This window comes from Macaca fascicularis, chromosome 15 (assembly GCF_037993035.2).
Source record: "Macaca fascicularis isolate 582-1 chromosome 15, T2T-MFA8v1.1".
NCBI lineage: Eukaryota > Metazoa > Chordata > Mammalia > Primates > Cercopithecidae > Macaca > Macaca fascicularis.
In genome coordinates, this window is record NC_088389.1 from 46248125 (window position 1) to 46504583 (window position 256459).

Consider the following 256459-nt stretch of genomic DNA (forward strand, 5'->3'; position numbering starts at 1 on the left):
GGATTACAGGCATGTGCCACCATGCCCAATTTTTTTGTATTTTTAGCAGAGATGGAGTTTCACCATGTTGGCCAGGCTGGTCTTGAACTCCTGGCCTCAAGTGATCTGCCCACCTCGGCCTCCCAAAGTGCTGGGATTACAGACATGAGCCACCACGCTCAGCCAAATTGCTCAGTTTCAAATGGAGTTTGTTCCACTTGTTTCTAGGATAGAGTCTGAAAAAAACCCACCTCATCTCTTGATGTTAGCATCTTTCAGACTTTCCTAAATTTAAAGTTGGCATAGGATTCTTGACACCTTCTTATTGGAGAAGTGTCTAGCACCCATAGATCAAAGGATGTCTGGTGAGTGAAGAGAAGATAAGGAGAAGAAGGGAGGAAGAGAAGGAGGGAGGAGAGGAGGGAGGGAGGAGCAGGGATGGGGAATCCTCTGTGACAAAGATCAAGTCTATGCCATGAGGTATATGGAATTTCAGCGTCTGCCTTGGGCCAGGCAGCATTCAGACAACTGATGCGTGATTAATTGGGCTAAGTGGTATGTCTATGTGGCAATGATTTTCATGTCTCTCCCCACAGTCCCTGTCTACAGGTCTGCAATTGTCAGACAATGCTTTAGTGGACGTGTTTGGCACCTGAGAGATACGAACACATCATTTAATAATACGCTTTCCGTGCATGATGCTTGACTAGCGAGCATTTATAGTTCACTGAAAGGTAGATTCTTCCCAAATACATGTGTTATTCTCGACCACAGCATCTGACAATGAGTGGAGAAAATTCCTAGAGTCAGGGCTCCCAAATCCAGTGATGAAGGACAGAATGATATGCTGAGAGAGCAGAGAGAAGAAACTCTTGAGAACAAGTGGAGCCATGTCAAGGACAGGGCCAGCCTTCAGGGAAGTTGGCAGTGGCATTACTGACATGCCATTCTGAGGCAATCAGGGTGTTCACTCTTCACAAAGCTCCAGTGCTTTGGGTTGTGAGGTGATGCAATGGGTTGCTGTTTATCATTGGCACACTTATAATTATTATCTGCAATAACACTGCCAACGTTATTAAATATTTGTTGGATTTCTTCCCTGTAAAATTGTCAACAGGTTCTTTGGGCTTAGGCTCCAAAAGACCGGCTCTTCTTAAAAATCCTTGCAGAGAGAGCCTTAAAAACTTAATAATATATCAATTTAGGATTTCGAGATTAAAGCAGATAGGATTTTATAGACTTTTTGAATTAAAAAAATAAAATCCATGCCTCAAATTTGAAAGATACCAAAGTATATACTGAGATAAGTAAGTCCTCCTCTTACCCTGTCACCCAACCTTCCAACTCCCTTCCAAAAGGTATGTACTCCTTGTGGAAAATGGTGTCTGAAAGGAAGAGAAGGATTCTAGCTGAATAATCAGAACCGCAGTCAAGATCTTTGCAAGACTACCCATCCTTTTCCGGCCAGCCTTCTTTATGTTCAGGAAGAAATACTAGCAATTGTTGATTGCTGACCCCGGCAGGAAAGTAGAAATTCAGATACGCCATTCAAGGCACGAAGGATGAGGATACCAATGACTTTAATGTTACTGGATGTAAGAATTTATGGTTGTTAATTGACAATGGTAGAACCAAAATTCCGGTGTCAAAGCTAATGCCAAAAAAAACTCACAGAAATCCCACAGAGATATAGCTCCTCTCAAGCCGCACACACACACTCAGTGGCTCTGGGTTACATCGTCAGTAATTTGTTCAGGCTGCATGAGGTTGTTTTTTTTTTTAATCTTTTGACACAGGATCTGGCTCTGTCACCTAGGCTGGAGTGCAGTGGTGAGATCTTGGCTCACTGCAACCTCCGCTTCCTGGGCTCAAACCATCCTCTTACCTCAGACTTCCAAGTAGCTGGAACTACAGGCGTGCACCGACATGCCTGGCTAATTTTTTGTATTTTTATTAGAGCTGGGGTTTCACCATTTTGCCCAGGTGGTGTTGAACTCTTGAACTCAAGCAATCCACGTGCCTCAGCTTCCCAAAGTGTTGGGATTACAGGCATGAGCCACCGTGCTTGGCCTTAAACTTCCAATTTCTTATTCCATCAACTTTTGACAGGGCCTCTTCACTCCCACTCTATATAATTATATTAATTCTTGTACACTATATTAATTCTTGTACTTCCTTCCTCCTTCCATGTGCCATTAATCTCTATTTAATGTCTGCATACTTTTATTTTTACTTTGTCAAATTGATAACATATGTATTCTGCCTGCCAAGACATCTTTGGTTTTTCCCTGAGATGACTCTAAAAGTTGCAAACCAAACAACATTTCCATTAGTATGATCGTGTAAATATTGTCCAATGCTGGGCCAGGTAGCATATTAGGACTACATTTTCTTCTTCAATGTCATTATGCCTAGGCTATATAAAATAAATTGTTCCTAACATCAAGGTCAGATGGCATCTATTTTCTTACATTATCAACCAATTAAAATTATGCTACACTTTAGTTTGTTTGCCTTAAATAATATTTGTCTTATATTAATATTGCTACCCTAGCTTTTGCAGGGGTAATATTAATATTTAAATTACCTGTCTCTTTCCATCCATTTATTTCTAACCTTTCTGGGTAGTTTTTTTGTTGTTGTTTTTGTTTTTTTTGACGGACTTTTGCTCTGTTGCCCAGGCTACAGTGCCTTGACACAATCTCAGCTCACTGCAACCTCTGCCTCCTGGGTTCAAGCGATTCTCCTGCCTCAGCCTCCCAGGTAGCTGGGATTACAGGCACCTGCCACCTTGCCTGGCTAATTTTTGTATTTTTAGTAGAGACAGGTTTCACCATGTTGGCCAGGCTGGTCTTGAACTCCTGACCTCATGATCCACCCGCCTCGGCCTCCAAAAGTGCTAGGATTACAGGCATGAAACACCACACCCGGCCTGGGTAGTTTTGTTTTAGGTGTGTGTCCCAGACATATAGAGCTAGAATTTTTACAAACTCAATTTGATAATTTTGTTTTTATATAGAGGAGTTTAATTCATTTATATATTTTGCAATTGAAATAGTTTAACCTAATTCTACTGCTTAATTTGTGTTTTCTGTTTACTATAATTTTTCTTTTCTTTTCTTTTTTCCTACTTGATATTTGATAAAATTTCTGGGTTTGTTTTCCCCCTTAATTAAATAATTATTACAGATATTTCTTGGTGTTTTTTGTTGTTATTGTTGTTTGTTTGTTTGTTTTTGAGATGGAGTCTCCCTCTGTTGCCTGGCTGGAGTGCAGTGGCACCATCTCGGCTCACTGCAACCTCCACCTCCCAGGTTCAAGTGATCCTCCTGCCTCAGTCTCTCGAGTAGCTGGGACTACAGGCACGTGCCACCACAACCAGCTAATTTTTTGTATTTTCAGTAGAGACAGGGTTTTACCATGTTGGCCAGGATTGTCTCGACCTCTTGAATTTGTGATCTGCCTGCCTCGGACACCCAGAGTGCTGGGATTACAGGCCTGAGCCACTGTGCCCAGCCGATATTTCTATTTTTAAATTAAACTTTTATATACATCATGAATTATACATGTTTCTTATTCATTTATAATAATTCAGTATTTGTATTATGCTCTTAACCCAAACACAGGTCTTAGGATGCTTAACAACCCATTAAATACTAGCTCTGTCTTCCTACTGTAATTTAGAGGTATAGCTTTAATTCTACTTTTTCTTTTCTTTCTTTTTTCCCCCTAAAATTACTGGGCTTCAATCTATTTGAAAAGACACAGAAATTAGTATTTTTTAAACAGGAAATAAACTTACTGACATTATTCATTGTTTCTTGTATTCCATGTCTTCTTTCTGTTTATTTTTTTTTTTTCTTGCTAAAGGACATCTTTCTTTTTTTTTTTTTTTTTTTTTTTTGGGACAGGGTATTGCTCTGTCACCCAGGTTAGAGTGCAGGAGCACAATTACTGTTTATTGCAACTTCTGCCTCCCAGGCACAAGCAATCCTCAGCCTCCCAAGTAGCTGGGACTATAGATCTGTGCCACCACACCCAGCTAATGTTCTAATTTTTGTTGAGATGGTGTTTTACCATGTTGCCCAAGCTGGTCTTGAACTCCTGGACTCAAGCAATCCTCCCACCTCGGCCTCCCAAAGTGCTGTGATTACAGGCATGAGCCACCATGCCTGAACTCTTAATGAAGCTCTATGGATGGCAATTTCTTTTGCTTTTTTTGCGTATCTGGACATATTTTCCCCCCACCCTCATTAATGAATCATAGTATATCTAGGTGAAAAACTTCTGTGCAGGTGGCTATTTCTCATCACTGTCATTACTGTGTTTTCTGACGTCCACTATTGCTGATATTCAATTTGCTGTTGATTTGTCATTACTCTGCAGATAATCATTCGTCTCTTTAAGATTATGTCTTAAAATCTCCTTAAAGCTTTGCAGTTCTATTATTATGTAGCTTGGTATTTTTATTTATCCTGCTTGGCAGTGAAAATGCACATCTAATTTGTTCACTAAGTTCAGTTCCCAGTGCGTGGCACAAAACAGACACCTGATGAATATTTCACAAATAAATTAGTCTTTCTTCCGTTTTTTTAGAAATCCTTAGCAATCTCCACTTCAAATGTTGCTTCTCTAAACAACTTCCATTCTCTTTCTCTGGAACTTTTATTAGATAATTGTTGGAGCCTCAAAATCTATTCTCTGTGTCTTTTAATGCTCTATCATGTTTAATCTCATGGTCTCTTTGCATGGCATACTGAGAGTTCCCCAGTGATGTCTTCAATTCCTAATTTTCAGCTATGTCCAGTTTAGAGTGTATCTTTAACTATAACACTTTTTTATTCCAATGATGATATAATTTTTAATAACTTCATTGAAATGTAATTTTTTTTTGTTGTTTTTTTGAGACAGAGTTTCACTCTTGTTGCCCAGGCTAGAGTGCAATGGCATGCTCTCGGGTTACCACAACCTCTGCCTCCAGAGTTCAAGCTATTCTCCTGATTCAGCCTCCCAAGTAGCTGCGCCACCACGCCCAGCTAATTTTGTATTTTTAGTAGAGACGGGGTTTCTCCATGTTGGTCAGGCTGGTCTTGGACTCCTGATCTCAGGTGATCCTCCCACTTCGGCCTCCCAAAGTGTTGGTATTACAGGCGCGAGCCACCGCACCCAGCCAAGATTTAATTTATATACCATAATATTCACCCATTTAAAGTGTTTAATTTGAATATTTTTAGTAAATTTATAGAGTTGTGGCTCCCTTACCACAATTCAGCTTTAGAACATTTCCATCACCCCAAAAAGCTTATTATTTTTTGAGATGGAGTCTCACTCTGTTGCCCAGGCTGGAGTGCAGTGGCGTGATCTCGGCTCACTGCATCCTCCACCTCCCGGGTTCAAGTGATTCTCCTGCCTCATCCTCTCAAGTAGCTGGAACTAGAGGCACCCACCATCATGCCCAGCTAATTTTTGTATTTTTAGTAGAGATGAGATTTCACAGTGTTGACCAGGCTGGTCTCAAACTCCTGACCTCAGGTGATCTGCCCGCCTCCACCTCCCAAAGTATTGAGATTACAGGTGTGAGCCCCTGTGCCCGGCCAGTCTTTTGCATCTAGCTTCTTTCATTTAGCATGTTTTTGAGGTTTATCCACGTCGTATGTATGAGTGGTTCATTCCTTTTTCAAATGATTGTTAGTTTTGATTTCCATATTTTGAATTGGTTCTTTTAGATACCTATCTAAAATAGTTTCGGTTTTTTTTCCCATTTTGTTTTAGGGAAGTTATATCTTAATTTATATATTTTTTTACATCCTCAACATACTTATGTTTAAGGCTTTGTCATACCATTGTATAAAGCATTCAGCTGGATTGGATTACTATTCCAATTGTTGATTTTATTGGCTATCTTTATTAGCAGTACATTTGTTTTGGGTTTTGGTGTATGGGTTTATTTTTAGTGAAAATTTATTGTTTCCTTCCTTCCTTCCTTCCTTCCTCCCTCCCTCTCTTCCTTCCTTCCTTCCCTCCCTCTTCTTTCTTTCTTTCTTTCTTTCTTTCTTTCTTTCTTTCTTTCTTTCTTTCTTTCTTTCTTTTTCTTTCTTTCTTTTCTTTCCTTCTTTCTTTCTCTGTCTCTTTCTCTCTCTTTCTCTCTCTCTTCCTTCCTTCCTTTATCTCTTTTTCTCTTTCCTTCCTCTATCTCTTTTTCTCTTTCCTTCTTTCTCTCTTTCTCTCTCTCTTTCTTTCTCTTTCTTTCTTTCTTTCTCTTTCTTTCTTTCTTTTTCTTTCTTTTCTTTCTTTCCTTCTTTCTTTCTCTGTCTCTTTCTCTCTCTTTCTCTCTCTCTTCCTTCCTTCCTTTATCTCTTTTTCTCTTTCCTTCCTCTATCTCTTTTTCTCTTTCCTTCTTTCTCTCTTTCTCTCTCTCTCTCTCTTTCTTTCTTTCTTTCTCTTTCTTTCTTTCTTTCTCTTTCTTTCTTTCAGAATCTTACTCTGCCCATCCTCTTTTTCTGTCTTTCTCAACCCCTCTTCTTATCTTCCCTTGCCCATCAGTTTTTTAATTGCTTCTATTCCCCACTCTGGGTCTCTAATTCAGAACAAAGCCTCATAGCAGTGAATCAAAGAAGGTATTAAAAGCAGGGCAGATCTAGTCACAACCATTGGGTGTTTGACTCGTCTCTTGGTTGCAAGGCTATAGCCTACAACCAAGGCTACATGTAGCTCACTAGAACTTATGGTCCCAAGCAGCAGTTAGGAGCAGCTCATTTGCATTCTCTCTTCATAATATTGAGGGTGCCCCACCACTGTTCAGGTCTTTGAGCTTGTGCCTGGCTCCAGTCTCCTGTCTCCTGTGGAGCATTTTCAATCCTTTTGCCCTATAAAAGCCAAACTACCAGCTACCTAGCTTCAGTCCTTTTCACTGTTTACAGTTTCTATTGCTCTCTGGATTTTGGATATCTTTATCTGATAGTTGAGCCTAACTATATCTTTTGGTTTTCTTTTTCTTTTCTTTTTTTGTTATTATTATTATTATTATTGACAGAGTCTTATTCTGTCTCCCAGGCTGGAGTGTAGTGGTATAATCATAGCCCACTGCAGACTCAAACTCCTGGGCTCAAGTGATCCTTCCACCTCAGCCTCCTGAGTAGCTGAGACTACAGGCACATGCCACCACGCCCAGCTAACTTTAAATTTTGTACAGATAGTGTCTTGCTATTCTGTCCAGGCTGGTCTTGAACTCCTGGACTCAAGCAATCCTCCTGCCTCAGCCTCCCAAAATGCTAGGATTATGGGCCTGAGCCACTGTGCCCAAGCCTTTGTGTTTCTTTTTGTTTTTCTTTTTTCATTAATTTATTTTTTTGAGATGGAATTTCACTCTTGTCGCCCAGGCTGGAGTGCAATGCTGCGATCTTGGCTCACTGCAACCTCCACCTCCTGGGTTCAAGCAATTCTCCTGCCTCAGCATCTCAAGTACCTGGGATTACAGGCACTCACCACCACACCCAGCTATTTTTTTTTTTTGTATTTTTAGTAGAGACGGGATTTTGACATTTTGGCCAGGCTGGCCTCGATCTCCTGACCTCAGGTGATCAGCCTGACTCGGCCTCCCAAAGTGCTGGGATTATAGGCGTGAGCCACTATGCCTGGCTGTTTTGTTTGATTTTTACAATTGCTATGTGTGGGGAGAAAAGTGAGTTGTTAGTGTTATAAACACACTGTACCATCATGATCTGAAAGTCTGTTTGCTTTATATTTGGGTTGTGACTCTTTTTTTGGCGGGGGGCGGTTTTTTGAGACAGAGTTTTGCTCTTGTTACCCAGGCTGGAGGGCAGTGGTGTGATCGCAGCTTACCGCAACCTCCGCCTCCCCAGTTCAAGCGATTCTCCTGCTCAGCCTCCCAAGTAGCTGGGATTACAGGCATGTGCCACCACGCCTGGTTAATTTTTGTATTTTTAGTAGAGGCGGGGTTTCTCCATGTTGGCCAGGCTGGCCTCGAACTTCTGACCTCAGGTGATCCGCCCCACTCAGCCTCCCAAAGTGCTGGGATTACAGGCATGAGCTACCACACCCAACCCCTTGGCTTTCTTCTATATTTCTTAATTCTTTCCCCAGAATTTCTAATGGCTTTTATTCCTTCTCGATTCCTCAATTTTCTAGACTTTATTTGGAGGCGCACATTCTGAAAGATGTCTCCATCTTTCAGGATCATTCAGGGGCATTCAGGATCAGAAACAGGTGAGCAGATCCTTAGGCTCAGCGGAACCTTTGTGGGTCTGTCTTTATATCTGGTTCAGGTGTCATTGGTACGTGTACAGTGGAACGTGACATGTAAGGCTAGCAAATGCCTCTCCGTGTGGAGTGGTCAGGGTTGTGGATAGCCTGAAGAGGTTAGCTAGGTTCATTTTAGGACAAAGATAAAGTGCCTGGATATGGGTTTCTCTGGCCTGGATTTAATTGGCTGCTCCTGGTTAGAACAGTTCCCCTCTGAATCCTGCCAGGTAGCGCCAGTCTGCTCTACTTGGGGCTAGATAGCTGAGATATTTTAGGGCAGACAGAATGAGGAACAGAGAAATGTCCATACTTTTAGTTCCCTTGTTTGTGAAATAAAATATCACCTACATGCCTGCCCAGGGCCTACAGGGTAGAGAAAAAGAAGCTGGGTCTTCTTGTATCACATGAGGCAAGTTTCTAGGTCTGTCTCAGTTGCTTCAAGATCATCCCCTGAGGTTTAGCCTTCACCTTTCTTGGGCAGTGTTTCAAGTTTTTGTTTTGTTTTGTTTTGTTTTTTTGAGACGGAGTCTTGCTCTGTCGCCAGGCTGGAGTGCAGTGGCGCTATCTCAGCTCACTGCAACCTCTGCCTCCCGGATTCAAGCAATTCTCCTTGCCTCAGCCCCCCGAGTAGCTGGGACTACAGACATGCGTCACCACGCCCAGCTAATTTTTGTATTTTTAGTAGAGACGGGGTTTCACCATGTGGGCCAGGATGGTCTTGACCTCGTGATCCGCCCACCTCAGCCTCCCAAAGTGCTGGGATTACAGCTGTGAGCCACCGCACATGGCTGTCTCTCAGGTTATTAACTCTCACTTCCACATGAGGCTATTGTGGAAGTCACTATTGTCTGGCTTCTCTAGGAGTAAGATACTCCCTAACACCACAGGGATAGAAGTGGAGCTTCCAATGATATGGGGAAGTAGGGAAGGCTTGAGAGGCAAGCTATTTTTCATAGCTTGATGATGCAGCCTGGCAATGCATAATATGTTCTCCTTTATGCGGTGGTCTGGATAGAATTGGAGAGATGAATTATCCATAAGACTAGTAAATCCCAAGATACACTGAATGCTTTCCACAATTTTAAGAAAGTCCTATTGGGTATCATGCAGAAGCTCTGCTTGTATATGTGGACCAGTAATGAATCTGTGAGTCCTCAAACACAGATCTAGTGGTTAAGCCAGTTCTTAACTATACTGCATCCAGGAATATTCATGTCAGTGATCTAGATTTTTAGAGTAGATCAGGAGGATGTCCCAGTAACAATACTCAATGTAATGCCATCATTAGCACTTGAGCTGGGAAGTCAGGTTTCTAGGTTCCTCCTAGCTCTGCTACTTATTAGCAGTGTCATCTTGAGCAAGTTATTTGCCTTCACTAACCTTCAGTTTGCTTTTCTGCCAAATGCAATTAACAGTAATACTTACCTCAAAGATTTGTTGTGAGGACTAAATGAGATAATCATGTAAAGTACTCAACACAGTGTTAGCATTGAGTAAGTATGTAATACATGTTTACAATTATTAATAGCTACTAGCTCAGAAGGCCCTTCTTGTTGCTTATCATTAACCACTGGAAAATGCTGGTAGCAGGGTTATCCAAACAGTGTAAAGATGTTCTCGGGACCAGGCGCGGGGGCTCATGCCTGTAATCCCAACACTTTGGGAGGCTGAGGTGAGGGAATCACGATGTCAGGAGATCGGGACCATCCTGGCTAACACGGTGAAACCCCGTCTCTACTAAAAATACAAAAAATTAGCCAGGCGTGGTGGCACGTGCCTGTAGTCCCAGCTACTCGGTAGGCTGAGGCAGGAGAATTGCTTGAATCTGGGAGGCGGAGGTTGCAGTGAGCCGAGATTACGCCACTGCCTGGGCAACAGAAAGAGACTATGTCTCAGAAAAAAAAAAAAAAAAAAAAGAGGTTCTCAAAGGCCTAGGTGCAACATGGGACCTGAAGAGCCACGTTTGTTCATTGTTTTAATTGTAGGTACTCCAAAGATCCAGCTTCATAAATACCCATGTTCTGGAGTTGGTCTAGAAGATGACCATCGGTATGACTACGTGGTTGCATCAGATGGTGAATGCAAAGAAGATGCAATCATCTTGAACCAAGAGCTCCCTGTTCCACACCAAAGTGCCCCATTATTGCCACAGATTTGAGAAACACCTTAGATTTGGGTTTAGAAAAGGTATATAACAATACAATGGGAATACATTTCACAGTCACATTCATGTGTGCAAAATGGAAATGATTTCTTTATAACTCACTTTAGCTCGTGGGTTATTTCACTGATGATGGAAAACCTAACTCTGTAATACAAAGTAATCTCAGTTACTTGCAGTTTAAACTCAATGTTTTTTGGATAAATAGTCAAATTAGGATTTTCTACTTCTACTTCCTACTATCCCTTCTGGGGGAGTAACATCTAGGTTCTGAATGATCCAGGTCCTGGGTGGTCTATCATCCTGACTTTGGGAAAGAGGAACATGGTTCATGGGCTTCAGTAAACCACCTAGTTGGCCTCTTCTGAGATGAATAATCTGTGTTTCCCTTGTATTGGTTGCCTATCCTCCTATAACCGTGCTGAAAGGTCTGTGCCCCCTTGGCTCATCAGTCCCCAGGACCTCACAAGTCACTCTAAGTCTTCCTCATCCTGACCTCTCCAGGTCCACTGGCCTCACTTTCAGTCATTTTTGTCCTTCTTTAGGGGGCATGATAGTTTTTTTTAATTACATCTTTAAAAAATATGGTAAAATATGTATAAGAATTTTCATTTTAATCATTTTAAAGTATACATTTCAGTGGCATTCTTGTTCATCTTTATATTGTCGAGCCACCATCATCACTACCCATCTCCACAATACTTTCATCACCCCAAACTGAAGCTCAGTACCTATTAAAGAATAGCTCTGTATTCTCCCCTCCCTCTAGCCCCTGGTAACCACTATTCTACTTTCTGTCTGTCTGAATTTGATGGTTCTAAATATTTCACATAAGTGGAATCCTACAGGATTTGTCCTTTTGCATCTGGCTCATTTCACTTAGCATAACTTTTTTTTTTTTTGGAGGCATAGTCTCACTCTGTCGCCCAGGCTGGAGTGTAGTGGCGCGATCTCAGCTCACTGCAATCTCTGCCACCCGGGTTCGAGCGATTCTCCTGCCTCAGCCTCCAGAGTAGCTGGGACTATAGGCGCGTGCCACCACACCCAGCTAATTTTTTGTGTTTTTAGTAGAGACGGGGTTTCACCGAGTTAGCCAGGATGGTCCCGACCTCCTGACCTCGTGATCTGCCCGCCTCGGCCTCCCAAAGTGCTGGGATTACCGGTGTGAGCCACCATGTCCAGCCTCACTTAGCCTAATGTTTTATAGGTTCATCCATGTTTAGCATGTTTCAGAATTTCATTCCTTTCGAAGGCTGAATAATATTCCATTGTATGGATACATCACATTTTATTTATCCATTTATCTATTGATAGGCATTTGCATTGCTTCCAGCTTTTGGCTATTGTGAATAAAGCTACCATGAACATGGATGTAAAAATGTCTCAGTCCCTGCTTTCAATTCTTTTGGGTAAATACCTAGAAGTGAAATTGCTGGATCATATGATAATTCTATTTTCATTTTATGAGGAGCCACCATACCGGGAACTTTTGAAGGTTTTCCTGAAACCGCCTTTGCAAAAAGTATAACTGAGAAAATTATTACAGTGAAAAAGATCTGACCTAACCGACCCCGTCTTGCCTCTAACCTCCAACGTGTCCTTGTTCATTCCAGGGTGGAGGCCAAACTAACTTTGAGAGGAGCTTAGTTTATAGTTTAACTTTGAAACAAAGAAGATAACAGCCCTTTCCCAAAACAAACTCCCTTTCTGCCTAGAGATTAGACTGGTTTTGTAGGACTAATAAATCAGCCACAAGATTAGATTTGGTTTAGGAGGCCTGTAGCTGGAGGCTGCAAGATTCTGAACCTCTCAAATTTCTCCTGAGAATAACATCACTGTTATAAAACCTAAGATCAGTGCTTGAGATATTTTCCAGACCTTGCACTCAGTGGATCAGCTGGCACCAGCCAGATTGATACGTTGGCTCATCTGGTCTTGTGGTCCCTACCCAGGAACCGGCTCAGTGCAAGGGGTCAACTTTGACTCCTTATGATTTCACCTCTGACTCGACCAATCAGCACTCCCCACTTTCCAGACACCTACCCACCAAATTGAAAAACGCTGGTCTCTGGGTTTTCAAGGAGACTGATTTGTTTTAGTAATAATAAAACTCTAGTCTCCTATACAGTTGACTCTGCACGAATTATACTTTTCCTCCATTGAAATTCCTTGATAAGTCGGCTCTGTCTAGGAGCAGGCCTAGACAGTATTCCTGGATAAGTTGGCTCTGTTTTGGCAGTGGGCAAGGAGAACTCGTTGGACGGTTATATTCCCACATCATTCAGGGGTGTGCAGGCCTCTTAGAAGCTGCCCTGAGACCCATCTACCTGGAGAGTACATTTAGTCATTGCTCCTCCTCAGATCAGGCTCTCTGCTATAGACGGGATTCACCACCAATTGTGCCATGATACCAGGCAACACCTGGGGAGCTTGATGATGATTTTCCTGCTCTGAGAGCCCCCCAGTCCTCAGCAGAATAGCTGATGTGTTTCCCCGTCTCCTTCTTAGGACTCAGCTTGGAAGTGTGTAAAGGAGAGAAATTACATCTATGAGGCCAAGTTCCTTCATGTCCTCTCCAATTCTTTCTCCTGCCAAGTGGCAGAAATTTTACTTCCTTTTGGCTAGGAAAACGCTCATGCATCATCTTATATTCTTCCAGAGTCTGATAATTATGGTCTAAAGTTTACATTTGGACTTTGGCTCTTGATTTTCAAAGCCAAGCTTCTGAACTTAAAAATACTTTCTCTTTCAAACAGCCCAGCTCTTGCAATTTAGAAATCTCTGCTTTCCAGCCTATTGTCTCTGCTATGAATTTCAAGTGTCTACTTGAGAACTCAAAGCCAAGAATTTGACTTTTGGAGGCCAGGCACAGTGGCTCAAGCCTGTAATGCTAGCACTTGTGGAGGCTGAGGCAGGAGGATCACTTGAGGTCAGGAGTTCAAGGCCAGCCTGGCCAACATGGTGAAACCCTGTCTCTACTAAAAATACAAAAATTAGCTGGGTGTGGTAGCACATGCCTGTAATCCCAGCTACTCAGGAGACTGAGGCAGGAGAATCACTTGACCCTGGAAAGCAGAGGTTGCAGTGAGCTGAGATGGTGCCACTGTACTCCAACCTGGGCAACACAGCGAGACTCTCTCTCAAAAAAAAAAAAAAGAATATGACTTTTTGTTCTTGGCTGTATAGGCAGTACCTTTTAGAAACCATTGCTGCCACCCCACTGATCTGGAGCGGGTAGCTTGATCCAGAAAGCACAACAGGAAAAAAACTCTCTATGTCTCAAAATGAAACCACTCCCACAGGGTTGACAAGAATTGCATGCCAGGTTCAGGACAGAAATATAGTTATAATTAAGCATCAATCAGGCTGCACTTTGGTCCACTTCCTTGTTGCTAAAAGTCATGCAGCATTAGATGCTGACCATTTGCATCCCCATTGTTCCTATACATAGGGTCTCTGACATTAGGGTCATAAGACTGTTCGAGACTCATTGGCGTCCCCATTGTTCCTATAGATAGGATATCTGACATTAGAATAATAAGGCTTTTGTTTAAGGATTACTTATGATCTTTCTCAGACCTTGAATTCTAGAGACCAGTTTGAAGACCCCCACAGAAGAACGGGGTCAGCGTAAGAATACAGCTTCTTCATCTCCTTATCCCATGACTTCACCCTGCACTCTTCAACCAATCAATCTCCACTCTTTGGCTCACTCCAAAAGCCTTAAAAAAAGTCTAGCCCCAAACTTCTCGGTGAGACAGATTAGTTACTTTCCATCTCCTCGTTCACTGGCGCTATGATTAAACCTCTTTCTCTGCAACACACAACCTATTGTCTCAGTGTATTGACTTGCTGTGTACATCAGCAATGAACATATTATGGTTACAAAAATATTGTATAGCTGCTAGCTTGGGTGTAACCCAGATCATGAATACAAACTATGTTATTTATTATTAGTGGGAACATGAGACCAGTCAGCCAGAGAAGGGACTTAAGTAGTTTCTTATTATCACAGTATAGTCTGAGGGTATCAGAGAGCTCAAGGAACTGAGCTCAAATTATAGGATCTTTATGCAGGTGGGAAGGGGATCACAGGCAAATGTCAAGATCCTAGGCAAATACCAGCATTAAGAACTGGTACTTGGCCAGGGCAATGGTTCACTCACGCCACCTGTAATCCCAACACTTTGGGAGGCTGAGGCAGGTGGATCACTTCAGGTTGGGAATTGACAAGACCAGCCTGGCCAACATGGTGAAACCCCGTCTCTACTAAAAACACAAAAATTAACCAGGTGTGGTGGTGCATGCCTGTAATCCCAGCTACTTGGGAGGCTGAGGCACGAGAATTGCTTGAACCTGGGAGGCAGAGGTTGCAGTGAGCTGAGATTGTGCCACTGCACTCCAGCCTGGGCAACAGAGCGAGACATGAGACTTTGTCTAAAAAAAAAAAAAAAAAAAAAAAAAAAGAGCTGGTACTAGTGGCTGGCTTTAACATGATTGGACTGGCTAAACTGAAGGAGCCAGGAATAGCATCACACAGCATGGAAGTAAACCACTTTACATTTAAAGTGTTCTAGCATCCCTTCATATAGCATCTAAGCCTGCCAAGTCCTCCCCACAACCCAGAGGCACTGATCCTTTGTATTTTGTACACTGATCCTAAAAGTAATTATTAGTAGGCCACTGTTTAAGAAGGAATTTAGATTTTTACATGTGTGTGCATGTTTACGTATAAAAGTGTGTTTATTTTTAAATAAAATTTGCTTTGTTTATTATGCCAAGGAACAACAATAACAAAATCCAGCTTTGAATCCCACAAGTACAACCACAGAAAAGCACCTAAAATTGCTGAAGGTTGATAAAAGCTGATGAACAAGGCATTGTAATTTAGGATTCAGGATTCATCAGTTCTAGCTTTTGTCCTTGTCCTTTACTAGCTGTGGCTTTGGCTAGGTCCCATAGTCTTTTTCTGTGCTCATGTTCCTTCCTTCACTTACAAAATGAGGTCAATTACAAGGACCAGCCTCATTCCCAAAGCAGTTTTGTGGTTGTTGACTGTTTAATTAGCAAGTATTTTAGTACTAATAATTAGCAACATAAACTATCTACTCTATTGAGAATGGGTGGAGCTGCAAATATTGTGTATCTGAAGTTTTTGACAAGAGGAAACTATGTAAGGGGTACTCTATTTTTTATTTATGCATTTATTTATTTATTTATTTGGAGACAGTCTCTCTCTGTTGTCCAGGATGGAATGCAGTGGCACCATCTTGGCTCACTGCAATCTCCACCTCCTAGGTTCAAGTGATTCTCCTGCCTCAGCCTTTTAAGTAGCTGGGATTACAGGCACGCCTGTCACGCTCGGGAAATTTCTGAAGTTTCAGTAAAGATGAAGCTTCACCACATGGGCCAGGCTGGTCTCACACTCGTGGCTTCAAGTGATCTGCCCACCTCAGCCTCCCAAGGTGTTGGGATTACAGGCCTGAGACACCACGCCTGGCTGAGTGTACTCTATTTTAATGAGCACCAGTTCACAAGAAATAAACATTTCTGGCTCAGTGTGGTGGCTCATGCCTGTAAATCCAGCACTTTGGGAGGCCAAGACAGGCAGATCACTTGAGGCCAGGAGCTCGAGACCAACCTGGCCCACATGGCAAAACTCCGTCACTACTTAAACTACAAAAGTAGTCAGGCATGATGGCAAGTGCCTGTAATCCCAGCTACTCTGGAGGCTGAGGCAGGAGAATCCCCTGAACGCGGGAAGTGGAGGTTGCAGTGAGCTGGGATGGTACCACCGCACTCCAGCCTGGACCACAGAGGGAGACTCCATCTCAAAAAAAAAAAGAAATAAACATTTCTGATGAGGTAGTGCAGACATTTAGTACCTTTCCATGAATACCCTTTTGGGGAAAAAATCTGAAATCTCGCACCCTGAAGGGAAATGCAAATGAATTCCATCAATTTCATGATACCGTCTTTGCCATTCTTGTTATATCTTCTTTGGTTTTGATTAATCCTGTTGGGCTCTTTCCTCCCACACTTCTCAATGTTTGTAGAAAATAGGTAATAGAAATGAGTTTTTCCCAAGCAGAAGGAGGCACACAATCTTCTCAAAGTTAATGGGCACTGCTGTGAATGCTTCACACCATGTGACATTAGAATGGTTAACTACTCAATAACCTTCAGACAATGTTCCCAAACACCCAAGTTTTGTCATCTGAAGGCTTGCAGTGTCCAACACAAGAGGAAACGGACCCTATTGGTGCTTGTGCATACCTGATCTAATCCGTTTCCACAACAGCCCTAAGAGTATTTTACATTTGAAGAAACTCAATATTAAAGAAGTTTAAGAAACTTCTTCCTCATGACCACACAGCTAAAAAGTGACAGAACCAGGGCTCAGACTCAGGCCTGAATGACTCTAAGCCCAGGTTTTCCTGAGATAATACAGAAAAAGTACTCAAGACAGTCCCTGATTCATAGTAAGCTCCAGGTAAGTATTGGCTATTCTTTATCATAACTTAAAGTTATTTATTTATAATTCTGTCATTATTATGACATTGCAATGTCTGTCAAAAGGGTGGCTCCCTCTTTCTTCTGACGACGATTCCCATGTGCCTGAGACACATCTGGAGACAGGTTGAAGACGACTTCGTTAACAGACCTGTTCACATAGAAGCTTGAGAGCTGGTATTCGTCTAAGTTGTAAGTAAAGACATGCTTTTTCCCACTTTATTTAAAAGCCAGTTTTCAAAAGTTTTCTGAGAGCACATCTCCTTTCCATCGTTGCTCTCCCTCTGACTTTTCCGTTGCTGACATTTTCTTCAAAGGGTGACATCTTATTCAAAGGGTGAGTCTTTGGGATTTCTTGAAGTCCCTAGGGGTCACCGGGCCAGCCATCATAGGTTTACCTCTTTCTCTAACTTTGTAAAGACATGATTGCCTTGTGACATGCGTGGCGTGTGCATCTCAGGCATTCAGCACAAATACTGTGAATAAGACAGATTGTTCTCCTTTTGCTTGGGAGAGATATGAGAAACCACGTGAGTGCCACATACATAGGATAGAATCAGGTCAAGTTTGTTGATCTACAAGCTAGTCTGCATGAAACTTCATTCAACTTCTAATTAACCTTCTAATACTGTTGCTTTTTTGCATGCCAGAAAGGGGGTATGAAGTTTCTTCTCTAAAGAAAAATAGGATATACAGATGTATCTTTTACATTAATGCTGTGCAGTCTGCAGCCACACTGGTAGCCACTCTTGAGTTTCCTAAAAATTACAGCTGTTTTGCTGCCAAGGACAGTCAGCCACTGAAGTTCAAGTATATGTGAAACTAGATGTTTTTATTTCTTTTTGTTTGTTTGTTTGAGATGGAGTTTCACTCTGTCACCCAGGCTGGAGTGCAGTGACATGATCTCGGCTCACTGCAACCTCCGCTTCCCAGATTCAATCCTCAGCCTCCTGAGTAGCTGGGACTACAGGCGTGGGCCACCATGCCTGGCTAATTTTTGTATTTTTAGTAGAGACAGGGTTTCGCCATGTTGGTGAGGCTGGTCTTGAATTCCTGACCTCAGGTGATCTGCCCCTCTCTACATCCCAAAGTGCTGGGATTACAGGCATGGGCCACAGTGCCTGGCTGTGAAACTAGTTTTGATGCTTCATTTTTTTTTTTTTTCTGAGTGAGACGGAGTCTCGCTCTGTCGCTCAGGCTGGAGTGCAGTGGCCAGATCTCAACTCACTGCAAGCTCAGCCTCCCGGGTTTAGGCCATTCTCCTGCCTCAGCCTCCCGAGTAGCTGGGACTACAGGCGCCCGCCACCTCGCCCGGCTAGTTTTTTGTATTTTTTAGTAGAGACGGGGTTTCACTGTGTTAGTTAGGATGGTCTCGATTTCCTGACCTCGTGATCCGCCCGTCTCAGCCTCCCAAAGTGCTGGGATTACAGGCTTGAGCCACCGCGCCCAGCCTGATGCTTCATTTTTATGTCAAATTCAGCTCACATTCTAGTGAATAAAGATGAGAAAAAGTAGCTGAGGATGTTGGAGGAGACATTAGGGAACTCTAGGGAAATGAGGAAGGGAAGTGAGAAAGTAGATGCAGGGAAAAAATCTTTCCAGCATCCCTTCTGCTACCACTTGGGAAATTCTGAATACATTCCCACAAAAAGTGGTTCGTGTAATTAGAGTGACTGAACTTCCTGACTTGACTGTGACAACCTCAGTTTTTTCCCGTTGCCCTGGCATGATTATTAATTTGCTTCTTTCATTCTCAGAAGTGTGAGATTTAAACAATAAGTTTAAAAAGCCACCTTATTAATAATCTAGTCCTCCAAAGTCTGGCTTCATGTTAATGTTTATGTAAAAAAAAAAAAATCAATGAATTTTTTTAACCATCAAAGATTACATTTTAGCAAATCAAAATTCTGATTTCTGCCTAAACTTTCTCATATGCAGGTAAGTATAGAAATGTTGTTGGCACCACTCTAAGAAGGTTCTGACAAGCATTCTCAAATTAGTTAAATTAGAGAAATTAGCTTCAGTAGATCATATATCATTTTATCATACAAAATGCTATTTTCTTAGTTGAAATCCAAAATCAGATTGTGTAGGGGTTATTTAAACTTTCTTCTTCTGCTTCTGTTTTTTTTCTTTTGGTCATGTATTCTGCCTTCACAACTCATTGGTTGAGGTAGGATGGTCTAAGTTGAGAATAGTCCTATTATGTAAGATGGATGTGTCTGTTGGAATAGGGTAGGCACCGAAGAGAAGCCCAACCAGACAGCTGAGCTCAGCAGCAAAAATGTGGGTAGTAGTATATTCGCTCAGTGGGTTCACCTTGCCCACTGCCTAGACAGAGTCGATTTATCAAGGCAGGGGAATTTCAATAAAGAGTAATTCACACAGACTCAACTGTGCTGGAGACCGGAGCTTTATTATTACTCAAATCAGTCTCTCTGAGCATGGAAGGGGGAGGTCAGAGTTTTTAAAGATAATTTGACAGGTAGTGGCTCAGGAAGTTGAGAGTGCTGATTGGTCAGGTTGGAGATGGAATCACAGGGGGTCAAGTGAGATTTTCTTGCTGTCTTCTGCTCCTGGATGGGATCACAGAACTGGTTGAGCGAGATTACCAGTTTGGGTGGTATCAGCTGATCCATCAAGGGCAGGGTCTGCAAAATATCTCAAGCACTAATTTTAGGTTTTGCAATAGTGATATCCCTAGAAGCAATAGGGGAGGTTCACACTCATGTAGCCAGAGGCTGCATGACCCCTAAACCACAATTTCTAATCTTGTAGCTAATTTGTTAGTCCTACAAAGGCGGACTGGTCCCCAGGCAAGAAGGGGGTCTTTTGGGGAAAGGGCTATTATCAATACTGTTTCAGAGTCAAACCACGAACTGAATTCCTTCTCAAGGCTAGTTCGGCCTACAGCTAGGAATGAACAAGGACGGCTTAAAGGTTAGAAGCAGGATGGAGTTGGCTAGGTCTGATCTCTTTCACTGCCATAATTTCCTCATTTATAATTTTTGCAAAGGAGGTTTCAGTAGTAAGCAGGCTGGTTCAACAATTCTTACAGGACAAAGCCTACCCACATAGCATCAGCTTTTTCTTAATGTTAGGTAGTTCTCACAAGGCAGTTAGCTAAATCTTCCAGCATTTATCTTGAACCATTTAGCACATAGCCAGGTCAAATTACTTTCAGCTAAGAAGAACATTGGCATGTATCAAAAAGCATGGGGTGATTATACTATTAATGCAGTGTCCCTTAAATTTCCTCAATTTTGGATTTCGTGGAAGTCTACATAGTCATAGGAATTCAGCAGGCCATTTGGAGCCAGTGGAAGCAGTATTTTCTTAGTTTTTCCTAAGCAGGGTTTTTGACTATTTACTTGGAAATTATTAAAAGGATGAGTCTGCTGCATTTCCTTTGGGATATTTTGCATATATTTCCTTTGGGAAGAGCTATACACTTCTCAGCTTCCTCTCATCTCAGCCATCATGATATGTATTGGCAAATCAATGAATTTTTTTCATCACATTTTCCAATACTTTCTCTAGACTTTTAGATGTCTCTGCCTTGTTACTACAGATCATTTCCCTTTGCCAGACTCTCACCTGCTACTCCAGTTAGAAGCAACCCATCATTTGTGTTAAATAAATACAGAAATATTTATTTAATATTAAATATTAATATTTAGTTGGGACCACAGGCATGCCACCACACTCAGCTAATTTTTGTATTTTTTTGTAGAGATGGGATTTCACCATGTTGCCCAGGCTGGTCTCGAACTCCTGGACTCAAGTGATCCACCCACTTTGGCCTCCCAAAGTGCTGGGATTATAGGCATAAATTAAATAAAAACAGTTTGGCATGAATATGAGGAGGAAGAGTCAAAGCAAGGAAGACCAGGAATAGAAGTAGAAAGAATTTTTTTTTTTTTACAGAAGATAGTAAGAGAAGAAAGCATAGGGGGAAAAGATGCAAGAAGAGAAGGAGAATATGAAATAAGAGCCTGTCTTCAATAAGATTTGAGGGTTTTCTGTTCTCAGAGGACTTAAGGATGCCTCAATTTAGCAGCAACAATTAGGGACAGTAAAGTGCAAACTACTTAGCAACTTAGTGCCCACGCCCACCCACACCACCCCTTTAACAATACCAGCACACTGTTGTATAGCAAATACAGTCATCTGTAAGTCACAGGGTACTGACAAAGTTTTAGATTCAGTCTTTGTGACTGTTATCAGGGTGTCTCAGGTGTAGTGCTTGGCCCTGTGTTGCTTGCCAATTACACTTGGTTGGATGTAAGAGACCAACATGTTGGGGCCCACATCTCTTCTGTGTGGTGGTTGCTTTCCTGTGTCCTTGTCTTGCAGTGAATTCATGAGGCCTTTTACTCTAGATGAGTAGTGTGAACACTGAAAATTGGAGACAGGTCTCAGTTAATTTAGAAAGTTTATTTTGCCAAAGTTGAGGACGTGCACCTGTGACACAGCCTCAGTAGATCCTGACATGTGTCCAGGGTGGTCAGAGCACAGTTTGGCTTTATACATTCTAGGGAGACATGAGACATCAATCAACATATGCAAGATGAACACTGGTTTGGTCTGGAAAGGTGGGACGACTTGAAGCAAAGGCAGGAAAGCAGGAAGACTTGAAGCAGGGAGGTGGCTTCCAGATCATAGGTAGATAGAAGACAAATGGTTGCATTCTTTTGGGTTTCTGGTTAGCCTCTCCAAAGGAGGCGATCAGATGTGGATTTATCTCAGTGAACAGAGGGCTACTTTGAATAGAATGGCAGGCAGGTTGGCCCTAAGCAGCTCCCAGCTTGACTTTTCCCTTTAGCTTAGTGATTTGGGGGTCCCAAGATTTATTTTCCTTTCACAGTAGTCATGTTTTTAGGCCATTTAGCCCAGCCTCCTTTAATATGGAACAGGGGTTGACCTAGATAATCTCTAAATGCCCTGTGGCTCCAGCATTCTAGAATTTGAAATAATTCAGCAACATAGGATGTATATCTCTTTGGAATATCACAGTCTTCCTTAAGGAGTATGAAGAATGTCATTTTCCTTGGGAAACTAGGACTTGAAGAAAGAAATACAGAAGTTTAAAGTAGATTATCGAGCATTATGTCACACTTAGAGAGATTCGTCTCAATAGTTCCTATCTGTCTAATTTCTGTTTTGGGGGAACTGAAGTCAATACTATCTAGATAGGCCTCTGCAATAATCTCTTATTTTCTTCCATCTCTCTTCTATTTGGGGGACTAAATCAGGAAGTAGCAGGTTTTTTTTTAATTCTTCCTCCTCTTCCTCCTCCTTCTTTTTCTTGTTCGACAGGGTCTTACTCTGTTGGCCAGGGTAGTCTCAAACTCCTGGCCTCAAGCAGTCCTCCTGCCTAAAAGTGCTGGAATTAGAGGGGTGAGCTGCCACTCCCAGCCAAAACTTTTTCTGTAAAGGACAATATAGCAAATATTTTAGGCTTTGCAGACCAAAGAGACAGATCAAGACATTATGAAGGTACTTAGGTAACCATTTAAAAATGTAACAATTTTAATTTAATTTAACTTAATTTTAAGTAAAAGTCCTCACAAAAACCCCCCCATCCAAAGGTCAGCAGCCTCAAAGATTGAAGGTAGATGAACTCAGAAGATGAGAAAGAGTCAAAGAAACAACCGCTGAAGCCTCAAAAAGCCAGAGTGCCTCTTCTCTTCCAAATGATCATGACAATTTTAAAATGTAGGAATCATTCCTAACTAGTATGCTATACAAAGAGCAGCCAGCAGGCTAGATTTAGCCCACAGGCCATAGTTTGCCAACCTCTGGACCAGACTGATATGAAAGGGAAGGAACCAATCCAGGGATATTTGTGTTAGTCACTGAGGAACCTCCTTACATGGAGCAAAATGACCAAATTGGAATAATCTGAAAAACGTTTTGCTCACATGTCTGACACTTTGGCTGGAATGACTTAAAGATGAGGGCTAAGAACCAGAGCCCTGTATAAGTTGGCTTCTTACAGCTTGTTAGTTTCAGGCTAATCGGGCTTCTTGTATGGCTCAAGGCTCTACGAGTGAGTGAATAAGTCAGAAACTGCATTGACCCAGCCTTGAATATCCACATTCTCATTTCCCACCATGCTCTCTTTGTTGATGCATTAATAAGCCTACCTAGATGCAACAGGAGAGGACAGACCTACCCCTAAATCAGAGGAATGTCAAATAATTTGAGGGTATAATTTTATTTTATTTTTGAGACAAGATCTTGCTCTGTTACTTAGGCTGGAGTGCAGTGGTACAATTTGACTCATTGCAATCTCTGCCTCCTGGGCTCAGGTGATCCTCCCATCTCAGCCTCCTGACTAGCTGGGACTACAGGCATGCGCCACCATGTCCAGCTAATTTTTGTATTTTTTTGTAGAGACAGGATTTCACCGTGTTGCCCAGGCTGGTCTCGAACTCTTGGACTCAAGTGATCCACCCACTTCGGCCTCCCAAAGTGCTGGGATTATAGGTATAAGCGACTGCAACTGTCAAGAGCAGTTTTAAGTAATCACACTTTGGTCATCACTAGGTCTGCATATCCAGTGTTTGGAAATCTATTTCTAGGCTGCCTGTTTGGATTTGATGACATTTTAAGTCCCTCAAACTTATCCACATTGACTCTTCACTCTACTGTTGGCTTTTTATGCTTCCTTGATATCCACATTATTGTAAGTCTTTGGTAAGAGGTTCTTCCCATTGGTATGGACCTACAGAATGCTCACTAGCTAGATTATGCCCTCAGCCCTCTCCAAGGACAAGGATTTTTTACAATACAACTAGGACTAGAGATTGTTAGAGGTCCTCTGCTCATCGTAGAGTTGTCTATAGAGCTAAAGGTTCTACTAGCAGAGACAGGGAGGTAGCTGTACACTTGCAAAGTGATTGAGTTGCTGGCAACTCACACCACTGCTGGAACACCTCAAAAATTCCCACTTTCCCATGGAAGACAGAGAGATATCTCACACCTGTAATCCCAGCATTTTGGGAGTAAACCATCAACAGAACAAATTAAATATCTAGAATTTAGCACATGGGAGTATATGATAAAGATGTAATTTAAAACAGAAGGGAAAAGTCAAAAAACAATGTTGGGGTAATTCACTAAACTTTAAGAACAATATTAAATTAAGAACATATTTTATGCCTTACACACACATATACACATATATCATCCTAGAAGTTCTAAATGTAAAAGATGACATGATTAAAACAGAAGCAAATATATTTGAAAATTTTTACAATCTTTGGGATGGTGGTGGCTTTTCTAAATATGGCCCTAAAGGCAGAAACTATAAGAAAGAGAATGATAAATTTGGCTACATAAAAATGAAAAACAAACAATGAAAAAATTATTTCCTCAATTTTCTTACTAGCTACTGATTTTAAATGAAATATAAAGACTTGTTTGTTAAAGGTGTGTAACACTGGTGTTCTTACGTGGAGAATACAGACCTCAACATAATGTTGCCTAAGATATTTTATCAGAATGGGAGGGTTGTTTTCCTTCTGCGTAAGTGAACAATAAATACTATGTGTGAGAATGAGTCATATCCTCAAATACTTTTATTTTTGATGACCAATAAATCTCTCATGATTCTCATGAAAGAATCTTAACAGACATTTACTCATACATTTACCACGGTATCGAGATAGGATATACATGGGGAAACAAAACTCTGATGCCATAGGTAGGGTAGTAGAAATAACTTTCAACTGGAGACAGAACTTTCCAGTTGGAGCTTGTGTCATCCTGGAACATTTATGCCCTTGGGCAGGTCGCTTAACATCTCTGAGCTTTAGTTTCCTTACTATTAGCAAAGCATAATAATACCTTGGAGAGTTGCTATGAAGATTAGAACCAAATAAACATTTACTAAGCTCCTACTCTTTGCCAGGTTCTCAACATACATGAAAGAGTGTTTGTAAAATGCTACACAAAAATGTTACTATCACATAACAAATTCCCTGCTCTAAAGGAGGTCTGAGTAGAAGAAGGACAAAAGAGCATACATACAATTAATGATAACAAAATTTGAAAGTGAGAAAAGCTCTACCAGTAAAAAAGAAAAGAACCGATCAGAGAAGATCAGGGAATTTAGCTGGGAAGCTTGAATTGGCTTTCAAAGGTGGGTAAGTGCTTGGACCTATGGGGATGTGCAGATAGAGGGTATATGCTATGGTTTGAATATTTGTTCATTCCAAAACTGATGTTGAAATTTAATCCCCAATGTGGCAGTATTGAGAGAAGTGGCCTGTAGGAGGTGATTGGGTCATGAGGGCTCTGCCTTTACGAATGGATTAACCCATTCATGAATTAATGAATTAATGGGTTATCATAGGAGTGGGATTGGTAGCTTTTTAAGAAGAGAGACCTGATCTACCATGCTAATCCCCCTGGCCATATGATACCCTGTACCACCTGGGGACTTTGCAGAGCTCCCACCAGCAAGAACTCTCACCAAATGCGACCCCTTGATTTTGGACTTCTCAGCCTCCATAACTGTAAAAAATAAGTCCCTTTTCTTATAAATAACTCATTTTCAGGTATTTGGTTATAAGCAATAGAAAACAGACTAAGATAATACAATAAGAGAAGGAGCAAACAGAAGAGATGAAAGCAAAGATAGTATGGGGAAAACAATAGTTATTTAACAATAGTGTGGGGTGGATGAAGGTCAGCAATAGCTGGAAAAAGCTTGGAACCAGATCACAAAGAGTCCTGAAGGCCACGCTAAGGAGTTTAGAATTCATTCCTTAGGAAATGAAGAGTTGTATGAAACATGCAAACTTCAGCATTAGACTTGGGTTGGCCCCTCACTTTCTAGCTATGTAGTTTTGAGCAAGTCACTTGGCCTCTTTAAACCTCAGTTTCCTCTTTTACATAATAGAGAGACTAATACTAACTTAAGTACCAAGCTTAGTACCTTGAAAATAGGAGATGCTTGACATATCAAAGTTATTATTGGTTAACTACTGAAGGACTTTAATTAGAGTAGTGAATATAATTTTATTCTACAGCACTATGTAGACTAGATTAGAGGCTGGGAGAACAGCTAGGAGAAAATTACAGTAGTCTAAGAAAGAGGTAGTGGAGTCATAGGGAATACAGAAAACTTTAAAAGTAGAAGGTTCAAAATAACAGTGTTAGAAAATATTTTAGGATAGAATATAATGAAGCACGTTTTAGACACAGAAAAGCCATTGTAGGAGACAGAATGAAGATGTACACGAGAGGAAAACACTTACGAACTAAATTTTGGAGGAGGTAAGTGGGGATATGTTGCATCCAAGGGAAATAGTACTCTGCCTTTCTTATCTGTTTGTATCCTGTGATACAGAATGCATTTTTGTAGGTATAAATAATTTGGGGAATAAGATAAGGCACAAAGATTGAAAGAGAATATCTTAGAAAGAAAAATACTTATTCATAGAAAGAAGAGAATAAGAAAATGCCAAATGAGGCTAAATAGACATTTTGAGATAAAAAGAGAAAAGTGGAAAAAACACAACCTCCCATTCAAGCAGAACGTGAGGTCACCTGCAGGAAATGAGGTAGGTTTCACATATACAACTAGAAGGGTGTGAAGAGTGTGAAGAGTGTGGGACTAGATTAGTCTAGATCAAGATTTCTTAAATTTCCTTTAATCAGTAGTAAATACTATTCTTATTTTGGAACAGGTCACTTTTTTGGGGGAGCATGGAGTCTGTTCTGTTCATTGCAGGGCATTTAGCAATATTCTTGGCCTCTACCTATTAGATATCAGGACCCTTTCCCTCAGGTTTTTCTTTTCTTTTTTTTTTTTTTTTGAGACGGAGTCTCACCTTGTCACCCAGGCTGGAGGGCAATGGTGCCATCTGGGCTCACTGCAACCTCCACCTCCCGGGTTCAAGCGATTCTCCTGCCTCAGCCTCCTGAGTAGCTGGGATTACAAGAGCGCGCCACCATGCCCGGCTAATTTTTTGTATCTTTAGTAGAGACGAGGTTTCACCATGTTGGCCAGGCTGGTCTCGAACTCCTGACCTCGTGATCCACCCGCCTCGGCCTCCCAAAGTGCTGGGATTACAGGTGTGAACCACCGCGCCTGGCCTTTTTTTTTTTTTTTTTTTTTTTAATCATTTTATTACTCTTTGTTAACAGCCCCAGGGACAGGGGACCAGGGGTACGGGGAGGAGGGGAAGTGGGGCTCCAGCCCCACAACCCCTCCCAACCCACCCCTTTCCCCTTTATATATTTATAATCTACATACAAGCTCCCGGTGTGAGGGCAACCCAGGTTCCTTGTCCCCTGGGGACCCAGACTCCTCTGCCCGTCGGGAAGGCTCTTCTCCAGGAGGCCCCGTTTCTCCCAAGGCTTAGGCATCCAGCGGAGGACATCTGGTGGGGAGGCCTGCTCGTGAAGGTTGATGCGCTGCGTACGGAAGACTCTACCACCGTAGGTGAAAGGCAGGGCCTTGAGATGGGAATTGATGCCAGAAAAAGACCTTCCAGTTGGGGAGTATGTGACGACCCAGGACTCCCAAGGTTGCTGCTCAGTTTTCAATAATCCTGGAACGGCTTTATTTCCACTGGATGCAGCTCTGCTTGCCCCAAGCTAGCGGGGAAGGGCCTGGCAGGTGAAGGCCGCATCCGAGTAGCAGGAGCAGGTGGGAGCTGCAGAGCCAGGCTGGCTTTCCCCAAGTTTTGACAAACAAAAACATCTTCAGACATGCCCAAATGTCCCCTTGAGGGACAGAATTACCTCCAATTGAGAACCACTGGTCTAGATGTTGTTAGAATACGATAAGGGGGCGTTTAGAAATAAAGGGATAGGGCTGGGCGGGGTGGCTCACGCCTGTAATTCCAGCACTTTGACGGGCTGAGGCGGGCGGATAACTTGAGGTCAGGAGTTTGAGACCAGCCTTGCCAACATGGTGAAACCCCGTCTCTACTAAAAATACAAAATTAGCCAGGCTTGGTGGTGGGCGCCTGTAATCCCAGCTACTCGGAAGGCTGGGGCAGGAGAATCGCTTGAACCCGGGAAGCAGAGGTTGCTGTGAGCTGAGATAGTACCACTGCAATCCAGCCTGGGCAACAGAACGAGACTCTATCTCTAAATAAATAAATAGATACATAGATAATGTATTGTTTGAGACTCTATTTCTCACACCTAGAATATTGCTGTCATATACCAACACACTCTTTCTATAACAAATGAAGGGAAATAATGATTGACAACTGGCATTGAAGGTCTAGCTACAGATATATGCTGTGCTAAGTAACTAACGAGTCTGATTTTCTGGTTTTGCTATTTTCTAACAAAATGATAAAGAGCCCAGGCACAGAACCAGTGAAATAATCCAGGAAGCCAGAAAACAAAGAAGGTTACTTAACGAAGGTGGTCAATAGTATATTAATGATCAATAGGTGGTCAGTTGGTGGTCAATAACATTACTGTTTCTAGCTATTCTTCTTTCCTGTAAGAGACAACACAAGTTGTCTTTCTCCTGAAGTTGTACAGACTGAGCACACAGTAGGTATTCAAAAATCATTTGTTGAATTAGTTTACATTCTGAGATACAAGATTAAGTCTAAATCGAAAATATAAAATTATGAGAATTGTTTTACAAAATCTTTTTATTTATGGGAAAGGTCTACCTTCAGCTTTTCATAAAATGATTTTTCTTGCATATGAAATTATTATCATTTTTATTTTTTGAGAGAGTCTCGCACTGTCACCCAGGCTGGAACACAGTGGCACAATCTCCGCTCACTGCAACCTCTGCCTTCTGGGTTCAAGTGATTCTCCTGCTTCAACCTCCTGAGTAGCTGGAATTACAGGTGCCCACTGCCACGCCCAGCTAATTTTTTGTATTTTTAGTAGAGACAGGGTTTCACTATGTTGGTCAGGCTGGTCTTGAACTCCTGACCTTGTGATCGGCCCATCTCAGACTCCCAAAGTGCTAGAATTACAGGCAAATTATTATTAATGTAACATCCTTCTTCCCAAATTCAGTCCAATGCCCATCTCCTTCATTTTTAAATACAAGGCATAAAAGCAACCAAGGATACCTCAAACAACATTAAGCCTTATTTTGGTGAGAGAAAGAAAGAAGAGTTTTCCCACATTTTATAAGGATGATGTTTGTTAACCTGGATATTTGAGACATTTATTATAACTTATTCTAGTTCGAATTTGCAAGTTTAGACCTTCGGATGTTATTTATTTTGCAAGTTGGTTCATCTTCCATTAAGTACATAGTGGTGCTATGTTGTGGCTTTTGTGGTCCAAACAGCTAGACTTCCCATTGGTGTGGTTAATCTGGTAAAATATCTAAATGAGTTATCTAATCAAAGTTTTGCATCTCTATAATTTGTTGAAATAATAACGTATTATTTATTTTTTTTAATTTCCATACTCTTTAATGTTAATTTTCTTAGGGAATAATATTTATGTAAATGGCTTATTTTCCCTATCACATTGAAAGAGTAGAGTCAATTTGCTTTCCCCAACTAGCATATTTCCTTGCATATAACATATGCTTAAAAATAATTGATGGATAAATCAATAAGTAAACAACTACACCTCACAGGGTAGAAGTCAGAAGACCTGAGTTCTTGATCTGCCTATGTATTTCTGGGCAAATTGCTTAACTTCACTGAACCATATAATGTGCAAGGTTTTAGGGTAAATATTACCCAGGGAGAGGTGAAAGTATCGGGTTAGTACTTCTACTTTTCCCATGGAAATGGTGACCCAATTACCACTCTTTCTTCTGGGTTACAAAGTGAAGTCTAGGCATGGGTAAAGTTTACAGCAAGAATCTTAGCTTACCTGAATTTTTCAATGTGTGTAAAAGATCCAGTAAGCATACGATACGTGAAATGGTTCATAATCAGAAAAATGTTGAAGGGTTGAACATATGGGACAGAGAAAAGTAATAGTATTTACAGAGACGAATACTGCCAAAATAGGCTAGAATAACATTTGTCTTCTTGTATTTGAAAAGAGATGATCTACATGAATATGAAATGTTAGGTTTCCCTTCTATACTTGCAAAAATTTATTTACATGCTGTTGCTACCATAGCTCTTTTCCAGCAGTAATTATCCAGCTTAATTAGACTGAATATGTTGTATTAAAATGTTTGCTCTCAGCCTATTGGCGCAAAACAGTCCCTTAATGGTGATCAAAAGACAGTATGTGAGGTTACACCTATAAATTAGCAGCCAGAAGACAATAAATTACTTATGTAATACATTTGTGCAATACTTTTCATTCCATATATCCAGATTTTCTGCATGATCTGGTTTGAGCTAATCTGCAATTCTGTCTCGAGCTGATTATCTGCTATATTCATACCATGTCCATTTTGCACAGGCATGTATATGTGTGTGTGTAATATTTCACACACCATTGCTCCTGCAAAAACACTGAAAGCCTATATTTAATAGGAAGTGTAAAAAAATTGATAGTCATTATTTCAAAATGACCTAGTGCCAGATGTTAAGAAGTGAATTAAATTAAATATTCATCACAGTGCTTACTCTGGATAGGGCACTGTGCTACTTACATAAAGATAATTAAGACATGGTCCATGGCCCACGATCTCAAGAAGATTGAAGTCTGGTGGGGAAGGCAGAAGTGAACAAAACAATTATAATGCAAAACATGAAAAGTGCCCAAAGTGGGATATTAACAAAAATTGTAGGAATGACAAAAGGTAACCACTGACTCTCAATAAGAGTGCCAGTGGGAGGAGGAAATATTTAAACTAAAATTTATAAAGTAAGTAGGATTTCAACATGTGATCAGAGTACAAAATAAATCAGCAGGAACAAAGACTTAGGAGTAGGAGAATCTCTTTCAGAGAATGGCCAATGGTTCAGGATTTCACAATAAATGGGGTTGAGTGGGTAGTTGTTCCATGCTTAAGATTTCAGATTTTATGCTGTGGTGACAGCTGAAACAATTTGAGCAGGGAAGTGGTATTCTCAACTGTTTTAGAAATATCATCCTGGCAGCAGTGTTTAGAATCGCCTAAAGAGAAGAAAAATAAGAGCAACTCATACAAGGATTTGTGAGCTTCTTGGAGGCAAATATTTGTTTTCCCTATTTTTTGCATCATCAGTGCCTAGTATTGTGCCTGGCACAAAGTATGTTCTCAATAAACATTAAATGTTATTAATATAGCCTTAACAGCACAGTGTGTGAGTACAACAATGAAGTTTGATATTATTATAAGAGATTTCTGTAAATGCATGGAATTGGTCTGGACAGTAGAGGGATTTTTTTCCTCCTTCCCATCCTCAGCTTAGTTTATATTCAAGTGTGTTTTATTTCAACTTGTTTTATTTCCATTTAGGTTCAAAATAACAATGGTGCAAATAATGGTTAATTAAAATTTATAGGGAAAAGTAATTGTTCTAAGATTCTCATCATGTGCACGATTTTAGAAATAATGATGCAGAAACATTATCCACTAAGAAAAAAACAGATGATTTGGATATGATAAAATTATCTGCAAATATAGAAATAAAACTATCCTTAGAAATTCACCAAAATGAACGGGGAGAAAACATTTACAAAACATGGATGACTCAAGAGCAAATATTCGTTTTAGAGAGTGTATGATCTCGTTCAGTTTGGGCTCTGAAGTCAGACTGCCTGGATTTGCAACTCTGTCTCATACTTCCAAGCTCATCTTGGGTAAGAGACTTAAGTGGTCAATGCCCCAGGTTTCTCTTCTGTAAACTGGAGTTTGTAATATTTGTACATTTATCTAGCTTATGAGTTGTTGCACAGTGTTTACAATAGTGCTTGGCACATAATGAGTGCTAAATAAAATTTAGCTTTTTTTCTTTTCTTTTTTTTTTTTTTTTGAGACAGAGTCTCACTCTGTCACTCAGGCTAGAGTACAGTGGCATGATCTCGCTCACTGGAACCTCTGTCCCCCGAGTTCAAGTGATTCTCTTGCCTCAGCCTCCCAAGTAGCTGGGATTACAGGTGCGTGCCACCACACTCAGCTAATTTTTTTTTTCTTTTTTGAGATGGAGTCTCACTCTGTCACCCAGGCTGGAGTGCAATGGCATGATCTCGGCTCACTGGAACTTCTGCTTCCCGGGTTCAAGTGATTCTCCCTACCTCAGCCTCCTGAGTAACCGGGATTACAGGCACCCACCACCACATCTGACTAATTTTTGTATTTTGAGTAGAGACAGGGTTTCACCACGTTGGCCAGGCTGGTCTTGAACTTCTGAACTCAGGTGATCCTCCTGCCTCAGCCTCCCGAAGTGTTGGGATTACACACGTGAGCCATGGCACCCAGTCTAGCAGCTATTTTTAAGTTAGTATTCTGAATGTGGCAGAGATTGCCGTGTATTTCCTAATATACGTTTTTTTCTTATATTAATAATAGAATCTCCAAATCGTAACTCTGCATGCAACTGTTCAGAATGAACACTGCACCTTCCAGCCTTTACTGCAACTAAATGTGACCATGTGACTGGGGCCTGGCAAATGAGATGTAAGCAGAAGAGTCATGTGGCAGCTAATGGGAAACTTCCTTAACAGACAACTAGACATCTACTAGATCTCAAAATTTTCAAGTATGAAATTGCTAAGGGTTGGTAAGGATATAGAGCAGTAGAGACTGTTAAATATTACTGATGGGTATGTGAATTGGTATAATCACTTTGGAAAACAGTTTGGTGTTAGTCAATAAATATGAAGATATGTATACTCAATAATCCAAAACTTTTTCCTAAATCTATATTCCAGAGAAACATATATGTGTACTAGGATACATATACAAGGATATTGTAGTAGCATTCTTTGTAATAGACAAAAATTAGAATAATCCAAAGGTCCATCAACAGTTGAATGGATAAACTGAAGTATGTTTATAAAATAGGATACTATTGTATCCTATTTAATCATCATATATAATTGAAATCATCATATACAATACATTGAACGAAATTGATGAAATTGAATCATCATATACAATAAACATGGAAGAAGCAAGAACCAAAGTAACACAAACACCAAGATTCAAAAATAGGCAAACTATGTCATTTAGAAATGCATACTTGGGTGAAACACTTTAAAGAAAAGCAAGGCAATGATTACCATAAAGTCAGAATTATAGTAATCTCTAGGTCTAGAGGGAGACTTCCTCTAGGGAGAGTTGTGATTAGAAAGGAAAAGCGGGCTTCTGAAATTCCAATGCTCTGTTTCTTCACTTGAGGGGAGGCTCCGTGGATGTTTCCTTAAAATAATTTTTATAACTATACATTGTGGTATAGTTTCTATGTAAACATCATATTTCTATATGAACATTCCTTTTCTATGTGAACATTATATTTTACAATTTAAGTTACATATATATAAAAAGACATTGTGCCTTTTGCCTTTGCTGCTTTTCAGCCTTCCTCCATTCTGCTTCCTGAAACAGAAACTGCCACCTGAGACCATGAAAACAAGGACCACTACACAGAAATATCAGGAAAATGAGCTGGTAGGAAGTTAAGTCCCGGAGGACTTAGTGGGGCAGAGGTGTCATATCAGTCCTTAACCTTCGTACCTCTGGACTTCATTTACATGAAAGAGAAATATATCTAATATTATTTTGGAATTTTCTGTTATTTATACAGCTAAGCCTGATTTTAACTAAGGCACCTTTACACTAGATTTTCAAAAAGACAACCTACCCAGTAGGAAAATCATTTGATCTCATACACACACAAACATACAGACGCATACACATATACACACATACACAGGCACATGCATAATTAGACAATTCATGGAAGAAGAAATTCAAAGGGTTCATAAACATCTAAAACATGTTTAATCTCAGCAGTAGTTAGAGAAACGCAAATTAAAACAAGACAGAATTTTTCATGTATCGGCCTGGCAAAAATTTCTGAAGAGCAATATATTCAGTACTGTTGGGTATTCAGGAAAATGATGATCCCTTTCTGGTACTGTTAATGTAAAGTGCTATACATTTTTGGAAGGAAAAATGGCAATATCTGTTAAATTTGAAATGCTCTTACAATTTGAGCCAGCAGGCCAAAACAAATCTATGCCACAGAAAGTACTCAAGAGCATATGTCCAAGAATTCTTACTGCAGCATTATTTGTCAAGGTAGGAAACTGGAAACAATCTGTTAATCTATCAGTAGTGGAATGTTTAGATAAATCATGGCATGTAGTTACCATAAAATATTATACAGCTATTTTTAAAAAGTACTAATTTTTATATATAATTAGCCAATCAACATTGTATATGCATATCTGAATAAATTTGTATGAACATACGACAAAATGTGAGAAGAATCAACCCAGATTGTTAATACTGGTTACCTGGGAGTTGGGGTGGGAATGGAGATTACTTTCTCTGTATACATCTTTGGGTGGTTTTCCTGGTTATAGTGAGGATAAGCATGTGTTATTTTTGGTTTTTGTTTTTTTTGTTTGTTTTTGAGACAGAATCTTGCTCTGTCCCCCAGGCTGGAGTGCAGTGGCATGATCTTGGCTCACTACAACCTCTGCCTCCCAGGTTCAAGCAATTCTCCTGCCTCAGCCTCCCAAGTAGCTGGGATTACAGGGGTGTGCCACCACACCGGTTGATTTTTTTTTTTTTTTTTTTTTTTTGTATTTTTAGTAGAGATGGGGTTTCACCATGTTGACCAGGCTGGTCTCCAACTCCTGACCTCAGGTGATCTGCTGGCCTTGGCCTCCCAAAGTGATGGGATTACAGGCGTGAGCCACCACGCCCAGCCAGTTTTTTTTAACTTTTACAAAGATATTTAATTTAAAATTAATTTTAATAAAAGGTAGACATCCAAGAACACAGGATGATTAATGCACTTCAATGTTAGGTGAGTATCTTTAAAACTGATTATTGTCAAACATTAAATCCATATAACTGAAGCAAACTGCACACGCCCGTACAAAATAAAGGAAGTAACTTAAGAAAATAAAGTGACTTACCCACTGACATTTCACCATTAGTATTTGAACAATCAACACAAAAGACACCCATGTGTTGGTAAAATAAATAAATGCATGTTACTTCTTGCAATCTTCTGGGAAGGAGTTTAATGCCAAGCCGTTTCATGGAAAAGACGGGAGTTAAGAAATATGGAGGAAAGAATAATTATTCCTTATCAGGCGAGTCTAGTGATACTTAAATGTGTGTATGTAAGGGGGTGGCTTTAATTAAGGTATAAAATCCACCTGCGCCAATTGAAAAGCAGTATCTTCCTAACCCCTCCTCAAAAGTTCTTCTGCTACCAAGCCATGACCCACACCTAGCCAGACCTCTGAGGCACATTTGCCTCCTCCCTCTTGCCTTCCTCTTTCCCTGAATCTGTGTGATTGCTAAATCCTCCCACCCTTACCTCTGGAAGGCTTCTGCCCTCGCCCTCCTGCTAACCCTGCCGCGTTTTGCCCGGCCTGGCTAACAACATGGAGCCGTCACTCCCAAAGAGTGGTCTTCCCAGCCCTTCACACCCAGCTCTTTCTGGCCTCACGCCGACTTCTCCACCGTCACACTCCGCCCAGTGCTACAAGGGTTCTGCTCACTCCCGAGGACCTCGGCGCTGCCCAGGCTGCAGCCTCGGACCCCACAAGCCTCAGCTCCCTAGGCTGTGCCCACTCGCCGATAGAAGTGTCGGGAGCCCAAGGGGCGGGCCAGGGGCGGGGCCTGGTCTGGCCAATGGAAGCACAGAGTCCAGGCTCAGCGGTCACGTGTCCAGTGGGCGCGAATTTTACCCCAGGAAGACCTCGCAAGTGGCGATTTTACCTCAGGTAGGAGCCGTGAGAGGCTGAAGGCAGGTGAGAGGGTGTTTTTGAGGGCTGAGGGGAAGAAAAGGTCCTGTGGGACCAAAGAAGTATGGCAGCTCAGGAATCTCAGGAAAACACATCTGTGAGGCCCCACCAATGTGGCTCTGTAGAGACAAAACCTCAGACCCACCGTCCACTTAACCCGAGAATAGAAGATGTGAAGGGCTCAGAGATGCTGGTGGGATTTCAAATAATTAAAATGAATCCACAGCTGTCAGGAGAAAAAACATCAGCTAGAAGTCATATGGGCTAAACAATAAGGGAAAATAAGTGCACCTCGCTTTCTCTGCGGTGTCATGCTTTTGTCTGTTTTAAGACAGAGTCTCGCTCTTCTGTCGCCCAGGCTGGCGTGCAGTGGCGTGATCTCGGTTCACTGCAACTTCTGCCTCCCAGGTTCAAGAGAGTCTCCTGCCTCAGCCTCCTGAGTAGTTGGGATTACAGGCGTCCGCCACCATGTCCGGCTTTTTTTTTTGTTTTGTTTTGTTTTTTGAGACAGAGCCTCACCCTGTCCCCCAGGCTGGGGTGCAGTGTGGTGCGATCTCAGCTCACTGCAACCTCTGCCCCCCGGGTTCAAACGGTTCTTCTGCCTCAGCCTCCCGAGTAGCTGGGATTACAGGCGGGCGCCACCATGCCCAGCTAATTTTTGTATTTTTAATAGAGACGGGGTTTCGCCATGTTGGCCAGGCTGGTCTGAAACTCGTGACCTCAAGTGATCCACCCGCCTTGGCCTCCCAAAGTGCTGGGATTACAGGTGTGAGCCACCACACCTGGCCCAGGCTAATTTTTGTATTCTTTGTAGAGACAGGGTTTTGCTATGTTGCCTAGGATGGTCTTGGATTCCTGGCCTCAAGTGATCCGCCCGCCTTGCCTCCCAAAGTGCTGGGATTACAGACGTGAGCCACCGCTTCCGGCGGATCTTACGGTTTTTTAAAGTGCGGTTTTTATGCGAGGGAGTGAAAAAGGCAGAAAGCTCCTGATACCTTAGGCTGGTGGGGAGAGGTGGGGAGCCAGCCCAAAGATTCACATTCACCTGTGAGTGCTTTTAAATAACCTTGGGGTCTGGCATGGTGGCTCAAGCCTGTAATCCCAGCACATTGGGAGGCTGAGGCGAGAGGATTGCCTGAGCTCAGGAGTTCGAAATCAGCCTGGCCAAGATGGCGAAACCCCGTCTCTATTAAAAATACAAAAATAGCCGGGCAAGGTGGCATCCCCCTGTAATCCCAGCTACTCAGGGGGCTGAGGCAGGAGAATCTATTGAACCCGGGAGCTGGAGGTTGCAGTGAGCTGAGATCGCACCATTACACTCCAGCCTGGGGGACAGAGGGAGACTCTGTCTCAAAAAATGATTTGATTAATTAATTAATCATCATCATCATCATCTTGGGAAAGCTTACTTCCTGGCCTTGTGCCTGACCTCATTATCGTGTGCATTTCCATTTTGGCCCAGTAGATGTCAGTCAGGAAGTAGCATGAGAGAAAATCTTTAGAAAAAGGTAAAAAAAAAAAAAAAAATTTGAGAATTGCTGCAATTCAAAACTAGATAAATTTAAATTCCCCACTCTCTAACCATGATTTTGTTTGTTTCTGCCGTATCTTTGGTTTTAGAAATAAGAGCAATCTATCTTTTTTGCATCCACCCACCACTATTAGATGTATTCGATATCTGTATTGCAATGAAATAAACTTGATAAATGGGGTTCTAAGCATGTATATAACATATGGCATCTTATTAAGTAGTCCATATTTAGCATGAATTTCAGTGGTTGACTTCAATACAAAAGTAATTATTTCTTAAGGTAATTGGTGAGAGTGATAAATATGAAGCTAATAGAAATACTAGGCTTCACAAAAAAAGAAAAGTTAATATAAATGCTGACAATAAGCTGAATGGGTACAATCAGTAGAGTTTAGTTTGTTGTTAACTTTTTGACATGTCTTTTAGAATGAGACGATCAGTTTCTTCTGAAAGTGCAACACCAAGAAATGGAAATTCTAGAATCAATATTTGCTTGAAAGATCAGTGATACACTGGGTGGAAAAGACATAGAGGTGCAATGATGGGAAATATTCTTAGAGAAGTAGCCACTAGTAAAATAATGCCACATTGGTCTTGTTTAGGAGTGAAAGAGAGTGGCCACACTATATATTCTCCACACCACAGAATCTAACACTATTAAAGACAATTCAGATAACATATGTGTCTCATTTTAATTGGAAAACATATTGTAATATCCAAAAATCCTTCTGAGTCATTAATAAACTAATTGTGCTCTGGATTGTTTTTGTTTTGAGATAGAGTCTGGCTCTGTTGCCCAGGCTGGAGTACAGTGGTGTGATCTTGGGTCAGTCACTGCAACCTGGATCCACATCCCAGGCTCAAGCAATTCTAGTGCCTCAGCCTCTTGGGTAGCTGGGACTACAGGTGTGCACCACCACGCCAAGCTAATTTTTGTATTTTTAGTAGAGATGAGGTTTCGTCATGTTGACCAAGCTGGGCTCAAACTCTTGGCCTCAAGTGCTCTGCCACCTCAGCCTCTCAAAGTGCTTTCTTTTTTTGTAACCCTCTCAAAGATTACAGGTGTGAGCCAATGCGCCTGGCCTGAATTGTTTTAAAAGTTTGTTTTTAGTTTTTTACTGAAAGTTTCTGAAAGTTTTCCTGAAAGTTTTACACAGAAGTTACTCTGTCCTAGAGTAACTTCAAAGCTGTAATTCCTTGAGTTCTCAAGTAAATGAGAACCATCCCAGACAAGTTCAGCATTCTAAATTTTACTTATTGCTTCATTAGATGGATTTGTTGATTTACCAATATGCCATAGTTGCTTTATTCCAAATGAGCAAGCTACTAGAAAATTTAGACTTTAGACTTCTTATTTTCTAAGTGAGAGAATGGAAACAGTTTCACGAATTGTTTCCCAATTTTCCAAATCCTCCACTGTTTCAGCACAGAGTTCTCCCCTTGGTTATCCAATTTCAAGACCACTTGAGAAATGTGGTTATTCTGGGAACACCACTCTGGCAGTCTTGTGAATTTCAACCTCTTTTGTGACAAAATGATCACATTAAATATATTTCCACCAACCAACTAACAGCTATATGGTTTAAACAATAAGAGAAAATATTCAATTTTATATCAATATACATTATTTTCATATTAGATTTAAAATTATAGTAATGTATATTATTTTTCACCAATGATTATCATTCAGAGCCTTTTTAAAAATGAGTGAACCAAAGTTTTGTGATTGAGATTTTCTGCACTTGACTTGCTATTTTACCAATGTTTAATTTTAATTTTTGTATTTCCAGATGTTGGAGTTTGCACTGCTTTGAAAGAAAGAAGATATGTTTTCAGCATTGAAATATCATGCAATAGACTATTTATATGAGGTAGAGTGTTAGTGGCTTACTGTCTATTTACTGACAATTATGATGTAAAAAGTGTTAACTACATTCAATATAGGTTGAGTATCCCTTATCTGAAATGCTTAGGATCAAAAGTATTTCAGATATCTGATTTTTTTTCAGATTTTGGAATATTTTTATATATATAAAATGAGATCTTGGGGATGGGACCTGAGTCTAAACACAAAATTTATTTATATTTTATATACATCTTATCCACATAGATTGAAGGTAATTTTATATAATATTTAAAATAACTCTGTGCATGAAACAAAGTTTGTGTACACTGAACTAACCATCAAAAAGCAAAAGTGCCAATATCTTCACCACCCATGTGGCATCATATTGGTACTCAACAGGTTTTGGATTTTGGATTTCAAATTTTTGGATTAAGGATGCTCAACTTGTTTATGATAATTTTGCAGTAATCCTTAGATTGTTTAATAGTCTAATTACTTTTAGATTTATTGAAAATTATTTTCCACATTTAGTATCTTTAAAATGCCACTTTTGGCTGGGCGCGGTGGGATCCCAGCGCTTTGGGAGGCCAAGGCGGGCAGATCACGAGGTCAGGAGTTCAAGACCAGCCTGGCCAACATGGTGAAACCCCGTCTCTACTAAAAATACAAAAAATTAGCTGGGCATGGTGGTGGGCATCTGTAATCCCAGCTACTTGGGAGGCTGAGGCAGGAGAATCTCTCGAATCCAGGAAATGGAGGTTGCAGTGAGCAGAGACTGCACCACCGCACTCTAGTCTGGGCAACAGAGCGAGACTTCATCTCAAAAAAAAAAAAAAGGCCACTTTTGGAAGGAAATTATTAAATTAAAATAATCAAACGATTAAAATCAAACAATTAAAATGAATCCAAAGCTGTCAGGAGAAAAAAAATGGAAACTCTTGACAAGTTTAGGGTGATTTTGCTAACAATCTGGAGTGATCTTTCTTGAAATGAGTGGAGAAAAAAACATCCCAGTTATCTTTATAAAATAATACTAATAGCATGCATTGACCACTTTCTGTGGGAGATCCTTTACCCTTCTGATGGATTATATTAGGGTGGTGCAAAAGGAATTGCCGTTAATTTGCCATTAGTTAATTAAAATGGCAAAAGCCGCAATTACTTTTGCACTATCCTACTATCATTTTATCATCATAAGTACTTTGTGAGGCAGATACTATTATTTTACAGGTTTTACAATTTTATAGGTTAGAAAACTAGTTTCCACATAAGTTAAATAGCTTTTATAATTGTCAGAGCTAAATTTTGAGCCCAGACATGTTGTTAGGAAACTAAATAGAATAACTGTCATTCAACAGTCTGTTGTTCTTACGATCTTAGTTGACAAGTTAAATTTTTTTTCTTTGTAACACTGACCCCATCTACCAAAGAAAAAAATTACTCCAGTATAACAAAACTGTGCTACATTTTACAGGAAATGAGAAACACATGCAAGCATCTTCTGATTTTATTATTCCCTCATAACTGAGAGAAGCAAATGTGTAGTTAAAAGATACCATTGTAGGAATCAAAAGTCATCATAACAAAACATATGTATTGGCCACTTGCAAAATTAGTCTGTATTCAAACATCCTGAAACTTATTTTTTGCCCATGGTATTTTGGTTTCTGCTGGTATACGACACTCTGTGATATAATACAAATACAATACTAATCAATGGCAAATCTTGCAAAAGATGCAGGACTTTGTCAAGTTCGTGAAAACAGTATTGAGGAACCACTTAAATAACAAGTAAGGATATTATGAAGATCATGCAAAATTAGATCAGTTGACAGACAAGAGAAAGAGAATGGTTTGAATATCAAAGGAGTCAGAGATGCCTTGGGAAAATCTTCAAACATTTTCTAAAAATATTTTTTTCATGATCAAAGGTAAAGCAATGAGTAGTATCATGCATATCATCATATAATACAGTTTGTGGGAAAATTATGACAAAAAGTAATAATTATAACTAATTATAAATGAAATTTTGTTATGAAACTTTTTATAACTTTCACTTTTTAGATTAAATACTAATCGGCCTTTTTTTTTTGTTTTCCTATTTACTGTGAATCTTTGGTCCTTATTTGATATAAATTACCATAAGTAATCTTTTTCTCTTTACCACTTATCCTTGGATAATAAGGACTTCTTACTGAATATGTTATAACACTTCAGCAAACATTAAAAAGTCTTGGGAAATAATGCAAGAAATTATCATTTGTCCAAATACATAGAATAATGAATTATGTGAGAAATGAGAATCACTGGGGAAGGGCTTCATAGAAGAGATATTGCTTAAGATAGGCCTTGAAAGATGAGTTGGATCTCGATAGAGAAGAATAACAGGACATTTTCAGAGGTACAGTGTAGACCATGGTGTTAACCAGGGAGTGACCACTGAACATTAAGGGAGGTAGTGAAGAGACTAGTCTATTTAGAGAGACTAGTTAGAGTAATGGAAGATAAAGTTGGAAAGTAAAGGCAGAGCCAAATTAAAGAGAACACTGACTCATTTACAAACTTATTAACTGATTTAACATTCCTTTAAAGAAACAGTTCCCTTTATTAGATATGTTTTTAAAAATTAGAAATGAATTTGCTGGTTGTAACAAAGGAAATAATGCAAAGATAAAACAAAAGTTAAGACATCCACATTATACTGTTTAGTGAAAAAAAGCACATTGCTAAGTGATATGTAAATAATGTGATCCCGTTTTTTGTCAAGTACTTACACATGTGTTTTAGCTTAACCTAGAAAAAATATCTGTAGGAGAATACATCAAACCACTACTGATGTTACAAGGGGCCTTTAATACATATTCAGTAAACCATGTTGTAAATGCATGTGCCATCATCCAGGCTTTGTTGTTCCATTTATAGATCATAGACAGGGTAGATTTAGTATAATTCTTAAGGGCCCTGGGATTTTCAGAATGGTAAATAAGCATTAGCTTCAACTTAAAATCACCAACTGCATTAGCTTCTAGCAAGAGAGTCAGCTTGTCCTTTGAAGGTTTGAAGCCAGACACTGACTTCTCTCTGGCTATGAAAGTCTTTGTTGGCATCTTCTTCTAACAGAAGGCTGTTTTGTCAGAACACACACAACATTTACCAATTAATTTGCTATCTTATATGGTGCAGTTCATGCCACCCCCAAACAATTACAATGGTAACTAACATCAAAGACCACTGATCATAGATTATCATAACAGATAGAATAATAATGGAAAAGTTTCAAATGTTGGGATGGTTACCAAAATGTGACACAGGAAGTGAGCACATGCTTTTGGAAAAATGGCACAGACAGATTTGCTCATTATAGGGTTGCCACAAAGTTTCAATTTGTAAAAAAAAAAAATCTGCAGAGCACAATAGAATAAAGCACAATAAAGTGAGGTATGCCTGTTTTGTTGTTGTTGTTGTCGTTGTTTTTTGTTTGTTTGTTTGTTTGTTTTTGAGATGGAGTCTCACTCCGTTGCCCAGGCTGGAGTGCAGTGGTGCAATCTCGGCTCACTGCAAGCTTCACCTTCCGGGTCATGCCATTCTCCTGCCTCAGCCTCCTGAGTAGCTGGGACTATAGGCGCCTGCCACCACGTCCAGCTAATTTTTTGTATTTTTAGTAGAGACGGGGTTTCACCGTGTTAGCCAGGATGGTCTTGATCTCCTGACCTCGTGATCTGCCTGCCTCGGCCTCCCAAAGTGCTGGGATTAGGTATGCCTGTTTTTTATAAGGAGCATGTATTACTTTTAAAGAAATATCACATAAGTTTCAAAGTATAATTTTAATATATTCTGAATATTGATAGATAAATAGTATATGTTAAAAGATTTTCTAATCTTTCTTTCTTCCACAGAATGTAGTTAGAAAGAAGTTTTACAGAGATGCTTTATTGCTTCGAATTCCTTCATGTTTATATCAAGATGAAAGTTACCATGTAGCAGTTACTGATAATAAATTTAGGAGGCCATGGACAAGAGGTATGTTTGTTTTCATTTCTTAAAAATGTGCTTTAAAAGCCATTTCAGAGTTTAGCACAGCAAATTATTAAGAATATGCAATGCTTTACTAATTTCATTGCATCTATGCATGTCAGAATTCCAAGAAGTTAACAACGTAGTATTTTTATTATAGAATCTAGGTAACTAAATAAGGAATTGGAAAGCTTATATTCGATATGAATAAACCAAATAAAAGATATGTAGATGATGAAGACTTAAAATAGTCTAACATTGTAAACATTTGTTTTATTATAATAGAATTTTTCTTGACTATCTGAGGCCTACTTCAAGTTGTAATGGCACACTGAATATAAAATTATTTTTAAGCATATATGTACAAAATAGTTTTTTGTTTCTATCAAGTCATGGAATAGTAAAGAAGTAGCCTCCTTGGAGGAGTCAAGTCAGTCAACAGCATTTACTTGGTATATATTATGTACCAAACACTGTTATAAGTACTAAGGACACAGTTACTTAAAAGACATAGAAGTAGTCTCTGCTCTCAGTGGGTTTTAGACTGGTAAGGAGGATACAGCAATAAAACCATTAAATATGTAAACTAGTATCTGATATTGATAAATATATAGAGAAGAGACAGTAATGCTAAGTGATATGAAATTGCGGGAGTAGCGAGTGCTGTTTCCTAAGATGGTTAGGGAAATGTCTCTCTGAAGAGGAGGACATTTGAGTTGAGACCTGAATGGTGAGAAAGCAACAACCATTGAAAAATATGGGGGAAAAGCCTTTCAAGCAAATGCAAAGTTCCTGACTCAAGAATGAACTTGATGTGTGTAAAGACCAGAAAATTAAGCTATTGTGACTGGGTAATGAAAAATGGATTGAGAAGTAGGCAATTTCTGAATAAGGCTTTGTAGGCCATAACAGGGAGTTTGTTTATTTATTTATTTTTTATTACAGCTGCAATAGACTGACTGTGTCCCCCTAAATTTATATTTGAAGGTGGGGCCTTTGGGAGATGATTAGGATGGAGTCCTCATGAAAGGGATTAGTACCCTAATAAAAGAGACCCCAAAGAGCTCCCTTGACTTTTCTGCCATGTGAGGCCAGTAAGAAGACAGCCACCCATGAACCAGGAAGTGGGCCCTCACTAGACACTGAATCTTCTGGTGCCTTAATCTTGGGCTTCCCAGCCTCCAAAACTGTGAGAAATGAATGTTTGTTGTTTGAGCCACCCAGTCTATGCTATTTTTGTTATAGCAGTGTAGACTGACTAAGACAATTGTGGATATGGAAAGTCACTGGACAATTTTAAGAAAGAGAATGATATAACCTGATTTATGCTGTAGAAAGATAGTTATGATTGTCTGGAGGATAGAAAGGGTGCAGATTAGGAGTCAAGAGTAGAGACAGGGAAATCTATCAGGGAGCTATTTTAGTAGCCCAGAATCTAAACTCTGGATAAAATATTATAGTGTCTTGGACAAGGCTTATAGTAATGGAGATGTGAGATGTGCTTAAAATCTAGCTTATTTTACAAATTGTCAACAGTGAGGGTATTACAAAATAGAATAATGAAGATTTTCTTCTAGGTTTTTGACCTGAGAAACCAGGTAGATGACAGTGCCATTTCCTAAAATAGGGAAAGGCTTATAGAGAAGCCAATTTGTGGCCAGAGTCAATAACTCTGCTTTGGCCAGATTATTAGGCATCTAAATGGAATCATTAAGAAGGCAATTGGTTATATTAATCTTGAGCGCAGCTGCTCAGGACAGTTCTCTGGGTGGCCTTGGCCTCCTTTTCTCACTTGAAGTTCTTAAGAATAACTATAAAATGTGCTGGGAATGCAACATTCAGAGATAAAGGAGGAGCTAGCCAGAGCAGCCTATGCTCTGTCCTTCAGTTCTTTAGCCCAGCACGTCCTTTGACCTCAGAACATCAAACCCAGGTGGACTGCTTTCTGGGGTTCTTCAGCTGCTGTGCAATTGTGGCACATGAAGACTTCATTTGCCCTGGGCAGCTTTCCTGAGACTCACAGGACCAGTTCACAATGAATCCTAGGCTTCTGTTGTCCCTTGTTACCTATCTGTAAGTAATACATCTGCTTCATGTAACTTCCTGTGTATGGGTATTCTGTCTCACCATACTCAGACAAGTTGGTAATCAGTACACAGTGAACCTGCTTCACAAGCTGGAGTTTCAAATCGGAGTTTTCAATATGCAAATTACATATAAACCTGTGAAACTAGATGAAGTCACTGAGAGCATGAGTATAAATAGATTAGAAGGCCTAGGACAGAGCCCTGGAACACTCCAACAGTTAAAAGTCTGATGTAAAAGGAGTTACCTAAGAAGCAAGACAGGAAAATCAAATGATTCTGGCGTCGAATTCTAAAGAAGAAAGTGCTTCAAGAAGGTAGTGGTAGTCCAATGCATTGGGCTTGTGTTAAAACCTCAAGTTATCTGAGGATAGTGAGTTGACCATTAGCTTGACTAAATGTAGGTCATTGATGACTTTGACAAGAGTGGTTTCCCTGGAATATTGGTTATTAATATGATTGGAATATATTTGGAGTGTGATAGGAATATATTGGAATATGATTGGAGTATGTTGAGAAGATAATGGGAAGTGGGAAAGTGAGAGAGTGAATTTGAATATTTGGGGGAATTTTGCTATAAAGAAAAATTTTTAAATGATGGACTAACTTATGGGAGAAGTGGAGTAAAGAGTTATTCTTTTTTGTTTTTGATGTGTGGTTTTTAAACAATACAGGATGAGACAGACTGTAAAATGTTTGCCAATGGAAACAATTTTGGTAAAAAGAGAATAAGACAATGCAGGAAAGAAAAAGGATAACAGGAGTAAAAGGGGATAAGATCAAGAGCACAGTTAGAGAAGTTAGTATTCAGTAGGAACTAAAATAATTCTTCCCCTGTGTAGATAGGAAGATAGGGTTTGTAGGTACTTATGCCAGTAAGTTGGTAGAATTGGTGGTGGAAAATGAGGTAGTTCTCTGTATCAGTTTTCTATGTGAAGGTAAGGTCATACACTGAAAGTGGATAATGGAATGAACACTAAAGATTTGAAGGGGTAATGTGTGAATTAGCTGTCTTAAAGAGCAAGAAAGCCAGTTTTGTTTTTGTTTGTTTCTTTTTTTTTGTTGTTAACCTCATCTGTGGTCAAGAAAGCCAGTTTTATTAACGGGTATACTATTATCATCTGTCAATGTTGGGTGGCCATTTGAAATTTACAGTCATAATTTGGAATGAGTTCCTTTAGCATGGCTGGGTGATTTTTTTTCCAGTAATTTTCAACTGTTTTAGTGTACATACACAGAAAGTGTAGAGTAGGGGTTGTCCTAAGTTGGTAGAAGAGAAAGAGAGGCAAGAGAATCAAGAGTCTTTGAGAGCAATGGTTATGGGACTGGCTATGGAACCTAAACTATTCTAAGCAATTTGCATGCCACATTACGCCACATTACATTTAATCTTTACAACAACACTCTGAAAAGGCTATTCTTCCTAGTTTGTACATTAAAACAAAACAAAACAAAAAACGGAGGTGCAAAAAGATTCAGATATTTACCCAATATCATATAGTTAACAAATAGCAGTCCAAGGATTAAAATCTAGGCAGAGTGTTTCCAGAACCTGTACTCTTAACCACTAAACTTTTTTCTTTTTTTATTTTGATATGGAGTCTCACTCTGTCTCCCAGGCTGGAGTGCAGTGGTGCGATCTCGGCTCACTGCATTCGCTTTCCAGGTTCATGCCATTCTCCTGCCTCAGCCTCTCCAGGAGCTGGGACTACAGGCGCCCACCACCACACCCAGCTAAATTTTTTGTATTTTTAGTAGAGACGGGGTTTCGCCGTGTTAGCCAGGATGGTCTCAATCTCCTGACCTCGTGATCCACCCGCCTCGGCCTCCCAAAGTACCACTAAACTTTTGTATTTTTTTTTCATATTTTTCAATGAGGCACAGGCTTAGATGTTAAATGATTTGTTAAAGATAACAAAACTAGTAAGAAGTAACACTGGTGGTAGGGAGAACACTCAGTTGCATATTCTGACAGTAGTATATGACATGGTCTTTCTCCTTAAGGAACCAAGGGTCTAGTTTGGGAGATAAGCTATATACACATACAAATTAATTAATTAATTAATTAATTTATTTATTTATTTACAAAGTCTCACTCTGTCACCCAGGTGCCCAGGCTGGAGTGCAGTGGCATGATCTCTGCTCACTGCAACCTCTGTTTCTCAGGTTCAAGGTATTCTCCTGCCTCAGCCTTCCAAGTAGTTGGGACTAGAGGCATGCACTACCATGCCGGCTAATTTTTGTAATTTTAGTAGAGATGGGGTTTTGCTATGTTGGCCAGGCTGGTCTCGAACTCCTGGCCTCAAGTGATCCACCTGCCTCAGCCTCCCAAAGAGCTGGGATTACAGGCGTGAGCCACTGCGTGCCACCTACAATTTTAAATATAGGACTGTATACGGTTGGGTCTCCAAGTGTTACAATATTATGGCCCTTCAAGGAGAATGTATCAGCTTGAGCTGGAAGGGTTAATAGAAGTTTCATGAGGTATAGCATGAGCAGTTGAAAAGGACTATTTGGAATAGTAGTGCTGTATAAGCAAAAGAGAGTCTATAAAATGAGGTGACATGTTCATGTGATATTGTTCTAACTGTAGTTGATTGAGGGGCAGGGGTAGGTTGATGATAATGAGGATGACTATTTAAATATTTGGAATCAGGTATCACTTTGGCAAAAAATACATTTGTGAACAAATGAAGATAAAATCATAATGTAAAAAGTGAATGTTTGACTTTCTTGAATTAAGTATAAAAGAAAATTCTAGAGATTAATGTTTACCATTATTCTTTTAAGTCTCAGCTGTTTCAGTTCCGGGAATGACAGATACCTCAGTCTTGGACCAATGGAAAGCAAGTTTCTTTGTGGAGGATTTCCTTGAGAAGTATGTATCCTTAATCTCAAATTTCTCTTTTACATCTAGAAGAAGATAAACACTAAGTTCTCCAGATACCTAAATAGGGAAAATCTCTTCCTTTATTTCTTCATGGATTTTCTTCTTTTATATGAAGAAAAGGTCCTAATTTGAACCACAAAGGAGTGGTTAATAAGGGTGACTTATATCTTCTTTTTTAATTAGTAAACTTTCAATTAGTTTATCAATTGGTAAACTTTCTGTAGAAAGTAGCTATAGAAAGTCTGTTATATTAAAATTAGTCTTTTTTTCTCCTATATTATAAATTCAGATTTAAGGCTATTTTGTAATATATTTGGTCAAAACATTATTTATTATTTAAGCATTCATCAAATATTCATTATCATCCTATATATTAGATACAAGATACAAAAATGAATAAGACATAGTCTTAACCTTCAAAGAACACAAGAAAACAAGGAATAGAGTTTTATAAAGAAATAATTACAATACAATGTGCAAAGTACAATGACAGAGATAGGAACCCAGAGCATAATATGAGGAAGAACATCTAACCTGTTGTACATTGTAAAGGTAGACATAAAGTAGAGATTTTGGTGCAATTTAATAATTTACTCTTTTGTTTCACTTCATGCACAGAATGCTGATCTGACCTAGGAAAGATTTTGTTATTATTCACATTTTCAAGTTTCTATAATTTAAATTTTCCTTAGTTGTGCTTAAAAGAAACAAAAAAACATTGAAAGGTGTCTAGACTCTGGATACAGTGAAGTCCAATATACCATCTCTGTCATCTAGGAATTTAAAATCAGGTTAGGAAAATAATAGATAAACATAGAAAAAATTGGCCGGGCGCAGTGGCTCAAGCCTGTAATCCCAGCACTTTGGGAGGCCGAGACGGGTGGATCACAAGGTCAGGAGATCGAGACCATCCTGGCTAACACGGTGAAACTCCGTCTCTACTAAGAAATACAAAAAACTAGCCAGGCGAGGTGGCGGGTGCCTGTAGTCCCAGCTACTCGGGAGGCTGAGGCAGGAGAATGGCGTAAACCCGGGAGGCAGAGCTTGTGGTGAGCTGAGATCCGGCCACTGCACTCCAGCCTGGGCGACAGAGCGAGACTCCGTCACAAAAACAAACAAACAAACAAACAAAAAGAAAACATAGAAAAAATTAACAATGTAAGAATTAAATGATAATATAGGATGACCAACATAAAATCTATTACAAGGCATATAGTCAATTAGAAGTATGTATCATATGAGTAAACTCCTAGCAGCGAGGAAACGGAAAGGTATAGTGAAAAAAGCTCTGCACTATGAATTAAAATATGTAGCTTTTAAGCCTTGACTGGAAAAGTCAAGTGCTAACTACTTTGCTGGTCATTTTACCTGTGACCCTCATTTTATCAGTATGATGATGATGGATCAGTTCTTCTCAAACTTTACTGTACATATGAATCCCCTGAGGATCTTATTAAAATGCAGGTTCTGGTTCAGTTAGTCTGTTTTGGAGCCTGAGATTCTGCATTTCTAATCTATTTCTAGGTGGTATTGATGCTGCCAGTCCAAAGACCTACCTTGAGTAACAAGATGCGAGACGATCTCTAAGATCTCTTTTCACCTTATGAGTTACATTGGTAGAGCTGTGCATTTGTAACTAGGAGAGGTCAGCTTCACAGAAGTAGGAATTGAGCTTGGGCTGGGCAATCAAAGAGAAATTAACTCGAGAGAAAGCATTTTGGGCAGAGGAAACAGCATGTCTCCAGGCATAGACACGGGAATATGCAATAAGTATTTAGCAAAGGCAATAATTAGGCTAGTTCGGTGAAAACTAAATTATTGTTTCATAAGGTAAAAAAAGATCTTAGAGATCATCTCGCATCTTGTTACTCAAAGTAGGCCTTTGGACTGGCAGTGTCAATACCACCTAGAAATAGATTGGAAATGCAGAATCTCAGGCTCCAAAATGGACTAACTGAATCAGAATCTACTTTCTGTCTATTGATTTGCCTATTCTAGATATTTCACGTAAGTGGAATCATACAATATGTGCTTTTATTGTGATTGGTTTCTTTTACTTAATATAGTGTTTTCAGGGTTTATCCATGTTGTCACATGTATCTGTGCTTTATCTTTCTCTCTCTCTCTCTCTTTTTTTTTTTTTTTTTGAGACAGAGTTTCTCTCTGTCACCTAGGCTGGAGTGCAGTGGCGTGATCTCAGTTCACTACAACCTCCACCTCCCAGTGATTTAAGTGATTCTCCTGCCTCAGCCTCCCGAGGAACTGAGATTACAGGCACCCACTACCACACCCAGCTAGTTTTTTTGTATTTTTAGTTGAGACGGAGTTTCACCATGTTGATCAGGATGGTCTCGAACTCCTGACCTCAGGTGATGCACCCACCTCAGCCTCTCAAAGTGCTGGGATTACAGGTGTGAGCCACTGTGCCCAGCCCATTCATAACATTTTTTTACCACCTGAAATTATGTCATATACTTATTTGTCTATCTTCCTGTTAGCAGATAAGCTCCATGAAGGAAAGAACTTTGTTTGGTTTAACACCCCATTCCTAGTATCTAGAATGGTGTTAGCACATTGCAGACACTCAATAAATAGTTTTGTTAAGTTTGCAAATTAATAAATAGGAGTAGATGAACTTACTCAAAAAGAATGATATAGAAGGAAAGCAAAGATAATCTAGGGTAGAAACCTGGGAAAGACCAGTGTCTACAGGTTATGCAATGGAGGAGGCACCAGTGAAAAGGGAATAAATATATTGGACAGGGAGGTAGATGAGGAGAGCTGGGAAACACTGATCTTCATAGATCTTTTATATCTATGGAAAGAAAATTTACTAGGTAGTCTCAAAACTGTAGTACGAATTATTGTTATACAGTGCTGACCCTGTCAGTAACATTTATTTTAAAAAGACAGCACCTATGTAAGCACTAAGTTAAGTATATAATGATCCACATAGGAACCAATGATCTTAATGAATAATACGGACATGGAAGAGTTAAAATATTTTTTCTTCTACCTTGTATTTTCTTAGAGTACAGGATAAATTCTAAAGCTTTCTCCGCCTGTGATTTTAAGATATGACACAATTGGTCTTTTCTCCAATTGGAGAGTTACATTGATTTTGGTTCTTTCAGTCTGTACAAGAGAATTATTAGGGCTGAAATATTCCAGGATATCAGGAAAAACGTATATTAGGATGTATAACTAAGTTGCCAATAATATATTTATCTATTGGAAGATCTCTTGTAATGCCAGCCATTCTAATGGTATGATACAGATAAACCTGTATCAATCAGGAAACAGGTAAGGGCAAGGTTAAAAGAGCCAAAAAGATGTCCTCAGGACTAGCAACAGTAGGAAGTTGAAACTGCCTTCACAAAAACTGTAACTGAGGAAATTATGACAGTGAAAGAGATCAGACCTAACTGATGCCATCCTGCCTGTAACCTTTAAGCTGTCCTTGTTCATTCCTGGGTGTAGGCTGAACTAACCTTGGGAAGGAATTTAGTGTATGATTTGACTCTGAAACAAAATTGATAATAGCCCTTTCCTGAAAAGACCCACTTTTTGCCTGGGGGGCCAGGCTGCCTTTGTAGGACTAACAAATTCACTATGAGATTAGAAATTTTGGTTTAGGGGTCATGCGGCCTCTGGCTGCAAGAGTCTGACCGTCTCCAAATTGCTCCTCAGGATAACATCACTATTGTAAAACCCAAGATCAGGGCTTGAGATATTTTGCAGACCCTGCACTCTACAGTTCAGCTGATACCACCTAGCTGGTAATCTGGCTCAACCAGTTCTGCGATCCCACACAGGAGCAGAAGACCCCAAGAAAACCTCACTCACCCCTTATATTTCCATCTCCAACCTGACCAGTCAGCACTCTCCACTTCCCAAGCCCTTACCTGCCAAATTATCTTGAAAAACTCTGATCCACAAATGCTCAGGGAGACTGGTTTGAGTAATAATAAAACACCGATCTCCCACACAGCCGGCTCTGCGTCTCTATCCATTGCAATTCCTCTGTCTTGATAAATTGGCTTTGTCTAGGCAGCGGGCAAGGTGAACCTGCTGGGCAGTTACAAAGTTGCTACCACCCTAAGATTGAAGGAACAAGGTGCCTGAGCAGTTACCAACCTAGTAAGGACTACAGGAGCAGGGCTGTCTGACAGAAGATGTAACTTTTGGTGGAAGAGTGCAGCCAATTCCAAACTGTGGCCCAACAGAGAAGGATTTGGGAGGAATGATATTGCAACCTGTCTCTCTCACCTTTGATCTTCTGCCAGTGCTTTCCATGGCTGAACCCAACCAGAAGCCAGAGGACAAGGAAGCTTGGTTAGTTCATAGAGGTTAGCTTCCCAGGTTACAGAACAGAACATAAAAGGCTGGGTAATTTTATTGAGGAACAGACACTGAATATCCAGCACAAGGGTAGTTTGGCCATGTGTGGCAAAACCTAAAAATCTGTATACTTTTAACTTCATCATTTCTGTTTTTAAGAAATTTATTTGAGATTATTAGTGCATATAGATGTTCTTTGCATTGTTGCTCATAATAGCAAACAATTATAATGAACTTAAATTTCCAACAATAGAGAATTGGTTGAATAAATTATGATTCGCTGATACCCTATTTATCCATTCAAATATTAGGTGAATGTATATAGATTGACATGTAAATGTGTTCATGCTTCATTTTTTTTACAGAAAAGAACAGGTTATAGAATACTGTTGTCATTAGTCCACTATTGTTTAAAGATTTTTTTAATTGAGAAATTTACACAATTTTTATATTCATCTTGAATGATGGGAATATAGATGTTTCTTCTCTGTGTCTGTTGGAATTCGATAATTTTTTCCACAGTGGACATATATTATTTACTAATAAAAGTGTTTTAAAACAGGACATACATAACATTAGTAATTTTATACTGTCACAGGAAAACAATTACAAGAATGGTGACCCAGATTAATTGTGAATTTGAGGAAGTTGTTCCAAGTTCAAATCCAGACTCCCAAATTGAAGTAGAGGAGGTCAGTTTATACACCCACATGGACTACAATGAAGTCTTTACCCCTGTCAGTTGTTTAGAAAAATATTCAGCACTTCAAAAACAGAACCAAGGTAAAACATTTATTTTATATTGTTGTGAAACATTTCTTACTGATATACACATATTCATTTCAGTGAGTTTTTTTGTTTGATTTGAATGAAAAATTTTTTATTAAAGATCCACCTGCATAACTCTAAGTTTTACCATATTAGGGCAGTACTTTCCTCATTCATATTAATCCTCTTTGTAAGTTGGGTTATTTTTGGAGTTTAAGTTGTCTGGGCCTCAAAACAACCTGCAGAGATTTGATCATAGTATGCCTTCAACATACTGCTATAATGATATTGGCATCTTTTACAGATCCCATGATATAGCAATCCAGTGTAATATTAAATTACTATATTATAAAGTGATTATTATATTTTAGTTTTTAAAACATAATAAATATTTTCAATCTCATCTGATTTATGCGAAAACAAGGTTCAAAGTGGAGATGGAATAGTTCCAGCATTAAGTTAGGAAATATACTCAGTTTTACAAACATACTGTCAAAAATAATTAAAAGTAGGCCTGGCACAGTGGCTTACTATGCCTGTAATCCCAGCACTTCGGGAGGCCAAGGTGGGTAGATCACCTGAGGTCAAGAGTTTGAGACCAGCTTGGCCAAAATGGTGGAACCCTGTCTCTACTCAAAATACAAAAATTAGCCAGTCATGGTGGCAGCACCTGTAATCCCGCTACTCAGGAGGCTGAGGCAGGAGAATCACTTGAACCCAGGGGGTGGAGGTTACAGTGAGCCAAGATTGTGAGACTGCATCTCAAAAAAATAAAATAAAATAAAATAAAATAAAATAAAATAAAAGTATATTTTATTCAAACTTGATTCCAAATGTCTCATCTTACTAGAGGGTGTTGAATTCTTTCAACCATGTAAAAACTTGCTGAGGATTGCCTTTCTTATATGTATAACAGCCTATTCTTTTTTTAAATTATAGAACTTAAGGTTCTATTGTGTAATTATTACTATCATTTAAGAAATGCTATAGCTTCAACATGAAAAATAATTTGATTTTTTACTGTTATTTTTATGTAGATATATAAATTATGTATAAAAATTTCAGCAATGGCAAATAGCTGTGTGATGATATATATATAGAGAGAAATTCCTCTTATAGTTGGAAGAGATACAGAGATTAGTTGTATTAAGGACTAAAACTTGAGAGCATGATGTAATAGAAAGAGCCTGAATTTGGAGTCAAAAGACTTGAATTTTGAGTCCAAGTCTACTCTTAAAAAGTGGAACATCACTTGAGGCCAGGAGTTTGAGACCAGCCTGGGCAACATAGCAAGACCTTATCTCCACAAAAAGATTTTTAAAAATTAGCCAGATGTGGTGGCACTCCTGTAGTCCTAGCTACTTGTAAGGCTGAGGTGGGAAGATTGCTTGAACCCAGGCATTCAAGGCTGTAGTAAGCCATGATCATGCCACTGCACTCCAGCTTGGGTAACAGAGTGAGACCCTGTCTGGAGAAAAAGAAAATTTTTATGATTTTAAGTTTTCTTCTCTAATTTATTTCTATTATTTATTCTTCTATTTTTAAATAATTTTGTGGGGATAAACTAATATATGTAAGTTTATGTGAGTATATTTAAAGAGATGGCTTGTAAAAACGAATGGGTTACACAAACATAGCTATTATAAATGTGGCAAACTAGAAGCTACTATTGGCTAGAATCAACTATTGGCTGAGAGAAAATATGCTTGAATTTCCCAAATGCCATATCCTGTATTTCCTCAGGTGTCCTGTGTCACCGGACATCACTTTATAAATTTAGATTTTCAATTTTATTTATTTTCTTTGCAATTATATCAGTTACTGCCAGATTTGTAGATACTTTGGTCTTATTGTCTAAATCAAAAGAAACATAGTATATTTTTGGATTTGTAAATATGCTATGTCTTATAAGAATTATAAATAATTACTAAATTATAATTTCAAAACACGTATCTTTAAAACATAAAACAGTTGCTGGTTTTCTTTTATGGGTGTTGGTTTATTGATATTTACTAATTTTTCTACAATGTTCACATATTATTTGTTAATACATGAAGCTGTTAAGCATCCCTCTAGATATCGTGGGAACATACAAGCAAATATAAATGTAGCTTTTATTTTTATTTTTAAAAATAAAGTTAGGCCAGGCACAGTAGCTCATGCCTGTAATTCCAGCACTTTGGAAGACCAAGGCGGGTGGATCACCTGAGGTCAGGTGTTGAAAACCAGCCTGGCCAACATGGTGAAACCCTGTCTCTACCAAAAATACAAAATTAGCTGAGCGTAGTGGCGGGCACCTGTAATCCCAGCTATTTGGGAGGCTGAGGCAGGTGAATCACTTGAACCTGGGAGGTGGAGGTTGCAGTGAGCCGAGCTCACCATTGCCCTCCAGCCTGGGCGAGAAGAGTGAAACTCCATCTCAAAAAATAATAATAATAAGTAATAAAAATAAAATAAATAAAGTTGCATATGCATATAGTGTAGAGAGTCAAATAGTTTGTTAAAGTTTACAGTAAAAAGCAGTAATCATACTTATGGTTTAAAACGGTGGCACAGAAGCAAGCTGGCTTCACTGCTCATACAGGAAACCAAAAATGAATATACAGTGCCAAGATTTTCACTAGCAACAACTCACATCTCAAATATGAGGATGAGACAGATCCTAGGGACACAGAGAAGTGAAAAAACTTCAAGCAGGTGGTAGGATAATCCAACTTCCACATCCATGATGCCCCACCCTGCCCATTCTGCCTGACAACAACCTCATGGAAAATCTTCCCCCAACTAATGGTGTCTATGCTGGAAAAAGTGAGAGTGGAAGAGTCAACTAGCTTTCCCTCCATCTTGGATTCCCTGGCAGGAGACTGTTCTTTTTTTAACCCATGGAAAGCATCATGACTGCCTGAAAGGAGAGACAAAGAGGGGAGAAGGGGCTACCTTCCCCAGCCTTTCCAGGCAAAGGAGCTGATTCACAGCAGCTAATTTGTGCCACGGGTCCCTTGGGCATGAACCTCTAGCCAGACTTCTGTCACTGTTGGGATAATGTTTTTCAGACTCTCCCATTTGGAGAAGACAGTGCCCTGACTATTTGCTAGAGGCAAGGCAAACCTGGGCTTAAGATACCACCTATAGCCAAGAAAAAGGCAATATTAGTGAAGATTTGCTAAGAAAATATATCCAATAAAAACCAAGACAAGTTGAACAGAGGAAGCTGGAATAAATAACCAATCCTTCAGTGCAAAGACATAGACATATATCCACAAGAAACAACACTGAACAGGGAAATGTGACCTTTGCAAAAAGACAAAGCAAAAATCCAGTGACTGACCCTAACAAGAAAGTCATTTGTGAGTTCTCTGACCAAAAATACAAAAGAGCAGTTTTAAGGAAATTCAGTGATCTCTAAAATAATACAGAAAAGCAATTCAGAAATTTGTTGGAGAAATTTAACAAAGAGAATTTTTAAATTTTTTAAAGTTAACTTTAAAAACTCAAACAAATTTTGGAACTGAGAAATACATTTGCTGAGCTGAACAACTCATTAGAGGCTCTCAACATCTGAATGGAACAACCAGAGGGAAGAATCAGTGATATCAAAGACCAGCTATTTGAAAATACAGTCAGAGGAGAAAAAAGAAAAAAGAAAGTGAAAGAACAAAGACTGCCTACAAGATACAGAAAATTACCTCAAAAACCAAATCTAAGTATTCTTGATGTTCAAAAGGGAGCTGAGCAAAGGCAGGGGGTAGAAAGAAATAATACAAAATTTTCCAAAGCTTGAGAAAGCTGTAAATCTCCAGTATGGGAAGGTCTGATAATACCCAAGAGATTCAACCCAAATAAGACTACCCCAAGGTATATAATAACCAAACCCTCAAAGGTCAAGGACAAAGAGAGAATCTCAAAAGCAGCAAGAGAAAAGAAGCAAATAACGTATAAAGGACCTCCAATTCTATGGTAACAGACTTTTCAATGAAAAACCATACAGACAGGAGGGAGTGGAACAACATATTCAAAGTGCTCAAAGAAAAAAAAGTCATCCAAGAACATTGTATCTAGCAAAATTACCGTTTGAATATGAAGGAGAAATAGTCTTTCCCAAACAACTAAAGTTCAGAGAATTCACCCCCATCAGACCCATCATCTTACAGTAAATGCTAAAAGGGGTACTACAATCTGAAAGGGAAAAAAAAATTAACATACGAAAAGAAAACTTTTCTTTAGTTATTCACTGGTAAAATTAAGTACATGAATACTTAATTTTAAGAATTCTCTAGAATACTGAGAATACTCTGTTACAATAATTGTAGTGTGTAAGCACTCATAACTCTAGTATGAAGCCCAATCAAAAACAATAGCGATAGCAACCTGTTAAGAGATGTAATATTACAATATGTAAATCCAGACAACTTAGTCAAAATGTAGCATTTTGTGTGTATGTGTGTTTGTCTTTGTTTCTATTCCTTTCTTTGTAATCTAAAATATTATCTCTTTAAAATAACTTTTTAAATCTATACAATGTTTTTTGTAACCCTCCTGGTAACCACAGCCCAAAAACCTACAATATATTCACTAAAAATAAAAAACACCAAATTAAAACATATTACCAGAGAAAATAACCACAAAAGAATACAGTAGGAAAGAAAGGAGTGTTAAAACAATCAGAAAATGGGCAACAAAATGGCAGTAGTAAGTCTTTACTTAATAGTAACACTGAATGTAAATGGTCTCAATTTTCCAAATAAAAGGCTTAGAGTGGCTGAAGGAATTTAAAAAAACAAGACCAAACTATATGCTGCCTTCAAGAAACTCTCTTCACTTATAAAGTCACACATAGACTGAAAGCGAAGTGATGAAAAATGATATTCCATGCAACTGGAAACCAAAAATAGCAGGAGTAGCTATACTTATATAAAATAGACTACAAATCTAAAACTGTAAAAAGAGACAAAGATGATCATGTTAAGCAAGAGGATATAACAATTATAAATATCTATGCACACAACAGCAGAACTCCCAAGTGTATAAAGCAAACATTAATATATCTAAAAGGATAGACTGCAATATAATAATAGTAGTGGACTTTAACACCCCACTCTCAGTAATGGACAGATCATCCAGACAGAAAATCAACAAAGAGCATGAACTACACACTAGAATAGGCCTAACTAACATTTACAGAACATTTTACCCATATGATAGCTAACTTCATATCATGTATTTTGTGCTGCAGAATACATATTCTTTTCATCAGCACATGGAATATTCTCCAGAATAGACCATATCTTATGCCACAAAATATATCTGAAAACATTTTAAAAATAGAAATAATATCAAGTAGCTTTTCTGACCAAAGTGAAATAAAACTAGAAATCAGTAACAAGAAGAACTTTGGAAAATGCACAAACACATGGAAATTATACAACATGCTCTTAAATGGCCAATGAAAAAGTTAAGAAGAAACTCTTAAAATTTCTTGAAACAAATAAATGAAAATGGAAATAAAACATACCAAAATCTATGGGATATGGCAAGAGCCCAGTACCAAGAGGGAAGTTTATAGCAATAAATGCCTGTTTCAAAAAAGTAGAAAGACTTTAAATAAAATAACGTTGCAACTCAAGGCACTAGAAAAGAAAGAACAAACCAAACCCCAAACTGGTAGAAGGAAAGAAACAATAAAGATCAGAGCAGACATACATGATACTGAGACTAAAAAATAATACAGAAAATCAACAAAATGAAAAGCTGGTTTCTTGAAAAGATAAAACCTCTAGTTAGATTAAGTAGGAAGAGAGAAAACCCAAATAAATAAAATCAGAAATGTAAAAGGAGACATAATAACCAAGACTTCAGAAATACAAAGAATCATTAGCGAGTATTATGAACAACTATATGCCAACAAATTGGAAAACTTAGAAGAAATGGATACATTCCTGTACACATGCAACCTATCAAGATTGAATCATGGGCCAGGCATGGTGGCTTATGCCTGTGCCCTAGCACTCTGAGAGGCTGCGGTGGATGGATCACTTGAGGTCAGGAGTTCAAAACCAGCCTGGGCAACATGGTGAAACTTCATCTCTACAAAAAAATGTTAGCCAAGTGTGGTGGCATGTGCTTGTCCCAGCTACCTGAGAGACTGAGGTGGAGGATTAATTGCGCCTAAGAAGGTTAATGCTGCAGTGAGCTGTGATCATGCCACTGTACTCCAGCCTGGGTGACAGAGTGAGACCCTATGTCAAAAAAGGAAAAAAGTTTGAACTATGAAGAAATAGAAAACCTCAACAAACCAATGATGAGTAATAAGATTGAAGCCATAATAAAAAGTCTCTCATCAAAGAAAAGCCCAGGACTTGATGACTTCACTGCTGAATTCTACCAAACATTTAAAGAACTAATACTAATTCTACTTAAATGCTTCAAAACAATTGAAGATGAGGGAGTATTTCCAAACACATTCTACAAGGCCAGCATTACCCTGATACAAAAACCAGACAAAGACACAACAACAAAAAAGAAAACTACAGACTAATATCAACAATGAACATAGATACAAAAATCATCAACAAAATACTAGTAAACTGAATTTAACAACACATTAAAAAGATCATTCACCATGATAAAGTGGGATTCATCCTAGGGATGCAAGGATGGTTCAACATATGCAAATCATTAAATGTGACACATCACATTCAAAGAATCAAGAAGAAAAACCATATGATTATTTCAATAGGTGCTGAAAAAAGCATTTGATAAAATTCAACATCTCTTTATGATAAAAACCCTCATCAAAATAGGTATAGAAGGAACATACCTCAAAATAATAAAGGCCGTATATGATAGCTAACTTCATACTGAATGGGGAAAAATTGAAGGTCTTTCTTCTAAGGACTGAAATAAGACAAGGATGCCCATTTTCACCACTTTTATTCAACATAAAACATGAAGTCCTGGCCCGAGCAATTGAGCAAGAGAAAGAAATAAAGGGCGTTCAAATTGGAAAGGAATAAATCAAATTAGCCTTGTTTGTAGATGACATGATGTTATAACTAGAAAAACCAAGGATTTATGCAATTTACCCATGTAACAAACCTGCACATGTACCCCTTGAACCTAAAATAATATTTAGAAAGAAAAATTTTAAAAACCCAAAGACTCCACCAAAAAAACTGAGGTGATAAATGAATTCAGTAAAGTTGCAGAACACAAAATCAACATACGGCTGGATGCAGTGGCTCACGTCTCTAATCCCAGCACTTTGGGAGACCAAAGTGGGTGGATTACCTGAGATCAGGGGTTTGAGACCAGCCTGACATGGTGAAACCCCGACTCTACTAAAAATACAAAAATTAGCTGGGTGTGGCTGTGTGCACCTGCAATCCCAGCTACTCAGGAGTCTGAAGGAGGAGAATCACTTGAACCCTGGAGGCAGAGGTTGTAGTGAGTCAAGATTGCACCACTGTACTCCAGCCTGGGTGACAGTGAGACTCCATCTCAAAAAAAAAAAAAAAAAAAAAAAAATTAACATACAAAAACCAGTAGATTTATATACACCAACAGTGAACAATCTAAAAAAGAAATCAGGAAATCAATGCCATTTACAATAGCTACAAAAAATATAAAATACCTAGGAATCATTTTAACCAAAGAAGTGAAAGATCTATACAAGAAAAACTATAAAACTCTGATGAAAGAAATTGAGGAGGACACAAAAAAGGAAAGATATAATATTTCATACTCACGGAGGGGCGGAGCAAGATGGCCGAATAGGAGCAGCTCCAGTCTCCAACTCCCAGCGCCAGCGACACAGAAGACCGGTGATTTCTGCATTTTCAACTGAGGTACTGGGTTCATCTCACTGGGGAGTGCCGGAAGATCGGAGCTGGTCAGCTGCTGCAGCCCGACCAGCGAGAGCTGAAGCAGGGCGAGGCATTGCCTCACCTGGGAAGCGCAAGGGGGAAGGGAGTCCCTTTTCCTAGCCAGGGGAACTGAGACACACAACACCTGGAAAATCGGGTAACTCCCACCCCAATACTGCGCTTTAGGAAACAGGCACACCAGGAGATCATATCCCACACCTGGCCGGGAGGGTCCCACACCCACGGAGCCTCCCTCGTTGCTAGCGCAGCAGTCTGTGATCTACCGGCAAGGCAGCAGCGAGGCTGGGGGAGGGGCGCCCGCCATTGCTGAGGCTTAAGTAGGTAAACAAAGCTGCTGGGAAGCTCGAACTGGGTGGAGCTCACAGCAGCTCAAGGAAACCTGCCTGTCTCTGTAGACTCCACCTCTGGGGACAGGGCACAGTAAACTAAGACACACAGACACCTCTGCACAGACGCAAACGACTCTGTCTGACAGCTTTGAAGAGAGCAGTGGATCTCCCAACACGGAGGTTGAGATCTGAGAAGGGACAGACTCCCTGCTCAAGCGGGTCCCTGACCCCTGAGTAGCCTAACTGGGAGACATCCCCCACTAGGGGCAGTCTGACACCCCACACCTCACAGGGAGGAGTACACCCCTGAGAGGAAGCTTCCAAAGCAAGAATCAGACAGGTACACTCGCTGTTCAGAAATATTCTATCTTCTGCAGCCTCTGCTGCTGATACCCAGGCAAACAGGGTCTGGAGTGGACCTCAAGCAATCTCCAACAGACCTACAGCTGAGGGTCCTGACTGTTAGAAGGAAAACTATCAAACAGGAAGGACACCTACACCAAAACCCCATCAGTACATCACCATCATCAAAGACCAGAGGCAGATAAAACCACAAAGATGGGGAAAAAGCAGGGCAGAAAAGCTGGAAATTCAAAAAATAAGAGCGCATCTCCCCCGGCAAAGGAGCGCAGCTCATCGCCAGCAACGGATCAAAGCTGGACGGAGAATGACTTTGACGAGATGAGAGAAGAAGGCTTCAGCCCATCAAATTTCTCAGAGCTAAAGGAGGAATTACGTACCCAGCGCAAAGAAACTAAAAATCTTGAAAAAAAAGTGGAAGAATTGATGGCTAGAGTAATTAATGCAGAGAAGGTCCTAAACGAAATGAAAGAGATGAAAACCATGACACGAGAAATACGTGACAAATGCACAAGCTTCAGTAACCGACTCGATCAACTGGAAGAAAGAGTATCAGCGATTGAGGATCAAATGAATGAAATGAAGCGAGAAGAGAAACCAAAAGAAAAAAGAAGAAAAAGAAACGAACAAAGCCTGCAAGAAGTATGGGATTATGTAAAAAGACCAAATCTACGTCTGATTGGGGTGCCTGAAAGTGAGGGGGAAAATGGAACCAAGTTGGAAAACACTCTTCAGGATATCATCCAGGAGAACTTCCCCAACCTAGTAGGGCAGGCCAACATTCAAATCCAGGAAATACAGAGAACGCCACAAAGATACTCCTCGAGAAGAGCAACTCCAAGACACATAATTGCCAGATTCACCAAAGTTGAAATGAAGGAAAAAATCTTAAGGGCAGCCAGAGAGAAAGGTCGGGTTACCCACAAAGGGAAGCCCATCAGACTAACAGCAGATCTCTCAGCAGAAACTCTACAAGCCAGAAGAGAGTGGGGGCCAATATTCAACATTCTTAAAGAAAAGAATTTTAAACCCAGAATTTCATATCCAGCCAAACTAAGTTTCATAAGTGAAGGAGAAATAAAATCCTTTACAGATAAGCAAATGCTTAGAGATTTTGTCACCACTAGGCCTGCCTTACAAGAGACCCTGAAGGAAGCACTAAACATGGAAACGAACAACCGGTACCAGCCATTGCAAAAACATGCCAAAATGTAAAGACCATTGAGGCTAGGAAGAAACTGCATCAACTAATGAGCAAAATAACCAGTTAATATCATAATGGCAGGATCAAGTTCACACATAACAATATTAACCTTAAATGTAAATGGACTAAATGCTCCAATTAAAAGACACAGACTGGCAAACTGGATAAAGAGTCAAGACCCATCAGTCTGCTGTATTCAGGAGACCCATCTCACACGCAGAGACATACATAGGCTCAAAATAAAGGGATGGAGGAAGATTTACCAAGCAAATGGAGAACAAAAAAAAGCAGGGGTTGCAATACTAGTCTCTGATAAAACAGACTTTCAACCATCAAAGATCAAAAGAGACAAAGAAGGCCATTACATAATGGTAAAGGGATCAATTCAACAGGAAGAGTTAACTATCCTAAATATATATGCACCCAATACAGGAGCACCCAGATTCATAAAGCAAGTCCTTAGAGACTTACAAAGAGACTTAGACTCCCATACAATAATAATGGGAGACTTCAACACTCCACTGTCAACATTAGACAGATCAACGAGACAGAAAGTTAACAAGGATATCCAGGAATTGAACTCATCTCTGCAGCAAGCAGACCTAATAGACATCTATAGAACTCTTCACCCCAAATCAACAGAATATACATTCTTCTCAGCACCACATCATACTTACTCCAAAATTGACCACGTAATTGGAAGTAAAGCACTCCTCAGCAAATGTACAAGAACAGAAATTATAACAAACTGTCTCTCAGACCACAGTGCAATCAAACTAGAACTCAGGACTAAGAAACTCAATCAAAACCGCTCAATTACATGGAAACTGAACAACCTGCTCCTGAATGACTACTGGGTACATAACGAAATGAAGGCAGAAATAAAGATGTTCTTTGAAACCAATGAGAACAAAGATACAACATACCAGAATCTCTGGGACACATTTAAAGCAGTGTGTAGAGGGAAATTTATAGCACTAAATGCCCACAAGAGAAAGCAGGAAAGATGTAAAATTGACACTCTAACATCGCAATTAAAAGAACTAGAGAAGCAAGAGCAAACACATTCGAAAGCTAGCAGAAGGCAAGAAATAACTAAGATCAGAGCAGAACTGAAGGAGATAGAAACACAAAAAACCCTCCAAAAAATCAATGAATCCAGGAGTTGGTTTTTTGAAAAGATCAACAAAATTGACAGACCACTAGCCAGACTAATAAAGAAGAAAAGAGAGAAGAATCAAATCGACGCAATTAAAAATGATCAAGGGGATATCACCACCGACCCCACAGAAATACAAACTACCATCAGAGAATACTATAAACACCTCTACGCAAATAAACTGGAAAATCTAGAAGAAATGGATAATTTCCTGGACACTTACACTCTTCCAAGACTAAACCAGGAAGAAGTTGAATCCCTGAATAGACCAATAGCAGGCTCTGAAATTGAGGCAACAATTAATAGCCTACCAACCAAAAAAAGTCCAGGACCAGATGGATTCACAGCTGAATTCTACCAGAGGTACAAAGAGGAGTTGGTACCATTCCTTCTGAAACTATTCCAATCAATAGAAAAAGAGGGAATCCTCCCTAACTCATTTTATGAGGCCAACATCATCCTGATACCAAAGCCTGGCAGAGACACAACAAAAAAAGAGAATTTTAGACCAATATCCCTGATGAACATCGATGCAAAAATCCTCAATAAAATACTGGCAAACCGGATTCAGCAACACATCAAAAAGCTTATCCACCATGATCAAGTGGGCTTCATCCCTGGGATGCAAGGCTGGTTCAACATTCGCAAATCAATAAACATAATCCAGCATATAAACAGAACCAAAGACAAGAACCACATGATTATCTCAATTGATGCAGAAAAGGCTTTTGACAAAATTCAACAGCCCTTCATGCTAAAAACGCTCAATAAATTCGGTATTGATGGAACGTACCTCAAAATAATAAGAGCTATTTATGACAAACCCACAGCCAATATCATACTGAATGGGCAAAAACTGGAAAAATTCCATTTGAAAACTGGCACAAGACAGGGATGCCCTCTCTCACCACTCCTATTCAACATAGTGTTGGAAGTTCTGGCTAGGGCAATCAGGCAAGAGAAAGAAATCAAGGGTATTCAGTTAGGAAAAGAAGAAGTCAAATTGTCCCTGTTTGCAGATGACATGATTGTATATTTAGAAAACCCCATTGTCTCAGCCCAAAATCTCCTTAAGCTGATAAGCAACTTCAGCAAAGTCTCAGGATACAAAATTAATGTGCAAAAATCACAAGCATTCTTATACACCAGTAACAGACAAACAGAGAGCCAAATCAGGAATGAACTTCCATTCACAATTGCTTCAAAGAGAATCAAATACCTAGGAATCCAACTTACAAGGGATGTAAAGGACCTCTTCAAGGAGAACTACAAACCACTGCTCAGTGAAATCAAAGAGGACACAAACAAATGGAAGAACATACCATGCTCATGGATAGGAAGAATCAATATTGTGAAAATGGCCATACTGCCCAAGGTAATTTATAGATTCAATGCCATCCCCATCAAGCTACCAATGAGTTTCTTCACAGAACTGGAAAAAACTGCTTTAAAGTTCATATGGAAGCAAAAAAGAGCCCGCATCTCCAAGACAATCCTAAGTCAAAAGAACAAAGCTGGAGGCATCACGCTACCTGACTTCAAACTATACTACAAGGCTACAGTAACCAAAACAGCATGGTACTGGTACCAAAACAGAGATATAGACCAATGGAACAGAACAGAGTCCTCAGAAATAATACCACACATCTACAGCCATTTGATCTTTGACAAACCTGAGAGAAACAAGAAATGGGGAAAGGATTCCCTATTTAATAAATGGTGCTGGGAAAATTGGCTAGCCATAAGTAGAAAGCTGAAACTGGATCCTTTCCTTACTCCTTATACGAAAATTAATTCAAGATGGATTAGAGACTTAAATGTTAGATCTAATACCATAAAAATCCTAGAGGAAAACCTAGGTAGTACCATTCAGGACATAGGCATGGGCAAAGATTTCATGTCTAAAACACCAAAAGCAACGGCAGCAAAAGCCAAAATTGACAAATGGGATCTCATTAAACTAAAGAGCTTCTGCACAGCAAAAGACACTACCATCAGAGTGAACAGGCAACCTACAGAATGGGAGAAAATTTTTGCAATCTACTCATCTGACAAAGGGCTAATATCCAGAACCTACAAAGAACTCAAACAAATTTACAAGAAAAAAACAAACAACCCCATCAAAAAGTGGGCAAAGGACATGAACAGACATTTCTCAAAAGAAGACATACATACAGCCAACAGACACATGAAAAAATGCTCATCATCACTGGCCATCAGAGAAATGCAAATCAAAACCACAATGAGATACCATCTCACACCAGTTAGAATGGCGATCATTAAAAAGTCAGGAAACAACAGGTGCTGGAGAGGATGTGGAGAAATAGGAACACTTTTACACTGTTGGTGGGATTGTAAACTAGTTCAACCATTATGGAAAACAGTATGGCGATTCCTCAAGGATCTAGAACTAGATGTACCATATGACCCAGCCATCCCATTACTGGGTATATACCCAAAGGATTATAAATTATGCTGCTATAAAGACACATGCACACGTATGTTTATTGCAGCACTATTCACAATAGCAAAGACTTGGAATCAACCCAAATGTCCATCAGTGACAGATTGGATTAAGAAAATGTGGCACATATACACCATGGAATACTATGCAGCCATAAAAAAGGATGAGTTTGAGTCCTTTGTAGGGACTTGGATGCAGCTGGAATCCATCATTCTTAGCAAACTATCACAAGAACAGAAAACCAAACACCGCATGTTCTCACTCATAGGTGGGAACTGAACAATGAGATCACTCGGACTCAGGAAGGGGAACATCACACACCGGGGCCTATCATGGGGAGGGGGGAGGGGGGAGGGATTGCATTGGGAGTTATACCTGATGTAAATTGAGGTAAATGACGAGTTGATGGGTGCAGCACAGCAACATGGCACAAGTATACATATGTAACAAACCTGCACGTTATGCACATGTACCCTACAACTTAAAGTATAATAATAATAAATAAATTAAAAAAAAAAAAAAAAAGAAAAAAAAAATATTTCATACTCATGAATTGAAAGAATATTACTAAATTAATGTTCCCAAAATAACAATACTATCCAAAGCAATTTACAGATTCAATGCAATCCCTATCAAAATACCAAAGAAGTGAAAGGCCTGTACAAGAAAAACTATAAAGCTGTGATGAAAGATATTGAGGAGGACACACAAAAAAGGAAAGATAAGTATTTCATACTCATGGATTGAAAGAATTAATATTGCTACAATAGCAATATTATCCAAAGCAATTTAGATCCAATGCAATCCCTATCAAAATACCAAAGACATTCTCCACAGAAATAGAAAAATAAAACCCTAAAATTTAAATGGAACCACGAAAGACCTCAAATAGACAAAGCAATCCTGAGCAAAAAGAAGAAAGCTGGAAGCATCACAATACCTGATTTCAAAATATACTCCAAAGCCTTATTAACCAAAACAGCATGGTACTGGCATAAAAACAAACATATAAACCAATGGAACAGGATAGAGAACCCTGATATAAATCCACTCATTTACAGCTAACTCATCTTTGACAAAGGCACCAAGAACATACAATTAGGAGAAGATAGTCTTCAATAAATGGTGCCAGGAAAACTAGATGACTATATGCAGAAGAATGAAACTAGATCCCTATCTTTCACAATAAACAAAAATCAAATAAAAATGGATCAAAGACTTAAATCTAAAACCTGAAACTATGAAACTACTAGAAGAAAACACTGGGGAAGTGCTCTAGGACATTGGTCTGGGCTAAGATTTTTTGTATAGGATCTCAAAAGCAAAGGCCACCAAAGCAAAAATAGATGAATAGGTTTACATAAAGATAAAAAGCTTCTGCACAACAAAAGAAACAATCATAAAGTGAAGAGGCAACCCACAGAATGGGAGAAAATATTTGCAAACTATCCATCTGACAACAGATTAATAACCACAATATACAAGGAGCTCAAACAACTGGACAGCAAAAAGCAAATAATCCAATTAAAAATGGGCAAAAGATATGAACAGACACTTCTCAAAAGAAGAAATGGCCAACAGATATATGAAAAAATGCTCAACATCACTAATCATCAGGGAAATGCAAATCAAAACCACAATGAGCTGACCAGGCGCGGTAGCTCATGTCTGTAATCCCAGCACTTTGGGAGGCCAAGCTGGACAGTTCACCTGAAGTCAGGCATTTGAGACCAATCTGGCCAACATGGCAAAACCTCATCTCTACTAAAAATACAAAAATTAGCCAGGTGTGGTGGTGGCCACCTGTAATCCCAGCTACTCTGGAGGCTGAGGCAGGAGAATTGCTTGAACCCAGGAGGTGGAGGTTGCAGTGAGCCAAGATTGCGCCACTGCACTCCAGCCTGGGCAACAGGAGCGAAACTCCATCTCAAAAAAAACCCAAAAACAAAAAAAACGCAATGAAATATCACCCCAGTTAAAATGGCTTGTATCAAAAAGGTAATAACAGATGCCAGCAAGGATGTGCAGAAAGGGGAACTCTTGTACAGCATTTGTGGAAATGTAAATTAGAAAAGCCACTATGGAGAACAGTATGGAGACTTCTCAGCTAAATCAAAAATAGAACTACCACATGATCCAGCAATTCCACTTCTGGAAAAGAAAGGAAATTATATCAAAAAGACATCTGCACTCCCATATTTATTGCAGCTCTATTCACAATAGCCAAGATATGTAATTAACCTAAGTGCCCAGTAGTGGATGAATAAACAAAATGTGGTATATCTATACAATGGAATATTATTCAGCCACAAAAAAGAATGAAATTCTGTCATTTCAGCAATATGGATGGAACTGGGGTCCTTTATGTTAAGTGAAATAACCCAAGCACAGAAAGACAAATATTGTATGTTCTCACTCATGTGGAAGCTAAAAAAGTGAATCTCATGAAGTTAGAGAGTAGAATGGTGATTACCAGAGGCAGGGAAGGGTAGCAAGGAAGGGGGATAAGGGGGGGAAAAGAACATAATGTATGTATGTATGTATGTATGTATGTATGTATGTATGTATGTATTTATTTATTTTTTGAGACAGAGTCTCGCTCTGTCCCTCAGGCTAGAGTACAGTGGCGCGATCTTGGCTCACTGCAAGCTCAGCCTCCCGGATTCAGGCCATTCTCCTGCCTCAGCCTCCCGAGTAGCTGGGACTACAGGCGCCCGCCACTATGCCCGGCTAATTTTTTGTATTTTTAGTAGAGACAAGGTTTCACTGTGTTAGCCAGGATGGTCTCGATCTCCTGATCTCATTATCCGCCCGCCTTGACCTCCCAAAGTACTGGTATTACAGGCGTGAGCCACCGTGCCTGGCTTCATAATGTATTTATTACCACTGAACTGTACGCTTAAAAATAGTAAAGATGGGCTGGGCGCGGTGGCTCACGCCTGTAATCCCAGCACTTTGGGAGGCCGAGGCAGGCAGATAATGAGACTAGCCTGGTCAACATGGTGAACCTCTACTCAACATGGCCACCTCTACTAAAAATACAAAAGTTAATCATGAGTGGTGGCGTGTGCCTGTAATCCCAGCTACTCAGGAGGCTGAGGCAGGAGAGCCTGGGAGGCGGAGGTTGCAGTCAGCCGAGACCGCACCACTGCACTCCAGCCTGGATGATAGAGTGAGACTCTGTCTCAAAAAAAAAGTAAAGATAGTAAATTTTAATAGGCGTATTTTACCTCAAAATATAAAAATACAAAAAGAAAGGTGGAAAGAACTTGGGTCCCTGAAAATATTGTCAAGCTTGTTTTGTTTTTGTTTTTGTTTTTGAGTCAGAGTCTTTCCCTGTCGCCCAGGCTGGAGTGCAATGGCGCGATCTCTGCTCACTGCAACCTCTGCCTCTGGGGTTCAAGTGATTCTTGTGCCTCAGCCTCCCAAGTAGCTGGAATTACAGGTGCATGCCACCACACCCAGCTAATTTTTGTATGTTTAGTAGAGACAGGTTTTCCCCGTGTTGACCAGGCTGGTCACGAGCTCCTGGGCCCAAGTGATTCTTTCACCTTGGCCTCCCAAAGTACTGGGATTACAGGCCTAAGCCACTGTGCCCAGCCAAAACCCAGAGTTTTAATCTTTGGTATAATTCTTCGTTATATTCAGCCAAAGGTAATATTTGTATGCTTTTTAGTGTGTTTTTTACTTAGATTTTATAAACACTTTTCTGTGTCATTTTATATTTTCCACACCATCAGTTAAAATGGTTATATAACACTTTTTTTTTTTTTTTTTTTTTTTGAGATGGAGTCTTGCTCTGTTGCCCAGGCTGGAGTGCAATGGCATGATCTCAGCTCACTGCAACCTCTGCCTCCCGGATTCAAGCAATTCTCTCGCCTCAGCCTCTCAACTAGCTAGGATTATAGGCATGTGCCACTACATTCAGCGAATTTTTGTATTTTTATTAGAGACAGGGTTTCACCATTTTGGCCTGGCTGGTCTCAAACTCCTGACCTTAGGTGATCTGCCTACCTCAGCCTCCCAAAGTGCTGGGATTACAGGCGTGAGCCACCACACATGGCCAACACTTTTCTTAAAAGCAGTAATTTCCTGACTTCATCAACCACCCCTTATTTTTTCAATCTCTAGAGGCAACCACTTTCAACTCTTTGAAACAGTTTTAAAAGAAACTATATTCCTTTTGTCATTTATTTATCTGTATGACATGCTTATACTGCTATTTCCTGATGTTTTTAGTTTTAGACCTTATATATTGACCTCTCACCATGAAAGTAAAGACGTCGCTGTCCTCACTCTTTTTACACTGTCGCTACCACGTCCCCCCACACTTCCTATGGTCTACCCTCCCAATGTAGTTATAACTTTGGTTATATCAGTATTCTGTATTTATAGACTTGTGAGTCTTTAAATACTATTTGTAGCTGAAAATAGTATTGTGTTATTCAGTAATTTCTTTCTTGTACAATAGTCCCACCTTATCCACAGGGGATACATTGCAAAATACCCAGTGGATGCATGAAATCACTGATAGTACCAAACCCTATACAATATATACAATGTTTTTTCTTATACATACATACTAGTGATAAATTTTAATTTGTAAATTAAGCCCAGTAAGAGGTTAACAGCAATAAATAGCTAACAATAAAATTGGAGAATTTAGTAAAACAAAGGTTACTTGAACACAAGCACTGCAATACAGGGACAATCGTTCTGATAACTGAGACAGCTACTAAGTGACAAATGAATAGGTGGCATATCAGTGTGGAAACAGTGCACAAAAGGATCATTCACATTTCGGTGGGACTGAGCAGGATAGCACTGTATTTCATCATGCCACTCACAACACTGTGCAATTTAAGGTATAAATCGTCTATTTCTGGAATTTTCCATTCAATATAGTATTTTTGGACTGCAGTTGACTAGGGGTAACTAAAACCTTAGATAAGAGGAGATTACTGTACTCTGTGAAGTTAATGCTGGTTTTCTGGTTTTTTGTTTTATTTTGTTTTCTATGTATTTGGTACATAGAACTTGATCCTGAAACTCTCCCCTGTTTGTCTAAATCTCTTCTTAATATATTGAAGCATCAAGTGTACCAATAATTTTATCTTTGGGGATTTTAGTTCTAGAACAAGTCATTATCATCATCATCCCTGAGGATTCTGTTCACTTCTTTCTTGTATTGGGCCTCCTGTTTCTTCAACCTTGTAGCTGCCAGTTTAGTCAGTTTATTCCCTCTTTTTAGTAGAGTACTTCTACTCATGGCCTCCTGAGAATAGGAATGTAGGTAGTAAATTTTTTTTTAAACTTCCATATCCAAAAAGTCTTAAATCTATCCTCACATTTAATTGGTAGTTTGACTAGTTATAGATTCCAGATTATATTTTTTTCTCAGAATTTCAAAGGCATTATTCCATTCGATTCTAGCTTCCAGTATTGCTGTTGAGAAGTCCAGTGCCATTCTGATTCCTAAATATTTTTTACAAGATCTTTTCATCCTGAAAATTTGAATGATATTTTTCTTCCAGTGTTGTGAAATTTCACAATGGTGTGTGCTTTGTGGGTCTATTGTTATATATTAGGCTTGATACATGGTATATCCTTCCATGTAGATACTTATGCACTTCAGTTTTAAGACATTTTCTAGAATTATTTCTTTGATGATTTTTTTCTCTTGTTCTCTCTTCCTGAATCTCCTATTGTTCATTTATTGAGGTCTTTAATGTCTTTCAATAAAGTTAAAAATTTTTCTTCATAAAGATTTTATATATCATTTATTTTTATATATTTTTTATTTTCTTCAGAAATGTGTTACATATCTAAGATTTATCCATAAGTACTCTATTTTAGCTGCCGTTACTATTTATATTTCTAAATTAAAGTTTCTGTTTATTGCTTGTATATAAGAAAAGGCAGTTGATTTTTATAGTGTTGTCATATTTAGCTACCTCTTAAACTCTCATAGTATTTCCAATTACTAATTCTAATATATATAATCATATTATATGTAAATGATGGCTATTTCTTCCTTTGCAATATTTACATCTTTTTTTTTTTTGGTCTGACTGTGCTGACTAAAACCTCTAGAACTTTGTTCAGTAGAAGCCATGATGTTTGCTATCTTATTTCTGATGGTAAAGAAAATGCTTCTAACATTTCATGTGTATGTCATTTTCAACGGTGAAGCGTTAGAAGCATTTCCTTTAGTGGGTTGAGGAAGATTCCTTCTGTTCCTAGTTTGATAACAGCTTTTAATCGTGAATGAGGATTGAATTTTATGTTTTTCTACCTAGGTTAAGATATCTACATCTTAAATATAAAGAATGTCCCTTTAGTAAAAACTCATAATTCTGTAAGTCAAAGATAAATTGTTTTGCTATTGTGATCATACTATGTATGCATGATATTATTTTTAAATATTAACATGATCTTGGGAATATTTTATTTTATGCTTGAGTTTTCTGTAAAAGTATGTCTTTTTCTTTTTCTTTTTCTTTTTAATTGAGACAGGGTCTTACTGTTTCTCAGGCTGGAGTATAGTGGTACAATCACCTCTCACTGCAGCCTTGAAACCCCCGGGCTCAAGTGATCCTCCTGTCTTAGCCTCCTAAGTAGCTGAGACCATAGCTGTGCCACCTGCCTGACTAATTTCTAATTTTTTTGTAGAGACAGAATCTCCCTATGTTGCCCAGGCTGGTCTCAAACTTCTAGGCTCAAGCAATCCTCCCACCTCAGCCTTCCAAAGTGCTGGGATTATAGGTGTGAGCCACCGTGCTAGACAAAAGCATGGCTTTTAATGACTGCAGTTTTTAATCTTATGTATGCATCACACATTTCCAAATTTGAGACCACTAATGTTTTTAATTGCAAATATATATATAAATAAGTATTCTTATTTCTAATTATTTCCTTGGCATGAATTCCTAGAAATTGAACTATTTAGTATAAGTGCTTTTTCAGCTATATGTCCACTAGTATGGTATGAGAATGCCCTGTTTATGCCAGCATTATCATCATTGAATATATTACTGCTGATGTTGTGGTAATACATTTAAACCAATGTGATGGGCAAAAAAATTATATTTTTACTTGCATCTTCAAAATTACTGGTGATCTCTGTTGTTGACAAGCTGGGCATAAAAAAGTAAATTAATAGAATTACTGGTCTTTATTGGCCATCTGCATCTTTTTATTTTGTGAAATGATTTTCTCTTTTGTCTATATTTTGACATGTATTTTATCTTTATATGTAAAGGTATTAACTCCAAATGTGTTTAACTTGAACCTAATCAATTCTGCCAATTGTTTTCTTTTATGGTTTCTTTCATTCCTTTTATACTTAGAAAATTCTTTCTTAATTAGATAAATACTTATTTGTATTTTCTTGAAGGTACATGGGGTTGGTTAGTTGGTTGGTTTGTTTTTTTGTTTGTTTTGAGATGGAGTCTTGCTCTGTGGCCCAGGCTGGAGTTTAGTGGTGTGATCTCAGCTCACTGCAACCTCCGCCTCCCAGGCTCAAGTGATTCTCCTGCCTCAGCCTCCCCAGTAGCTGGGATTACAGGCCCCCACCACCAAGACCAGCTAATTTTTTTGTATTTTTAGTAGAGGGGGGTTTCACCATGTAGGCCAGGCTTGTTTCGAACTCCTGACCTCCAGTGATCTGCCCACCTCAGCCTCCCAAAGTGCTGGGATTACAGGCATGAGCCACCAGGCCCAGCTGAAGGTATAAATTTTATTTTAGATTTTGATGTATGTTTAAAAGTAGGAATAAAAAATCTTTTTCCAAGTGTTTTGACTATTGCCCCAATATCATTTATGAAATAGTCCTTTCTTTCCCACTGATTAGAAATGCTACTCACATTATATATTAAATCCTTAACCACATTAGAATTCATTCTGGATTTTCTATTATGATCTCTTTTGCCTATTATTGTGTCAGTGTCATATAATTTTAACTATTTAATGTATAATTATAATATATATTAATAATCTCCTATTTTATTATTTTTTTCTACTCTCATAACTATATTCTTCCAGATTTACTTTGTAATCACTTTTCCAAGTTCTAAAACAGACCTCTTGAAATGGTAATGGGATCCTTTAAAATTTTACCCATAGTCTTTCTAGCTAGGAAAGTGTTTTATCTTGCTTTTTTTTCAAATTTTTAAAAAAAGATCTTCAATAAAGTTTTATCATTTCCTGCATACAAATTCTGAATATTTTTATGTTTAGTCCTTGATAGTTCACAAATTGGTGTTTTTATGTTTTTTCTATTAATTTTTATGATGAAGTTTTTACATATTAACAAAAAATTAATTGTATAATTTTTATCAGATTACTTAGTGAACTCTTTTGTTTTCATTTCATTATCTTGAATTTTCTAGGGAGACAAAAGTGTCCTTTGTAAAGAATAAACCTCTCTTCTTTCATATTAGTAGACCTTTTTCTGTTTCTTTTCATAGTTAACTAGCCAAAAATTTGTTTCCTGGTGACAATTTAATATTCCTCTACAATAGAAGAAAACAGTCTCCTTATATCTGTATAGTACATATATTAGCTGTAGTAAAATAAGAACTCCAGGGCATGCTGTATGACTCGAAGAAGGTAAGGAAGTGGCACTCTTGCTATAAACAATCTTGGTAGAATTACAAAGAATATTGGTTGTGGTGTGATGCTGCCCTCAAGTGGTTTCATTAAAAACAGGTGGATGGAAAACAAGACCACATAACTGACTTCAGATGTCAGCTATTTAGTTCCAGAAATACCAGAATGAGGCTCCTAGATAGGGAAGATGGCTGGAGGATCTGTTTAGGAGCAGAAGGTGGATATAGGATATAAACTAATGCTGTTTGGGTTTTTACTGTTAATGTGATTTCATTAATACTTACAGAATGGATTATACCAGTAAACCATATTTAACTGTCTCAGATAAGACCTCCTTAGACATGGAATTGATTGACTAACTTCCTTTGGTGTGTCATAAGAAGCTTTTGGCCATGAGATTATTGGGAACTTAAGTTCAGATAAATAATATCTCTTAGGAGGCTAGTTCATACCACAAGGTCTCTTAAGACATATCAAGTTAGCACCAAGCAAAGGGATGTTCCGTTGCTGCCTGTATACCAATTATGTAGTTGACCGTGGGAGACATTACTACCTGAAAACTCCATACTATTATTTTCTCATGCCATTCAGCATCACTTAACCGAAAAGTCAATACCCAGAACAAGAAACCATTGCTCTCCCTTCAGGATGGCTTTCTTTTCTGGGAGCTTGGCTTTTTGAGTAGTTATCTGAGCTTATATTTTTCTTTTTCTCTTTCTACTCAAAAACTTATTGAAGAATTGGGGGCAAGTTTTATGTTCCTTCCTGTGACTTAGAAACTGTTAAAGCTGTTAGACAACTAGCCAAGATTCTAAAGAAACCCATACATGGCAGGGTGGAGACCAAGAGGAGAAATGTATTCCAGAAATTAACTGTTAGCAGTAGTGTTTCTTAATACATAAGCTGTATCACACTCCTTGAGTAGATTCTTTGCTATATAACTTTCACTGTAAATAATTTTATAGCAATCATGTATGAATAACTTGAGAATAATAGAATCAGTCTAATTTGTAGGCACTGTAGACCATCTCCATTCCCTACATGTCAGAGACTCTGGGGGATGAATTGGAGATATTAAGAGGTAAAATGATGCAGAGAAGACCAAGGTCAGCAGAAGTCAAATACTTTTATTTCTTTAAAATTTTGCTTAGGCTACTCCTGGCTATTTTGAAGTGTAAGTCCATAAGATACTTTCCTCCACTGATTAATCTTTATTGATAAAGTATTAGCCATTACAGCTCTTTTGAGATATTTGGCTACTCAGTGTCCTAGATAATATTAAAATTTATTGCACTTTTGCCTTTGTTCCAGTACTATGCTACATGCTGTATATGCACAGTAAAATGAAGAACTAAAGAGTTTAAAATGTGATTGAGAAACCCAACTGTATCTAATGACTGATTACATTAACTATCTAGATCCCTTTGGATAACTTTTAGTTTTTTTCTTATTCCTTTATGTTTCTTGTTTCTTTTCAGATTTATTTATTGATGATAAAGGAATACTTTTTGTAAGTAATAGAAAACACCTACCAACTTTGCATACTCTCTTGAGTAGACTAAAACTATTTTTGGTAAAGGATCCTCTTTTAGATTTCAAAGGACAGATCTTCACAGAAGTTAATTTTTCCAGGTACTTACTTAATTGACCAATGCTGTAAATATTTTTAAGAGGTGAAAAGGTTTTTGCATGATCACAAGCTTAGATGTTATCAATAATGTTTTATTTTGTTTTGTTTTGTTTTTAGACGGAGTCTTGCTCTGTCGCCCAGGCTGGAATACAATGGCGTAATCTCGGCTCACTGCAACCTCCGTCTCCCGGGCTCAAGCGATTCTCCTGCCTCAGCCTCCCAAGTAGCTGAGACTACAGGCATACGCCACTGCGCCCAGCTAATTTTTGTATTTTTAGTAGAGACGGGGTTTCACCATGTTGGCCAGGCTGGTCTTGAACTCCTGACCTCAGGTGATCTACCCGCCTCAACCTCCCAAAGTGCTGGGATTACAGGCCTGAGCCACTACACCCAGCCAATAATTCTTATCATTGTTTTACCTCAACTTTAATTTTAGTGATTATGTGTTTTGGTTGGCTACATTTAGTGTGTGACTTGCTTTTAGTAAACACTAATTAATGTATTTTTTTTTTAAGGGAATGTTTCTCTCTTCAAGAAACTTTGGAAGCTTTTGTGAAAGAAGATTTTTGTATGGATAAAGTGAACTTTTGTCAGGAGAAACTAGAAGATACAATACGTTTAAATGAGGTTGTAATACTGGCTTTCAATGACATGTTAGTAAAAGTAGTAAGGCACATTTTTGTAAAATTTTTGTAATATACATTGTCTACAATTGTCAGATTAAAAATATTTCATAATTGAATGAACATGTATCAATTAAGAAGTCAAATTTCCTTCTAAATAGTGGTTCTCAGCCTTGGCTGTATGTTGGAATTACCTGAATAGTTTAAAAGAATATTGAAGCCTGAGTTCTACACAGACATATTCTGATTAATTGGTCTGGTGTGCAGGCCAGTCATAGGGAACTTTAAAATCTCTTCCAATAATTCTAATCAATATGCCTGGTATAGGAAATTAAGTAGTCATGTCTAGTTTAAAAAACTGACACTGGAACTAGAAATATTGATTTGTGAGTTATACACAAAAAATAGTACTTGAGCTAATGAGAATATTGTGAAGTAAGGATATAGATGGTCCAAAACTGAATTTTAGTTTTCTGCCAGTGTTTAACAAGGATGATAGCATTTTTTGCATATTAAAGGCCAAACTTCTTAAAGATGCATTTAGTTTCAATAGCACACAAAATGGTTATAATATCAGTATGTAAAGAATTCTAGCTGTTGAGAGTGCAATAACTTTTTGCAGTTGGACAAGCTCAGAAATCTAGGCCCATATTGATTAGATGCATTCACAAAGCTACTTTAAAAACCATTTTTTTGGCCGGGTGTGGTGGCTCACACCTGTGATCCCAGCACTTTGAGAGGCCGAGGCGGGTGGATCACGAGGTCAGGAGATCGAGACCATCCTGGCTAACATGGTGAAACCCCATCTCTACTAAAAATACAAAAAATTAGCCGGGCGTGGTGGTGGGTGCCTGTAGTCCCAGCTACTCGGGAGGCTGAGGCAGGAGAATGACGTGAACCCGGGAGGCGGAGCTTGCAGTGAGCCGAGATCGCGCCACTGCACTCCAGCCTGGGCAACACGGTGAGACTCCATCTCAAAACAAACAAACAAACAAACAAACAAAAAACATTTTTTTTAGGACAACTTAAAATGTTTTATATTTGGGGATTTTAATGGACTTAAAGCACTTAACGGGTTTCCTTACAATAAAAATTTTAACATGATGGTAAAAATGTTAATTCACCAATAGGCCCCATTCCTCTAGTACCTCTTGCCTGCCATGTTAACCCTGAGAGTTGTGGACTTAATCTCTTTTGTTGAGGAGTCAAGTTCTGTTGGAATGAAAGAGAAACACTCCATGGAGCACAGTAAATATCTATTGCATTCCATGATCTCCTTTCACTTCTCCCCATTTATTATCTCTTATCTACTGCAGTGACTGTTTTTAATTTAAAATGTTTACAATTTGCTATTAGCCAAAAAGAAGCTATTTCTGCATCTAGGGATATTGTACATCACTAACGTAATGAGTGATCATAAAATACAATACTCAGAGAGAACATTGCTTATAATAGAACGTCTTTTTAGCTGCTACATTTCCCTTTTTTTTTTTTAGAGTATATATAGATTTAACAATTTTGAATGTGGATTTAGTTTAAAATTCAGTACATCATTTAAGCAAACTTTGTCCACTTATGATTTCAAAAATATTTATTTGGAAAGCCTCCCTAAAAACTTTTTTAAACTATATGTTTTTTCAGCCATCAAGTTTTCTTATTGAGTATGAATTCTTAATACCTCCAAGCCTCAAACCAGAAATTGATATTCCATCACTCTCAGAACTGAAGGAGTTATTAAACCTAGTGCCAGAAATAATAAACTATGTAGATGAAAGTGAAAAGCTTTTCGAAAGAGGTAAGAATTAATTTTAAAATGTATTACTTGTAAAAACCACTTAAGAATGTTTGTTACATAGGTTCTTGTTTATTAAAATTTTTCTGAACCTCCAGATTTTGTAAAAATGTTCTGCAAGTTATATGATGAAATCTCAGTATTACTTTTGATGAGATTATTTTCTCACTGTCATTTTCTTGTTGTTGTTGTTGTTGTTGAGACAGAATTTCGCTTTTGTTGCCCAGGCCAGAGTGCAATGGCAAGATCTTGGCTCACCACAACCTCCACCTCCTGGGTTCAAGCGATTCTCCCGCCTCAACCTCCCAAGTAGCTGGGATTACAGGCATGCACCACCAGCTAATTTTGTATTTTTAGTAGAGACAGGGTTTTACCATGTTGATCAGGCTGATCTTGAACTCCTGATCTCAGGTGATCTGCCCACCTCAGCCTCCCAAAGTGCTGAGATTGTAGGCATGAGCCACCACGCCCAGCTGTCATTCTCTTTATATGACTTCCAGGTTTGAAACTTCTCTGAAATTTAACCATTTCAAGATAATTATACAAATAAAACTAAAACACCTATGACTATACACATTTTTTAAAGAGTTGTTTTCTTATAAACAATAAAACATTATTAACTTCTATACTGACAATAGTTAACTATGGAGAGGTTCACAATAAAGAGCTCAGAGTAAGGATTCGTGGAGTCGGTGACTAGGAGAGTCATAACTTAGAACTGAGGTGGTTTCATCCCATTTAGTCTTAGTAAATATTATTGAGTTATTTTTAATGACAGTATGAGCCCAAATATTTAACTGCCCTCTCATAAATTTCATTTAAAATGATCAATGAAATATAATATCATGGAAGAAAGGAAGGGGGAATCTGTGATATCAATTGAGAACAGGGATGCTTGCCATGAACAGACCACAGACTCGAAGGAATTCTTACAGTTAAAACTAAATTAGGGAATTACTGTTCAGCCTACAAATCAAAGCAAGGGAATGAAAAGCCAACCTGGGAAAGTAGATCAACTCCATACCAGAACTTGCAAATATAGTAGATCTCAAAATGCAGGGTGGGCCATAGGCTTATTGGCAGGACAAAAATCTCAGCTCCATAAATGCTAATGTAAAGGACAACAAATGACTTTACTGAGTGATTACACTGTTAAACTCCCAACCTTCACTTGACTTGGCTGCTGTACTAAGTAAAACAGAGTCACTGCTACAGAGGACTTCTAACAAGGAAAGTTATACACACTATTGAAAGTTCAGGGGGTAGGCAGTGTTCCAGCTACCTTTGGGTTGTGATAACAATAAAACTGCTTAGTACAGCAATAAAATTGCCTGCTACAGGGATATCTCCAGCCATAACTCCCTTCCTATTTCCCATGCTCAAAGTGTAAGGAAAACTATATGGATTTGGCTACTCTGAACATTCAATAAAAATGGAATCATATAATATGTGATCTGTGACTTATTTCACTTAGCATAATATTTTTAAATTTATTGACATTATCCAATGTATCAGTACTTCATTTTTATGGCGAAACAATATTCCATTGTATGACTATAACACATTTTGTCTGTCTGTACATCTGTTGATAGATACTTAGGCTGTCCTTTTAGCTTAAAAGTAATCCTGCTGTGAACATTCATGTACATGTTTTTGTCCACACATGTTTTCATTTCTCTTGGATCTATACCTAGGAGTGGAATTGCTAGATCAAATGGTAATTCTGTGTTTAACTTTTTGAGGAATTGCCAGACTGTTTTCCAAAGTAACTACACTATTTCATTCCCACCAACAATGTGTGAGGGTTCCAATTACCTACATCCTCTCCAAAACTTGTTATTATATAACTTTTTTATAGCCATCCTACTAGGTGTGAAGTGATATCTGATTGTGGTTTTAATTTGCATTTTCCAGATGGATAAGGATGTCAAACATCTTTTCACATACTGTTGGCCATTTGTATATCTTCTTTGGAGAAATGTCTACTCAGATCCTTTGCCCATTTTAGTTGGGTTATTTTTCTTTTTATTATTGAATTATAAGCTGTCTCATTTGTTTTTGTTTCTCAATTCCTCCTTTTCTGCCTTTGGGATTACTTGAATTTTTTAAGGAAGTGTTTTTGTGACAAAATTGTACATACCTCAAGTGTATAACATATTTTGATGTACATGTACGTTGTGAAATGTTTACCATAAAAAAGGTAATTAACATATCATCAGCTCATAGTTACTTTTTGTATGTGATGAGAATACTTAAGATCTACTTTCTTAGTAAATTTAAAGTGTACAATGCATTATTATTAACTATAGTCACCATGCTGTATGTTAGGTCTCTAGAACCTGTTCATCTTATAACTGAAAGTTTATACCCTTTAACCAACTTCTCCTCATTTCCCCTACACCCTAGCCCCTGGTAACCACTCTTCTATTCTCTGTTTCTATAAGTTTGGCTTTTTAGATTCTAAATAGAAGTGGTAATATTAGGCAGTATTTGTCAATACCTAATTTTTTGAGAGTTTTTATCATGAAAGGGTATTGAATCTTGTCAAATGCCCTTTTGCATCTACTGAGATGATCATATGGTTCTTGTCCCTCACTCTATTAATGTAGTGTATCACATTTATTGATTTGCATATGTATCCTTGCATCTCAGGGGGAAAAAAATCTCACTTGATCATGGTATATAGTCCTTGTAATAGGCTGTCAAATACAATATACTAGTATTTTGTTGGGGATTTTAAATTATTTTTAGAATTCTTATTTTTTATTGAATAATCATGGTTTTAAAATTTTTTATCCTTTTGATATGGTATATTACACTGAGTTTGGGATTTTCAATCAACCTTGCATTACTGCAATAAATCCCACTTTTTTAAAACCAGATTATTAATTTTGTGTCAATATTCATAAGAAATATTGGTCTGTAGTTTTATTTTCTTGCGATGTCTTTGTCTGGTTTTGGTATCAGAATAATATGGGTCTCATAGAATGACTTAAGCATCATTCACTTTACTTCTATTTTTAGGAGTGACTGAATAATTGATGTTGATTTTTTAAAAATGTTTAGTGGAATTCATCATTGAAGGCAACTGAGCAAGCTTATTGCTTTGTGAGTAGTTCTTGATTACCACAGAATTATATTTTATGACAAAAATACAAAGATATATAGTTTTAAAAAACTAGGTAGATAAATTGTCCCACAGTCACTGAAGCTCTGTTCATGTTTTCTTTCTTTCTTTTTTTATTGTTGAGATGGGGTCTCACTATGTTGCTCAGGCTGGTCTTGAACTCCTGGGCTCAAGTGATCCTCCCACCTTGGCCTCCCAAAGTGCTAGAATTACAGGCATGAGCCACTGCACCTGGCCTCTGTTCATTTTTATTCAATTTTTTTCTTATTGTTTTTCAGATTGGGTAATTCCTGTTGCTCTGTCTTCAATTTCACTGACTCTTATGTCACCTCTAATTTTCTGTTAAGTTCATCCAGTGAATTTTTTATTTCAGATATTCTTTTAAAATTTCCATTTGTTGTTTTTTGTAGTTTCTCTTTCACTGCTAAGAATGTCTATTTGCTCATTCATTACAACCATATTTTTCTTTACATCCTTTAGCATAGTGATTACTATGTTATGTTATTATTGCTTTGAAATCTTTGGATACTAATTTCAAAATCTGAGTCATCTCATGGTTAGTGTCCAGTAACATATTTTTTGTAGAGAATGAGTCACATGCTCCTGTTTCTTCATTTTACTAAATGCATTTGGATTGTATCCTGACATTGCACCTGATACATTACAGAAACTAGTTTGCTATGTTCCTTTGAAGAGAGTTGACTTTCTCTGTTTGTTTTAATAGGCTGTTAACTTGGCTGAACTCAAACTGTAAACTTTGTCTCTACTATGGTGGGAAAGAGCTGAAATCTTTATATAACCTTAGCTGATATGCTTTCAATCTGCCCCATACATGTGTAGTTCAGGGATCATCCAGAGATTTATTAAGCAGAGTTTATACATAGAGTTTGGGGCTCCTCCTCTGTTGCTCTCTACTTTCCTGGTTTTCTTCCTTTATCTTCCAGCTGCTGTGGTAACCCTGAACTCTAATTCAGGTAGAACTGTCCTCTAATTCTTCAAGATAATAAGACTGCAGATTTTTATCCAAGTTCTAGTTGACCCAGCTAGTACCAAATATATCATCCCTTCAAGTGAAAAGCTGTAAAAATGGGAAATTTACTCAGTATCAATTTGCTTTCCATTTCTGCATGCTTTAGACTATAGTACCTTCAGATAATCATTTTACATATGTTGTTGAGAGCTATAAATGCTATCTACAGGAAGATTGGTCCAATAGGAGCTATTGCTAGAAGTAAAACTTTTACTTTAGTAAAAGAAGTAAAACTTTCTGCTTTATATACTAGTTTTTAAAAAATTTTTTTATCTCCTAGGATTCTATTAATATCTCTGAACTGTAGATGAATATTTCTTCCCCTTCTCCTCACTTTATATATTTTATAGATGGCTACTGTCATTCTATAGGATTTAGAGGGGAGAACTAATATATGTGTTTCTTGCTTTCTTGAAACAAAAGCCAGATAATTTTGAAAGAAATCAATTATAACCTCATTTGAAACATAGGTTAATCTAATTAAAGCTAAGATCTTAGAGATTTCTAAGATCCCCAAGATCTCAGCTTTAATTAGATTAATCTGTTTGAAAGGGAGAAAGTTTTGGTGAAAAAATATGCTAAATTTCTTATTCTAAAAATAGGAGAACTGAGATGTAGCCTTTTTTAATTGATAAAAAAGATTGAAATGCATATATTATAAAATTAATGATAATGCATTGATTTAAAATAAGATATTCTCAGCCCAAAAGTTTCTTAAGCTGATAAGCAACTTCAGCAATGTCTCAGGATACAAAATCAATGTGCAAAAATTGCTAGCATTCCTATACACCAACAACAGGCAAGCAGTTTGTATGGAACCAAAAAACAGCCCAAATAGCCAAGACAATCCTAAGCAAAAAGAGCAAAGCTGGAGGCATCATACTACCCAACTTCAAACTATGCTACAAGGCTCCAGTAACCAAAACAGCATGTTACTGGTACAAGAACAGACACATAGACCAATGGAACAGAACAGAGAACTCAAATAAGACCACACGCCTACAACCATCTGATCTTTGACAAACCTGACAAAAACAAGCAATGGGGAAAGGACTCCCTATTTAATAAATGGTGCTGGGGGAGCTGGCGAGCTATATGCAGAAAAGTGAAACTGGACCCCTTTCTTACACCATATACAAGAATTAACTCAAGATGGATTAAAGACTTAAATGTAAAATCCAAAACTATAAAAATCCTAGAAAAAAATCTAGGCAATACCATTCAGGACATAGGCATGGGCAAAGATTGCATGATGAACATGCTAAAAGCAATTGCAATAACAGCAAAAATTGATAAATGGGATCTAATTAAACTAAAGAGCTTCTGCACAGCAAAAGAAACTATCATCAGAGTGAACAGACAACCTACAAAATGGGAGAAAATTTTTTGCAATCTATCCATTTGACAAAGGTCTAATATCCCGAGTCTACAAAGAACTTAAACAAATGTACAAGAAAAAAAGCAAACAACTCCCAAAAGTGGGCAAAGGACATGAACAGACACTTCTCAAAAGAAGACATACGGCCAGGTGCAGAGGCTCACACCTGTAATCCCAGCACTTTGGGAGGCCGAGGTGGGTGGATCACTTGAAGTCAGGAGTTTGAGACCAGCCTGGCCAACATGGTGAAACCCTGTCTCTACTAAAAACACAAAAATTAGCCAGGCATGGTAGCATGTGCCTGTATTCCCAGCTACTTGGGAGGCTGAGGCAGGAGAATCACTTGAACCTGGGAGGTAGAGGTTGCAGTGATCTGAGATCACACCATTGCACTCCATCCAGGCTGGGTGACAGAGCAAGACTCTGTCTCAAAAAAAAAAAAAAAAAAAAAAAAAAAAAAACAGAAGAAAACGAAGACATGCATGCAGCCAACAAATATGAAAAAAAAAAAAAACCCTCAACATCCCTGATCATTAGAGAAATGCAAATCAAAGCCACAATGAGATAACATCTCACACCAGTCAGAATGGCTATTAGTAAAAAGTAAAAAAACAATGGATGTTGGTGAGGTTGTGGAGAAAAAGGAATGCTTTTACACTGTTGGTAGGAGTGAAAATTTGTTCAAACATTGTGGAAGACAGTGTGGCGATTCCTCAAAGACCTAGAAGCAGAAATACTATTTGACCCAGCAATCCCATTACTGGGTATATATATACCCAAAGGAATATAAATTACTACAAAGATAGATGCACATGGATGTTCATTGTAGCACTATTCACAATAGCAAAGACATGGAACCAACATAAATACCCATCAATGATAGATTGGATAAAGAAAATGTGGTACATACACACCGTGGAATACTACACAGCCATGAAAAGGAATGGGATTATGTCCTTTGCAGAGGTGCATGGATGGAGTTGGAAGTCATCGTCCTCAGCAAACTAACGCAGGAACAGAAAGCCAAACACTGCATGTTCTCACTTATAAGTAGGAGCTGAACGATGAGAACACATGGACACATGGTGGAGGGAACAACACACACTAGGGCCTATCGGGGGGTGATGTAGGGGGGAGGAAGAGCATCAGGAAGAATAACTAATGGATGCTGGGCTTAATACCTAGGTGATGAGATGATCTGTGCAGCAAACCACCATGGCACATGTTTACCTATGTAACAAACCTGCACATCCTCCACATGTTCCCCTTAAAAGTTGATAACATGTATAACTTCTGAACTAACAGAGAAAAAAAAATTTAAAAACTCTGAGCAATATAATTAATTCTATGGAAATAAAGGAGAGCAAAGCAAGCAAAAGGCATTGGAAGCATAAAATAAGATTATGAAAGTATCACCTTTGTTTGAGTAAATATAAATTGGTTAAGCTTCTCTATTAAAAGAGAGATAGATTCGTAGATTAAATTTAAAAAGCAGATATAATGACCATATGTCTGATTGAAAGATCCTACCAACTGCAAGATGTATTATCAACTTAAGAATTTTTAGGGAAGAAAGAAACATTCTAAATGCACATACAGATTGTAAGATGCATCACAATTTCAAACAACAAAATACAAAATCTATGTCTTACAATAAAAAACCACTGCATATGTTGTTTACAGGAGTTGAGCCTTAAGAAAAGAAAGAAAAAAAAGCCAAAGGTAAAAAATAAAGGGCTGGCAAGATGTGTCAGACAGCTGGGGAAGGCAGGCAGGCAGGCAGGGAGGGAGGGAGGGAGGGGAAAATAAAAGGATAGGCAAAATGTGTCAGACATCTAGGGAGGAGAAGGAGGGAGGGAGGGAAGAGAGGGAAGAAAGAAAGCCAAAAGATCCAGAAGATAAAAAAGGGATAGGCAAAATGTGTCAGACAGCTGGAAATGAAGGAGGGAGGGAGGGAGGGAGGAAGGAAGGAAGGAAGGAAGGAAGGAAGGAAGGGAGGGAGGGAGGGAGGAAGGAAGGAAGGAAGGAAGGAAGGAAGGAAAGAAGGAAGGAAGGAAGGAAGGAAAGGAGGGAGGGAGGGAGGGAGGAACGAAGGAAGGAAGGCGGGCCAAAGATAAAAAAGGGATAGGTAAAATGTGTCAGGCAGCTGGAAAGGAAGGAGGAAGTGAGGAAAAAAGGAAGAGAGAGAAGGAGGGAAGAAGGGAGATAAAAGAAAGAAAAAAGAAAGCCAAAGTAGCAGTATTAATATAGACAAGTAGAGTTCCAGGTAAGCAAGGCATAGAGAGTCATCATATACTGATAGAGATGAAACCCTTCAAAGCGACCTCATTCTTTGAAGTTTGTGGCTTATGGATTGCCCACCCTATCTTACCTTCCAGTGATTATGTAGATTTTGCCATTTTTATTTTCCTTTGGTAATTTTGATTGACAGTTGAAGGGTAACAAGGAGTGTGCATGGAGGAATAGTTATTTACCTAAGTTAACATTTTTTTCAGAAGTATAAATCTCTACTTCTCTCTAAAAGGAAAAATTGACATGCAATAAAATAATAAAGATACTTTAAAAGGAAAATGCTACTGAACAAGGTTACAGAAAATTAATGTAATGGTACATTTGCTAATAGTAGAGTTTTTTCCTTTTCAGATCTTACTAACAAGCATGGAATTGAGGATATCGGGGACATAAAATTCAGCTCCACAGAGATTTTGACCATTCAAAACCAGAGTGAACCAGAAGAGTGCAGTAAACCAGGTAGAAATTTTGATAAATCATTGAGCTTATCGGGGATTACCTATTTATGATATTATGATTACCTATTTATGATTTATGATGTAAAGTACAGTACATTCACATATACAGTGTACTGTGAGTCAGTTTCCATGTTTAAAATTTGATTGTTATAATCCTATGTCATTTTTTTCTTATTTGCCCCTTTATATTTATTGCTATTATTAACTCAGAATTCTACTGGCATCAAAACTGAATAATAGGCCTGGTGTGGTGGTTCACGCCTGTAATCCCAGCACTTTGGGAGACTGAGGTGGGTGGATCACTTGAGGTCAAGAGTTCAAGACCAGCCTGACCAATATGGCAAAACACCATCTCTACTAAAACTACAAAAATTAGCCAGACAGGCATGGTGACACACGCCTGTAATCCCAGATACTCAGGAGGCTGAGGCACGAGAATGGCTTGAACTGGCAAGGTGGAGGTTGTAGTGAGCCGAGATTGTACCACTGCACTCTAGCCTGGGCAACAGCTAGACTCTGTCTCAACACAAACAAAAAAACTGAATAATATATAGATGGCAGTTACAAAGACTGTAGAAGAGGAATGGAGGAAATAGCATTAATATTAAAAATAGAAACCTTAAAATATTATAGCTCAGTAAATGAAATTTCATATTTTATCTCAATATTAGCAATCTTGCTGACCACTGTCACATTTTTTAAAAATTTGAATTTTTAATCTCCCAAAGCAATCATATCATTCTCTATGTCATCATTACCGTTAATATTATTATTCTACCAAATTTGGAATCTTAGAATCATCTTTTGTTCCAGTACAATGCTAAATTGTGTTACTTCTTAACTATATTGATGGCACTGTTACTGAATTACATTTATAATTGGATCATCTGAATTATCTATTTGAAAGTTTACTGCTTTACTTATGAAAGTAATAAAACCACACTTAGTAGTTAGCAATACATGAGAATCACTTTTTCAAGTATACCCCATAAATGTATAATTCTGTGCTAGGCCATCTAGAGTCCAGAGTCATTAAGGTGAATAATTATTCTTTATAATACAGTTTGTTTAACATCACTAGTAATTAGTATGGAAATAAAACTAATAATTTTTTCTTTCTTTGGAAATAAAAATAATTCTATCACCTAAGTACTGACAACACAAGCTGTTAGAATCAAAAGTCTTAATACATATAAAGCTCTTGGAATTTATGTTAAACACAGTAAACTCAATAAAGTTTAGCTATCAATGTATTTTTAAAAAATCACCACTGTTGTAGTTGAGACACAATGTGATATATATGCAATTCCTTATACAGATGGACATTTAAGACATTTTATATATATCTTGACTCAAATTTCTTTTTGTCGAAATATTTTTGTTTTAACAGAATGACCAAACATAATAATTGCTTACAAAAAGTTCTATATTATACTTAATTTTTATCTATTTATTTTTTTAGAGATAAAGTCTTGCTCTGTTGCCCAGGCTGCAGTACAGTGACACAATCACAGCTCATTGAAATCTCAAATTCCTGGGCTCAAGCAATCCTTCCAGCTCAGCTTCCCAGGTAGCTAGGACTACAAGCATGTGCCACCACTCCTGGCTAATTTTGTACTTTTTGTAGAGACTGATCTTGCCATGTTGCCCAGGTCTTAAACTCCTGGACTCAAGTGATCCTCCCACCTCAGCCTCCCAAAGTGTTAGAATTATAGGTGTGAGCCACCACACCTAGCCTACTTAATATTATTCAATGTTTACATAACTTTAATTTTCATATATTCCAGGAGAGTTAGAAATGCCACTAACTCCTCTATTCCTAACATGCCAACATACTTCAGTGAATTCATTATGCACAGAACTTCAGACATTTCCATTATCTCCAGTTTGTAAAATGTAAGTAAAGATTATATCTAGAACCCAAGTTGCAATTCAGAACAAGCAGTCTTTATTTAAATCTCTCCATATAAAAGCAATTCCCAAGATACCTCTATGAAAAAATTTAAGAGCTAGTACAGTGTCTATAATAAGTAACTAAAAGGAATATATAAATATATGTATATGTTTGGTTTTATATGCAAAGAGTATCTTTAGAAGGGCACACAAGAAACAAGTAATACTGGTTGTATCCAGAAAAGAACTAGGTAACCTAGCAATGTGGGTAGGAGAGTTTTCACAGTATGGCTTTTACACATTTCAGTATTTTTAATGTGAATATATTATTAAAAATAAATAACTTAAAAATTTTTTAAGATCCTGGCATTGGAATAGTATGCTTAGGACATTGCCACTGGACACTTGCTAATGGCAGTCCCTACTGGCAGTCACTGCCATGAAAGGCAGTGTAGTGGTGTATTAGTTTGTTAGGGCTGCCCTAACAAATACCACAGATTAGGTGGCTTAAACAACAGAAATTTATTTCCTCACAGTTCTGGAGGCAAGAAGTGTAAGAACAAAGTGTCAGCCGGGCTGGTTTCATTCTAAGACCTCCTTCCTTGGCTTATAGATGTCCCCGTGCCTTCATATATTCTTTCCTCCATCATTGTCTATACCCCAGTCTCCTGTTCTTATAAGGACACGAGTCATGTTGTATTAATGGCCCTGTTTAACTTAATTACCTATTTAAAGACCTTGTCTCCAAATACAGTCACATTCTGAGGTACTGAGGATTAGGACTTCAACATAAGAATCTTGTGGGGCCACAATTCAGCCCATAATAAGTGGTTAGAAGCTCTGAACTAGAGCCAGATTGCCTGGCTCTATCACTTTCCAACTGCAACCTTAACTGTTCTGGGCCTCGGGTTTTTTAATCTACAATACTGGGATAATAATAATATCTACCTCATAAGGTTGTTAAGAGGTCTACTAAGAGATTTGTCATAGGTCTGTGGCCAGAAATAGCCAAAGATCACAGAGCAGTGTGGACGATCATTGATCAATAGATTTGGCTATCAGTTTATTCTCACTAAGAGTACCAGGGGTCATGTCCTATCTCTAACAGAGGACATCCACTTACCTTGTTCACCTCTTGTCAATATGGTCTCAGTATTGGGTGAACCAGACATACAGAACCAAGGCTTGATTCATAAACTTGTTCAGTACCCCATCGTTATTGCACAGAATAGTCTGAAATTGTAAAATTGATATTGCAGGGCTAGGTCGTTATATTCTAGTTTGAGCCAATATTGCAGAGCTTAATAGCCCAGTATCCTTGCCCTTTGACAGAGTCTGAGATAACTTTCATTGCTATCTTATGCCAGTTACAAAATTGGGAACATAACCAGTACAATTAGTCTACTATAAACCTAGAACTTAATGTGTCCTAAAATAACATATTTTCAGGAAAATGACAGTAAAGTCTACAAGTCTCTAATGAATTATTCCAGGACTGGAAACTGTGGGAGCTGTGTATTCGGTTTGAGTTCTTATTATAATTAGCTGATCTGCCAGAGGAGAGTGCTATTTGGATTACTGGGACTAACTGGAGTCAAGGCTCTATAATTCATCACTGGCTGCTTAGGCTTCTATTAATGGTCTCAGGAATGTGTCAAAGTATAAGACTAAGGGCCCTAAATATATCTTTATCTTCTGGCTGAGAATTATTTACACTTCTAGAGTAAATTTGTGCTATACAGAGTTCTATCATGAACTAAGAATTGTCCATATCAGATATGAATTCTAAAAAGAGCATAGGACAAGTATGGAAACTACATATACTTTGTTTAAATACTTTTAGTTCTGTTGCTAAGGTGCAAAAATTTTTTTTTTTTTTTTGAGACAGAGTCTCGCTCTGTTGCCCAGGCTGGAGTGCAGTGGCCGGATCTCAGCTCACTGTAAGCTCCGCCTCCTGGGTTTACGCCATTCTCCTGGCTGAGCCTCCCGAGTAGCTGGGACTACAGGCGTGCTCCACCTCGCCCGGCTAATTTTTTGTATTTTTTAGTAGAGACAGGGTTTCACCGTGTTAGCCAGGATGGTCTCGATCATCTGACCTCGTGATCCGCCCGTCTCGGCCTCCCAAAGTGTCGGGATTACAGGCTTGAGCCACTGCGCCCGGCCAGGTGCAAGATATTTATTTGCAGGACATACACTGTCTTTATTAGTGCCCTTTTACTCTTTTATTTACTCCATATACCCTAATCCATCTGTTATGGCAGATTGGCATATTTAGAAACAGAAACTAGCAGAAATGTTATGATCTTTAATTTCAGTTTGATTTTAAAAGTGTTTAAACCATAATAAGCTCTTTTTAATCGTAAGTTATATGTCTATTGTTGTAACTCAAATATCTTTGAGTTATTATTATAACTCAAAGAATTTATGAAACAAATTTTAACTAATGACTTATGATTTGGCAAAGTTAGAAAAAAAAAGGCTTTCAAATTAGCTAATGGTTTTAGAGCCTATGAAACAACCGAAATAAGTTGTCCCCCCACAACTACATTTACCAGCAAGAGATAAATCACTTCCATTTGTTTGGTGACTGTAAATGCTTAAAAATCCATATTTTAAAAATGAGTTTACAGTAGTCCCCCTTTATCCAGGGAGAATAAGTTCCAAGACCCTAAATGGATGCCTGAAACTGCGAATGTTATTGAATCCTATATATACTGTTTTTTTCTCATATATTGATACCTATGATAAAGTTTAATTTATAAATTAGCCATAGTAAGACATTAACAGCAATAACTACAGTAAAATAGTAAAATAGAACAACCATAACAAATACCATCCTCATTACTCTTGTGCTTTGGAGTCATTATTAAATACAGTAAGGGTTACTTGAACACAAGCACTGTGATTCTGTGATAGCCGATCTGATAACTGAGAATGCTGCTAAGTGACTAAATGGGCAGGTAGTGAGTATAGATAGTGTGGATATGCTGGGCATAGGGATGATTCACATCCTGGGTGAGATGGTGTAGGATGGCATGAAATTTCATCGCACTGCTCACAACAGTGCAATTTAAAACTTATGAATTGTTTATGGAATATTCTATTTAATATTTTGGACTGCGGTTGACCATAGATAAATGAAACTGAGTATAGTGAACTCATGGACAAGGGGGAACGACTGTATATCTCAACTGTAAAACTAAAAACAAGGAGAAAAGGTGTTAAAATTTTTTTTAAAAAGAAGGAAAAATAATAAAGAATGTTATTGTAGCTGTAACTTATTTTTATGGTCCCAATTATTTTTATTTCAAAGCACAACATTTTGGCTGAAAATAATACCCAGTTAACAATATTTTTAGTGCTTATGACATATAAGATTCTATGCTAGATTTTATGGGATGAAAAAGAAAAGTCTGTATGGCATAAGATTTTATTAACCTACTAACTGCTGACTTGTGAATATATTTTTATGAACAATGTATCAGATTCAGACATGCCTTCAGAAATCTCCATTAAGAGTGAAATGTGTGTCTATATTGGACATGGCTTGCTAGATATAACCCCTTCCTTTCACTTTAAAATAGTTGCTTACAATCTGAGGTGTTGTCAAAGAAACCTTGGTAAGATTCAGGAATTCTCTAGATTCTCAAATTTGCTACTGCATGACCAGATTTTTGGATTATGTGGGTAACCTGGATGCCTTAGACATAAAACCTAGCTTTCCACTGCCCTAGATTGTCAATTTAACTGGCATGCTCATGTATGTTCCACACCCGGCCCAAAATACTTATAATTAGCATGCTCATATATGTTCCACATGAACAGAGAAACAGAATATAATCAATTCTCAGTCACGGTAACAGGAAGCTTGGGACACAAATTAAGGGATTTATGAATTAATAGTCTTTCCCCTACCAAAGCTAGTAGTTTCATAGTTACCGATTTTCACTGATTGTGAAATTGTAATTTACACTGATTGTCATGCATATTTTCTCCCTTCTCCCCACAGTACCACTAAACACACATACCCAGACACACATCACTCACTCACAAACCCACCAAGATTGAACGTCTTAAACCAAACTTTAGGACTCTGCCATCTCCAGAGAAGGACTGTTTTATAGTTCTGATCCTCAACCAGTAGAGGCTCCAGAATTTCTTTATGGATTAGACTTGGGGACAGCAATTTTATAAAAATTTTTGTTGAGGTTGCTATTTGCTTGGTAAGCATGGTAATTTTACTTAGATTGTATTTTTATTTTTGGTGGCGTATAAGGTTGATGCTAGCATAGTTTATGGAGGGAAGTGCTAAACTCTCCCAAGTCAGCCCTCTCTGGCTCCAGGTTCCATTGAGGGAGGTAGAGGTGGAAGTAATTTATAGTCCAGTAGGAACACTTTAGTTTACAAATTACCAAATTTTCCCAGGGATGGAGGAAGTGAGTACTGTATTTGATATTTGGTCTGTAGAACTCTACTGCAGTTTACACATTTATAAAGTTAATTTTTCACTTGATTTTGAGTGTAAAAGTACTTTAAAAATACTTTTTAAAAATAAAATTTTGGGCCGGGTGCGGTGGCTCACACCTGTAATCCCAGCACTTTGGGAGGCCAAGGTGGGTGGATCACTTGAGGTCAGGAGCTGGCAACCAGCCTGGCCAACATGGTGGAACCCCACCTCTACTAAAAATACAAAAATTAGTCGGGCGTGGTGGCAGACACCTTTAATCCCAGCTGCTCAGGAGGCTGAGACAGGAGAATCGCTTGAACCTGGGGAGAAGGTTGCAGTGAGCTGAGATAGTGCCACTGTACTCCAGCCTGGGCGACAGAGTGAGACTCTGTCTCAAAAAAATAAAATAAAATTTATTATACAAAAGACTCAATATTATTAATGTATTAAGCTTTAACTTTTTTTTTTTCCAGTCATTTGCTTACTGCTGAAGAATCAGCTAATAAATACTACATGATGTGGCAATTAGAAAGATGTAGAAGCCCTTTGAACCCATTTTTGCTTACAGGTAAAGATTAATTGCTTTTAAGTGAAAAATAGAAAGTATTTGTAAAAAGGTACAACCAGTAGAAATGTAGGATATCCATTTTCTTTGACCATTTCTTAACAGAATATATAACTTAGCCTAAAACTAAAATATCAAGATATCTTCCATAAGGTTCATTATGCTAGGTGCAGAAGTATATGACAAGATCTGGATCTTGCTGATTTCCTGGGTAATTCCTATACATGGGAGAAGGAAAAGAAAAGAAATGAAATACAAGTAGTACATAAAACAGTCCCATACACGTAATTTGTATTTCCAAATTGAATTGTTTGTTAAAAAAAAAAAAAAAAAAAAAAATCACATCTAATGTTAAAAGTTTTAGTTGCCCAAGCTCTCCAAAAAGGACATTTAAAAACATTTTAACAACAGCCGGAAATTAGCCGGGAGTGTCAGGGCGCACCTTTAGTCCCAGCTACTCGGGAGACTGAGGCCCAAGAATCACTTGAACCTGGGAGGGGGAGGTTGCAGTGAGCCGAGATGGCGCCATTGCACTCCAGCCTGGGTGACAGAGGGAGTCTCTGTCTCAAACAAACGAACAAACAAAACAAAAAAACGGCCGGACACCGTGGCTCATGCCTGTAATCCCAGCACTTTGGGAGGCCGATGCGGGCAGATCACTTGAGGCCAGGAGTTCGAGACCAGCCTGGTCAACATGTTGAAACCCCTCTCTACTAAAAATACAAAAATTAGCTGAGCATGGTGGTGCACACCTGTAGTCCCAGCTACTCTGGAGGCTGAGGCAGGAGAATCCCTTGAACCAGGGAGGTGGAAGTTGCAGGAGCTGAGATTGCCACTGCACTCCAGCCTGGGCAACATGGCGAGACTCCATCTCAAAAATAAATAAATAACATTTTAGCAAAACTTGTTTATAGTTTAACAAAATAATTTAGAAGTAAATATACATTTCACATGTATATTCAAAATTTATCTGAGTAAAGTTAAACTCTTGTCTGTGTCTCAACTATTCCATTATGGAAATGGAACTTTGGATAAGGTATTCTTTTAAAAAATGTTTAAATGAATCACTGAGTTGCATTTGGAGGCCAAAAACAAAGTGAAAACAGGAATCCTGGGAAGCAAGTAAGCACCAAAGCTGGCTTTCACTCCAAGCTTTTTATTAAACCTTGGAGACTTTGAACTTTTGTTTTGAGGTCTACATGTAGTGTAGAGTCAAGAAATATCCTATGTGGAGGGTCTGATAGGGGACCCCTACATAAAACTGGCAGTTCAACAAACTACCATCAAAATAAGAGCATACAAAAATAAACCACCATATCAAATGGAATTCTGAATACATTTGCATATTTCTACCTTGCAGCTGGAAGAGAGGAAAAGAAAAAACATTTCTCTTAAGTACTTCTAACCAGAAGGTAGCCATCATGCCTGGCTACAGTCAGAATTCCAACCACCTACATAATTTGAAAAATAGTGGTGATTTAATTTAAAGTGGTCCCAGGTTGACAGTGCCTCCCAAACACATAGAAAAACAAAAGTAAATCCTTTCTAGAGGAAAATACATTTTTTTCTGGAGGAATGTACTTCAACTCATGCTTCAAAGACCTTCAACAAATTTGAGAGAAACACATGCTAATAGACAAAAATCACAAAATGTATTGGCATCATCAGTGAGATATAGCAGTAACATTAGACATCAAAATCAGATCATATATTGAAATTATCAATTACATAGTATAATATACTTTTAAAGCCAAAAAAGGGGGGAACAAGACATCTTGTATTATTTCTTACAACTGCATGTGAATCTACAATTATTTCTATCTGAAGAAAAGGAATGGACTGTTGATATACACAACATAGATGATCTCAAAATAATTATGCAGAATGAAAGAAACCGCAAAAAATTCATATGGTATAATTCCATTTATAAAAAATTCTAGAAAATGTAGTTTAATCTATAGTGGCAGGAAGCAGAACAGTGGTGCAGGGGTTGGGGGATGAGGAAGATTAGAAGGGAGATATAAAGATGCAGGAGGGATACAAAACTTTGGAGGGAATGGATATGTTCATTACCTTGATTGTGGTAATGGATTCATGAATGTATAAATACATCAAAACTTATCAGACTTTTCACTCTAAATATGTGTAGTTTATTGCATGTCAGTTATACTTTAATAAAACTAGTAAAAATTATACCTATCTTACAGAATTATTTAGGGATTTGTTAAGAATAATGCATGTAAAGAAAGCACTTAGCACAGTGCCAGATGTTTTTTAGTAACTCGTAATTGCTATTATTAATATTAGTATTTTTAAGTTTTAATTTCTTCTTAATATTACTGTCATTATAAAAGCACCATTCCAAAATTAGAGTTTCAAAATTTATAATCCTAATTTCAGGTTGATGTTTATAATGCAGATAATAATATTAGGTAGTTGTGCTACTTCAGTTCCTCTATATGTTATGATTTCTCCCTGTTTAGGCTAGAAAGTAATGAGGCAGTAAGCTTTGTACCACAATATCTAAGATGATATAGTCATCATAAAATCTGAACAAATATATCTTCTTGTTTAGGCTTATTATAATAAGTTAGAATTTCTAATTTAACAAAGCTTATATTACTTCAAAATGTTAATCAAACATATTAATTTAGTAATTGAAAATGGTCAAACAAAATAAGAGTTCCTTGTCCTACTAAATATTAGAATAATTTTAACTTCTTGATATTTTCAAAGAGTGAAATAAATCCTTTATGTGACTTCTACTGCTATAATAGCTTGAACTTTTACAAATATTAGCATCTTGAGAACAAAAATACCAGCTATAACTTCAGGTTTCACTTTTTTTCTAATGCATGAAAATGCATTTCATAAAGAAATTCCAATGTGGTTCTGTTTATTGTGTTTTGTTTCTTTTGCTTTGTAGCCTGTTTCTAACTGTTTGTTTTTTATTTTTATTTTTGTAAGCGCCAAGAATTCAAGAGCCCCACAGCCAATATTCAGTTACAGATTTGAAAAAGATACTTTCTGTTAAAGAAGAAAGCCTTGTGATTAATCTGGAAAAGGCAGAGTGGTGGAAACAAGCAGGACTAAATCTGAAAATGATGGAAACGTTGGAACATCTGAATACATATTTATGTCATAATAATTTGTCTTCTAATGACACTGAAATTGAGGTATTTTTGCCTACAAAAGTGCTTCAATTAGAATGTAAGTACATAATAGTAAATATTAGTCATGTAAACATTTTCAGAATGTGAAAATGTTAGATTCTAGATTTCCTCTAGGTAACTGGGAAAATCACTGGGTTCTAACATTCCATATAGGCCCTGGCTCTGCCAGGTTTTATGACTTTGGATTTCTCTAGATCCCATTTCCTTGAAAAAATGATGAAGTTTGACTAGCTAACCCTAAAATCTTGTTATGTCCTGAAATTCTGTAGTCTCAGTTTTTAAATTTCTAGCCATTTTAATTTAAAGTGACTTTGTTTCCTTCTATAAATGATTAAATTGCTAGCAGTTTCTGTTCACATCAGCCTAGATGCAAACCAGCATTTTGCAGTAACTGTTTTTTGACCTAAAGCTGAACATTAGCATTCAATAATATCACTCATTGACAACAGAGGATCTTTGTTACTTAAAAGTTTACTAATTCATTTTTTACCATACAATTTAAGAAGACAAAAATGTCTTTTAAGTGTCTATGTCTTGAGCTATTTGGGTTGCTATATATGGCGTTATATTAATAGTAAATCGAACATATTTAGCATGAATTATATATTTTTTTGGGGTGTGTGTGTTTTTTGTTTTTTTTGTTTTACTTTTCCCTGAGACACAGTCTCTGTTGCCCAGGCTGGAGCACAGTGGGATGATCTCAACTCACTGCAACCTCCACCTCCCAGGTTCAAGTGATTCTCCTGCCTCAGCCTCCCAGGTAGCTGGGATTACAGGTGCCTACCACCACGCCAGACTAATTTTTGTATTTTTAGTAGAGATGGGGTTTCACCATGTTGGCCAGGCTGGTCTTGAACTCCTGACCTCAAGTGATCTGCCCACCTCAGCCTCCCAAAATGCTGGGATTACAGGCATTAGCCACCATGCCCAGTCAGATTTGAGAAAGTTTATAGTTTATTATAGAATAATGAACATATTTAGAAATAAATTTTAGAAATTACTATCTATGTTGGGAGATTGGTCTAAGGAGATAAACAATCTGAATAAGAATTGTTATCAGCAAGGAGTGTTTCAAAGACAGACGACAGAACAATTTTTTTTTTAAAACATATACCCAGTAATGGGATTGCTGGGTCGAACATAGTTCTGTTTTAAGTTCTTTGATAAATCTCCAAACTGTTTCCACAGTGGCTGAACTAATTTACATCCCCCACCAAGAGTGTATAAGTGTTCTCTTTTCTCCACAGCCTTACCAGCCTCATTGTTTTTTGACTTTTTAATAAGTAGCCATTCTGAATAGTATGAAATGGTACCTCCTTGTAGCTTCGATTTGCATTTCTCTGATGATTGGTGATGTTGAGCACTTTTTTCATGTGTTTGTTGGCCACTTGTAAGTCTTCTTTAGAAAAGTGTCTGTTCATGTCTTTTGCCCATTTTTTAATGAAGTTGTTTTTTGCTTGTTCAGTTGTTTAAATTTCTTGTAGATTCTGGATATTAGATCTTAGTTGGATGCATAGTTTGTGATTATTTTCTCCCATTCTGTAGACTGTTTACTCTGTTGATAGTTTCTTTTGCTGTGCAGAAGCTCTTTAGTTTAATCAGGTCCCACTCAGCAAATTTTGTTTTTGTTGTGATTGCTTTTGAGGACTTAGTCATAAATTCTTTCCCAAGGCTGATGTCCAGAATGGTGTTTCCTAGGTTTTCCTCTATGATTCTTACAGTTTAAGGTCTCACATGTAAATATTTAATCCATCTTGAGTTAATTTTTATATATGGTGAAAGGTAGGGATCCAGTTTTATTCTCCTGTATATGGCTAGCCAGCTATCCCAGCACCATTTATTGAATAGGGAGTTCTTTTCCCCTTGCTTATTTTTGTTGGCTTTGTTGAAGAGCTGATGGCTGTAGGTGGGGACTTTATTTCTAGGTTCTCTCTTCTGTCCCATTAGTCTTTGTATCTGTTTTTGTACCAGTACCTTGGCATTTTGGTTACCCTAGCCCTATAGTATAGTTGGAATCAGGTAATGTGATGCCTCTGGCTTTATTCTTTTTGCTTAGGATTGCTTTGGCTACTGAGGTTCTTTTTTGGTTTTGTATGAGCTTTAGAATAGTTTTTCCTAGGTCTGTGGAAAATGATGTTGATAGTTTGATAGGAATAGTGTTGAATCTGTACATTGCTTTGGGCAGTATGGTCATTTTAACTATATTGAGTCTTCCAATCCATGAGGATGTAATGTTTTTCCTTTTATTTGTGTCATCTATTATTTATTTCAGCAGTGTTTTGTAGTTCTCCTTGTAGAGGTCTTTTATCTCATACATGCACAAATACGTTCATCACAGCACTATTGACAATAGCAAAGACATGAAATCAACCTAGGTGTCCATTAACACTGGATTGGATAAAGAAAATGTGGTACCAATGAGATACCATCTCACACCAGTTAGAATGGTGATCATTAAAGTGTCAGGAAACAACAGATGCTGCAGAGGATGTGGAGAAATAGGAACGCTTTTACGTTGTTGGTGGGAGTGTAAATTAGTTCAACCATTGTGGAAGACAGTGTAGCGATTCCTCAAGGATCTAGAACCAGAAATACCATTTGACCCAGCAATCCCATTACTGGGTATATACCCAAAGGATTATAAATAGTTCTACTATAAAGACACATGCACACATATGTTTATTGTGGCACTATTCACAATAGCAAAGACTTGGAACCAATCCAAATGCCCATCAATGATAGACTAGATAAAGAAAATGTGGTACATATACACCATGGAATACTATGCAGCCATAAAAAAGGATGAGTTTTATGTCCTTTGCAGAGACATGGATGAAGCTGGAAACCATCATTCTCAGCAAACTAACACAGGAACAGAAAACCAAACATCACATATTCTCACTCATAAGTGAGAGTTGAACAAGGAGAACACATGGACACAGGGAGGGGAACATCACACACTGGGGCCTGTTGGGGGGTGGGGGCTAGGGGAGGGATAGCATTAGGAGAAATGCCTAATGTAGATGAAGGGTTGATGGGTGCAGCAAACCACCATAACATGTATGTTACAGTGCACGTTCTGCACATGTATCCCAGAACTTAAAGTATATATATATAAAAAAAAAGAAAATGTGGTACATACACACCATGGAATAGTACACAACCATAAAAAATAATGAAATAATGTCCTTTGCAGTGACATGGATGCAGCTGGAGGCCATGATCTTAAGTGAATTAACTCAGGAATGGAAAACCAAATACTGCATGTTCTAGTGGGAGCTAAACATTGGGTATTCATAGACATAAAGATGGCAACAATAGAAACTGGGGGCTATTAGAGGGGGGAAGTGGGGGAAAAGGTTGAAAAACTAACTGTTGAGTACTATGCTCAGTACCTGGGTGATGGGATCAGTCATAGCCCAAACCTCAGCATCATGCAATATACCCAGGTAACAAACCTGCCCAGGTACTCCTAAATCTAAAGTAAAAAGTACAAATTATTTTTTAATCACTAAAAAACTACAAATAGCAAATACCAAAATATATAACAGATATATAAGTGATCCTTGGGATAAATATATGATAGACAATTAACTGTCATAATATCTCCATCTCTGTTTCCACTCACTTCTATAGTGTACTCCTGTGGCTCACTAGTAATATAACCATAGTAGTAACACAAATTCCAGGTTCAAAGGTAACCTAAGAAAATCTGTTTTCTTGTTTCTTGAATATTTGTTATAAAAAGAACAATAAGCAATGTAAAATAAATTTTTTAGAAAGACAGAAGACAAAGATGTTTGGATGGCTAGGAAAGAGAACAGATAGACTATCAAGCAAATACACACCAGTCCATCTCAGGCCTAGATGGTATCCATGGTGGAATAAGAATGTTAAATAAGATTAGGTCAGGTTAGTAGACAAAGACAAGGCAGAAGATTTTATGAGGTCTTCAAATATCCATATAATGTATTAAATCTATAAAACTATGTAAAGTCTTTATTGTGATTTGTAACTAATTTGAGATTAAAATAAAACATATCATTCATATTTGATATTCTTGATATCCAATAAATTATGATAATTCTGAAGTTGGAAATGCTGTTGGAAAATGACAGCAATACACTTCCTTGATGCAAGATTACCACAAAACTTCAATTTGTAAAAAATGAATGTTTAACAGTATAATTAAATGTATAGCAGTATAATTCTGAAGTTTAAGTAGCAATAACTATATCTGGAACCCATGCCAAGTGGTCAGGGTAGGGGTGCTTAAAGAGAGAATAATAAAGGAAAATAATGAGAAAACTGAAATAATAAACAGTTTCTATTCACCTGCTAAACATACCAGATTACCACTAGAGAATATCTGAAAAGTGGCACTCAGATCCTATTCGGCCCACATATTATTGACTCATATGGTGTTTTAATTAGTTAACAACTTTTTTTTTTTTTTGAGACAGAGTCTTGCTCTGTTGCCCAGGCTGGCGTGATCTCAGCTCACTACAACCTCCACCTCCTGGGTTCATGCAAGTCTCCTGTCTCAGCCTCTCAAGTAACTGGGACTACAGCCACGTGCCACCATGCTTGGCTTGGAGAAGACAGCAGTTCATAGGACTGCTTTGCTCCCATATCATGATGCTGCCCCCCAATACTGTCACGGTTTGTGTATTTATTTATTTATTTTTGAGATTTGTCTCAAAATCTCACTTTGTCACCCAGGCTGGAGTGCAGTGACTTGATCTCGGCTCACTGCAACCTCCGTCTCTCGGTTCAAGCGATTCTCCTGCTTCAGCCTCCCAAGTAGCTGAGACTACAGGTGCCGACCACCATGCCCAGCTAACTTTTGAATTTTTAGTAGAGACAGGGTTTCACCATGTTGGCCAGGTTGGTCTCAAACTCCTGATCTCAGGTGATCTGCCCACCTTGGCCTCCCAAAGTGCTGGGATTGCAGACGTGAGCCACCATGCCCAGCCTCTCTGTTCCTTTATTTATCATCCTAGAATCACATAGGGGCAGCTAAGTAGTTGCCCCCAGAAACAGGTAAGAACAATTCATTAATTAAATTAACTCCAAGGCCAATCTGTGCTCTAGGCTGAAGGTGAATCTGTTTCTCAACTCAAATTATACACAGCCATCTTGTCTAACACTTTTGGGAAAGGATTCACCGTTCTAGATGCCATTAAGAACATTCCTTATTCTTGGGAGGAGGCCAAAATATCAACATTAGCAAGATTGAAAAAAGTTGATTTGAACCTTCATGGATGATTTGAAAGGGTTCGAGACTTTAGTGGTGCAAGTACATAACTACAGATGTGGTGGAAATAGCAAGAAAACTAGAATTAGAAGTGGAACCTGAAGGTGTAGTTGAATTGCTGCAATGTCATGCCAAAACTTGAACAAATGAGGAGTTATTTCTTATGGATGGGCAAAGAAAACGGTTTCTTGAGATAGAATCTACCCCTGGTGAAGATTCTGTGAACATTGTTGTAATGACAACAAAGGATTTAGAATATTCCATAAACATAGTTGATAAAGTAGTGGCAGGGTCGGAGAGGATTGACTCCAATTTTTTTTTTTTTTTTTTTTTTTTTTTTGAGACCAAGTCTCGCTCTGTCATCAGGCTGGAGTGCAGTGGCACAATCTTGGCTCACTGCACCCTCTGCCGCCCGGGTTCAAGCGATTCTCCTGCCTCAGCCTCCTGAGTAGCTAGGACTACAGGCACGCACCACCACACCCAACTAATTTTTGTATTTTTGGTAGAGACGGGTTTCACCACGTTGGCCAGGATGGTCTCGATCTCTTGACCTCATGATCTGCCTGCCTCGGCCTTCTCAAAGTGCTGGGATTACAGGCGTGAGCCACGCTCCCAGCCTTGACTCCAATTTTGAAAGTTCTACTGTGGGTGAATGCTGTCAAACAGCACATGCTACAGAGAAATCTTTTGTGAAAAGGAAAGTCAGTCAGTGTGGCAAACTTCATTGTTGTCTTAGTTTAAGAAATTTTCACAGCCACACCAACCTTTAGCAACCACCACTCTGACAGTCAGCAGCTGTCAACATTGAGACAAGACCCCTTAGCTGGGTACAGTGGCTTACACCTGTAATTCCAGCACTTTGGGAGGCCAATGTGGGAGGATTACTTGAGCCCAAGAGTTCAAGATCAGCCTGGGCAACATAGCAAAACTTTGTCTCTCCTAAAAATAAAAATAAAAGCCCGGCACGGTGGTCTGCACCTGTAGTCTCAGCTACTTGGGAGGTTGGTGGGAGGATTGCTTGGGCCCAGGAGTTGGAGGCTGCAGTGAGCTATGATTGTGGCACTGCATTCCAGCCTGGGCTACAGAAGAAGACCATGTCTCAAAAAGAAAAAAAACAAAGACACCCAACCCTTAGCAAAAAGTTTATGACTTGCTAAAGGCTCAGATGATCACTAGCATTTTTGGGCAATAAAGTATTTTAAAATTAAAGTATGTACTTGTTTGTTTAGACATAATGCTATTGTGCACAATGCACTGCAGTATAGTGTAAATATAATTTTATATGTACTGGGAAATCAAAACATTTGCGTGACTCACTTTAACATATTTACTTTATTATGATGGTCCAGAACTGAACCCACAATATCTCTGAAGTATTCCTGTAACAGCTTTATCAAGATACATTTCACATACCATACAATTGACTCATTTAAAGTACACCATTCCATGGTTTTTAGTATAAGCCCAGAGTTGTGCAGTCATCACCGCAAATCATTTTAGAAAACTTTTACCATCCCCAAAAGAAATCCTGTACCCGTTAGTGGTCACTCCCTCTTTTACTCAGCTCTGGAACCACTGTTCTCTCTCTATAGATTTGCCTTTTCTGGACATTTTATATAAATGAAATCATACAATATGTGGCCTTTTGTGATGCTTCTTTCACTTAGCATGTTTTCAAGATTCATCTATTTTGTAGAATATGCATATCTTATGTGAACTATTGTTCAAGTCTTTTGCCAAATTTTTAATTGGGTTCCTTTTTAAATATAGAGTTATAAGAGTTCTTTATATATTTTGGATACAGTCCTTTGTCTTTGTCAGTTATAGTATTGCAAGTATTTTTTTCCACTGTGGCTTGCCTGGTAGGTAAGTGTTTGACACATGGAGTAACTGTTACCTCCAAGCTATGACTCATAAGCCTATCAACAAAAGGGCTTTACTGGAATTTCTTCTTTGCTTGGTAAACTAGCTCCTACAGTAAGAAAAAGGGTGCTAAATTTTGATCCTTTTAAAAAATTTATTTTATTCAGACCAAAAATTGATTTTCAAAGCAGTAAACAAAAGTACTCGTAAAGATCAAATTACACTAATAAGAAACCACAACTAAAAGTTATTCAAATACCTAATAGAACACTCGTTTAGGTGTGGAGGTTATTTGTGTCTTTTTTATTTTCTGTTTCCAGCATGTTTAGAACATAAAAGTCATTCTTCACCTATTGCACTTATTGAAGAAAAATCTACAAATGATCATTTATCACTTCCACAAAAGAGTCCATCTCTGGCAAAAGAAGTACCAGATCTATGTTTTTCTGATGAATATTTCTCTGACAAAAGAGCAGCAAAAGAAGAAAAACCAAAGAATGACCAAGAACCAGTAAATAGAATAATCCAAAAGAAAGAAAATGAAGATCACTTTGAACTTGACTGCACAGGACCATCTATTAAATCATCTTCCTCTTCAATAATTAAAAAAGCATCTTTTGAACATGGTAAAAAACAAGAGAATGATTTGGACCTTTTGAGTGACTTTATTATGCTGCGAAATAAATATAAGACTTGCACCTCAAAGACTGAAGTCACAAACAGTGATGGAAAACATGGTAGGTAATTTAATAATATTTTGCCATAGATATGGTAGGCTCAAAGACTAAGCACATAATTTATAGAAGGCCAGGAGATAAAGTTCTTCTAGATAAAATTATATTATTTTTCATAGTCAAGGAAAATGTCATTGATTCTTGATACTTCTTGTATACAGATAGATATGGATATATAGGCATGATTTAGATATAGATATGTATTTTTCAAAAAATCTAAAAATGCATTTGAATTTGTAACAAAAGCCACTATTTGTAAAACTTGCTTTCTATGACATGGCCTTAGAAATTCATAGTATTCCTAACTTTTGTTGGTCAATTCTGGCATTCTTTTTTCTCTTTCAGCTATCAGTCCTGTCTCAGTATTTTAAATCATATTTTTATGTGTACTTGAAAGAAAATTTTCTCTGCCTACTTCATTGTGTATTACTCTTTCTAACATTACCTAACAGTTTCTGTGTGAGTTGTAACTGTCTTATATTCACTGCTTACAGCCACATCAAAGGTAATATAATATGTCATGTCATTTTACTTCCCATAAAAATAAAATAGGCATTCCAGAATAAGTTTGACGTAGGTTACCCTGATGAAATAAATACAACAATATATTTATTTATTTATTGGCTGCTATTGTTTATTCTTAAATTTCAGTACACATTGATGCAACCTAATGACTAGGGACATTGGAAACTTTCGATATTTATATATTGTTACACTCAGAAACACCAGAAATATTTTCTAATGATCAATTTGTTTGATAAATCCTATTCTTTCTTTCTTCATAAGGTTAATAATATTATCATAAATACAGGTATCTTTATGCTTTATAAAGCACTTTTACATGTATTGTCATATTTGATCTGTTTAGAAACTTTGTTGAGCAATCAAAGTAGGTAGTATTACCCCATTTCACAGTTAAAGAATACAAAAATATTTATGTGACTTAGAGACAGTTAGGTCTTACAGTCTCATATACTATTAATAGACAAAAGATCTTCAGTTCTTAATGTCATGATGGTTATATTTATTTTTCTAAAAGATGTGACAACCTTTTATAAATCTGCTTAAAGTAATATTATTGGGGCTCACACCTCTAATCCCAGAACTTTGGAAGGCTGAGGCAGGAGGATTGTTTGAGGCCAAGAGTTTGAGACCAGCCTGAGCAACATAATGAGACCCCATCTCTAAAATTAGCCGAGTGTGGTGGCACACACATGTGATCTCAGCTACTCAGGAGGCTGAGGTGGGCAGATGCCTTAGCCCAGGAGTTTGAGGTTATGGTGAGCTGTCATTTTAAAAAAAGTAATATTACTGTGTCAATCAGTGCATTTTTCATGGTAAAAATGCAGAATAATATTTAAAGATTTCAGAATTCTGTGATCTTTTCTATTTCTACATATTCAACTTAAAGTTTCTTTTTATGTAATAGTTTGGCCACCTTATAACTTACCTTGCCAGATGACAATTCTGTATGTAACTGAGCTTTTTCTAACCAATATTTGGACCATAATTGAAGCATCACTTCTGCATAAAAATAAGCAAAATATAAATAATTATTGTATAAATGTGATAAAAAAATAGGAATTTTTCAAAGATTTGTTATTGTCAGATTTGTTCATGTTTTCTGATCCTATTTATATTTGGTGCAAAAAAGGAATCCACACCAAAATTAACACTGACATCTTTTTCTGGTTGCCATAGTGGTGATAATGGCTTATGATAGGGTATATTATCAACAGAAAGTGAGGGAAAGCAGCAAGAAAGGAGGACAATGTAAAAAAGAATAAAATAGGAAAGATCACAAAATTCTGAAATCTTTAAATATTATTTTATCTTTTCTTATTAAAAAAATTAGCCATTCATTTACTAAACAATTAAAGGAACATGAATGTTATGGAGGGAATGCTTCTGTACTCCTGATGTTTCCTCAATAAGTGTTAAGTTCCTGGCCTCTTTGCCTTTTTATACATCTCTCCAGAGGAGACAGAAAGAATGATCTGAATTGTAAAGTCAAAATAATAAATTGGACATAAGTTGTGGGAATGGTTGCCCAGGAAGAACAGGAATTCTCCTTGGTTTTTCTATGTCATGACTCTTTCCTGGGCAGTGCCCCTGACTTCCCCCGCCCTCCCTGGACCCAGCGGGGTATCCTATCCTAGTCCAGCATACCCTAGGACTGGGTGGGTAACTCTGTCTAATTCTGGTGTTTAGTTAGCAAGCTCATTTGACTCTAAAACTAAATTCTATTCCCCAACTTAGCCTTTAATAGTAATAGAGGTAATATTTTGGTGTATCTTTTACTTTTTGTCTTATTTTACAGTTAATTCAGGGGCAAGAAATATTATAAATTCTTAGACCCCCTCAAAAAGTTTATTAATTAATATTATTTGATCATATCTATTCTGATTATTTATGGTTAATTGAAAGTATTACTTGAAAGTAGCATTATTAATCTAGGTTACAATATAGTCCATTATTATATTTTTAACCATGTATTTAAAGATGTTAATGTGTTTCTGGAATTGTTTTGTAATCATATTACTGATGGATACTACTACTATATGGTTAAAATAACTACATTTTTATGTGTTTGTGTGTAAATCCCCCATAATACTTAGGAAAGAAGAAATCCTCTATAATACCTAGGACAGAAAGAAAACTAACGTTTATTAGATACTTTGTGCCTGGCACTAAATTACATATTAGAGATAAATATGATGCTGTTGCTGACCTTGAGAAGCTCACAGCATAATAGAGCAGGTCAGATATGCAGATAGATCATTTCAATTCAATGTGGTGAGTACCAGTAAAGAAGTCTTCACAGAGTGCTAAAGAAACAAAGGGCGGAGCCCTCTACTGGCCTGGAAGTAGGGTGGGCAGTTACATATGACTTTTTATAGAAGATGCCTGAGACCTGCAGGGTACAGCAGTAAAACTAGGCCCAGGTCAGGCGTGGTAGCTCATGCCTGTAATCCCACCACTTTGGGTAGGCAGATCCCTTGAGCCCAGGAGTTTGAGACCAGCCTGGACAACACAGGGAGACCCTCTCTCTATAATAATAATAATAATAATAATAAATTTAAAAAATAAATTAGCCTAGGATGGTGGTGCATGCCTGTGCTCCCAGCTACTTGGGAGGCTGAGGTGGGAGGATTGCTTGAGCCCAAGAGGTCAAGGCTGCAGTGAGCCCTGATCATACCAATGCACCCCAGCCTGGGCGACAGAGGGAGACCCTGTCTTAAAAAAAAAGAAAAGAAAAAGAATTGGCCTGGTTAGAAAAAGATGGAAATAGGGAAGGTTTGGGGCAGAGGAGAGGGTTAGTAGTAGAAGAAAGGGTATGTGGAGAGTCACAGAGAAATTAAGTAGAACAGTACATACCTTCTGTGTCAGAAACTGCACTTGGTAGTTAAAGCAGATATATTTATCCATATTTTACATATGAGGAAACTGAGTCAGAACTGAGCTCAAAATGCTGATCTGATATCAAAGTTTTTTTCCATTTTTGCCATTCATCTTCCTACCTAGCAGTGTTAGGTCCATTGATCTGAATAGTTGTTCACTTTAATAGTGACATGCTTCAATGAGGAAATTTAACAACTGTTATCATATTTTTAAAAATTAAGGTAAAACAACATTAAGTTCCTCTTGAACAACAAAAATTTATATTTTTTATTGGAATTTCAAGATAAAGAAGCATGTTCTTTGACACTTCAAGAAGAAAGTCCTATTGTTCATGTTAATAAAACCCTGGAGGAAATAAATCAGGAAAGGGGAACAGATCATGTCATTGAAATTCAAGCGTCAGGTATGTTATATGCTTTTAAAATGCATTCAGATTTGCTTAGTTTGAAAGCCCTTTCCTAGATAGCTAGGACATACCTCATTTTCCATGTCACTTTCTTCACTTGTTTCAGGTATTTCTTCATTCCACTCCTACTTTCAAGTTATATCCCGACCTAGAATGCCCTGTTCACTGCCCCTGCCTCTCCCCATTGCCTTACCCAAGCGACTCAAGTGTTAGTTCTTCTTTCATTTAAACTGCTGCTACTTCCCTATATCAATCAGAACAACTGTACCTCCTTGGACTCTTCTGCCCAGTCCGGAAAATGAACTGCTAATCATGCTCTCTCTCTTCTCTTACCTGCTATCAGAGTGATGTAAATAAGTTACTATTGATTCCTATATTGATTTTTTTGTTATGCTATAAAGAAGAGTATTCTTTGACTCCTAAAGAACAGCCTGCTTAAGAACATCAGATTCATTATTAAAATCAATAAGGAAATATGACCCAGGTTCTCAAATATCTTTTCATTCTTTTGGTCTCTAGATGATTATGCAAATCTTTAAATAATGTTATTCTAGTGATAACTGGAAAAATTTTTCATTGTTTGGCTTAAGATTGTATGCTAATAGTGGAGAATGGCAAAGAAAAAAATGCAGTTCTCTTTATATGGGTCTTTATATTTGCCATGTCAAGTTAATTATGGAATAAACCCTCTCTAATAAATAATATAGGCCGGGTGCAGTGGCTCACGCCTGTAATTCCAGCACTTTGGGAGGCCGAGGTGGGCGGATCATGAGGTCAAGAGATAGAGACCATCCTGGACAATATGGTGAAACCCCGTCGCTACTAAAAATGCAAAAATTAGCTGGGTGTGGTGGTGGCTGCCTATAGTCCCAGCTACTCAGGAGGCTGAGGCAGGAGAATAGCTTGAACCTGGGAGGCGGAGGTTGCAGTGAGCCGAGATGGCGCCACTACACTCCAGCCTGGTGACAGAGCAAGACTCTGTCTCAATAAATAAATAAATAATACAGCCATAAAATGATATAATTCCATGTTTGTTTTTATTAGTTTATTTAGAATAAATATCTTAAAATAAGTTTTTATACAATCTCATTATTTTTAACTCAGAAAATAATTCAGATAGAAATTCAGATTTCCACGAAATAACATTTATCAAAATGAGCATACCATCTTTATTAAAACACTGCCATTAATGCTTTTATTTTTGCAGATAGCCAGTGCCAAGCATTTTGCCTCCTTGAAGCAGCAGCTTCTCCTATCTTAAAAAATTTTGTATCCTCCTGTACTCTCCCTACTGCTAATTGGAAATTTGCCACTGTTATTTTTGACCAAACAAGGTTTCTCTTAAAGGAACAAGAAAAAGTAGTAAGTGATGCTGTTCACCAAGGTGAGTGCAAATAAAAGTCACATTATTTAAAAAAGATGTTTAGAAATTATTGTATCAAATTAGTACAAATTGGGTATAGAAGGTTCAGAAATTAGTCATAGATGATGGCATGACTATAATTCAGCTTATGATACCCAGCCAAATCAATACTGGAGGATCAGCTAAGCAGAGAAAAAGGTAAGAAATATCACCTGGCATTACTTCTTAGTGAAGCTCCTAATTGACATATATTACTTGACAGATTCCTATTGCAGAAACTAACTTTATTATTGTCAGCATATGAACCATTCAGTCTCCTCCCAAAAAAGGTCAAAAACTAGATTAATTAAAGTCAATCCTAGGCTTTTTATTTCTACCAAGATGGAGTAACAGGGACTAGATTTACCCTCCTACCAGAAATAACAACAAATAAGACAAAGACAAAATACATAAAACCAGTTTTTAAGACCCTGGACATCAGGCAATGAAGAACAGTGGTTCCTGAGAGGGAGGAAATGAGTGAAATGAGCCCTACCATTACCCAAGCTACCTGTCTTGAAAGAATTGCCAGGCCAAGGTGTAGGGAGAGTTACCTGAGGCAGAGCCTGGTGGACAATTTAAGTTGAGGAGACAGGAGGTAAGAGTCCAGGGAGACCAAGACAGACAAGAGTTCAAAATAGAATATTAGAGAGCAGAGAGCTTCACACAGAGAGTATAGAATTGTGCAGAGCCTCTCCCTCGAGTATTCAGCAGAGGATTGATCAAAGAACATATGTGAGGTGGCCAGGCGCAGTGACTCATGCCTGTAATCCCAGCACTTTGGGAGGCCGAGGCAGATGGATCATCTGAGGTCAGGAGTTCGAGACCAGCCTGGCCAACATGGTGAAACCCCATCTCTACTAAAAATACAATAATTAGCCTGGTGTGGTGGTGGGCACCTGTAATCCTGGCTACTTGGAAGGCTGAGGCAGGAGAATTGCTTGAACCTGGGAGGCAGAGGTTGCAGTGAGCTGAGGTCACGCCACTGCATTCCAGCCTGGGCAACAGAGTGAGACTCCATCTCAAAACAAAAACAAAAACAAACAAACAAAGAATATATGTGAGGAAACTACCTGGAGTTGGAGAAACAAACCATCTGAAAGGACTAGAGGGACTACTATGCTGTATTCACACAGGGAAGGAATAATGGCTGTTCCTACCAGCTAGACTAGAAAAACTCGTAATTCATAGAGGATTAAGGAGAGTACTCAGAAAAATCTTGCCTCAGTAGTGGGGGATAATTATCCCTAGACTTAGCACTGCTCTGAACCTGCCTAACAAATCACAAAGCAGCACCCCAAGGATCAAACTACTTCCAAGGAACTTAGCGGCATCCCATCATAAAGCACAAGAGGATTGATACGAATACAAGAATACCCAACAAGGTAACAGTCATAATGTCTAGCATCCAATAAGATCATGAATTATACAAAGAGGCAGGAAAGTACAACCCATAATGAGAATAATAAATCAAAACAAACCCAGAATCAACAAAGACATTAGAATGACCAGAAAAGTACACTAAAACTTCTTATTACTGTTTTCTGTATGCTTGAAAAGTTAAAGACTTTTAAAAAGACCTAGATCAAACTTCTAGAGACTAAACTACAATGCATGAGATGAAAAATATAGTGGATGTGATTAATGGCAGATTAAATATTGCAGAAGAAAAAATTAGTTAACTTGAAAGCATAGCAGTAGAAACAGTCACTCTGCAAAAACTGTAAAGCATGAAAGAATGAAAAAGAAATAAAAGAAAAGAGCATCAGTAGGCTGTGGAACAACTTAAAGTAGCCTAACATACTGTAATTAGCATTCTCAAAAGAGAGGAGAAAAGAGAGTAAATGGAAAAAATATTTGAAGAAATAATGACTGAAATCTTTCTAAACGTAATGAAAACTACAAACCCACAGATGCAAACATCTCAATGAACACTTAATACAAGAGACACAAAGAAGGTTCACATAATCAAATTACTCAGAACCAATAATAAAAAGAGAACTGTAGGAGGAACCAGAGGAAAAAAACACATGCCACATGCAGGAAACAAAGATAAGGGTGACATGAGAGTTTTTGACATAAATAATATAAATGAAAAGACAATGAGTAACATTTTGAAAATTCTGAAAGCAAAAAACATCAACCTAGTTTTCTATATTAGACAAAATGAGGACTTCTCTTGGAGCTCTTCCTGTCCACATGGTGGTAATCACTTGTGGGCCTTGGGCTGCTTTAGTGTAGGCCAGTAAATACCAGAAGCAGAAAAAATAGGAAACTCACCACTTGTTTGGTGGCATTTTGAAATCTGATCTCCTTCCCCAGTTCACTTGTTACCATTTACTTTTAGAGTTTTCAGATAGCTGTTTCATGTATTCTGTTTTGTGTTTATAGTTGTATTCAATGGAAGAGACAAGGTGGAGTGTACTTACTCCATCTTACCTGGAATCTACTTAATTTATTTTTAAAGCCTGTTTTCTAAATTCATTAAACTTAGATGTCCTATATATTTTTTAAAGGTTAACTCTCTTTTACAAATGAAAAGAAAGTTGAATCTAATCTTATTCCATATAGAGTGCCCAGTCTTTGAGGGGAGCAACATTTTAATCACCAAAACCTTGAGGTCACAGTAGTATTACTTAGATAGAATACCTGATCTGAGAGGAAGGTGTTAATCCATAGTTTACTACTTGAAATACCTGAGCCACAGAAAGGCATCAAGATCAACACTTTGGGGAGCTGGCATTCTGGCAATGATTCTACTGGATAGAAAAACAATTGTCAGCAAACTGGCCTTTATGAAAGAAGACAAGACTTACATAAAATAAAAACTCATCTTCTGGATATAGTTTCAGTCCTGTAATTCTCAGGTTTTAAATTAGCTGAATATGGGTTGAGCTTCTAAAGGCTTTGAACATCATTGAGCAGAATGATGACTATTATAAAATATACAGCATAAGTATGTATGAAGTATAATGGAGGACAAAAAAGGGACATGGTTTTGGGTATCCAATTGGAACAATATTGCATTAATCCCAAGCAAGTGAATAGTTGTTATACTTAATATTCTTTCATTGGCCCTGGAATTGACATAAAACTAAGCCTACAAGTAACAACTAAGTAAACCTAGATTAAAAGAAGTCAGATCATTTCCCAAACTAGTTTCCTAGTCTGTACTCCATTTTCCAAGCATTTTTACATTTCTAGTTCCCCAAATATGTTTTCTCTGCCCTATTCTCATCTCTTGCAGGTCATGATTGACTTGTTCCCACAAGTCCTTCTAGGGGCTGAATATACTACCCATAATTGGCTTTCCTGTTGCCTCTTAATTCCCTACTACATATTGGCCTTGATCTTCATTGAATAGATCATCAATTTGCAAACTTTTTAGCAGAATTCTTTGTTCAAATAAATATTTCATGAGATCCCAATACATGAAAAAGAAAAGTAGAGCTTCTCTGGTTGAATTGGGGCAGGGGGTCTAGAATCCCATCTTCTTGGTCTCACTTTTATACGCAAAAAAATCCAATCTATCATCCAAAAAGCTCTGGAACTAAATGGAACACAAGTAGGCAATTAGCCTGTCCCTGTGAGTTTATCTTTTGTTTGAGTTATAACTTTAAATGAATATTCCTAGGTGTCTACCTCCATTTCAAGGTATTTCTTCATGTTATGATCCTCTACTTTTATCTTAACCAGTTGGCAAGTTATGAATTTATTTTTATTCTTGTTTCATATCTGGGAATCGTTGACTCTTTTTCCCAACAGGAGTAGAAATAACTGAATATTCTTTGGAAGCAACAAGGGCATGAATTCTCAGGTTAGCTGAGTTTAAATGACAGCTCTACCATTTACTCACTAACTGACCTTGGACAGTTACTTAACCTCATTAATACTATTTCCTTTTTCATAAAATTTGGATCATAATAAACTTGTCTGATAGGATTATTGTTATGGATTCAATGAAATAGGCAACTTATATACAGCCTGGCATATAGTAAGCACTCAATAATAAATGTTAGCTCCCATTATTAGGCAGATTCTGATACATATTCTAAAACTGTAATATATAGTCTATGTTTTAAAATGTATTTTTGCTTACTTAGGTACAATTGATGAAAGAGAAATGACTTTCAAGCATGCCGCTCTCTTACATCTTCTGGTAACAATTAGAGATGTCCTTTTAACATGCAGCTTGGACACAGCATTGGGTTGGTGGGGAATATTTTATTTCCCCTTTTCTTCCTATTACATATTTCATCTGAAATAACTTACTTTTCTGAAAAAGATGCACCTTATAAGAAATGATGTAGCCTTCTTTTCTATTATACTAAGCATTACATACATTTTAACATAATTCTAATGAGATATATATATTTTATTCTGCTTGTATTCATTAAAAGAAATTGTCCTTAACACTATCATCACCTAGAAAAATAGCTTTAGGATTCTCTAATCTGGCAGATTTGATTGTATAATCATTATCATGCATGACTTTTTAATGTGAGATTTGACATTTTGCCATAAACATTTTGGGTCCTTATTGCATGTTTGTGGCTTTGAATCTTTGCTATGTAAAATATAACTATAAGGAGTAAGATCTTTTGTAATTTCTTTTTTAGTCATGTCTATATTAGCAAATGAATTACTTGGGTAATAAAAATCAAACTATTTTGAACATATTGTAAATTTCTAAGATTTTGGAATTTTTTAATAATCTATCAAAATTAAAATGTCTGTCTTACTACATTACTGCTTTAGGCCCCTTATTGCAGGACTATTTAGACTTTTTTTTTTTTTCTTGAGACGAGTTTTCCTTTGTTACCCAGGTAGGTGTGCAGAGGTGTGATCTCACTGCAACCTGTAACCTCTGCCTCCTGGGTTCAAGCCATTCTCCTGCCTCAGCCCCCTAAGAAGCTGGAATTACAGGTGCCCGCCACCACACCTGGTTAATTTTGTATTTTTAGTAGAGACAGGGTTTCACCACGTTGGCCAGGCTGGTCTCGAACTCCTGACCTCAGGTGATCCACCCACCTTGGCTTCCCAAAGGGCTGAGATTACAAGCGTGAGCCACCACACCCAGCCTAGACTTGTTTAATAATGGTATGTTTATGGAATTAGGTTTTATAATTTAGAGTTCCTAGAACCTATTTCAAACATAAAGTAAAAATAAATTTCCTCTGATCTAAGACCCAGACATTTTCTCTTATTTATGATCCAGACATAAATATTATTTTTCTAATCCAAGGTTTGGTAACTATTGAGCAGCAGTGAATCATAAACGTACTCCGTCTAAAGAAGTGGGATCTCAGATATTCTAGATTCTGAAATTCTGTTTTAATATCATGAGTAGTAACCAATCTCACTGTTTGTAGAGCTAGCAATCTTTTATAGAAGCTGAGAAGCACAATGAAGTCAGGTGACTAAATAAAAGGGCATGTGACACTACAAGCTTATGCTTGTTTCAGGTACTGTAAAGTAGGGTTGTTAGTCCCCAATCCTTACTTGTCTGAGGATGGAGATAAGACAACCTGGTCCAGTATTAACCCTCAAGTGGTTTAATTGAAGAAAAAAAGAACAGCACCATGTTGGGCTTTCTAAAGGTAGCTGTAGTTTAGTAATAATATTTGGCCAAGTGCATGATCTAGCCAAGTACAGTATGCTCAATACTTACCAAAGCCTTGGATTAAATAAATAATATTTATGGGCTGGGCACCATGACTCACGCCTGTAATCCCAGCACTTTGAGAGGCTGAGGTGGGGGGATCACCTGAGGTTGGGAGTTCAAGACCAGCCTGGCCAACATGGTGAAACGCTGCCTCTACTAAAAATACAAAAATTAGCCTGGTGTGGTGGTGCGCACCTGTAGTCCCAGCTACGCAGGAGGCTGAGGCAGGAGAATCACTTGAACCCCCCAGGCGGAGGTTGCAGTGAGCCAAGATCACACCATTGCACTCCAGCCTGGGCAAAAAGAATGAAACTCCATCTCAAAAAAAGAAAGAAAAGAAAAGAAATAATATTTATGGAGGTTGGCTTAAACAATATTTATCTTTAAGTAGTGTAGTCTATAATTTACCCTAGTTAAGTGAGACCACTGAAAGATTTATACTTGGACTGAATTCTTTATGTTCCTCTAAGAAATGCATTTACTAAATCATACTTTGGCATTACTATTTATCTACCTTAAGGAATACTATAAAAGTAAGATTCTTGTTGGAAAACTAACTTCTTAATCTCCAGGTATCAAGCCATATGAATAATCTAGTTGCTTTGGACATTTTTAGTAGAGGACTTTCTCATTCCTCTATATCTCTTGAAAGCCAAGATCAAGTTAGGTTGTCCTTTCTCTCTGTATAATGGCAGAGGAAAAAAAAAAAAAAATCCATGGAGGTCTGGCTGCCTGCCCTGCCCACTCCCAGAATTATGTGTTTTCTCCTAGCTTCCAGTTTGCCCCCTCTCCCAACCTGGCAAGGTAGTGAGTTTTAGGTTCAAATAATAGAGTTTCTCTTCTGGGCTTTAACCTAGAAATAAATTCAGTATTTATTATGGAATGTGATAGGTATTACAACAGAGATATATTGTAGTGGCACAAAGGATGGAGACTACTATCCTTAAGATGAATATGTTTTAAAAAAAAATAAGTAGAAGTTTGCCAAGTAGATACAGTATAAAAGAGTATTCTAGGCAGAATTAAGAGCCCAGAGGAATGGACCAGTGGAAATGTTGCCAACAGTTCCATGCAGTTAGATTGAAGAGGACAAGGTAGAGGGCAAACAGGAGGTAAGCCTGGAGAAATAAGAAAAGACCAAATCACGGAGAGCCCTTTAAGCTACACAAAAGAATTTCAGGGATGCTACTGGATTACATTTATTTTTCAAAAGGTTAATTCTGATGGCAATATGGAGAATCAGGGGGAGGTCTGAAGATAAGGAGGCAGAAAGAACATAAGTCAGTCTCTAAGTTGCCCATCAGTCTAGCAATTTTAATATAAAAATAGAATTAATATGCACACATACGTAAAACTTGTACATAGACATTAAATTTTTTAAATTTATTATTTCATTTGTTACCCAAATATTCATTAAACACCTCATCTATGTAAGTTACCATGCCAGGTGCTCTAGTGCAGTAATTCACAAAATTCTGTGCAGCAGAATCACATGGAGAGAAATCATTAGGACACAATCTAGAGGTACTGAATATGAATCTTCAAGGATGAATCTATGTTTAAAAATGCCCTTAGTGAGCCTGAATTAGGCACTGCTGTTTTAGCAGCCATATGAATTAAATATGTATAAATACCCTATGTTCTACCCTGAAAGAGCTTATAGGCTAAGTGATATACATAAATAAGCAGATATCAAGTACAAAAGTTGTACAGATAAAATGCCAAGAAAATTCCACTTAAGTAGCCTTTCAACAGGACTTCCATGTAAATATAGGTCCTGGGATTTAGGAAGAGTGCAATAGCATTCAACAAGCCAGGAGGCAGGGTAGGTTCTATATTCAGAAAGTATGTAGCATATATTAATGTGTATATATATATAGCTTAAAAAGAGATATGTGGTACACACTTTTAAGCTTCACTCAGTTTTAAAGTTTTTATTAGTCAATATCTTTGATCAAAATCAGAAAACAATTAAAGGAAATTTTAACTGTCTCTGCTTTGACTCATTTTCTTTCAGCCTTTTTTACCGTGGAGTTTCTTTAAAAGCAAAGACTTAGACAATTTTTTTCTAATTTTGCTTCAATAGGATATTTATCAAAGGCAAAAGATATCTACAACAGCATTTTAGGCCCCCATTTGGGTGACATTTGGAGACAGCTGGAAATTGTACAGTTTATTAGGGGGAAAAAGCCTGAAACCAACTACAAGATACAAGAATTGCAATGTCAGATACTAAATTGGATGCAAAGTCAACAGCAAATTAAGGTTAAGTATTGGAATAAAGCAGGTAAAATAATCAGTTTAAGTAAGAATTGGATGTAAGATACATTTTTGCATTTAACTTTAAAATTATGAAGTAGTCTATACTACTTAGTCCCTTGATGGTTTAGTCCTTGAATAAGGTAACAGAACAGAATCAGAACCATAGAAAGGATGATTTGCATCATTATTCATGTCTCAAATTTAAAAATACTTTACCAGTGTGGGCAATATAGTGAGACTTTGTCTCTATAAAAATTTTTTTAAATTAGCCAGGCATGGTGGTGTGCACCTATAGTTCCACCTATTAGGGAGGTTGAGGTGGGAGGATCTCGTGACCCCAGGAGGTTGAGGCTGCAGTGAGCCATGATTGTTCCACTGAACTTCAGCCTGGGAAAAAGAGCCAGACCCTGTCTCTAAATAAATAAATAAACAAACTTTAGTTTTTATTATGCATGGTTTTCCTATGGATTGGTTCTCCAATTGTCAGAAATTTTGTCTGGTACTTATATAAGTCCATGAACATATACATAATAATACAACTCAATGATTTATTTTAAAATACCGAGCCAGAATCTCATATGATTCCACCAAAACAAACATTTAGTTTTATGCCTTGGATTACATTCACAATTATTTGCCTACCCTACATCAAGCATATAAAGATTGCATTAATGAAGTTTTAACAGAAAAAGCTTTTTAAAATCTTATCAAGCAGAAAAGCATTTCAAATGGTTTACACTAAAAATCCAGATATAAATTTATGTGGCCTTTTTCTGATTTTTCACTCTGTGCCTCCTATTTCTTAACCACAATTTTATAGTTTCTTGGGTAATAACTTTCTTAAGTCATTAAAATAATTTAATCTAAGTGAGAAATTTGAAATTGAAACTGATTTGCTCTCCCCACCTCTCCCCCACAAAGCTGTAATGGTAAGTCAGAAAATATAGCGGTAGATCACTGGTTTTCTCCAACAAATTTAAATGTGTGAGTTGAATTTAACACTAACAGAGACAACCTATGTATTGATAGTCACATATGTGGGGATATTTGAAGAATGCTAAGAATGCCCTATCCCAAAATATTTTCTTCACCGATATTTGATCTTAACAGAATATATTCCTTGTGTTTAAGTGTTGACATCTTTTACAACAGAAATATTTGCTTTGTAATCTTATTGTCGTTAGTTTCATAGGACCAATTAAAGTGTGTTATTTTTGTCACTGTATTAAAACTGTGAAAAAGAATAATCATTCACACATACATGAAATTTTTATTTTTGACTAGGTACTGATTATAATAAGAATGGACTCAGATGGTGAAAAACATTTACTCGTTCAAATTCTTAACAAAATAGAAGGTAGGCAGTTTTAAATTATGCTTCATTTGATAACAAATGCTTGAACTTATAAAAATGTATTGATCTAACCAGCTTTTAAAATTAAGACATAATTAACATAGTATAAAATTCACCCTTTGAAAGTGTATAACTCATTGGGATCTAACCAGCTTTTAAATCAATCTGGACTATAAGTTTGCAGTATAAATATACTACAAGGTGTTTATATGTATTTGTTATTACTAATAATTGACACCTTTTATTGATTGCCTACTAGTTGCTAAATAATATTAGCTACTTACAACTCTATGAGTAGGTTTTATTAACTCGGTTTTACAAATAAAGGAACTAAAGTTCGTGCTAAAGGTGATGTAGCTTGCCAAATCTCACAGGTAGTTAGGGAATCAGGACTTGAAACTAGGACTCTCGTTTTAGTATCATTCTTTCTTCAACTCTCAGTTCTTCAGTTCTCTTGTCTGTTTTCCTCACTTACTACACTTTTCTACCCACTACTGCCCCTTCTGTCAACCCTTTCCACTTTGTGCTGTAGAATCCATAACTTGTTATGCAAACTCTTCTCATTCTTCATCTCCTTTGTCTTAACTTAAGCCCAACTTTCTCCATGATACTACTTCCTCTCATATAAAAGCTAATCATTTTCTCTACATATATATGCCTCATAGAGATGAGAAAGCCATTTCTCGCTTTCCATTATCACTTTCAAAACATTATTCCTCCACCTTTTGAGGCTGTGCCATATTGCCATACCATTGTCTACCACTCATCATCTCCTAACCACCTGGTCATTTCCCATCATCGATGGACAATTGTGTACCTAGCTCATGGTATTCTTTACACTTCTAGTCCTGTCATTATTCTAGGTGTCTTTAATGTTCCTAATGTGAAAGATTCATTCAACACCCTGGACTTATAGTTTCATTGGCCTCCACAACAAAAATTATATTCATCTTCAGTTCCTTGGCTATGCCATGGAACTTGTGATAATGCATAACTGTCCTACCTCTGAATTTTAAATTCTGATACATTGCTCTTTGTCTATACCTATAGCTCTTTCATGATCTTCAACATCTTAGAGATCTATAATCTACCAGCTACTTTTTTTGTTTCATCTCCTTTTCTTTCCAGACTCAGTGATTTGACCCATCACTTTAATCAGTCTTATGCTTCTATTGTACTTTTCATTTAAACCTCAATCCTGAATCAATCAATTCATTTAACTTCTCTATTCCTACACCTGAGATGCTGAGCACTATTGGAGAGAATCACACAGCCATATAGATTGGTACTACTACAAACTCATGCCCTCTAAATTTACCTGGGCTCTTAAGACATCTTAACAATCTTTTTGTATATTCTTAGTTCCACTCCTATTTTCCAAATGACTATACCAAAAACTCCTACTATGTTAACCCGTCCTTTCATTTTTTGGAAGGGAATTGTGCCTTCTAATTTTCATTAATCATGTAAGTGTCCTCCTCAGTTTCCTTCCCTACCATTGTTGTAGAAAAACCGGGCTCTTATCACATGACCAGAAAAGATTAGGCTCGCAGACACTTTGAAGGGTGAGGAGCAGAATTTATTGGGTGAAAAGGAAAAAACTCAGCAAAGCGAGAGGAGTTCCTGTTAACAGGCCGCCATCTCACAGATTGAATCCCAGGTTATCACACAGGAACAGAGGAGGACAGGATCCTCCCTCCTTCAAACAGCAGGAACTTCCCAAGGCCTCATCCTGTCTTCCCAGCGCGCAGGTGGGCATTATTCAGAAAGAATCAGTCATGAAAGGTTGGGCTTCATCCAGGACCAGCAGTCTGGTTTTTCAGCCTTCAGGCTGTTTTAGGCTTTAAGGAGGGGTTTCATGGGGGGACCATTGGCTGCCTCCTGTCTCCATCACCATTTATAGACTTGCCTGCATTTCTCTCTGTTCTTTATCCTTTCCTCTTTTCTCTATAGAAATGAACCACCCTTTGAAGACCAGTTTTTCACTTGTGCTTTGGATACCATCTCCTCCTGCAGTCTCAAGTACTTTGTTCCATCAGTTACTTCCTAGTCCAACCTTTCTCTCTAATGACTGTTTTCCTTAATGTTTAAGTCCTTCAGTCTTAAAAATAAAATAATATACCACTGTCAACCTATGTCACCGTTTGGTTACCATTTCTCTTCCCTCTATAAGCTGCATCTTTTGCCATCTTCATCTCCTAAAATAGTTCTTTACTCTTACCTTACCAAATTATTTATCATGCTGTTTCATATCTCTATGTCTTTATACCTCCTGTTCCTGCTATAAGAGTACTCTTCCCCCTTCATTAGGAAGTTAACTCCTACACATTTTTAAAAAGTTAATTAAAACATTTGTTCAGGAAGGCTTGATTTCAATGCTTTTCCTCTGTGCTCTCAGGCCATTATGTGCATACTTCTAAGGCACCACTTCCCATCTCAGGCTATAAGGGTGTTATCACCCTTAGAAATAATCTTCTTATCTGTTTTCCTCGCTAAAATGTCTGCTTTTGGGGGATTCAAATCATACCCTAATTTATATTCCTAGCACTCAGGAAAATGCCCACAACATAGAAGGCACTCAATAAAAGTTTATTGAACAAATGAATGTGCCAATTAGTGCCTCTCTATATACCTAGTACACACTAAAACTGGTGAAAAAGATTGAACTCAAATATACAAATATAGCAACATAGATCTGCTCATCAGTGCAGGAAGTAAAGTTAACTAATATTTTAAATTATAGTCATGTGAGAATGGAAAGGTCTTCAAGCAGAGTCTTATAAGGTGCTATTTCTTGACAACGTTATCATGTATCCAGAGTCCAGATTTGTAAACTTGGATCTTACTATTTCATTCAGTTTTCCAATCCTGGGAAGATGAGTTTGTGTCCACCAAATTCATAAAATCCTTACTAGTACCAAAACGTTAGAGCAATAGTTAACAATTATGGGGCTGAGACTACCACAGTTGTCTGTAATCAGGGTAATTGGAAACATTTTTTTTTTAAATCAAGAAAGTGCTGAGCAATATTTGCACTATAAAAGGGACTTGGATAACCAAAGGAATGTTTTTGTGAAGAACCTGAGGAAATATGCCTGCTCCACAGAGAAGAATATTTAAACCTACTTAGTGGGACACCTTCTCCTTTGATGTTGCTGAAGATACACTGACAGATTTGTTTTTTCAGTTTTAGTTTTTGTGGGTACATAGTAGGTGTATAAATTTATGGGGTATATGAGATGTTTTGATACAAGCATGCAATGTGAAATAAGCCCATGATGGAGAATGGGGTATCCATCCCCTCAAGCATTTATCCTTTGAGTTACAGACAACTCAGTTACACTCTTTATTTTTAAATGTACAATTAAGTTATCACTGACTACAGTCATCTTTAATGACAGATTCTCACTCTGTTTCGCATATCTAGGTTTCATGCTGAATACTGCTGTCTCTTTTGGCATTCGGTATTATGTAATCGCTGAGCTTGTTGTCTTCATTTCAACAATATCTACTGACACAAAAATTTTGAATCTATAAACTGGAAGATGTTTTTACTCTTTTTCAGGATGGCAGTTATCCTCAGTTTCTGGAGGCGAGGACTTTTCTGCCTAGTGTTAGAAAGTAAAAATGTAGTTCTGTTTTCTATGTGTTTGTAAGATCTAGTACTGCACTCACCAAGTAATTAATCTGCTTTGGGATCATAACTAATACAATCATTTAAGCAGATTAGGTTTGTTTGTTTTTTTTGTATTTTGTTTTTTGTTTTTTTGAGTTTCACTCTTGTTGCCCAGGCTGGAGTACAATGGCGTGATCTCAGCTCACGGCAATCTCTGCCTCCCAGGTTCAAGCCATTCTCCTGCCTCACCCTCCCGAGTAGCTGGAATTACTGACCTGCACCACCACGCCCAGCTAGTTTTGTATTTTTTTTTTAGTAGAGGCAAGGTTTCACCATGTTAGCCAGGCTGGTCTCGAACTCCTTACCTCAGGTGATCCACCCGCCTCAGCCACTCAAAGTGCTAGGATTACAGGCGTGAGCCACTGCACCCAGCCAGATTAGGTTTTAAATAGAAGAATCTATTTAAATATAATCACCTTATGAATTATAAAAGAGAAATAGTACTCACTTCTTATCACTACTAGAACTATTGTCATGTCAAGTAAAGTTATATGAAATTATTAACCATTACTCTCATTATTATTATATCATACCTTTGTCAACTTCATGGTTAAAAAAATACACTAATAGAGTATATAATTTATTTGAACTAGAATTAGCTATTCTTTAATCAATTATGTCTACCAAAAATAAATTGTGTGGATAGGTACAGAATATTTTGAAATTTATTATATTTTATTTAAACATTAGTAAAATAAGAAATTTAAAGTATGAGAAGCAAGAGTGAATCTAAGAAACAGTTCCCAATAAGTCTTCTGCTTCTAAATACTCAGTAGAAAGAGAATAAAGGCATTCCTATTACATTGAAATACAGTCTCTTATTTAGTTATATACTTAAATTTTTGGCTAAAGAACAAAGATAAAATCTACCATGATATTTAGCAAAATAAAATTAACTGCACAGGATTGGTGAGTGTTTAATTTGCTTACTTTAAAATTAAGTTTTTGTGGGGTGTGGTGGCTCATGCCTGTAATACCAGCTCTTTGGGAGACTGAGGTGGGGGTTCACTTGAGGTCAGGAGTTTCAGACCAGCCTGATCAACATGGTGAAACCCTGTCTCTACTAAAAATACAAAAATTAGCTGGGCATAGTGGCAGGCACTTGTCATCCCAGCTACTCGGGAGGCTGAGGCAGGACAATTCTTTCAACCCAGAAGGCGGAGATTGCAGTGAGCCAAGATCACATCACTGAACTCCAGCCTGGGCAACAAAGCAAAACTCCATCTCAAAAAAAATAAAATTAAAAATTAAAAAATAAGTTTTTAATCCATGTTACTATTTTATATAATAAATTTAGAATTTCCATGTTCTATGTATACACACAAGAGAAATATTGGTTATGGTTCAAACTTTCTGATATGCTAAACTTAGAAAAATAATCTAACAAATTGTATTTTAAGCAGTTTTGTTATTCACAGATTTTTAACTCATTCTTATGGTAGTGAAATATATGACACACCAAAAACATGTATCTGAACAAGACACTGAAAAAAGCATTCTTTTTTTCCAACAGGTTTAACACTGACTGTCCTTCATTCAAAGGAAAGAAAAGATTTTCTGGAATCTGAAGGTGTTTTAAAGGGGTAAAAATTCATTCCTTCATCTATGAGGAACAAACATACCAGTTTCACAGGAAAAGCAAAATCTTCCTAGAAGTTAACTTTAAAAATTTAACAAAATCTGAAATTAAGCAATGCCTCTACCCTCTTCCTGAAAAATGCTTTACTTAGGGCACTTTAATTCTGATCATTGTCCTGTGTATTATATGTTATTAGTGTCCAGAAATTTAATTCAATCTTATTTTAACATCCTCAAATAATAATAATAATATTGTTATCGTAGTACAGAAGTGCCTATTTAGAGTACATTTATACCAGTTTCTTTGCTCAGCATTGTTTTTTACATCTTCTTTCTTCGGGGTTCTCCTTCTTCCTGAAGTATGTCCTTTAGAAATTCTTTCAGTGAGGGCCTGCTAATAATAAATCAAGTGTTGAATCGTGTAAAACTCTTTATTTTGCCTCATTTTACATAGAAATTATTTTTTTCAAATATTGGGATCCAAATAATAAAAAACATGTAAATCAAATAGAAGCTCATAAAAACTGGACATAGATACTTTTTAACTTCTAGATTGCTCTGATAGAAAGCAGCAATAGAGAATTTTAATTATAGTAGGTGGTATGTTTTATGAGATTTGAAAATGTTTATGAGATTTTATGAGATAAGAAAGCTAAATTTATGATATTTAAGTGTCCATCTTTTTTTGTTGTTGTTAAATCACTTATGAAGCCCATTAAGAAAAAAAAAATCCCATTTTAAAGTTGCCAGATAATATCCTGTTATGTAGATTATCTAAGATTAAGACCTTATATTTGTAAGAAAATGAGACTGATTTTTCATGCTGATTTCTGTTATTGATAGTACTCAGGTAATAAAATCAGGCTATCTCCCATTTGAGGATATGAAATGGGCTACAGGTTTTTATATCCTGGTATAAAATATATATGATCATTAAGAAGAAAAATATAAGGAAATTAACACAATTGAAGAGCAAATCAACAGAAAATGCACCAGTGCCTTTCTAAGATGAGGCATAGATTAGAGAAGGATGGAACAGCCAGAAAACAGTCATCTTTTAATAGTCCAAGCAAATAATAACACAAGTATAATGCCATTTTCTTGGCTTTCTTTTGTCTTTAGTACAAGTTCCTGTGTAGTTGTACATAATCAATATATTGGAGCAGATTTCCCCTGGAGTAATTTCACATTTGTGGTGGAATACAATTATGTGGAAGACTCTTGTTGGACTAAACACTGCAAAGATTTGAATATTCCTTACATGGCCTTTAAAGTGATTCTTCCAGACACAGTTTTTAAAAGTAAGAATATAAACCAAAATCCTTTTCCTTTTTTGCTTTATTAGAAGGAAAATTTTCTATTTTCTGTTTATGATCTATGGATAAAAATAAGCTGTGACATTAGAAGCCTTGAGTTCAACCTCTAACCCCACCACTATCTGTGTAACCTACGGTAGTCCTTTAATGGTCTCTTACGTCGTAGTCCTCATTTGTAAAGTAAGCTTTACTAATTATATGTTTTCATTCCTTTATCTAACTTCTAAATTTTACTTATAATAGCACAATTTTATTACATTTATGTCCAATCTTAATCTGATGGCTTTTATGCAATAGTATTTTTTATTGATTTTTAGGGGACAATTGTGTAATAGTATGCTAACTGATTCAGAAAATTGTAATATGCAAAACAAATTATCTACAAATACTTAGAAAAAAGTCTAAACCACTTCATATGTCAGTTTATTTCTTTGTATTTGTCAGTAACACCTCATATGACTAAGGCTGTGAATTCTCAGATCCATAAGTCTGATACATTTTTGAGTATAAAACACACTCAGTGTGAGAGTGCATCTCTCTCAGTACTTGCCATCAATTATTTTCTATTCACCTCAAATATGAGTGGGAAGTCTAAATAGATTCTGAGACATTCCAACTCAATTCTAAAAATATGGTCACTATAATGGTTTCTTTGGAATTGATCTTGTATAACTATTCTTTTATAAATTAACTGTGTATGCCTTTTGACCATGTATCTATTGAGGTATTTATTCTTTTCTTATTGATCTGTAAAATGTTTTCCCTATGGGTTATTGCACATAATTTAAAATCTTTATGTAAATCAGTATATATTTATACAGCACATGTCCAATATATACTTAAGTGAATAAAGCAAGTTTCAACATTTCAGGTAGAGAATGACCCTAATTTTTCTTTCTTTATTGAAGTGAGTGTACATGTGTGAGTATAAGCAGGAAAATATATTGAAAAAAGTCTGGAAATATATGCAAAACTCTGTTTTTACTGTATAGTGGTATTAGTAAACTCTATTAACTTATTTCTAGGTAGGATAACATGGTTTTTATTTTCTTCTTCAAGCCTGTCTTTATTCTGTTTTTGATTTTTTATGCTGAATATTGTTTTTATATTACTCCTACTTATCCTCATGTTTAGTAAAAAAAGAGAAAGAGCTGGGAGATGAGAATAAAAGAGAAATATTTGTAAATTTTCTCTTATTTAGGAAGCACCTTGTTGGATAGATTTGGAGGTTTTCTTTTGGAAATTCAGATTCCATATGTGTTTTTTGCATCTGAAGGACTTCTTAATACTCCAGACATACTTCAGCTGCTAGAATCCAAGTAAGTTATTGATTTCACAAATTTAACAAAATATATATATATGTGTGTGTGTGTGTGTGTGTGTGTGTATATATTCTGATAGGCTAAATATTATTGCTGTATATGTGGCTCCATGTGTCTATGATTCAAGTCTGGAATTATATCACAAAAAAATAGTTTTCCAGAGAGTTTATATCAATGTATATTTATTTCCCTATACCACACCCTCATAATTTTAGAATATTATATTTTTGGTAATATTTATCAATTTTATGGACAAAAATAATATTTGTTGTTTAAATTCATGTTTTACTTGCATTTTTTTTGTTACCAGCGAATATGAACATTTTATATGCTTTTTTCTGTGAATTATATGTTCATGTCTTGAGTCATTGATAATATTGAGAATGAGTACTGTTTAGGGAACTTTACTGCCTGGGAAACAGGACTGTGAAGTTTTAAATGAATTCTCAAGGTTTTAAATCTTTAGATCTAAGGTCATACCAACGTTAGACGTTATCAAATCGTGAAACACTTTATCATAACACACCAGTTGTCACAGGCATGTTGGACCTTGGGCTCCATATCAAGGAAGGATAATTGTACTGTTACCTTAGTTAAAATGCAGATGTATGTTCCATGCTTTTGTTTTTGTATATTAAGGCTGTGGAGAATTCACAGAAAACTATGAGCTTATAAAAGCTAGTTAAGAGCATGATGGCATGTACCTGTAGTACCAGCCACTTAGGAGGCTGAGGTGGGAGGTTTGATTGAGCCCAGGAATTCAAGGCTACAGTTAGCCATGATAGTACCATTGTACTCCAGGCTGGGCAACAGAGCTGTCTCTAAAAATAATAACAATATATAGTAATAAAATAAAAAGTGCTTAAAATGTAAGTAATTTTTAAGGAATAAAAAAAGGAAATTCTGATAAATGCAGAATATTTTAGTCCCATAATGTTTTGATTTCATGAATTATTATTTAAAGAGCTAGAAAAAATTGGTCAAAACATTTGTAATAGTGTTATGTGCAGTAACATTTAGCACAATGCCTAAGGCAACACACATCTCAGCTGATTTGTTTTATATACTGAATAAATCGTAACTTTATGCTTCAAATTTTATAAAGTAGAACAAATTGACATGTAAAAGAAAAAGCATAGAAATCCAAATAACTTAACATTCAGGAGGGCACTACAACTTTTCTTAAATAATTTTATTAGCATTTCATTTTTTCACTCAAGAATATTGTATTTTACAGCTATAACATCTCACTAGTAGAGAGAGAATGCAGTGAGTCATTGAAACTCTTCGGAAGTTCAGAGCGTTATGTAGTGGTAACAGTTGATGAACACACTGCCATAATTTTGCAGGTAAAACTAGGTAGAAAAAATATAAACTAAAATAGATTAAAATATGTAGCTATGTAATTTGTTATTATCTTTTCTGTAGGAAGCTTAACTATAATCTATTAGTGATTTCTTCTAAATTTTGCAAATGGGCCACAAGTGCTAAAATCATCACTGTGGAAAATGACTATAATCAAACTTCTCTGATGCCTTATGGCTTTTTAACATACTTTAAGAAGATAGGGCAAATAAAGAATATTTAATATTGTGTATTAACCTATTTTAAGTGTATTTATAGAATAATTATAGTATTGAAAGCTTTAAAAAAGCAATTTCCAGCCACTTTATTTATTACAAAGAGATAATATATTAATTGATGATTGATAATATTGAATTTCCAATCATTCATTGCATTTCCAATGTAAATAGGAGTTGTCTCTAAGTAAGCTAGTTTTTAGAGAGAGAATTTCTCTTCAAAAATTCATATAGTTTGGAATTTTCTATGTATAAATTCTTGGGTGAATCTCCCTGATACATTTGCTTGATTGGAGAACCAAATGAAAAGAAATTAATTTATTGGCGTGGGAGTAGGAGCAGAAACCAGGTTTGATGGTATGCAATATAAATATTGCAATATATTAATGCCCAATATGTGTTTTGATAAGCAAATGTTATAGGAATTATATGATGGAAAAACACAACTCTATTAGAGATTTTTAAGAGAAACTATGTCTTGTATATTTAAAGTTCTTAAACAATATTTTTCTGTTTGGCAAAACTGTTTGTTTGTTTTTAGAGATAGGGTCTCACACCATTGCCCAGCCTGGAGTGCAATGACACGATCATAGCTCACTGCAGCCTCGAACTCCTGGGCTAAAGTGATCCTCCTATCTCAGCCTCCCAAGTAGCTGGGACTACAGGCATGCTCCACCACACCCAGCTAATTTTTAAATTTTTTGTAGGGACAGCGTTGTGCTATGTTGCCCAGGGTGGTCTTGAACTCTTGGCTTCAAGTGATCCTCTCACTTCAGCCTCCCAAAGTGCTGGGATTATAAGCATGAGCTACCATGCCTGGCTGGCAAAACTGTTGTAGTCCAATTATATAACTTATTGTTAGAGGAAGGTCATTTTTTGAATTCCTTATCTATCAAAAATTACTTATGTTAAAGGAAAAGGAGATTCCATACCATTAGGTAGAGATTCCCAGAAAGTCCATTAACTGCTCCTTTCTTATCTCCCCTGAATAACCATGCAGTGTACATTATCTTATAGGTTTTAAACATGTTTTCTGTTGCTTTTGGAGTGACCAGATCCTAGTCCACAAAGGACTTGCATCCACAAAGGACTAGGATCTGGTTATTCCAAAGGCAGTAGAAAATTGGACTAGCCTATGGAGTGCCAAACTAGGGGCACTCCATAGGCTACTTTCTTCATAACTGGGACCTTGGGAGATTCAGGAGCCTTCCTTGCTGACGCTGTCATTAGGTGTTTTATGTCTACTGTAGCTTTTCTCCTACTACTTCCTGCACGATTTTAATTTTTCCATGAAATGGGGGCTCATACCCATGCCTCTTTTCAACTTATTTGTATGTCATAGATTCTTGAAATATGATAACATAATTTCATAATAACTGTTCAACCTAATGAATTTTTACATTTTCTTTATTTTCTGATAGGATCTAGAAGAATTGAATTGTGAGAAGGCATCAGACAATATCATTATGAGGCTGATGGCATTATCATTACAGTACAGATATTGTTGGATAATTTTATATACCAAAGATACATTAAATTCAGAGTAGGTAAACATTTCTTCATCTAAAGTTATGTTTGTATTTCTTAAGCCTAAGTCCTCTTATTTGAATGGAAATAGCTATGCAATTTTCTGTGTGCTCATCTAGTTTGCTTTAAGTCAAGGATTCTCAAGTTGGAGGTATGATCACAGGAAAACAAATTTTGGAGATGATATATTTCATATTTCTATGAAAACCATCCTCCCCTCCCCCATCTCACTAAGAATTGCTGCTTGAAGTATTTTATTATTTTGTAATTCTGGACTTGTCCGATTTCTGTCTAACTACTGTACTAAATTTTTTGTGTACACTTGTTATCAGGTTGGTATAAGTTCGAATATAAGAGTCTAAATACCTTGGTTTTTATTCCTCCTTTTACTAACAAATAATCTCTAGCAAGTGATTTAGCCTGGTTTTACCCTTCTACCAGAACTGAAAAATAATAATTCCGGTCTAAAACCTTCATTTTGAAGAATAATAAAGGGTGTAAAACATTTTAAGCTTTGAACTTTCTTGTAAAGCATTTTAAGCTTTATCTGGAACTTGGACGTGTTCTTAGTAAATCACTGATTTGGAAATTTTTAAAAGTTGTTTTAGATTACTGTCTACCTATAGTTCTAGTAGTGCAATTGAGGTATAAGGGAGAATAAAAGGAGATTCAAACTTATTTTTACCCAGATTTTCATGAAAATAATTATCTAATACTCTGAGATAGTTTTATATTCAAGATGTAAACAGCAAATAAATATTCACAATCATATATTATAAAATATAACAATTTTCAGACCTCTAGATATCTCAGATTCATATTTTTAGAGAATGAGAACATTTAGGAAGTATCTTAATCAACTGACCAAATTAGGAAAACTGAAAATACAACAGAAATTGTTTGAATTACATTAGTGTTCATGCCATTAATTCTTGTTTGAGTGACAGTGTCAGGGGTCCCTGAGACCATTCTGAGGTTTGATGGTTTGCTACAAGGACTCACAGAACTCAGTATATAGCTGTATTCATGGCTATAATTTATTACAGCGCAAGGTTACAATACAAAGTCCTATAATGCAAAGTCAGCAAAGGAAAAAAGCTCATGGGGCAAAGTCCAGAGGAAACTAGGAGGAAGCTTCTAAGAGTCCTCTCCTAGTAGAGTCATACAGGATGTGCTTAACTTCCTCAGCAACAAACTGTTACAACACTTGTAAAATTTTCTCTACCAGACCAGCTCATTAGAGACACAATGCCCAGGGTTTTTTTTTTAAGGGCTGGTCAAGTAGGCACCCTCTGCCTGGCACTTAATCAAAGTTCTAGACTCTAAGAAGAAAAGCAGATGTTCAACAGAAACTACATTGTTTGTCAACAGTTTAGGCACAGTGTTCTTATCAGCTTCTCATATGGAAAGAGCTAATCTGAGAAAGAATTCAAAACAGGAAAGAAGAGCCAAGAAATAAAGAGAGCCATTATCTTGATGGTATTGTTTAAGTCCCAGGATCCAACAATGGCTTCCTCTGGACTTCTTCATAATGTAAGCTAGTAATTTCCTCTTTGTTGCTTAGGGTACATAAAGTGGGTAAAGGTAGTAGAACTATCTACCCACAGTTCAGCATTTACATCTGACCTGCTTAGTAACCACAGAAGGAAAAGAGAAAGATGCATTTTCTAACAGTTTAGGGAACTCTGGGAGGATTCCATGTATCCTGGTTCTGGTCATGTGTCTATGTCTGAACCTGTTACTTTGACCGGGGGGATGGAGTATTCTAGTTGGCTAGGCTTTGGTCATAAAGCCATCCCTGGAGTCAGTAAAGGGATGGGTTAAGTTCGTCCCACAACACACACCTCCCCTAACACACACACCCTTAGCATCCCCTAGATTTGACAGTATTATTAAAGAATGGAGATGGAGATGTTTTTTCAAGAGTACAGAGTGGAAAAAAACACACACAAATTTGCCACACTGGTGTTGTCTTAGCTAGGTTATTCTAAAAATATTATGAAATGTGGAAAATAAAATTAATTTTTAATAAATATAATCTAATATCAAATGAATAGAAATATAGTAATATAATTCTTTGTAGGTATCCACTTACAGAAAAGACACTTCATCACCTAGCACTGATTTATGCAGCATTGGTTTCATTTGGGCTAAACTCTGAAGAACTGGATGTAAAGGTATTCTTTTCCTATGTGTTTCTTCATAAGTATTTTTTATAAACCAAAATTATACTCAAATTTAAGTGCCCAATGAGAAAAAAGTGTTAAGCAAATGAGTTAAAAACTGTTTAAAAGCTAAATAAAGAATAGTTTTCAAATTAATAAATATTTTATCATTATTCTATTCCAAAAGGCTTTAGTTTAATGAATTTAAAATCATATTTCGTCTCTTTATTACTACTCAGATGTTTTCTAAACATAGCAGGATATGAATAAAAATAAATATCCCTTGATTTAAAATGTTCCTTATGAAAGATGTACTAAGCTTGTATCTGCTGTAAATGGAACTCTTAAGACATATACTAGAGGTAATATATTGGTGATCTCTAATCATTCTCTTTCCTTGGTCCCCTTTTTCAGTGTCCCGCTCTGAAATTTAGACATTTGTCCAAGTTCAGGGCTCAGCACTGTTCCATTATCATATTACATTCTCTTCTTTATGAAATTAGAGATTTCCACAGATTTTGCTTTCATTTCTGAGTATAATTCTTAAAGTTTTCTTGATATTTCTTAAGGTTTGCACCTGTATTCTAGCAGACTACTGGGAATCTCCACGTGAATATCCAACAAGTACTTCAAACTCTACATGTCCAAAACACAGCTTCTCATCCTCCCACAAGCTTAGTTTATGGTATCATTATTCCAATTTATTTGGTAGCTAAATCTTCTTTTTAACTCTGCAGTGTCTCTAGAATATGTCTCTCCTACTTCTGCTATTTCCCTAAATTCAGGTCTTTGTCACCTCACAGTTGGATTTTTAAAGTAGCTTCCTAACTAATATCCCTTTTCTACTCTTTCCCCACTTCAATCCATCACATATAGACACCAATTACATTCCCAAAATAAAGCTGTGAATATTTCACTCACTAGACTATAAGCTCCTTAAAGGTAAGGAAACATGTTTATTCATTTTTTTAATTCCTGGAACCTAGCACAATGCCGGGTACATAGTAGTCTCTTGATAAAAATTTGCTGTTGATTTGAATTTCTTGCTCAAAGACTGTCCATAGCTTCTACTTAAATCAACATAAAGTTCAAACTCAGCTGGATTCAAACACTTCCACAATGTGGCCCTTAGCGATTCCTTCTTTAACATTATTGTACTCACTATTTACTGAATATGCCTCCATACTGTCACCTCTCAGCCTTTGCACAAACATGTCATTCTGGCCTGCCTTCCCCCAGGAATATTACTGCCCCATTCTCTTACCACTAACTGTCCGAGTTCTACCTGTCTTTCACTGCCCAGTTCAAACACTACCTATTTTAAGAAACTTGCCCCACATCATGCTACCTGACTTCAAACTATACTACAAGGCTACATTAACCAAAACAGCATGGTACTGGTACCAAAACAGAGATATAGACCAATGGAACAGAACAGAGCCCTCAGAAATAATATCACACATCTACAACCATCTGATCTTTGACAAACCTGACAAAAACAAGAAATGGGGAAAGGATTCCCTATTTAATAAATGGTGCTGGGAAAACTGGCTAGCCATATGTAGAAAGCTGAAACTGAATCCGTTCCTTACACCTTATACAAAAATTAATTCAAGATGGATTAAAGACTTAAATGTTAGACCTAAAACCATAAAAACCCTAGAAGAAAACCTAGGCAATACCATTTAGGACATAGGTGTGGGCAAGGACTTCATGTTTAAAACACCAAAAGCAATGGCAACAAAAGCCGAAATTGACAAATGGAATCTAATTAAACTAAAGAGCTTCTGCACAGCAAAAGAAACTACCATCAGAGTGAACAGGCAACCTACAGAATGGGAGAAGATTTTTGCAATCTACCCATCTGACAAAGGGCTAATATTCAGAATCTACAAAGAACTTAAACAAATTTACAAGAAAAAAGCAAACGACCCCATCAAAAGTGGGCAAAGGATAGGAACAGACACTTCTCAAACAAAGACATTTATGCAGCCAACAGACACATGAAAAAATGCTCATCATCACTGGCCATCAGAGAAATGCAAATCAAAACCACAATGAAATACCATCTCACACCAGTTAGAATGGCAGTCATTAAAAAGTCAGCAAACAACAGGTGTTGGAGAGGCTGTGGAGAAATAGGAACACTTTTACACTGTTGGTGGGACTGTAAACTAGTTCAACCATTGTGGAAGACAGTGTGGCGATTCCTCAAGGATCTAGAACTAGAAATATCATTTGACCCAGCCATCCCATTACTGGGTATATACCCAAAGGATTCTAAATCATGCTGCTATAAAGACATATGCACATGTATGTTTATTTGCTACTATTCACAGTAGCAAAGACTTGGAACCAACCCAAATGTCCATCAATGATAGACTGGATTAAGAAAATGTGGCATGGCCGGGCACGGTGGCTCATGCCTGTAATCCCAGCACTTTGGGAGGCTGAGGCGGGCAGATCACAAGGTCAGGAGATCCAGACCATCCTGACTAACACAGTGAAACCCCGTCTCTACTAAAAATATATAAAATTAGCGGAGCATGGTGGCAGGCACCTGTAGTCCCAGTTACTCGGGAGGCTGAGGCAGGAGAATGGTGTGAACCCAGGAGGCGAAGCTTGCAGTGAGCTGAGATTGCGCCACTGCACTCCAGCCTGGGCAACAGAGCAAGACTCTGTCTCAAAAGAAAAAAAAAAAGAAAATGTGGCACATATACACCATGGAATACCATGCAGCCATAAAAGAGGATGAATTCATGTCCGTTGTAGGGACATGGATGAAGCTGGAAACCATCATTCTGAGCAAACTATTGTAAGGACAGAAAACCAAACACTGCATGTTCTCACTCATAGATGGGAATCGAACAATGAGAACACTTGGACACAGGATGGGGAACATCACACACCGGGGACTGTCGTGGAGTGGGGGAAGGGAGAGGGATAGCATTAGGAGATATACCTAATGTAAATGACGAGTTAATGGGGGCAGCACTCCAATATGGCCCATGTATACATATGTAACAAACCTGCACGTTGTGCACATGTACCCTAGAACTTAAAGTATAATAATTAAAAAAGAAAGAAAGAAACTTGCCCCAGTCCTACTCTGTCAGGATACATCTCTCCTTCCATTCTCCTGCTAATACTTCATATCTTTATTATAGTATGGGGATATTTATTCATATATCTTCCACCCTGAAGGGTAAGAATGAGTTTCTTTTTATTTGTAAAACCTAGCAGCTAGCATAGTGCTTTGCACAAAGCAAAAACATTCAATAAATGTCTACTAAGTGGAATTCAATCAAAGTACCGCTTGCTAAGAAAATCAACAAATGATCTGTTTGAACTGGAATTCCAGATAATTTTGTTTCTGTGCTGCATACTAAACAAAAATAAAATTCTTAGAAAAGTTACCTAAATAAGTGAATGACAAATGTAAATTTGTCTCTAGTGAGGTCTTACCACTTATTTAGCCTCTTCTCTTCCCAGCTCAGGGTAAACCATTATGGGCAAAATATGCTTTAGAAAAATTTTTTCCTCTATACAGGGGGCATATGATATCAGTGAATGATCCTATATTCAAGTACAGTCACATGGCCCAGGAAGGGCATGATCCAAAGAAGGCATTTGGGGATGAAATAGGAGTACTGCGTAGGAGCAATCCATTCCAAACAAGTCTGTTTCCATCTGGATCAAACTATTCTAAAAGCTTTTCAGGTTTTACATAATAATCTAAAAAGCAGGTCATTTTTTCAATGGATGTTGAGAGGTAACTGCGGTCAATTTGCTCTTACTCTATTATCAGTATGTCCTCAGTACTCATAAGCCTCCTGTTTTCCTGACTTGATGACATTGCTGTATTAAAGGAGGCTCCCTGGACTCATACTATTTTAGAACATATTGTTGCTTTACCTTACTTTATTTAGTAGCATGGCTTTTGATCTCTTAGATCACATCAGGACCATTAGCACCTTTTCATTTTCAGGCATCTGAAGGACCTGCAAATCAAGGAAGTATTAGGAAGTTTAAGAATATTTTCTTAAATTAAAAGAAAATACTGCCTGTAATCCCAGCACTTTGGGAGGCCGAGACGGGTGGATCACGAGGTCAGGAGATCGAGACCATCCTGGCTAACACGGTGAAACCCCGTCTCTACTAAAAAAAAAAAAAAAATACAAAAAACTAGCCGGGCGAGATGGCAGGCGCCTGTAGTCCCAGCTACTCGGGAGGCTGAGGCAGGAGAATGGCGTAAACCCGGGAGGCAGAGCTTGCAGTGAGCTGAGATCCAGCCACGGCACTCCAGCCTGGGCCACAGAGCGAGACTCCGTCTCAAAAAAAAAAAAAAAAAAAAAAAAGAAAATACTGCTAGTAGTGTTATGCTAAGTGTTATTCCAATTTTTTAAAAGTTCTGTAATTTTCTTATGAACCGTCTTTGTAAGAAAATGCATAAATACACACGTGCAAAATTTTTCAAACAAATTAAGGAGGTTCCTGAATTCCCAAATCTAGCCATGAGCCCCAGAATTCCTGCCCTAATAAATTAATCATCATTACCACCATCATAAAATTATGGCTTTTAACTCTTTTCCCATTTGCCCTGAGAATCCTCGCCAGCCAGGCTTGTTGCTGCAGTGTTTACCCCGAGATAACTTTGCCACGCAATATCTCGTTTTTATTATTATTTTTGCATACTCTAGTATATCAACTTAGGAAACAAAAGACATCTTTCTATTTATAGCATTCTGTTTTTAGTAGTGGTATTTCCATTACAAAATATAGTAATTCTCAATCCCTGAAAATGTCAAATCCTAGAAAACATAGCATTCCTACTTGTGACGTTAACATCATTCTCAAACAGTTGTTGGCTGAAGAGTCCATTGATGAATCTGATTTTTCTGAAATAGAAAATTCTCATGATTCAGATGATTCTGATGTTAGTTCTGTTTAGAAATAACTCCAAGCACAGTTTTTATATTTTATTTTCACATCAAAAATCAGTCAGATTTGCTTCAGCCTCAAAGAGCATGTTTATGTAAAATTAAATGAGTGCTGCACTTTTTTTTCCTAAATGGGAAAAGGGTTAAAATAAAGTTTATATATTTAAATGAAAGTGTCATATCTTCTCAAAACATCCAAAACTAGCAATTAAGTACATTTGGAATTGAACAATGTATTTCTGTGTACTCTCCCTATATAATGTCATTTAAAGAAAATCCTTTAAAATGCATGTACTCCCCAGGTGTGTACTAACCGTTTTGTATTTGTTATTCTTATAAAAGGAAAAAAAATCATAATTATTTTGTGAGATTTCTATGGTTTACTAAATTTCCACTATGGTACAGGATATTTATATTTCCAAGATAGGATTATTTGGGGCAGTATTTCTCTGTTCACATTAAACTGCTAACTCATGAACTATCTTTCCTTCAATCAAATTTAAAAGATGAAGAAGAAAAGAAAGAAATGAAAGCAGAAGAAGAAGGCTGACATTTCAGAAGAGAGAAGGGAATGGAGGAAAACGGTGTCAGACAGGAAACAGAGGATATTATGAAATTATTTTTTCTTTACTTTTTCTCTTACTACTGTACTAATGGGAAAAATATTTTTTAGAATTGTGTAATATACAGAAACACCACATTTTTGGCAGGGGTATCTTAGAATCAGTAAGCCAATATTAGATGAGCAATTCCCAAAATGCTGGGAATGACTACTCTAAATCAAAACCTTATTTTTTCTTTTTTGAATACAAGATCAAATTCATTTATAAGTATCCTTATTTTTGAACTTTGTCTTTGAAAAATCTTACACTATATTTTTAAAATTCTTATTTTAATTGAAAACTATTAGGTTTAACTTTTGGAAACAGCAAAATAGTAATATTACTAGTGATATTCAAATTGCTGATTTTTCTAATATAGTTGAAATATAACACTATATTTTAATGACTCTATTACTAAATGCCAAATGAAATGAAAATGATTTTGTTCCAAAAGTTAAAAATACAAGGATATCACATTTAAATAAGGAAGGAAAATTGGTTGTCCTCATAAACAAAATGTCCTGGATGTAGGATAAACCAACAGTTTCTATCTAAAATAGTGTTAAAGATTAGAATCTGCTGTTGTTTAATTTTATCTTCTAATTACAAACTATTTTTTTAATATTATATTTTGCTTCCTAGTATTTCCTATAATCTAATATAAAAAAATTTTTTTAGCTTGTAATTGCCCCAGGAGTAGAAGCAACTGCCTTGATAATTCGACAAATTGCTGACCACAATTTAATGACCTCAAAGAGAGATCCTCATGAATGGTTGGATAAATCCTGGCTTGAAGTTTCACCATCTGAGGTATATTTTCTAAATGTATAAATTAGATATTTGCAAAACAAATATAAAAACCTGTATTTGAATTTACTTTCTGGTAACATTTTTCCCCCAAATGTCTCAAATTGAGTCGTAGGTACAATGACAAAAATTTTAATCTGCTGCAATGAGTAAAATAAAATGGATCACTTTCGAAAGACTACTGACTATTTCTTAAACTCTTTTCTAGGAAGAAATGTACGTACTTGTAGAATAAAATGGATCACTTTCAAAAGACTACTGACTATTTCTTAAACTATTTTCTAGGAAGAAATGTACTTACTTGATTTTCCATGTGTTAACCCACTGGTGGCTCAGCTCATGCTAAATAAAGGACCTTCACTGCATTGGATATTATTAGCAACTCTGTGTCAACTTCAGGAACTCCTACCTGAAGTCCCAGAAAAAGTGTTAAAGGTTAGTTATTTGAGATCTGTATTATGATAGGAATTTATTTCCTTTCTATTTGAGTATCTATTCTTACAATAGGATTTTTTAAATGAAGGTATACAAGTTTAATTGTTTTGGACTTCAAATAGCAAAGAAATAATTTACTTGAGCTAAATTTCATACAGACTTTCATTAGCTATCAATTATACATTTTATTTTTTTTTATTTTTTATTTATTTATTGTTTTTGAGATGGAGTTTCACTCTTGTTGCCCAGGCTGGAGTGCAATGGTGCAATCTCAGCTCACTGCAACCTCCACCTCCCAGGTTCAAGAGATTTTCCTGCCTCAGCCTCCCAAGGAGCTGGGATTATAGGCATACACCACCATGCCCGGCTAATTTTGAAATTTTTTTTTTTTAGTAGAGATGGGGTTTCACCATGTTGGTCAGTCTGGTCTCGAACTCCTGACCTCAGGTGATCCACCCACTTTGGCCTCCCAAAGTGCTGGGATTACAGTATTTTTTCTTTTTTTGAGATGGAGTCTCTCTCTGTCACCTAGGCTGGAGTGCAGTGGCTTGATCTCAGCTCACTACAATCTCCACTTCCTGGATTCAAGCGATTCTTGTGCCTCAGCCTCCCGACCAGCTGGGACTGCAGGTGTGCACCACCATACCTGGCTAAGTTTCGTACTTTTAGTGGAGACAGAGTTTCACCATGTTGGCCAGGCTGGTTTTGAACTTCTGACCTCAGGTGATCTAACAGCCTTAGCCTCCCAAAATGCTAGGATTACAGGCATGAGCCATAAACCTCAGCCTATATTATACATTCTAAAGCTATTTTATACAGATAAATTCAATATAATCAGCTTTAAATCATTTTGGAATATTGTGCTCACAGAAAATTCAATTATATACCCTATTCACATGTATTTACATTACCTCTTCCAAACAGTCCTAACACACACTTCATTGTAGCTGTAAAGATAACTTTAGCCTTACTGGTAATATTTTAGAATTCTTATCAAGGAAATAGTATTCATGTATAAGATAATAGTATTCTTATCAAGGAAATAGTATACATGTAGAATTGTATAACTAAAAATTCTATTGTATTTGCTGTGAGCTTAAAATTGTTCTGAAAAATAGACTATTAAAAATCTATTACAAGTGATTAGAAAATATGTATGAATTACAATGAGTTTTTCTTTTAATAGAACCTAATGATTTCACGTTGTTAATACCTGGATCAATGTAATATCTATGAATAGACTACTTATTTATATTTTGCCTTCTTTCCATATAGATAAGCATCATTATTCATATTTACTAAACTGATGTTTGCATTATATTAATTCATTTTTTAGCATTTTTGTAGCATCACTTCCCTATTCAAGATTAGTTCTTCTTCTGTAACAAAATCACCACAAATTTCATCACCTCAGGACAATAGGAATCGGATTAGTACCTCGTCTTCTCGGAGTTCAGCTTCTGATTTAGATTCTGTCATTCAAGAACATAATGAATATTATCAGTATTTAGGATTAGGAGAGACAGTGCAGGAAGAGAAAACCACCACTTTGAATGACAATTCTTCCATTATGGAACTAAAAGAAATCTCAGGTTTTTTACCACTTGTGACTTCATATAATCAGACCAGCTACTGGAAAGACTCTAGTTGTAAACCTAATATAGTGCAGAATACTCCTTTTCTAATTAATATAGAATCAAGGAGACCGGCTTATAACTCCTTTCTAAACCACAGTGATTCAGAGTCAGATGTCTTTTCTTTGGGTCTAACACAAATGAACTGTGAAACTATAAAATCACCAAGTGACGCTCAGAAGAGAGTGTCAATTGTCCCCCGTTTTATAAATTCTCAGAAAAGGAGAACACATGAAGCAAAAGGTTTCATAAATAAAGAAGTATCTGACCCTATCTTTTCACTAGAGGGCTCTCATTCTCCTCTTCATTGGAACTTAAAGAAAACTATATGGGAACAAGAGAATCACCCATTCAACTTACAATATGGTGCAGAGCAGACTACATGTAACAAATTGTACTCTCAGAAAGGTAATTTATTCACTGATCAGCAAAAATGTCTATCAGATGAGTTCGAAGGCCTCACATGTGAAAGTTCAAATGATGAGACTTTCTGGAGAGAATTACCATCTGTCCCCAGTTTGGATTTATTTTGTGCTTCTGATTCTAATGCAAATCAAAAAGAATTCAACAGCCTTTATTTCTACCAAAGAGCTGGAAAAAGTTTAGGACAGAAAAGGCATCCTGAATCTTCATTTAACTCAGGAGACAAGGAATCATTAACAGGTAACACTATCCAATAGTTGATAAAACTACTCTCAAATTTAATTTTAAAAGAGAAAACCATCTCCAAATTTAACCTTTTTTTTTTTGTTTTAATTACTACACTTAAAAAACTTCTCTAATAACTGTTGAGTAAAAGAGAAACTCTAAACTCTAAAATAAATGCAAAGAAAATATACTGTGTTAAATTCTTATAGCCTTAAGTGAACTAAGCATTCAACTTAAGAAGTTAAAAATAAAAGCAGTGCAACTCTAAGTAAAGCAGGAGACTAAAATCAACAAAGATTAAACAGAGGAATCAGTGAATTAGAAAATTAACCTCTTTGTGGGGTAGGTATATTTAATTGAACATTTATTAACAGAGCCTAATTAGGTGCCAGTCTCTATTCTAAGTCCTTTATTGGATTATTTACTTTAATTCTAACAATTCTATTAAATAGGCACTATTATTAGCTCCATTCTGGTGGAAGTTTTTGAGTTGTCTGAACATTTAAGCTTATCAAATTTTTAAAAGAACAATTTAATTTTCTTATTTCTAGTGATTCTAGCTTTTCTTTCAGTGTCATTTCGTATTACATTGGCCCAAGCATCTAAAACAAAATATTAAGTTCTAACGGCCATACAAAGGTGGCCTTCCCCAGGATAGGAGAAAAAGGGGAGGCCAGAGGGAAGCTGAAGTTTCAAACTTCTTTTTTTCATAGGTTTTTTTGTGAGGCCTGAGAGGGGCCAGGAAAATCTTGTATTCTTTGTTTTGTTTTAAAAAGACCTCCCAGATTTTATAAGCTCCAGGACTTGTAATACTTGGATTTGCTCTAGTTTAATAGTTACAACTTGTTTTGTTCCTCACTTTAATGGGAAGTATTTTGTGTCTAGTCTTGTAAAAACTTCTGTGAAAAATAGATGCTAAATTTTATCCAAACTCATTTTAGTACATATTGGGAAAAATCAAATGTGTTTTCTCTATTGACCTATTCATGTCAAAGATTATATTCACAGGTTTACTAGTATTAAATTATCTTTGCCATTTCTGTGATAAACATAACTGGTTTTTGAGGGATGATTCTTTATTTTTTTAATTTTTATATTTTTGTTTTATTTAATATTTCATGCTACCTTGTCTAAGAGATTTTTTTTTTTTTGTAAGACAGGGTCTCCCTCTGTGGCCCAGGCTGGAGTGCAGTGGCATGATCGGCTCACTGCCACCCCTACCTTTCGGGCTCAAGCGATCCTCCCGTCTTAGCCACCCAAGTAGCTGGGATTACAGGCACACACCACCATGCCTGGCTAATTTGTTGCTATTTTTAGTAGAGACAGGGTTTTGTTATGTTGTCCAGGCTGGTCTCGAACTCCTGGGCTTAAGCGATCTACCCGCCTTGGTCTCCCACAGTGCTGGGATTACAGGAGTGAGCCACTGGGCCCGGCCTAAGAGATTCTTTTAACATGCTGTTAAATACGGTAGCTAATATTTATATATGATTTTCATGTCCACATTCATGATATTAGATTGTGTTCTTTATTTGTGCCTTATCACATTTTGACATAAAGGTTATGCTAACTTCATAAACTGGATGAAAATTTCATATTTTTCTACTCTGAAACAAAATATGCATGTGAATTACTATATGTTCTTGAACACAGGGCACTCCAGTATATAACCTCCCATTTTTCAATGAGAAGACCCAGAAGTCGTTTTTAAATAAATTCTAACATTAAATGTTAGAAAAAGCTTAAAGCTTATAGGTATATGAGTAGAATGGTCAAACATCTACCTATATTTTAATTCATTAATTTAGTTATATATTTTTAAATCACATACTCCATAAAATAATGTCAATTTAGAAACATTAATTTCTTCCAGTTTCCAAGTTATTTCCATGAGATAATTTTATTCAAACATTTCACATGACTCTTTGATACTAATATCTACATTCAATATGACAAATTTTATTTAACTGGTTTTCCATAGTACATCATTACCTCCAAATACATTGCTTAAGATACAACACTTTTTGAATTAATATTGGCACAGCCCTGGAAAATTTATCCAAAGCCATTAGCATAACCCATAACCTCAAGATAATTTTCCATTTGTCCTGAAGTGTGTATATGGGATCTCCGTGATATAATTGCTTACTACATTGCTTTATTTTTATTTTTTGCCATGTCTGTTTAACAAAATACATTGCTTTTAAAACTTATTATTATTATTATTATTATTATTGACAGAGTCTTGCTGTGTCACCCAGGCTGAATCATCCTTCCTCAACCTCTTGAGTAGCTGGGACGAAAGGCACGCACCATCACACCCAGCTAATTGTTGTATTTTTTATAAAGGCAAGGTCTTGCCATGTTGCCCAGTCTGGTCTCAAACTCTTGGGCTCAAGCAATCCGCCTGCCTCAGCCTTCGAAAGTGCTGGGATTACAGGTGTGAACTACTGCACTCCACCCTGCCTTTTAAACTTTTAAATAATGGTACCCTAACTCATGCAATTATGAGATTATATCCCCAGGGATAATTATTAAAACTGTTTCATAATTTTTAGTTTTCCATTTTACTGAGTTCATAATCAGCCTCTGTAAGTATCCAAATCTGGAATTTTTCACGTAAATGTATCATATATAAAAAAGTCATATAAGGTAAGTTCTTACATGATCACCAGCTATCATTCATCAGGGCTTAGAATAAATTTCACATTACAGCTGTGGGTCAAGGATCAAGCTCATGAGGGAAAACTTAAAAGCAAGAGTATTAAAAATGGCATATTAAAGACTCTGGAATGGCAGCTGAATATGAGCTACTAATACTATTTTTAAATATGGTATTCTAATTTTTATTTTTTTCTTATTGATCTATTATAAATTTTTTCTTTGAGCCAAGAGTGAGGTTTTTCTCATGTTGTTGGGTTTTTTTTGAACTTTTGTTATTTCTGACAACTGCATTGTTGTCAGTTTATTATTTACTCCTTCCATTCATTAATGATGATTCTTTATCCAACTTGGCAAGGATGTAGTGAATTTTGCTTATAATGTCCAAAATGCTGGTAATCTCTTCAAAACTGTTTTCATCTGTGAATGTACTTGGGATACTTTGTATTGGTTAACTGGAAATTTGTGTGTGCTTTCTAATTGAACACGTGGATACTAATATAGGGATAACTATATATGGATATCCATATATAAATAATATATGGATAATAAATTGGAGTTATTAAATAGGTGCAAAATATACATTCATTTCATGGGAAAGCTTCCTGGCAGCTATAGAAAAAGAAATTTAAGCGTTTTTAGAAATTTTAGAATTGGCTGTGAGAGATTGATATCCAGAAAAAAACATTGTTTCTATCACATTGGTAGCTTAAAATCAGCCATGGTGGGGGTCTTCATATCAGAAAAATTGGCAGATGCTACAAATCAGGCCTTTCCATGTTTCCCCCACACCACCCCGAGAGCTGGCTGTTAAACATTTACCAGCATGCTACTGATAGTCCAGGTTCTCCCACAGCTCTACAGCGAAGGACCAAGGTCCTGTCATCATTAATATTCCCTGTATTTCATCTAATTGTTTACTTAAGGATTCTTTAGCTCCTCAGTTAGAGTTAAAGATTTGTTTCCCAGACATGCCTTTAAAGACATGAATTTATAGATAGATTCCTAAACACATAACCTCTCCCTGAAAAGAAATATGTCCCTAGTGAAAATGGTATTCCCTAGAGGGTATATGTTCATGAGAAGAAAATTAGCCCAAGTGAGAAAAAGCTGCAGTCAGGAATAGAAGGGCAAACCAGGAAAAAAAAAAAAAAAAAAAAAAAGAATTAAAAAAAAAAAAAAACGGACAGAATTGTATACACTTGCACCACAAAAATGGATACAAGGTACACGGAGACCAGGCAATATGTCTTTGTTTTAGGTTCAAAGTCTGTCAAAATGAGCCTCTAATTTATATCCTAATTAATGAGGACTTATTGGAAACGTTCAGGAATTAGGAAGCCCTGCCTGAGTTGCTTCCCAAACCATTTTGGATCGTTTTTACTTAAAAGTGTTAAAATTAGAAGAGAACTTAGAGATTACGTATTATAACTTTTCATTTCACAGAAGAGAAAATTGAAATCCAGGGAGATTTAACTACTTGTACAAGGCATGAGCATAAAAATATATGCATTTATCACTAATTTTTAATACCGGGCCATTAGGTTCAGAGGCATTTATGTTAAAAACACACTTTTTAATAGTTATTATTTTATCCCTGTTGGGAAATTTTGACACTTTGTAGATGATGATGAAGACACAAAACCCATTTGAACAGTGAGGAAAACATACCTATACTTCAGCCGGGCGTGTTGGCTCATACCTGTAATCCCAGCACTCTGAATGGCCGAGGCGGGTGGATCACCTGAGGTCAGGAGTTTGAGACTAGCCTGCCCAACATGGCAAAACGTGTCTCTACTAAAAATACAAAAAATTAGCCAGGCGTGGTTGCAGGTGCCTGTAATCCCAGCTACCCGGGAGGCTGAGGGAGGAGAATCGCTTGAACTCAGGAGGCAGAGGTTGCAGTGAGCCAAGATTGTGCCACTACACTCCAGCCTGGGTGACAAGGGCAAAATTCTTTCTCAAAAAAAAAAAAAAAAAGGAAAAGAAAAAAACCTATACTTTACTATTGTAAGCAATAAAATGGTTTTCTTTTTTCTCCTTTTAACAGGTTTTATGTACTCACAAGTACCACAATTCAAAAAACGACGTCTAGCCTATGAAAAAGTCCCGGGTAGAGTTGATGGGCAGACTCGGCTGAGGTTTTTTTGAAGGAGGAGAAGAGCAATGTTACATGCAATATTGTACTGTTTTTGATGCTAATCCACTAGCAAAATTATTTAGATTTGCTTATACACTAAAGAAAATGCGATTATTCATACATGTCTCAGTGTTTCTGTATTAAATATTCATAATATGTATTCTGCCCTATGGTTTGCATCTTTGTAAGTTAAACATTCTAATTTATCAATTAGTAGAATAATTATCATAAGATTCAAAATGTCTTCCAGACACCCCTACACACAAGCCATTTAAATGAGTCTCCAACAGAGCCTGACCCTTTGAGTCAGGAAGTGAAGATCACTGCAGTTAACCCTCCCACATCAAGAAAGTTAAAACCTAGGACAAAATTGAAGTTAGAAAACTTCCAACTTAAAGCATTGTTTTCTGTAAACACAATTTAAGAACAAATGACTAAGATGAAGTATTTGCAACCCAGATAATAGGAAAAAAAGTTCATATTCTTCATATTTAAAGAATTCCTACAAACTTATAGAAAGAAGACAACCTGATAGAAGAATGGGCAAAATATATGAATAGATATTTCCTCAGAAAAAAACAAACATTGTCAATAAACATTTGAAACACAATGAAGTTTCATTACGTATTAGACAAATGCAAATTAAAACAATGTTACTGTTTTTTCACCTATCAGTTGCCAAAATTTTTGAATATTCATACTATCCAATATCTACATATTGAAGAAAAGAACACTTTCCTATATTATTTGTACAGCTTCTTTAGCGCAGTTTGTGTAAACCCACTAAGATGAAAAATGCTCCTATCTTTTGACTCAACAACCACATTTCCGGGAATCTGTCTTAAAGAAATATCCAATTATACAATGAAATACCATATAATTTGTAATAGTTAAAAATTATAGACAATAAAAATGCTATCAGTAGGGGAATAGACCAACAACTTAAGACTATAGAATACCACGAAACCATTAGAAGAATGTAAGTCTGTGTGCTCTGACAAGGCAGGATGTCCATAACATAAAGTAAAAAAAAAAAAAAAAAGGGGGAAAACAATATATAAAATACTGTATGTTGCACAACTCATTTCTGTTTTTTTAAAATAGACCTTTGAAAATTCAAAAATTTTCCAAAATGATCACTGTATCAGGGAACAATGTGGACATAAGATGAATTTCACATTCTGATATGCAATTTTGTTCACAAGAAACACTAGGTGAACTCAAAAACGATACCCAACTGAAATAAGCTGGATAGGAATACACAAAACACACACACACACCACACTTCACAGGGTCATTGAGCCACACAATGTAGCTAATGCCACATTCGGTGTCTCAACTTTCTGGCTAGATAGCCCACCTGCTACCACCTCACAGTAACTCGCCAGTTGCAACTTGGCTAAGCAGCTTCCTACCTTCCCCTTTCTTTAATTGTTCCCCACTTTCCTCTCAGGTCTCTGCCATTTTTCTCTATTTATTCTCCCACTCTTTTTCTATCTCTCTTTTGTTATTTTCCTTGAGCAGAAAGGGTACCAACCATGGCTGCTAGGCAGGGCTGGCCAGTGGGACAGTGGGGCCTACAGGCTCAAGAGCAAACTTTGAGTATTTTTCAAGGTAAGGAGCCAAATGTATTATAGTATTTGTGTATTCCTTAATCATTTAACATGTTTAAAAGTGTGCTATCATTTTCTTTAGATTTCTGTCTTTTTTTACTGTTACTGGCAAAATTTTTTAATATTAAGCCCCAACTCCATTTTCCCACAGGCCCTGTGGTGGTTATTGTGTGATTTTATATAGCTTGGTGATTTTTAGGAATGCCTGTGTCATATTATAGCAGCACTACTGGATACATATTCTTCTTAGCAGCTGCTTAATATAATCTGCCATGATATATTTAATCATTCTCTCACTAATGAACATTTAGGCTGACTCCAGCTTTGTCATGAAAAATATATGGACAGACACATTCTCAAACTTTTAACAGTAGGAGCTAGAGTAATAAATACAAAGGTTGTCATTCTTTATACATTTGGATATATTTTGAAGGTACAGCTGAGGAATCAGGGATAGCACCAAGGTTTGTGACCTAAGAAGAATGACATTGTCATTTATTGCAATGGGGAAGATTATGAGAAAGGTATACTTTACAGAGCTTGGGAGCTCAGTTTTTGGGCAAGTTAAATTTGAAATACCTACTAGACTTCCAAGTGGAGATACTAAGTAGGTATTTGTATTATGTAAGTCTCAAGTTCAATAGAAAATATAAATCTGGAAAGTATAAATTTGGGAGTCATCAAAGTATAGATGATGTTTAAGGCTATAAAAATGGATGAGATTACCAAGGTAGTGAATATAGATAGAAAATAGAAAAATTTCAACCACCAAGCCATGGGATAACATTAGACAGAAATAGAGGAAAATAGAGAGATTGAGAAGAAGCGATCGGTGATGTAGGAGAAAAAGCAGGAGATTTCCTGAAAGCCAAATGCAGAAGATGTTTCCAGAAGGAGAGAGTAATCGGTTGTGTCAACTGCTATTGACAAATCAAATGAGAGGAGGAAAGAGAACCATTGGATTTACCAGTGTGGAGCTCTTTGGTGATCTTGATAGGAGCAGCGTTCGGAGCAATGGTGGGGCAAAAGCCTGATTATAATAGATTCCAGAAAGCACAGGAAAGGAAAACAGGAGATGGGGAGTTTAGACAACTCTTTCTGAAACTTTTGCTGGATAGATGAGAGATGGGGTATTGGCTAGAGGAAGAAGTCAAGAGAAGGTAGTTTTAACAGAAAAATCTCACAGTGTTTGTAAATAAATGGATGGGATGGAATGCTCCAGTACAGGAGCAAATGCTAATGGAGACAGAGACAGAGATTTGCTGGACAGAAGTCCCTGGAAAGGTGAAAAGACATGGGATATAGTGCAGAAAAGGAGGGAGTTAGTCTTGGCTAGGACCATAGAGAGTTGGTCCACAGACATAAGAAGAACCATTGAGATTATAGGCAGAGATACAGATAGATGTGGTGGGAGATTATGGTCATTCTCTTCTGATTGCTTCTATTTTTTTCCTCTTAACTTTTCTGTTTCTTTGATCAGAAAAGCAGAACCACTGAGTATTATAGAATAAAGGGTTTATTATAAGGATTAGGCCTTGTACAAATGTGGGAATTTCTTTAAAAGTTATGTAAGACAGTTGCCTTTGCATCTGGTGTTGGGTCTGAAGTCACTTCAGGTCAGCTAAGCTCATTGTCAGGAGAGCTGGAAGCAAAATGGGGAAGATAAACTGGAACTTCCCAGGACAAACTAGAGTCACTTTCAACCTCAGTGATATGAAAGCAAGGAAGCTGAGAGTGAAGAAGGAGACTGTATTGGAGATTTGAGAAGAAATAATTTATGAAACAGTCACCTAAAGAGTGAGAGAGTGAAGGGAATGGGGAACTATAGTGTATGTTCGCCAGAAAATATAAAGATCCTCTTAAATTAGTGCTCATGACTCTGAAGTGAGAGCATTAAATAGGTCACACATGGAGGAGGGGTGCTCAGTAGAAAGGAGGAAAACACAGACAGAGAATTGCATTTAAAGGGCTGCAGCGCCGGCGCGGTGGCTCCTGCCTGTGATCGCAGCACTTTGGGATACCGAGGCGGGCGGATCACGAGGTCAGGAGATCGAGACCATCCTGGCTAACCCGGTGAAACCCTGTCTCTCCTAAACATACAAAAAATTAGCCAGACATGGTGGCGGACACCTGTAGTCCCAGCTACTCGGGAGGCTGAGGCAGGAGAATGGTGTGAACCCGGGGAGGCGGAGCTTGCAGTGAGCTGGAATTGCCTCACTGCACTCTAGCCTGGGCGGCAGAGCCAGACTCATCTCAAAAAAAAAAAAAAAGGGCTGCGGCTTAGTCAAGACTGTGTAAGGAAGCAAAAGTGAGAGTGGGGCAAGGGAGTTGACAAAGTATGCAAGGCAGTGACCATAATAATGATAATGTTATAATGTTAACATTGTAAATGGGACACAAAGTACATTTTATTATAAATTGAGCTGTGCATATAACCTCTATATAGAGCTTTCTCTAAACCATGTTCAAAACTCTGAGGCTAAACCTGAAGTCCACATGCCGTCTCCCTTCCTTCCTCCCCTCAACAATGGCCTTCCCCTTGACATTTAAATGTACTGAAGCTTCTGAAGGAAGCTTTTCTAGACTTCATATCCTCTCCAACTACTCCTGCTCTGTTCTCTTTCACAGCTGAACTTCTCAAGATGATATATATCAGAAGTCTTTAGACTGAGGTACACCTACCATTAGAGCATATTACAAAGACACTTCAAGGAGTGAGTACATAGGCACCAACGGTTGTAAAAGAGTAAATTTCCAGTCCTTTAATTTCCACAGGCACTGTTTCCCAAGCCAGAGAACACACCTGAGACCTACACATCACAATGGTTCTTTTTTTTTCCATCCTCCACTTTTACAATTGTCCTTCCACTTTGCAAAATAAATATATATCTGTCACCCATCCTGAATCTTACTAAGGTCCAAGACCTAAGATCTAAATACTACCAGAGCAGTAAATAAAGGAACAATTTGAAATATTGGGATCAGCAAAATCTCCTTTAATTAAACCACCATAACATCCCATTCTTCTCACTAAGAGATGCATTTCCATTACATTTACTTTTTAAAATTTAAATAAAGTTTTTTTTTGTTTTTTTTTTTTTGAGATGGAATTTTGCTCTGTCACCCAGGCTGGAATGCAGTGGTGTGATCTCAGCTCACTGCAACCTCTGCCTCCTGGGTTCAAGCAATTCTCCTGTCACAGTCTCCTGAATAGTTGGGACTACAGGCGCAAGCCACCATGCCTGGCTGATTTTTTGTATTTTTAGTAGAGACAGGGTTCCACGAGATTGGTCAGGCTGGTCTCGAATTCCTGACCTCAGGTGATCCACCCACCTCGGCCTCCCAAAGCACTGGGATTACAGGCGTGAGCCACCATGCCCAGCCAATATTTAAATAAACTTTCAATTTTAGAGGAAATTAACAGAAAATTTACGAAAATAGTATAAAGAGTTCCCAAACATAAAACACCGCATGTCTCCTATTATTAATATCTTACATTACTATTACTATGGTACATTGGTCACAACTAAAGAACCAATATTGATACATTATTATTAACTAAAGTCCATCCTTTATTCAGAGCTCATAGTTTTTCTTTAATGTCCTATTTATGTTATAGGATCTCCTATAGGGATGTATCCTTATATAGGAGATATATACCCTCATGTAGGATATATCGTTAGATTTAGCCATCATGTCTCCTTAAGCTCCTCTTGGCTGTGACAGTTTCTCAAATTTGCCTTTTTTTAATGACCTTGAAGTTTTGAGGAATACTGGTCAGGTATTTTATAGAATATTTCTCAATTTGGATTTGTCTGATGTTTTCCTCGTGATTAGACTTGGGTTATGCGCTTTGAGGAGGAAAACTACAGAATTAAAGTTTCATTTTCAATACATAGTATCAAAGGTACATGTTATCAACATGACTCACCACTGATTATGTTAAATTTGATCACCTAGATAAGGTACCATTTGCCAGGTTTCCTATTAAAAAGTTACTTGCTACCCTTTTCCATATTGTACTTTTTGGAAATAAGTTGCTAAAGTGTAGTCCACATTTAAGGGGTAGGGATTTATATTCCACCTCCTTGAGGAAAGGGTATCTATATAAATTATTTGGAAGCTTTCTCTACAGGAGATTTATCTCTTCTCCCCCAATTTATTTACTTATTCAATTATTTATTTATATAGTACTTACTCATAGATATTTATGTATACTAAGGGTTTGCTATGCTTTGAACATGTTCCCCAATAGGCAAATGTTGAGAACTTAATTCCCAATGCAACAGTTTTGAGAGGAAGGATCTTTAAGAGCTTATTAGACCCTGCCCTCATGAATGAATTAATGGTATTATTGCAGTTATATTATTATAACTCAGGAGTGAGTTAGTTAGTACCATAGGAGTGAGTTCCTGATAAAAAGGATGAGTTGAGCCCCCTTTCTCTTGCCCTATTGCACTCTCTTGCCCTTTTGTCTCTTCCGTGGGATGACACAGCAAGAGGGTCCTTGCCAGATGCTCATGCCATGCTTTTGGACTTCCCAGCCTCCAGAACAGTGAGCCAAATAAATTTCTCTTCATTATAAATTACCCAGTCTGTAGTATTCTGTTATACCACATAAAATGGACTAAGGCAGGTTTATAATTCAATATGACATTTAAAAAATATTATTGGCCAGGTGTGGTGGCTCATGCCTATAATCCCAGCACTTTGGGAGGGCGAGGAAGGTGAATCACTTAAGGTCAAGGGTTCCAGACCAGCCTGGCCAACATGGTGAAACCATATCTCTATTAAAAATACAAAAATTAGCCAGGTGTGATGGCATACCCCTATAATCCCAGCTACTTGGGAAGCTGAGATACGAGAATCTCTTGAACCCAGGAGGCAGAGGTTGTAGTGAGCCAAGATCGTGCCATTGAACTCCAGCCTGGGCAACAGAGTGAGACTCTGTCTCAAAAAAAAAAAAAAAGTTTAAATTATTCTAGGTTTAGCCAATGGGAGCTCTTTCCGTTTGCTCCTATGTTCCTTAGATAAATCCCCACCATTTTGTTTTTTGACCACTTCTTTACTTTCTCACATTACAAGATATCAAGACTCATCTAGTATATTCCTTGCCCCAGCTCTAGAATCAGTCATTTCTCCAAGGAGCTCTAGTACCCTTTGTTGGAGAATGGCATTAGCCACCAAAATCTGGGCACTGGATATGCTCATTGCTACTGAAGTGTCCTTGCTCCAAGGCCCTCTAAGCAAACAGAGCTAAAAATAGATGTGTTATAGTCATCTCTGTATATACATATATCTACAAGTTTATCTACATCTATCCATCAATATCTATATTAAGAAAAACATGAGTTCGGCCGGGTGCAGCGGTTTATGCCTGTAATCCCAGCACTTTGGGAGGCCGAGGCGGGTGGATCACGAGGTCAGGAGATCGAGACCATCCTGGCCAACATAGTGAAACTCTGTCTCTACTAAAATAAAAAAATTAGCTGGGCATGGTGGCATGTGCCTGTAATCCCAGCTACTCAGGAGGCTGAGGCAGGAGAATCGCTTGAACCAGGGAGTCGGAGGTTGCAGCAAGTCGAGATCATGCCACGGTACTCCAGCCTGGCGACAGAGCAAGATTCCGTCTCAAAAAAAAGAAAAAAGAAAAACAAGAAAGATAAACATGAGTTCATTCTTACATTTGTATTCTAATCCAGTACCACACGGTTCATTATAGCTTCCCTGCTTGCTTATCTGTAAACCGAACCCCCACTCCAACAGTGAGACACTTAACTCCCACCATCCTCTATCCATTTACTGTTTTGTTCAATCCCAATTTATATCTATGGTAGGTTCAGATTTGTTAGCCCATACCCCATGAGAAACAACTTCACCAACTAGTGTACAAGGCTTATGAACAATCCGTTTGTCTTTAGAGTTCCAGTCATTTCCAAAGTCAGCCCCCATTTCTCTACCCTCTTAGTTAAGTAATATCATGCATTTGTAATATGTATTTTCTTTTCATATTTAATTATCAAAATTTATAATATATTTATGTGGTTTTGAACACTTGTACTTAAATAAATTGAATTAGTAATTGAGAAAAACCATTTAACTTATAGTCTTAAGGTCACAAGAAATATTTTTTAATTATTTCAATTTATTTATATCCTATTACAGAGAAGTATGATAGGTTGATCATAAAAGGCTTTCAAGCATAAACATTACATTAGGATTTGCATCAATCTGGGTTCAACCAAGAGAGAAACTGCACGGTAATTTAAACGGAGGAAATTTAATATAAAAATGTATTAAGCTGTGAATGAGAACTCTAAGGGTACCCTAAAGTTGAGGGAGAGCCCAAAAGAAAAACAAACCTGGTCACCTATTTGAAGACCTCTTTGAAGAAGGTGTGGTTGTAGCCCACTGGACAACAAAGAAATTTTATTTTATTTGGGGCCAGAATTGGTCTATAATTGCTGGGAAAACAAGAACAACCCTTTGGGGCATTGGCAGGCCAAGGCTGGTAGGCAGGATAAGGCCTAGAGCACACAATGTTCATGACAGGAGGGCTGTGGGCAAAAAACCTTTTGCACACAGCAGAGCCAGAGTTGATGGAGGTGGGGGACGTAGAGAGAGTTGTGGCACCACTGTAGGCATTGCTGGAACCAGGAAATAAACAGGCTGCCCTCTGTAGAAACCTACCACGCTTCTGTGTACAGCTTGGGCTTGGAAAGCTCTGGGCTTTGGTGCAGAGCAAAGGTCAGTTGACTGGCTTGCTAAATGGCCATCACTGTAGGGCCCCAGCAAGTATGCATGAGGCACTGAGGAGAGGGTATGAGGCGCAGCAGCCTGGGCTAAGACTCAGAGCCACATTGTCTGAGGCTCCCAGCTACAGCACTACGGCCTTCATGAAGAGCTAGAAAAAGCTGCACTTTGCCTAGCACTGGAGAAAACCACGTGAGATCCAGGAAGACATACCCGTTCCTTCCTCCTGGAATATCTCCCCAACACCCTCTATGAACAAATCAGCATTATGCCAGTTGGCAAAGGAAAGATATTTAAAGGATCCAGATCCATTTTCACAAAACCAATGTAGTATGACTTTGGAGATGAGGGGCAATAAAAGGGTGATTGAGACAGGATTAAATTATGTGGGGAAAGTAAATTGGTAGTATGATTTTAGAGAAGAAAAAAGAATCACGTAACATTTCTGACTAAAGGAGAGTATGGTTTGCATATTTTTAAATGGATGACAGTAGGTTTCAAATGATGATGGTATTTGTATTCCACTGAATATATTTAAAAGAAGAATGAAATAATTTCATGTTAAAATGCTGTAATTTTAATAAAATTATATATTAAATTATATATATATTAAACTTATGATGATATATATAAACTTATGATATATATTATAGATAAACTTATGATAAACATTTAGATGCCAACTGTAACATGGAGATACACAGGGCTGACATTATTTCATTTAGGTTGCATATAAGCAAAAATGTTTGAAGACCACAAGTATAATCCACCTTTATTTCCTGACTTCTGAAATTATCACCCTATCACTACCATAATTAACCTCTACCTTCTTAGATCCAAAGGACATTTAGACATCACCTTAATTGACCTCTCTTCAGCATTTGATACTATTAATCACTTCTTCCTTTTTGAAACAAGCTTAACTTGGCTTAACAGTGCCTGTCCTACTTTCCTCTTTCTACTACCGTTTTACCATCATGCATGCTTACTACAGGAATACATTCTCAGAAATGCATCATTAGGCGATTTCATCATTGTGTGGACATGATAGAGCATAATTCACAAACCCAGGTGGGGTAGCCCGCTACACACTTAAGCTATATGGTAAAAGTTATTGCTCGTAGGCCACAAACCTGTATGGTACATTACTGTACTGAATATTGAAACACAATGGTATTTGTGTATCTAAACGTAAAAGGATACAGAAAAATACTATATGAAACATGGCATACAGTGTAAGAATGCAGCACAAAATACAACATCCACATAGGGTTCTAATGGGAACTGCTTGCCTTTCAATTCATTGCTGGTGATTGTGATGCTCACCTCTGAGGTCTTTTTAGGGGCTTTACTCCAAGTCCCTAAGCCCAGCCTAAGTCTGGGCCTCACCAAACATCAGCTGTCTCTTCCAATTGTGGATGGGCATAAGATATTCCTTCCCTTGCCACTGAGACTCAGAATACAACTGGGGAAAAACACCAGGATGTCCCATTTCCTTGCCTCTCACAATAGGAGGCTCCTTATATACCCCCAATAATTAGGCCTGCCCTAAAACAAGGGATCTAACAATTTTAATAAGTGGAGTAGCCTGGGTTGAGCGGGGTGAAGAGTGCAAACTATAGTAATCCAGAATCAGAGCTGAAAAAAAAAAAAAAGACATGTATTGAGGCAATTATTGGACTTATTCCTAATTCAAACATAATACCCATAAAGAAAGGGATCAACCTGTGGGTTCATTTTGGATCCATGATCTATATTAAATGGCAAAAAAAAAAGAGAAAGTGTATTTGCAGCATAATCTGGTAATACTAAGAAACCTGCAAAATGAGAAGGTAAAAAAAATGTGCATTACATCCTGTAACAATCTAGAATTAAGGGAGCTGTGAGGGGAAGTTTATGCTACTCCTATGGGATGCAACCCCACTGTTATGGGATTTCCAGCCATCCTGTTGATAGAAAGTATTTTGGAACTGTTTGATTTTATAGGTAAATACCATCCCTCAATCGGTTAGGGTAAACTTAACATGATATATGGAATTGTTTTGTTTCCACAGAGGATTTATGGTGATATTCCAGTCACCATCTTTTTAAAAAAAATCTTATTTAGAAATGCTGAGACAAGCTTTTTCTAGGTAAATAACTAGATAAATAAAAATTAAAAGAACTTTAACAAATATCTGTTCGATACAGGATAATAATCCAAACAAATTTTGAACAAAAGGCTTTAGACTGCAATTTTTGGCAGGGACAGAAAGAACACAGTATACCTTACTGAAGAATAGTAGTCACGGCCAGATGTGGTGGCTCATGCCTGTAATCCCAGCACTTTGGGAGGCTAAGGCAGGCAGATCACTCGAGGTCAGGAGTTCGAGACCAGCCTGGCCAACATGGTGAAACCTCATCTCTACTAAAAATAAAAAAGTTAGTCAGGAGTAGTAGTGCACACCTGTGATCCCAGCTACTCAAGAGGTTGAGGCAGAAGGATCACTTGGACCTGTGAGATGGAGGTTGTGGTGAGGCGAGATCATGCCACTGCATTCTAGCCTGGGTGACAGAGTAAGACTCCATCTCAAAAAAAAAAAAAAAAAAAAAAAAGAATGGTAGTCATCATCAGTCGCGCTTGCTTCTCATCAAAGAGAAAAACCATCACTATGGCAGTTTCTGCGCATATCAACTCCCATGTGAAGATTTTTGCCATAATTTCTCAGAACATCTTAAACTGACCACCATCTATCTACACCCAAAGTGTCAATATAACCAATCCACCATTCTAGTCTGCCCCTGCCGCTAAATAGAAACACCTTAACTTAGTAATCAAAAAGCTAGATAAGGGATTCTAGTGTGATGACTTGAGCCTATTTAGTTTTAGCATAACTATGAAGAAAAATGAATTTAATATGAAGCAGTAGGAAATTAAAAATTAAGCCGTTTGATTTAGATGACAGTTGACGATCATCTGTGAAGCTGTAAATATCAACCACGTTGAACATGGGGAATATTTGGATATAAGACATGGTATATGGCTATGATGTCAACTCAACTTAGCTAAGCTGAAGCTACCACTTCTTTAATGTTATATGGTTGACCCTTGAACAAAAAGGGTTTGAATTACCAGGTCCACTCACAGGTGGATTTATTTCAATAACATGTGAATAGAAAATACAGTATTTTGGCCAGGCGGGGTGGCTCACACCTGTAATCCCAGCACTTTGGGAGGCTGAGGTGGGCAGATCACCTGAGGTCAGGAGTTGAAGACCAGCCTGGCCAACATTGTGAAACCCCGTATCTACTAAAAAGTACAAAAATTAGAAGGGCATCGTGGTGTGCGCCTGTAATCCCAGCTACTCGGGAGGCTGCGGCAGGAGAATCGCTTGAACCTAGGAGGTGGAGCTTGCAGTGAGCCAAGATTATGCCATTGCACTCCATCCTGGGCAACAAAGAGCAAAACTCCATCAAAAAAAAAAAAAAGAGAAGGAAGGAGGGAGGGAGGGAGGGAGAGAGTAAGGAAGGAAGGAAATACAGTATTTGCCAGTTGCAAAACCTACTTATAGGGAGGGCCAACTTTTCATATACACAGGTTCTGCAGGGCCAACAGCCAGACTTGGTATGAGTAGATTTTTGTCAACTGGAGTGGGGTGGAGGGGCGCATCCTAAAACCAATCCCCCACGTATATTAAGGGAAGACTGTACTTATTATATCATAGATAGCTTTCTAGGTTGTATTTGTTACAGTAGTACTAGGTGCTGTAACAGAAAAGCCCTGAAACCTCAGTGGCTTAACATTGAGAAATTTATTTCTTGACCACTTGAGATCACTTGCTTAGGGCAAAGAGAGTACTCCACTCCACAGAGTCACAGAGAGAGCCTGTCATCTTCAACACACGGTTGCCAGCCCACCCAGGGTATTTACTTCCAAACAGACAGCAAACAAGGGAAGAGCAAAAACATTCCACTGCCCAGAGGCACATGGCCACATCTAACTAGAAAAGAGGCTGCAAATTGTAATCTTTCTAGCAGGGTGCCCGGAAAGGAAAAGAAATAGGATTTGGTGAAGAGCTAGAAAGTCTCTTCTCTACTGCACTCTACCATTCTGGTCCCCAAATAGCCATTTCTTTCATCCTCTCACACACAGAATACAATGAGTCCCACCTCAAGAGAGGAAAACCAAAGTTCAGCTAGTCATTGCAGGCAGCTCAAAGGCCGGGATTATGAGGTAATGCTCGTTTTTCCCCATCAGGGCTAGATATGGCTCCTGAAAGTCTAGTGACCAGAAACTTTTTGGTTATCTGTTGTCATTTCCCCCACTCTCACATACCAGTATTAAAAACACAAGAGCGGGAGACTCAATGAACTTCCCATGCAGAAGGGGAAAGAATGAGAGACACACGGAAGTCAGTGGTCAGCATTCTGAAATCCAGCCGTGCAGATGTGAAGGCCCTCCTCTGGTAGGTCGTCATTTTACCCTCTGGAAGAAACCCTTATCCATGGTTTTCCATCCTCACCCCATCCTCAGCTCCTCCCTCTGGAAGTCCTCCCTTATCCATTATTCTCCTTGGACCCCTTCAGAGAGTGTCTTCCTTAGGGACTACAAAGCTTTCTCCACTTACTTTCTGAAATGTAAGTTTAAGGGCCTCAAGTTAAGTTTATTTGACTTCAACAGTTTTAGGGCCATTTTCTCAAATCCCCCCAAAAATTTGATGGGTTCTGATCTATTTGTTTCCAGTTAGTTCCATGTACCAGTAACTACATCCAATGTTCTTGTATAGACATAATCCTCATGCTTAATTTCTGTATTTATTTATTTTTGCTTCCTTGTACCATGCCTCTCCAAACCTGAATGACAGTGAAGTTGAAGCCATGAGGGTTAATCCGATCTCAGACTCCTCAATCTTGTTTGGGATTTACAGAGATTTTGCCAAATTCCTCTCCCAAAGGGTTATAGCACATTACACCCTAATAAGGTATAAAACTGCCCAGTCTCCTTCATCCTCACCAGCAATGGTACACAGCACAGTGGTTTAGGGTGTGGTCTCTAGAGCTGGACTGCTCGACATCGGATAGCAGTTCTATCATCCATTAACTGTTGGATTATGGATGATGTTCAACTCACCTGCGCCTCACTTTCCACATCTTTGCAAAGGAGACAAAGAAGATATTCTTATCCAAATTTTAAAAATAATTATGGGTGATGAAACTGAGACCCAGAGAATTTGATTGTCCAAGGTCACACCAATAAGGAGTAAATAACCTAATACACATAATACTTAGAACATGGCATGTAAGTTCTTAATGGATATGCCTTTTTATTTTTCGTTTTCTAATTTGAGGGACTGAAAAATGATACCTCATTATCACTGTCTTTACATTTCCCCTGCTTACTAGTGGAGTTATGTGCTCTTTCGTTTGGATTCTCTCCTCTGTGAATTGCTTTTTCATACCCTTTACTCATTTTTTTCTCATCACATACAATCAGAATATTCTGTATATTAGGGATATTAGCCCATTATCTCTCCTATACCTGTAGTGCAGTTGTGCGATCTTGGCTCACTGCAACCTCTGCCTCCCAGGTTCAAACGATTCTCCTGCCTCAGCCTCCCGAGTAGCTGGGATTACAAATACACACCATGCCTGGCTCTGCTTTTCCTTTTTTTTTTTTTTTTTTTTTTGTCTGTAATGATTTTTACAAGAGGTTTTTGCTTTTGTTTGTTTGTTTGTTTGTTGGTCTGTAATGATTTTTACAAGCGGTTTTTTTTTTTTTAATTTAAAAAACTTAAGAGACAAGGTCTCACTATCTTGCCTAGGCTGGGATTATAGACATGAGCCACCATGCCCATCCCCTCATGTTTTATACACACACACACACACACACACACACACACAACGATTAACGATTAAGCAGAAATTTTATTTAGTAAGATTGACATTTTAATGAAATTGTATTTTTATGTTGGGTTTTTTGTTTTTTTGTTTTTTTGGGTTTGATATTTTTGAGACAGAGTCTCACTTTGTTGCCCAGGCTGGAGTCAAGTTGCATGAATACAGCTCACTGCAGCCTCAACCTTCTGGGCTCATGCGATTTTCCTGTCTCAGCCCCCCAAGTAGCTGGGACTACAGGTGCACGCCACCATAGCCAGCTAATTTTTGCATCTTTTGTTGAGATGGGGTTTCACCATCTTGCCCAGGCTGGTCTCAAACTCCTGATCTCAAGCAATTCACCCACCTCGGCCCCACAAAGAGCTAGGATCACAGGTGTGAGCCACAGCACCTGGCCAAAATTGTTTTCATATCCTAGAATTGCCATGTCCCTCCATTTATTTACACTGTTTTATAACATCAATAAAATCTTTCTTATGGCCCTTGCACTTTTGTTTATTCCCAAGTATTTTTATAGTTGTATCATTAAAGTAGAAAGGGGATATACTTTCCATTTCCATTTTAAACCAGCTATTGTCAGTATAGAAAATGTTATTTTCCTATGTCTTTTTTATCCAGCTAGCCTCCCAAATTCTATTATAAATTCAAGTATTTCTTATATGAGAATCTCATGAGTTTTCAAGGTGTACAATTATATAACCCATAAATACAGATAATTCTTCTAAAATGTTTACATCATTTCATTTTTTCAGCTTACTGCATTAGCTAAGACTTCCAAAGCAATGCTGAATAATAGTGGTGATAAAAGGTATTCTTATGTTGTTCCTGATATCCTGAATGTGTCAGTCTTTCACCATATTGGCTGTTGGTTTTAAAAAATTGTCTTTATCATCTTAGTAATTTCTTTCTACTCTCATTTCACTAATCTACTTAGTTTTTATTCAGAACAGCTTGCTATTTATTTATTTATTTATTTATTTATTTTTTGATACGAGGTCTCTCGCTCTGTTGCCAGGCTGGAGTGCAGTGGCGTGATCTTGGCTCACCGCAACCTCTGCCTCCTGGGTTCAAGTGATTCTCCTGCCCCAGACTCCCGAGTACCTGGGACTCCAGGGGCGCGCCACCATGCCCAGCTGATTTTTGAATTTCAATAGCAATGGGGTTTCACCATGTTGGCCAGGATGGTCTCAATCTCTTGACCTCGTGATCTGCCTACCTCGGCCTCCCAAAGTGCTGGGATTATAGGCATGAGCCACCGCGCCCGGCCCAGAACAACAATTGAATTTTATCAAATGACTTTTTGGCATAGGTTCCCTTCTTTAAGTGATTCAAGTAGTGAATTACATTGATGGATTTCCTTATGTTAAAGCAGTTTTATCTAACTGTATTTTCTCTTACTATAACTACTGAATTTTGTCTGTTTATATCTAGGATATTTGCATCTATATTCATCTATAAGTGAGATGCTTATAGTTTTATTGTGCTATCTTATCAAATGTTTGCTGAAAGGGGAAGTGGAATCAAAAGAGAATTTTATTTTTCAATGGGGATTTTTAAAAATGCTATTGTTGTTAAGACAGAATGGAACATGCCAAATGGTGATAGAAAAGGTCCACTGGAGGCCAGGTGCAGTGGTTCACGCCTATAATCCCAGAACTTTGGGAGGCTGAGGTGGGTGGATTGCTTAAGCTCAGGAGTTCAAGACCAGCTTGGGAAAATGGCGAAATCCCATCTCTACAAAAAATACAAAAATCAGTCAGGTGTGATGGTTCACGCCTGTAGTCTCAGCTACTGGGGGGGCAGACATGGGAAGAACACTTGAACCTAGGAGATTGAGGCTGCATTGAGCTGAGATAGCGCCACTGCACTCCAGCCTGGGTGACAAAGTGAGACCCTGTCTCAAAAAAAAAAAAAAAAGAAAGAAAGAAAGCGTCCAGCAGAGAACTTGAAGATGAAGGAGAAAGGATCACTGGTAGTGGGAAATTTCAGAGAAGGTGAAACAGATGCAGAGAACACATAGGTTATAAAAGAGATACCTGAATTATGACTGAATGGAAGGGATTCCAATCACTAGATCTAGGAGTTCAGTGGCTAAAAGTTAAGGGAGTTACCATCTAATGACTTCTATTTTCTCTATTGTAACACTACTTACACTCACAGATATTTCTGTTTATTTATGAGTTTATACATAGCTATTTCAGAGAACAAATGTTGCCATTAATAGAGACATTTTCTTCATGTTATACAGTTATCTATTTTTTTAGGACATTTGCAAAATTCTACAGACTTAAAAACAAGAATTTCACTCTCTCATTTCCAGCACTCAATCTCACAGGCAAACAGAAATCCAAGAGTCCTTAATACAAAATCAGACACAAAATATTGCTGTCATAGAAAAATGATTAATTAAGCATAAATTTTATTTCCAAGCTCTTCAAAGACTGTTACAGACATGAATAATGTATCCTTCTAAAAAAGTGTCCCAAATTAAATCAAAGGCACATCATCAAAGTAAAACACTTGTGACGTTAAGAATTATTTTAGGTTGTAATATGTTCATGTTAGTTTTTAACCATTTACAATGTTCTGTGGGTCACATTTTAAACGTTTTTAAAACTACAAAGTAGAGGAACTTAAGAATACAAAGATCGAATCTGCTTCATTTATATACACGATGGGGCAGCCTAATGCACATCATAACATTAACTTTTCAAAAAAAGTTTGCTAGAAACTGCTCCTATATTTAGTGTTAAAAATAAAACAATCTTCCCATTTAGAAAAATCAAGACATCAGTCAATTAGTAAAGCCTATTCTTCCTCCCAGCAATTTGTACTTTCTTGTATTCATTTAGGAGTTGTGAATTCATGAGAAAAGAACACATTTTTTACGGTATAAATATCTTCCAGGAACAACAGTTTACAAGTTTAAATAAACACAACTATTTTCCTTCTTAAAATGTAAACATCCAGTAAATAAAACATACATGATGTTCCAGGTATAGAAATATTAGTAACTCACTTATGAAACAGGTGCATTTTGGTATATTTGGTGGTAAGGTTTTTGTTTGTCTTATGTATAAAAGTACTTGCACAAAAAAACGGGCTATTACTATTTAAAACTCTATTCCTTCACCCAGTTTCCTCACTCAAGTAGAAACTCATGAATTTCTGTGATTTTCGCTAGAGGACCAGGCCACAGGAAAGAGCTAAAACATCTCTAATTAGAGTTAGGGAAAAGTGTTTTCTTGAGACTTGAAGGCAGTCATTCGTCCCTTTGCGCTTGAAGGCATTCCTCAGCGAACTTCTCTCCTACTGGAAAAAGAGTTGGTTTGGTTTTCACTTTAGGAAGATTTATTTATAAAATTACCTAGTCATCATTTCATAGGGTACTTTAGTATTCACGAAATAGAAAGCAACAGGTGAGCAAAGCATGGTGGCTCACGCCTGTAACCCCAACACTTTGGGAGGCCAAGAAGGGCGGATTACCTGATGTCGGGAGTTCAAGACCAGCCTGACCAACATGGAGAAATCCCGTCTCTACTAAAAATACAAAAAAATTAGCCAGGCATGGTGGCGGGCACCTGTAATCCCAGCTACTAGGCAGACTGAGGCAGGGGAATCGCTGGAACCCAGGAGGCAGAGGTTGTGGTTAGCTGAGATTGCACCATTGTACTGCAGCCTGGCCAACGAGAGCAAAACTCCGTCTCAAACAAACAAAAAAAGACAGTAACAGGTGAATACGAAAGACATCTAAACCACACCACTGAATGAGCAGCACCCATGAAAGTGCTTTGCAAAGCTGGGTGCAGTGGCTCACAACTGCAGTCCCAGCACTTTGGGAGGCTGAGACGGGCAAGTCACTTCACTTGAGGTCAGGAGTTTGAGAACAGCCTGAGCAATACGGTGAAATCTCATCTCTGCTAAAAATACAAAACTTAGCCAGGCATGGTGCTGCGCACCTGCAGTCCCAGCTACTCAGGAGGCTGAGGCAGGAGATCTGTTTGAACCTGGGAGGCGGAGGTTGCAGTGAGCCAGGATCATGCGACTGCACTCCAGCAGTGCAGTCGAGAGACTCCATCTCAATTTTTAAAAGGGAAGGAAGGAAGGAAGGAAAGGAAGGAAAGGAAGGAAAGAGCTTTGTAAAAAGAAAAATGCTATGCCAACATAAGACTATTATCTTAACACCATAAATATGAACTTTTTCCATTAAAAAGTACAATAGGATTTGATAGATTGCTTCCTTCTTTTAAATGTGAACAATTTCCTTTTGCTACTTGTGAAGAAGGAGCTAAGATAATTACTTACTGTATAAACAGCCCTTAGAATACATCATTTGAAATATGTTGGTCCCAAAAGACTCTAATAATTCATGCCCTTGTCATCTTAAAAAAACATTGTGTCACGCCTGTAATCCCGGCACTTTGCGAGGCCAAGGCGGGCAGATCATGAGGTCAGGAGTTTGAGACCAGCCAGTTCGAGACCAGCCCAGCCAACTTGGTGAAACCCCGTTTCTACTAAAAATACAAAAAAAATTTGACAGGCATTGTGGCATGCGCCTGTAATCCCAGCTACTAGGGTGGCTGAGGCAGGAGAATTGCTTCAACCTGGGAGACGGAGGATGCAGTGAGCTAAGATTGTGCCACTGCACTCCAGCCTGGGCGACAGAGCTCAGTGGTGACAGGGGAAACACATTGTGAAAATGACCCCAATACAAAGTATTCAAACCCATGAAATTTCTAATATGCTACCTGAGAGGTGTTTTCATTTATCAATTTTTAAAGCTCTTTTAACCCCACTCACACTTTTTCCCAGTAGCTACATTTGTTCCTCCATTAAAACATAGAGATATATTCTGAAAACCATTAGGACAGAAATCACAGCGGGTGGTAGGCCCACATCTCCCACTCTGGGGAGTCCTTAGTCCCAAGAGTACCAAATCCCAACCCTGGGATACTATAAGGACAGAGAGGGTGGGCTTAAGGTCAAGAAATTACTGGCCGGGAGGGGTGGCTCACGCCTGTAATCCCAGTACTTTGGGAGGCTGAGGCGGGTGGACCATCTCAGGTCAGGAGTTCGAGACCAGCCTGACCAATATGGTGAAATCCCATCTCTACTAAAAATACAAACATTAGCCGGACGCGGTGGCATGCACCTGTAGTCCCAGCTACTCAGGAGGCTGAGACAAGAGAATTGCTTGAACCTGGGAGGTGGAGGTTGCAGTGAGCCAAGATCATGCCAGTGAGCCAAGATCCAGCCTGGGCGACTGAGTGAGACTGTCTCAAAAAAAAAAAAAAAAAGAAAAGAAAAGAAAAAGAAAAAGAAAGAAAAGAAAAGAAATTACTACCAGCCAACTCAATTAAAGAGCTCAAGTACAGACGGATATTGGCATCTCATGACTTAGTGCCAAAGAGACTTCAGACTGTCCTAATTAGATGTATTCTACCGGCAAAGTAACTATACACTAGAATCACCCTTCAGGGAAAGTTGTGCATTTTGCTGGCTGTTATTTTAATTCCCCCAAGAACTGTAGACATTCAAAACTCAGTTGCTCAAGTCCTTTGGGAAGCCCTGTGATAATGCTAGGGGCCCAAGACATAATGGTGTATCATTACTCACGAGTCTTCAGAGTAAAGCACAGGATCTGGGCTCCCGGAAGGGGTTACTTCCAGCTGGAACACCCACCAGCAGGGCATCCTTGCAGGCATTCTGCATACAGTACTGTTGAAGCTCTGCAGCTGCCTGAGAGACCTGAAACAAAGGGACAGCAACATGGCACACTGCTCACGGCCAAGCCGTCCGGCAGTCAAGGATATTCTGCAAATGATCGTCCAACTTGGTAAATAGCAACTTTTTGTGACCTCCGAAAGTCTCTTTCTGCTGAACGTTCTAATACTTGAGCTACAAAGAGGAAAGGATACAATTTCCATAAACTTCAATTTAGATAGTTTTTGGTTTAGCTGCTTATTCAACAAAGCAAGAAAAAGCTGTATCTTTGATCCATTTAGAAATCTAGTTTTGAGACTGAATGGATAAAGAAATAGCTCATTCCAGCATTCCCTTTACAAATTTTCACTTATATAAAACATGCACTGATATATCCAAGTTTGCCAAATGAGCAAATTGTCTTAATGTTTACAAGTCTGAAGGCTTATTCAGTCTGCTCCAAACAAGTGATAAAGTTCTTCCGCCTTGCTTTTGAGGCATTATAGCTTACTGTTTAGGAGTACAGCCTCTGGAACCAGACTGCGTGGACTCAAATTCAGCTCTGTCACTACCTAGATAACCTTGGGCAAGTTACTCAACATCTCAGTAGCTGATTTCTCATCTGTGAAATAATTAGAAATAGTAACCCACCTCCCACCTCTCTGGGTTGCTGTAACAATTAAGTGAGTTCACACATGTAAAGCCATCGGAATAGCGCTAACATATAGCAATACATTTGTGGTAGACTGCAAACGTGATCACAATAGTTTGCAGCTCCTTCCACCAAGAGGTAGAGTCTATTGACCCACCCCTTGAATCTGGGCTGACTGCGGCCAGGCGCAGTGGCTCACACCTGTAATCCCAGCACTTTAGGAGGCCGAGTGGTGGTGGATCACGAGGTCAGGAGTTCAAGACCAGCCTGACCAACATGGTGAAACTCTGTCTCCACTAAAAAAAAAAAAAAAATACAAAAATTAGCCAGGTGTGGTGGCGCGCACCTGTAGTCCCAGCTACTTAGGAGGCTGAGGCAGGAGAATCGCTTGAACCCAGGAGGTGGAGGTTTCAGTGAGCCAAGATCGCGCCCTTGCACTCCAGCCTGGGTGACAAGAGCAAAACTCCGTCTCAAAAAAAAACAAAAAAACAAAAGAATCTGGGCTGACTTTGACCAGTAGAATGTGGCAGAAATAAAGGGCAAGTTCCAGGGTAGTCCTCAAGAGTCTCTGCACCTACCTCTCTTGGTGCAGGTGGAACGGTAAGACAACTATCTGAACAAGCCCAAGATAGCCTCCTGGAGATCTTGTGGAGGAGAACCGGTAAGCTAGAACCAGCACCTACCTATCAACCTGCACACATGCGAGTGAGGCCATTCTAAATCACCCAGACACAAGCCAACACTAGCCAACACTCTATCTGATTGCAGATGCATGGGAGAGCCCAGAAGATCAGCAGAACTGCACACCTGAACCTAGCTCAAATTGTCCATCTAAGAACTGTGAGTATAAATGTTTTAAGTCACTAAATTTTGGGGTGGTCTGTCAGGCAGCAAAAACTAACTGATACAATATCATTAGCCCTTTTCTTATCTTCCATTTGACGCATAATTCTACTTGGAGGTTTTCCTCATTGTACTTTTTTTCTGCATTAAAAGGTGTTTTGGGCTGGGTGCGTGGCTCACACCTGTAATCCCAGCACTTTGGGAGGCTGAGGCGGGCAGATCATGAGGTCAGGAGATCAATACCATCCTGGCTAACACGGTGAAATCCCGTCTCTACTAAAAAAATATAAAAAATTAGCTGGGCGTGGTGGTGGGCACCTGTAGTCCCAGCTACTAGGGAGGCTGAGGCAGGAAAATGGTGTGAACCCAGGAGGCGGAGCTTGCAGTGAGCCAAGATCGGGTCACTGCACTCCAGCCTGGGCGACAGAGCAAGACTCCATCTCAAAAAAAAAAAAAATGGTGTTTTCAATAAAATTCACCCATATTGTACAAAAATGGTTCTGATTGCTGTTCAGGTATTACTACTCGTTTGTGTTAATTTTCCAAGCCTCCAAATAACTGGAAAATTAACTGTTTATGCTACAATTGCTACCAAGTTTCTGGACAGCTCTAGGAATTTTGGTTGCATTAATGTAATGACAGTTTACTCCGTATTATATAAATATAGAACCATAATATAATATTACCAGGCTAATGCTGAAGTTTGCTTTTTCTCTCAATAGAAGCTCTGACATTTTCATGTTAATTATAATTGGAATTAATGGTTATATATACCAGTTATTAATTCAAAAGAAATCGAGAATCAGTTACGCTCAGGCTTACTATCTTTGCATTGGGGTAACAGGTAAACTCCACACATGGTAGATGGAAGGACACTGTCTTCCAGGACCCCTGGAGAAATGAGACTAACTGAACTCAAGTCTCAAGAACATGGTCAAAAAGTTCAGGTAAGGGGATATGCAGAGAAAGTAAGAGAAGAGTAAACGTGGTCAGCATCTCTCTAACACTAGGAAGGGAGAGAGGCTCTGGGCTGGGAGACTATAAGCCCAAATACTTGCAAGCTGTCCCCTGCCACTGGAGGTGGGATAACCTCCACGCAGGTTACCTGACTTTCCTTGGTTTGAGCCCGTGTTTACCCAGCAACTTCTGAGCGGCTCTTCTAAAGGAGGAGTTCTTGGAAGGATACCAAACATTCCTATAGCCAGGAAGGGATGTCCTCTGTTCTAAGCTAGAAAATCGGTCCTGGTTTATTTTCCAGATAGCAAGTCTGTCAAAGCACACCTCTGGCTATGCTAAGCACATCCAACACTGAGTCCTGAAATGAGGTAGACCAGACCCTAGAATGTTGTGACTCTCTAAGGTACTGTCTGAGAGAAGCGCAGCCAGGTACTGCAGATCATACTTTCATGAGCGCACCTCTTAAATACGTTTATTATCCTATTAGTAAATAAGTTTACTGTGAGCTTGGGCAACTCACCTGAGTTATATGGCTCTCGGTTTCATCATCATTTTTAAAATGTAGGTAAGAATATCTTTCCCGCCAGGTGCCACGGCTCACGCCTGTAATCCCAGCACTTTGGGAGCTTGAGGAGGGAGGATCACCTGAGGTCAGGAGATCGAGACCAGCCTGGCCAACATGGTGAAACTCCGTCTGTACTAAAAATATATATATACACACACACACACACACACACACACACACACACACACACACACACACACAAATTAGCCAATTAGCAGACGTGGTGGCAGCTGCCTGTAATTCCAGCTACTTGGGAGGCTGAGGCAGGAGAATCGCTTGAACCTGGGAGGCAGAGGTTGCAGTGAGCTGAGACCATGCCATTGCACTCCAACCTGGGCAACAAGAGCGAAACTCCATCTCAAAAAAAGAAAAAAAGAATGTATTTCCTCTTTCTTAGCCACTTGGCGGGTAGGCAGGCACCTGACTGGCTCACAGTTTTCCTTTCCACCTCAGGTCCCCACCTTGTCTTTGTGAATTTCCAACAACCCTGGTTTCAGTTCCCTGACTTCCTCCCCTCAAACAGCCTTCTCCTCAGTGCTAACAGATCCAGTTACAACACCTGTAACTGCTCCACTTCTGAAATTTTACACTCCAGTATCCTACTCTCTGATCACAATCTCTCCTTCCCATCCAGGGTGCTGCCTCCTTTATTCTTCCTTTATTCTGCTCTGACCTCACCGAGATCACCAGGCATCACTTCCTCCCCTTCTGTCTCACCTATCACCAGCAGGCTGGCTCCATTCCTTCTCTATCCATCTAGGCTCAGCCTCTTTCTGGCCAGACCTTCACACCCCTTGCCCTCTGGCCCCACCTCCACCTTTCCGGCATACCTCCCCTGCTAACTCACTCCTCTTTCAACTACCGTTCACCTTCAGCACTCACATTCCAGGACGGTCAAAGATTGCTGCAGAAAAAAAAAAAAAAATCACAAATATGACCAGCAGTCTCCCTTCTCACAGCAGCTGGGCCTTCAGAGTCACAGCGCACCTACGTGCCTGCTCAGGGGCCACTCCCTTACTACCCTTTCCTCTGTCTTAGAAGAAAACGTGGCCTCCCATTTCACAAAGTGTCACCATATAAGTTTAGCCCACATCTAGAAACTTATCTTTACACACATCCTTACCTTCTTTCTTCCTGTCTCAGAAGCTGTGCCACCAATCCCCTGGCCCCCGCCCCCAAAGTAGCCTTGTCTCCTCTACCAGCCATTGGCTTCCATTTGTTTCTTCCCTGGAACCTAAAAATATAATTTGTTCCTTCTTCTCAACCCTAAAACATGGCTTTGCATTTCCTAAGTTTAAAAAACACCTTATTTCCTCTTTAAAACTAGATTTCTTCAAAAAGAAAAAAGTCTGCCTACCTTAAGACAGCCCAGATTCTGCTCTTACTAACACATAGACCACCAAGACCTCTGCATTCCACAGCCTCTCTCCCTTTACCCTGTTTATAATCTTCACTCCACTTAGCATGTGAAGCGATGCTATGTATCCGTTAAGTTGCTGTTTACCTTCCCCTCCAGAACCACCCTATTCCCTGTAGCAGCGCCAGGCACACAGCAAAGGCGCCACTGAGGCACAGGGACTATCGCGGGTGTGTTCCTTCCTACAGACCTTCTGCAAATAATGCTGCACTCGTTGCTAAACACAGCTCTACAGCAGACGCCTTTTAGGCAACTGACTAAACGCTGGACATGACTGAGCCCCCGGTTCTTGGAAATCCCTCCTTCCTTGCTGGGAAACCCTGCTGTCTCTCACTTCCTCTTCTCTCGGCCACCGGCCATCGGTGTGCCTGGTCCCCGGGTCCCAGGCTCTGAGCTCTGCTCTTCATAGAAGAGGCTTTTTCGCCCCCATGCGCTTGAATGACCTCTTTCAGCCCTGGGCGCTGAGCTTCAGGCCATGAGGACAAATACCTCCAGGATGACTCCCCGGAGTCCCCAGGTCCACAGCCGAACTCATCACTTCCCCAAACCCGCTCCCGCTCCTCTCTACCTCGGCGGGTGGCAGCGCCGTCCGCCCCGTCACGACGACAGAAACCCGAGCATCCTGGCTCTCCTCCCTCTCGCTCTCACCCTACCAATCCATCACCAATTCGCGGCCCTGCGCTGGCCTCCCCAGCCCTGGGTCCAATCCTCCCGGCCCGCGCGTCGCCGGCATCCCGGGAGCCCTCCGAGGAACTGACCACGGCCACCTTCTGGAGTGGGCGCGCCCCCAGGGACCCGGTCCGGACCACGACCGCGGGGCCCCCCAGGCGCGGCCTCCTCCTGTCGGGCCCGGGCCCCCGACCTGCCCCGCGCGCTCCCTTACCGCGGACCCCGCCGCCCCCCGCGCGCCCCGCCGAGGCCTCGCCGCCGCCCCCGCGTTCCCCCGCTGACGCCCGGCCCTGGCCGCCGGCCTCCTCTTCTCACGCCCCGCGGGCGAAGGACCGGAGCGTGGGTCCCCAGGGCCCGCACCTTGATCCTCTCCACGCCAGCCTCCAACTTGAGCTGCTCCACCAGGCGCTGCAGGGCGCTCGCGCTAGCCCCGGAGGACATGGCGGCGGCGCTGGGCTCCGAGGGCTGCTGGGCCCGGCCGGGCGGGGAGGAGCCGCCAGCCCCGAGCGCGGGCACCGCCCCGGGGCGGGGAAGCAGCTGCGCCCGCCCCGCCGCCCCGGCCCACCCGGCGCCGAGCCGCTTGCCAGAGACAGCGAGGACCCCAGCGGGCTGGCAGTGCTCTCCGCTCCTCAGCGCTGGAAACCTGGGTGGCACCTGCAGCTGGGCCTGGAACCGAGGCGGGGACCCGCCGAGCGGGGCGTCCTCCCGCAAAGCTGGCGCCCCTAGGATATGCAGGACTCGCGAGGGCGTGGGACGCGAGGATGGAGTGGGCGGCAGCAACACGCACCCCTGAGAAATGAGAACTGGAGTCAAGGTGTGACATGAGTTGGGGAGATAAGGGGCCTTGCCAGACAGTATCCCCGAGGGAACCAAGGATAGTTCATAGGATTTTCATGAGGCTGCAACAGGTTTCTAAATGAGCCTGTTACTGTTTCGTGGAGATCCGGTAGAGTGAACTCACTTAAACTGAACAATGCAAAAGGTAATATATTGGCTTGTGTAACTGAAAAGTCCAGGGACTTTAAACTAGTGAATTCAATTACCCAGATAATAATTTTGGGGCTCTCATCCTCCATGTTTTGACTCCGCTTTTTCTGAGATTAGCCTCATTTTCCTTGGTGGTAGATTGACTTCTCTAGTGGTGATCCGGTAGATCTAGAGTGATCTACCGGATCTCCATGAAACAGTAACAGGCTCATTTAGAAACCTGATTTGGTGGAGTGAGTATGGTAAATTAGATAAAATCCCAGACCCTGACATCTTCGTGAAACATACAGAATAAAATTAAATTCAGCGTCTCTCACTCTCATCTCACCATTTAACTGTCATCATTGTTTCTACTCTGCTGCCCCCTGTTTTTTTTTTTTTTTTGGAGACAGGGTCTTGCTCTGTCATCCAGGGTGGAGCACAGTGGTGTGATCACAGCTCCCTGTAGCCTCCACCTCCTGGGCTCAGGTGATCCTCCTGCCTCAGCCTCCTGAGTAGCTGGGACTACAGACACACACCACCACGCCCGGCTAATTTTTGTATTTTTAGTAGAGACAGGGTTTCACGATGTTGGCCAGGCTCGTTTTGAACTCCTGGGCTCAGGTGATCCTCCCACCTCAGCCTCCCAAAGTGTTGGCATTATAGGCCTACTGCATTTTTTAATAAGTGTTTTACAAAACTGGGATCATTACTATATTTAACATTTTTGTGTTGCTTTTTTCCGTATCATGAATACGTCATTATTCTTGTGCATCATTGTATTTGTCAGAACTCACTTAAACTGAACAATGCAAAAGGTAATATATTGGCTTGTGTAACTGAAAAGTCCAGGGACTTTAAACTAGTGAATTCAATTACCCAGATAATAATTTTGGGACTCTCATCCTCCATGTTTTGACTCCGCTTTTTCTGAGATTAGCCTCATTTTCCTTGGTGGTAGATTGACTTCTCTAGTGGTATGAAGGAAAGCGCCACACTTTCACTGTCCCCATCTAGTAAACCCAGGAACAAGAGTACCTCTTTCTAATCGTTCCAGCAAATATCCCCACAATGAACCTCACTGACTGGTATTGAGTCTCGGCCCCACCCCTGGCCCAATTACTATTTGAAGGCAAGGATATGTGGCACTGATGTGCTCAGATTAGCTGTGCCTGGGCCAAAGGGAGACTTGCACATTTGAAAGCCCTCTCTAGTGGCCAGTTTCCTCACCACAAATAAATTAATAAATATTTCAGTAGAGAGATGAAAGTACATGTTGGGAACATTCAACAATCAATTCTTAGATTGATGAATAGGACAAAATAGAATGATTTCATATTTAAAAGATATGGCAAAGAACTCAGTGCAAAGATACACATACTGGATTAGGAAAGGCTCATCATAGATCGTGAGAGCTGGACTTTGGAGATACGTGTCTTGCAGGTGGCTCAGAAGAAAAGGAAGAACATTGCAGTATGGAGGAGAGCTGGAGGTGATGCACACATGTAGAGTGAAGAAATTTAAAAATAGAGGAGGCTGTAGTGACTAACAGCAGATACAAAGTTGCTAGGGCCAGAAGTCATAGAAAATCTCACATACACACAAAGTTTATGGTAAACAGTGGGATAGCCACAGGGTAAGACATTTTGGGAATATTAATCTGAGATGAACGTGCAAAATGAACTGAAGTTGAGAAGATAAGATGGCTGATGGTGGGGGAGTAGCTGGAATGAGGCCCTGGGTAGGACTGTTAGAGTAGCAATGAGGGGGAACAAATTTAGAAAACGAAATCAGTGGTACTTCACGAAATGCAAAGAAAAGAGGACAAAGGGTTCTGTAGCAGAGAGTGGGCCAGAACTAATGCCAAAACAGAAATTAGGAAACAAGACTTGGCTTGAGATGAGTAAAAAACAATGTGGGGTTTGGTTTAGGAGTAACTAAGTGACTTCCATGGCACTGCTACATGCCCTTAGGCTGTTGACAATGTTTAGCAGCCAAGATGTTAATGTGAAAGATGTCTCCACAGCAGTGACAGCTGAAATAATGAGATTACCTCAAAATCATTAGAAATGAAGGCTTTGGAGTTGCGCTTAATGAAGAGACACACGTCAGCCATGTCATACTGTGTGTTATCAGCCATGAGGTAGCAGGAGCAGTCTAGGGGGTGTGCTGTGTCTGCCTCCTTCATGCGGTACACACCCACTGCCCCGCCCACCTCAGTGTTACTTTGCGCCATTCAAGAGGAGTGGTCTGTGATCCATGGATAAGCAGGCTGGGTGCCACTTGGACTTGAGGAAGGCTGACCATCTGTGTGATGCTCCAGACCTTCCCCCGCAAAAGACTTCTCATCCATTACTTTTGCATCATGGAACTTCAGAGTTGAAGGGACCATCAGACAGTGTGGCACGTCTACAATTTCAGAGGTGAGGAAACAGACTCACTAAGGAAAGTGAAGTGACTTGCCCAGTATCACAAAGTGGGAGCAGGGAAAAGAATTTCATTTTAGCTTTCAAGAGAATTCAGGCCAGACATGGTGGCTCACACCTGTAATCCCAGCGCTTTGGGAGGCCGAGGCGGGGTGGATCACTTGAGGTCAGGAGTTCAAGACCAGTCTGGCCAACATGGTGGGTTTCTACCACACCCGGCTAATTTAAAATACAAAAATTAGCTGAGCATGGTGGCGCATGCCTGTAGTCCCAGCTACCTGGGAGGCTGAGGTATTCAAGTACTGCTTGAACCTGGGAGGTGGAGGCTGCAGTGAGACCATGCCACTGCACTCCTGCCTGGGCAATAGAACAAGACACCGTCTCAAACAAACAAAAAGAGAACTCCAGGTTTACCTAGAGGACCAGAGGCCTTTCGCACATGTGCTGTGATTTCCAGGGCTCTGAACGGTGAGGGATGGAGACAGAAGTACCCTTCTTTCCTTCTCACCACAGCTAAAATGCATGGGTCACCACTATAATATCTTTAACATTTTGTTACACATTTTTTTTTCCTTGGTTAAGCACAAACTTATAAATCTCATTTCCAAGAAACTTTCTAGAAATGTCAATACCCTTGTAATGACAAATGTTTCATTTGTTTCCCTGTTAGGATCTACAGTTCACTCCTCTGACTTGCATTTTATCACCTTTCTACTAACAGTGGATTCTTCTTCCAGGAAAGGGGCTGTGAATCACTCTTCTCCATAAAAATAATGACATAATGGGAAGATATTTCTGCCAACGTTATATCAAAATGACAATAATATGTACCATCTATAGTTTGCAAAATGATTAACAGTAGGAAAACACATTAATAACTATATTTAATGTGACACAGTATCATGTACCATACAAATTATTTTACTTCTTTTTGCCTATTACGTTATTTTTAGAACCTAGAAATAATGAATCAGGAGCTGAAAGAATCACCAGCAGATTTGTAGATTCAGAACGGCTTTTCTGGAGAGATTTTCACAGGTACTTTTGAGACTTTGGGAGATGGTAGAACTTAGGGCTATTAGATGTCTTTTTGAGCAACCATTCTAAGCATCTGTTTGCTACACTGAAAATGTCACTTCACTAAATGTAGGCCTTAGACTAGCAAGTTGCTGATCATTCTGTCATCTCTGAAGGTTTTTCTTTCTTTTCTGAGTCGTCATCTTGACTGCTCTACCTTGCACACTGGTGGCAACAGGGCAGGCAGCTGCTTTTTAAAATACCCAATTCCAACCCTAAGGAGCATCACTTCTTCACTCTAGCACTGTGCCTCGCACAAGGTAAGGGATTAAAATATGTATTAAAAGAATAAACAATGGGTTTGTAATCATTACAAAACACTCTCCTGTTACCATGGATTTCTTTTTTAACAAATGGGACTCTTTGTTATCCCTCTGAAGGTGAAATAACTCACATTTCCTGATCACTTAATATATGCCGGGCATTTTCCCCTCGTTATCTTCTAAGAACTCTCTGAAATAGTATCTTTACACGAAAGAAAACAAGGCTCAGAGGTTAAAGTAACCTGCCCAGTCAACTTTGGTCTATCTGGTTATAAAGTCAGAGTCATTCCACTATGTCCTGCTTCTTGAGGTTATAAAGGAAAGACTGTCACATGACAGGAAGTTTCTCCATCCCCGAATGAAACCAGGAAGGAGGAATCTGTGACACTGATCTGAGACCACATGATCCATTCCATACACAATTGTCGAGGATATCCTAAATCCTTTAAGAATTAAGAAGCTAAGAGGCCAGGCCCTGTAGCTCACGCCTATAATCCCAGCACTTTGAAAGGAGGATCCCTTGAGCTCAGGAGTTCCAGATCAGCTTGAACAACATAGTAAGCCCCCTGACTAAAAAAAAAAAATCAAAAAATTAGCCAGCCAGTGGCATGAGCCCCTGTAGTCCCAGCTACTCAGGAGGCTGAGGTGGGAGGATCATGTGAGCCCAGGAGGTCAAGGCTGTGGTGAGCCATGATCAAGTCACTGCACTCGGCCTGGGCAAGAGATGCTGTTTCCAAAAAAAAAGCTGAAGTGTGTACAACTATCATATCTCAATTAAAAAAGAATTAAGAGGCTAAAGTTTACAACTAATTATGTAGGTTTTTACTGAAATAATTTATGAAGTAAATTTGTTTATTAGGTTCTAGATTTGGCCTTTGCCAATATTTAAATGTGAACCACATCACGTTTCATAAATAACATTTAATTATAATTCATCCATACACAACTGGTTTGTATCAATACCAACATTTATCTATTTGCTTCAAGTGTATAATTCTAAGTCAAAAGAGACCAGGTTTGATTTAATGTTTTAAAGTAGCTAGATTCCATTTATACTATCTAATAAAAGTCACTTCTAATTTCCACATTATTTTCAGTTTGTGGCCAGCAGTCTGGTTCACACTAGCTGAGTGATACCCTAGCAATTGGCCTCCACTCAAGAAAAATATCTCCTAGGTTTGGATATTAAAAGTTTACTACTGGCTGGGCGTGGTGGCTCACACCTGTAATCCTAGCACTTGGGGAAGCCGAGGCATGTGGATTACGAGGTCAAGAGATCGAGACTATCCTGGCCAACATGGTGAAACCCTATGTCTACCAAAAATATAAAAAATTAGCAGGGCATGGTGGAGGGCGCCTGTAGTCCCAGCCACTCAGGAGGCTGAGCCAGGAGAATCATTTGAACCCAGGAGACAGAGGTTGCAGAGTCGAGATCCCATCACTGCACTACAGCCTGGCGACAGAGTGAGACTCAGTCTAAAAAAAAAAGTTTACTACTGGGTCAGATGCAGTGGCTCACGCCTGTAATTCCAGTACTTCGGGAGGCTGAGGCGGGTAGATCACCTGAGGTCCGGAGTTCGAGACCAGCCTGGCCAACATGGTGAAATTGTGTCTCTACCAAAAATACGAAAAATTAGCCAGGCATGGTGGCAGGCACCTGTAATCCCAACTACGTGGGAGGCTGAGGCAGGAAAATCACTTCAACCCAGGAGGCAGAGGTTGCAGTGAGCCAAGATCGTGCCACTGTACACCAGCCTGGTGACACAGCAAGGTTCTGTCTCAATAAAAAAATAAAATAAAATAAAAAAGTTACTACTAGGCCAGGCGCGGTGGCTCACACCTGTAATTCCACCACTTTGGAAGGCTGAGGCGGGCGGATCACCTGAGGTCAGAAGTTCGAGACTACCTGGCCAACATGATGAAACCTGACTCTACTAAAAATACAAGCTAGCCGGGCATGGTGGCGGGCACCTGTAATCCCAACTACTTGGGAGGCTGAGGCAGGGAATCACTTGAACCCGGGAGGCAGAGGTTGCAGCGAGCCGAGATGGCACCATCGTACTCCAGCCTGGGCGACAAGGCGTGACTTCATCTAAAAAAAAACCAAAAAACAAAAACAAAAAAACAAAAACCCCTCAAAGTAATGAATTATGATTTTCTAAACATAAATAGTACTAAATAGTAATTAATTCTCTAAACAGAACCATTCTTTCATGTGACATTTAAAAAATTTAAAAAATTTTTAAATTTAAAAAATCCTGTATCTCAGTGGTTCTATTTAAGATCCTAGGTATAGTACCTAGTATGTTATGAAACTGTAATCTCTGATTTGTAGAACTTAGAATTCATAAATAAGGCAGTGAAGAGTTAGTCATGGAATCTGTTATGAGAATATCTGTTATTCATATAACCTGAAGGGTAATTTTAGCAGACCTCAACTATGTAACATGATGATGAACAGATAGCATTGAATAGCTATGCTGTATAAACCCTTGAACACCAACCAAAAAGGAAATGGGAATAGCCCTAAAATGAAGTTCAAGAAAAATTTTCTAACTAGTGGAGTTGTGGGGTTCTCTACCCAGGATTCTTCTCCAGATGTTTCTAAAATGGAGAGGTTTTTGGGTTTTTAGTGAGGGATGGGCAGGGTACAGATAATGAGGACACCCAGAAGACTTGACTGACACTTGTGACAACTAATGGCTCTTCCTTCACAGAAGGAAGAATCAGTTCTTCTGTTCTTCACAGAAGGAAGAATCAGTTCTTCTGTTCTTCACAGAAGGAAGAATCAGTTCTTCTGTTAAGGAAGGCCCATTTATCTAGACTCACGCAATGACCGTGATTCCGAAAGACTGACCGAACATTACCAAGTGGGCAGGCTACTGGGGACAATTCTGGAAACATTTCTACAAAGACAGGAAGAAATACAGTAATCTGGCAGATTGCAAAAGAATATCAAAAGATGAACTGTTTTCATCAGCCAACCTTTATGAATGCTAACATGTCCAGTCCTCTTAACACTTTATCACTAGGTTAAAAAGAGGCATTCAAAAATTTTCAGAGTCGAGTACTGACATTTTTTTAGTCCTCATAATATATGCTACGTACTTATGTTTTTAGATGGTAAATACCACTGTGTGTTAACTATATGATAATACATTCACCAAGACAGGGATTGCTGACTCTACAGGCAACCACAGCATCTTTGAAAGGCATTTTGTCTATAGCTAAGAGGTGGGCATTTGAAGTCTAAAACACAGCTACCTGTAATTCAGTTCTGTACCTTCTCCACACTCCTCCAACAGAATGGATGCATAAAACACTTTCATCTAAAGTTTACAAAAATATAAATAATTTTAGAGCTGCAAAAAGGCCCTAGTGATAATCTGGTCAGACTCTTCCCCAAGTTTATAATTGAGCCAACTGAAGTCCTTGCAGATTAACTATCTTGTCTACGTTAGCATGCATGGAACTCAGCCTTCCAGCTGTGTCTCACATTGTCTGGGGCTCAGCTCTCAAAACGACTAGCTTACTTTAGCTGGAAACAGATTCTGCATATTGAATATGCTACACTCATCTTTAAAAATTACATGAAAGCAATGTTAATTTTTCACTTAAAATGTCATACCAACAAACTTGTGATATATTGTAACCATTTTATTAATATGAAGCAATGGGATAAATCCTTTAACAGGGGTACTGACTTACTACCATGAATATGTACCGATACTTTGATACTCTGGTGCAGTATCATGCCTGATTAAGTCAAATAATGTGTTATTTACTTGCACTGCCACACATGTAAAAACACATTTCATTGGTTGATAGAAGAGCACACAGCCATGTACCTCGTTTCTGGTTTAAATGCACAGAAATGTTCTCATGTACAATGGATTTTTCACCACTCAAGGACTTCATAATAGATGAACAACTTTTCAGTACGCTATTTCTGCCTGCTATTTTTTTTTTTTAAGTGAAGAGAGGGGAAAAAAACCAATACTGTGGTACAAAAGACCTTTTTACAAGGTCCTTTCTGGAGAAATGTTGAGAATACAGTTATAGCCCTATAATGAGACTATAATCAAGATCATCCTACAAGGACATGAGGGTAGACTCACTCTCCTGGAGAGTTTCTGATCTTATTAAGACTATTATATTTGGCTTTAAAAACAAAGAATATTATAATGAATAGAGGGGGGATATTCTAGCAGAAGACTTTCCTAGAGGTTACTTTGAACGTATTTCAATCCTATAATGACTGTAATGAAAACGACTTGTTAGGTCATTCTACTGAAGTTTGTGTCCAGAAAAACACTCATGATAATATAATTAAATGCTGTTTTTGGTGTTTTGTGAAAATACAGAGGCCATGAAAACAGAAAAATGTAGCATTATTACAAAGAGGGAACACTCTCGAAAGAATAAACACATAACACATAAAATGTTCAAATGGTATCTAATAAATTTTCATGTCAAATCTTTTAACTAAACATATAAAAATTTTAAATGGCAACTAATAAATCTTCATGTGAAATCTTTTAACAAAATCCACAAATAGATTATAAAAGTTGAACAATCATAAATGTCTTATGTATAAAGTTTTAAGGGAAGGTTTAAATTTCGACATTATTCTGTTTAATCAAATACTTGAGGAATTTTAGTTACTGCTGAGCAGCAGTCAATTGATACATTTCTAAAATAATTCAGTTATGAAAATAATATCACAATTAAGGTTTGGCATAGTAGCATTCCATCAATCTTCAGTCATCCACAAATGTTAACCGCCCAGGCCCTTCATTCTTCATCCATCTCCTGTATCTCTTCCATCTGGGGTCATTTGCCAACTTTTTCTTTAATTCCTCCTCTTGTTCTTGCTTGTAGACCTGTAAGTATAAATAACTAGGTAACTTCACAATCCAAAGAGAAACATTTGCCATTAGCTTTATGGCATATTTACATTTTTCAAATATAACGTTAGGTAAAAAGTTTCCAGTGAATGTATTGATAATCATTCACCTCCTAAAAATACTAAACAATTAAGTATTTTATTTATTTATTTGCAATTAACTATTTTAACATTCAGTGTTAAACATGAAAGAACAACCTGTATAAGAACTAGCAATTTTGTGGCCGCTTGTGGTGGCTCACGCCTGTAATCCCAGCACATTGGGAGGCCGAGACGGGTGGATCACCTGAGGTCAGAAGTTCAAAACCAGCCTGGCCAACATGGTGAAACCCCCATCTCTACTAAAATATATATACAAAAAATTACCCAGGCATGGTGGCACGTGCCTATAACCCAGATACAAGAGTGAAACTCCAACTCAAATTAAAAAAAAAAAAAAAGAACTAGTAATTTTTTTTGTTTTTTGAGACAAGGTCTCTCTTGGTTGCCTAGGCTGGAGTGCAGTGGTGCCATCTCAGCTCACTGTAATCTCTGCCTCCTGGGTTCAAGCAATTTTCCTGTCTCAGCCTCCCTAACTGGGACTACAGGAGCATGCCACCACGCCTGGCTAATTTTTTTGTTTTTGTTTTTGTTTTTTTTTTAAAGGAGAAATAGGGTTTCACCATGTTGGCCAGGCTGGTCTGGAACTCCTGGCCTCAGGTGATCCACCCACGTCGACCTCCCAAAGTGCTGGGATTACAGGTGTGGGCCACTGCGCCCAGCCTAGAACTAATAATTTTTTGTCACTGATTTCTGTAACCTAGGAATACATTCTTTTCCTCAATGAAAATTGACTAAAGGGCTTAACACTTCCCCTCTACAACTAATGTCTAATATCAAAGAATCAAAACTTTATTTTTTTAATATGGTCCTTTGTAAATTTAACTGATGACTTTCAGATCTGGTGATCTTAACCAAGGAACAAAATGACCTTACATACATGTTTATCTCCAAACTGAACTTACATCTACTTTCATCTAAAGATAATTATGAATTTTTTCATTTTTTTAAATTACAGTTTCCAAAGAAGGTTAAATAAACCAGAGTTAAAACTTGTGAGAACACAGAACATCTGCATTTCTTGCAACTCTTTTTTTTTTTTTGCGATGGAGTCTCACTCTGTCACCCAGGCTGGAATACAGTAGCACAATCTTGGCTCACTCTAACCTCTGAGTAGCTAGGACCAGAGGCACCACCACGCCCAGTTATTTTTTTGTATTTTTTGGTAGAGACAGGGTTTCACCATGTTGCCCAGGCTGGTCTCAAACTCCTGAGCTCAAGCAATCTGCCTGCCTCGGCCTCCCAAAGTGCTGGGATTACAGGCATGAGCCACCACACCCAGCCTGCAATTCTGTAACTTTTAATGCACGTCAACTAAAGCAAAATGAACAAGCTGTCTTAGCCAGTTTCATAGCCACATAAAATTTTGGAAAGAAATGATTTTACTTCCAAATATTAGGAAGTAAAGACTAAGACGACTTCATACGATAACATAATTCACCCCACAACAGCACCCTAAGAAAGACACGGTTTTGCAGATTCAGCTGCTTCACCTTCTTAAAAAAGAAAACCTTTAAACGTTTAACCTACTTAAAAGAACAAGCTTTTCAAATAGTTTAGGAGCTAACTGGTATGCTGTAACTAAATAACATTTTTTTTTTTTTTGAGATGGAGTCTCACTCTGTTGCCCAGGCCAGAGTGCAGTGGTACAATCTTGGCTCACTGCAACTTCTGCCTCCCTGGTTCAAGCGATTCTCCTGCCTCAGCCTCCCGAGTGGCTAGGATTACATGCGCACACCACCATGCTCAGCTATTTTTTTTGTATTTTGAGACAGGATTTCACCATGTTGGTGAGGCTGGTCTCGAACTCCTGACCTCAAGTGATCTGCCTGCCCTGGCCTCCCAAAGTGCTGGGATTACAAGTGTGAGCCACCACACCGGCCCTAAATAACATTTTTTATTTTATTTATGAACAGGATAAATATATAGGTATACTTGGTAAAATATCGGGCAATTCACAGTAAGTTAAATTACGTAAATATAATTCAGACCAAAACTTTAATTTCAGTGAAATCTATTTAGGACATCACATACAAAATGAAATGACTGTGAAACTAAAAAAAACTAATGTATCTCAGATTTCTTAAGAAGGTTTTGGCTGGGTGCAGTGGCTGATGCCTGTAATCCCAGCACTCTAAGAGGCCAAGGTGGGCAGATTGCTTGAGTTCAGGAGTTTGAGACCATGCTGGACAACATGGCAAAACCCCAACACTATATGATAAAAACAAGAAAAAAACGCCAGGCGCGGTGGCTCACGCCTGTAATCCCAGCACTCTGGGAGGCCGAGGCGGGTGGATCACGAGGTCAGGAGTTCGAGACCATCCTGGCTTACACAGTGAAACCCTGTCTCTACTAAAAATACAAAAAATTAGCTGAGTGTGGTGGTGAGCACCTGTAGTCCCAGCTACTCGGGAGGCTGAGGCAGGAGAATGGCGTGAACCCGGGAGGCGGAGCTTGCAGTGAGATGAGATCACGCTGCTACACTCCAACCTGGGCGACAGAGCAAGACTCCGTCTCAAAAAAAAAACACAAAAAAAAAACCCACAAAAGTTTCACTGTGCTCTATTCTTATATTTAACATCATAGCCAATTAATTTTACCCTGAATCTAAAACAGTGTCATTATGATAATGAGACTGCTAATCACTTTAACACCACGGCTACGTAGCTGATCACCTCAAAGTAATTTTTGTAGGTGACAACTGTAGCATAAAGCATTTATTAAAATGCCCAGAAGTTTAGAGGCATTACAATAATTCGATTTAATTTAAAAGCAAAATAAAAGTAACTTTCTATAGATGTCAGTTATTATGCAGAAGATCTTGTGCTCAATTATTTTGAAATGAAGTCATCTCAACAAAATTTCCACCTCTTACTCTGTTTATTTATTTATTTATTTATTTTAGTTTCTGTGGCTAGGTTTACAGGATTGGAAGAAAACTTGGGGCGGGCCAAATTTTAGTTAGTGCAAACATGCATATCCTTCCAATGCAGTTTAACATTCTTAAAACTTTTCCAGAATTAGTCAATTAAAGTATTTGAAGTTCATCCTCTAAAAAGAGAAATTACAGGTTAAAAACCCACTGTCTCACTACCAAATAGAGTCCTACTTCCAATAAAAGTAAGATCTTTACTAATTGTTTAACTGTTGGATTTCAGAAATGTGAGCAGACTTCTGTGATCCCTCGTTATAATACACCTGATTTTAACTTGGCCAGGTGGATGACAGTGAAAATCACAGCAGAGTGACTACTCACCTCATAATTCTCCTTGATCCAGAGCTCTCGTTTAAGAAAAGTTTCTTTCTGATGATCTTCTAGACTATCAAATTGAGACTTTGACATCTTCATAGATTTACGTATAATGTACAATCTCTCTTCCTCTCCATATTCTTTGCCTTTGATGTTAAAATTATAGATCCACCGGCAATACCAAACTATGTATGAGCATAGGTGAAATGGAGCTAAGATAATTTGAAACAGGAGAAGATCACAGATTTGGGGTTTCTGATAGCCCCCCTTTATATCTATTTTACTTTTGATAATGTTCTTTATGATGTTCTCCTCCTCGTCACGAATTTCCTCTTTGGACTTTTTGTTTTTGCCTTTTTCTTTGGCTTTTTTGAGCAGTCCCTGCTGCTTGGCAATCTCTGTAGCCTGGATACGGTACTTGGGCACTGTGGCTAGGTAGCTGATTGCTTTATTGTAGCTATTCCACCAGCTGAAAAACTAGAATAATTAACAGAGAACAATGAGTCATTTTCATTACCCAATCTAAGTTAAAGGAATGATAGAGTCTCGGTGAATACTATCTCCCAAGAAACCATTACAGTTAAAACTAGGGATCTCAAAGATACTACTTTGTAAGTAAAAGATACAACTGAACGAAGCCCATGCATACACAGGATCTCAAGGCTGGATAAGTAAGGTAAACTCTGAGCTGAGCCAAAAATCACTGATGCAGTCAGGAGATGCCCAAGATCAAAGGATGATCAATGTGTCATACCACACCTGTGGTTTCATATCTTTACCGTTTGGCTCTTCCCTAGATCACTTAAAAAAATTTTTTTCTTTTTTTTTTTTTTTAAACAGTAACCTACTTACTAGAAAAAGAGTTAAATGGCAAAATCTAGCTGGTGAGGAATTTGTTTAAAAACCTCATAGGGCATAGACTCAGGCAACTATATTCATTCCCATCTCTTTTCCTAAGCCATCTGCATATATCACAGTGGCACTCATCCTATTCTGAGAGATTCAAATATGGTTGAACTCTACCTATTTGGATAGGAAAACATTAACTTACTTCATAACTGTATTCAACTACAAAGGGTTTGTCAGAAAATGCCCTGCTTCTCACATAGTACCTCCATAAATTTCAGCTCCTGTTTAACTGAATGAATATAGCAGATATACAGATAATACCCTGCAATAGTAGCAATCTATTAAGAATATATTTTAGCCGGGCGCGGTGGCTCACGCCTGTAATCCCAGCACTTTGGGAGGCCGAGACGGGCGGATCACGAGGTCAGGAGATCGAGACCATCCTGGCTAACATGGTGAAACCCCGTCTCTACTAAAAAATACAAAAAACTAGCCGGGCGCGGTGGTGGGCGCCTGTAGTCCCAGCTACTCGGGAGGCTGAGGCAGGAGAATGGCGTGAACCCGGGAGGCGGAGCTTGCAGTGAGCTGAGATCTGGCCACTGCACTCCAGCCTGGGCGACAGAGCGAGTCTCCGTCTAAAAAAAAAAAAAAAAAAAAAAAAAAAAAAAAAAAAAAAGAATATATTTTAAAGTTACTACAGTATTACATTGTTTAAAACAAGAAAGTAAAATTATCCCTGCTCTCCCCTTTGAAAGGGTAAATCGTTCTACAAATGCTGACACATTTTAAATACACCACCTTAGTTTCCAATTCATAAAAATTGAATGTCGGCCAAGTGCAGGGGCTCACGCCTGTAATCCCAGCACTTTGAGAGGCTGCAGTAAGTGGACTGCTTGAGCCCAGGAGCTCAAGACCAGCCTGGGCAACATGGCAAAACCGTGTCTCTACTAAAAAAAATACAAAAATTAGGCAGGTGTAGTGGCACATGCCTGTAGTCCCAGCTATTCGGGAGGCTGAGGTTGGAGGATCACCTGAGCCCAAGAAGTAGAGGCTACAGTGAGCCACGATCACTCCACTGCACTCCAGTCTGGGTGACAGAGTGAGACCCCATCTCTTAAAAAAAAAAAAAAAAAAAAACACACACACACTGAATATCATGTCGTTTCTGGGAATCAAACTGGAGAAGTAATTTTCAAACAAGCAAATTGCTTCATTCTAGTCATCTGACTTGCTCATTTCCTCTAAAGGAGCATGTGATAGGTGTGGCTAGTTTAATAACAGGGAAAACTTATTTTAGGCAGAAGTTAAATTTTTGTGATACTTTACAACATAAAAAGCTTCTGGCTGGGCGTAGTGGCTCACGCCTGTAACTCTAGCACTTTGGGAGGCCAAGGCAGGCGGATCACAAGGTCAGGAGTTCGAGACCATCCTGGCCAACATGGTGAAACCCCGTCTCTACTAAAATACAAAAAGCTGGCCGGGTGTGGTGGTGCGTGCCTGTAGTCCCAGCTACTCAGGAGGTTGAGGCAGGAGAATGGCATGAACCTGGGAGACGCAGGTTGCAGTGAGCCGAGATCGCGCCACTGCACTCCAGCCTGGGCGACAGAGTGAGACTCTGGTCTCAAAACAAAAACAAAACAAAAAAAAGTTCCTATGTCTCTTTAATCTATTTCAGTGGTTTCAACCTGAGCAGAAGCACCCTTAAAGGGGCACACAGAAACGCGTGGACATTTCTGGTTGTTACAATAATGATGGCAAGCACTACTGGCATTTGGTGACTGGAGCCGGGACTTGTTAGGCCAGACTAAGGAATTCAGATTTCTCCCACGTTTAATGGGAAGTCATTGAAAAGTCCTACAAAGGTAAATGATATGAATTAGCTGACGTTCACTCTGGCTACTATGTAGAAAATACTCCAGAGGGAGCAATGAAAAAGGCTCTGGATTTTTGAGGGGTTGTTTTGTAGTAATAATGACATTCTTCAACAATTTCTTAGATTTGCCACTAACAAAGATTCTAATACTGCCAATGAATAAAACAGATCTCAACTAGAAGTAAAATTTTACAAAAAGATACTCGCAGTTAGGCTTTAATGACTAGCACTAGGCAATGTGCACTAAATGCACATAAATATAGATACAAATATCCACGGATACATACCTGAAACACTGAAATAGCACACACACTGACCAAAATCACGACTCTAACATCCACCTTAGGGGCCAAGCGCCTGCTATAGTAGTGGTAGTAATGGCTGTAGTACTCTTCTGGATGATCCAGCATGTAATCATAATCTTTTCGTGTTTCCTCATCCTGTAAAATGACAAGATATCCAACTTCACAGGACAGTCCATTAAATGGCCTTAGTTTATAATCTGTTAAATCAAATACAGAATTTTATAATTATGTAAGGTTAATCTGAGTAAAAATACTGAAATTGTCAAAATCAAAAAATTTCCCATTACTCTTCAAAGCCATGTAAATTTCCAAAACTTCAATATTAGATATAAAAGCATAACAAAAATATTTGTCTAAGTTCTTCAGTATTGTTAGTCCTCCTGGAAAAATAAAAACAATGAACCTTTCAATCTTTTTAGCTAATGCTCGGTGCTAATAAAAGCCTGTTCACAACTACTCTTAACAACTGTTGATTTTTTTTAAAAGCTTATTTCTTGTAAATATTCACAATCATGTCCCAGCCTTGTATAGATAGTTTTCTGCTAAAAGCAATGATTAAGACAGCAAAAAGTCGGTAAAGCCAGTCTGTGCCTACAAAACTGAATTATGTCCATCTCAAAGAAACACTTGAGACACCCATGCAGTCCAACGGTCAAAGTCTAGCTTTGTGACCTCAGATAAAATATTTAGCCTCTCTGAGCCTCCTTCTTCTTCATTTACAAAAAGAGGTGACAATCCCTGCTGTATTATTTTTACATGGTTGTTGTGAAGATCAAATAACAAACATTATACAAAAACATGTTACAAACATGTAGTACTTCATCACTATAATGTGCCGTCCAGCCCAGGTCACAAATGAGGTAACATATAGATCTTTCTTACTGATACAAACTCCTTGAAAGAATTATAGCATTCCAAAATGCTGCTCTGTATGTTCACAGATAAAACATTTAAAAAAAATTCTCTGATTCTAATCAATTTCCAACAGAGATAAATGCCAATGTTGTACTGAGCTAGGCAGGTTGCAGAGTTATTAAACCAGGTCATGATTTGCTCTTTATCTCACAGGAAACCTATTACATTTTCCAACTTGCCCCATTTCAAAAAAAAAAAAAAAGATAAAAACTATTATAAAATCAAAACAAATTATTTAATCTCTATACATGAGTATAATAAAAACCATTACAAAAACAAAAGTCTGTTTTGCCAGGTGTGGTGACTCATGCCTGTAATCCCAGCACTTTGGGAGACCAAGGTGGGAGGACTGCTTGAGCCCAGGAGTTTGAGATCAGCCTGGGCAGCATAGTGAGACCTCGTCTTTACAAAAAATTTTAAAAACTGTATTTGCGCAGGGCATGGTGGCATGTGCTTGTAGTCCCAGCTTCCCAGGATGTTCCCCAGGTGGGAAATCACTTAAGCCTGGGAGCAAGGCTGCAATGAGCCATGATCACGCCATCACACTCCAGTCTGGGCTAAGAGAGCAAGGAGCAAGACCCTGCCTCCAAAAAAAAAAAAAAAAAAAAAGTCTTTTTTTATCTTAGAGGAATGAATTCTTCAACATTTATTAAGTTGTAGCTTCCTAGCTAAAAGCATTTCAAAATCTAAACTTGGTGCCTTGCTACTGTACACAGATTCTCTGGGGTCTGTTCAGGACCACTTTCTGAGTCCTCCAACATGTAGTTTTTTAGATTTAAAGTAAGAAATTTGCTAATAACAAAATCTTCCTTGTATCCATTAAAATCATTATGTATTTTCTATTAAGAATTTTGGGCCAGGCACAGGCGTTCACGCCTGTAATCCCAGCACTTTGGGAGGTCAAGGCAGGCAGGTAACTTGAGGTCAGGAGTTTGAGACCAGCCTGGCCAACATGGCAAAATCCCATTTCTACTGAAAACACAAAAATTAGCCGGTCATAGTGGCCTGCACTTGTAATCCCAGCTACTCGGGAGGCTAAGGCAGGAGAATGGCGTAAACCCGGGAGGCGAAGCTTGCAGTGAGCCGAGATTGTACCACTGCACTCCAGCCTGGGCAACAGAGCAAGACTCCGTTTCAAAAAATAAAATAAAATAAAATAAAATAAAATAAAATAAAATAAAATAAAAATTTTGAATTTGTGTGAGATCATTCTCAGTAAGTTCTCCTACAGTCATTACATTCAAAAAATTTCTTACCTCTTACCAGTATATGAAATTATATAAACTAGTAGCTAGCTTAATTAGATATAAATATATTTGTATGAAGGGCCAATATGAAAACTGTCAGTTATACAAGGACAGGTGAGCTCAAGCTAGTATTATTTTCAGATTCACTCCTTGTATGCTCTCTTCAGTCAAAAAGGATTTTCTTGTGGCAGCTGCTATATGCCTCAACTGTCAATCCGTGACTCCTTCTTTAAGTCATCATCCTATTCCAGAGCTTCTAACCCAGAAAGGGTAAACCTATATAAGGGCTACACAGACAGCCCTGAAGACTAAAGCCCATGTCTCTTCATGTGTCTCATTTTGAGTACCTCAAGAAATCGTCTGAGAATTTTTCCATTTCCCTCTGCTTTTTGGGCTAATTTTATAGAAATGCCCTGTTTTGGAGCCTAAAACCCTTGACTTTAATCATCCAATCATGACAGATGCCTTTTGAAATGTATTTCTTCAAGTACAGTTCTTCTTGCTACAACTAGATTACACGTAGCTCTTAAACTAAATGCCACACTGAGATCAGATTCCCATGAGCCTCATGGTCTCTGCGCAGCCCTTTGCCCCGGCTGTCTGTACTCCTCCTGGTTGAAGCATATGGAGTAAGGTCTTGGAGTGTCATTGAAATTGGTATGTGGACATCATGTGTCCAATGACTATCGCCTCTTTTTATTCTCTTATCTCTGTTCTACGGAACGCAGATATCATCCCTCTTCAAGCATTTCACTCAGATCTTTCACCAGGGTCACTATTTTCTCACTGGTTTCTAGATTATTGACTTTACCAAGTCCTGAACTCCTTTAACACAACGGTCAACTAATACTTCAACACAAGCAACTCCAGAATTTATACCTTGTGTCTGGCCTCTCTGCTGCAAGCAGAGCTTGTGGAATCTGTTCAAGGTCCCCTAATGGAGTCCTCAAACTACCAAATTCCTGCAAGACATCTCAGGGTCAAGTCTGACTTCTCTTTGGATGGTTTTCTTTTCGTTAGGGTCACCATAAATGTATGACCCTCTTTTGGCCATGATTACACGAAAAAGTTGGCCACTTCCTTGTTACAGCATTTATTCAATTTATTTTATCTCCGTTCTAGGGCTTAAAACTTTCTCTCCAAAATCAAGAAAATGATCAGTTTTCATGCATACTGATGACGATCAGTGAGGCATGCATACACTTTAGAATCAAGGGCAGTACAAATTGGTAAAACTTAGGAGTTCTCAACAGTCTAAGTCAAACTTCTGCTCTTTAGTAACCTACTAAGTTTAGAATCAACCTAGTAAGAACAAGAGGATACCAAGAATATTAGCAAAGAAAAGACATAATAAGAAGGACCATCTTTCTTTCTGGGACTCAAGTAGAAAGCTAAGGTAGATTCTTATTTGAATACCATATTTTTTTTTCCTACTCATCTTGAATTAAGGTAGCCACACAATTTTTTTTTTTTTTTAAATCTCCAATGTGTTCTCATGGCCAAAGTTAAAATTTCCTACGCATGCCACCAGGCCTTCACAACTGGTCCAAACTTACCTACCTAGCAACATCCCTTATCATTTCCCCCTCTTTTATCCATAGGAAATATTCAGAGAGCAATTTCTGGAATTTGGTGTGTTATTCCAACACAACGTTCCTTTTCATACCTATGTCTTCAAACGTATATTTTTCTCTAATTTGAACCTCATGAGTCCTATTAATCCTTTAGAATGTAAATGTTACTGCCCCAGACAGTTAGATCATTCTTATTACACTTGGTACCTATTTATTATAGCACTTATCACATTGTAATAATCAGTTTTTTCTTTTCTTAGAAATGAGAATTTCTAGAAAGTAGGTAGGGTAACTCATTAATCTCTGTATATCCAAGGCCTAGTACAGTGCCTGGCATTCAGTAAACATTATTTCAAAAACGAGTGAACTTTTGTGAAGGTTTTTCCTTGCAATATGCATCTCTCCACTACGTAGGTCTCCATCTCACCAGCAAGGCTGGATGGGTAGCGATGTCATAAAAACTTCAGTTTGGCAGAAGTGACTGCTTGAATTCATAGTTTATGAAAATATGCTACTGTGGCTAACATAGCTTAAACCTTAAAACAGTTTAATATCTTACCTTTCAATAAGGTAGTACTTTTTCTTTCAGCAATTTTGTGGATCTTAAGGTCCCAGGGTCTGGAGAGTCCAACTTCTTTCCAAAACCAAAACCTTTATACTTGTTTCTTCCTCCTGTCTGTCCTGAGCCTTGACAAGCAGGGCAATAAGCTCCTTGTTTCTAATCTCTACAGGAAAAACTGTAGTGCTTCTGCTGGTGTCCATTCCACTCCCAATCCTCTTGGGCATATGCAGGAGGACTGGAACATAACCACCAATATCTAGATCAAAAGTGAACAAGAGGAAACCCACAAGCAAAGAAAGCACTGAATCCTTCCTTCTCTTAAAGGGGTCATCCCCCTCCCCAGAGGCAAAAATATTTATGTTCTTGCCCTTGAAGGAAGTCATGAACTGCGTGATCTCAGTACATAAATTGCAATAATTTGATATTGCAGCTAGTTTTACATTTAAAACTTCCTACTACACAGAGTATAAAAACCATTTTTGGGGTGGTAAAGGTCAGGAATCAATGATATATGAAAATGTATTACTGTATTCACTCAATATATATTAATCTTATTTTCTTTAAATCCACACACACACAACCCCCCCCCACACACACATGCGCACAAATGATCCTTCAAAAAACAAAAAACAAAAAACAATCTCTGGTCTAAATTTTTTTCCAGGCCATTATATCCTACAAAAGAGGGAGAAAATTAACCACTACCCATTTCATTTTTTTTCTTGTTTCCTGCCCACTAGTCACTAGTGCAACTTCTCTTCTCTTCTATCTTCTCTTCTCATTCTGCACATAGTCTCAACAACTTCCATGATTTGGAATATTACCTACATACTAGTAACGCTTGTATCTGTTTTTCTTGCCTCCTCCTATTCTCAACTATGTCCTGAACATTTTCTAAATGCAACATAAATATCTCAACTCAACATGCTAAAAAACCAAGTCTATTCCTCTGTGTTTCAGTTAATACTATCAGCATCAACTTGGTCACCTGAGTTTTTAAAAACCTTAGTTGTTTTCATTTCAAAAATGATGATGGAGGGCATTAGGCCTTGTATTGAGCACAAAAAGAGAATAAAAAGACAAGACAAGGCCATCACCTCAAGACCCCTCCATCTAGAAGAAGAATCTAGCAAGCGAGAAAAACACAATTGAGTATGCTAAGGAAAAGGGGCTGACTCTGTCTAAAAACACTAGCAATGGGATTCACAGCAGAAGGGAAATGGGGGCTAGATCTCGGAAAGCAAGTAAGGCGTAGTGAAACTTGTTCCAGGCAAAGGAAACAGCAAGTGTTAAGGGTATAAAAGTATGAAAAAATATCATGGATTCAGGGAAGCTTAAGCATTGGGGAAACTTAGGAAGAAAGGAGTAATAAATACAGCTAGGAAGGCAAGTTTGAATAAGAACTGTTGAGGATCTTGTATGTTGCGCCAAAGAGTTAGGATGTTATCATCCGTGCTATTCAAAAACAAAAATGTTTCCAAGTATGAGAACAATAGCATTGTGTAGAAGTATATATTGCTCAAAGACAATTCTGGTAGTATGGCAAAAAGTAGAATGAGGGAGAAACAGATTTTAGCAGCTAAGAATAGGACTTGATAAGTAAAGGGGTACACAAGAAACAAAGGAGATGTTCAGCATGATACTGAAGTTTTTAATTAGAGTTACTACGTAGACACTGTTATTAAAATAACGAATACAGGAAAAAAACAGCAAGCTTGGAGAAGATGCAAGGAAAAATTGTGGAAGATTTTGAACTAGGAAGAAAAATATTACTAGATATCCTTTCAATTTCTGAAGCCTCAAGGATTATCTATTCCTGCAGAGGAGTGCACCTTTTGTCTTTGACTAACCTATTTAACTCTACCGACAGAAGTAACTTGTAGAAAACTGGAAATAATGTAAATGACTCCTATTCACAGAAAGACAAATTCTGTCCAGTGGAATGCAACACATTATTGCTTGGTAGGTATTCTCTAGTTTTACAGGCATTTCAGCATTCCCTATCTGATTACAAATGTTGGCACTTTTTCTCTTTCAACTAGTTTTAGTATCTTACTGGTTCCCTCACTGATTAATATGTTAAATAAAATCTCTGACACATGTTCACTCTGTATTTGTGAGAGTCATAATTATATCTTCTTTTAAAGTTTATGCTTTCACAAAGATAACAAGATTGACTTCAGACATGTTTAACTGTGGGTACCTGTGCTACAGGAGAGGCAGTTGAGAATATGAGCCTGGAGAACATGCAGGTTTTAGAATTGCCAGCTTAAAAGCAGTGGCTTAGGTCAAGGATACAGTTGAGTTTCATCAGGAAGAGCTTAGAAAATAAAAAAGAAAAAGTACACAAAGAAGAACTCAACAGAATCGCAATGCTTACGGGGTAGGTAGTAGAAAAGACTATAAAGACTGAAAAGAAATGGCGAGGACAGAGAAACAGACAAAGACTACATCAAGGAAGTCAGGGAAGAACACCTTAAAAAGTACTAAGTGGTCAACAATATCACATGACACAAAATTCCAGGAGGAGGAAGAAATGAAGAGCAGTCAATCTAATCAGATCTGGTGAGTAGAGAGTCATTGTTCACCTTAACAAGAACAGTTTCAACACGTGCTGGGGCACACGCCAGTCTATGATAGCATGAATGAAAGGGAGATGAGAAAGTAAAGACAGTAAACAGCAAGCAAAGGAAGGAAAAATGTGAGTGTAGCTTTAAAAGAAGCAAAATGAAGCGAAAGGAGTGGGAAATGAACCAAGTAGGAGATTTTCAAGTTGCCAAAGAGGAATGACGGAAGAAGATTCCAGAAGAATGACAGAAGAGGGATACCAGAAGAAGACAGTGTAAGTAAAATGAGTTCAGTCAAGAATACCTTTTTGCCCTCCCCAAACCATTCTCAAAACTGCTCCCAGAGTTTTCTTCCTAAAACAAACATAAGACTGTGTCATTTCTCCACTTTAAAACTTCTGGTAACTATTCAATACATAAAGTTCCAATTCCTGAACACAACGTAAGGGGTCATTCATCATCTGATCCCAGACTATGTTCCAGTATCCTGCAACATTCTCCCTCCCATGGCACCTCGCAGGCTCCCAACCTAGAAATAGCAGATCCCCTAAAGTCTATGAAAAACAGTAAGTGTCTTTGCGCTCTTGTGAGTATCTCAAAATGTTCTATTTACCTACGATAAATCTGTACAAGCTAAATTAAAATGTCTAGTACTCAGTTTCTAGCTAGTATTATATTGTCAGTAGTTTTCAGGTTGATTAAGAACTCTGATTGGTTGTTGATTACATCATATGTCAGCCAGTCATGGCACCAGAATCAAACATGCCTGGGATATAATCACCCTTGGCCATAAGTAGGGAGTAATCGCTGAAATTAAGAAACCAGGAAAAACTAACATTTATGGGTTCACAGCAGAAATAGTAAATGTGGTACATATGCTGCCACATCCTTTTTCTGGGGCCATGGGAAACATTACTATCAAACGTGTGACTCTTTCCCACTAAACCCAGAAAAGGTCTCAAAACTCTTAAAAGGTAAGAGTTTTGTTCCAGGTAATCATGACCAATCAGGGTTGGCATATGAAATGAAAACTATACGCCATCTATGGACTATAAATTAACTTAATTTGGTTGTTTATCAGCATCACACCTATAATAGAAATTTATCTAATTTTAGGGTTCAGTGCATGTGCCAGTAATCCCAGCAATTTGGGAGACTGAGGCAGGAAGACTGCTTGAGCATAGGATTTCAAGACCAGCCTGGGCAATATAGTGAGACCCTGTCTCAAAAAAGAAAGCAATTTATATAATTTTTAAATATTTTTATGATTATTCAATTACCATGAATGACTGATTAAATACAATCTGGATAGTGTCGAAAAAGAATAGTAATACATGCAGTTCATTTTTTCCCCAAAACAGAGTCCCTGGGAAAAATATGATAAAAATGATCCTTGGTGGAGGAAATGCTCATTACTATAATACCTCATGAAATTACATCTCATTCCTGGAACAAGCCTTGCACACTCATGACTATGTTTCTGTTGATCAAGTTTCCTCTCTACCAGAAATGTCCTTTCACCATCAACCTTGGTGACTTTGTTCCTGATCAACTCAAAAGAGTACCACCTTCTCTAATCCAAGAAGACATAATCACTTCCTCTCAGCACCGCAATATAATCTGCACAGACTTGTATTATATAACTTAAATAACAACTGAACAATAAGTATCTGTCCTCCTTGTTACTAAAAACTTTAAGCCAGAAACTGCGCCTTTCCTTTGTTATGGTCTCCTCTGAGCGCCTATGTCAGTCCCAGTTAAAGAAAGGGTTGAGTAACAGAATATAAGGAATGAACAATAAACAGAAACATAACAAGGCAGGGAGTTCAGAATCGTTTTTTGCTAAATTATTCCTAAGTGCTAAAGCCCTGCCACATCAGACTGATAAAAGGAAACTGAAGTGTTCTTGCAATGTTTCCTTTGCAAGACAAGTCCAGAGTAGAATGCCCTCTCTACACATCCTTTCAACTTATCAAATAGCCTTCACCTTCATGCCAGAAATATTCCCAAGACCTTTTCTAGGCTCTTTTCTTGTGATCCTGCAAAATGCCATAAATTCTACACTTCTGCATTTTTTACCAATCATAGTTTTTCTAAGAGCATCCTTTCAAGTTGTTCTCTTATCTGCTTATTTCTATGCCATTTCTCATATTTCATGTATTATCCAATTTTTATCTACATTCAAAAATTATTGTTCTCACTTAAAAACCCTCAGAACATTAAAAGTAGAAGTGCAATTTTTCTCTCATGCAGGAATTTTTCACTCATAACCATCTAATTTACTTATCTATACCACTCTTTAAAATTGCAATTAATTTGAGTGAAATGGCAAAGGGCGTTGCACGTACCAATGTCAAAATGCCAGAAATCCACTTTCCATTTCCATTCTATCTGAATGTCTCCAGATAAGAGTTTTTATAACATTAATGCTCTGATGTGCCAGACACTGTGCTAGGTGCTACGGATATACACACAAAAAACAAGGAGCATGGTTTAGTGGGAAAGAGAGACCTACTCAGTACTTACAACGCAGTGTGATAAGTGCTATAGCCACTTTAAAAACATGTAAGTGGGACCAGATTATTCTACCTCATGAGATCCAGTGTTGACACAGAGGGTAAGTGTCCACTTGTTTAACTTCCAAAGTCCATAAACACCCTCAATTCCCAAAAGTCAAACACACTAAATACTATTGCATGGTCTTAGTTTCTAAAGCAGTGTGTGAAATCATAATGGCTTGAAGTTTTGCTGAGATCTGGAACTGTAATTTATTTGGGGATGTGAACTAAGCATGACTTGGTGAAAGCATGTGGCCAGTGCCTTTGCCTTCCATTACTAGCCACACTTCTTTTCTTGGTTTTCCTCCACGTCTCCATGCACAGGTAAAATCTTTTTGCTAAAATAGTAATAACCAAATGTCATATCTTCTTGTCTTACCAACTGTATTTAAGTCATGTTAGTGTACTTATTTTTAACCACCATCTTAAAAAAAAAAAAAACAAAACCCTCTCAAAGGGCATTTATTTGACCAAAACAACCTCAGAATCATAAATCCACTGATGTTTTACATAATTATAGTTTCCATTTTGGTGATGTATTTATTATCAATATTCAGAGACAGGCTTCTGCATCCCATTTTTATTCCAGAGTCACTGGAACTCAACTTCTCCCACTATTCTATCTGACCTTCTCTTAGCAAACACTACCTGGACCTCTCACCCCTCACAAACCCTGTTCAGAGCCAGAGGATACAATCCAAACAAAACAGCCATTACATCTCCATTGCCTCAATGGGATAATATAGAAGGCTGAAGCCCTCCAAACTGGATGACCTCAGTTCATTAAAACCTAGCATTACCCAGAAAAGATATTATTTGGCAACTTTCTCACAATTCTCCATTATGACAGAAATTAAAGCAGACCACCCTGTAATAATTGCTCCCACACACAGCAAGCCAAAGTCCTTATCCTTATTCCAAGAGAGAGCATCTTCAATGAGGTAAATAGTTCTTGGAGATGCTCCACTTGGAAGATGAATACACGTTCATCTCTATAAATTTAAAATGCAAGTTTTCAAAGAGTTCTGCTAGGTCTGATTTTCAAGGATCCAAAATATCTCCAGACATCCCTTTTGTCTCACAGATAATTTCCACAGTAAGACACGGGGGGTTCTGGGGGAGCTATAGAACACTCACCTCATTCCCTCCTCCATCAGTACAACTCCACTTCTACTCCCCCGTTTCAAGATATCTGTAGCTACCACAAACCCGTCAGAGTCAAGAGTACAAGTGTTACCTACTCCAGACACACTGGTTTTTAACTGCCTAAACATTCATGATCTTGAATGGATCACTTATTTTATCTAGCTTTTCATTAGCTGACAATCAGTGGTAAACTTTAGGGGTAGAAACCTTTAGAGGAAACCATACAGATTCATCAGATCAGTCCCGGGGGTGGAGGGGTCTGTTCAGTCTCTCCTGGTGGCCCTCCCAGCAGGAATCGCTACAGTCACTATTTCTACCCTCTAATCATGGCACTTGTTTTCAAAGTTCTTACCAACATGCTCACCATTCTCATGCCAAACCTACTCATCTCCAATCCTACAAAGCCCAGCAGAAGGCAACAGCTGGCAGTGTTTCTGCTGCCCTCTCTTCTGGAAGTTCTCCATCTTCCAGAAGATGGGCTGACACAGAGGGTAAGTGTCCACTTGTTTAACTTCCAAAGTCCATAAACTCCCTAAGTCCCCAAAAGTCAAACACACTAAATACTATTGCATGGTCTTGGTTTATAAATCAGTGTGTGAAATCATAATGGTATAACTAATATACAATCCAAATATCACTATCTTTAACCTAATTATCTATATCATCCTAACAACTACTGCATTCCTGACGCTCAACCTAAATTCAAGCACCACAACCCTATTACTATCTCGAGCCTGAAACAAATTAACATGACTAACATCCCTAATTCTATCAATTTTACTATCCCTAGCAAATCCCATTATGATTTCACACACTGGTCCAGGGCTCCCTTACGCACCATCAGGGCTTCTGGCTGAATACAAAGAACAGAGGTTGGAGCTTCATATGCTGAAGTGCCCTGGATGGAGAGTTCTTTCCTAATTTTTTCTGGAGTCTTTTTTCCACCACTCTTTACACAATCAGCAACAAAGCCCTCTGGGGCCTCAGCACTTTCCCAGTTCCCCAGCCATCCCTCAGTTAACTGCCATAAAATTTCACTAACGCTAGTGAGAATTTAATGAACTAGGTAAATTAAATTTTACCTAGTTCAATGTACCTAGTTTACCTAATTCAGGGCCTGCCCCTCCACCAGTCATTTTATGACTCCAGATTATCCAAACTGTTCTGGAAGGCATGAATAAAGCTGCTAGCTCCTTGACTATTTTCAGCTCTGGAAAAACAATCTGGAAAAACAATGCAAGGTTAAATTATATCCACTCAAAGTACAGTCATTAAAAGCAGGCTACCTAGCAACATGGAAAATTTTGCTTCGGGAAAAAAAAAAAAGGCTAGAAAGAAATACTTTACAACTACAATCGCTGATGTATTAGTATGATGGGGCCTTTCAAGCAGTAATACCACCATCAAATACGATTTATACTTCGTGATGTCCTGGTTGGCTTCATTTTTTGCAGTAGTAGAAGAAAACAGCATTGGGCTAAATTTCTCATCCCCACAAGACTCAATAAAACCTCTGTCAAATGAAATATAAATACATATTCACAAAATATTTCCTACTAGAAATTCTGAGTTTTGTACCCAAGTCATTAAGCACCCATTTATGGGCCCTATGGAAATGGGGGCGGTTCGTACACTTATCATTTAATCCCCATAATAACCCTGGGAGGAGGTATCATGGCCTTAATTTTGCATATGAAGAAACAGCTATTCCAACATATTAAGTCACTATCCAAGGTCATACAGGGGTGTCACAGCAAAGAGTCACATCTGGTCTCTTGACTGGTTGTTCATTGTTCTTCTCGGTGTTTTCTTAGTTCCTTAAACCCAAGCTAAGTGTCACCATTAACACTATTTCCAGAAACCAAATTTCTGTCCTATCAAACTGATGCGATCACAGTTGTCAGTCGATATTCCACACTTTCCCTGTTGTGGGCGACCCCGGATCCCACTAATAATGATCACTCTGCTTTTCGAATGTGAAATGCACGTTATTAAAATATTTTCACGAAATCGTAAGATGACCAAAGCTTTGCATAACAATGACTGTCACAAAAAGGAGGAGGACGAGGAGGTTAGCTGTGCCCCCTGAGGCCCCGGGGGGCCGACTCGGTTCTTTCACAGGGCCACGTGGGACACGTGAGTATCTTAAAGGTCGCGGCAGCGGATGCGCTCAATTTCGGAGTCACAGAGGCCTACGCTCCGCGGACCGGGGTCGGAAGGCGCCGTGCGCTTCCCGCGGCCGTGCTTCGAAGCCCCTCCGCTCCCGCAGGCCTCACCTTGAGCGTCTCATAGGCGGTTGCCACCAGCAGGAAAGCCTCCTCGGCGCTCTGCGGCGTCCGCCCGGGGCCCTCGTCGGCGGGCTCCGGCCGATAGCGGTCGGGGTGGTAGCGCCGGGCCAGCTGGCGGTAGGCCCGCGCGATCTCCGCTTTGCCCGCCGAGCGGCTCACGCCCAGCACCTCGTAGCAGTCCCGCGTGCCGCAGTAGAGCCCCTCCACCAGGGCCCCCGAGGGCCGCACTAGCAGCAGCGTCAGCAGGAAGGGCGCCAGCAGCACATACGAGCGCCGACCGGCAGCCCCAGCTGCCCCACCGGGAGAGAGCAGCGGCGCCCCCATCCCCAGCCTCGCTGGCGGACCTGCCACCCCAGAGATTTCTGCAGCACTCCGCCGCGGGCCCGGCTCGGCCGGCCTGGCCCCCAGTTCCACGTCAGCAGCCGGCGCCTCCGCGCAGGCGCACAGGGCGCGCTACAGCAACTACTTCCTTCGCAACCGGTTGCTAGGGAGAAGGACGCCTCAGCCACTAGGCTGCTTCCGGTGCGTCACTTAACGCTTTCCCAGTCCCAGCAGCTGGAGGATTTGTTTTTGGTCGGACCTGCGGGATGCCTCTGTCCCAGGCGCGCTTAGGCGGGGTGTGCGGAGCGCTTTACCTACCACAGTGCCCGGCACACGCAGCCTTTTCGACATCATCACTTGACCTGCTGTAATAGATAACCTACCTGGCTCTCTCGCGTCCCGTTATCAGCTTCAAAAAGATTTGCACGTACGCCTTTAAAGCCAGCAGCCAGCCCCGGACGCCTTCCTCTCACTAACCCCATGCTGCCGTTCCAAACGGAAGATGAATTTAGCAATTCTAGGCGCTGCCTGTGTACTAGATAGGGACCCTGAAAATTCGTGGCCATCTAGTTCAGTTTTTCTCAGTCTCCACACTATTGACATTTTAGACCAGATAATTCTTTGCCTTGGAGGGGCTGCCCTTTGCATTGTAAGATGTTTAGCAGCATCTCTGGCCTCTCCACACTAAATGCCAGTAGTGCCACCATCCCCAGTCATGACAATCAAAAATCTCTGTACGCAGGTCTGTGCGTCCACCCTGGGTTACGCGTTCCCGGGACAACCTGCTGGGCTGTGTCTATTTCTCATCTCAGCCCACCCACAGGCAGCCGAGAGCCTGGGAAGCTGAGCTCGCTCTGCTTAGTGCAGTTCTACTCTCCCCGTGGCCTCCGAGTCCTGAGGGAGGATGCTGCCGGTTGTTTACGCCAGGAGGGGTTTGCCCCACCTGTGGCCTCGCTGCGGAGCCCTCTGTATCTGATTATGATTTAAAAAAACAAAAACAAAAACAAATCAAACTTCTACATTTCATTTTTGTATCTCTTCTCAGACTCTGCATTATGTGATTGAATATTTCATTATGAAGACAAAAAAAAAAACAAAAAAAAAAACACTCTCTAGATATTGTCAAATGTCTGCCAGGGGTAGGATTGCCAGAAAAAAATACAGGATGCTTAGTTACATTTGTTATTTTTCTCTTTGTTTTCTTTTGACACAGGGTTTCGCTTTGCCGCCTAGGCTGGAGTGCAGTGGCACGATCATGGCTCACTGCAGCCTCAACTTTCCGGGCTCCAGTGATTCTCCCAGTTCAGCCTCCCAAGTAGCTGGGACTGCGGGCACCCACCACCAGGCCTGGCTAGTTTTTATTATTATTTTTTTCATAGAGACATGGTATCGTTTTGTTGCCCAGGCTGGTCCCAAAATCCTGAAATCAAGCGATCCTTCCAAAATGCTAGGATTACAGGCGTGAGCCACAGTGCCCAGCCTAAATTCGAATTTCAGATAATAATTTTTTTACTATAAGTATGTCCCAAATATTGCATGAGACTATATAGCAACACGAAAAACTTTGTCTCAAAAAATCTGTTTCTATCATTCACTTGGTAAATGTTTATTGAGTACTCTGAGCTGGGCACTGTTACTTAGGCACTGGGGATACAGTGGTGAGCAAGGTAAACAAGAAGCTCAACTTCAGAGAGCATATATTCTGATGGAGGATGACAGTCAATAACAAATAAATAAACTTTCAGATATAATCAACTCTTTTAATAAAGTGAAATAGAATACTGATATATAGCATTATATACTTATAATACATAATGCATATACATTATAATTTTATATTTCTCATTGAATATATATATATCTCATTACATATATATGTCTCCCTCATTACATATATTATATATGTGTCTATTTCTCACCTCAGCCCACCAAATATTACATGGGACTATATAGCAACATATACAGTTATATATGTAATGAGAGATATACATATATATAATATATGTAATGAGATACAAAAATTATATATAAGATAACATAATTTTGTATTTCATATGCTTATTTACATTTGTATCGTATATATGTTTATATATGCTTATATATGCATTATATATATGCTTATATATATATTAAAAATGAGAGAGATAAAATTAATGGAAACATATGGGAGCGTCTCCTAACCTGAAATTATTAGGATCAGGGTCAATTACAAGCATCAGTTCAAAAAATGAAAAGCTATGAACTTGAAAAATGAAATCCTATATGACTAGGAGTAGAGGTAAGGAGTGCAGGAGATGAAACTGAAGAAAGCCAAGTTGCGAAGGGTCATTTTATCCTGTGTTGAAGAAGTTGTTCCTTATCTTAAGAGCAATAGAAAGCCAATATGGGGTCTCTGAGCAAAAAGTGACACCTTCGGATTGACATTTCCGAACCATTACTCTGCCTGGGAAAATGAGTTGGGATGTATCAGGAAGACCATTAGAAGACAGTAATAAATGAGTCCAAGTAGCCTGTAATCCCAGCACTTTGGGAGACCGAAGTGGGTGGATCACCTGAGGTCAGGAGTTCAAGACCAGCCTGGCCAACATGGCAAAACCTCTCTCTACTAAAAATACAAAAATTAGCCAGGCATGGTGGTAAGCACCTGTAATCCCAGCTACTCAGGAGGCTGAGGCAGAGAGAACTGCTTGAACCCAGGAGGCGGAGGTTGCAGTGAGCCAAGATCACACCACTGCATTCCAGCCTGGGTGACACAGCAAGACTCTGTCTCAAAAAAAAAAAAAGAAGAAGAAAATGTCCAAGTAAGAGATGCTACAGGCCTATTTCTAGGTAGTGGCTCTGGGAAAGGAAAATAAATAGGAAAAAGTTATAATATATTTATGAGGCAAAATGGACAGTATTTAGTTGTTGGCTCTGGAAGAGTGAAGGAGATGAGTGAGTCATGATAATGCCCAGGTTTCCAGTTTGCGCAACCAGGTACCACTCTGGAAACAGGGAACACAGAAGGAAAGTAGACTTATGGAGTAGGATGGTGCATTTGTTTGAAACATGTGTTGTAGATGCCAACCATCTCCGCATTGGATCATGTCGTTTCCATATTTGAAACCTTTGAGGATTCTCATTGACCCTTGCCTCCCGTGAGGCCTTTCAGATATGCAGGTTACCCAGTCCATTTCCTCCATGCAAGCTCCTGTTAAAGATGCTCATTGCTACTTGTTCAGGGCTCTTCTTCCCAAATTGAAGAAGTTCCCACACTGCCTTCAGAAAGAGGAAATTTCCCACATTACGAATTTGGCCATGTAACTTTTACCCAACTTTCCCCTCAGATTAGAGTTCAAATTCCTGAGTGCTGTGGTTTGAATGGATGTGCCCTTCATCATTCATATGTTAGAATCTAATACTCAATGTGATAGGATTAAGAGGTGGGGCCTTTGGAGAAGTGATTGAGTCATGCACAAGCTGCCTTCATGAAAGGAATAGCGCCCTCATAAAAGGGCATGGGGGAACTAGCTAGCCCCCTTTTTTTGCTCTTCTGTCCTGTCTGCCATGTGAGGACAGAACATTCACCTCTCCAGAGGACACAGCAACAGGCACTGTCTTCAGAGCAGAGAGCAAACCCTTACCAGACATCAAATCTTCTGGGGCCTTGATCTTGGACTTCCCAGCCTCCAGAGCTATAAGAAATAAACTTCTATTATTTATAAATTAACCAGTCAATGGTAATTTGTTATAGCAGCACAAATGGACTAGAACACATAGCTTTCAGGATTCTGTGGCAATTTAGGATCTCAGATGCTCTGCGTTTGCTCACAGTGGTCCCTCTGCCTGAAATATTATTCCTCCCCACCTCCCCATGCTCTCTCCAACCTCCTATATCCTACAGTAGTACTTAGCCCAAGTGTCTCCTCTACTTGGAAGAAATTTCCTGACTCTTCCCTTCCCAGGTCATAGCCCCACACCTGATTTAGATGTATCTGAAATAGACAAACTCATAGAAGCAAAGAATAAAACGGTGATTGGTGGTTACAGGACTGGAGGGAGGGGGAAAGGGGATTTGCTGATCAATAGGTATAAAGTTTTAAGTTCTAGAGATCTGTTTTACAACATTATGCCTGTAGATAACAATACTGTATTGAACACCTAAAAATCTGTTAAGGCTGGCTGAGCACAGTGAGTGGCTCATGCCTGTAATCCCAGCACTTTGGGAGGCCAAGGTGAGAGGGTCACTTGAGGCCAGGAGATTGAGACCAACCTAGTCAACATAGCAAAACACTGTCTCTACAAGAAATTTTTTTTTTTTTTTTTTTTTTTTGAGACAGAGTCTCACTCTATCACCCAGGCTGGAGTCTGGAGTCTGGAGTCTGGAGTCTGGAGTGCAGTGGTGTGATCGATCTCAGCTCACTGCAACCTCCACCTCCTGGTTCATGCAATTCTCCCGCTTCAGCCTCCGGAGTAGCTGGGATTACAGGTGCACACCACCACACGAGGCTAATTTTTGTATTTTTAGTAGAGATGGGGTTTTGCCATTTCGGCCAGGCTGGTCTCGAACTCCTGATCTCAGGTGATCTGCCTGTCTTAGCCTCACAAAGTGCTGGGATTACAGGCATGAGCCACCGTGCCTGGCCTCTACAAGAAATTTTAAAATTTACTGGGTGCACTGGCTCATACCTGTAGTCCCATTCTTGGGAGGCCGAGATAGGAGGATTGCTTAATCCCAGGAGTTGGAAGCTGCAGAGATATGATTAGGCCACTGCACTCCAGCTTGGGTGACAAAATGAGACCTGGTCTCAAAACAACTCCCAGCACTTTGGGAAGCCGAGGCGGGCAGATCACTTGAGGTCAGGAGTTCGAGACCAGCCTGGCCAACATGATGAAACCCTGTGTCCACTAAAAATACAAAAATCAGCTGGGTGTGGTGGTGGGCGCCTGTAATACAAGCTACCTGGGAGGCTGAGATGGGATAATCGCTTGAACCCGAGAGGTGGAGGTTGCAGTGAGCCGAGTTTGCAACAGAGTACTCCAGCCTGGGCGACAGAGCAAGACTCTGTCTCCAACAACAACAACAACAACAACAACAAGTTCTATGTCAGCCATAGGAAAGAAAAAACTAAATGTGTTTGGAGGGTAGATCTCATGTTAAGTGTTGTGACCACAATAAAATAAAATTAAGAAGATTGAATGAGGCTCGCTGAAGGCTCACTTCAAAGCAGAGAGAACTTTGGTCCCCTGATGTGGCAGTTATTAATTTATTGCCTCTGAACTTTGAACCCACCTTTCCTTGCCCCAGGGAATGATGCAAAGTCCATTTCCCCTTTGCCAGCTGGCTGGATGTTAAACGTTGCCAGCAGAGGGTGCTTGAAGGGCACTACAAACCTGGAAAAAGAAGGACGTTTTCTTCTCAAAGCAAACGGATCAACGTGCAGGTTTCCCTGTTCAGCACCAGTTTCTTTGCTGCCACATTGGGGCTGGCTGTGGTTGTGAGTTGAATTATGTCCCCAAAAAATATATGTTCAAGTCCTAAATCCTGGTGCCTGTGAATGTGACCTTTTTTGGAAATAGGGTCTTTGTAAATGTCATTAGTGAAGTCACTCTGGATTAGGGTGGACCCTAATCCAATAACCCGTGTATTTTTTTTTTTTTTTTTTTTGACCAAGTCTTGCTGTGTTGCCCAGGCCGGAGTGCAGTAACGCAATCTCTCCTCAGTGCAACCTCCGCCTCCTGGGTTCAAGCGATCCTTCTGCCTCAGCCTCCCGACTAACTGGGATTACAGGCATGTGCCACCACCCTGGCTAATGTTTGTATTTTTAGTGGAGACGGGATTTTACCATGTTGCCCCGGCTGGTCTCGAACTCCTGACCTCAGGTGATTCGCCTGCCTCGGCCTCCCAAAGTGCTGGGTTTACAGGCGTGAGCCACCACCCGGCCTCATGTCATTGTAAGAAGAGAAAACAGAGGCACAAGAGAAGATGGCCACAGAAGACAAAGGTAGAGGCTGGGGTTATGCTACCACAAATGGGGGAATGCCAAGGATTGCTGGCAACCACCAGGAACCTGGGGAGATGCATGGAACCCCTCCTCCCTCAGAGGCCCCAGAAGGATCCAACCCTGCTAATACCTTGATTTCAGACTTCCCATCCCCATAACTGTGAGAAAATAAATTTCTAGCTGTTTTAAGCCTTCGAGTGTGTGGTACTTTGTTTGTTACAACAGCCCTAGGACACTAATGCAGCTTGAGTCAGTTACTTTGTCACCAAGCTGGTGGCAGCTGTTAGCTCTCAACAGAGGCCAGTTTCTTCCCTACAAAAGCAGGCAGCACGCTCCTGGGGCAACCACACTCTTCCCTCAGAGCAAAAGGAGTAGTAAATGCATGATTAACAGGTACCAGATATCCTTTAAAACGTACATTTTAAAACGGTTAAAACAGTATATTCTATGTTATGTGTATTTTATCACAGTTTAAAAAAATCTCAGATCAGGGAAGAGCTTTTTCTGAGTTTCTAAGTTCCATATCTGTTTACTTTTCCCTCCACCTTAGGAGTAATTAGCTGCTCTCTACATTCTTTATTTATTATTTGTTTTTGAGATGATGCTTTGCTCTTGTCACCCAGGCTGGAGTGCAATGGCGCGATCTCGGCTCACTGCAATCTCCGCCTCCCAAGTCAAGCGATTCTCCTGCCTCAGCCTGCCGAGTTACTGGGATTACGGGTGCCTGCTACCACGCCTGGCTAATTTTTGTATTTTTAGTAGAGACGGACTTTCACCGTGTTGGCCAGGCTGGTCTCAAACTCCTGACCTCAGGTGATCCACCCGTCTCAGCCTCCCAAAGTACTGGGATTACAGGCATGAGCCACCATGCCCGGCCTCATTATTTATTTTTTAAAAAATTATTTATTGTGAATTAATATAACATCACATTTACCATTTTAACTATTTTAAAGCATACAATTCAGTAGCATTAAGTACATTCACAATGTTGTATAACTACCACCACTATCTAGTTCCAGAAATTTTCTTTTTTTTTTTTTTTTTTTTGAGACGGAGTCTTACTCTGTTGCCCAGGCTGGAGTGCAGTGGCGCAATCTTGGCTCACTGCAAGCTCCACCTCCCGGGTTCATGCCATTCTCCTGCCTCAGCCTCCCGAGTAGCTGGGACTACAGGCGCCCACCACTGCACCCGGCTAATTTTTTGTATTTTTAGTAGAGATGGGGTTTCACCGTGTTAGCCAGGATGGTCTCGATCTCCTGACCTCGTGATCCGCCCGTCTCGGCCTCCCAAAGTGCTGGGATCACAGGCATGAGCCACCACGCCCGGCCTCAGAAATTTTCATCACTCCAAATGGAAATCCTGTATCTCCTAAGCATGCAATTACTGCATCTTTTGCTCTGTACTAAGAGGTTCTCTTCTCCCTTTTAGTAGCTAACCATGACCAGCACCATAAAGGAGCATGCCCTACCTGAAGGAAGATAAGGCAGACTACAGGGGAACCAGGAAGAACCACAAAAGGCCTTGTCCAGGCGAAGATCAGCTGTCAGACTAATTACGCAAGGATATATCCTTGATGGACTTATCCTACTCAAAAAAAATGAACACTATGCTTGAAAAGTGCTGCCGGGTGAACCAGGTCTCACTTCATCTCTCTCACCATAGGAAACCTTATGAACCAGAATCTGAAATAAAATATTGACATAGTCATCATATGCACAGGAAATTGGAAAATTTGGATGAAATGTAAAAGTTCCTAAAAATATATAAAATATCAAAATTAGTGCTTGTATTAATATTAAAGAAACTTAAAAGCCATTCAGGACTATCTCTCCTGAAAAAAAACAAGACAAAACAAGTTGCTCTAGAAAATAGAAGATTTTCAAAATCTACCCATTCGTTTGATTACTGGTTATTGTCATATTGATTCCAAAATCAGATAAGGGCAATACAAGAAAATAACAGCTAATTGCATCCAACATCAATGTCTTTAAAAAGTCCTACATCTTGATCCAGTAAGAACCTTTGCAGGAATGTAAAGATGTTTTACAATCAGAAAATTTATCAATGAATTAATAATAAATTAAAAGAAAAAAACCACATGTTCCCACAAGTGATACAGAAAAAAATGTTTTATAATGTTTAATGACTATGATATTTAAAATTACAAAGTAGGAATACTGGACATTTTTCTTACCTTGAAAAGTTTACGTATAAAAATTCTACAGCAAAGTTGGACTTACAGCGAACTACACTTTAAGATCAGGAAAAAGACAAGCCATTGGAATATCCTTTCTACTGTTTAATATGATACTGGAGGTTCTTGTCTGCATTACGAGGAAAAGAAAACAGTGTAAGGATTATAAAGGCAGAGATAAAACTGCAGATATTTACAAATAATATGAGCATCTAGAAAAACTAACAAAATCAACAATCAAGCTATTAGAATTAGAGTTTAGCAAGATTAACACACAAATTCAACCCAGAAAAGTTAATAGCATTTCTCTCTATTGGCAATAACCAACTATAAAATGGAATATATTTTGTCCACTACTATGTATTCAGCATCCAGTATATAGTAGTTGCTTAATAAACATTTGTTGAATGTCTAAGTGAATGTGGCTTATGAAGAGCTTGCTGTTTATGGTTCTTCCTGGACTACTTACTACATGAATATCCACCTTTGCAATCTGAGGGAAGTCAGGGTTTAGTCTGGATGTAGCTCTAACTGCAGCTGCAGGGCTGTATCATTTATAATATTCTCCCCACGATATCTTCCCACAGAGCAAAACTATCTTCTTTCTGGCTTTCTTTGCCAAGGCTGAATAGAAGAATCGGGGGCTTATCATTCATTAGTTCATTTCATACTACAACCCAGGCAAACGCTGAGGTTTGAGTGTTCTTTACTATTTCTGGTCCAATTGCTTAGGTGGACATGCTCAATCAGTCAGAACAATCTTCTGGGGAGGTTGTTTTGACCAATATAATTATTTGAGTAATAACATCTTAAGCCAAAAAAAAAAAAAAAAAAAATCCCTATTACCTGAAATCTAGCTTTTGATTCTATTTCTTTAGCCCAAAGGTCAAGATTAGATGATCACAGATGGATTTCGAGATGTAGCCTCTACATTCCATTCCTTAATTATCTATCTGCACCTTGAATTTCTTTTTTAAAATAATTTTTGGGCCAGGCGTGGTGACTCACGCTTGTAATCCCAACACTTTGGGAGGCCAAGCTGGGTGAATTGCTTGAGCCCGAGAGTTTGAGACCAGCCTAGGAAACATGGCGAAACCCTGTCTCTACAAACAATACAAAAATTAGCCGGGTATAATGGAGTGTACCTGTAGTCCTAGCTACTCAGAAGGCTGAGGTGGGAGGATCGCTTGAGCCTGGGAGGTTGAGGCTTCAGTGAGCCATGATTGCACCACTGCACTCCAGCCTGGGTAACAGAGTGAGACCCTGTCTCAAAAAAAAAATTATTTTTGTAGAGACAGGATCTTCCTATGTTGCCCCAACTGGTCTCAAACTCCTAGCTCCAAGCAATCCTCCCACCTCAGCATCCCAAATGCTGGGATTACAGGTGTGAGCCACTACACCCAGCCATTGAATTTTTTCATAAGGTATGTAAAAGGAGAACTAAGAAGCACAGCAAACAGTAATGTCTTCACAGATAACTTTTAGCTAAATTACTTTAATGAATCAGTGGACTTGTGGGTTAACAACAGGTTATGATTAGCAACTTGATCACAACTATATCTAAGATTCTTGTAATTGGGATTGGTCTGTACAGCATTTCTAAGTTTTGATAAACAGCTTTGGAAATTTATATGAAAGACAATTAACATTTTCTTCTATCAACATGGACTTGTGAGTTCCATAAACTTAACTTTCATTGTTTCCTTTGATGACAACTTGTCAAGGACGGATTACCCATACTTATTCCAAAATAGAAGCCTTGATGAATAGACACATTTGCAAATTGTAGGGAATTCACGCACATCACAGGAAGTCTCAAAATTAAAATCCTTCTGATATGGTTTGACTGTGTTCCCAGCCAAATCTCATCTTGAATTGTAGTTCCCATAATCCCCACGTGCCATGGGAGGGACCCAGTGGGAGGGACCTGGTGGGAGGTAATTGAATCATGGGGGCTGTTAGCCCCATGCTGTTCTCATGATAGTGAGTGAATTCTCACAAGATCTGATGGTTTTACAAGGGGCTTTTTCCCCTTTGCTCGGCACTTCTTTCTCCTGTCGCCATGTGAAGAAGGACGTGTTTGCTTCCCCTTCAGCCATGATTGCAAGTTTCCTGAGGCCTCCCCAGCCACGTGGAACTGTGAGTCAATTAAACCTCTTTCCTTTATAAATTACCCAGTCTCGGGTATGTCCTTATAGCAGCGTGAGAACAGACTAATACACTTTCCTTTCAAAGTGGAGAAAGACATGCTTCAATGCACATGTATTTAATGCATATACATTTAAAAAATAATATTACAGTTTAAAAAGCTAATCCAAAACCAGCATTGCCCTTGAACTTCCTTTTGTTGACATTTACGAATCTGTCCTTTTCACTGCAGGTGGACTGCAAGTGTAGCAACCCACTAGTGTGAGTCATGGTTCATGGCATTGGACTGCCACCAATTTCATTGCCAACCCCATCTTTAACTTTGTCAGGCTTGTATGATTATAGTTTCTCTTCTGCCTTCTTGGTGTATGTCTACATTTTTGTTGTTGTTGAGAGTTAATATCTGAGCCAGGTGTGGTGGCACATGATTGTAATCCCAGCACTTTGGGAGGCCAAGGCAGGTGGATTGCTTGAGCCTGCCCAGGAGTTTGAGACCAGCCTGGGCAACATGGCAAAACCCTGCCTCTACAAAGAATTAAAAAATAAAAATAATTAATTAATAAATTAATTATTTTATGTTATATTATATATTATAATAATTAATATATGTTTCTTCCTTACCTCTCCTAAAATCTGTCCACTTGAAAAATGGTGAGGAGTCAGAGAATTCTGCCTGTATTCACTCCCTTTTTTTGTTTTCCACATTCACTGTCCTTTACTGTTCAGCCCACTCAGTCACTTTTGTGGAGAAACTCATTTTACAATTCTCCCATTCCTCTGGCATTCTTATTTGGGGCAAGCAGAAAACTCACACAGCTCACACAAACCACTCATAGCGGGTTTAATACTGGACCTGCTAGGTCATCAGGGATACAAAGCAGCCGTTTACTTGCTGACCATCAGAGAGCCACAGAAAAATGCTGAGCAGAGATTTTGGAGAGGATTCACCCTGGATCTGTATCTCCCCAACTGGTTCCAATGCACCCATCAGAGACCATACCAGTTCCAAAATTGTCCACTAGAGGATGCTACCCACTCCTGCACAGCCTGTTGGAGATATCTAAAAGCTAAATTCCCGTTTATAATGGTTTAAATTTTCCCTAGCTTTCCTCAGAATTCATAAATGAAGCACTTTTTAAAAACCAAGAACCCAAGAAGGGAAAATAAATCTGTATGATTGGCTGCATAGACAAACGGGGAAAACTGAAAAAAAAGCTCCAATACCCATTCCCCTGGCATACTTCCTATCAGGATGGAGATGAAGGGGATTTTTTTTTTTTTTTTTTTTTTTTTTGGAGACAAGTTCTCCCTCTGTTGCCCAGACTAAAGTGCAGAGGCAGGATCATGGCTCACTGCAGCCTCAACCTCCCAGGCTCAAGCAGCCCTCCCACCTCAGCCTCCTGAGTAGCTGGAGGCTCATGTCATCATCTCTGGCTAATTTTTGTATGTTTTTGTAGAGCTAGGGTCTCATTATCTTGCCCAGGCTGGTCTCAAACCCCTGGGCTCATGTGATCCTCAAAGGGGACTTTTGAGCAAGCTAAACATACTTTTTAAAACCTGGCAGTTGGTTCTGTCAGGGAGGAAAAACATTTGCAGATGAAGAGCTCCAGTGTACACCTATTCACTTTTTGTCTAAATAATCTGTGAAGTTGCATAAACAGGCATTTCAGAAATATTCTCTATGATAAGGTTTTATATAGGAAGCTCAAGGAGATATCCATCTGCTAATTAGCATAACCCCCAGGCAGGTCTGCCTGGCTCAGAGCTCCAGCTTCGCACCACTGTGTTCCACGGAAACACAACGAAGCACAGACTGGAAGAACAAAGATGTGAGATGTGAATACTCAACAAAATTGTTGATGCAGAGAAGGCTTTTTAAATTAAGAAATGAGCCGGGTGCGGTGCCTCACACCTGTAATCTCAGTACTTTGGGAGGCCAAGGCAGGCGCATTGCCTGAGCTCAGGAGTTTGACACCAGCCTGGGCAATATGGTGAAACCCCATCTCTATTAAAAATACAAAAAATTAGCCAGGTGTGGCAGCGAGCACCTGTAGTCCCAGCTACTCCGGAGGCTGAGGCAAGAGAATCGCTTGAACCCGGGAGGCGGAGGTTGCAGTGAGCCGAGATCTGCACTCCAGCCTGGGTGACAGAGCAAGACAATGGCTCAAAAAAAAAAAAAAGAAATGATGGAAATTTTTCATGAAGTTGATTACATGAAATGTAAGGGTATGCATTAAAACTCAGTATTTAAGAACAAATGACAAATTTGGGAGTAGATATAGTAAATCTGATGAAGAATTAGTATATCTTACATAAGTATTTACATTATTTTAAAAGTTAAAAGGCATAATTAAAATGATTTTAGGGTGGGGCGCGGTTACTCACGCCTATAATCCCAGCACTTTGGGAGGCCAAGGAGGGCAGATCACTTGAGGTCAGGAGTTCCAGACCCGCCTGGCCAACATGGTGAAACCCTATCTCTGCTAAAAATACAAAATTTAGCTGGGTGTGGTGGTGGGCACTTGTAATCCCAGGTAGCCGGGAGGCTGAGGCAGGAGAATCACTTGAACCCGGGAGGCAGAGGTTGCAGTAAGCCGAGATCAAGCCACTGCACTCCAACCTGGGTGACAGAGTAAGACTCTTTAAAAAAAAAAAAAAAAAAAAAAAAGACATTTTAAATAGTAATGGTCTTGAATCGACAGTCTCAGAAAAGGAAATCAAACCAGTCAGGATAAATGGAAAGACTTAATTTGATGAGTAATCACAGGAATGCAAACATTAACCACAAATTATCATTTGCCTGACAAAATTAGCAATGATTCTAAAACTTGCAATAGCGAATTTTAGCAAGACCAGTCAAAGAAGACAGCTCACACTTTTCTCAGGGCTGCATAAATTCCTAATTGAGGCAGCTTTTTGTAAAGCAATTTGGTGATTGTAATACCTATACTACAAGAGCCCAGGTATTGTTTCAACTCCCAGAAAGTATTTATACCCTTTGACACACAATACTTTTCTGTCTTAAGGAAAGAGTTCAAAATATGGAAAAGGATGTATGCACAAAGATGTTCATTCTGGCACTATATATGTGTTACCAGGCATTACCAATCTAGAGTTGCAAATGAGGTCAACATAAAAACAATAAAAGTATTCTTCTACGGCTGGGAGCGGTGGTTCACACCTGTAATCCCAGCACTTTGGGAGGCCGAGGCGGGTGGATCACCTGAGGTCAGAAGTTCGAGACCAGCCTGGCCAACATGGTGAAACCCTGTCTGTACTAAAAATACAAAATTAGCCAGGCATGGTGGCTCACGCCTGTAATCCCAGCTACTTGGGAGGCTGAGGCTGGAGAATTGTTTGAACCTGGGAGGTGGAGGTTGCAGTGAGCCAATATGGTGCCACTGCACTCCAGCCTAGATGACTGAGCGAGACTCCATTTCAAAATAAAGAAAAAAAAAAAGCATTCTTCTAACTGTCCCCATCTGCTCCACGAGGCCCCCAGTTGCCAGTAAAGCTTTGTGTTCTATCACTAGGTTGTCTTGGGTACCCAGCGTCTGCTCCTCTATACTCTGGTTTGTTTTCTGTGGCTGCATTTACCAAGAAACGTAGCAATGCCACCCATACCCCATTAGGATCACTGTTGCTACTACTGCTACAAGTACTGATGCTACTGCAAACATGGCCAGCACTCAATGGTGAGAGTACTGATGTGAGCATCATCTGTCTTGGTTGCACTGGAGTGACAGCATAGATTACACAGTGACTTATAAATGTGGTGGTTTATTAAGGTGAATGTTGCTCAGAAACATCAGTGACAGAGATAGAATTTTCAGCCAAGGGAGATAAAACTTGTCTAGTTTAAATTTATACATGCTCTGCCTCCTATAAACAACTAAAGTGCTTTGTGAATGTTCGCTAAGTAAAATTAGTGATGTTCTATATTGTAACAACAGAAGTTGTAACCTCAAGACTATATACTGTACCATTAATATGGGAAACTATACTTGTTAAACTGTGATTTTTCTCACCAAAAATTATCAATTGTTTCATAGGAAATTGAATTTGGTCACTAATAATGTGATCATCTTGGCGGGGTGTAGTGATTCATACTTGTAATCTCAGCATTTTGGGAGGCCGATATGAGTGGATCACTTGAGCCCAGAAATTCAAGACCAGCCTGAGCAACCTGACGAAAATCCATCTCTACAAAAAATACAAAAAAATTAGCTGGGTCTGGTGGCACATACCTGTAACCTCAGCTACTCAGAGGCTGAGGTGGGAGGATCACTTGAGCCCAGGAGGCTGAGGTTGCAGTGAGCCAAAATCACGCCACTGCACGCCAGCCAGGGCAACAGAGCAAGACTCTATCTCAAAAGAACAAAAAACAAAAAAACAACTCTGTGTGTGTGTGTGTGTGTGTGTGTGTGCGCGCGCGCAATAATCTCTGACCATGGCTTCTCAGGTTTTGTATAATTTAGTTCACCAGTATATAAACTGTAAAGTCTCTTGCCAGACAGGAAAAGGTCTCTAAATATGAACCTAGACTTTCCTATTTGAAGGCTATGCAAATAAAATAAAATTGTGTTGATGGCTTAATCTTTTTTTCTTTTTTCTTTTTTTATTTTTGAGACAGAGTCTCACTCTGTTGCCAGACTGGAGTGTAGTGGCACGATCTTAGCCCACTGCAACCTCCACCTCCGGGGTTCAAGTGATTCTGCTGCCTCAGCCTCCCAAGGAGCTGTGATTACAGGTGCGTGCCACCATGCCCAGCTAATTTTTGTGTTTTTAGTAGAGACCAGGTTTCACCGTGTTGGACACGATGGTCTCAATCTCTTGACCTCGTGATCCGCCTACCTCAGCCTCTCAAAGTGCTGGGATTACAGGTATGAGCCACTGTGTCCAGCTGACTTAATCATTTTGAACACAATGCTGAAGTCTTGATATTCTACAGAATACAAAGAGAAAGATTAAGTTAGTCTTCCTGAAACATGTGAATAGAACATTCCAGAATATACTCTGTTGAATGTACAAGATTAACTAAGTTTTCAAGGTATTTTGTACTGAATAAGAAGACATATTGATAACAATTCTATATCTAACTTTCCCATTTGCTTTTCTCTTGGCACAAAGGTATTGTTTCTATTTTTTTCTCTCCTTTTGTTTTCTAAATGGAAAAACCATCTGATTCAATCCAAACCTACAAACGCCTCTTTCTGTCTGAAACTCTCCAAAAAAAAAAAAAAAAAAAAAAAAAAAAAAAAAAAAAAAGTTGAAAAACATCATTCAAGGAGCACAAGAGAATTGTAACTCACATTGTGCAATTTTACCATTGTCCACATATTCAGGATCAAGGATACAGATTGATGGAGAAAAGGTAGTGTCTCCCTGGATTAATTCATTGTTGGATGGGGAAGGTGGGAAGCTCAGCTCATGCTTCCACAGCAGATTCTACCCTGACAAAATCTTACTCCAAAATTGGCATTATTTAAGCGCACAAATGTTATAGCTTCTGGCGCTCATTTCATACAGCCCCACCCCAAACACTGCATGATCTGATTCTCATTCTTGACTTTCTATTCGGGAACATCACCTGGCACATTTAACCTGTAGTTCAGGTTCTTCCACCCCCAAGATAGCTCTGCAAAAATCCTAGTTTTAGTATCCGGCTATTTGCAGCCCAGGCTGCATTGCTCTGTTCAATTTGTCCTAGGTCCTCAGCTTCTTTCTTTTTCTGGGACTCGTTTTTTTGTTTTTTTTTTTTTTTTTTCTTTTAGAATTCTAGGTTGGAGGATGCAGGAGTATAAACTATCTTCCACTATTCTCTTGCTCCAGTGTTTTCTGAAAGCAATTTCCCTTGGGGAACTGCCTGGTAAATTCAAAATAATTACTGTTAGCTTTCTACCAGAAATACTCATCTTCGAACCTTCTCTTGGCCCACAGCTCTGGTTCTGTGACTATGTCTGTCTCTACCACGTTCCTCTACTGTAAGAGGAAATTCCTGGGCCCAAACCTCTGTCAGCTTGCATTACTTTCATTCCTTGGCACCATTCTACTAGCAGGTTAGATGTCACAGTGGATGTCATAGCTAGGTTGCGCCAGGTTTACAGCCCACCCTCAGTGCCCACCTCCCTGTGTGTCTATGTGCATCAGCTGTCCCCCTGAGACGACAGCGACCCACCAGAAAGTGTTAATCTGCAGCCATGCTTCAGGGACAAATAGTCAAAGAACCAATGACTTCCTCATTTGCAATTGGCTATATTATTTTTCTTTTGCCCTTCCTTGAATATATTTCTTAAATACAGACCAGTTAGATGAGCTGCCAAGCTTTAACATATTTTTTCCTAACTTCTGAACATACACCATACAACGTTAGCAATTCTAGTGGAAAATTTCCAGGATGAAATGCCTCTTAATGACTTCACTATTGCTAGGGGTTGTACTGGTGTACAGAAGAGTTAACATAGCAAGCCTGATCGTGACGTTGGCCTTGGGCTGGTGTCCGGGAACTTGGATTTGAAGAGTGTCCCCACCAGTCCCTAACTGACAAGGGTGACTCATTCTGCCTAGAAACTGTATAAACAGTGTGGTTTATGCTGAACACCTACGTTCCTTCAGGGGGTCTGGAATTTTGGTACATGCTAGGCAGAGGGTGCCTTATGTGACTAGACCCTAGTAAAACTTTGGGTGTTGAGACTCTAATGGGTTTCCCTCTAATGAGCAGGAACATTGAATGCTTATTGCTGGGGAAATATATTTTCCTTGCCGAAGGAAGAGTGCACTGTGTGATTCCTCATGGAGGGAGTGGGCAGTAGGATGCCTGCCCATGGATTTCCCCAGGCTCTACCTGAGTCTTTCTCCTTCCTCATTACATTGCCGTAATAAACTTTAGCCATGGATACAACTATATTTTGGATCCTGTGAACCCTTCCAGTGGCTCTCCAAACATAAGGGTATCCTTGGGTACCTCCACATGAGTAATTAGATTGATGAATCCCAATGTTTCCGATAGGGTCGAAGTCACTGGTGCCATCTCCCATTCATGTAACAAAGCTACTCAGTATGTCACACAGAGTTTAATGAAGCCACTTGTTTAAGTTCTTACTTTTTTCTTTGTTGGTGTCTCCCTGAGCTGGAACTTGGGCCTGAGCCCAAGAGTCTGGGCTGAAGTTAAGATACAAGTAACCAACACTGAGCTGAGCACTTGCTTTTCCCCTTGACCTTGAACCACTTACTGTCTGTGCATCTTAACTCTCTTCCATACAAAGCATTCCTTTCCTACAAAATTTCTCTGCCTCTCATATAAATATTTAAAAATTACTGGTGGGCGTGGTGGCTCACTCCTGTAATCCCAGCACTTTGGGAGACTGAGGCTGGTCGATCACAAGGTCAGGAGATCGAGACCATCCTGGCTAACACGGTGAAACCCCGTCTCTACTAAAAATACAAAACATTAGCCAGGCATGGTGGTGGGCGCCTGTAGTCCCAGCTACTCGAGAGGCTGAGGCAGGAGAATAGTGTGAACCCAGGAGGCGGAGCTTGCAGTAAGCCAAGATTGCACCACTGCACTCCAACCTGGGTGACAGAGCGACACTCCATTTCAAAAAAAAAAAAAAAAATTATTACTGTTAGGCTGGGTGCACTGGCTCACACCTGTAATCCCAGCCCTTTGGGAGGCAGAGGCAGGTGGATCACTTTGAGCTCAGGAGTTCAAGGCCAGCCTGTGCAACATGGCAAGATGACGTCTCTACTAAAAATACAAAAATTAGCTGGGCGTGGTGATGCACATCTGCAGTCCCAGCTACTCAGGAGGCTGAGGCTGCAGAATTATTTGAACCTGGGAGGCAGAGGTTGCAGTGAGCTGAGATCATGCCACTGTACACCAGCCTGGGCGACAGAGTGAGACCCTGTCTCAAAAAAAAAAAAAAAAAAAATATATATATATATATATATATAATTATTATTTTAGAGACAGCGTCTCACTCTGTCACCTGGGCTGAGGTGCAGTGGTATGATCATAGCTTTCTGCAGCTTCTAACTCCCGGGTTCAAGCAATCCTGCTTCAGCCTCCCGAGTACCTGTGACTACAGGCATGCACCACCATGCCCTACTCTTTTTTTTTCTTTTTTAAGTTTAGTAGAGATGGGTTCTCGTTATATTGCCCAGGCTTGTTTTTAGGTTATTTTGAATGAAAAAATTAAGACACCACTGAGAGTTGATAAAAAGTTCCTCCTAAGTGCCACTCATCCATCTGATTATAAATCCAGGTAAGTCATCCAAATCAGCAGGCCCTACTCACCCTTACCCTTCCCACAAAATTCACAAACCAAGGTATAAGACCTCAGTTAAGGAATGACGCCCGTTTCACAGTTCAGCATGACTAACAGCTGATATCTAAACAATGCCCCCAACCTGGCAAGTAAAATGCAAACATAACCCAAAGCCATCTGTGGGTGGCTCCTCTCCCCTTCAGAGGTCTGATTAAATCGGAACAAATCCACATTCTATGTTCCATGATAGTTCAAAGTCCTCCTACAATGTCTGTGGGCTCACTGGGCTTGCCTCCTCCTGCGTCCTGCTAGCTTTTTTAAAATGTGAGCTCTATTTTGTTCCAAGATCATTAGGATATTTATCTCCTTCACCAATTTCCACAAGAAAATTAATTCATTCCAATATTCAGAGGTTTTTTTTTTTTATTTCTTAGCCATCGATTAAGGAATCCATGATGTAACCCAGAGCCATTCTCTCTACTCTTAATTTTTCCTTCTAAAATGGGGATTTCCAAATTCTTTTTTTTCTTTCGCTCTCTCTCTTAAGCAAAGCAGTTCATTTCCTTCCAGGAAGTTTTAGTATCTGCTGGTAATGATGCCCAGTTTGCATTTTAAAAGCTCCTTCTAGCTGCTAGATGGTGAAAAGACTGAAAAGAGGCAAGGGGTAGGCAAAGGGACCAGATTCAGGTTATTTTAGGAGATGATGGTGGCTTGAACCAGATAGTGGCAAAGCTGATAAAGACAAGTGCATGAACAGGAATATTTTGAAGGAGATGCTGCAGTACTTGCCTATAGATTGGATTGTAGGTGGATGTTAAGAGAGAAGAATCCCAGATAACTTGCAGGTCTCTGGATTTGGTGCTGGAGGTCCCAATTACTAATGGGGAAGGCTAGGGAGAAGTAGGTTTGAGTGGTGTATAGCTAAGGGTCAGTTGCTTGTAACAAAATGTCTGCTATACATAGTAGCTTAAACAAGGGCTGCCGGGCGAGGTGGCTCACGCCTGTAATCCCAGTACTTTGGGAGGCCAAGGCGGGCGGATCATGAGGTCAGGAGACCAAGACCATCCTGGCTAACACGGTGAAACCCTGTCTCTACTAAAAATACAAAAAATTAGCCGGGTGTGGTGGCACATGTCTGTAGACTCAGCTACTCAGGAGGCTGAGGTAGGAGAATCACTTGAACCTGGGAGGCGGAGGTTGCAGTGAGCCGAAATTGCACCACTGCACTCCAGCCTGGGTGACAGAGCAAGACTCCATCTCAAAAACAAAACAAAACAAAAAAAAAACCGAGTACTGGTGTCATTTTTTTGCTGTAACATTCCAGAACTAACGTTGGGATCCCATGATGTTGCTTCTCAGGGTCCTTCTAACCTTCTGATTTTTCACCCTCAGCTTGTGGACCTCATGATCATGAGGTGGCTGCTCTACCTCCATGCATGTTCCATGCAGATAAAAAAGAGAAGGTTGATTCTGCCTGCTTTTAAAAAGCTTTCCTGGAGGCCCTATCCAGTAACTTCTGCTCATACCTCTGGGCAGAATTGCCATGCGATCACTTTTAACAATAAAGGAGCTTGGCTAACAATTTTTTAGCTAGACATGTTCCTATTCTAAACAATGTTGGGATACTTGCTAGCAAAGAACCAAGAGAGAATGCAGCTAGAAGCATCTGTTCCAGGTAGAAATCAGTTCGGTTTAGAACATGTACAGTTTAAGATGCCATGGGGAAAATGTCCAGGTGACTTTTTTTTCTTTTTTTTTTTAATTCTTGAGACAGAGTCTCCCTCTGCTCTGTCACCCAGACTGGAGTGCAGTGGCATGATCTCAGCTCACTGCAGCCTCGACCACCCGGGCTCAAGCGATCCTCTCACCTCAGCTTCCCGAGTAGCTGGGACTACAGGCACACCCCACCACACCCGGCTAATTTTTGTATTTTTTGTAGAGAAGAGGTTTTGCCATGTTGCCCAGGCTGAACAGGAGACTCTTTAGCCTGTTAATAGATGGAGGTTGGAAGACATCCTGGACAGGAGATATAAATTTGGGAGTGTTTGGTTTGCTGATGGCCTTTGCCTTTTTGCTTGCAGTGTAAAGTATTCTAGTTAATTCAGAAGAGGTTAGTTATGCAGGAGAAAAGAAGTAATTCAAGTAACCTAGGAAGGTTAGGAGAAATGCAACCAAAGTACATTAACCTTTGGTAGGAGGAGAGAACCTTCCTCCATTGTCACAGAAAGAAAAGTGAAGATGGGCCCGGTGTGGTGGCACATGTCTGTAGTCCCAGCTAATCGGGAGGGTGAGGCAGGAGAATGGCTTGAACCTGGGAGGCGGAGGTTGCATGGAGCCAAGATTGTGCCAGTGTACTCCAGCCTGGGCAACCCAGTGAGACCCTGTCTCAAGAAAAAGAAAGAGAGAAAGAAAGCAAAAGAAGTGAAGATGGATGCATATGCAGAAAAATTTGTAGTCTTGCCATAAAAAGACAAAGTCTCTGGTCTAATCTATTTTAATCTATCTGTGAAGCATCAGGTAAGAATAGTTGACGGGTGAGGCTTGTGAACTGTGTGAAAGGATAAAATTGTCATCAAATTTTGCGAGTAAGCAAATTTCCTGGAGAGTCTCTGGGGTTGCTGGGCAGTGTCATGTATGCCTTTGTGTTGTTTGTGTTCATTAGAGAAGAACCAGTCAGTCTAGTTAAGTGATTTTCGCCAACAATGTTCAGGGGCTCATGGGAAGGCATGGAAAAATCAGTGATTGCTTTCATTCGGGGTTAGGGTTATGCCAGGCGTGACTGATGGAAGAAGAAAAAAGCAAGGAAACTGAAAGCATTTGCCAGGGAGTGATTGTAACAAAGCAAAGCATCTTGGAATTGGAATCTTTTCTTTTCTTTTTTTTTTTTTTTTTTGAAATAGGGTCTCTCTGTCACCCATGCTGGAGTGCAGCGGCGTGATTATAGCTCACTGCAGTGTCGACTTCCTCAGGCCCAGGTGATTCTCCCACCCCAGCCTCCCAATTAGCTGGGACCACAGGCATGTACCACCACATCTGGCTAATTAAAAAAAAAAAAAAATTTCAGAGCTGGGCGCAGTGGCTCATGCCTGTAATCCCAGCATTTTGGGAGGCTGAGGCAGGCAGATCACTAGGTCAGGAGATCGAGACCATCCTGGCTAAAACGGTGAAACCCCGTCTCTACTAAAAATACAAAAAATTAGCCAGGCGTGGTGGTGGGCGCTTGTAGTCCCAGCTACTCAGGAGGCTGAGGTAGGAGAATGGCATGAACCCGGGAGGCGGTTTGCAGTGAGCAGAGATTGCGCCACTGCACTCCAGCCTGGGCGACAGAGCAGGACTCCGTCCCAAAAGAAAAAAAAAATTCGTAAAGCTGGGATTTCACCACATTGCCTATTCTGGTCTCAAACTCCTGGCCTTAGGCCATCCACCACCTCAACCTCCCAAAGTACTTGGATTATAGGTATGAGCCACTGTGCCCAGCTGGAATCGTATCTGAACTAAATTGAACTGAAATTTATGACCACTCTGATAATAGTAATAAAAAGCCAGAAAACCAGAACCAAGGAAAGAAGAGAACAGAAATAAAAGACCAATAAACTGTTTAAGTTGAGCTTTATGCTGTGTCACCTCAGCCAACTCATGATTCCTGGTTCCTTTCTTGGCAGGAATCTTTTCACAAGGCCCGGCAAGTGTGGTGAACGAATTAGCAAACACCAGCATTGCATTTTAGCACCAGCCAGAACAAGCATGCCCACAAGCGTCCAGGCAGAACTCTCAGCCTCAGCTTTGGGGACACAACTAGGGTTCATTTCTTCTTCCCAGCCTTCCAGAAAGATCAAAGACTACAGACCACTCACTTTCTGACTCACCTTTTCCTGTCAAAAGCTTCTAGCTGGGCAGGTAGTACTCTGGCAGGGAAATGGTGGTTTGTTGTTAAACCCCAGCCCCATACAAAGAGGATCTGGGGGGCAAACATGGGGCTGGTGGGGTACATGTGGAATGAGATTGTCTGATGTCTGTGTGGAGGTAAGGAGATGGCAAGCTGGGAGTGTGTGGTGCAGACAAGTCAGTATCGGGGAAATGATAACCTGGAATGAGATCATGAGATAGCAAGCACAGCCCTCCACACACATTGTGTGGTCTCAGAATGCCAGGCAGGAGCTGGGGCTGGGAGACACTTCTGAGATGAAGGAGTGTCTGTGTGTGTACTTATGTGTAATCGAAATGGCCTTGTATTCCCTAATGCCTCACTCTGCACACTTCTGAGATGAAGGAGTGTCTGGGACAGGGCAGGAGAATGGTGTGAACCCAGGAGGCGGAGCTTGCAGTGAGCCGAGATCACGCCACTGCACTCCAGCCTGGGTGACGGAGCGACACTCCATCTCAAAAAAAAAAAAAAAAAAAAATTAGTCGGGCATGGTAGTGGGCACCCACAATCCCAACTACTCAGGAGGCTGAGGCAGAAGAATCACTTGAACCTGGTAGGCAAAGGTTGCACGGAGCTGAGATGGTGAGATGGCATCACGGCACTCCAGCCTGGGTGACACAGTGAGACTGTGTTTCAAAAAAAAGGGGGGGCCCTAAAAAAACCTCTCACTACTTCCACCATGCAAGGTCACAGAAGACTCCTATGAGGAAGTGGGCCCTCCCCAGACACCAAATTTCCCAGCACCTTGATCTTGGACTTCCCAGTCTCCACAACTATAAGAAGCAAATGTTTGTTGTTTATAAGCCACCCAGTTGATAGTATTTTGTTATCAGTTTACTTAGCTTACACTAACTAAGACACCTACACAGAAAGCATTAATACAGTGCTTCCCAAACAGTAATGTGCTAAATCACCCCTGGGTCTTGTTTAAAATACAGATTCTAAATCAATAGGTCAGAAGTGTGACCTGAGGTTCTGCACTTCTAACAAGCTCTCAGCTGATCCTGATGCTACTGGTCCAGAGAACACCTTTGAGGAGCAAGGCTGTAATCATGTAAGAGTCATTCATTCCGGCCAGGCACCGTGGCTCACTCCTGTAATCCCAACACTTTGGGAGGCTGAGGTGGACGGATTACGAGGTCAAGAGATCAAGACCATCCTGGCCAATGTGGTGAAACCCCATCTCTACTAAAAGTACAAAAAAAATAGCTGGACATGGTGGTGTGCACCTGTAATCCCAGCTACGTGGGAGGCTAAGACAGGAGATCACTTGAACCCAGGAGGCAGAGGTTGCAGTGAGCCGAGATCGTGCCACTGCACTCCAGCCTGGCAACACAGTGAGACTCTGTCTCAAAAAAGAAAAAAAAAAAAAAAAGCGATTCATTCCCACAACCATCCCTCTATATCCTGGAGCTGCACTGAATTGCCATGAGTTCAGCTTCTCCTGAATAACATTCTCTAGTTTTCTATTCTGAGGCTCTGTGTATGGGCCTCGTTGAACATAGAGTAGATACACTGGGTTCCAAAGATTCTTGGACTAATAACTTCCATCACTTTGAAATAACTGAAGAAACTGTCCTCCAACTTCAGTCTTGAACATATGTAGATCACGGTGGTAGAACCAGGCAGTGTCCACCACTTGGATTTTTTTCTCTAAAGCAAGTGCCAGTTCATATACTCTTTTTTTTTTTGAAACAGTCTCATTCTTTTGCCCAGGCTGGAGTGCAGTGGTGCGATCTCGGCTCACCACAACCTCCACCTCCAGGGTTCAAGTGATTCTCTTGCCTCAGCTTCCTGAGTAGCTGGATCTACAGGCATGTGCCACCACACCTGGCTAATTTTTGAATTTTTAGTAGAAATGGGGTTTCACTATGTTGGCCAGGCTGGTCTCGAACTCCTGATCTCGTGATCCGCCCTCCTCCCAAAGTGCTGGGATTTCAGGCGTGAACCACCGCGCCTGGCCTCACATACTTCTTCTAATAGGTTTGTTCCTCCAGGGGTTTTCCTGGATGTCCTTGGTAGCTTATATATCTCTTAGGAGCAACTCACCCATCAGGATGTCAGTGGTACTGCATGAACTGAGGAAGTAAGAGAGATAAAACTATAGTTGCTATGAAATGGGGTGTTCTAGAAGAAGATGCTGGAGTTGTGCACAGCATGCTGGGTGGTGAGGACAGGAACCAATAGAGATACTGGAGGAGGTATAGAAATGCAAGTTCTCTTCAGACCCTTGTGGCTACTGATTAGGTGGGGTGATAGCCAGGTAGATGTAGATTCCAAGAGTCATTAAAGTATCCTCCAAACCAAGAGATAAGCTGGGGACCATTGTGGCACTGGGGAGAGACTGGATGGTGCATGACTGATGGTTGCAAAGAGGCCTCCATTCTCTTCAGTGAGGGCTTTTTCATCTTTTGGGGACCTGAGTCCTCAGGAAAATCCTTTTCCAGAAGTATTTGCCTTTTCAGAACCTTTTATAGAAAACATTAATATGGAAAACACCACTGCAAGAAATGCCTTTGAAGAAAATATTTTCATGGAAAACACGACTATGCCAGAAGGCACCATCTCTGAAAACACAACCTACCATCATTCTCCTGAGGCAGATTCCGCTGGGAGTGCATTCAACTGTGACTATAATAGTGTGTGGGGGCCGGGCATGGTAGCTCACGCCTGTAATCCCAGCACTTTGGGAGGCTGAGGCAGGAGGATCACAAGGTCAGGAATTTGAGACCAGCCTGGCCAACATGGTGAAACCCTGTCTCTACTGAAAATACAAAAATTAGCCAGGCGTGATGGCACGTGCCTGTAATCCCAGCTACTTAGGAGGCTGACGCAGGAGAATCGCTTGAACTGGGGAGGCGGAGGTTGCAGTGAGTGGAGAGCGCGCCATTGCATTCTAGACTGGGTGACAGATCGAGACTCCAAGTGAAAAAAAAATGTATATATATATAGTGTGTGTAGGGTGCACAGCAACATATTCTCGCCTATGTACAAGGCATTTAAGGTTGGGGCATGGGAAAATGAGGCCCTGTGTGTATGTTATTTGTGCATGTGAATGAAACTCCTTGACCCTGAAAACAGGACAGGGAGTGGAGTGTGTGGTGTGATAAGGAACACTGAGAACAGCCTCCTGAGAATGCAGTTTGAGTGCTCTTACAAGGCCACAGGTGTCTCACGACCCGACCTCAAAAAAGACATCTAGTGGATGTTTGTGGTTTAACAAGCCCTTTCAATGAATACTTGGCAGACGGATGCTGGGGCGGACTCTCTTAGAAGAGCTGCCCCCCGCCCCGCTCAGCTGGAATTGTCTGAGAACTCATTATTGGCTTTCACTGCAACCTATAAGCTCTGCCTAGTGATGATTCTGATTATAATTTTCCATCTCATTGAGGTAAGGACAATAATTAATTCAGCTTTTCAGAATACAATCCTGTTTTTGTGTGGGTTCAGAGCCCACAAACTGAAAATCAAAGCCACTTTCCCACCTGCTATTACCTGACATTCTTCTTCAGTCGTTTAAAACTGAGGTATGCTTTGTTCTTTTACCGCAATGTATATTCCAGGAATTTTTTGTATTATTGTAATTATTTTTATGTACAGAAAACTCCACAGTGTACATTTAACCCAGTTTAGTGGCAAGTTCTTTAGCCTTTGCCTTTTCAAGCTTGGCGATGCAAGCCACAGACTTGGGACCCAGGACATTGCCTCCCCAGTGACGGCAGATCTCATCATGTCTGTCGTTGTAATTGGTCCTGATAGCTTCCACCAGATTAGCCAAAGCGCCTTTGTCTTCCTAGTTCACCTATGTGAAGGCAACAGTGGTGCAGGTCTTCCCACAGACTAGACGGCCCAGTCTTGCTTTCCCCTTGATAATGCAGTAAGGGACCCCCATTTTACGACACAGGGCAGACAAGAAGACAACCAGCTCAATGGAATCCACATCGTGTGCCTTCACCACCAGCTGAGCTTTCTTGTTCTCCACCAAGGTGGTGACAGTGTTAACTCCTGCTCCAAGGACAGGTAGTGTCTTAGGGGGGACATCCCCTTTGCCAGCAGCTTTCTTTTTGGCTGGGGACAACAGCCTCTGCTTCTTTTCCTGCTTTGTCTCTGCTCTGTACTCATGGGCCACGCTAAGCAGCCGAGTAGCTGTCTGGTGGTCCAGGGCCTGGGTGAACTGGTAAATTGCAGGAGGCACTTCCAGCCGCTTGTAGAGGATGGCTCTCTGCCGCTGCAACCTGATATAGCAGGGCCATTTCACAAAGCGGGTGAGGTCTCTTTTGGGCTGGATGTCCTGTCCTAAGCCAAAATTTTTAGGCCTTTTCTCAAACAGGGGATTCACCACTTTCTTGGCCTCCTACTTCTTCATGACAGCAGGTGCTGGAGCCACCTTCATCCCATTGGCCTTCTTTCCTTTTGGCGTCTTGGACAGCGGGAGGAGAGAGACTACTCAGGGATTTTTAAAGGATCCTCGCTTCCAGGAGATCTCAAGTCGCCCTTACTCTGCCACTAATTTATTTCCTTGTTGCTGAAATGATGAGAGATTTGTATAATCTCCACCCCCATGGAGTTGTCATCACCTGTCTTGTGCATGTGTCTCCCCAGAGGCATTTTCAGATTTCTGGCACATTGGAGATGCTCATGACGAAGTGCGACTCAGGTACATTGGAGGATTCATTGCTGTCAGTGTCACGCGCTTGAAAAACATGGCACAGAAGCTGCATGACAAGGAATCTTCTAATGAGGACGAGATCTTCAACAGGGACGCGGGGTAAATGACAGGCCCTCACAGTTTCCATCACAGCTGATTTCCAGAGGATGGAAGAAGTCAGGAAACTGGGGAAACTGCTGGTGATGTCCTTGCAGCCCCACGGTCCCCAGGTTGGTGACTGGTGGGGGAGTATGGAGTCCAGCTGACCACCAGAGCCTGCACACTTGCTGCTGCGGGGGAGGAAAGGATGACTTCTACCTCCTTTCCACGTTCCAAATTCCACATGACTACATTTTATTGGCAGCACCCCGCTGGCAACGGAGCCTTGATATGTGCTTCCTGGGCTTCTGGCACCTGGCCGCCCTTGGACCTTGCTCCTGTCCAAGCCCCCGCTGTCTGGCCCCGGCCTTGGGTTGGGCTGTGCTGTCTAATCGCTGTCTAACAGCTGTCTAATGGCTGCCTGGCCCCCTCCCCTGTACAGGAAGTCCTATGGTTGCTTTTTAACTACTTTTGGCTGCCAAATTGTGCTTCTTTAAATATGACTGCATGTTTTTTACTTTATAATTGTCAAGAACAGTGAAGGGACTGAGATTTTGGCCTTCCCTTGAAAGCCAACAAGTTAGCCTGCCTCAGTTTCATGGATGCTGACAGAAGACACAAGACTTCTGGATCAGAGGCAAAGGACTTTATCACTTATGGCACAGGAAACAGCATGATGTCCATGTTCATGTTGGTTTCCCCTGAGCCCTCAACCTGTGGGATTGCCTCCAGGTAGGTAGTGTTGAAATTGATTTGGAGAACATCCCGCTGGTGTTCACTGCAGAATTAATTGCTCCTTTGGTGGTGGGAAGAAATCCCCACACACTTGGTCACAGAAGCCTTCTTCTGTGTTAATGATTGCTGTTGTAGTGGTGCGAGAGCAGAGGAAAAACATGGTTTGAGAGTTTTTCTGGAATACCCCATCACAAGATTATAGCTCTCCTTAGAACTGTTCTATAGATAACATCTTGAACATTGTGAAATATCAAGTTTTCCATTTGAGATATTCTTTCAGGTCCTGCACACGAGTGAAACTACAGACGCCAGCTGCTCTGAAGGACCCCACAAGAAGCCGACTCACCAAAGAATGTGGTGTCCACATCCTGATGCTTTCATCCCCTTTATCCCAACCAATCATTGACCCCAATTTTCTAGCCCCTCCCCTCCACAATCCCCTTAAAAGCCCCAGCCCAGAACTCCTTGGCAAGACAGATTTGACTGTCTCCTTCCGTTTGCTTGGTCATGCTAAGACCATTAAACTCTTTCTCTGCTGCAAACCCTGCTGTCTTTGTGTATTGATCTGTTACTGGACAGCAAGCATAAGAACGTGTTGGTCCAGTAACACATTTCTGGGGGGACTAGTAGTATACCGGGTGCTAACCCTAGTTTTTCCTTTTGTTTGCATTTCAGAATGAAAAAATCTCCTTTATATGATGGGGAGATGTGATGTACATACTTACAATGGTGACAGGGCAAGATGTCATTTTACTTCCATATGTCCTTTTTTTTTTGGTGGAGGTGGAGGGGTCCTTTTCAAATTTTCATTAATTTACACCATTTGTCTAGAACTTTTTAAATGCATTTTCTCTTTTAAAATCAATGTACTTTCATCTCTTTTTTGTTTATAATAAATACATAAACAAATCAGACTGAGCAGTCTCCCAGCAGGAAACGGATGTTGTACCCACCCAAAGCGCAGTGTGCAAGGAACAGGGAAACCAGTGGAGCCTGAGAAGCTCCCACTTGGGCCTGAAGGAGTTGGGGAGGGGAGGCATGCCCAGGGGTTGCCTGAAAGAGCTGTGCCTTTTGCTAGAGGGACATAGTCAACCTGCAGTAACTTACCGAGAGAATCAGCAAGCATCAGACCTCCACCGAAACCAAGCAGAAGCTTGAGGGTAGGGGTCCAGTTTATGCTGAGCAGGCTGGAGAGTGGCCCTGGAGCGCAAGTGGAGAAAATTGAATACAGTCAGTTGCTCTTTCTCTCCTTGAAAGTTTTCTTATCACAGAGGACTTTGGTCCCTATATTATTAGATCTAAGTTCTAACTTTCTCTTCAAAGAATCAATATGTCAGTAGATTCAATTCTTTGCCTTCTACTTTTAAACTTAACTTCCTCGTAAAGAAATCTTTTTCGATTACCTGCTCCACCCTGACTCGTTCCAATTACCTCCTCATTCTCCACCCTGACTTATTCTGATTTCTGGCTCTGCCACAACCATTTTTCCCTGTCAAACCACTCACCCCGTCATTCTCTTTAAATTAGCCAACAGAATTAGTTTAGCCTGTGCGGTCTAACCCTAGCCAATAGGGGGACGACACAGCAGCAGGGGTCACGTGCGTCAGGGATAAGAACCCCTTTCCCTCCCTTGTCCAGGCGTGCGCTCACCATTGTTCCATCTGTAAGGGCTCAGTCTTCTATAGAAGTAGCTTGCCTTGCTGAGAATTGAAAAGAAAATTTTATATTAGAGTGCTACTTCTTTTGTGGCACCAAAATTTTATTTATAACAATATCAATAATAATATACCCTAATTTGTCCAGCACTTTGAAGACGGAAATTGTTTTCATAAACATTATGTCGCAAGTACAGTACATTGTTTTCATATACATTATGTCACAAGTCAAGCTCATGGACACATATGTACTACCCTGTGATAAAATGAAGCAACAAACTCTGAGAAAAAAAACATGTCCTACCCAAAGGAACATAGCTGTCAACAGACAAACCAGCACTTAAATCCAGTTTTTCCTGCTTTGCCCACCACATATACAAATACTGTTTGGTCTTTCTCCAAGGTATTTCATGAGAAAAGTAAACATTGGCTGGGCATGGTGGCTCACGCCTATAATCCCAGAACTTCAGGAGGCCGAGGCGAGCAGATCACCTGAGGTCAGGAGTTCCAGACCAACCTGGCTAACATGGCAGAACCCCGTCTCTACTAAAAATACAAAAATTAGCTGGGCATAGTGGCTTATGCCTGTAATCCCAGCTACTGGGGAGGCTGAGGCATGAGAATTTCTTGAACCTGGGAAGCGGGAGTTGAGGTGAGCCAGGTTTGTGTCACTGCACTCCAGCCTGGGTTACAGAGTTGAGAATGTCTCAAAAAAAAAGAAAGAAAAAAGAAAAGTAAACATCATTTGCATATACTCACAACTTAAAATAAGCAAATTAATAAGGCTGTGGGTGGTCGGGGAGCAGTTAAAAAATATTTGGCCAGGGGCAGTGGCTCATGCCTGTCATCCCAGCACTTTGGGAAGTCGAGGCGGGTGGATCATCCGAGGTGAGGAGTTCGAGACCAGCCTGACCAACATGGCAAAACCCCATCTCTACGAAAAATACAAAAATTAGCTGGGCTTGGTGGCACATGCCTATAATCCCAGCTACTTGGGAGGCTGAGGCAGGAGAATCGTTTGAACCCAGGAGACGGAGGTTGCAGTGAGCTGAGATCACACCATTGCACTCCAGCCTGGGTGACAAGAGCAAAACTCCATCTCAAAAAAAAAAAAAAAAAAAAAAGCAAAAAACTTCGATTAATCTTATTCCTGATTCATTCCCTAGATCCTTTTTTTTTTTTTTTTTTGAGACGGTCTCACTTTGTCAGCCATGCTGGAAGGTGGTAGCACAATCACAGCACACTGCAGCCACAATCTCCCAAGTTTCAGGTGAGCCTCCCACCTCAAACTCTCAAAGTAGCTGGAACTACTGGCATGCCCCACCACACCTAAGTAATTTTTTAAATTTTTGATAGAGATGAGGTCTCGCTATGTTGTCCACTCTGGTCTTGAACTCCTGAGTTCAAGCAATCCTCTCACCTTGGCCCCACAAAGTGCTGGGATGACAGGAGTGATCCACTGCACCCAGTCACCATTCCCTAATTCTTTCATAGAAAATTGCCAAGTCAGAGGCTGCTTCAGAGAGATTCTGCCTGAAGTGGATTAGAACCACAGGGAGGCTCTCAATTTAAATTTACCTTCCTCTCATTCCACAAATGCCTGGACACAGAAACACTGCACCTAGTTATATTTTTAAAATTTATATTAATCAACAAGTACAAATTACATATATTTATGGAGTACAACATGATGTTTTGATATCTGTGTACATTGTGGAATGGCTACATCAAGCTTCTTAACATTCTATTACCTCTGATGAGGTTAAAATATGCTAGTCTGGTGCACAGACTAGTTAAGCTAAATGCATTTGAAAGACAGCAGGTGCAAGAAGATAGCTCTGATCTTCATGCTATTTTTCTTTTTTTTTTTTGAGATGGAGTCTCACTCTGTTGCCCAGGCTGGAGTGCAGTGGCGCCATCTTGGCTCACTGCAACCTCTGCCTCCAGGGTTCAAGCAATTATCCTGCCTCAGCCTCCTGAGTGACTGAGATTACAGGCACCTGCCACCACACCCAGCTAATTTTTGTATTTTTAGTACAGACAGGATTTCACCATGTTGTCCAGGCTGGTCTCGATCTCCTGACCTCAGGTGGTCCACCTACCTCTGCCTCCCAAAAGTGCTCGGACTACAGGTGTGAGCCACCGTGCCCAGCCTTCTTCACCCTATTTCTTAAAAGCAGAAGGTAAAACTCCCATATGAAAGAGGTAACGTCCTTATCCTTAAGAATAAGAAGTTGAGACGGAGAGAATTCCCTATGGATCTTGCTAAAATAACTTTTCTCTTTTAAGCCTCCCCACATAACTTAGTTGTTTCTTCATAACTGAGTATACTTTGTGTAAGGTTCTTGTATCGGTTCGAACCCCAGGAGCGCACCAACAGACAACACGAGGCAGTGTGGAGCAACATGCTGTTTTAAGGAGCGCCTGGGTGCAGGCGGGCTGAGGCTTAAAATGGCGACAGCCCCAAGTGAGGATGGGACAAAGGTTTTAGTCTCCTGTAAAAAGGAAGTGTCCTAGTCTGATGTAACTGCTACATTGTACCTGGATGGCCTCTTTCTTGATCTTCAGGGATAGGTGCCTTCCGGCCAGGGTAGGTGTCTTCCAGCCGGCTCTCTTCCTGCTTCTGCTCTCTTGCTGACTCATGCTGCTGACACAAGTGCCCTTGTGCTTGGGACTGGGCCTGAGAAGGGAGGAGTTATTCATCTCCTTAAGCTTTCAGGCCCCGGGGAGAATCTTACACTTTGTCCAAGTCAGTATTTAAGTTACTGACTCTAACTGATTATTTGGGTCTTCATTTCCTTATTAGAAGGTCCCATGCCACATAAAACTTGTATTAACTAAATTTGTATGCATTTCTCCTGCTAATTTATCTTATGTCAGTTTAATTATTGGACCCAACCGGGACCCCAAGAGAATGGAAGGGGAATTCTGCCTCCCCTTCACCTCACATACCTATTTTTTGTAGTGAGAACCCTTAAAATCTAGTCTCTTAGCAATTTTAATGACAATATGTTGTTTTTAACGGTGGTCACTGTGATGTATGATAGATTTTTAGAACTAATTCCTCCTGTCTAACTGAAATTTTGTGTCCTGTGCCCAATACGTCCCCAACTCCTCCATCCCCAGTCTCTGATAATCACCCTTTTACTCTCTGTTTCAGCACATTCAACTTTTGTTATATTAGTTTTAATGTTATGATAAGAAAAGCAAATTGCTACCATATGATGTACGTGTTCTGTATCATTGGTAACTTCAACCTGAATAGGAAGAGCATTCTAAAACTGTTTTGGCCAGGTGCGGTGGCTCACGCCTGTAATGCCAGCACTTTGGGAGGCCGAGGTGGGTAGATCGCCTGAGGTCAGGAGTTTGAGACCAGCCTGGCCAACATGGTGAAACTCTCACTCTACTAAAAACAGAACAATTATCTGAGCATGGTGGTGTGCACCTGCAATCCCAGCTACTCAGGAGGCTGAGGCAGGAGAATCTCTTGAACCCAGGAGGCAGAGGTTGCAATGAGCCAAGATTGTGCCATTGCACTCCAGCCTGGGCAGCAAAAGCAAAAGTCCATCTCAAAAAAATAAATAAATAAAATAAAATAAAAAATAAACAAAGAAAAAACTGTTTCACCTTCACCCATAATTCTTTTGGTTTAAAACAAGCTAGAGAAACTTTAAGACAGATTTTATTCTATGATAATGTGAAGCTGGGGCAGATTTGAAATGTCTCGGAATCCTGCCTGCCTCCCCACCCTTCAAATTTTGAGGTAATTTCTTTTCTTTTTTTTTTTTTTCTTATTCTGACTCCTTAACCTCCCTCCCTCCTTCCTTTCCTCTCTTTTTCCTTCCATCTTTCCTCTCTTCCTTCCTCCTTATACCTACTCTCGGGACACAAGTTTTCCTGTGAACTAGGTTGATACATCAAAAGCTCTCATTGAAAAGTGGTTCATAGGAATCAATATAATAATGAATAATTGATAATAATTTATCATTTGTACTTTCTAGCTTTGAATAAAAATTTGAAGCTTGCTGTTTGTCCCGCTTCTTTCACACTTTTCTCTTGAATTCTTTTTTTTTTTTTTTTTAGATGGAGTTTCGCTGGAGGGCAGTGGTGTGATCTTGGCTCACTGCAACCTGCACCTCCTGGGTTCAAGAGATTCTCCTGCCTCAGCCTCCTGAGTAGCTGGGATTACAGGCATGCGTTGCCACGCTCGGCTAATTTTTTTGTATTTCTTTTCAGTAGAAACGGGATTTCCCTATGTTGGTCAGGCTGATCTCAAATGCCTGACCTCAGGTGATCCGTCCGTCTGGGCCTCCCAAAGTCCTGGGATTACAGGCGTGAGCCACCATGCCCAGCCTCTCTTGAATTCTTTTATCCATTTGTCTATATTTTTCTTTTGGGAATGTTCTAATCCTTGGCATTGAGGACTGCCTGAAGGATATTTTGGTATATTTTAAACACTCTAATAAAACCTTTATTGTCTGATACAGCTGTCACTCAATCTTGCCTCTGACAGTCATTGCAATGATGATGTATGTGTACCAAATATCTTTATCTTTGGTATCTTTTTTTTTTTTTTGAGATGGAGTCTCGCTCTTTCGGCCAGGCTGGAGTGCAGTGGCGCTATCTCGGCTCACTGCAAACTCCGCCTCCTGGTTTCACGCCATTCTCCTGCCTCAGCATCCAGATCTTTGGTATCTTTAAAGATGTGTTGGACACATCGTTATCCAATCAACCATTTTGGACAAGACTTTGCTGTTGTGAATTGTGCTGTAATAAACATATGAGTGCAGGATCCACCTGCTGTTTTTTTTTTTTTTCCTTTCAGACAGTCTCACTGTGTCACCCAGGCTGGAGTGCAGTGGCACTATCTCAGATCACTGCAACCTATGCCTCCCAGGTTCAAGTGATTCTCTTGCCTCAGCCTCTTGAGTAGCTGGGATTACAGGCACCTGCCGCCATGCCTAGCTAATTTTTGTCTTTTTATCAAAGATGGGGTTTCACCATGTTGGGCAGGCTATTCTATAACTCCTCACCTGAAGTGATCCATCCAACTAAGCCTCCCAAATACTGGGATTACAGGCATTAGCCCCCGCGCCTGGCCCCACCTGCTTTTTTTTTTATCCATTTCTTTTGCCACCTTAAAAGTCTGGTCAAAGATGGGCTCTCAAGCTGACTTCGATTATGTTAGTTGAAAGATCTCTTAAAAGCCATCTAGGGCTTTTAAGGGAGAATTTTTTAAAATTTGTATAGGGAGAATTTTTTTAAATTTAAAATTCAGACAAATACTACCCATTCGGAAAAGGATTTGTAGCATATCGATTAAATATGACCAAATGGTAATTTTTTAAAAGACAGAAACTTATAGGCAGCAAAGGAAATATAACCAGGCAACTACTGGGTTGATTACATGAATCTAAGTCTCTTGGCTTTAATGTACAGGAGGAAATCATGGCAGACAATTTACAAAATACACACAAACACACACAGACACACACACACACACACAGACACAGCCAGACACACACAGACACACACACACACAGACATGCACTTTTTTGATTTTTTCATTTTCTTACCTACCAACCTCCTCCCATAAGGGAAAAACAAAAAAAAGACCAATGGATAACTTATTTGCAAAGACAAATTTTGCTGGAGCCAAATCAAAAATGTGTTACTTGGGAATTGCCCACAGTATCTATAGAGAGAGGCTGAGGTGCCCAAGCTCCAGCCTGAAGCACAGAGGTGCCAGGACCCAGAAGATGAGAGCTTCTTTACCTCGGGCCACTGTCCCGGCTGTGAGCAACAGGAAGCTGTAGGCCACCTGGGCCACCCTCCTCTTGACACCTTCAGCAGTGAATGATAAAACAACTTTATATAGATAAGCCTGAGGTCCATACCAGCGACTTGCTTATTCTCTAGAATGTAGGAAGACAAATGGAGATTCTGATGAAGAAGTTGTTCAAGATGAAATCAGAGTATCCACTGGAAAAAAAAAAAAAAAAAGCACAGCTAACACTTTTAGGAACAGAAATGGACTGTGTTGAAAACAAATTATCCAGTAAGCTTGTGTTCAATAACCCAATCATCAAAGGAATGTGTGGCTGTGGAGAAAGCTTTAATATTTGACAGCTCAGGATTCCTCTGGCTCTAAGCTCCAGGAGAGTGTGTGAAAGTCTTCGTTCTTACTGAAGAAATCATGTGACTGTCACGTGCTTATGGTTTATCATCTGTGGCTGCCTTTTAAGGGAAATAAAGTGATGCATTTTGGAAAGGAAGCTAGTGTGTTAGATTCAGAAGAAGTGATATTTGTATTCTCTGCAGAAGACTGAAAATGAGAAGCCATTGCTCTCTGGATTATTTTTCTGTTCTGTAAAGAAAAAAATCCTGCTCTGCAGTTAACTCTCTTGCATCCCTTCTTTTATTTTTATTTTTTTGAGACAGGGTCTCACTCTGTTGCCCAGGCTGGAGTGCAGTGGCACAATCTCAGCACAATCACTGCAACCTCTGCTTCCTTGGCTCAAGTGATTCTCCAGCCTCAGCCTCCTGAGTAGCTGGGACTACAGGCATGTGCCACCACGCCTGGCTAATCGTTTTTTTTTTTTTTTTTTTTTTTTTTGGAGAGATGGAGTTTTGCTATGTTGCCCAGGCTGGTCTCCATCTCCTGAACTCAAAGGGATCTCCCTGCCTTAGCCTCCCAAAAGGTTGGGATTACATGTGTGAGCCACTGCGTCAGGCTTCATCCTGTTAATCCGTTCAGAAAATGCATCAACAGATGTGCACTCATTAGGTCTCTATAGAATGGCTTGAATGTGCATCTCCCTGGCATTTTTCCCAACCACATTGGTGACTCTTAAAATTCAGAGGCAGAGAGTGTGGACTGCTGGTAGTAACACAGTGGTACATTGCTTTTCCATTCAAACTTGGCATAGACTTTTTACTTTTTTATTAAAAATTTCATTGTCAGATGCTTCATTTACATACCCTTTAGCAGTAGTCAGCAAAGATTTCCTTGAACTGTAGGGCAGAATAGTTCTGAGTGACAGTATGAAACAGTGAGAAATATTTTATTTACCTTGTTTGGTTGGTTGGTTGGTTTTATTTTATTTTATTTATTTTTGAAACAGAGTCTCACTCTGTCTCCCAGGCTGGAGTGCAATGGCGAGATCTCAGCTCACTGCAACCTCTGCCTCCCAGGTTCAAGCGATTCTCCTTCTTCCGCCTCCCCAGGAGCTGGGACTACAGGCACCCGCCATCGAGCCCAGTGAATTTTTGTCTTTTTAGCAGAGATGGGGTTTCACCACATTGGCCAGGCTGGTGTTGAACTCCTGACCTGAAGTGATCCACCCGCCTCAGCCTCCCAAAGTGCTGGGATTACAGGCATGAGCCACTGCACCCGGCCCCACCTGATTTTTTATCCATTCCTTTTGCCATCCTAAATGTCTGGTTGAAGAAAGGATCTCAAGACGACTTAAATTATTTTAGTTGAAAGGTCTTTTAAAAGTCATCTAGCCCACCCCCCTCAATTCTGTATGTGAGGAAGCAAAACCCTGGGGAGGCCAAAGGGCTTTTGTCTACCCTTAGTCCACAGGGTGAGAGATAGCTGGGACCAACCCACATCTCTTCTTCCTTATAGGTGACAGAAACTTGTGCTCCGCACTCTGAGGCAATCTGTGAAAGTAAATAGTGGTCTTTTTTGTTTTTTTGGAGTTTTTGGTTTTTTGGTTTTTTTTTTTTTGAGACAGAGTTTTGCTCTGTCACCCAGGCTAGAGTGCAGTGGTGTGATCTCGGCTCACAGCTTCCTACGCCTTCCAGGTTCAAGTGATTCTCATGCCTCAGCCTCTAGAGTAGCTGGGATTACAGGTGCACACCACCATGCTCACCTAATTTTTGTATTTTTAGTAGAGATGGGGTTTCATCATGTTGGCTAGGCTGGTCTCAAACTCCTGACCTCAGGTGATCCGCCCTCCTTGGTCTCCCAAAGTGTTGAAATTACAGGCGTGAGCCACCACGCCCAGCCAGAAATATTCTTTTGATTTTTTTCAACTATTAAAAATGTAAAAACCACATCAACTAAACAAAATTGAAAGGCAACCCATGGAATGGGGGAAAATATATACAAATCATATATCTAATAACAGGTTACTATCCAGGATGTATGAAGAACTCCTACAATCAACCAACAACAACAAAAATAACCCAGTTTAAAAACTGACAAAAGAATAGACATTTCTCCAAAGAAAATACACAAATGGCAAACAAGCATAAAAAGATGCTTAACATCACTATCATCATAGAAATGAAAATCAAAACTACAATGAGATATCCCCTCACACCTATTAGGATGGCCACTCTCAGAAAATCATGAATGTTGGCAAAGATGTGGAAAAATTGGAATCCCTGGGCACTGTTGGTGGGAATGTGAAATGGTGCAGCTGCTATGGAAAAACAGAATGGATATTCCTTAAAAGAGTAAAAATAGAACTACCATATAAGCCAGCAATCCCACTTCTGGATATATAGCCAAAAGAATTGTAAGCAGGATCTCAAAGAGATATTCATACACCCATGTTCATTACCATATTATACACAATAGCCAAGTGGTAGAAGCAACCTAAATGTCCATGAACAAATAAATGGATAAAGAGAATATGGTACATGCATGCAAGGAAATATTATTCAGCTTTTAAAATGGAAATCTTGCCAAATGCTACCATATGAGTGAAACTTGAGGACATGATGCTAAGTGAAATAAGTCACAGAAGGACAAATATTGCACGATTCCACTTATAGGACGCATGCAAAGTAGTCAAACTCAGAAACAAAGTAGAATTATGGTTGCCAGGGGCTAGTGGGAGGTGGAATTGAGCAGTTGTTCAATGGGTGTAGAATTTCAGTCATGTAAGATTAAAACATTCTAGAGATATGTTGCACAAATGTGTGAATATATTTAACAGTACTGAACTGCACACATGGTTAACATGGTAAATGTTATGTTTTTTACTATATATATTTTTTTCTTTTCTTGAGACAGATTCTCACTCTGTCACCCAGGCTGAAGTGCAGTGGCCCAATCTCGGCTCACTGCAAGCTCCACCTCCCGGGTTCATGCCATTCTCCTGCCTCAGCCTCCTGAGTTGCTGGGACTACAGGTGCCTGCCACCATACCCGGCTAATTTAAAAAAAATTTTTTTTGTATTTACCACAATAAATCCAAAAGACCTTGTGCCCCATTTAGTGGTCAATGGGCACATGACAGGGGAAGGAAAGTTTCCATCCCACCGGTAAGCATGGTTAAATCTGGTAGATGGAGAGCTTAGAAAAAGCGGCAATGAGTTTTGAGCACAACTGGACCTGAGCCTTAGGAGATGCCCTAAGGGAAGACAAGTCCCAGGACTAAACAGGGGTGCCAGCATCCCTGTGTTTAAAACTCCAGATGGGAACCACACCTTCAGAACCAGACACTCCCCTAAAATATATCCTAAATAACTGAGACAAATTTGACCTTGAAACCTTAAAAAAGAAGTGGCTGATTTTCTTCTGTACCACTGCTTGGCCACAGTATTCCTTACAAAATAAGGAAACTTGGCCCCCTGAGAGAAGGATTAAATAGAACACCCTTCTACAATGAGATCTTTTCTGTAAACAAGGAGGTAAATGGAGTGAAGTCCCTTATGTACAGATTTTCTTTGCCCTTTGTAACAATATTGCCCTGTGCCAAGCCTGCAAGCTTTGCCCAAATGACGGAGGCCCACAATTGCCTCCATACTCACTGCCTCTTCCCTCAGACCCACTCTCTTCCCCCACTGACTCTCCTCCATCCAGCCCCACTGAAGTGTTAAAGGCACCCTGGAAAGAGAACATAAACTCCACAAGCTAAGCAACCCAAATTATGTCCCTTATAAGTAGTATGATTTCCATGCCCCCGTCTCACTCTCAGATTTAAAACAAATAAAGGCAGATTTAGGGAAATTCTCAGATGATCCTGATAACTATATAGATGTCCTACAAGGATTGGGGCAGTCCTTTAATCTCACATGGAGAGATATCATTTTACCTCTTGATCAGACCTTAAGTCCTACTGATAAGGAAGCAACTTTAGCAGCAGCCTGGCAATTTAGGCAATTTGCCTGGTACCTTAGCCAGGTAAACGATCAAATAGCCCTGGAGGAGAGGGAAAATTTTCCCACAGGGCAACAGGCGGTCCCCACTGTAGACCCTCATTGGGATACTGACTCAGATCATGGAGATTAGAGCCACAGGTATTTGCTAACTTGCATTTTAGAAGGGTTGAAGGAGACCAGGAAAAAACCTATGAACTACACAATGCTATCCAGAATTATGCAAAGAAAAGAGGAAAACCCCTTCGCTTTTCAGGAAGGCTAAGGGAGGCCCTGTGAAAGGACACCTCCCTAACTCCAGATTCTGTAAAAGGTTAACTGATTGTAAAAGATAAATTTATCACCCAATCAGCCACTGACATTAGGAGAAAATCCCCAAAGTCTGCCTTAGGCCCAAAACAAAATTTGGAGACATTATAAAACCTAGCAACCTCGGTGTTGTATAACAGGGACCAAGAAGAACAGGCCAAAAGGGAAAAGCGAGATAAGAGTGCCGAGACCAGCTGGGCCGTGGAGCCCCTAACCCGGGGCACTAGAGGAATTAAAGACACACAGAAATATAGCATGTGGAGTGGGAAAGCAGGGGTCTCACAGCCTTCAGAGCTGAGAGGCTCAAACAGAGTTTTACCCACATCTTTATGGACAGCAAGCCAGTGGTAAGCATTGTTTCTATAGACTGTAGATTATCTAAAAGTATTCCTTACAGGAAATAAAAGGATGGGCCAAAATAAAGGGATGGGTCTGGCTAGTTATCTGCAGCAGGAACATGTCCTTAAGATGTAGATCGCACATGCTATTGTTAGTGGTTCAGGAATGCCTTTAAGCGGTTTTCTGCCCTGGTTGGGCCAAGTGTTCCTTGCCCTTATTCCAGCAAACCGATAACCTTCAGTGTGGATGTCTTGGCCATCACAAGCATGCCACAGTGCTGCAGAAATTTTGTTTATGGCCAATTTTGGGGCCAGTTTTTGGCCAGATTTGGGGGCCTGTTCCCCACAAAGAGAAAGGCTGAAGCCTTAGTCATGGCAGACCTTGGTGGCTCAGAAGGAACCAAAAGAAGAGCCTGCCAATTGCCTATGAGGGCTTGTTATCAGTGTGGTTTGCAACGACATTTTAAGAAAGATTGTCCAACAAGAAACAAACCACCGCCTCACCCGTGTCTAATATGCCAAGGTAGTCACTGAAAGGCACACTGCCCCAGAGGACAAAGGCCCTTTAGACCAGATGCACCCAACCAGATGTTTCAGCAACAGGACTAAGGGGGCCTGGGGCAAGCGCCAGCTCATGCCATCACCCTCACTCACAGTGCCCCAGGTAAGTCTGACCATTGAGGGCCAGGAAGTGGACTTCCTCCTGGACACTGGCATGGCATTCTCAGTTTTAATCTCCTATCCCCACTGCAGTTAAAATGACAGGGGTGGAATCCTGGATTCACCACACCCATGTTAAACCTTGGACACCACACCTGTGTTAAACCACACCCGTGTTAAACCTTGGACAGCAAAAATTTTACTGTAAGTTTCCCTGTATTGTTCTCTCCCTCTCTGTATCAGGGGAACCCACCCCCAATATTTCAATGTAGGTTGTTTCTATTTTCCGTGTTGGCCAGCTGAGAAATAAAGAGAAAGAGTGCAAAGACAGCAATTTTACAGCTGGGTATCCGGGGGTGACATCACATATCAGTAGGACCGTGATGCCCACCTGAGCCTCAAACCAGCAAGTTTTTTATTAAGGGTTTCAAAACAGGAGGAGCTGTAAGAACAGGGAGTAGATCACATGCTTCAAAGGGCAAAAAGCAGAACTACTGATAAGGGTCCAACAAAGATCACAAAGCAAAGGGCAAAAGCAGAACTTCTGATAAGGGTGTTTGTTTAGCGGTGCACATATTGTCATAATAAACATGTTAAACAACAGAAAACAGGGTTGAGAGTAGAGAACTGGTCTGACCACAAATTTACCGTGGTTGGGTTTTTCCTCACCCTAGTAAGCCTGAGGGTACTGCAGGAGACCAGGGCATATCTCAGTCCTTATCTCAACCGCATGAGACAGACATTCCCAGAGCGGCCATTTATAGACCTCCCCCCAGGAGAGCATTCCTTTCCCAGGGTATTAATATTAACATTCCTTGCTAGGGAAAGAATTTACTGATATCTTCCCTACTTGCACATCTGTTTCTAGGCTCTCTGCAAGAAGAAAAATATGGCTCTTTTTGCCCGACCCTGCAGGCCTTGTGGTTGTCTTCCCTTGTTCCCTAAAATTCACTGTTATTCTGCTCTTTTTCAAGGTGCCCTGGTTTCATATTGTTCAAACACGCATGTTTTACATTCAATTTGTACAGTTAACACAATTATCACAGTAGTCCTGAGGTGATGTACATTCTCAGCTTATGAAGATAACGGGATTAAGAGATTAAAGTAAGACAGGCATAAGAAATCATAGAAGCATTATTTGGGAACTGATTAATGTCCATATTATAAAGAAATCTTCACAATTTATGTTCCTCTGCCACGGCTCCAGCCAGTCCCTCCATTCAGCGTCCCTGACTTCCCGCAACATCTCTCCCTCTCTCCCTTCCCCGTCCCCCAAAACTAAAGTTAAAAAGAATGTTAACTGCCCATTTTCCTGTGACCAGCAGACCTTATCTATCCTCCCAATTCCAATTCCTTGTGAACATACTTTGTGAAGTCCTGTAAGATCCTCTCTCTTTTGCCATACTGCTGCAAGGTCATGAGATAGGTAAAACCTAATTTGCAAGTCCGGTTTTTCTCAAGATCTAAGACATGTCACAAATGGCTAATTGCCTTTGTTTCTTGCTCTGGTAACATCTTCTTGGCACACGTATTTCCCGCCTTAAAGAGTTTAAAAGGCAATTACATAATCTAACTCTGGCTACCCGTTTGGGACCCCTTCCACGCTGTGGAAGCTTTGTACTTTCACTCTGCTCAATAAAGCCTACAGCTTTTTCTCTCTCTAGGTCTGTGTCTCTATCACTTGCCGTGGTCAGCCGCCACACAATTCTTTGGTGTGGCTAGGTAAGAACCTTAGACATTACAGTATGGATGGTAAGACTCCAGCAGAAAGACATTGGCAAGTGTTAGAGGAAAAGAGGAAATTTTATCCGAAAGTGTTATGGAAATCTCCAGAAGAAGGACAGTGGAAGGTCCAGTGGATTTACTGACAGGGGAAGAGGGTATGCTTGTGTGTTTACAGGAGATGGACAAACCGTGTGGGTGCCCTCAAGGTGCGTGCGACCATGGAACAGGAGACCGAAGGAACCCAGAGTGGCCAACCATGGGCACAGTCCCTCCGGTACAAGCCATGAGTCAGCCGAGCTGAGTGCAAAGACAGAGAAGGCCCACCGGAGTCATGACACGGTTCTAATGCTATGTTTTCTGTAAAATCGGATTAACTGCCATTTGGAGAATGAGAGCTGCCCAGCCGGGCCTTACATTCTTTCAATTAATACATAAACAAAAAGGAGGATATGCAGGGAGCAGAAGGCCCCTGGGAAGTGACCAACCCAGCATTCTGCTGGAGGCTATATGAGCAAACAGCAAACTGTTTATCATGAATGCAGGCTGTGGACAAACTCACACTCCCCTGCCACAAAAATGTTTCCTGAGGGCCATCACTCCCTGGCACCAGGCTCCTTGACATTATCTACTGAGAAAATTAACGCCTATTGTTCAAAGGATACAGTCTAGCAAGCCTGCTGTGAACCAAATGGCCAACTGACAATTATCCGACAATCACGTCCACTTCTCGCTATCTCTTTTGTCTAATAAATACGGAGGGCTATGTAAAGCTCAGGGCCCTTGTCCAGTAGAGGCAAGGTGCCCCCAACCCCTTCTTCCAAATATACTCTTTTGTCTCTTGTATTTTATTACCACGTTCGCCCCCTTTGTTCAGTCCAGTAGGTCCGCGACATAGTGGCACCCCCAACAGCAGCAGAATTGGGCAGTCAACATGAATGGAACAGAGAAAAGTGTAGGACTTTGACATGGAATAAGATTCAAATCTCAACCCTGCTACTGACTATCTATGCAATCTTGTCTATGTTGTTTTACTTCTCAGAATTACAGTTTCCTGAGGCTCCAAGGAAGACAATGGTGATACGTGCTTCTGAAACTGCCCCTATAAACTTTATAAATGTAGGCCAGGCACAGTGGCTCATGCCTGTAATCCCAGCACTTTCGGAGGCTGAGGCTGATAGATCACGTAAGGTCAGGAGTTCACAAACAGCCTGACCAATTGGTGAAACTTTGTCTCTACTAAAAATACAAAAATTAGCCAGGCGTGGTGGCATGTGCCAGTAGTTCCAGCTACTCGGGAGGCTGAGACAGGAGAATTGCTTGAACCTGGGAGGTGGAGGTTGCAGTGAGCTGAGATCATGACACTGCATCCCAGCCTGGGAGACAGAGCGAGACTCCATCTCGAAAAATACATAAAAGTAATCGGGGAAGGAGGGAAGGAGAAACAAAAAGAAACCAAGCTGGCAGCATGTTCAGCATTCATCATTAAATCGGCAAGCTCTCCAAACTGCTTCCTCACAGTTTGGTGCTTATTGTTCTAGAATCACTAGATCCAGTTACAAGATTATAGTTCCCCTTAACTGCTCTTTAAATAACAACTCAAACATTATCAAATGTTGTCTTCACTTTGAGATATTCCTTCAGGTCCTGCATACAGATGAAACTACTGATGCAGCTGACCTGAAGGACTCCCCGAGAGGCTACCTCACCAACCTATAGTTTCCACTTTGTGATGATTTTATCCCCCTTGTCCCAGCCAACCAGCAACCCCAATTTTCCAGCCCCTCACTCTACACAATCTTCTTAAAGCCTCAGGCCAGAACTTCTTGGGAGATAGATTTGAGGGTTTCCTTCCACTTCCTTGCTGGGTGCCCTGTGATCATTAAACTCTTTCTTTGCTGCATCCCCCCGTCTTAGTGTAATTGGTCTATTACTATGCAGTGGGCATACGAACCTGTTGGTCTGATAACATAACCCTTCCTTGGATCATCATGAGGACTAGATATACTGGATACCAAGTGCTACCCTAGTGCAAGGTTGCATCTCCTCTGTGCTGTGCAGAGAGGATAATCAATCTCTCTTCAAATGCAATGTCCCATCTGTATTCAGGAATTCCTACAATTATGAGAAAAATATTACTCTTTGTTGCTATCATTATTTCTCAAGCATTATCCCACCTGACCAATGAAATGGAAGTTGAAGAGAAAAAAGTGGGGGACAAGTCTGTCTGTTTTTGTTCATTCATTTGTTAGTTCATTTTTTGTCCGGAGCTGCACGCCCCGGCCATAGCAAATAATAATTAAGGATTAAACGCCTGAGCTATATTCATTTCCACCCCACACCTTCTCCCTATCTTTGCCTTTTTTCCCCTGTACTAATACCTCATTAAAGATGGCGCTCTTCCTGCTTCTTCTTCACTCACTTTTCCCGCGTGCGCGAAAATTGTTACTTAGTTGTTACTTAACAGCGCAAGCGCAACATGACGTCCGACCTGAGAAACCGAAACTAACCTGGCCACGCCCTTGGCAATGAGATCATTTCCGCCTTAGCCCAACCCCTTCCCCTCCAAGTGTATATAAGGCACTGCATTACCGCCATTAAACGAGACTTGATCAGAGCACTGTCTTGTCTCCATTTCTCATGTCTCTTGTTCCCCAAATTCCCACCCCCTCCTCCAGGGCCTGCTCTGACTATCCCACGGGCCGGGATACGTGGCGCCCGAACAGGGACCTGGAAACGAGGGACTCCGTGAGGAAGAGGACGCCAAAGGACGGTCAACCGCTAATAAAGACAAAAGGAGTCAAATTCTTCCGATCACCGCGGGAACCTGCCGCGTCAGAATCGAAGGTAAGTGATGCGTCCCAAATGGGACAAGAATTAAGCCAACATCAAATATATGTAGGACAATTAAAAGAGGCTTTAAAGACACGAGGAGTAAAGGTTAAAGGTAATGATTTGTTTAAATTTTTTGATTTTGTAAAAGACACTTGCCCTTGGTTCCCACAGGAAGGAACTATTGATATTAAAAGATGGCGTAGAGTAGGGGATTGTTTTCAGGACTATTATAATACTTTTGGGCCAGAAAAAATTCCTGTAACCGCCTTCTTTTATTGGAACCTCATTAGAGATTTAATAGATAAGAAGGAGGCCAATCCGCAAGTCATGGCTGCGGTCGCTCAGACAGAGCATATTTTAAAGGTTAGCTCCCGCTCTAACCTCACAAAACCTCCGCAAGATACGGAGGAAGATCTCATTTCCCTCGAAAGTGATCATGAGGAAATTAAGTCTCCTTCTGTAACAGATAAAGAAATGCCACACGAAAACAAACCAAAAAAATACCCAATTTTACAGATGCTTCAAAAAGAGGAGGAAATTAATAAGCCTAATCAATTGGACATAAATTGGGATGATTTAGAGGAAGAGGCAGCTAAATATCACAACCCTGATTTGCCTCCCTTTACTTCATACCCACCCCCATATAATAAGACGCATAATGAGGCTTCTGCGCCTATTGTTATGGCAGCAATAGATCCCAAAGAAGAATTAAAGCAAAAGATTGCTCAACTAGAAGAGCAAATTAAACTTGAAGAGTTACATCAATCATTGATAATTAGGCTCCAAAAGCTAAAAACAGGAAATGAAAAAATACCCAACTCAGACGCTATGGAGGGTTCCTTGCGCCCACCTCAGCGGCCTGGACAACATGTTCCGAGAGGGGGGTTAGTCGCTAGCCGACATAGAGAAGACTCCTCCCCCAAAGACGTTTTTCCGGTCACTGAAACCATAGATGAACAGGGACAGGCTTGGAGGCATCATACTGGATTTGATTTTACTATTATAAAAGAGTTAAAGACTGCTGCCTCTCAGTATGGGGCTACTGCTCCATATACTCTTGCTATAGTGGAATCTGTAGCTGAGAATTGGCTCACTCCTACAGACTGGAATACCTTAGTTAGGGCAGTCCTTTCTGGGGGAGACCACTTAATTTGGAAGTCAGAGTTCTTTGAAAATTGTAGAGATACAGCTAAAAGAAATCAACAGGCAGGAAACGGTTGGGATTTTGATATGTTAACAGGTTCAGGTAATTATGCAGACACTCAGGCCCAAATGCAATATGACCCTGGACTGTTCTCACAAATCCAGGCTGCTGCTACAAAAGCCTGGAGAAAACTTCCCGTTAAAGGAGATCCAGGGGCTTCGCTCACAGTGGTTAAACAAGGACCCGATGAGCCATTTTCAGACTTTGTGCATAGGCTTATGACCACGGCAGGTAGAATCTTTGGAAATGCAGAAACGGGTGTAGATTATGTTAAACAGTTAGCTTATGAAAATGCTAACCCCGCCTGCCAAGCGGCAATCAGACCTTATCGAAAGAAAACAGATTTAACAGGATACATTCGCCTTTGTTCAGATATTGGGCCCTCATATCAACAAGGCCTAGCAATGGCCGCCGCTTTTAGCGGCCAAACAGTAAGAGATTTCCTCATTAACAAAGGTAAAGATAAAGGGGGATGTTTTAGATGCGGTAAAAGGGGACACTTTGCAAAAGATTGCTGTGAAAACCAAAATAGGAGTCCAGAAGCAAAAATCCCAGGCCTTTGCCCAAGGTGTAAAAGAGGAAGGCACTGGGCAAACGAATGTAAATCTAAAACTGACAGTCAAGGAAATCCTTTACCCCCCAGGCAGGGAAACGGGATGAGGGGCCAGCCTCAGGCCCCGAAACAAGCATATGGGGCAGTCAGTTTTGTTCCAGCCAGCAACAGCAATCCATTTCAAAACTTAGTAGAGCAACCCCAGGAAGTGCAGGATTGGACCTCAGTTCCACCTCCCACACAATACTAACACCTGAAATGGGACCGCAAACCTTAAATACCGGAATATATGGACCCTTACCACCTAACACTTTTGGGCTACTTTTAGGAAGAAGTAGTGTCACCATGAGAGGCTTACAAGTCCTCCCTGGAGTTATCAATAATGATTATGAAGGAGAAATTAAAATTATGGCCAGAGCTATTGATAGTATTATTACTGTCCCTCAAGGAGTTAGAATAGCTCAGTTACTCCTGCTACCTTTGGTTAAAACAGATAATAATATCCAATACTCTAATAGAAATATAAAAGGTTTCGGATCATCAGAGATATATTGGGTGCAACCAATTACAAATCAAAAACCCTCTCTAACCTTATGGTTAGACGGGAAGGCATTCACTGGACTAATAGACACAGGGGCTGATGTAACTATCATTAAACAGGAAGATTGGCCCTCTCATTGGTCTACCACAGAAACTTTAACTCACTTGAGAGGAATTGGACAAAGCAGTAATCCTAAACAAAGTTCTAAATACCTAACATGGACAGATAAAGAAAACAATTCAGGCCTCATTAAGCCATTTGTCATCCCTTACCTACCTGTTAACCTTTGGGGGCGAGATCTGCTCTCTCAAATGAAAATTATAATGTGTAGTCCAAATGATATAGTTACTGCACAAATGTTAACTCAAGGATACACCCCTGGTAAAGGTCTTGGAAAAGGAGAGAACGGTATCCCACAGCCTATACTGGTTTCAGGACAACTTGATAAAAAGGGGTTTGGAAATTTTTAGCTCAGGCCACTGACATACCTGCACCCCAAAGGTGCGCTGACCCCATTACTTGGAAGTCAGATGAGCCCGTTTGGGTTGATCAGTGGCCTTTACTCAATGATAAACTAAGTGCTGCCCAACAGTTAGTGCAGGAACAACTAGCAGCAGGACATATTGAGGAAAGTAATTCCCCTTGGAATACACCTATTTTTGTTATTAAAAAAAAGTCTGGTAAATGGAGACTCTTACAAGATTTAAGAGCAGTAAATATCACTATGATCCTTATGGGTGCCTTACAACCAGGATTGCCTTCACCGGTTGCGATTCCTCAAAAATATTTTAAAATCGTTATTGACCTTAAAGATTGCTTTTTTACAATTCCCCTTCACCCTGCTGACCAAAAAAGATTTGCCTTTAGTCTTCCATCCACAAATTTTAAACAACCAATGAAGCGTTATCAATGGAAAGTTTTACCTCAGGGTATGGCTAATAGTCCTACCTTGTGTCAAAAATATGTAGCTGCCGCTATAGAGCCAGTCAGAAAAACATGGGCACAAATGTATATTATACATTATATGGCTGATATTTTAATAGCAGGAGAAATTGGCGAACAAGTCTTACAGTGCTTCGCCCAACTCAAACAAGAGTTAACAGCAGCCGGACTACAAATAGCCCCAGAAAAGGTACAATTACAAGATCCATACACCTATCTTGGTTTCCAAATTAATGGACCCAAAATCATTAATCAAAAGGCCGTTATACGTCGTGATCATTTAAAAACTGTAAATGATTTCCAAAAATTACTGGGAGACAAAAATTGGCTTCGGCCGTACTTAAAGCTCACCACAGGAGAGTTAAAACCTCTTTTCGATATATTAAAAGGAGACTCTAATCCAAAATCCCCCAGGTCCATTACTAAAGAAGCATTAATAACACTCCAACAGGTAGAACATGCCATTGCAACACAATTTGTTACCGGTATTGATTATTCTCAGCCATTAATATTCCTTATTTTTAACACAACAATAACCCCTACTGGCCTATTTTGGCAGAACAATCCCATTATGTGGGTACACCTGCCCTCCTCCCCTAAAAAGGTTTTGTTGCCTTATTATGATGCCATAGCTGATCTAATTATCTTGGGAAGAGAAAACAGTAGAAAATACTTTGGAATAGAACCCTCTACCATTATACAGCCCTACACTCAATCACGCATCCATTGGCTGTTACAAAATACGGAAGCCTGGCCAATTGCTTGCGCTTCTTATACTGGCGCGATTGACAACCATTACCCACCTAACAAACTTATTCAATTTTGTAAACTTCATGCGTTTGTATTTCCCCATATTACCAGTAAAGAACCTCTCAATGACGCATTACTAATTTTCACTGATGGATCTTCCACAGGACTTGCCGCTTACACTTACAATAATGTAGTCGTTAAATTCCAGACCACTTATACATCAGCTCAGCTGGTCGAATTGCAAGCTATAATTGCAGCACTATCAGCTTTTCCTTGTCAGCCACTTAACATTTATACAGAGAGCGCCTACCTGGCTCATTCAATACCCCTCTTAGAGACCGTGTCTCAAATTAAACATATTTCAGACACAGCTAACCTATTTTTACAATGTCAACAACTTATTCAAAAAAGGACTACTCCCTTTTTTCTTGGGCATATTAGGGCACATTCAGGATTACCGGGACCTTTAACTCAAGGTAACGCAACAGCCGACACGGCAACAAAAACCATAGCCACAGTCACTACAGACAATTTGCAACAAGCACAAAAAGCACATGCCTTACATCATTTAAACGCCCAAACCTTAAGGCTTATGTTTAAACTTACCAGAGAACAAGCTCGACAAATAGTTAAACAATGCGCCAACTGCATAACATATTTACCTGTTCCCCATCTAGGAGTTAACCCCCGAGGACTCATCCCCAATGACATTTGGCAAATGGACGTTACTCACCACTTAGAATTCGGTCAAGTAAAATATATTCATGTATGCATAGACACCTATAGTGGATTCATCAGTGTAACTCTCCAAACAGGAGAGGCCACCAAACATGTCATAGCTCATTTATTACACTGCTTTTCTATTTTAGGAATACCCAAACAAATCAAAACAGATAATGGCCCCGGTTATATATCCAAAACCTTCTTACAATTTTGTAATACCCTACAAATTAAACATACCACAGGCATTCCCTATAATCCCCAAGGACAAGGTATAGTAGAAAGAGCTCATCTGTCATTAAAAACTGTTATCACAAAATTAAAAGGGGGGAGCTGGTACCCCGTGAAGGGTACCCCCAGAAACATACTCAATCATGCCCTGTTTATCCTTAATTTTTTAAATTTGGACAGTCATGGAAAATCGGCTGCCGACCGTTTCTGGCATCCTGAATCTCAAAAACAGTTTGCAATGGTAAAATGGAAAGATCCACTCGATAATTCATGGCATGGCCCCGATCCAGTTTTAATTTGGGGAAGAGGCTCAGTATGCATCTTCTCACAAAAAAATGATGCAGCCAGATGGCTGCCTGAAAGATTGGTAAGACAAATAAATCATAACCATTGTCAGTCCAGGGAAGATAAATCTCCCTGAGAAGTTCTTTCCTTCTTGTTTTTCAGAAAATGAAGCCTAACATGAAATTCCTTTGGAGAATAATCGCTCTATACAACATAGTGACAGTCTATGCAGGTTTTGGTGACCCTCGTAAGGCAAGAGAATTATTACGAAAACAATACGGCCAGCCTTGTGACTGCAGAGGGGGACAAATATCTGAACCTCCGTCAGATAGAATCACCCAGGTGACCTGCACGGGCAAGACAGCTTACCTAATGCCAAACCAGTTATGGAAATGTAAGTCTACCCCAAGAGATACCTCACCTAGCGGGCCGCTCCTAGAATGCCCTTGTAGCTCTTTCCAATCTTCTGTACATAGTTCCTGTTATACATCCTATCAACAATGCAAATCAGGCAATAGAACATATTATACAGCCACGTTACTAAAAACACAAACTGGAGGCATTAATGACATACAAGTATTAGGATCCACTAATAAACTTGTACAATCTCCTTGTAACGGCCAAAAAGGAAAGCCTGTTTGTTGGAGCACTACCGCCCCCATTCACATTTCTGATGGAGGAGGCCCATTAGATATTACAAGAATTAAAACCGTCCAGAAAAAATTAGAAGAAATTCATAAAGCTTCTTATCCTGAACTCCAATATCACCCTTTAGCCCTGCCTGAGCTTAGAGATAATTTTAGGCTCGATGCCCAAACCTTTGATATCCTCAATGCTACTTACAATTTACTTCAAATGTCCAATACAAGCCTGGCCCATGATTGTTGGCTTTGCCTTAAGATGGGCCCCCCTATTCCTCTAGCTATACCTAACCTTTTATTGTCCTATGCCAATTACTCAAATGAATCCTTAGTAAATAATTCCTGTCCTATTATTCCCCCCCTCTTAGTTCAACCGATGACGTTTTCTAATTCCACTTGCCTCTTTTCACCATCATATAATAACACTAAAGAGATCGATTTAGGCTATGTTGTGTTTGACAACTGTACCTCCATAATCAATGCCACCAACCCTTTGTGTGCTGTAAATGGCTCGGTTTTCGTTTGTGGAAACAACATGGCATATACTTATCTACCTACACATTGGACAGGGCTTTGTGTTCTGGCCACTCTTCTCCCCGACATTGATATCATCCCTGGAGATGAACCTATCCCCATCCCCGCTATTGAACATTTTATTTATAGACCGAAACGAGCCATACAATTTATTCCCTTGTTGGCTGGACTAGGAATCACCACTGCTTTTACTACAGGAGCCACAGGCCTAGGAGTCTCACTAACCCAATATACTAAATTATCCAATCAATTAATCTCAGATGTACAGACCTTATCCAGTACTATACAAGATTTACAAGACCAAGTAGACTCGTTAGCAGAAGTAGTTCTCCAGAATAGAAGAGGTCTAGATTTGTTAACGGCAGAACAGGGAGGGATATGTTTGGCTTTACAGGAAAAGTGCTGTTTTTACGCCAACAAATCCGGAATCGTCAGAGATAAGATAAAAACTTTGCAAGAAGAACTAGAAAAGCGCAGAAAAGGCTTGGCCGCCAATCCACTATGGACTGGACTCGATGGACTTCTCCCCTATCTCCTGCCATTTCTTGGTCCTTTACTCACTCTTCTACTCTTCCTCACTCTCGGGCCTATAATCCTTAATAAGCTTATGGCATTTGTCAGACAACAAATCGAGGCCTTCCAGGCCAAACCTATACAGGTCCATTATCATCGCCTTGAGATGACTGAAAATGGTGAGTCTTATTTACCTTAATAAGACCACCTCCCCTGTGTGCTGAACTGGACAGTCAATGACGGGTAAGAGGACACTATCTCCATCGGAGCCTAAGACAGGAGGGCCGCCTTTGCTGCTGCCTTATCCCATGACGGGCCTAGAAGGTGGGGGTGAGTTGACCCAACCTAAGACAGGTGCAGTTCCCGAGGGGTTTTCTTATCATAAAAATATAAAAAGGGGGACCTGTCCGGAGCTGCACGCCCCGGCCATAGCAAATAATAATTAAGGATTAAATGCCTGAGCTATATTCATTTCCACCCCACACCTTCTCCCTATCTTTGCCTTTTTTCCCCTGTACTAATACCTCATTAAAGATGGCGCTCTTCCTGCTTCTTCTTCACTCACTTTTCCCCCACGCTCGAAAATTGTTACTTAGTTGTTACTTAACAGCGCAAGCGCAACATGACGTCCCACCCGAGAAACCGAAACTAACCTGGCCACGCCCTCGGCAATGAGATCATTTCCGCCTTAGCCCAACCCCTTCCCCTCCAAGTGTATATAAGGCACTGCATTACCGCCATTAAACGAGACTTGATCAGAGCACTGTCTTGTCTCCATTTCTCGTGTCTCTTGTTCCCCAAATTCCCACCCCCTCCTCCAGGGCCTGCTCTGACTATCCCGCGGGCCGGGATAATTTTTGAAACAGAGTCTTGCTCTGTGGCCCAAGCTGGAGTGCAGTGACATGATCTTGCCTCACTGCAACCTCTACCTCCTGTGTTCAAGCGATTCTCCAGCCTCAGCCTCCTGAGGAGCTGGGATTACAGGTGCGTGCCACCATGCCCAGCTAATTTTTGTATTTTTAGTCAAGATGGGGTTTCACCATATTGGCCAGGCTGGTCTCGAACTCCTGACATCAAGTGATCTGCCTGCCTCGGCCTCCCAAAGTGCTGGGATTATAGGCCTGAGCAACCACCCCCAACTAAGTCTGTCTGTGTTTAAAGTACAAGAAAAATCCAGAAGAAATTTCCACCAAACGGATAACAATGACTTTTGCTTTTTATATTGTAAACATCTGTATTGTCTGAATTATTTGATAAAAAGCATTTTAAATTACTTGTTTGTTATTACTTTATTGTTTTAAGTGAACTGTTCCCTCCACAGTTAGATCAGAACTCTCTCTGATCTAACTGAATTGAATAGAGTTTTGTCTTAGGGAAAAGTAAAGAAAAATCTTTTTCCTTGATCCTTTATTCCATATTCTGACTCTGTATGTGATTATGTAACAGTCATGATTAACTTGATCACCATGACTTGACAAACTGCAGCCTTTAAGACTGACTCAGTCATAATGATTGGGAAGGAGATTTTATTTGTCCTGGTGCTGCCAAGTATTATCGACATCTTCTATTTAATGACAAGTCAGTAAATATGTGAGCCACTCTGTGTTTCTGGCACTTTTTTTCTGTTATTCTTACTTTGCAAAGACTTTTTATGCCTGCAATTTTATTAACACCTCTAATATCCAAAAGAAACAGAGTGATTCTATAACAAGATATTTTAAAGAAAAAAAAAAGACAAGCGGAATGAGATATGTAACCCAATACTGTTTCTAGAAATTAAAAGTATATGCCCACCATGCACATTATGTAAGAACATGGAAAAAAAACCTCTATGCACATCAAAGAAATCACAGTAGTTACCTATAGTAGGAGAAGAAAAGTAGGCAATGGAGTTATTTTGTTTTTGTTTTTTCTTTTTTTGAGGCTGGATCTCACTTAGACACCCAGGCTAGAGTGCAGTGCCACGATTGCAGCTCACCGCAGCCTCCGCCTCCCAGGTTCAAGCTATGTTGCCCAGGCAAGTCTTGAATGCTTGGCCTCAAGTGGTCCTTTTGCCTTGGATTCCCAAAGTGCTAGGATTACAGGCATGAGCCGAAGAACCCAGCCTGGGAATGGAATTTTGTTTTGTTTTATTTTAAGTTACATAAATTAATGAGAGAGAGAGAGAGAGTGAGAAAGAAAGAATTTGGCAGCCCAGTGGGGATAAAGTGCAACAAACTCTGATGAGTATGAATTCAACTCTCAGTATTTTGTTTTTAGGGTCCATCCAAGTCGCTTTATGTACATCGATCCCAGTGCTTCTGATGCTGCATATATCCCATGGTATGCATCCACCACACTTGGTCCACACACTCTGTTATGGGCTGGACTGTGTCTTCCCCAATTTCATGTGTTGAAGTCTCCAAGTACCAGTACTCACAATGTAACTGTATTTGGAGATAGGGCCTCTCAAGAAGTAATTAAGGTTAAATGAGGCCATATTAGTGAGCCCTAATCCATTTGACAGCATTTGAAGACAAGGCCTTGGAAGATGTGATTAAGCTAAACTGAGGCTGACAAGTGGGGTTCTAATCCAATATGACAGGTACCCTCACAAGGAGAGACATTGAGCCGGGTGTGGTGGTGGGCCTGTAATCCCAGCTTCTAGGGAG

General features: G+C 39.5%; 4 protein-coding genes, 1 long non-coding RNA gene and 2 pseudogenes across 10 annotated transcripts; 3 read left to right on the plus strand and 4 right to left on the minus strand.

The window, feature by feature from the left end:
* Positions 1-38846: 38846 nt before the first annotated feature.
* On the plus strand, positions 38847-147179 carry SHOC1 (shortage in chiasmata 1). 2 transcript variants are annotated; one of them, XM_015436862.3, is made up of 27 exons: positions 38847-39157; positions 43029-43152; positions 48021-48108; positions 53060-53244; positions 76717-76870; positions 77384-77495; positions 79133-79286; positions 87462-87569; positions 89356-89464; positions 94382-94476; positions 97441-97683; positions 105087-105503; positions 109186-109305; positions 110516-110692; positions 114814-114918; positions 118462-118640; positions 119922-119994; positions 125181-125250; positions 126368-126546; positions 127763-127880; positions 129121-129232; positions 130885-131006; positions 133074-133167; positions 139376-139507; positions 139790-139939; positions 141276-142236; positions 146930-147179. In XM_015436862.3, exons 1-27 carry the CDS (start codon positions 39113-39115, stop codon positions 147028-147030), a joined length of 4527 nt encoding a protein of 1508 aa, XP_015292348.3. In that variant the 5' UTR covers positions 38847-39112; the 3' UTR covers positions 147031-147179. The 2 variants fall into 2 exon arrangements, with proteins under 2 accessions (XP_015292348.3, XP_005581130.3); XM_005581073.4 differs by lacking the exons at positions 38847-39157; positions 43029-43152; positions 48021-48108; positions 53060-53244 and adding an exon at positions 76280-76412.
* Positions 147180-163661: 16482 nt separating this feature from the next.
* Positions 163662-172563, minus strand: GNG10 (G protein subunit gamma 10). 3 transcript variants are annotated; one of them, XM_015436865.3, is made up of 3 exons: positions 172426-172563; positions 166876-167007; positions 163662-164568 (listed from the first exon to the last, which is right to left on the minus strand). In XM_015436865.3, the coding sequence occupies exons 1-2, from the start codon at positions 172504-172506 to the stop codon at positions 166882-166884; spliced, it is 207 nt and encodes a 68-aa protein (XP_015292351.1). In that variant the 5' UTR covers positions 172507-172563; the 3' UTR covers positions 163662-164568; positions 166876-166881. The 3 variants fall into 3 exon arrangements, with proteins under 3 accessions (XP_015292351.1, XP_015292350.1, XP_065386297.1); XM_015436864.3 differs by having other exon boundaries at positions 163662-164571; XM_065530225.1 differs by lacking the exon at positions 163662-164568 and adding an exon at positions 164588-164799.
* Positions 172564-181236: 8673 nt separating this feature from the next.
* On the minus strand, positions 181237-201348 carry DNAJC25 (DnaJ heat shock protein family (Hsp40) member C25). 3 transcript variants are annotated; one of them, XM_074016820.1, is made up of 5 exons: positions 199754-200731; positions 192375-192612; positions 188062-188214; positions 185059-185529; positions 181237-181680 (listed from the first exon to the last, which is right to left on the minus strand). In XM_074016820.1, exons 3-5 carry the CDS (start codon positions 188182-188184, stop codon positions 181558-181560), a joined length of 717 nt encoding a protein of 238 aa, XP_073872921.1. In that variant the 5' UTR covers positions 188185-188214; positions 192375-192612; positions 199754-200731; the 3' UTR covers positions 181237-181557. The 3 variants fall into 3 exon arrangements, with proteins under 3 accessions (XP_073872921.1, XP_073872922.1, XP_005581131.3); XM_074016821.1 differs by having other exon boundaries at positions 188062-188276; positions 192375-192633; XM_005581074.5 differs by lacking the exons at positions 192375-192612; positions 199754-200731 and adding an exon at positions 200925-201348.
* A 3176-nt stretch (positions 201349-204524) lies between these two features.
* LOC123569171 (uncharacterized) lies at positions 204525-233561 on the minus strand. The gene is made up of 6 exons (XR_010581471.1): positions 233454-233561; positions 230908-230957; positions 230365-230457; positions 209436-209565; positions 208710-208923; positions 204525-204931 (listed from the first exon to the last, which is right to left on the minus strand). It is a non-coding gene; the product is annotated as an uncharacterized lncRNA (long non-coding RNA).
* Positions 227277-228768, minus strand: LOC107127558 (large ribosomal subunit protein eL8-like; annotated as a pseudogene).
* A 3110-nt stretch (positions 233562-236671) lies between the features above and the next one.
* On the plus strand, positions 236672-237038 carry LOC123569062 (iron-sulfur cluster assembly 1 homolog, mitochondrial pseudogene; annotated as a pseudogene).
* Positions 237039-246684: 9646 nt separating this feature from the next.
* Positions 246685-254235, plus strand: LOC135967391 (syncytin-1-like). Its single transcript, XM_074016822.1, has 2 exons — positions 246685-246906; positions 252283-254235. The coding sequence occupies exons 1-2, from the start codon at positions 246700-246702 to the stop codon at positions 254005-254007; spliced, it is 1932 nt and encodes a 643-aa protein (XP_073872923.1). The 5' UTR covers positions 246685-246699; the 3' UTR covers positions 254008-254235.
* Positions 254236-256459: the final 2224 nt, after the last annotated feature.

Bases quoted from the DNA above. Each gene is read 5' to 3' on its own strand.
- SHOC1 (XM_015436862.3), top strand. From the start codon at position 39,113: ATGTTTTCAGCATTGAAATATCATGCAATAGACTATTTATATGAG. The intron at 79,287-87,461 runs GTAAGAATTAAT...TTTCCTTTTCAG, and splicing joins TGAAAAGCTTTTCGAAAGAG to ATCTTACTAACAAGCATGGA. The intron at 139,940-141,275 runs GTTAGTTATTTG...TTCATTTTTTAG, and splicing joins TCCCAGAAAAAGTGTTAAAG to CATTTTTGTAGCATCACTTC.
- GNG10 (XM_015436865.3), bottom strand. From the start codon at position 172,506: ATGTCCTCCGGGGCTAGCGCGAGCGCCCTGCAGCGCCTGGTGGAGCAG. The intron at 167,008-172,425 runs GTGCGGGCCCTG...CCTTTGTTTCAG, and splicing joins CTGGCGTGGAGAGGATCAAG to GTCTCTCAGGCAGCTGCAGA.
- DNAJC25 (XM_005581074.5), bottom strand. From the start codon at position 201,260: ATGGGGGCGCCGCTGCTCTCTCCCGGTGGGGCAGCTGGGGCTGCCGGT. The intron at 185,530-188,061 runs GTATGTATCCGT...TAATTATTCTAG, and splicing joins GTGCTATTTCAGTGTTTCAG to TTTTTCAGCTGGTGGAATAG. The intron at 181,681-185,058 runs GTGAGTAGTCAC...TTATACTTACAG, and splicing joins GGATCAAGGAGAATTATGAG to GTCTACAAGCAAGAACAAGA.
- LOC135967391 (XM_074016822.1), top strand. From the start codon at position 246,700: ATGTCTCTTGTTCCCCAAATTCCCACCCCCTCCTCCAGGGCCTGCTCT. The intron at 246,907-252,282 runs GTAAGTGATGCG...CTTGTTTTTCAG, and splicing joins CTGCCGCGTCAGAATCGAAG to AAAATGAAGCCTAACATGAA.